Source organism: Sturnira hondurensis, unplaced genomic scaffold, assembly GCF_014824575.4.
Source record: "Sturnira hondurensis isolate 20B ecotype Veracruz unplaced genomic scaffold, ASM1482457v3 Scaffold0001872, whole genome shotgun sequence".
Lineage (NCBI taxonomy): Eukaryota > Metazoa > Chordata > Mammalia > Chiroptera > Phyllostomidae > Sturnira > Sturnira hondurensis.
This window is the reverse complement of record NW_028074503.1, coordinates 13,157,521-13,445,878: the sequence shown is the minus strand read 5'-3', so window position 1 is coordinate 13,445,878 and position 288,358 is coordinate 13,157,521. Positions and strand designations below refer to the sequence as shown.

Sequence of the window (288,358 nt, the reverse complement as noted above, 5' to 3'; positions counted from 1 at the left end):
CTCACTTGAGCTTGGGGCAGAACCCTCCACAGGCCCTGGCATAGCCTCCTGGCCATGACACTGGGTCCCCACCTCCCACCGTGGGAAGATCTGGCCTCAGGAGACACTGCTTTCCCTAAGCTGCATGCCTCAAGGCAGCCCTCGTGTGAGACCCCACAGAACAGCTGACACGGAGCAGTGCAGCCCAGGCCTTCCTGAGGCCCTGGGCCAGTGCAGGGGGAGTGCCCCTGGCAGCAACTGGCAAGTCCTGAGGATGAGGTAGCTCACAGGGCTCATGGGGCCAGGACTGTCCTCAAGAACCCACACAGGGCCACTCACTGCCCTGCCAGGCTGTTCCCTGCGCAGCACGCCCCAGCGCTCCAGGTGGCTGTCCTTCATATTCTCACCCAGCTCTAAGATCTCAGCTGAGGCCCCATTTCCAGTCCCAGGCTGATCAATAATGGGAAGGATCTCTATCCTATTCTATAGAGAGAATAGAAAGAAAATACTATCTGGCATCATTTCAAACGAGCATAATTTCCTTTCGCATGATTGATCAAAATTTTCTTCATCTGGAACCACAGACCTCATCAGGACAAGATGTGTTATCTGTATCGAAGTGGGGTCCGATATGCTGGGGCTCAGAAAACACTCAACACAGGGACACGCTCCGTGCGGGTAGTATTTTCCAGGTTTACATCTCACAAACACCGAGAGGCTGATAAAAATTGATCAAGAAAGAGAAAGAGTGTGGTACGTTTATGATCATGTGAGCTTCATTGTCAAGACTATTCCTGATGAGGGAATGTTCATTCTGATGAGGGTCGGTGAGAACTGAAGCCTCTGCTTCCAATTTTATACCTCTGGTGATTCCAGGAATTTCCCAAAGACCAGCTACTGGCTCCGTGCGTTTCAAACCTTGTTTCCCCTTCTAACCACATACTCCTGTTGCTGGGAGCCCTAGGACATGTTCATGTGGCAATGCAGCCGTGGGTCCTTAACCTTTACGGCTACGCCAGGGGAGCCTGCCCAGAGATGGTGGGAATGTGCCTGGGAGACATTCTTGGACCAGGCAGCCGGCAGTAACTGACCTACATGGGGAAGTGACTGTAGACCCACCAAATGGGTCGTTGGCCTTATTTCCCTTGTTCGACTCCCCTGAATGTCATGGCTATTCCACCATCACATGGCCTGAAGGGGTGTGACGTAGGGGAGTCTGGAGTGGACATAGTCAATGGTCTTAGTCAATGGTGGCTAAAATAGCGTATTTCTAGATGTTGTACAGAAATATGTGACCATGAGTTTAGGGTCTGCGAAGTGGCCTGGCCCGAGAGGGCCCAAGGCTGGGGCTGCAGAGGTGGGTGTAGACCGCGAGGCACATTCCGCAGACAGAGCCACGCCGCCCTCCTGCTCTTCGCCTGCACATCTCCTTCTAGAGGTGGGTCGACCTCCCAACCCGAGGAAATGGGGACTGGTTCCACACTTGAATAGTCAAAGGCCATTGAGAATGTGCTTCCTGTAAGGGGTACTGCCTCAAAGTTCAAGACTCCATCCACCCTTTGGGAGGCAGAAGATTCCTCAAAGCTGTTAAATTTTTCCAGTATCTATTCATTAAGAGTTCATTTTTTGCCCATCTAGAACTAGTCACTCCCTTTTTTATATTTTCAAGGACACCTGGCTGATTTTTTAATTATCTGGTGTCAGTCACCAAATTTGTGGTTTGCAAACTGGAGTCCACAGTTCCTGGTGACAATTTTTATATGTTATATTGAGTGAAATGGTGCTGGTGCTCTGGAAAAGTTTGGCAGTTTCTTATAAAACAAAACATACAATTACCTATTACTCAACACTCTCACTCGTAGGCATTCATCCCCGAGAAATAAAAATTTATGTTTACATAAAAACCTGTATACAAATATTCATAGATTAATTTTAGTAGCCCAAAACTTGAAGCAGTCCCGATGTACGTCAATAGGTGCATGGTTAAACAAACTGTAGGATAGCCAAAACATGGAATACTACTCAGCAATGAAAAAGAACAAACTGTTGATACACACTGTACTTTGGATGGGTCATTAGGGAATTATATGAGTATAAAAGCCAATCCCACAAAGATACGGTGATTCATATAACAATTTTGAAATGGCCAAACTATAAAGATGGAGAATGGTGAGTGGTTTTCAGGAGCTTGGGGGTGGGCGCAGCACAGGAGGAAGTGTGTGTGTGTGGTTACAAAAGCGTGTCTCAGGGATCCTTGTGATGGAGTTGGTCTAGACCTTGACTGCAGAGTTGGAAACTACATATGATAAAATTGCATAGAATAACACACACACACACACACACACACACAAATACAAATGTCAAGTGTGTGTCAAACTGATAAAATCGAAGATAGGTTTTGTCGTGGATGTTGTCAACATCCATTCCCTGGTGTCTCGGATTGTTACACTGCAGTAATGTCTCGTGGTGCAGCTCACCACTGGGGAACCCAGATGGGGGTCCATGGGTATCTCTGTATTGTATCTTGCAACTACATGTCAGTCTACAGTTACCTCAGAATAATTTTTTTAAAAAGTTACATGGACATTTTGATGGCAATTTTTTTAAAAAAGAATATCAATATATCCTGGATGATCTGTGTGACCCCTTTATAGACTTTAACCTAGTTCCCCTGTGGCCCATTAGTGCTTCCTTTGACATGCATGTTTATTGCCAGTCACTTTGCATCAATAACAACTGCTAGGCAAGAAGAGAGTCAAGGACAAGTCTCCCCAATGAGCAGGTCAGGTGACAGGCACGTGGTACAAAGCAAAGAAGATTTTGCAAGGCAAGAATGAGAAAAATTTTTATGAATCTCCAGTTTGGCTTTATTATTATAATGCTACTTAAATACATATAAGCTCATTTACAGCTATAAAGCCAAAAGAAATTTTCAACTGAATATAATAAAATCTACAAAACTCATAAAATTCAAATTAGTGGCATTAATTTAGTGCAATGAATGATGCTGTTGTGTTGAAACTAAGTGGCTGATTAAAAGCACAGGTGGTACACTACTGTAGATCTGCCTACCATCTTCATTTGGAACTGGGATTTCTTTGCGTACAATTGGAACTTTCTCAGGAGCCAGAAAGCAAGTACGAAAGCCCTTAGACCTTCTAGAATAAAGGAAGCAAGGACCCCTAGCTCTCTGCTTTAATAACATGCATCTTGCCCTGGCAGAGCCCTGACCAGCTTGGTTAGTTTTCTGGCCTTTGCAAGTAGGTCCTGCCTGGGCTAGGGGGCGGGGCACTTCCACGGGCTCTCTGTTCTCTGATGACCACAGAGAATCTGCGAGTTGCACTGAGACTGGAAAATTATGAAAAGCAAATACAGAAGCAAGTATTTTAACAATTGAGAGGGGAAGACACAGAGCTTCCAAGAAAACCTCAGTATGACTGCACAACACAATAACTAATGTTCATGATGATGACCCTGAGCAGTGAATGAAGTGTTTAATTCAGCTGAGAATCTCAGGTTTAGGAAATAACATCCATCTGGCCTTTGTGTGTTTTTGAGTCCTGGTCCTTGAATGAGCAAACCGACTTTGGTTAGCTCTAGACTTGTGCATTTGGGGGCCCTCCCTCCCAGCAGGGAGTGTGTGTGTGTGTGTGTGTGTGTGTGCGCACGCGCGCACTGGGATGAGGGAGGGAGAGGAAATTCTATGACATTCAGAACAAATGGCCTCCTCACACATGATTAACTGTGCCCCCAACACCCCCTGAACTCAAGGCTGCTGATAATTGGCCCCCATTTCAGGATTTGGAGGCGGCACATCCGACCTTCTGAGCTTTCACCTGCACATCTCTTCATGCCTCTTCTGACAGATAATTATGGCTGAGTGTGAGCATCAACAGGAAAGCAGACCTCTTATCTTCATGCTGGGCACTTAAATGGGCATTTAAGGCAAATTATTAATAGCTGTGCTCAAGAAAATGAGATCAGCAGAAGCTTCTGAGATATTGACATACTGTGACTGTGGAAGAAAAAGGACATTTTCACGAGAAACAGGGAGACTTTTATGAAGTAATTAAATATTAATTTATCCAACAAATATTTATTGCATACCCTTAATATTCAAAATCTCTTATTAGGAACCTCAGGGTACCCCAAACCATACATGATTCAGTTCCTAATCTAATGGAATTTGCAACCAGGAGTTTTAAAAAAAGATTTATTATTTAAAAGACCTGCAGTATAAAGAAGTATCAAAAATGTAGTTCAATCTTAATACTTGAGGAGGTGAGAAATGGTGATGTCTAAGGAGAAAGGACCCCTGAGCTGCCCCTGGAAGGGTGGGTGGAGCAGCGATGGGCAGGAACAGGCAAGAGGGTGTGCCCCGTGGAGGGGGTGGTCTTGACAAAGTTGTGGGGGAGGGAGGTGATGGCAGCAGTCTGGAATATGAGATACTGATGTAGTAGTAGCTGGAGATAATCAGAGACAAGACTGGAAAGCATTTTCAAGTGCCAGGCTAAGGAGTTCAGCTTTACTCTTTGGGAAGTGGAGTGACTAGTAAAGGTGTGTGAGGGGGGGCAGTTAGAAAAGGTTAGAATGGCCTCCAACTAGGAGGCCTGTGCAGGCGAAAGGCCTACAGAGGGGAAGTGGAGATCCTTTAGTTTCAGGGAGCCTGGCAAGACTGCGTCTAGTAAAACCTGGAGGAAGGTGAGCTTCCCTGTTGGTCAGTGAGCTTCCCTGTTGGTCAGAAAATGGCAGTGTTTGATAAGGTTTTATGGGTTACAGTAAGGAAGGGGAACTCAGCCTCCAAGACATGCTCTGCCCCAAAGGGCTTCCCCAACTTCAGTGTTTTGACGTTAATCTACAAACTCTATCTTATCTGCAGGTTGACGTTTTGCAATTTTGAGCTGATGCCATAACCATGTGATTTCACAGGTTGTGCCTTGAATCTCTCCAGAAGGTAACCCACACCTGGCAGTGTGTCCCAAGCCTATTGCTACAGTTACACTTCTCACAGGCTCAGAGTGTAGCTGTCACCCAGTACACACACAGCAAATGCAGAAGTTTGTAACTGTGGTTTCCATGAAAGGCCTAGCTCAGGTTGGACCTTCATTTACTGGTTTGTTCATTCGGCTGAGTGTGCTGAGCCCTGCTGTGTGCAAGGAGCCAGGCCACCTCAGTGTCCACCAGCCGCAGTGACCTTTCTGTTCTCTGAAATCCTACTCTTGGGAGCACCCGTGGTGCATCCTGGTTTACTTCACCGGCAAGTCCGTCCTTCCGAGAGTGGAAACAGTAGAGGTTCACCTGTTGGGCGAGACCCAGACAAACCACCCGGGAGGAGTGGATTGAGGGTTACCTTTGTGGGGAGCCTGGGGAATAAGCCCTCCTGTCACCTCTGAATGTGTCACCATGAAGAAAACAGCGTTCCTAGTGCATATGGCAACAACAGTAGCTAGTACTTGCCGGGTGCTCCATCCGTGGTTGTCACTCCTTTAAAGATAGAGAAACTTGCTTTCACAGGGTCTGTGTAATGTTTCCCAGCTTACATAGGTCGTACACTTCATTTGAACCCACAACAATTGGGCTCCAAAGCCTAGGTCCTTTAGATATGAAGTAGGATTGCATTTGGCAGGGTTCACTGCCTTATTTCCAATGCTTAGCACAAGGCCAGGCACACATTAAATGATGAATTAATGATGTAAAATGAATGTTAAATGAATTCAATATATGTTAAGTGAATACTTTCCTTAAGTAATAATTCCACTGGCAACTTGAATGAATTTTAACAATTTTGTTGTTAGAGCTCCCTCGGGTAGTAACGGAGCTCAGGGGTGACAGAGGAGACCCCAGGCTTCTCTACTTGTGAACACAATTCTGTGCAGAGGGCAGGACAGGCTTTCCTATTCCCATTTGGCAGAGGAGAAAACTGAGGCATAGAATGTCTAAATGACTTGTCTGAAGTCCCAGAGTAAGGGCATCGCTGTGTAGAATTCAAAAGCCTTTTTTTCTAACTTCGAGGTCAGTATCCCTTCTCCATTACTATGGCTTTTTCTCTAAATAGAATGATAGAAGCTAATGGGCATAGTCTTTCTTTTCTTGTTAACATTCTTTCCAAAATAGATGTAGAAATTTTACCAATGGGTGGTTCTATTAAATGTTATAAACTACCAGCTCCCACCCTTTACTTCCCATGAAGTCTTCCATCCTGCTCTGGAAAGCATCTGTGAGCCTCACATTCTGAAAGCAAGGGGGGGAAATGTATTAGGTTCTCTAATTTGATAATAATATAAAAGAAATATATGGTGCCTCAGAGGGAGAGAATTACAAATGGATAAAAAGTGCCTATGTAATGTAGAGGATTTTTTTCTTTTCTTTTTTTTTAGGATGTAAAAATAAATAGAAGGAAAGAGTGCAAATGGAAGGCATCTGCAGCAAATGGAAGGCAATGGACCTGTTTCATTGGCACTTGCACGGCAGTGTGACATCATTTTTAACATTCCCTACTTTGTCATTTGTCAGGTAGCCCTCCAGCCTCTTGCCTGCTTGCCAGTCTTTAGGAGATTTCTGCAGCTGCCAGTGAACTTGGCCTTTGGCCAAGTCTTTCCTGCCTGTACTCCTGCAGACCTTGTCCTCACCACCTCCTTCAAGGTTCTTGGTTGTTCCCTGAAGTCAGACCGGGGCCGGGCAGAGATGGGTGGCTTGTCCTCACCACCTCCTTCAAGGTTCTTGGTTGTTCCCTGAAGTCAGACCGGGGCCGGGCAGAGATGGGTGGTGGCTGAGGCCATGCTTCTCAGTGTTCTCTCAGCTGAGACTGCCAGGCCAGGCCTGTGTGCCAACTTGGGGAACGTGGTGAGGGGCAGGGAGGGGTCGGGAAGCTGACCTCCCAAGGAAGTCAGACCTTTGCTGGCACACAGGCCAGGCTTCTTCCTGGCTCTGATCTCTGGCACAGCTCTTTTCTATCCCAATCCCCATGCACATTCCCCTGAAGGAACACCCTAGATGCAACATCTGTGGGGGACTCTGCCCACTGGCCTCTTACTGCTGGTCTCAGTCTGCCCTCCTGGCTCCATCCCAGCCCTGCCCAGCAGGTAAGCTACCAGCGTGTTCCATGTAGCCCGTTTCTGCCCTGAAACCCAGCTGCACTTCCTCCAAGGCTACTGGCCATTCAGGATGTAAATTCTCCTCTTGTTTCTCCCAAGTCTTACCCCATTCCAGACTTCACTGTTCCTTTTTTAAAAAGTTTTATTTATTCGCTTTTAGAGAGAGTGGAAGGGAGGGAGAAAGAGAGAGTGAGAAACATCCATGTGAGAGAGAAACATCTACTGGTTACCTCTCATGCATGCCCCAACCAGGGACCAGGCCCGCAACCCAGGTATGTGTGGTGGCCAGGAATCAACGGGTGACCTTTTGCTATTCGGGACTACACCCAACCAACTGAGCCACACCGGTCAGGGAGAGATCTCACTGTCTTGAAGAGGCCCCTGACCCTATGCCTATCACAATCTCCACCAGGTACAGGTGCTCTTTGACTTAATTACTGAGCAGCTTTTCTCCGCTGTCCTTGTACTGTGGCCCTCCCAGCAGGTAAGCTTTGAATTTTATTCTAAGCTTTTCTTTCTGATTCCCATTCTCTCTTTACTCTGGCCTTTTTTGTGTGTGTGGTCATTGGCATGAACAAGCCAGGCAGTCCTTCTCAGTGTGGGCATGAAGGAGACAATAGGTTTCCTCCAAGACCATGAGGGTTGGGATTGGGGGCGAAAGGACCCAGGCAGTGAGCAGGGACAGGAGGCTTGTCCTCACCGTCCTGCAACACTGCCCTCTATCCACTGCTCAGGCCCTAGCCCCGCTTGTGTTGGACTCTCCTTCCATTCTGGTTGGGCCAGGAGCTTCCTGGCTGGGCCCCGCCTCCTCTTGGGCTCACTGCTTCCCCCTGCTCAGGGGTTGCAGACCACNGGCAGGTAAGCTTTGAATTTTATTCTAAGCTTTTCTTTCTGATTCCCATTCTCTCTTTACTCTGGCCTTTTTTGTGTGTGTGGTCATTGGCATGAACAAGCCAGGCAGTCCTTCTCAGTGTGGGCATGAAGGAGACAATAGGTTTCCTCCAAGACCATGAGGGTTGGGGTTGGGGGTGAAAGGACCCAGGCAGTGAGCAGGGACAGGAGGCTTGTCCTCACCGTCCTGCAACACTGCCCTCTATCCACTGCTCAGGCCCTAGCCCTGCTTGTGTTGGACTCTCCTTCCATTCTGGCTGGGCCAGGAGCTTCCTGGCTGGGCCCCGCCTCCTCTTGGGCTCACTGCTTCCCCCTGCTCAGGGGTTGCAGACCACCCATGACTGCCCCTTTGCTGTTTCCACCAAATGTCTCATGTGGGCCAGGCTGTGACTGGGGTTAACGGCCTGGCCCACAGCACCCAGAGGATGTGCCACAGGGCAGATGCAGGAGCGCCCTTGCCTGGCCCCCCCACTTCCACTGCAGGTTCCTGGAGATGCTGGGAATCAACCAGCTCTCCTAGCATTGTGCAAACAGGCAAGGCATGTACACAGCCACTCTGTTTCTGGGGCTCGCTCATGGTGGCATCTCCCTCTGCTGCTCTGGCCGGGACGAGTCTGAGTCTCCCCGCCCTTGCCTCACCCTGGTGCTTTCTCTTCAGTGTCCTGACTGCCGCTGTGTCCCTCGGGGGTTTCTCAAAACACGTTTCAGGGCCCCACGCATGCTCACACCGAAAGTGCTGACAAGCAAGGGATACGTTCACTTTCTTAGAGCAGAGCTCAGTGACACAAACTCACCTCTGCTGTTTTTCAAGGGCAAGGCCACCAAGTACAGAATTCCAGTTTCTTCTGAGCTCAGTCACACTGAGCCAGCCCTCTGAGCCTGGCTGCTCAGGCGCACAGAGAACATCGAGTGTCTGCGTTGTCTAAGTAGAGGTCCTGGGAAGTGGGGATCCCGCTTCTCCCAACTCTAGCGGCTCTGTGATAGGTTCTCCTTTCTCAGAGGTGCTGTCCTGGGCCCCTCTTTTTAAAAAATATGTATTTATTTTTAGAGGGGAAGGGAAGGAGAAAGAGGAAGAGAAATATCAATGCATGGTTGCTTCTTGCATGTCCCTTAGTGGGGACCTGGCCCACAACCCAGGCATGTGCCCTCACTGGGAATTGAACTGGCAACCCTTTGGTTTGCAGCCCATGCTCAATCCACTGAGCTACACCAGCCAGGGCCTAAGTCTTAAAAAGTGAATGATGTCCAGGAGAGACAAGACAAAAGAGCCCAGAGACCCCAGAAAGCTCATGCATAAGCTAGAGGGCTGACACACTACGGTGTTCCAGGAGCTTATGGAGGGCAAGCTCAGTGGAATCAGGAGCTTCTTGGAAGATATGAGTAGAGAGCAGAGCGAGCCTTCCACAGTGGGCCTGGGTGTGAGGAGAGGGGGCCCCTGGCCTGTTAAAGCCATATGGTCCATTTTTTGTTCTGTGCAACCAATGCACTTTTATTTAACATACAAGGGGCAGAAGACAAGGCACCAACCCTTTTTGTCTCCACTGCCATCCACTGATTGTTTTTTCTCAAGCCTGCAATATTGAAGCAACTTGCTCTTTTCTCTCCGCTTCTTTCTCTCCCTCCTGTGGCAGGTGTCACATGATCTGTGCCCTGTCTGCCTTCAGATCGTCTCAGGTCACCTACTTGCAGCGTTTTCCCTGCAACACTCCTGCCCTCCACTACCTACCCCCTTGTTCTCCTTTTTTTTCTCCCAAGCACTTCTCCCCTTCCATCATGTATTTGCATTTTCATTCATATCTAATCTGTCTGTCTCCCCCAGAATGTGACCTTTATAAGGACTGGGGTCTTTGTTTGCTTTGTTTTTGCTATGTCGTCAGTGTCTAGAGGAATGCAGGCTACAGGAGTTGCTGTGGTAATATTCCCTGAATGGATCCTTGGATGTGATTAATAGGCAGTTCGGAGGCGGAAGGTAAGGGCTGGTGCAAGGTCCATCAAGGACCCAGGCTCCTTCTTCCTCATGCTCACAAGATGGCTTTGACAGCACACCATATTTGGGGCAAAAAGAAGGTGAAAGTCAGAGGCCAAAATTCATGTGCCTACTGTTGTCAGGCCCCATGACAACAGAAGAATAGCTTAAATACATCATGGTTATAACTGGGTCACAGGCCATCAGCTGCAAGGAATGCTGAGACATAGCCACTTGGAACCCATCAGGTTCTGCTGGAGAGGAAGAGGCAGGAATGAGAAACAGTATGGCAGCCAGCAGTGCCTGGACCACCCTGTGTCCTCTATTGCTTCCCCCACAATCTGGTGTTTTGACCAAGTGCAGGTCCAGCTGCCTGCCGCTACAGAAACCAATGCTCGAGAGGTAGGTTGGTGCTGATGTAAAGGAAAGTGGTTTATTTTCAGGAGCAGCCACCTGGAAGATGGGGGACTCTTGTCTCAACTCATCTCCCTGGGAAGGTGGGGGACTCATGTCTCAAAGCCTGTCTCCTCATCTTGTGGAGGCAGAGGTTTTTTATGAGGAGGGAGAAGAGAATAGAACAAAGAGATAAGGGAGGGGGCTGAAAAGTTCTTTATGTGCAAACCAGCACAGTCCATGCTGATGAGGACAGTGACGGGCCGGTGTGCGTCATCCTGGTTTAGTCACTTTGGATTCACGTCATCGTGACTTTATGTCATCCTGGCTCCATGGATGAAGGTCAGCAAATCTCCCTGGGATGGGATGCCTGAAGGCTGGAGTCTGTATCTTTTAAAGTTAGTTTTCCCAGGATTCTTATACAAACATACTGTTCATCTACAAGCTACATATTAGTCAGAGTCAGCACTTACAGAAACAATGTCAAGAGAGTGGTAGAGTTGGTTACAGTTTCCCAGATACAATTTTCCATTGTTACAATGTGGTCCTAGATAAGGATCACCTGGCTTACAAAAGGACTTTGGGGGATAAAAATCTTACTGCACACACTCAGACACTATGGTGGGTATCTAGGTCATCAGGGAAGAACCCTCGTAAATCTTTTTGAACATATAGGCAGGAGAAAGGATTTTTTCCTTTTCTCTTCAAAACTGTTTTAAAGTTTCTGTGTAATGTGGGCACGATACAAATGTACCTCATTTTATTGTGTTTCGCTTTATTGCAATTCACAGATGTTGCCTGTTTACAAATGGAAGGCAAGACTCTCCACCAGCAAAAAGATCACACCTGGCTTTACTGCAGTGGTCTGCAATGAGACCCGCAGTGCCCCTGGGCTGTGCCTGCATCGTTCCCGCTCTTCCTGCTGCCTGGTGACTCTGGAATTCTTGTCTTCTTTCATTGGTAGAAAACCATGGGATATTTAATTTCTACACTTTGACTTAATGTCTAATTTGTGCTCAAGCTTTCTTGAAAAATGGATTGAACAAAACTAAGGGGAGCTAGAAGTCAGCCGGGAAGCCCATGATTTCCGCAAAGAGCTCAGCCCAGAGGGACTCTGGAGGAGAAATTTCAGTAGGTCAACTTTTTTAATTGTTTACATTCTGGACCTACTTCATTTTATTTTGTAAGAAAGCCAGAAATGATTCGCCAAAAAGAATCCACATAAAAAATGATATGTAGGAACTTTTGAATAAAAATCAGCCATAACTAAGCAATAAATCCTCCATAGACCCATTGGAAATGGATAGCAATAATGTTGTGTTTACTGCTTCACTCCCAAAGTGTAGATATTTATTATGATTCAGGGCAATTCATTGTCCTAGTCTAGCATTTATAAAATTCTCATCACAGTATTAGAGTAAGAACCCATTTCCTAGGAAGTATTGTTATAATAAACTGTAATTAGTGGCTTGTAAACAGCCATAATTCTTTTTTTTTTCCTGTAAGTCCTATGGACAGCTAAATATTTGCGTGTGCTCTAGGAGCATTTCCACCAGGCCTGGCCCCTTACCTGGAGCGCAAGGTACCCAGGCTACTCTGGGCGGGGACCGGTGCGGGATGCCCCAGGCTGCCTCTCACGGATACCACAGTTGTTTCCTGTGTGGCCCCAGGGCAGCGCCAGTCTCAGCACCCAACTCCGATGCCAGCCTGTTGTTTCACAGTGCGCTGGTTTGGATGCCCAGGAAGCCGGGTTCCCCAGGCCGAACCCGGGCCTCCCACCAGGAAGAGGAAGCGGGCCGGCGCCCACAGGCCGGGCTCACCTTGACGTGGTGTGAGACCTCGGGCTACAACACGGGACCCGGGCGCTGCTCCGACCCCTCGTGTCTTGTGTTGCAGCCGGAGGGACGCAGGTCAGCAGCAGAGCCTGCTCCGTCACCCCTGGACTCGACGCAGCGGGACCGCACGGGAAAAGCCCGGCCCGGGCACAAGGTGGGTGCAGTGTCCCGAAGAGTGGCCGTGGGCAGCTCGGGCCGCCCAGCCCCTCCTTGGTGCGCGATCCGTGTCGGTGCAGGGTTTGGCCGCACCCCTGCTTCCCTTCGGGCAGCTTGTGCCGGCTGCCTGGTGGCGCAGCTTTGAGGACGCCCTTTACTCCTCACGCCCTCGCCCCCAAATCGGGTGGCTGAAGGCATCTGCTCCCCAAACGTCTCTTCCGTTGGTGGGAAACCCCACCATTAAGGCCTGCGTTTGTGACAAGGAGCTTTGCACTTTTAGACGTTGTCAGTTACACTGGGAGTGTTTTCTGCAAGGTCGTAGATTACGTCTCTGCAGGCATCAGTTGGGTTTCGTTGATTGCATTACTTCCCAGTGTGACAGGGACTCGGAGGGGAATGAAATCAGATGTGAATTTCGACAGGTAGGAAGTTCCAACGGAGGAGCCTACAGCTGGAGGTGGGAGGCTCAAAGGCGAGCTTCCCTCACCATTCCTCAGTCACAGCGCTGGGGCCTGAGCTGGGGACACCCAGTGAGGGGCCCAGCCCTCACCCCCGCACCTGTGGGTTGTATTAGCAGCGTCTGCCGCCCGGCAGTGTCCTTCTGTCAGACCCCAATCAACCCGGCCGCCCCACCGGCCGCCCCACCGCAGCTCTTCCACACCCGCCCTGGGTGGTTTATTTCCTTCCTCCAGCCTGTGGTGTCCTCAGACCCTCGTCTTTTACAAGGGGTTTAGTAGTTTTTCAGTGTGATCCGTTTCGCATTTTCCCTCTTTTTGGATGATTTGGAGGGGAGTGGAATAAAACCAGACTGATATCAACGTTTAACCAAAAATGACAGGGAGTCAATGGGGTGTCCTGCAGCTGGTACTGGAATTCTGGGGCCACCTTCTTTATTTGGGAAAATGTCTCAGGATGGAAAGAGAGATCCTGGAGATGTGGTTTGGTATGTGTCATCAAACCATCGCATACATCTGGATTGTTTGTTTGTTTGTTTGTTTTTTCATTTTTTTAATTTAATTATTTTTCAAGTACAGTTTTCTGTCTTTACTCCCATCCCAGCCCACCCCCCCCCAGTGCACCCCGCCTCCCTCCCATTTCCACCCCCCTTAGTTGTTGTCCATGTGTCCTTTATACTAGTTCCTGTTGGATTGCTTTTGATTAAAAATGAACAACAACTCTGGGGTGGAGATGATCAGAAAGGAAGGGAGAGAGAGAAGAGTGGGTCCCAATGGCAGGGCTTTTATTGAACCATTTGAAGTTGTTGGTGCTGCTGAAAAAACGCATCCTGTCTCTCCAGCATTCACTAAAGTCTGTTACTCCCACGAAGGCCTGCCTGTATGAACGGGTTCCATTGGTTTCTTGGTTTTGGTGGACCTTGGTGGGAAGGGATGAGGTCCTCGCTAACCGCATGTATGAAGTAGCATGATGATTCACAAACTGAGCTAATTTAGAAGAAATCATGGTGGAGAGATGTGGTGGTTAATTTGATGGGTCCACTCAGCTGGGCTGCAGTGCCCAAATGTTTGGTCAAACATTATTCTGAATGTTTCTGTGAAGGTGTCTTTTTGGATGAGATAAACATCTAGCCAGGTGGACTGACTAAAGCGGATTGCCCTCCTTAGTGTGAGTGGGCCTAATCTATTACTCGAAGGCCTTCATAGTACAAAGACTGACTTCTCCAGAGCAAGGAAGAATCCAACCAGTGGTCCGTCTGCCCTGGGGCTCGAACTGCAGCTCCACACAGCCTCTCTGGTTTGCCGGCTGATCCTGCAGACTTTGACTTATCAGGGCTTCACAATTGCATGAGCCAATTCCTTAAGTCAATCAACACTCTCTCTACATGTAGATATAGATGTAAATTCCATATTTACCTATCTGTGTCTAAATGTCCCCATTAGTTCTGTTTCTGTGCAGAGTCCTGACTAATACAGGAGAGGATATCAGATATTCATAGAGTAGAGAATGAGGATTTGAGACCATCTTACCAAAACTATTTGAGTCAAAGAGACTCTGCAGACATAAAAGTGAAACTTATTTTTAAAAATTTATTTCTAGTTTAATTCCAGTGTGGTTCGAGGCCCTATTCTGTATGATTGCCATTCTTTAATTTTATTGACTTGTTTAATGCCCCCATCTATGATCTATATTAGTGGTTATTCCATGTACACTTGGAAAGAATGTGTATTCTGCTATTGCTGGGGAGGTGTATTCTGTAAATTAAATAAAGTTGGTGGATAGTATTGTTCAAATTTTCTATATCTTTACTAATATTTCTGTGTGCTCATCTAGAAATTACTGAGAGAAGAGTGTTGAAATATCTAAATAAATAAGATGTAGGATTCGTTTGGTTCTATTGATGTTTGCTTTGTGTATTTGCATGTGAAGGCATGTTATTGAATGCGTATGTTTAGTGTTGTCATGTCCCATTGAATTGATACTTTTATTGCTATGAAGTATTCCTCCTTTACTGGTGTTGATTCTTGTCTTGAAATCTACTTTCTCTGGTATTCACATAGCCACCCCAGTTTTGTCATGACCAGTGTTTGTGTACTGTATCTCTTTCAAACCTTTTCCTTCCAAGTATGTCCTTACATTTAATTTGTATCTCTTATAAATAACATATAGTTGGTTCTTTTAAAAAAAAAAAAACAGCCCTGGCTGGTGTAGCTCAGTGAAATGAGGAGGGGCTGTGAACCAAAGGGTCACTGGTTCGATTCCCAGTCAGGGCACTTGCCTGGGTTTTGAGCCAGGTCCCCAGTAGGGGGCACATGAGAGGAAACCACATGTTGGTATTTCTCTCCCTCTCTTCTTCCCTTCCCTCTCTCTAAAAATAAATAAATAAAATGTAAAAATAAAAAGAACCTCAAATGACAATATTTTTATTGGCATGTCTAGTCCATATACAGTTACCATTATTCCTGATATGGTTCAGTTAAATCACTTTGTTCCTATTTCTGCTTGTTCCCTGTTTTTGGTCCTTGTTTCATGCTTTCTCTTGGATTAATCAGGCATTTCTTAATATCCCATTTTATCTTTTCTATTTGCTGATCAGCTATATACTTAGATAGATAGATAGATAGATTGATAGACGATAGATATTTGATGGCTGCTCAAGGGGTTATAGTATGCATTCTTAAGATCATAGTCAATGAACTGAATTCGTATTATACTATTGCGCAAACAATACAAGAATCTTACAACTGTATTTAACTCCATTTCTTGCATGTGCAATTTATGTTGTATATTTTACTTCTATGTTTGTTATAACCCCCTCCATATGTTGCTATTGCTTTTGCTTGAAACATTCGATCATTTTTCGCTCTGACCAGTGTAGCTCAGTTGGTTGGGCTCTGTCCCCCAAAGTGAAAGGCTGCTGGTTCTACTCCCTGTCAGGGCAGATGCCTAGGGTGCGGGATTGGTCCCCAGTTGAGGTGCATGCAAGGAAGTGGATGTAAGTTTCTCTCTTACATTGATGTTTCTCTCCCTCCCTTCCCCTCTCTCTAAAAATAAATAAAATCTTTTAAAAATGCAATAGTTTTTCAAAACCTTTTAAATATATTTTTTTAAAATTTTTATTTATTTATTTTTAGAAAGAAGGAATGGAGAAAGAAAGAGAGGGAAAGAAACATCAATGTGAGGTTGCCTCTCACATGGCCCTACTGGGGACCTGGCCCACAACCCAGGCATGTGCCATGACTGGGAATCGAACTGGCGACCCCTTAGTTCGCCGACCATGCTCAATCCACTGAGCTACACCAGCCAGGGCCAAAATCTTTTGCTTTTGAAATAATTCCAGACTCCCAGGAAGTTGCAAAATTAGGACAGAGGATCCTGTATACCTTTCACCCATCTTCCTCCAGTGGTAGCACCTTAGTAACTGGAGTACAACACCAGAGCCAGGAAATTGATTTCGGTACAATAACATTAACTGTGCACTATTCATAGTTCACCAGTTTTCACAGATGAGTGTGTGTGTGTGTGTGTGTAGAACTATGCAAACTTACCATAGGTATAGATTAATGTAACTACACAATCAAGATACAAGAGCAATATCAAGGAATTCCCTTTTGCTACCTACCCCTTTACACTTACTCACTCTCACCCCTGGAACAAACCCCTGTCCTCTGGCGAACATTAATTTGTTCTTCATCTCTATAATTCTGCCATTTTGAGAATGTTATATAAATGAAGTCATACAGTATGTAATCTTTTGGGGTTGGCTTTCTTCACTCAGAATAATGCCCTTGAGACCCATGCAATCTGTGTCATGTATCACTAGTTTGTTCCTTTTTGTGGTTGAGTCATATTCCATTCTGTGGTATCACAGACCATTCATCCACTCACCCATCCATTGTTCACTGAAGGACATCGGGCTGTTCCATATTCTGGCTATAATGAGTAAAGCTGCTGTGCACATTCACCCAAAGGGGTTTTTTAGCGTACATTTTCATTTATTTGGGAGAAATTCCCAGTTATGCGAGTGCTGGATCCAATGGTAAGCATATATTTAGTTTATGAGAAACTGCCAAACTGTTTTCCAGATTGGTTGTCCCGTGTTACGTTCCCACCAATAACATGAGAGGTTCAGTTTCTCCACATTCTCACCAGAATTTGTTGTTATTATTTTTTTACTTTAGTTCCTCTAATAGATTCAGGATGATATTTCATTGTAGTTATAATTTGCATCTCTCTTATGGCTAATGATGCTGAACAACTTTTCTTATGTTTATTTACCATCCATATATCCGCCTCGGTGAAACATCTGTTCATGTCTTTTGCTCCTTTTCTAGTTGGATTGCTTGTTTTTTTTACTGTTGAGTTTGTGAGTTCTTTCTATATTTTCCATACAAGTCCTTTGTCAGACACAGAGCTTGCAAATACTTTCTCCCAGTCTGTGGCTTGTCCTTTCATTCTCTTATGGTCTTTCACAGAGCAGAAACACGCCCTTCATTTTGCTGAAATTTAATTTATTAATATGTGGTTTTAGGAGCTATATTTTTGTTGTCATAGTTAATGACTAGTGTTGTTGAACTAATCTTAGGTTCCAGAGATTTTCTTCTCTTTTTTCCTTGTAAAAGTCTTACCATTTTAGATTTAAGTCTGTGGTTCGTTATAAATAACTTTGGGTCAAAGTTTTTCATTTTTGCTTTGGCCGGTCACTCCAGCATTGTTTGCTGACTAGACTATCCTTCCTCCAATGAGTTGCTCTTGTAGTTTCATCAAAATCTGATTTGTCCTATTTGTGTGGGTCTCTTTTTGCATTCTCTGTTCTGTTTCATGGATCTATGTGTCTGTTCTGTCCCCAGTACCACACTGTCTTGATTACTGTAACTGTATATATTAGAACTATAGGTGAAATATGTTGTTATGAAGTAACTTTCTTGCCAGGAATTCTCTGAACTTTAAATAAATAGTCTCATGAATTTATATACCAGAAAAGGCCAGGAGCCAACTTTCTTCATGTTGAAGAAGAAAATCTCAGTCCATGGCACATGGATCTGAAAGGCAGAGCTGCTAGAAGAAATATTTGCCACCCCAGCCACTTGAGATTCAAATAATTTCAGATCATTTAGTTCTGGCAACAGTGTTGAGAATGAAGGACAGAGGTTTTCAGAAGTCTGGCCTGCTTTGAAACTGTTACACTCTGCTATTCATTTGCAGGCAATCCCCTTCACCGACTCAGAGACCAGCCGTAGCAAAAATACTTAACTCACTTCAACCATTGCTGTGTTGCCTTTCTTAGGCAACATAGCGAAAAATAAAAGTAGGAAGTGCTTGCTGTATGCCAAGTTATGTGCCAAGTGCTTTGATTATACTCAACCTTTACAGCAACTTTGCAGGCTATATATTACCACCCCCACTTTATAGATAGGAAACTGAGGATCAGTACAAACTCAGTACAGTAACAACAGCATAAAATTAAAAAGAGGTCTCTTCATTATGATATTTGAACTAATGCCAATAGAGCAACACGGTTCAAAATTCTCACAACCCGCCTTGACCAGGGTGGCTCAGTGGGTTGGGCATCCACCTGCAAACTGAAATGTCGTCGGTTGGATTCCCAGTCAGGGCACATGCCTGGGCTGCAGGCTGCTTCCCAGTTGGTGGCATGCAAGTGGCAACCAATTTATGTTTCTCCCCCTCTTTCTTTCTCCCTTCCCCTCTCCTAAAAGTAAATAAAATAAAATCTTTAAAAAGGAAGTCTCACAACCCAGCAGGTGTGGCAGTGATAGAAAGCTATTTTGCCCTGGCCAGGTGGCTCAGTGGGTTGGAGTATTGTCCATACACCAAAATGTTGCAAGTTTGATCCCTGGTCAGGGTACATATACCTAGTTGTGGGTTCAGTCCCCAGTTGGGGTGCATACAGGAGGCAATCAATCAGTGTTTCTATCTCCCTCACCTCTCTTCCTCTCTCTGAAATTAATAAAAACATATCATCAAGTGGAGATTTTTTTTAAAAGAGAGAAAAGAAAACTACCTTGTTGCCCAACCATCAAGAAGCACCATGAAAAGGCATAAGTATATTAACATTTTAGAATAAAGTCTTTCTCAATTAGAAAAAATGGCAAATTCTCGCCTGAAGAAAGTTCTTAAGAAATAAAGAGAAAATTACTAGAAATATTCAGCCCAAAGTTGACAGGGCTTCCATAACATTTGGAATTTAGATCTGATTGTGAGTTAAGTTGCAAGGGGTGACAAATTCTGAACAAGTAGCTTGAAACTAAATAAACAGTTGTTTCATCCTACTCCCCAGTAGTTAATTATAGCAAGAACCCTGCTTCCTGGGAAGTATTGTTATAATAAATTATAATTAGTGGTTTGAAGTAGATACTTTTTTCCTTAAAAAAATGTGTGTACCACAGTAAAAAGCTTTGTCGGAGCTCTTCTGTTTGCATTAGAAAAGAGCTACGATAGAAAATTGGTTATTCTTTTGGCAGCTGAGAAAAGCTATCTGTCAGTCAAAACCATGAGTCAAGAGCCCCGAATATTATTCAAACAGGAGAGAATGAAGGTTGTATTGTAGAATGATCAGGTGTGGAGAGGCCCTTGGAGCCTTGGAAAATGTTCTGCATTGCTTAATGCCAAATGCTAATTGATGGATCTCTGCTGATTGCTGTCGGTTTTAAAGCTGCATTCAGATTAGGCTTTCTCTGCCTCAGAAAATGTGGCAATTAAAAAGTGCTTTAATATAACCGATGATGGGCCCAGGAGCAGCACGATGGCTCCATGAGCTCATCCAGAAGAACAGCAGATGTGGGGCTGTCGGAGGCGCTCAGTGTGTTAGGTAAACAGCTCCATGCTCCGGTTTTTAAATGAAGGCTCAGAGCTTAGTTTGACAGCAGAGAGCTTCCAGCACTCTCTGCTCTTCTGTTACCTCCCAACCCTGCCTTTTCTCTTTCTGTGGCCTTTCTTTTTCCCTTTTCTCTCACAGCTTCCTTCCATTGCTGTCAGAGCCCTGGGTTCTAGTTCCAATGATGGGAACTTTCTGTGGCCGGCATCCCCGCAAAGAGCTTCACCATATCCAGTTTTCTAGAACTACGAGAAAATGGACTAAACCTGAGCGGGTAGGCGCTGGAAATTCTGTTTGCACCACCCTTCCCTCCCACTCTGTGCCTCCGAAGGCTCACTTCTGTGGACTGCATCAGCTGGGTGGGTGTTCTTGCTGTCTGGATTCTGATCAGAACAGCCAGTGTGAGGCACCAGCCCTAGATCAGAATACGTTAAAGTAAAGAGGTGGAGACATCGATTCTCCACCCCTGTGCCCAGCCTGTCTGCACAGCAATCCGAGAAGATCCTTTCCTGCAGCTCTCACTAGATTCCAGCCACAGCTCCCCCACCCGCTATGCTCTTTCAGGGGTAAGGGTTTAATGACTTCCTTCTATACCCCTTGGTGTTTCTCTGTCTCCTTTACCTCGCCCACCCTTATGTAAATGGTCCCTTCTTTAAGCTCTCTTCAGTGACCCTCTTGAGCTGCTGAGACCCGCCTAACTGATACAGGCAGCAGCTTAGGTCCTTTCTGCAGAAGTGATTAAGACAAGCGTCAGGCGCCATCAGTGTGTGGGAAGGCCATTTGTCAACTGGACGGTCGGGGAGCTGTCCTCTTTCCTGCTATGCTTAGGTTCAGAGTTGACAGTGAACCTGTCATCCAGCAGCATTCCCAGGTTTCAAGTTTAGTATGTTGTGAGGCCATGATCTTGGAAGGTCAAAAGGAACAAGCAATTGAGGTAAAAGGCTCTTGCTACAGTCTGTTTCTCCCCTCTTTCCTTCCATAGGCTTCTGGGCTGGAAGCAGGGCTCACCAGACCTTGGTTTTCTTGCTTCCTTTTCAGTCCTTATCTCTGTCCCTTTATATTACTCTCAAAATCGCTCTAATGAAGTTAATTGCTTTTTTAAAGCCGCCAAGTTCCAGGTCACAGAATCCAGGTAAAACAGCCTCCTTAAAGCTGGTCTTTACTCCCCATCCCTGTGCTCTGGATAACTTACACTCTGAACTCCTGATCCCTGACCTACTGTTTGTGTGTGAGTGTGTGTATATAAATGTGTGCATGCGTGTTGTGTGTGTAAAGATCGGGAGATCCATGTTCTCTGCACTCCATTTTTACTTCCTTTGGGGCACAATAAGGCCCCAGCACTGTTCCTTATACACAGTAAGAACCTCACTCAGTGTTCATTGAGCTCTGTGTCAGACAGAATGACGGCCCCTGAAATATGTGCACATTTTAATCCTAGGAACCTGTGAATATATTATGTTATATGGCAAAGGAGAAATAAGGTTGATGGAATTAAGATGGCTAATGAGGTGACCTTAACATTGGGAGAATGTGATGAATTATCCTTGTGGACCCAATGTAATCACAAGTGTCCTTAAAAGCGGAAGAGGGTGGGGGAAGAGAAGGTCAGAGTAATGTGATACAGGAAGGAATCGACCTCTTTTACTGACTTGGAAGAGGGAGAAAGTGGGATACCAGCCAAGGGTTGCGGCGGCCTCTGGGAGCTGGAAAGGGCAAGGAAACCATTCTCCTCTAGAGCTTCCAGAAAGGAGCACAGCTCTGCTGACACCGTGACTTTGACCTAGGGAAAATTAAATCAGCCTCAGAACTCACAGACCTGTGAGATCATCAAGTTGTTTTTTTTTTAAGTCACTAAGTTTGTGATAATTTGTTATTGGAATAAAAATCAAAATGACTCCCCGATGGACTAGGTTTAAGGTGGGCTATACCCTGTGCACTCAATTTACCCAAGGGTTATGGCCAGAAAACCAAAGGGTAGAAAGGTTGGAGGTCCTTAGACAGGGGTTGAAATCCCTCACCCAAATTATGCTTCTCCCTGAGGGGAACATCACAGTGGGTAAGCTGTGGTCTGTGCATGTGAGTGGGTAGGGGCGAGTGTATGGGGGTAGGTATGCTATACTGGGAGGGCCAATCCTCAGGATGACTACTACATCATAGTACCTGTGAGGACACCTGCTTCACTGGCCCCAAATGATGTCACACACATGTACCCATAAGCCCCTCCTCCTAACTGTGGCTGAGCAGACAGAGAGGGCACCTGGCCAGCAGTTTGCAGGCTGTCAATAACTGGTGTGATTTGACATAGGGAGAGGCACTGGACTTCCTAGATTTTCTTTCACAATAATCTGAACTAAGAAAGATGAGGGAATAGGGTAATGAGCCACAGAGGAAGGTGAGGCTGTGGGAAGCTAAAGTAATGTGCAAGCCAAAGAGGGAGCTTACATCACGAGGCAGCTTACACCCCAGTGCAGCTGGTAATGAACCAAGTAGGGCCATGTGGTCCCGAGGGAGAGCTGGAAAACAGCCAGTTCCTCAGCTGCCCCAGGACCTGTCGGCCCCCACCTCTATTCCCATGATGCCCACCGCACTGCAGGATTTGCTCTTAACTTCCCATGCGATCACTTTTCCATTATGTGCCAACTGTACTCTAAGAGTAGCAGACCCTTCCAGGTCAATATTGTGTAGGTCTCTGGTCTTCACAATAAAAGCAAGCCTGGAGAAATATGGGAAAATATGTGTGGGCCCAAAAGTTGACAGCACACTCTACTTGGGACCTGGTACCAAGTAGACCAGTAACCGGTGTCAAATGCCTGGAGAGAGAATGGAGGAAGAGGAGGAAGAATGGGGAAGAAGTTCCCCAGCTCCTACCCCTTTTCCATTCTCTCGTCCATGGTTTCCAAAATGAGGCCCAGCTGACCTTATCCCTTTGGATGTAGCAGGTCTACAAAGTCTGATGCTTACAGGAGACGGTACAGTGTCAGTGCTTTAGGGTGATGGTTCTGGAGTCAGCCTGCCTGTGTCTTAATCCTAAATCTTTAAACTACTAGCTGTGACATCTTGAGCAAGTTACTTAGCCTCTAGCTTACCTCCAGTTTCCTCATTTCTAAGTGAGTGAAATAATAGCACCTATCACAGTGCTGTGGTGAGCACTAAATAACTAATCCGTAGAAGTGGTTCGGCACAGTTGCTGGCACACAGCGAGTGATCCGTGTAGTGGGTTGGACTCGAAACCAGTTTGGCAGCTTTTCAAAAAGTTAAACATAGGAATACTGTATGACCTAGCAGTACATATCCCAGAGAAATGAAAGCAGATGTCTACACAAAAATTTGAACCTGAATGTTCATTGCCAAAATGTGGGAACAACCCAGATGTCCATCAGCTGATAAAAAGAAAAACAAAAGATGGTACAGCCATATAATCAAATGTATCTATATTAGCACAGTTTGGAATGAGATCTGGATTTGAATGCTGGGTCATCTAATTAATAGGTGTATTACCCTGGACCTGCCAAGTGTACTCCTTAAGCCTCAGTTTTCTCAACTGTAAAATGGAGACCACATATCATATGATTCTGTTTATATAAAATACCCCCAAAAGGCAGGTCCATAGAAACAAAAATGTAGATTATTTGCCTAAGTCAGAGGGGTTGAGGGGAAATGGAGGGAAACCACAGGTATGGGATTTGAGATGATGAAAATATTTAAAATTAGCCCTGGTTGGTGTGCCTCAGTGGGTTGGGTACCATCCCACAAACCAAAATGTTGTAGGTTCAATTCCCAGTCAGGGCACATTCCTGGTTGTGGATTTGGTCCCCGGTCGGAGCACGTGCAAGAGGCAACTGATCCATGTTCTCTCTCGCATGAATGATTTTCATCCTCTCTTTCTCCCCTCCTTTACCCTCTTTCTGGAATCAGTAAAAGAAAAAAAATATTCAACATAGTTTGTGGTCATGGTTGAACAACTGTGAATATACTAAAAAACATTGAAATGTGTACTTTAAGAGAGTAAATTGTATGGTATGTGAATTATAGTTTTAAAAAGCTGTTATACAAAGGAATAGGAAAAGATTTATCAGGAGAAGTTGATAAAATACAGATAAAAAGCAATTGTAACCGAGTTGTTTATCATGTATGCACAGTAAATTATTCTGTGGAGCATTAGAAATGCCCACCTACGTTCGCTGGAGCTGGTGAGGGACTGGCCTCTGCAGCCTTAATACAGCTCCCCCCCCGGGGGTAGTGCATGGTGCTAGTCCCAGACTCTGATGCCAGCTTACTTTGGGCCAGGGAGGGCCACCACTCTAGGGCTGTTTCTTCACCTGTGTGAAGGCTGTGTGAGCACATCCCTTGAAGACCTGGAGGTTTCCCTCAATGTGCTGTTTCTGGTGAACTCTAAGACAGACACAAGCCTGGAGTCTGCTCCCAGATAGGAGTTAGCGCCCCATCCAGTCCACGGCAGGCACCTGAACCAAACCATGCAAAGAGGAGAGAGAGAGTGCCTTTCACTCTGCAGAGGCCGTGGCCAATCTGGGCCTGGGTCTGTTTCAGGGGCTAAGAGATATTATTTTGCCTTTTATTTAAGGCAGTGTGTTTGTATTTCTTTTCAGGAAATTTGACCCTTATGAGTATTTCTTTATTTGTACTTTTCCTTTCTAGGAATCCTGTGAGTTCTTTCAATAAATTTAAGGTAGAAAAGCAATGAGGGAATTTGCTACTCTGCATTTAGTTCCAATGAACCAGATGGAAGTAGGGTGGACAGGTGGAAACGAGGGGAAATGAGCTGGAAAGTCAGCATCATGCCATAATGGAGTGAATGTGCAGTTCAGAATCAGATCTGGATTTGAATCTTGGTTCATCTAATTAACAGATGCATGCCTTGAGCTTGCCAAATAACCTCTCTGAGCCTCAGTGTTCTTAACTGTAAACCGAAGACAGAATGTGTTACCTTATAGAATCATCGTAAGAATTAGAGATAATAACAGTAAACATGATCATTTGCAACTACGAAGTGCAGGAACCATTTTACAACAGCTAGTTGCTGTCAAACTCCCTGTGCTGGGGGAGCTCGATGCAGCGTGGAGAACTGTGTTGTGAATATGTGTGATTGCTAAAATAAATAAAATCTTATCCTTGTACTGAACTGGAATATTCACCCCTTTGACTTCCATCTGTTGTCCTGGTTTTATTGTTTGAATCGTTGTCATCCTCTTGATAGACTTTGTACCCTGCATCATGTCCCACCCAGAGTGTCAATTATTCCCCTTGACTAAGTACTCCCTCCACCTTGCCTTAATTTTTCCTTACAAGGCAAGGTTTCCAGATTCTCCAGTATCCTGGATGTCAGCTCGTGACAGCCACTGTGATCTGCAGTTGGGACCCATGGTCTAGACATGGTCTGATTAAACCGAAAAAACATTGAGGCTGTGTTCTCTCTTGATAATTTTAATGGAGCCTGGAGTGTCGTTAGCTTGTTTAGCAGCCTGGTCACATCTCTAGTTCCTGTCGGATTTGTACTCAGTCGAAACCTGCAGACTTTTCAAGTGGACTATTTTCAGAGTCAGATCCCTGGCCCTTTTCATCCTATAGTTGTATATACATTTAAAGTGTGTGTGTGTGTGTGTGTGTGTATATACACATAGAACACACACACACTGACTTTGCACTCCATTCTTAGATGAGGAAACACAGTGAATACCTTGTGCAAATGTATCTATTTCTAAACTTATATTTGTGTTTGTTTACATGAAGAGTTCCAGAAAGTACTAAACACAGCATGCAAATAATATCTAACATCTGTTAAAAATTTGCTGTGAGCTGTCACCAGCTTTTTTTTTTAACTGGATTTCAGGTGATGAAACAGAGGGGTTAAATAGCTTGCGCACCTTTCACAGCATCTGTGCCTCCTTGGGGACAGATGCTGAGTGACAGACCTGGGGCCAGAGCTTGTCCTCTTGCCCACTGCTCTATGCCAATCCCAGATGCGGCACCAAACACGAGGCCCCCATGGCCCCGGGTTCATCAGACTTGGGGAAGGCTGAACTTCAAATCTTAATTGAGTAAGAGTCTCTCTGGGCCCCCGTGTCCTTATCTGTACAGTGACTGGTTGGCCTAGATTATTTCTATGTTTCTCAGCCTCAGGATTCTGCATAAATCCACCAAGACTAATCAAAGTACAGAAGAGAAGTTAAATGTTGGATTTCCTTTCTCAAGGGTTCTGCTTCCCTTGAGTGTGCATGCAGACCTCACATTTGCCCCTGCTGAATTCCATCTTCCCAGATGTCTTGGGGTGATTAGAGGCTTGGCCGGCAGCTGCTCTGTTGTCCCTCCTACTCGGTGGTGGGATCTGCAGGCTGGTGCACAGATCTTGTAGGTCGCTGGCCATGCGCAGCAGCTGAACATGGGCCTGCGGGGCCCTTGCACAGCCACTAGGAATGTTTCTAGGACATGGGACAACTTTACACACTACTGTCTCCAGAACTCTTTAAAAGATGGACCCCAAGTCTGTCTTTCCTGGAACAGTCATCCATGATGCCAACTGAGATGAATTATGACCATGGTCTCTGGGTCAAGATGTGACTCTGAGCAAGTTCTTTAACCGGCTGGCCATGGCCAGTAAGGTCAGCTACAAGGAAACCCTGTGAGCTTCTGGGTAAGGGTGGGGCATACTGAGTGGACACCGAGAAGCTTGCTCACACCCCACTCCCCTGTCATGTCCCCTGCAGGTTCAATTCCACAGCGGTCCTCTGGGCCACTTTGCCTTCTTTGAGAAGCCTTTTGTCATTTTCATAAGATCAAAAGCTTTACTTTTGGCAAGAAGAAAATGTTGGTCTTTCATTTCTGGCCATCTTTTCTCTCACCCCCAAACCTAAACAAGAACCTTGTCTTGTCTCAGTCGATACACATCGCTTGTCTCCAAGAAAAAGGATTCTTTTCATCACTGGCCATGCCCTGCCTCTGGAATGCAAGCACAGACCAAGTTGGCGCTACATCCACTAGAGGACTCGAGCACTATTTTGGGGAACCTTGGGAGAAAAATCTCCTTTTGGTGATGGAGATTTTTTTCTCTTTGTCAGCAGGTAGAATGAATAGAACAATTGTCTTTTTCTTAAATGACTGTATAGTGATGGATGTGCTCCTGTCCCAAGACATATACTGTATATCTGCAGCAAGGAAAGTATGTGTGGTTTTGCACATTTCCAGTTTATTTTCCCTCTTTGTTTAGAAATGATGCTTGCTTGTTGAAAAACATTTGTAGTCAGGAAGAGAGGGCCCTGGCTGGTGTGGCCCGGTGGACTGAGTTCTGGCCTGTGAACCAAAGGGTCACTGGCTCAATTCCCAGTCAGGGCACATGCCTGGGTTGGGCCAGGTCCCCGTTGTGGGGGGGGACACAGGAGAGGCAACCACACATCAATGTTCGTCTCCCTCCCTTACCCTCTCTGTAAAAATAAATAAATAAAGTGTTAAAAAAAAAAAAGACTACGGAGAGGCATGTCTGACTATGTCCCAACATGAGGGAAGAGCATTCTGATTACGTGTCACCTTTAGTCCAGAAACTGCCCCAAAGAAAGAGCTAGAAACAAGTTGGGATCCTTTGCCCCCAGGAAAGGTGGCTGAGATACAGCTTCAGTTGTGGCCCTCTCCGTTTTTCTGCTGCCAGAGACAAACCAACAAAGAAGGCTCAGGGGCATTTGATCAGGTGTGGAATGTCACATTCAGTCAGGAAGTTGCAACCAGATTGTGTGGATTTTATAGAACTTGCCCTTCATAGGGTGGAAAATATGGAGGAGAATTTGCGTCTGCCGTCTGTCTCTGAAGTCCTAGTTTTCCATCACCATGCACTAAAAAGGACGAGAGTGTGACGTGTCTCAGACAGGGGTGGTATTGATACAGGGTGCAGCCAAAGGGGGGGGGCAGGAAAGATTTGGAATAGTGTCCAGTGTACAGGAATATTGGAGATGTCCAATATTAAGGAAATATTAAGATGTCCTCACTCCCCAAAGTGTACAGGAATATTGGAGATGTCCAATATTAAGGAAATATTAAGATGTCCTCACTCCCCCCCCCCCCAGGTGTCAGTTGGGGAAGGGACAAATGGAGCAGGGCCATTGAGAGCTGTTTTGCATAGCAACAGTTTTGCAGCTAACCTCTGGAATGGTCACTTAACATATCTGTAACTTTTAACTGGTTTCATAGATATGTTAAATAACTGTGGCCAAGTTTTGGGTGGGGGAGAAGTGAGTGGCTGCTACCCAGGATGTAACAGGGGGTTGCTTCTCTGAGAGAGTGCCTGCGAGAGAGCCATGTGGCTTTAGCAGAGTGAGGACCCCCTCTTGGCCAGGTGAGGGGGAGAGCCACACTGTTTTGGGAAGATGTAGACCCCTGTAGCCATTCGGAGGGAGAGCCACGCGGTTTCAGCAGAGCGCAGACCCCCTCTTGGCCAGGTGAAAGGGAAGACCACGCAGCTTTGCCAGAATGGAGATCCCTGCGGCCAGGTGAAGAAGAAAGATGCACTTTTGGTGGAGTGCGGCTTTGGTAGAAGAGGCCCACGCGGCTTTGGTAGAAGAGGCCCACGTGGCTTTGGGGTGCTCCCTTTGGGTGAGTGGCCTGGAAACCAGGAGACTTTGACTGGAACTTGGTACAAAGAACTCTTGCCAGTGAAAGGTGCCACATGACTTTGGATTAGTTGGAGATCTTGCCTGGACAGGCAGGCGACACAGCTCACAGTGCCAGCAACCTGAAAAAAAATGGACGTGTGCTCTTTTCCTGATTTATGGTACCCGGAGTTGGGACAGTGGGAGAAGGGAACGCTGTGTGTGTGTGTGTGTGTGTGTAGGTGTATACCCTTAAAGACTTTAATATTTTAAGGAAGGCATTAGGCCTGAATAGCATTAAATAAACATTTTGTTTCCTTTTCACAAATCTCTGGCATTGAGAGATGTCTTTCCAATTGGCGGCGGACAGAAGAGCCCTATAGATATTAGTGTATCGTCCTTGGGAAGGGCCCCTGTTTTCTGTAGCAGTTTTTGGCATCCCTCGGTGGGCCAAGTATTGCCCCCCCCCCTCGGAACCCTTGTTTGGTAACAGAGTCACCCAACACCCAGGTCAACTCCTGACTAGATCCAAAGATCTTTCTAGTTCCTCTCAAGGGCCAGTCTTCCTTCTGGTGTAGAGCAGACAAATGCCACCCAGGACAGCCTTCCTAATGGGCCACCACTGACCTGACGTTTCCTCTCTTGCCTGGGAGCCCAGCTTCAAGGGCTCCAGGGAAGGAGATAAATAAGAAAGACATTTCTGCCACACTCGCCAACCTGGAGCACGAGATAAGTGATGGAGTTCCTTCTCTTGGAGAAAAGAAGACAGGACCCGAGGCTCCTCCAGTCCCTGTTGCTGTGAGTGGCCTGAGTTCAAGTAGACAGCAGATTGCATTCCAGCCCAGTGAACTGTGGCGATGGCAGTTATTCTCGTTTTCTTGCTTTCCTTGGTTCGTTTCTCCTGTTGATTGATCTGTCTTTCATCGCTGGACCTTCCTCAGCCCTGTCTCCCTCTCAGCACGGTCAGTGGACCATCGCCATCATGAGAGAGTCAGCTTCCAGGCCCCCAGGGGCTGCCCACCCCTCGTGCTGACCCATCACGTGGGTGTCTTCTCCTTTGCTGGCTCTGTCCACCGCACAGACATTACTGCCACACATGCTGTTAGATTAAGAGGGCCCCTAACGAAGCATCTGAGGCCCCAGGGCAGGGGGACATCCTGAGGACCTGGGTCCACGGTGCAGCACCCAGCCTGTCTCGCTGCTGCAGTGGGCCGTCGGTCCCCCCGGAGCCCATTTTCCTGGTGACAGTGACACTGGGTCACGATGTTGCCCTCGAGTGCTGTTTCAGGTATAATAACAGGTGTGCTACCAAAAAATAAAAAGCTCTTTCAAAGTGAGGGGCAAACGAGTATTTATTTGAGATCAATAAGAGCAGCTGTTTGGAAATCATTAATTCAGGTAGAAGCCCAAATCATGTTTCCATTAGGAAGCAATGGTGATGGGTATTTACAGGGAAGGGAAGGGGAACAATTACATCAATAAAAGGAAAGAAAGCCTTTCTATTGGTGCAGATAATAACAGTGGTGTTGGTTCTACACAGTCTTTAATTTTCAGTCCTGTGGTCATAAAAACTGTGTCCTTGTTATCTCTGCAAACAGTTCTTTCGGAAACAAGTTTGCTTAGGCTCAGTCCAGGCGTCGTCTTGCCCTGTTTTGAACATTCCAGGTGTGAGGCCTAAGTTCCCTGGGATGGCATCTCCAGCTCTGTTTGATGTGTGTTATTGTTTACACTAAACTGCTTGCCATTTGTGCTGCAGCTTTGCAGGGGCTGTACCCTGGTCCAAAAACAAATCGTTTCCTCCGCTTGACCTTAGTTTCTACAATAAACACAGCCCTGGTGAGAGACTGACAATCCAAGCAGAGAGTGGCCAGACCATGTGTGCCAATGAAACTCTGACCCGCCCCCTCTGCAGGTAGCAGTCCCAGGAGGGTCAGCACTGGAGCTTTGCCTACAGTGTCCCTTCCTTTGTGTGTGTGTTTTTTTTATCCGCTGCCCCCACTGCCTCAGGACTGACCAAAGAAAGCCAAATAAGCTCCCCAAACCAACCCCATAGGATGTCCCTACTTCTAATGAGCCTGCCTTCCAGCGACCCCGTGTCTCAGCACACCTCAAGCCTTCCCCTTTCTCACCATAAAGCCTTCGGACTCCCCTGCCTTTGAGTCTCTGCCAAACACAAGTGATGGTGGCTGACTGACTCCCTTCCCATAGCGAGCTCTTAATAAATAGCCTCTGACTGTTCCCCTTCGGGAAGTCTGTTTATTTCCACACTGGATAAGTCATAACAGCCCTTCAGCTCCTGCTGCCTCCTACCCAGAACTGCTCAAAGGGAAAATATCCTCGGTAATGGAAAGGGAGTTGTGTTATGGTGATGGGCTCTATTTCCTTTAAAAGAATACACTGAAGTGACAGCAGAGAAACAGATAAGTAGTATTTTTTTCTTAGCGTTTGGCATGGTCTCTGCATTACCTGCACAGATGTTGAAGGAACGGGGCTACCCTGGGGCTGAGGCTGCACTGTGAATGGAAAACTCAAAATTGGGGAGAGAATCAAGCTTTAAGGGTTCTGAAATCGGTGCCCTTTTGTATTTATGGCTGAGACGTCAGCCCACCCCCTCATTTTCTCTTTGGACACTCTTTTTCCTGTAGGGGATTCACACCCAAGAATAGCTCCTTGGTCACACTGGAACCTCTGATTAGCAGCAATTAAAAAAAGGCCTTCTGCAAGTTGACACTTTTTGAAATGCTAATTGGCGCTAAGCAGAGGGATCAGGCTGTCTTTCACAGTCCCTGCCCCGGGCTCTTTTGCATATTTTAATCAATATGTTTCTAAACCAAGGGTGGGTGAGCAGTGGAAGTACTCCCCCTGCCCTGGCTGAGGTGGGGGGGCCCAGGAGACTCCTCGCACATCCCAGGGTCCACTGTGTTTTTGACCACGTGTTAACTCATCTGTAGGCAGATGCTCAGCTCATCCCAGGAGTGGCCACTATTAGAGCTTTGTGGGAGTATTTGCATAAACTGGTTGGCAAACACTTGTTCAAATCTGTTGCCTAAGCAATTAAATGTTTTAAAATGAAACCAGTGTATCTGGCCAGTGAAAAGAAAGAATTGCAGAGATGAGATTGTTTAAGAGGTACAGAAATAAATTGTGTCCACAGGCAAGAAAACCATAACCACTGGATGGAAACCATTTACAATGTATCAGTTGTATATAAGTCAATATTTAATATCACAATATGATCAGAATTCGACAGTATGTCAATGATATGTCACACCACGCTACTTTTCTCTGGAGCTTCACATGACCTGAGGCTTATCAGACAATGATCCCTTATGAGTCTAAAGGGCCCTGCAGTAATCATTTGCTTTCATTTTGAATACTTTCAGAGGTTTTCCTGAAGGATAGCAGAATGTCACCCCAAAATAGGCCTTTTGGCATAAGGAGTATTCTGAGCTGAAAATGTAACCAGGCTGAGCAAGTGGGCTCATTGCCTGCTGTACAAGACAGAGACCAAATAACAAGGCAGCGATCTTGCAGAGAAGAGAATTTTTTTTGCAAGGCAGCCAGACAAGGAGACAGGAAACAAAACTCAAATTTCTTTCCCAGAACTAAAGCTTGAGATAAGTTTTCAGAGGTGAGGTTAAGAAAAGGTCATACATATTCATAAATTCTAATTTGGGAGGGTCTGATTGGATGGTTCTGGAACACAGCCAGCTAAGGTAAGGTACAGGAAGATGAGGAGGAAGTACAAAGGAATTCCAGTTTGGTGGGGTTTGATTGGTTGAAGTCATGCATTCCTCACAACATTGGTTTTCCTTGTGAATGGGCAACAGTTTTGGGTACCCCTCACTTTGGACATGGGTCCTCAAGAACACATTAGTTCTGCAAGAGAGTGGAATTTCGTTCCACCAAGCTCTCACAGTCACATCACGTCAGAGTTGCTCACTTGCTAACTGCAGAGACTCAGTTTGACTAGACTGGTTCCAGCAGTTGATGTAAGAAGCATTCAAACCTGTAAAGAATTTTGATGAGGTTTTTTGAGCCAAACTGACGGTGCATGCTGGGGAGCAAGAAAGATCTCAAATGCTCCCTAGAATGACAGTTTCTTTTATGCATTTGAAATTAAGGAGGGAACTTAAGGAAGGTTACAGGACCTGAGAGAAAGCAAGGTGGGGGGGGAGTGTTTTACAGGATGGTTAACTCTACTGTGCACTCTCTCCAGGGTGGTCACACCTTATTTCGAAGGTTTGCTAACCTAGATGCCCATGAATAGCGAACAGGGCTGGCAGCTGGCTTATAACTTTCACTAAAGAAGTTACAGACCTGGAGCAGGACTGCCCACCATGACCTGCCTGGTTAGGAATTTGTGATTGATCACTGTGAGGTTACTTTCGGTAGAGGCCCTGTTTTTCTGTCCACACAGCTGATCTTAGTGTGTCGTAGCTGACCCTGGGGAAGGGCCAGGGGACCACCCCCTGTTATGTTCTGTAAGATACTTTAAAAAATCCCTTGTGATCAAGGAAACACAAAGGTGATTAGTGTGTCTGGTTGGTGTCTGGTTTCAATTATTCCTAAGAAAAAGCAGACACAGGAGAAGCTCTAAAAACAGCAGCATTTACTGTTTCGTAAGGAAAATTGACAATTTATAGGGAAATCTCCATTTGTAAGGGCATCTCTGTACCAGGAAAAGAAGGGTGACTCTAAATCATAAGCAGCTCTCATTAGTGTATTGCTGGTGGAAACGGGACTCTTCCATGGGGTTACAAGAAAAGCATTTTGGGGTGCATGGCAGGTTGAAGTTTCACGGGGAGATATATTGAGGAAGCAGGAGCTAACACTCAGGACTGTCCCGGTTCAGCTCCGGCGTTGCATCTCTGTCCATCCTGCCATGGAAAAAGTCTAGTCTTGTCTTCATCAAGCCCAGTGCAAAGGTGAACGTCCAAAGGTTCTGTGCCATTGGTGCAGGTCAGTCTCTGTCCCCATCCGGCTAGCTTAGTTTACGTTCCTGGCTGAGCTGCAGCTGGCTGTGCCCAGGACCATGCTCGGAGTCCACGTGGCTGCCGGGAACACACGACTGCTATGGAGAGTAAGCACACAAGCGAATGGGGCAAGCACATGTTACTGAGCGAGAAAGCCTCGGGAGGTTTATTAGGCTTGAATTATATTCTTAGGCTTAGGAAGGACCGGGTGCCCCTTCAGACTAACAAATCTACTCCTCAGTCCTTCACAGGCTCCATTGGGTCCTCCCCCTGACCAATCCATTTCCTAGTTCTTCCAGGGTTCTGTGTCCTTTATCCAATCTGATCCTTTTCCCAGGCTGGACTGGCAGGCTTTGAGTGTTGCCTTTTTGACTCCAGTGCACATGCCTCGAAGTGGAAGTACCTCCCCCTGCATCATCTTGACTTTCCCTGGGCGTGTGCCCAGTAGAGGAGTTTCCCCCTTATTGTCCTATTCGTCCCCCAAGTAATCCACGGGGAACAGACCTGTGGTTCCCTGGGGAGTGTGTAAAGCTGTAGCTTCCAAGTGAAGCAGGCCCAATATTGGATTCGGCTTTCCAGTTTATTATACTTCTTAATGTCTGATTCCTTTTGCTCCCTTCCTTTATTAATATCTAGCTACCTACACTAACAAGTGCACCAGACTTAAATCTGCATGACAACGTTATCCTGTTTACAGCGCTTTTCTGGATAACCTCTCTCCTGGCTTGGCTCCCCACCCACCAACATCTTTCTTTGGTCTTTAGCTGAGGAAGGATTTAAGGTAGCGGCTTGGGCCATTCAGAGGAAATTTGTGTATAAGAGGTATACATTTTACTAAGCCTCTGTTTTAATTTTGCCTATCTGTCTCATTGCAGGGTGGAGTTCTCCCACAGAACCTAGAAAGGCAGAGGGACAATTATTTTTCCTCCCCTACATCGCACAGCCCCCGGGCAGCCCCAACGCCTCCCCAGGGCTGTTCTCATCCAGGAACATTTCTTTGCAGTTGATCTTGCCCTCCGACAGCAGAAACCAGGGGCTCCTCTCTGCTGGACCTTCTTGTCCCAGGCTGTAATTTGGGCAGCTCCTCTGACAAAGACTCTCCCCTTTACCAAACTTTATTTAGGTGCCTGTGAGCCCTAAACTAATGAGCCCTTGTTCTTGATGAGGCCTTGATCTTGGCCTTCTGTGTCCATTCTCGCTGAGTGCCATCATTAGCATGAATCTTGCTAAGTCAGTTTAGAAAAAAATATCCACCCTTTATATCTGATCAGGTTTTTCATCCCCTACCTTTGATGTGTAAGCCCTTTGGGTCTGTTTGCCTGCAAGCATCAAAGCCTAGACAAACACGAGCCAGGAGTTTCTAGCCAGGAAAGCATGGGTTTATTAGCTGAGGAAATGGCACCAAGCCCAGGGTCACAGGTGAGCTAGTGCTGAAAGACCTGGCTCCCCGAAGGCTTCCAGGGGGTGCGCTGTAGAGGGGGAAAATCACTCATCATGGAGGCTAAGGGAGTTGGGATTGTGGGCTCTACTGACTGGTTGGGGCCAGGCAGGGAGTGGTTGATGCTCATATCAGGTCCTGATGCCAGACATGGCTGGGTTCTGCCTGGTTTCCTGAGGGTGTGATGGTCCACAGGGTCGGGCTGAAACACAGCTAAAGTCAAGATAACGTCTTGACTTTAGCTTGACTGAAACTCTGTTTCTGTGGTCTTAAGACACACTCGTTCTTAAGACAGTTTGATACTGACCGGAATCCGATGTCCTAAGGGCTTAATGATTAAGAAAGGGGGTAGACAGACAGAAAGGAGACAGAGTCACATTAAAGAAATGGAGTTTGTGCACGGTAACACTTTTATCAATGTTTTGTTTTTGTTTTGGGGAGGCAGCAAAAGCTATACTCAGACATTGACTCTTTTTGACAGCAGTTTATTTAGCACAGGTTCCCTGTGGGAATCACAATAATTTCACAAGCCAGTAGCATACAGGATAATATCTCTTAATAAACTAAATAAAGAAATAACATACTCCAAGCCAATGACAGGTTACTCACCCTGGTGTTCCAGGCAAGGGGAGATGAAGAAATAAAGTCCAAATTTAATATGAGTTGTACTTTTTTTTTTAAAGATTTTATTTATTTATCTTTAGAGGGGAAGGGAAGGAGAGAAGTATCAATGTATGGTTGCCTCTCATGAATCCCCTGCTGGGAACTGGCCTGCAACCCAGGCATGTGCCCTGACTGGGAATTGAACCGCGATACTCTGGTTCGCAGGCCCGCGCTCAATCCACTGAGCTATGCCAGCCAGGTGAGCTGTACTTCTTTATATAAGGAAGAGCTCAGGAGAGGCAGCATCCAGACAAGAGCTGATTTACTGGTCCAGCGCAGAAGTAAAAGTCCCCTGTTGCTGGAGCATGCTGCTCGGGAGCAAAGATGCCAGAGCTGGCCAGCAGGCTGACTTCCTTCCTGCAGCTGCTACATGGCTTCTTGCCACTGCCCACCAGGGAGTTGCCATGTCTATGACAGACGCTCAATGTTCCAGAGGTCTTTGGAGAGCTCTTAGGTTAGCGAAGAGTCGCTTTACCCAAACGGAAACTTTCAAAGAGTTCTCACAACCTGTCAGTATTTATAGCCTAAATGTGCCCCTGCCATAGTTGCTTCTCCACATGTTCTTGTCCGTGAGCCCCCCACCGCCCCCCACCAGGGCCCCTCAGCAGCTGGGCTGCTGACAGCCTGGCAACCACAGCAGCTGGAGAGTGATGACTCCCTGGCACAACTTCCTTCATTTTTGCATCAAAGCAACTTTTTTCAACTATGTCATAAACAAGCAGATTAAAACAAGTTCTCGTAAGTCATAAGTGGATTTGAAATCATATTAAACCCATAAACAGCAAGAAAAGTTCCTGGTAGGTCAGCTTAGCAAAAGTCTTCCTGCCCTTGATGTCTCCTCTTAGTAATTTTCCATCCACTGGCTGCTCACCCTGCTCTATAAATAAATCCCCACTGTTTTTGCTCTATTCGGAGTTGAGCCCAATTACTTTCCCCTATTGCCATAGTCTTGAATAAAGTCTTCCTCACCAGTTTAACAAGTGTCAGAATAGTTTTTCCTTCAATACTTCCACAGGGCACGTCTTCTGCCAGGACCTGGTATTGCCGAGGTCTGGAGCTCATAGAAATGGCATGCAGCAGGCCCACTGAGATGGGAATGATGGAGCTGTTGTCTTTGGCCAGCACAGCCTCCCCTCCGTGCGCTTTTGGTAGTACCAGCCCTCTCCTTGGCTACAAGTGGGCACAGGGGTGAAGCCTGGGCCTTTCCCTGGACACAGGCTGGTCCACTTGTGCTGGGCCTGATAGACAAAAATAGGTGTCTTCAGTAGGGGTTGCCAATATGGGGAGATGTTAAACTGGGCCTTTGCTCCCAATGCCCAGTGGAGGAATCCCTCCTGCATTTAGCTAGAATAAAGCAAAGATACACAGGGCAGTAGGGCACAAGAGAGAAGCATCCTGAAGATATCCCAGAGACTGCAGCTGGTCCGGGTCCCTCCCAAAGCCAGGATGTTCCTTTTGGGTCTGAGTTGAGATTTCTGTCCATTGCAGCTGAGACCTACCAGCACCGCAGGTCGGTGGTACAGTCACCCCCTTATCCATTCCCGGAACAACCCTCCCACACCCGACCCACAGCCCCCAAACACCTTCTTATGCCATTCCCAGTCCCTCTGGAGCGGCACTTGTACGGAGCATGTCTGATCCAGGTCTGGTTTTCCCTTTCTCTTTACAGCTCCTCTCCAAAGTCTGCCAGACAATACAGTAAAGCAGTGTTTTTCAAATTTGAGCAAAGAACAGACCCTATTCAAAGACCAAAAAAAAATTAGCAAACCCCCTGTGTGAATTCAAATTATTTTTATATTAAGTGCAAACATATAACATATGCCCTAGGCTATATAAAACCAAAATAAATTTCAGCTATAAAACCAACAAAACTCAAATGAAAAACAATAATTTAATGACAGATTATGTTTTGCAAAAGCCACATTGCTGACATTCAGTTTATTATTAGAAAAATCTCTACTTAATTTGTTCTAAAATGATACGGAATAAATGGCAGAGGAACCCTCGGCTGGTTTCCGTTTCCCAGCATCCTGACCTTTCCATTCACTGGGACCTTCTGAAAGGAGGCGAGCACATCTGGCTCTGAGAGGGGCGCTGACCTCTGGGCTTCCCCTGGAGTCTCTGAGAGCCCGGGTTGGAAACTTTAGATTGTAAGGTACTGGGGGTGCTCTAGGTGCCCCTGTTCAGGTCCCTGGCCTTGAGCAGCATGGAAGAGACCTGCCAGAAGGCACATGGCCTCAGGCTCTTAAAACACCTTCTCTGGGTTTTGGTCCTGAGCAGGCAGGTGTAAATGCTGCCCCTCACAGGGCAGGCCGCCCCTGTGGAGAGCAACAGAGTTCTTGTAATAGTTAAATGTTCTTGGCATTTAGAAGGGTAATGGAATAATAGGAACATATTGGAAAGATAATGTGAAATAAGGGCAACACAGAACAATGCTTTTTTTTCTAGGGAATCTTTTTTAAAAGGCATTTCGAGAAGAAACTGAGGCCTGAGGTCCTGGGTAGGGGAGCTGGGTACAGAAAGAAGTCACCCCAGAGCCTCAGGGCCCCAGCCTTGACGCCTCAGCCTCGTATCCTAATCCCTGTAGCCCCACCTCTCCGGACTCCGGCTCCGAGCCCTAGGCCTGCATCCTCAGCAGCCAGCACCCCTATTTCGTTCCATTTTCCCAATAACTTTATCCTATTATAAAATACTTAAGCTTCACTCATCACCAAAAGTTAATTTTTCCCATGACCATAATGCATGCTTTGATTTCTTTTTAAAGCAAATAATTAAAAGTAGCACTTTGGAATTGCATTTCTTACCTCTTCTGTGTTTAATAAGTGCTTGCCAAAATTTATAATTTGTAAAGTGATATTTTAATAAAATATATATGTAATACTAAAAAGTATAATCTTTATCCAGAAAAATTTGATTTAATTGAGAAATAGTTTAATACTTGGAGTATGGCATTCACAGGAAACTCTTCAAAGTTTTAAATGTCAATTATTTGGTGATATATTCCTTTGTGAGTTTTGGCGTAAAATTGGAAGAAGTTCTAAGAATTGGGTGAAGTGTAACAAATCTCCTACTTCCTCATATTTACATAAATAAGGGTCCTCAGTACTTACATGAGCGAAAATGAAAAATAGGGATAGAATCTTTGCTGAACTCTGTCTCATTCTAGTACTAAGTACTATCTAGACACGAATGCATGAACAAAGTTTTTAAAACCAGCGTGGAAGGGAGGTTTGGTTGGGTCTGGCTTAGGTGGGTGCTCCTATCAGGGGTAAGTTCAAATGCACCTTGGAGCCCGTTCTCTTCTCCCCTCCTCCCCATAGAGTTATATTGCCCGTTAAAATTCAACGAACATTCAATGTTTACATTATTATGACTGACTGAATATTATTCATGGCTGAAGCAACCATGGACTATGCTTATATTTCTTACTCTTCTACACTGTTGTCACCAAGTTAGTCCTAAACTCAGCTATAGAATTGAAAGTCTACTCTCAGTATGATTAAATGCATACGGCATAACAACAATTTCAGGTTTGGTTTTTCTTCTTGGAGACAGACTCCCTGGAGCTCCTGGTCCAGGCTGGACTCTGCTCCCTGTGTCTGCTACACAGCTGTCACCTGAGACTCCCTCGCTGCCCCATCAGCTGGGAAGCCTACCTGCCTCTCTCCCGAGCTGGATTCAGGTCTTTGGTCCATGGCCCTGGATTTAGTGGAACACATCCACATTGGCTTTCTGGGAAGCATGACAAGGGAAGTTTTCGTTCTCATCTAAGCCCAAATCCTAATATTCAGGACCTAGACCAGAGAGGGATATCGACATCGGAGATACAGCCAATGAAATAATGTAGAACATGGGCAGTGTTCTAGGCTACACTCCCAGTTTCTCTGGTAAGTGCACTTCGGGGGAAAGAAAGCATTTGCAGATGATAATAATGATAATAATAATTATTATTATTTGCAAGATAGAGGAGGAAACCATTGATGAAAAGATTTAGAAAGCAAAATGTGTACAACGTGTGGATCTTAGACGGACCCCGGTTTAAACAAAGTACGTACTTTTTAAAAGCATGCAACATTAATGAAACAACTGGAAATTTGAACCCTGGACATCTGAAGATAATATTCCGTTTTATTTTAGATGTAATAATAGCGTATTTTTGGACATTTATGCCCTTTCTTTTAGAGACACGCTGACAGGACAGGAGGGGAGTATGGTCCGGCGGTGGTGGAGCAAAGCTGGCTGTGATCTGGTAACTGCTGGACCTGGGCGTGGGGTCCGTGGGTCTTCATTATGCTGTTGTCTCTACTTTGAAACATGGTTGAAGTTTTCACTGTGAACACTTTCTTTAAAAATTTAAGAAAGCAACAAAAAGTCACTGTTGCTTTCCCATATTTAAGTGATACTTCAGCTGGATGTGAATCAGAAGATGGAAGTTCCCTTTCCTCAGAATTCTGAAGGGGTCTCTCCACTGATGTCTTGCATTTCGCAGTGAGGCCAGTTTCTGGGAGGCCCGATGCTTTTCTGAGTCCTGTTCCTTGGCTGTATGAAGCCTGTTTTTCTCCCTCCCTGTAAATTGTTAAGGGCTTCCTTTTAATTTCTTTTGTTCTATAACTTCGTAATCAAATGCTTTGGCGTGGGCCTTTTTACTTTTCTTCACTTATCGTACAGAGAATTCAAAGGGCCTTTCAATCTAGAATGTTTTGTGCAAGAAATTGCATTTTCCTATGATCATTTCTCCCTACCATTTCCTTTGTTCTTTCTGAAATGCCTGTTACTTGGATGTTGAACTGATGCTATTTTTGCTGGGATCCCATTAAATTTGTAGATAAAGTTAGGGACAATTGACACCTTTAATATGGTAGATTTTCTTATCTTGAACAGAATATGTCTTCCCTTTATTCAGCTGTCCTCTCAGTTTTGGCAATAGACTTTAAAATTCTTTATACTGCACAATTTTAATATTACTCCCAGTGACTTTATTTTGTTTTTGAAACAGAATATTTTATTCTGTTATGTTTTCTGTCTAATTATTGTTGCATGTAGGAAGCTACTGATGTCTCCTTATTTATTGATTTTTAAACCAGTTTGCTAAATATTCTTTTTAAAAAAATTTATTTTATTGATTATGCCATTACAGTTGTCCTGTTTCTCCCCTTCATCCCCCTCCACCCTGCACACCCCTCCCCCACCATTCCCCCCTTTAGTTTATCTACACGTGTTTCATGTTCTTTAGATACTATATTTCCCCCACTATTCTTGCCCTCCCCCTCTCTATTTTCTACCTACCGTCTATGCTACTTATTCTCTGTATCTTCTCCCCCCTTCTCCTCCTCCCACTCCCCTGTTGCCAACCCTCCATGTGATATCCATTTCTATGGTTCCACTCCTGATCTAGCTGTCCTCTTGGTTTGCTTTTGTTTTTGGTGTGGTTGTTAATAGCTGTGTGTTTGCTGTCCTTTCACTGTTCATATTTTTCATCTTCTTTTTCTTAGATAAGTCCCTTTAACATTTCTTATAATAAGGGCTTGGTGATGATGAACTCCTTGAATTTGACCTTATCTGAGAAGCACTTTATCTGCCCTTCCAGTCTAAATGAAAGCTTTGCTGGATAGAGCAATCCTGGATGTAGGTCTTTGGATTTCATGACTTGGAATACTTCTTTCCAGCCCCTTCTTGCCTGTAAGGTCTCTTTTGAGAAATCAGCTTACAGTCTGATGGGAACTCCTTTGTAGGTGACTGTCCCCTTATCTTTTGCTGCTTCTAGGATTCTCTCCTTCATTTTCATCTTGGCTAATGTAATTCTGATGTGCCTTGGTGTGTTCCTTCTTGGGTCCAACTTCTTTGGGACTCTCTGAGCTTCCTGGATTTCCTGGAAGTCTATTTCCTTTGCCAGACTGGGGAAGTTCTCCTTTATTATTTGTTAGGATAAGTTTTCCACTTGTTGCTCTTCCTCTTCCCCTTCTGGTACCCCTGTAATTTGGATGTTGGAATATTTAAAGATGTCTTGGAGGTTCCTAAGCCTCTCCTCATTTATTTGAATTCTTGTTTCTTCATTCTTTTCTGTTTGGTCATTTTTTTCTTCCTTCTGGTCCACTCCATTGATTTGAGTCCCCAGTTTCCTTTCCATCGCTATTGGTTTCCTGTGCATTTCCCTTCATTTCAATTAGTTTAGCCTTCATTTATTCCTCTAATTTGTGACTAAAATCAACCAGTTCTGTGAGCATCCTGATTACCAGTATTTTGAACTGTGCATCTGATAGGTTGGGTATTTCTTTTTTGCTTAGAGTTATTGGCTCTGGGGCTTTGAGTTCTTTTTGAACCATAATGTTTTGGTCTATTGGCGCCTGTTACGTATGAGGAGCAGAGCCCTAGGCATTCAACAGGGCGGGGCAACTAAGTCGCTGGGTTGTGATGTTGTATGTGGGGGTGGGGTCAAAGAGGGGTAATGGCGGTCTCCTTTGCTGCTTCCCATCGCTGGGGCCTACACGTTCTGTCTCAGTGCTCGCTCCTTTGCCTGGTTTATCTGCGAGTGAAAGTGTGATCGCAGTCAGCCTGTGCCTTGCACCCTCACTGGGTCTGCCCATTGCCACCCCATGCCTGGGATCTGCCAACTGCCACCTGCACGCTTGGGTTGGTCTGGCTGTTTTCCTGCACAACCCTGCTCTGCCAGCTGCTGGCTTCCCCCCTCTTACCGGTCTGGCTAAGTGGTTCATTGTTGTCGGACTTCCATACAGTTCAATTTTCTGTCTGTTTTGGTTGTGTTTTTGTTACTAAAACTTTGTTGTCTTTAAACTTGGTTGTGCGAGGAGGCACACTGTTTCCACTTATGTCTCCATCTTGGCTGGAAGTCTAAATATTGGAAATACAATAGTTTTTGTTGATTATCTTGTTTTTTTCAGGTATATATCTATATCATTTCCAAAGGAAGTTAATTTTGACTCTTCCGTTTTTTGCCTTTTAAACCTCTTCTTTCTTTCTATTCTTTAAAAATAGATAGTAGAGCATTACTTTTTCAGTGTGTTCTAACATTCTCTTCCCTAGTATTTCATTATGGAGGGTTTTTTTCCCACTATTCATGGGTGATCTTGACTTCTGCTGGTTGTGGCGTAGAGTATGTTCCTCGGTCTTCTATATTTGCTGCACATTGACAGCTCATGCCAGAAGAGGGACCTGACTCAAGTTTAAGTCCTTTGGCAAGAGCACAGGAGGTACACACGGCCTGCTGCTCTCCCTTCACGTGACCGTGGCAGTTGTTGATGCCTAATGTCTGTATTCCTTCCTTGTGCAATTGTAAAATGATGATATTGTGACATTTCTTTTTAAAAAATATTTATTTTTAAGCATTTTTTAAATTTAATTCTTGTTCAAGTACATTTTTCTGTCTTTTACTCCCATCCCAGTCCACCCCCCTCAGTGCTCCCCACCTCCCACCCATGCCCCCCGCCTTAGTTTTGTCCATGTATCCTTTATACTCGTTCCTGTGAATCCTTCCCCTTTTCCCCTGAAATTCCCTCCTCTCTCCCATCTGGTCCCTGTCAGCCTGTTCTGTATTTCAGCGTCTTTGGTTATATTTTGTTTGCTTGTTTGTTTTGTTGTTTAGATTCCTGTTAAAGGTGAGATCATATGGTATTTGTCTTCACTGCCTGGCTTATTTCACTCAGCATAATGCTTTCCAGTTCCATCCATGCTGTTGCAAAGGGTAGTAGCTCCTTTTTTCTTTCTGCTGCATAGAATTCCATTGTATAAATGTACCATAGTTTTTGGGTCCATTCATTTACTGATGGGCACCTAGGTTGCTTCCAACTCTTGGCTATTGTAAATTGTGCTGCTATGAACCTTGGGGTGCATAGGTTCTTTTGTATTGGTATTTTGTATTGGTTCTCTTGTATTGTATTGTATTTCAGGGTTCTTAGGATACACTCCTAACAGTGGGATTGCTGGGTCAAAAGGCATATTCATTTTTAGTTTTCTTAGAAAATTCCAGGACTTCCACCAAGATGGAGGCATAGGTGGAAACACTGTGCCTTCTCCCACAACCAAGTTTGAATACAACAAAGGTTTGGAGAAACAAAGACACAGACAAAGAACGGAAAATTGAATTATACGGAAGTCCAACTACATCTAACCGTTCAACGGGGACGGTAAGAGCGGCGAAGCCAGCAGCGAGCAGGGTCGGGCAGGACATGTCCCCCAACCTAGGTGCGCAGGCAGCCCCGAACTAGTTGGGGTGCGGGGCAGACTGACCAAGGTCGCACATTCGCTCACAGTGAGACGGACCACGCAGGCCCCAGGGGGCGAGGGCTGACGGCAGTGGCACACTCGAGTGCAGTGGGACGAAACGTGTGGGCCCGGTGACGGCAGCAGCTGCGGCACCGGTGAGGGCCTCGGCGGCAGACAGCAGACGGGACACCATAGTCCCTCTTTGACCCCGCCCCCACATACAATGTCACAACCCAGCGACTTAGTTGCCCTGCTCTAGTGAACACCTTAGGGCTCCGATCCTGCTACAGAACAGGCATGAACAGCCCAAAAGATGGCACAAGAAGAACTCAAAGTCCCAGAGCCAATAACTCTAAGCGACCGAGAAATTGCCAGCCTCTCAGAAGCACAATTCAACACACTATTTATCAGGATGCTCACAGAACTGGTAGATTATAGTCACAAATTAGAGGAACATAGTCACAAATTAGAGGAACATATGAAGGCTAAACTAATTGAAATGAAGGGAGATGCACAGGAAACCAATAGTGATGGAAAGGAAACTGGGACTCAAATCAATGGAATGGACCAGAAGGAAGAACAAAACATCCCACCAGAAAGGAATGAAGAAATGAGAATTCAAAAAAATGAGGAGAGGCTTAGGAACCTCCAGGACATCTTTAAACGTTCCAACATCCGGATTATAAGGGTACCAGAAGGGGGAAAGAAACAGCCATGAGTGGAAAACTTATTTGAACAAACAATAAAGGAGAACTTCCCCAGGCTGGCAAAGGAAATAGACTTCCAGGAAATCCAGGAAGCTCAGAGAGTCCCAAAGAAGCTGGACCCAAGAAGGAACACACCAAGGCACATCAGAATTACATTAGCCAAGATGAAAATGAAGGAGAGAATTCTAGAAGCATCAAGGGATAAGGGGACAGTCACCTACAAAGGAGTACCCATCAGTCTGTAAGCTGATTTCTCAAAAGAGACCTTATAGGCAAGAAGGGGCTGGAAAGAAGTATTCCAAGTCATGAAATCCAAAGACCTACAGCCAAGATTGCTTTATCCAGCAAAACTTTCATTTAGAATGGAAGGACAGATAAAGTGCTTCTCAGATAAGGTCAAGTTCAAGGAGTTCATCATCACCAAGCCCTTATTATATGAAATGCTAAAGGGACTTATCTAAGAAAAAGAAGATGAAAAATATGAACAGTGAAAGGACAGCAAACACACAGCTATTAACAACCACACCAAAAACAAAAGCAAACCAAGAGGACAGCTAGATCAGGAGTGGAACCATAGAAATGAAGAAGACATGGAGGGTTAGCAACAGGGGGGTGGGAGGAGGAGAAGGGGGGAGAAGGCACAGAAAATAGCATAGACCGTAGGTAGAAAATAGATAGGGGGGAGGGCAAGAATAGTGGGGGAAATATAGAATCTAAAGAACTTGAGACATGTGGTTATAAACTAAGGGGGAGGGCGAGAATGGTGGGAGAGGGAGTGTGCAGGTGGAGGGGAAGGAAGGGGGGAATAGAACAACTGTAATGGTATAATCAATAAAATATATTTTAAAAAATCCTGTTGGGTCAGTTTAGCCAGAACCCCCTCACACCCAATGTTTCCTCTCAGCAGTTTTCCATGCACTGCCTCCACTCCACTCCCAGTCATACATTCACAGTTGCCCGTGGTATATATACATTGGTGGTAAAAACAGGTTTACAGTTATTTGTATGGGAAAAGACATGCAGGTTGTGATTACTACCATTAGGCTTATTAACTCCAAACAATGTCACAGCAGCACAGTGCAGTCACTTTTGCTCACCATGTATCTAAAGTTGAGTCCCATCCCGCTCCCCCATTGCAGGATCCCATTGCAACAGCCCCTATTCTATCGCAATGGCCCAGGAGAAAGTCTGCCTTACCATCTCCAGTAGGTGTCATAAATAATCTTCCCCTTGATAGGACCACCAGCCACAAACTGACTCACTTCCCTGCCCCTCCCGCCTGTGCTGCCCACAGGGGGGCCACGCTCGTGGCTCCCATGGGAGGCCCCCAGCTTGGTGCAGCCCCAGCAGATGCAGGACCAACTTAAGGACAGATAAGGAGGCCGCAGCACCAGGAGCCATCAGCATGGTGCCACTACAGGTGAGCCCGTCTCCGCGGTACCCACTGCAAACTGGGCGCTGGCCTGAAATATGTTCTGTGCTGTAAGACTACTAGAACTGGTCCTCAAGGGCGCACTAAAATATAAACATATGCTGCAATAAAACACTGTTAAATAAAATTCAAGCTGCATGAATATTTCCTTAGGCAGGTTTTATTTTGCCTAGACTAACCTGGCTGGCATAATTTAAAAAAATTTTTTTCGCTGGTGTATCTTTCCATGGCGTGCTCCTCTCCTTTCTTGGAGGGTGAATAAAAACTTTATTCTCTGCACTTTCTTCTCTACAAAAAAAATTTTTTAAAGGAAATACAGAAAACCTTTTCTCTTCTTCCTCTTCCTATTCCCTTCCTCTCAATTCAGTCTTAAAGCCCATATGCGGGGCCAAGCAAGGTGCTGGCTCTGGGCAGAGTGTCAGAGCCCAGCTGGGCGAGGAGGGCATCTGGTGAAGGGCTGCCCAGCGCAGTGTTTCGGAGCCCGGGTGAGCGGAGGAGGCAGCAGCACGGGCGAGGGGCGGGGTCTGGGGTGGGAGACGGGCTGCATACAGGGGGCCAGTCACACGCATAGCTATATGAAGGGGGGTGAGAGCTGAGTTCCTTGCTGACAAAAAAAAGAGCGCTACAAATAAGGAAGGAGAAAAGACGAATCCTGCGGTGCTGGGTTGGTACCGATGGCGTCAATGAGAACTCCGGCGCGCGCGCGCGTGTGTGTGTGTGTGTGTGTGTGTGTGTGTGTTCCCCAGCTGTGGCCACACCCAGGAGCAGTGGCACCCCAAAAGCAATGAGCACACTTAGCTCCCAGATGCTGGCTTTTAAATAGCGTTTCCCATGAAAAGAAACTAGTGTCCCTTAGAGAAACAGCTGATGGCAGGGTTGGGACAGCGAACTTACAAAATGAGCCTGGGACATTTTGTTTTGCCAGAAAGTAGGAAGGTACTCAGAGAACAATGGGGATATGTCAAGAGGGCTTTGGCCTATACGCCCAATCTGAGGCCATTTCAGCATCAAAATGTAGTAGTTGGATCAGGTGGGTTTATTACTCATTTTGTGATGGCAAATGCACACCATATGGAACCCTGGACTGTCTCAGTAAGAGGGTGTCAGAACGAAACTATTACAGGATCAGGCTTTGGTTTGGGGAAGAGTCCAGAAACATGGGGTTCCCTCTAGATTTCACACTGTCAGAAAGTGGAGACATTCCTATGACTGGAATAATAAACGTTATCTGTAGGGAGGGCAGATTAGACCCAGGGTGAAACTGAGGTGTTAACGCAGCTGCAGCCACTCACGTTAGCCAGGAGGGATGGGTGTTTGGTATTTTGTGGGTTGCATCTTGTGCTTGTCTGTGCTGGATAAATTATGAAGTAGCCTAACTTCATCTCAATGTGTCAAGGTCTCAGAATGACTGTATGGGATGTGGGGGCGTAACTTGTTCACCCTTTCCCCCATCCCCCTGAACCCTGGCCACCACTGGTCTTTTTACTGTCTCCCTACTTTTGCCTTTTCCTGAATGTAATACAGCTGGAAACATACAGTGTTTAGTCTTCACAGACAGGTTTCTTTCACTTGGTGATACACATTTAAAGTTCTTCCATGTATTTTTTTTTTCCCCTCAAGATTTTCTTTACTTATAGAGAGAGAAGAAGGGCAGGAGAAAGAGAGGGAAGGAAACATAGATGTCAGAGAGAAACATCGATCAGTTGACTCTCACACACGCTCTGACCAGACACTGAACCCACAACCTAAGCATGTACCCTGACCGGGAATTGAACCCACAAGCTCTTGCTTTGTGGGACCACGTCCAACTAACTGAGCCACACTGGTCAGGGCTTGTTCTCACATGTCTCCTGGGGAATGGATAGCTCATTTGTTTTCACTACTGAATAATATTCCATTGTATGAATATACCATTTGTTTATCCATTTACTTATTAAAAGATATGTTGGACCATTTGCTCATGGTCCCAATCTCTGGCACCATGAGTAAACCTACTACAAACACATGTATGTTTGGTGTAGATATTTTTTTGACTCATTTGGGTAAATATCAAGAAATGCAATCACTGGATCGTGTGGTGAGCCTATGTTTAGTTTTGTAGGAAACTGCTGGATTGTCTAACAGAGTGGCTGAACCGTTTTTCACACTCACTATATCAATAAATGAGACAAAATGAAACATACTATGGTATTCTGGGTGGGTCGTGGAACATGAAGAGAATATTAGGCAGAAACTAAGGAAATCTGAAGAGAGTGTGAACTGTAGTTAATATGCACCCGCATCAGCTCAGAAGTGGTGACAAACGCATCAGATGTTAACTTAGCACAGGGAGCACACTGAGTTCTCTGGACCTCCTCTTCAGACTTTTTGTAAATCTACAACTCTTCTCAAATAAAGTGTTCATTTAACTATTTTTTAACAAAACAACAAAGAAAAAATGTTGGAGAGGTTGTGGGGAAAAGGGGACCCTAGTTCACTGTTGGTGGGGTTGCAGACTGGTACAACTATTATGGAAAACAGTATGGAATTTTCTTTTTTTTTAAAGATATTTTATTGATTATACCATTACAGTTGTTCTATTCCCCCCTTCCTTCCCCTCCACCTGCACACTCCCTCTCCCACCATTCTCGCCCTCCCCCTTAGTTTATAACCACATGTCTCAAGTTCTTTAGATTCTATATTTCCCCCACTATTCTTGCCCTCCCCCCTATCTATTTTCTACCTACGGTCTATGCTATTTTCTGTGCCTTCTCCCCCCTTCTCCTCCTCCCACCCCCCTGTTGCTAACCCTCCATGTCTTCTTCATTTCTATGGTTCCACTCCTGATCTAGCTGTCCTCTTGGTTTGCTTTTGTTTTTGGTGTGGTTGTTAATAGCTGTGTGTTTGCTGTCCTTTCACTGTTCATATTTTTCATCTTCTTTTTCTTAGATAAGTCCCTTTAGCATTTCATATAATAAGGGCTTGGTGATGATGAACTCCTTGAACTTGACCTTATCTGAGAAGCACTTTATCTGTCCTTCCATTCTAAATGAAAGTTTTGCTGGATAAAGCAATCTTGGCTGTAGGTCTTTGGATTTCATGACTTGGAATACTTCTTTCCAGCCCCTTCTTGCCTGTAAGGTCTCTTTTGAGAAATCCGCTGACAGTCTGATGGGTACTCCTTTGTAGGTGACTGTCCCCTTATCCCTTGCTGCTTCTAGGATTCTCTCCTTCATTTTGGTCTTGGCTAATGTAATTATGATGTGCCTTGGTGTGTTCCTTCTTGGGTCCAACTTCTTTGGCACTCTCTGAGCTTCCTGGATTTCCTGGAAGTCTATTTCCTTTGCCAGACTGGGGAAGTTCTCCTTTATTATTTGTTCAAATAAGTTTTCCACTCGTGGCTGTTTCTTTCCCCCTTCTGGTACCCCTATAATCCGGATGTTGGAACGTTTAAAGATGTCCTGGAGGTTCCTAAGCCTCTCCTCATTTTTTTGAATTCTCATTTCTTCATTCCTTTCTGGTGGGATGTTTTGTTCTTCCTTCTGGTCCATTCCATTGATTTGAGTCCCAGTTTCCTTTCCATCACTATTGGTTTCCTGTGCATCTCCCTTCATTTCAATTAGTTTAGCCTTCATATGTTCCTCTAATTTGTGACTATGTTCCTCTAATTTGTGACTATAATCTACCAGTTCTGTGAGCATCCTGATAAATAGTGTGTTGAATTGTGCTTCTGAGAGGCTGGCAATTTCTCGGTCGCTTAGAGTTATTGGCTCTGGGACTTTGAGTTCTTCTTGTGCCATCTTTTGGGTTGTTGGTGCCTGTTCCATAGCAGGATCAGAGCCGTAAAGTGTTCACTAGAGCAGGGCAACTAAGTCGCTGGGTTGTGACATTGTATGTGGGGGTGGGGTCAAAGAGGGACAATGGCTTCCCGTCTGCCGCCTGCTGCCACGGCCCCCACCGGCGCCGCAGCCACCACCGTTACCAGGCCTATGGGTTTCATTCCACTGCACGCGAGTGTGCCACCGCCGTCAGCCCTCCACTAATGGGTTCGCCCCCTGAGGCCTGCGTGGTCCGTCTCACTGTGTGCAAATGTGTGACCAAGGTCAGTCTGCCCCACACCCCGACTGGTTCCGGACTGCCTGCGTGCCTAGGTCGGGAGATCTGTCCTGCCCGACTCAGCTCCGCTGCTTGCTCCGCCTCTCTTACCATCCCCGTTGAACGGTTCGTACCTGTCGGACTTCCGTATAATTCCGTGTTCTGGTCTTTGGGTGTGTCCTAGTTCTCCAAACCTTTGTTGTATTCAAACTTGGTTGTGGGAGAAGGCACATTGTTTCTACCTATGCTTCCATCTTGGCGGAAGTCCCCAACAGGATTCTTGCAGAGATCAGTCAGGGTGATCAGATATTCCCTGGGGTGTGGTGGGGTATGAAGAACTGATCAGATATCTTGCTGAAACTGGATTTTACAACAGCGTGCTCTGGGAGGAGGTTCGGGAGCCTGGCTGACGTTTGGTCAAGCAGAGAAGTTTGCTCAGTCCTCACAGTATCAGGCTGACCTGTGAACCCTGTCATAACTGTGCAAACTGGGGCTCAGCCACATGGTGCCTTGAATCTACATGGCCCAGCAATTAGTGTTGAAGGACCCAGGTTTTTATTAACAGAGTTCCAACCTTGGAGGGGCTGAGAGTGCTCCTGCCCTAAGCCCTTTTCTCCCATGAGACCCAGAACTCACCTTACTTCTCAAAAGTCTACAAGCCAAAACCATGCCCAGAAGTTCCCCACATCCTTATCTGTCCTTAAGCCAGTCATGCAAACAGATCTCCATCCTGTCTAGAATGTGCACTTGTGGGTTTCAGAGTTGCCATCTCCTTGCAGCTGCTCTCTCTTCCAGGATCTGGGGTGCACTGTTCTCAGTCTCTGTGAGGCAGTCCAGAAACTGTGCACCATGTTACACTGTCCCAGAGGCTGGAGCCCAGGGAGGCCCACATTTCTGGTGGGACCCTGCCTCCAGGAGTGGGGTCCCATCCTCTGTGGGGTCTAAGCCCCTAGTGGGCCTTGCATCTCCTGGTCCCATGAGCACTCCCATCCATGCGGGAAGCAGGGCCAGAGGCCAAGAATATTCAAATGCCAAAATCTTAGAGAGCGAGAGCTCACACCAAGCTCGGAAGGCCTGTACCAAGGGCCCCCATACCGAGAGAGCAACTTCTCCAAACGTCCTCCAGAAAAGCAGAAGTCTGCAGCTCAGTATTCCAGGTCACAGTTCAGCTCCAAGGATCTCCTGTGTGTTGTGTGCTCATCTAGGCAGGTCCCCGCAGCTCCACCAGCTCTGCCACCACCTTTGCATGACCTCCAGGCAGACCTCCAGGCCTCCCGGCCTCCCGGCCTCATGGCAGACTTCACTTTGACCTCATGTTACTCAGCCTTCTCCACTTTAAATGCTTGGCTCAGGACTTCCTCTGGGGCCAGACATCTGGCTCTTCCCATGGTGCATCAGTGTCTGCCACTTTTGTCAGCTCCCCAGTGTCTTTGACCCTCTTTCGGCTGCCATCTTTAGTCAGGGCAAGTGTTCCCAGTGACACAGCGTCCAAGGTGGCCATCTGTCCCTGCAGCTCACGCAGGCATCCCCTGGCTATGTCACCAGTCACTCTGCTGAGTCACTCTGGCCAGCACATTTTCACACACATACACAATTTTGTCCTGGGGGCACTAGCCTTCTTCCCTTCGGGAAAGTATAGGTTGTTAATCTGCCTTTGTTATTCGATATGCCTCAAACTCTGTGCTTTCTACTGTTCCCTGACCCGCTCCTGCTTTTTGCAGGATTGGGGGTTTTCCTACTTTCAGGGGACTGATGCTCTGTCACACTGTCACTCCCTCTGAGCCTGTCACAGGGGCTATTCTCCAGGGGTCCTGCTACTGAGCCAGCATGGTCCCTCCTGGCAGAGAACACCTGGGAATCACCCTCTGACTGTTCACGTGGTCAGATGAGGCTCGGATTCTTCTCCTCCACCCCCAAATTCAATAAAGTAAATACTGGTAAAGTATGGATTACACGTTAACATTAGGATAATATATACCCACTGACAGAAGTGCCAGCCCCCCACACCCCAGCACACCATTCCAGACACATCAGAGACACTTACTGTGTCCACAACATGCTTTGTGGTCCCACCTCTGGCCCTTTGCCAAAGCTCTGTCCCTCCATGGAATGTGTGTCAGGCTCATCCCAATACTCTATCCAAACCCCTCCTTGACCAAGACGCTCACCAGAATTCAGCAGAATTGCCCTCTCTCCCAAGCTCCACCCCGTCCCCTGCCTCCTTCATCTCTGTGTGCTGTGAGCCATGCCCCTGGACAACAGTAGCTGACCACTTGCTCAGCCACCTTCGCCCTTCCCAAGGTCACCCTAGTCCAGTGAGCCCCTGCCTACTCCTTTGCTGCCTACAGAGGACAGACAAGGGACATAGGACATTAAGAGATGTCAATTCATTACCACAGGCCCATCAACTGCATCTCCACCCCTACCCAGCTTGTACCCATCCTCCAGGGTGCCAGCCCCTGGACCGTGGCCAACCTCCTCCACATTTTCCCCATCTCCATGGGGGTCTTTCGCTTTTTTCCAGTATAACCAGATTTTCATGGGCATCCGAAGGCTGTGAAATTTGCCACAAATGTACATTCTTCTGATCTTGTTTGCTTGTTTGACAGGCTGTGATTTGCGGGGGGCACTAAGGAGCCACAGGCTGGGGAAGCGATTTGGTACGTTGAGTCCTTTATCACCCAGCAGTAAAGGCAGGCGGCAAGGAGGATGCTCTTTGCTGTATGTCCTCGTTAGCCCAGGCTATGCATCGGAGCGCCCCGGCATGCTGGCTGATGGGTAGTGCTGTCCAAGCCGTGAGCAGATTTTCTCACCTGCACATCAGTCCCTCCGTTATTTTAGCAGTTTCTGGGAGCTGGGCCCTAAGTGCTGCACTGCTAAGTTCATTGGCTCGTGTAATCCTCACAACAGCTCTGTGAGGCAGGTGTTAGCAACCCCATCTTCCGAAAAAGGAAACTGAAAGGTGAGGGAATGAGTCTGTGGCCGGGACCGTGAGCTAGCTGCCAAGTCCCCTCTGTGCTCACAAAAGCACACCCACCACTGACCTGGTGAAGTGCAAAGACGTTTTATTAGAGTGTGAAGCATTAGTGGTTCAAGTAACAACTAGGTTTTCTGATTCAAGCGCATGATACAGTTACAGAATTACCTGTATACAGCTGAAGCCCTCGTTTAATTTTTTTTTGCTGTACAATGGACCACCTCTAGCTCAGGCCCCCTAAGGGAATTGGAGGGTTTGGTGTATGTTCTCACGGACTCCGGCAGCTGGCCAAGACACCCCAACCCTCAGACCCTGGAACACCTCCATCTTTAGGAGCCGTCGGAGCAAATGCAGTTCTTTTCTCATCTCAGCCCTTGCACTTGGATCTCCCCAAGTCTTTCTGTGATCTTCCCTTTTCCACATCTAAGCACATTCTTGCTCCTCCCTTCAAGGATGTGATGGTGCCAGATGAGCTAGGCTGGAGTTTATTATGGGATGTATGGCGAACTGAGTGCTCTTGGTTTTTGTCTTCCTGGTCTGTAAACTCAGACAGAAGGGAAGTCTGACTGCCCGGTATGCCTCATATTCACTCCAGCCCTCCCTCCGTGCCCCTTTCGATTGCAGAAAACTACATTTCCCAGGCTCCTTGACTCGATGGCCTCTGCTAGGCATGGCCAGTGGGAGGCCTGGTGGAAAACTGGGGGGAAGGAGGGGAGGAAATTCTCGTGTGCTTTACTTCCCATCTCTGCTTCTTGCATCTCACATCTCAGCAGTGACTGGTTGTTTTGGTTTTTTTTTTCACGGATTCAGCTTCTGACAGACAGCCCTGCCCTCATGGTCCCAGCTCCCACCTGGGCCTTCTCACTGCAGTTTCAGCATCTGCAGGAACCCCCAGTCTGGGCCCCAGTTACACCCTCTGCTCCCACTAGTCCTCCCACACCCTGGTGGGTTAGTAGCTTCCTCCTGTAGCTAATCCTTGCTTTTTCCAGTGTCCACTGTTGAATTCCTCAGCACTCCTGCCACTAGATCAACCAGCTCCCTGTACCGGATTCCTCTATTCAAAGACCTAGAGGGATTTCCTTTCTCCCGACAGCCCCCAACTCTCACCAGGGGCTTTGCTACCGCACTGCCTAGACAAAGGGAAGAGGCTCTCTCTCCTCTGACCCTCCCTCCACCTGTTCATGAGGAAAGCCCTGAGCAGCCGCAATGAGACCCTCCACTGCAGGACGGGTCCCCTTGTGCCCCAGATTGTCAGCTCCTGCACAAGGGGGTCAGGTGAACATCTGCAGCCTTCGCACGCATTACTCCCAGATGACTGCAGCCGCATGCTGGGAGCCAGGCGGCAAGTCCTTCCTGGTGAGGTCATGGCCTAAAGCTTCCCTTCACCAGGCCTGAGCCTGGAAATGTGGAAACATGAAAACATCCCCTGGTGGCAGGATCTGTGAGCATGCGGAATCCTGCCTCGGAATGCGCAAATGCCACTCACTAGGATGGGAACTTTGTCTAGCAGGGTCCCAGGAGCACGGCAGGGGAGGGGTGATGCGGAAAAGAGCAGGAGGCTGATGCAAACCCACCCTGTAACCCTGGGGACCCACGCTCTTGAACACTTCGGCGAACACTAAGGCCTTCTTCCCTCTGTGTTACATTTACTTCTTCTAATGTGTTGTTATGTGACACTCCAGTCGTTATGCTTTGTCAAATAAAAAAAAAAAAGGACCATTACATTTGCAGGGGAAAATCCAGCCAGTTCTCTAGTGGAAGGGGAGTGGGGAATGATGTTGGCAGCAGAAAAGCTCCACTTAAAATTTGGCAGGTGCTTTGAAGGTGGCTGCCCTGATATTACCGCAATGCTTCTTTCCTCATGCCTGGTGAAGGGAATTGAGATATTCCAGTTCTTTCATTCTTTGTGTCAGAGGAGTGCGCGCTAATTAAAAAATATCATCCAATATACTCTCTGCTGAAGGATGACAGCCGCTATGTTTTTCTCGCCTCAAAATGCAGAAGCGACCCATCGTTCCACTGCCTAGCCCTGGCTGTGTAACCGTCTTTCCTAGGGTGCACATTCTGGGCGCTAACTGGTGTGGTTTTTTAGGGCAACTTCCTTTTGCTAAAACTTGTGCAAATAGGGGACGTTATATCCTCCCCAGTTAAGGAAGGGACACACAGCAGAGAGAGATAGACAGCGCTGGAAGAGCCCCCTTCCTGCCATCTGACCCTGAGACTGATTCCTGAGCAGGGTAACCCCACTCAGGAGTCTTTAAAACGCGGAGGGGTGAGAGAGGCCACCGTCCCAAGAACCGCAGTCTGGCCCAAGGGAAAGATCTTGTATTTCAAGGCCCTGACCCAGAGTTTGTAAACTCTGGATAATGGGGAGAAAGACCCCTTTCTCTGTACCTCACTGTGGCCTGGAAAGAGGAGGATGGACCGAAGCGCTTGGCCAGCCACCAAGAGAGTAATGAAATGGGCCAAGGAAAACAGCTCTCCCTTTCCGTTGCCACGCTGTTTAGCTTCTGGGACTTATTATCATTGGGATACGTGTGGGTGTTGGGCAGGGGGCATCACTGCCTAAGATTACTGACCCTGCGGGGCAGCACTAGTGTGGGTGGCGGGCAGCCATCCCTGAATTCTAAGTGGCGGTGAGCAGTGGAGGTGCTGAAGGCTATGGGAGCTGAGAGCCACAACATGAGGCATCAGCAACGTGTCTGGGGCAGTCCTGGGGGGGACCAGCACCTCTTTTCTCAAAACATGGCAGAAAAGGAGCTCTGAGGTGCGTACAATGGTGCAGGGTTTAATGAAGGACTGTGTTCCCAGGGTTTAACGTAGGGTTGTTCTAGATGTCCCCGTTGGTCCTGGTACTCAGGAAGCATTTCCCCCCCAAAACCCACGCTACTACAAAGTGAGCCTGTGTAAGTAACTACAGTACTTGAAATAGAAATTGTTAGAAATGCGGGAGAGACCGAGGCAGGAGCAGCTGGATGAGATGATCAAGTTCCTTTATTTGATGCTGCACTTGCAGGCGGGGGGAGTCTGCACCGACTGCAGCCTGAAGAGAGGCAGGAATGGTGTTTTAAAAAGAAAAATCATGGGGTTTGAGGGGGGATAGGGGAGGGGTTAGTCTCTTGTTCTGCTGGGCAGTGGCCTCAGGTTTTCAGGATGGGAGCCAGGACAAAGGTCGGGTAAAGGGCCGGGCTGTTCCCAGGTACAGGAGAGTCAGTCTGACCACCGGCCATTGTGGCCGGGCCAGGGGTTTATTGTGGGAAGTGAGAGAGAGTTTCGATTAAGCCGAGGGCTACCAAGCCAGTCAGGACAATTGAGTCATGGGCAGTCCAGCAGGTTGGGAGACTGGCCTGACCCTTTCAGAAATCCCCCAACTCATGCTATTAAGAAAACTAGTTACTTAGAAACAGAAACTAGAATGGTGGTGGGAATTAGGGGAATGGGAGGGGGTGGGCAGAGGGTATGAACTTCCCATAATAAGATGAGTAAATTCTCAGGATGCAATGTACAGCATGGTGGTTTTAGTTAACAGTATTGTTTTATATACTTGAAAGTTGCCGAGAGAAGAGATTTTAAATGTTCCCACAACATACACAAAAGGCAATTATGTGAGGTCATGCAGGTGTTAATTAACCTTATGCGGTAGTCAATTCACAGTATGTACATGTATGAAATCATCACTATGTATACATGAAACTTACACAATGTTGTATGTCATTATCTCAACAAAGCTAGGGGAAAACGGAAATGGGTTAATCAATAAGAAATCTCCCAACCTAGGCTATTAAGAAAATGAGTTAATGTAAATGAGTAACTACTTGAGGGAAAAGTTCCACCCCAAACGTGGCAACTCATTATTTGGAAATTTTGGAGGATGGTGATGAAGAGAAACTTAACAAGAAAAATTAAAGCCTTAAGAAATCTCAAGTTATGGTGTTATATCTTGAAGGAGTTTTATCCTATGAGTTAGGAAATCCAACACATTTACATCTCATTCATGGGATTTATTAGGAATCTTGTCCTATGGTCAATAGCCTAAAACTAGCCCAGTAATAAACTGTCACCCATTCAAGCAAGAAGGACATTCCAAGTGCTTCTCCATTTAGTGGCAGCTCTGGCGTCCGCTGCTGAGGCTGCTTGTCAGCACGGACTGCTGTGCCAGACGACCACCCGTCAGTTTCGGGTTACAGAAATGCCTGAGGGCTTTTCGGGAAGACGAGAATCAAGGTAGAGGACAAAGTGGGTATTTGAGGAGCTCAGAGACAGGGCTCTGTATCAACCAAAGTGGGAGTATTTATCTTGACACCCTGAATGCCCAAACTGTTGCATCCCATCTTGGCCTTGCATTCATCTGTTTAATCATCCATCCATCCATCCATCCACTCACCCACTCACCCATTTGTTTGTCCACTCGGTATTCCATCTGTCCAACAAACATATAAGGTCTTTCTGGAAAAACCCAGGTATTAATATAATGAGAACAGTTTGCAGACATCTATGTATCCTGGCAGCCAAGGAGAGTGGACTGGAATGTACATGTTAAACAATGACAACTTCACTGTACCAGTCAGTGGGGGTGGTAGATGCTGTCGAGTGAGCATGTGTACTGTGTGGCTACACATTCAAAATGACTGAGCAAGCAGAGCAATGAGTCTGCATCAGATTTTGCATTCAGCTTACACATTCCTCTGTGGAATCTATTCAGATGATTCAGAACGCTGCAGCTATGGGCAACTGGTGATTGGCAGCTTCATCACAACCGTGTGCCCACTCATGCATCACATCTTGTACAGAGTGTTTTGGTGAAACATCAAATCACCAGGTGACTCAGTCCCCCTACTGCCCAGATTTGGCGCCCTGTGACTTCTGGCTTTTCCTAAAACTAAAATCACCTTTGAAAGTATGAAGATTTTATTTTATTTTAATTAGTTTATTTATCTTTAGAGGGGAAGGAGAGAGGGAGAGAAACATCAATGTATGGTTGCCTTTAGTGCATCCCCTGCTGGGAGTTGGCCTGCAGGGAACCGGCCTCCAACCCAGGCATGTGCCCTGACTGAGAATGGAACTGTGATCCTCTGGTTCACAGGCCTGCGCTCAAACCACTGAGCTACACCAGCCAGGGCTTGAAAGTATAAAGATTTTAGACCATCAATAAGATTCAAGAACATACTGATGCTGATTGGGAGAACTGTGTAAGGTCCCAAGGTGTCTATTTTGAAGTGGACTGAGGCATCATTGCTCTGTGTACAATGTTTATTATATCTTGATTCTTCAGTAAATTTTTCATAGCACTTGGCTGGATACTTTCTGGACAGCCCTTGTGTAATGGGGGCGTCTCCTTGGGGGATGCATGTCGCAGTGGGTGAGTTGGAATGGCTCTTCTCCTTGAGGAGCTCACGAGCTATTCTCGTTGCTTGTGGGAAGGATGTGTTTTAGTTGCTGCCATTTACCCTACTGTGATAGAATTATGGTGAGATGTCATGGAACAACTAATTTACAACATTCCACAGAGAAAATGTTTATCGTTTTATATTTCTCAAAGAAAGTCTGCATCTTCTCGCTCGTTCCTCATGATACCCCTGTGAGGTGGGTAGAAGCACAGTGTGCAAAGTCACTGAGATGTGAAGCCTACGTGACAGCGAGCGGGGGCAGAGCCAGGTGTCTGACCAGTGGTCTTTTCATCGGGGCGGAAACATTTTGCTGAGGGACTGTGGCTTTGAACTTTGGGTCTCATTCCAGTCTTACCATTGGCATTGTCTGACAAATTGCAGAGTGACGAGTGGATCTCCACGACAGTCCCCTCTGCTGTGGCCGAGCTGCTGCTCTGGGTCTGCAGTTGGCCAGCGTCTGGCTCTCTGCTGGTGTGGCAGAGTAAGCAGGACGGAAGTGTCCACTGAGATTCAAACGTTCCCTGTGATTGGAATAATACATTTTCATATAAAGTACAACTCAACACCCTCAAATGGAGCAGGTGCTTCTCATTTTCTTTCAAGAACCTACTGAACCAAGACAATGAGATTCCCAGGGCCCCTAATAGGATTTATTTTCTTCTTTTTTTGCCAAGCCAGTATGAACGGCTGCTTTTCAGTCATCTCCATCTTTCTGTACCTGACTTTGGCAGACTCTGATAGTTAAAGTGACTGCCTTTGGCTTTGAGGGTGAGTTGAATAAAAGTATATCTACCAAAAATTGATTAAGTTTGAGTCCATTTTTAATCCTTCAGTAGGAAACAGCTTATAGAGTATTCATAAGAGGAAAATAAGATTTACTGTCCTTCCCTCTACCCCGAACTTCACTAAAGGTTTTGGCTAGAGAAGAAGTAACTGCAAGAAGCATGACCTAGCCTCAGGAGATTTGTGGCTGGGTGTAGGGGACCGTTCTGTGTGGCTGGGCCCAGCTCCCACTCGGAGATGCACAGGACCCACGCCCACCGATAGGTTCTCCCATGGGGAATCAGGCCTACAATGTGCCTAGGTTGCTTTGAGTCTTGCTTTCTGCTAAAAACTCTCTCACCTGGATTTGTGGCAAACATTTACTGTAAAATAACTTCCTAAAATCCATGCTAAACCTTCCAAGGATGAGTGTAACCTACTCAACCACGTTTGCCTTTTTATTTGCAAATATCCTTCTTCTGTGATGTGATTAGTGGCATTGACTCCTTTGTTTTCTGTAGAAGGTAACCACCTAAAGCAACCTGTGTATAGTAGATGAGGACCATCATGTAATGTGCCAGGAAACCCAATAAAGGCCGGTCATGGCAAGGGCTGCAGGTTTTGCTCCCCTTGAGAGAAAAGCCATGCTGTCCCTTTTTCTCCACTGGACTCAGTAGTTCATGTGAATGTCTCATTTCATCTATATTGACGCGGACACTGTGGGCTGGTGTCTGCATCAGCTGGGGCCCAGTTGGCAATGATTTAAACAAAAAGTACCTGATTGAAAAACAGAAGCGTTCACTCTTGGGTTGTTGGTCATTCAAGGGGCAAAGCAATAACCAGAAATTATTACTCCCTAGTCTTACCTCCTAGAAATGGGTCAGCACCTCCTGTACTCAGAGCAAGGGCAAGTATAGTCTCCTGCCAAAACCAAAATAGTCTCTCGTTTACAATGGCTAAACCCACAGAGAGCTCTGTGGCCCGAGAGGGTTGTCCATGCACAGATGACCCGAGGCTTTCATGTGGCCTTAGGGGATGTTACCTGAGAGGAGGTCCTGGGTAGTCCGCCCTTGCCCTGCTGCCCCTTGAGGCAGGAGTGGACCCTGGAAGAGGGATGAGCTGGGTAAGAAAGATAGAAAACCAAGGTCTGGTCCACAGGTGGCAAACACAAGACCCACAGGCCGAATCCAGCCCTCCACCTTATTTTATCTGGCCAGGCACCTTGTTTCCACCTGGTGGCAGCGCCAATCTCCTTGACCCTAGTTAAGGAATGGTTACATTTACACAGTCCTGAAATTACATTCGACCCTTTGAAAGCAACCATGGGGCTCATGTGGTCCCCGGTGACAATGAGTTTGACACCCCTGGTCTAGTCCTTGAGGCAGCATCTGAAAGAGGCAGAGCCAACTCAAAGAGGGGGTGGTTAAACAAGCCCTGTCTGCTGCATGTATGTGACCACCTGAGGCCTCTAAGGTCCCTACCTCTTCTTTGTCCTCGGAACATACTGCTCGCCTCCTCCAATTGGAAACCTGTGAAGTTGGGGCTTTGTGCATATGTAACCCCAGAAGGAATAAAAAGCCTGCACAGCAAGCACTTTAGGCATTACAAAGAGGTTGTATCAGTTATCTCTTCCTGTGACTCGGGCACCGGCCTGCAGTGTCCGCAGCATAATGGATGAGATATGAGACAAATTCACACAGACTACCAAGTCCTGTGGAGGAAAAGGGACCGTGTGGCTACTCCCGCAATGGGGGAGCGCCTCAGAGCAGCTTGGCCACTCTCTCAATGGGAGAGCACGCTGACCCTTGGCCTAGACAGGGTTTATTGGGTTTAATTTGCTCAGGAATACAGGTACAGCTCATTGATCATTGTCAGGCAGTAAGGATCAAACAGTAGATAGCATACAAAGAACTATTAGGGCTTCTTCTGAGTTTATTTGAGTTTATCTGAGTCTATCAGCTAAAAGCCTATAAAACTTTGGGAAATAAACTCATTTCCTGCTTGGGCCTTTATCATTTCACTAAGAGCATTCTTAGCAAAGCAGGCTTCACAGGATTTTACATATCCTTTCTCAGGCCTGATCTCCTGGGAAGCCCACCCTTTCCAGCACAGGGCTGCACGCCCTCTGTCATTGTTTCAGGCTTAAGTCAGGCAGAGGAGGCAGATAGCCAAGGAATTAGGAGAAATGAGGATTTAGGCTTCAGCAAAGCCAAGGGGTGAGAGTCCATCACCCCCCTTCTCCATAGCCCCCCAAGTCCTTCCCTGGAGTCTCCATGTGATCATGCCTGTCTTAGGTAATTCCCCCTTGGGGAATCTTACCCGTCATTGGCTAACTGATCAAGCTCTGGAGGCCAGTTATGGAAAAAGTAGCAAAAGCGGTGCTCCTGCCAGGGAGATAAGCTTTGTCTCCTTAGTGGCTTATGGTTCAAGGGTCGCTCATTCAGCCTTAACCGTGGGAGGGTGGTGTTATAGCTCCTGAAATCAGGCAGGGATGCTCCCAACATTCCTGAATCAAAAAACATCCCAAATCATAGAGGCTTAGTACAACTGTGCCATTTGCTCATGATTCTAAGAAAGTAAAAATGCCTCAACAGCTGGAGGATGTAGTGTTCCTGAATGTGTATGAACAGTTTTCTCTGCATATAAACAATGCTCAGACAAGGCCATTCTTTGACTATGATGAAATAAGACACAGACGAGACTATTTTGTCATCATGCGAGAAACTGTATAGAGACAAGGACATTCTATAAATCAAAAATAATTAAACCTCTCCCTCTTCCAGCGAAGAAGAGTTACCACTGATGTTATTCCCACTTTACTCCTCCTGCCTTGTATATAAAAACTACCAAGAGATCCAATCACCAAGTTGCCTCCACTTTCTGAAAACATCCAGTCAAAAACAGGCTTCTGCTTCCTTAAACCCTTTACAGAATCACCCAGGAAATAGCCAGATTGTATAACAAGCCCCTCCCAACTTCCCCTTCGTGGTCCCTCTGGCGTACAGTCTTCCTTGCTGCACCACTTTAAAGCTAATTTTGCTTGACTACGAGTGTGTTCCTAGTGTCTTGGAAATGTAGGTCAGTAATTTGGGTTGGGCTCATCTGGCTGGTTCTTCTGCACCTGGAGTCTCTTCTATGGCTGCAGTCATCTGACAGCTGAACTGCGATAGAATGGTCTAAGGCAGCATCACTCACATGGCTGGGTGGCTGACAGCTGACTGACATGTCTCCAGCAGGCTAGCTCAGGCATTTTTACTTGGTAAAAGGAAGTGTGGTATAAGGAGGCAAGCCCCAATGCACAGTATGCGAAGCCTCTGCTCGAATTGTTTCCTAATGCATCACTGGTCAAAGCAAGTCACCTGGTTAATCCCAGAGTTAATGAGGAAGGGGACCATCAAGGGTGGAGATATAGGAAGAAGTTATCTCCACCCTTGGTGGGAATTCATTTCTATAACAAACTACCATAGCTCTGAAGGCTCATTTAGTCCTCACAAATGAAGACACTGTTATCCTAATATTTCTGATGAGAAAATTCAAGTTTAGAGAAATCTGAGTCTTGACTCAGGTTATACAGCTAATAAATGCCAGGACCAAAGCCCAGGATCAGATTACGGAGTCATACTTCAGAGTTCCTCTCCCCCTGCCCCTCACTGCAGATTTGCCATTGGGGTATAGATGCCCTGTGGCTTTGGTTCCACAGGGCACTCCAAGCACCTTTTGAGACTGCTTTAATTTAGCATGATGTTTTTAGGGTCATCCTTTCTTTTTTATGGCCAAATAATATTTCATTGTATGGTTATACCATGTTTTGTTTACCCGTTCATCAGGTGATGGGCATTTGGGTCAAAGGAGGTGGATCAGTCAGTTAAATGATGAACTTTATGTAACAAAGTCATGCCAACCCACTTATGCATTTTACTGGGGCATTTGGATAGTGAGGCTTAAACATCTCAATCAGTAATGTGCCTTCTCTCCTCCGGGTCAAGGAGGGAACGTGAACCCCAGGAGGCAAAGATAGTGAGTGGGGGGGTCAGGGTCATGAAGGGCCCCATGCTCTGGGCCTCTCACAAGGGCGTCTGCAGCAGTCTTGCTCCCATGTTGAGGGGTTTCCTACAGGACCCCACCCAGCCTGGCCCTGTATTCCATTCAAGGACCCAATTCCATTGCTGGGACATCTAGACATGGCACATTTTATCAACCAGAAATCTCTTCTGCCACCAGATCACCAACTACAGCCCTAATACAGCTAGGAAAAGATGCCCTGAAAATATAAATTTGACCAATTTCTGATTACTTTTTTTTTCTTTTCTTTCTTTTTTTTTTTTTTAGGTGAACAGTAAAAGCCTAGGTTGGGGGGTGGGGGTGTTGAGAAGGAGGAGAGGAAACGATCTCCTTCCCAAAGCTGTCCTCTGCAGACAGCAGGAAGTGTCAGGTGTCTGTGAGAACTGGCAGGGCTCCATAAGCTAAGAGCACCTGGAAATGCCTGAAATTTGAGTTGGTTCTTTTAAAAAGACCATACAAACAGAACAGTGGTGCACCAAGAGAACATGTCGCTAGGATGAATTGTAAAAGCAGAGACGGAAGTCGCTTTCAGGACGAGCTCCGAGACCTCCTTGCTGAACTGCTCTCCAGCTGCAGGGGTCCCTGGGATAGAGCTGCCCCGCAGGTTCCCCAGGGGCATTGAGGGGACCCCCAAAGTACACGCTCTTAACAGGGCTTTGAGTGGTTTGAGCACCCCATTTTAAGAAACACTGTCCCAGAGGACACTTTAGTCTTCCCTTCTGGTTACAATGGTCATTTGTGAAGGGGGAAGTCACAGGAGAAAGGAAAATGCTTTTGATTCTTTGGGAGTGGAATGGGTTAGTCCTCAGCTAACTGGAAATTTAATTGGCCAGCACCTTCCACTTAACTCCCATACCTGCTTCAGGTCAATGAAAGGAATGTTTTAATATCGGTTCAACTTGTTTAATTAAGTTGAGAAGTTCTCTGGGGAGGCAGAGCCACGCCATTTCTACAGAAAACTAATAGATAAGCACAGGTTGACTATGCTATGTGGTATTAGTCAGAGTTCTCCTGAGAAACAGAACCAGTAGAATGCATGTGTAAAGAGATTTATTATGAGGAATTGGCTCATGTAATTGTGGAGGCCGTTCAAGTCTGCAGCACAAGAGCTGGTGCTGTGTAACTTCCCGTCCAAGCCTGAATCCAAAGGTGGGCAAGGAGAGTCCCTCCCAGCCCAGAGACTGGCAGAGGGAGTGGGTTCTCCCTCAGCCAGCCCTTTTGGATTGGATGAGCCTTAATTGGATTGAATGAGGCCCACCCACATGGTGGATGGCAACCTGGTTTACTGGGTCTACTGATTCAATGTCAGTCGCATCCAGAAACACCCTCGCAGACACACCTGGAATAATACAGGGTCCGGCAGAAGTAACACCCGCTGGAGTGTGGGTGGCAGGATAATAATACGGCTGTAATAATTTATAGTTTTATTTTGAGCATTTCACCTAAAATGTCCTCTGGTGTGCTTGAGTGTGATATTGTTATGTCACAGAATTGCATGCTTATGATTTTACAATAGGAGAGCTTGTGATAAAGAGGGCTTATCTGTGTCGGACCCAATATTTAACCTAATAACTAGGCATTCCATGTCCCAGGTGACATATAAAATTAACTATCACAGGTGTTATTTTATATTTTATATTTTTAAAGATTTTATTTATTTATTTTTAGAGAGAGGAGAAGAGAGGGAGAAAGAGATGAAGAGAAATGTTAATGTCTGGTTGCCTTTTCCACACTCCTCACCAGGAACTTGGTCTGCAACTCGGGCATGTGCCCTGAGCGGGAATTGAACTGGCGACACTGGCGACACTTTGGTTCACAGGTGTCATTCAATCCACTGAACCACACAAGCCTGGGTTGTTATTTTACATTTTAAAAGAAAGGGATCTAACTGTGTTATATTACTCGTAATTAAATCTGGTGCAGGACCAATAGGTCATTTATTTATTTACTGTTTTATTTTATTTATTAAAATGTTTTTATTTATTTACTTTTAGAGAGAGGGGAAGGGAAGGAGAAATAGATAGAAAGAAACATCCATGTGTGGTTGCCTCTTATGTAGCCCCAACTTGGGGACCTGGCCTGCAACCCAGGCATGTGCCCTGACTAGGAATTGAACTGGTGATCCTTTGGTTCACAGCCTGTGCTCAATCCACTGAGCTACACCAGCCAGGGCTATTTACTATTTTAGATTTGATTTATTTATTTTTAGAGAGAGGGGAAGAGAGGGAGATGGAGGGAGAGAAACATTGATCAGTTGCCTCTCATAGGTACTCCCTCAACCAGGCACCTGGCCCACAACCCAGGCATGTGCCCTGACTGGGAATTAAACCCATGACCCTTTGGTCTGCAGGCCAGCACTCAATCCACTGAGCCACACCAACTAGGGCCAAAGAGATCTTTTAAAAGGTACCTTGATAACTGTGTTTTTCTCAGATTAGTGGGCTGGTGCCCCTTCCCTCCTCTATCCTGCCATCATTACCCTGCACTGTTACACTTTGACTTCACATGTATGTCTCCACCATTGGACTGTAGGTTCCCAAAGCCAGGACCCTGGTCTATGTGGTTTACTCAGCACCACCAGCCCAGAATGATGACTGCCACATAGAAGGTGCTCAATAAGCTTAAAAAAAAATGGACTTGTTATCATGGACTTGGTCCATGATACTGGTGTTATTAGCAGCAGTGAATAGTACCAGGAGTTCATTATGAGTTAGGCTGGACTTCAGTTCAGCAACTGGGGTACTTGAGTTCTGGCTAGGAAAGAATTCAGATCCAGAACTCAAACTATACGGGAAAATTTACTTAGAAAGTTAGAGGTAGCCCTGGCTGGCATGGCTCAGTGGGTTGAGAGTGGGCCCATGAACCAAGGGGTCACCAGTTTGATTCCCAGTCAGGGCACATGCCTGGGTTGCAGGCCAGGTCCCCAGTAAGAGGCATGTCAGAGGCAACCACACATTAATGTTTCTCTCCCTCTCTTTCCTGTCTCTCTAAAACTAAATAAATAAACTCTTTAAAAAAAAAAAAAGAAAGTTAGGGATAGAGGGCCCTTGGAGCTTAGGAGAAAGAAGGAGAGATACAGGTGTGCCAGGAGGGACAAAAAAGGACCAAAAAAGGAAGGAGAGGCGCTAGGAGGTCAGAAGACCTGGGGAAAGAATGGCGTGGGAGAAGGTGAGGGTATGTCCCGTAGAGAGAGTGGGGCTGGGTTCTCCATCCTCAGAGATTTTATCCGGAGCTCTCAGAGGAGGCTCTCAATAGCTTATTCATCAGCTTTTCCAGCTGTGTCTCCTCAAGGTCCTCATTTCCACTGATTGCTAGGCACCGGGGTGGGGTTGGGGGGTCATCAGCTGGTACTGACAAACACGGCATCACTCCAGCTGGTTTTGCGCTTCTCTGGGCCAGCAGCTGAAACACAACTGAGGCCGAGATGTCATCCTAGGGTTTAATGCTTAGGCAGTGGTCTTAGGGGATGTAGTTTTGCCCTTTGCTAGACACCTGGGGCTCCTCCACCCTGTGACCCTCTATCCCTGGCCCGTGGTTCCTGCTCCACTCAGGCCTGACAGCCTGTTACGCTGTCGAGTTGGCTTCCCCACCGAGTCTCAGGCAGAATGGGTTTATGGCACTGTGTGAACTTGGTTTGACAAATTAATATGAAACACTAAGAGCAATTATTGACATTTTATGATAGAGAAAATATTAGGATGAGATGAGACTATAAAATACAATTGTAACAAATGAGCAATAAAGAAGGGGCTCAAGTTAATAAACAATCTTTCTATAACTTGTTTCATTCCGGTGAGCTGTGGCAGCCATTGCTGATTTACGACAGGTTGATTCTGACCAGTCAAGCTCAGCTTGTGATAAAAAATGTAACTCAATGTTGGATACAAAAGATAGTTCTTTTTTTTTTTTTTGGTACCAAATGTCTTTGAGGCATTCAGGAAAATGTTAAAATACCTTTCACAGATGATTTTTCTCCAGCAAATTTTAGTTACACCAAATATGCAATAAACAAAATGCAGTTATTTCCTTTATAATTAAATCGAGGGAATTCACAAGTTCATCACATTAATGAAAATAGCACTCACCCAGTTGTAAAATTACAAATAGCTTGCTATCTCTTGGGCTTCACATGGTGGCTTTTATTAGTTCATACATTTAAACATATATAGTCTATCATTTCCCCTAAACTGGTTTAGATTTCTTAATTTTTGCAACAAATCCTATGTTATAAAAAATGACAATTCAAGTGTAATCTGGCTGTTCACCTAAGCCCACAATTAAACCTAGTGCAGCATTTTTTTAGTTAGAGGCCAGCTCTGTCCCTATAAATAAAGCCAGCTGCCAACTTCAAAGTAAGAGATAACCTTGAACTTTCAGAGAAAAAGTATATTTATTTTAGTCCATTTAAGCTTGAGTATAAATAATTTTTAGGACATAATGTTGCAAAAGCCCAACACTCCCCAACATGGATAACATTTGCCTCTAAAGACACAAGGATAATACAACATAATTAAACTCAGGGGGCAGGAATGTCTTTGAAATACGTGATCTTCGGGGCAGATTAAGAGAAAAGAAATAAGATTTCTTTTTTTTCTTTTAGATGGGATTCTAAGAATGTAAATCTGGTTTTGAAATGTTTGCTTAAATCATTCCCTTATCTCTCTCTCAAATCCCACAAGAAATTCCTTTCCTCAGACTCGGATTTGGAGGGTCTCAAGGCTAAGTCCTGACTCAGGGCCAGCATCTCCTTTGTGGGGCTCTGATCCTCGCAGCCCCTCCAGGCAGCTGTTTTTTTGTCCCTGAAAGGCTGAGTGCCGGAAGTGCCTCCCTGATGCTGTTAGTGCCTTAAGCCACCTCCCTGCAGTGTCCGGCATCGTCAGTTCTCTCACCTCTAAAAATGTCCCAAATCCCGCAACTGTCGCTCCTATGAAACATTTTTCAAACGTCTCCCCATTCTGGGTGTTATACCCGAGCTGATTCAAATATGTCAATACCAGTTTTAAAATATAAATTATAAATTCGATTCTACAAAATTTATCGAACACCCTGTGCTAGGTACATGGTAGGAAATGGGTACTATAAATAGTTAATTTATAAACATATAAAACAATAGCCCTGACCTCCAAAAGTTTGCAGTTGGGAATGGACCCATCCTGCACCTCTCTCTATACTTCTCTTTCCTCCCCCACCCCAGTCTCCCTCTAAGGGGAGCTTGCACCCGTGGTTGGGTAAATCCAGGGTTGTCAGTCATTGGGCTGTGTTTTACTGGAGGACTGGGTGGCTGAGCCTTAAAAAGATCACAACCCATTTGTGGTGCCCTTCCCACCTTCCTGTGTTACACTAAGGCCAGACTTGGAGCCTGGTGATAGGTCAGCCACCCACTGTTTCTACTTTGTTCTGGTTAAGTGGACTCAGTGCCCACTTAGGTCCTCTCCCTCTCTCTGTATCTGACTGTCTCTCCGCATTGAAGGAGAAGGAGGAGATGGGAAGAGTAAGAGTCCCTTTTTGACTTCAAGCCAAAGCTGCCAATTCCAGCTTAATTTTCCTAGTGGGCTCTACTTTGTAGATTATGGATCAAGGGCATTGGTTCAAATTTAATCCTGGCACGTTATTCTCATTTTGTTATTGTTCTTTAAATACAGATTCCCCAGTCTAAGCCCCCATGAGGAGGAGGGAAGAGGAGAAGCATGATACAGGCATTCTTGGGACCCTGTCTAATTCAACCAGATAAACACCAGAGCTCCACCCAGAAATCCCGACACTCACAAATCAGACATGATTTTTAAAACCATCCATAAAAAGAGAACAAAAGCATTGAGTTTCATGGGTGAGAAATGGAGGGTCAGGAGGAGATGGTAAGGCACCTTTCCATTACAAAAGGACTGAAACTTCCAGCAGGTGCGGCTGGAAGACTATGGAGGGAGATGGCATCCCGTGAGGGTGTAGGGGAAAATGGAATACATTCAGGGGATGGGGAGATCTCAAATTTGGTTCAAATGGGTAGGAGTGGGGAGAAGAATGCTGGAAAGAGAAGCTGGCCAAGATACAAAGAGCTTTGACTACCAAGCCAAGGTTTTACACATGACTCGGTAGAAGATGAGGAGTTGCCAAGGGTTGGGCACAGGGGTACGGAAATGGTCCTTGTACATACAATGATGCCCATACATAAGGGCAAAGGAGGATGAGAAAGAGGGCTAGTATTACTGGACTGAAGTGGTCTGTTTGCCTGTGTGCATCAAAGCCCAATCAGACACAAACAGGAGTTTGCAGCCAAGAAAGTAAAAACTTACTAAGGAGGTGGCACCATGCCCAGAGTCACAGGTGTGTTAATGCTCAGAGACCTGGTTCCCCAATGGCTTCCAGGAGATGGATTATATATGGAAAAAATTCGTTAATCATAGTGACTAAAGGAGTTTGGGTGTTGGTATCTGCTGATAGGTTGGGGCCAGGGTAGGGGGAAATTGATCATTGCATCTGGCCCTGACGTCAGCCATGGAGTTGTTCTTCTGACTTTGCAAAGCTATGTTTGGTGGGATCGCTCTACTTCCTGGGTCTGGAGCTAAAACACAACCGAGGCCTAGATGTTATCTTTGGTTTGACTGAAAATTCTGTCTCTGTAGTCACTAGACCCAGGATCTTGTTCCTGAGACTACTGGATCCTGAGCAGAGCCTCACTTTCCTGAGGCTAAATGCAAGAGAGAGGGACATGGGTGAGTCAGGGTGTTAAATGAGGCTGGTTTGAGTCGAAGGGGGAAAACTCAAAAGAAAAGTCCAGATTCAAGAAAATGAGATTTCTGAGTGGTTACACCAGCACTGATGGACCAGCGAGGAGACTCAAGGGTAACACCCAGACACAGTGGTCTGTGGAGAAGGCTATGCAGCCTGATTTCCTGCTCTCTGGAAAGGGTTGACTCAAACCCAGGTTGGACTTATTTTTTTAGCTGCTACATCAAATGCTTTGTTGACATTGGACCTGGTGTTGACTGAGTTCAACAGGTCTTCTCCCGCCCCGCCCCCCACCACAGGAATTCTTCAGACCTCCCCACACTCACAATTTACAAGTGCTTTGCAGGATAACCTGTGTAAAGCCTGACCTTCACCCATGTGCAAATCAATCATTTTTTAGTGTTAATTTGACATTTTGACTCCCAAGATAATTGTAAATCTTCACTTTATTGCCTATCACTTTATCTCTTTTTCCCAGCTCTGTTTTGTCATAAATGGAATACCATTAAAGTTATTGCAAAAAATGTTGACAAGAATGAAGACAGACCCCTAGAGCTCTGATTAAAAGACCCACTAATAGCATTAAAGGCATTGATCAATAGACTGCAGAAACATTGTTTCCCTGGAGGCAAATCCACCCTTCAGCCTACTTGTGCCACTCAGAATTAATCATTTTATTCCATTTAGACCTCACAGTAACATCAAAGACTCTAAGCTTTCCCCAGCCTCAGTCTCTCTAGAACCAGCAAGATCAGAAGGAGATTCTTGGGACACTATTGTTCTGCTACTTTTCCATAGACTGCTCTTTCTTACTTTTTTATTAAAGATATTTTTATTATACAAATACAAGAGGAGGAATTGCTGGATTGTATAGTAGTTTTTCATAGTGGCCACATCAATTTATGTTCCCACCAATGGTGCACAGAATTCTCTTTTCTCCAAATTTTCACAAACACTTGTTATCTCTTGTCTTTTTGATAACAGCCATTCTGACAGGTGTGAGGCAATATCTCATTGTGATTTTGATTTGCATCTTCCTGATGACTGGTGATGTTGAGCACCTTCTTGTGTGGCTGTTGGCCATTTATATGTCTTCTTTTTTTAAAGTATATTTTCTAGATTATGCCATTACAGTTGTCCCATTCCCCCCCTTCCCTTCCCTTTACCCTGCACCCCCTCCCCCAACATTCCTCCCTTTCATTCATGTCCATATGCCATAAGTTCTTTAGCTTCTACATTTCCCACACTTGACCTCCCCCTATTTTCTCTCTACCGTCTATGCTACTTATTCTCTGTACCTTCTCCCCTCTTCTCCTCCTCCCACTCCCCTGTTGCTAATCCTCCCTGTGATCTCCATTTCTGTGGCTCTGCTCCTGATCTAGCTGTCTGCTTAGTTTGCTTAGCTTGCTTTTGTTTTAGGTGTGGTTGTTAATAACTGTGAGTTTGCTGTCCTTTCACTGTTAATATTTTTATCTTCTTTTTCTTAGATAAGTCCCTTTAACATTTCATATAATAAGGGCTTGGTGATGATGAACTCCTTGAATTTGACCTTATCTGAGAAGCACTTTATCTGCCCTTCCATTCTAAATGAAAGCTTTGCTGGATAGAGCAATCTTGGATGTAGGTCTTTGGATTTCATGACTTGGAATACTTCTTTCCAGCCCCTTCTTGCCTCTAAGGTCTCTTTTGAGAAATCGGCTTACAGTCTGATGGGAACTCCTTTGTAGGTGACTGTCCCCTTATCTTTTGCTGCTTCTAGGATTCTCTCCTTCATTTTCATCTTGGCTAATGTAATTCTGATGTGCCTTGGTGTGTTCCTTCTTGGGTCCAGCTTCTTTGGGACTCTCTGAGCTTCCTGGATTTCCTGGAAGTCTATTTCCTTTGCCAGATTGGGGAAGTTCTCCTTTATTATTTGTTAGGATAAGTTTTCCACTTGCTCTTCCTCTTCCCCTTCTGGTACCCCTATAATTCAGATGTTGGAATGTTTAAAGATGTCTTGGAGGTTCCTAAGCCTCTCCTCATTTTTTTGAATCGTTTCTTCATTTTTTTCTGTTCGGTTGTTTCTTTCTCTTCTGGTCCACTCCATTGATTGGAGTCCCAGTTTTCTTTCCATCACTATTGGTTCCCTGTACATTTTTCTTCATTTCATTTAGTGTAGCCTTCATTTTTTCATCTGATTTGCAATCAAAATCAACCAGTTCTGTGAGCATCCTGATCAGCAGTGTTTTGAACTGTGCATCTGACAGATTGGCTACCTCTTGGTTACTTAGAAGTATTTTCTCTGGGGCTTTGGTCTGTTATGTTTAAGCCATAATGTTTTGGTCTGGTCGTGCCTGTTATGTATGAGGGGCGGAGCCTTAGGTGTTCACCAGGGTGGGTCAACCCAGTTGCTGTGTGGTGACTCTGTATGTGGGGGTAGGGTCAGAGTGGGAGCAATGGCGCTTGTTCTGCTTTCTCTTGAACCCCAGTCTTCTCTGCCGCTTCCCACAAACAAATTGGGCCCTTCTGAGGCCCTTCTTGGGTCCTTGAATGTACACAAGCCCTGCTGGTTCCCGGGTGGGTGGGCTTGTGTACATTCAAGGACCCTGTGGGTCTCTCCGATGAACTCTCCTGTGAGGCTGGGAGCCTCTCCCGGTACCTCAACCCCCGAAAGTTTTTCCAATCGGTGCTTTTAGCTTTTAATTCCTGTTGCTGGGGCCCTGGATTGCCCAATCTGTCTCACTGCCCTATTTTTTTGCCTGGTTTATCTGCATGTGAATGTGTGTCCTTGGTCAGCCAACTGCCTTGTGTACCTCGTTTCCTCACCCCATCCAGTTCTGCCAATCACTGCCTCCTCCTACTGGAACCCCTCTCTGCTGGCCACCGACTCCGCCCCTCTTACTGGTCTGGATGAATGGTTCATTGTTGTCCAACTTCCATACAGCTTAATTTTCTGTCTATTCTGGTTCTGTTTTTGTTTCTAAATCTTTCTTGTCCTTAAATTTGGTTGTGCAAGGAAGTACAGTATTTCCACCTACACCTCCATCTTAGCCAGAAGTCAATGTATATGTCTTCTTTGGAAAACTGTTTATTTAGCTCCTTTGTTCATTTTTTGAATAGGTTTTATTTATTTATCTTTAGAGGGGAAGGGAAGGAGAGAGGGAGAGAAATATCAATGTATGGTTGCCTCTCAGGCATTCCCTGCTGGGAACTGGCCTGCAACCCCAGGCATGTGCCCTGACTGGGAATTGAACTGTGATCCTTTGGTTCATAGGCCTGCGCTCAATCCATTGAGCTACACCAGCCAGAGCTCATTTTTAAATCAGATCGTTTGTTTTTGCCATTGAGTTATGTGAGTTCTTTATGTGTTTTGGCTATTAACTCCTTATCAGATTAATGATTTGCAAATATTTTCTTCTATCCTGTAGGCTACCTTTTCATTTTGTTGATGATTGCCTTTGCTGTGCAGAAACTTTTTAGTTTGATGCAGCCCTACTTATTTACTTTTGCCTTTGTTGTCTTTGCTTTTGGTGTCAAATAAAAAAATCACTGCCAATTCCAATGTCAAGGGGCTCAACCTTCTAGGAGTTTTATGGTTTCAGATCTTATATTCAAGTCTTTAATCTATTTTGAGTTAATTTTTGTATGGTGTAAGAGAGTGGTCCAGGTTCATTCTTCTCCATATCCAGTTTTCCAAGCACATTTATTGGTTTGCTTTGGGCTCTCAATTCTGTTCCACTGATTTGTATATCTGTTTTTATGCCAGTACCATATTGCTTTGATTACTGTTGCTTGTAATATATTGTGAAATCAGAAAGTGTGATGCCTCCAGCTTTATTCTTCTATCTCAAGATTGCTTTGGCTATTGAAATCTTTTGTGGTTCTATATAAATTTTAGAGTTTTTTTGTTTTACTTCTATGAAAAATACCATTGGAATTTTGGTAAGGATTGCATTGAATCTATAGATTGCTTTGGATATTATGAACATTTAAAAATATTCATATTTTTCAATCAATGCTCATGGGCTATCTTCCTATTTATTTGTTTTCTTCATTTTTTATTAACATCTTATACTTTTCAGTATACAGATTTTCACCTCCTTGGTTAAATTTAATTCTAGGTATTTTATTCTTTTTGGTACAATTGTAAATGGGATTGCTTTCTTAATTTCTCTTTCTGATAGTTTTTTATTAACATACAGAAATGTAACTAACTTTTGTAGATTGCTTTAGTATGATGAATTGGTTTATTAGTTCTAACAGTTTTTTTGTGGAGTCTTTAGGGTTTTCTATACATTATTTATTTATTAGTCTATACATAATTTATTAATTATAAACTTCCTCTATTATATGTATAATTTATTTTATTATTATTAAGGAAATTTAAAAGCATACTCTGTAGACAGAATTCTAAGACTGTCCTATGATTTCTCCACCCCTTGATTCTGTGCCCATGATTCAGTTTAATTACATGGCAAAGATGAAGGTGTTTTGCAAATGTAGTTATGGTCCCGAATCAATTGGCCTTAAGTTAAGGAAAAGAGAGATTTACCTGAATAGGCATGATGTGATCAGGCAAGTTCTTCACAGAAACTCAAAGCAGTGGAGACTCTCGTCTGCTGGCCCAGATGAAACCCACAGCCGTGCTGTGAACTGCCCAAGGAGAGTCGCAGCCATTAGGAACGTGGGCCTCAGCCCCACCACAGCCAGGAACTGCTTTTGCCAGCAGCATCAGTGATCTTGGAAGTTCATTCTTCCCTAGTTGAGCATCCAGATGGGAATGCTTTACTGTCATGTCGTGAGACCCTGAGCAGAAAACCAGGTAAGTATTTCTGGACTCCTCGCCTATAAAAACTGTGAAACCATAAATATAGGCTGTTTTAAGCCACTGAATTTATAGTAATTTCTTATGCAGTAATAGAAAACATATGTAAAAGTAGAGTAAATGGCACAAAGCTGTTCAAACAATAGTCCATGGATCCATGGTGCCCCCAATATGTATGTTTGTTTCTTTTTTTTTATTAAGATTTTACTTATTTTTAGAAAAAGGGGAAGGGAGGGAGGCAGAGAGGGAGAGACATATCAGTGCATGTTTGCCTCTCATGTGGCCCCCACTGGGGACTTGGCCTGCAACCCAGGCATGTGCCCTGACTAGGAATCGAACTGGTGACATTTTGGTTCGCAGTCTATACACTCAATCCACTGAGCTACACCAGCCAGGGCATGTATGTTTGTTTCTGATCATGAAGAGTTGAGTACAGAAATTCAGAGTAAACACTGAGAAACTTTCATAGCACTTTAACATTGCCATGACCTCTATGTGCACACCACTGGACTCATCTCAAGGAACAGGATGTAGACCATCTTGGATTTGTTAAATTTATACGATCGGTTGTGTATGGTATGATTTGTGTACTGGATACAAATTACAACATGTACAATTTTAAGTTTAGTTTGGCAACTGAAATCTAGGAGTGTAAAAATACAAGAAATGGCCCTGGCTGGTGTGGCTCAGTGTATTGAGCACAGGCCTGTGAAGCAAAGGGTTGCTGGTTCGATTCCCAGTCAGGGCACATGCCTGGGTTGCAGGCCAGGTCCCCAGTAAGGGACACATGAGAGGCAACCACATGTTGATGTTTCCCTCTCACTCTTTCTTCTGCCCTTCCCCTCTCTCTAAAAATAAACAAATAAAATATTTAAAAAATAAAATAAAATAAATACAAGAAATGTAAGTATTTACTTATTTTTATAACTTGTTACTTTTAATAAAGCATGCTTGTTTTTAATTTAGCAAATTATTAGCTAAATTAGGGAAATAATCTAATGGTTTGATTTTAACCCTATTTTATTGTAACTGCATGTTTCAACAACCATAGCGTGATATAGTTGGGAACTTCCTGCTGATACAGAAAACCAACTCACAGAACAAATAAAGCATGTAAAGAATTTTTCTTTGTAGCTTAAAAAGTGCGCAGATTTGTTAATGTGGCAATTCTAGTATGTGTGCAGTTTGAACGTGATGGTGATATGAAGAATTCTTTTTAACATAAAATCATGAAAGAATACGTTGTCAAGAAATGTGCTTTGGAGCTCAGGGTTTGCGTAGGGGTGTGTGTTCCCAAAGCACAGCTGCAACGTCAGGGTGAAATTTTGGGGCAGTCACCTGGGCCAAGGGGCTTGTGAATTAGTGCCCTGCTTCCCTCACTGACAAAATCTTGCTATGGAAAAAAAAAATCAGGTGGACAAATAGTGTACTTAGTGATTCATTAAGAATCTGTGAATTACTTAAAGGCACATGCATTAGATTAAGGACCATTCTGCATTTGTGTGATGTGGAAGCGGAGTGCCGTCACCTCTTGCTGTATGGTGAGGCACAGTGCTTGTTGGGGGAGATTCTGTTGGTATAAAATGCAGAACAAACTCATCATGTTTCTAGCAAGATAAGAAATCAATTTGATCCAATATTTAAAGGTGTGAACTGGACATCCATACTTGCTGCTTTGTCTAATATTGTGTATATCTTTAATGATGCTAAAACTTCCACATAAGGAGGCAGTGCAACAAGAGATCAAAAAAGGCAAAGACAAAAAAGTTGACATTTCTACAGATTTTTATGACATGCCTCAACAACAGTCAGGAATGTGGGTGGTAACCTATTACCGTACACTTACACCTATGACTTTGAGTTTGATTTCCAAAATCGAATCATTACCTTTGATTTGGTAATGCACCTGTAAGAAATCTATGGCTGTGGAATCTATTATTGGATCAAAAAGATATGAGTAATTCAAGTAGAACTACAACTTTACAAAATAAATCGATGGCACTGGCTACTGAACAAGGACTGAAGATGAATTTTGAAAATATAGCAGTATTTACTTCACTGTGGATAGAAGGTAAAAATGAATATTCTGAGCTCGTAGAAACTACTTTAAAGTCTCTTCTGCTATTCCAGTCGACACACCACTGGTAGGCTGCTTTCTCCCCTACCAGTGTTATGACAAGGAGACAAAGAAAAATTTATCTCCTGTGAGCAGTGTTGTCACAATCCGCACTAGGTTAGATCAATTAACAAGCAAGAAGCAAGTTCATTTGTCACATTAAAAGCTTTAAATATTGATGTACATGGCTTTTTGTTCAAACTGTGCACAGAGGCATTTAATATGGGAAATCACTCTTACCACATCTCCCGGATGAGTTATGATTGTGGAATGACAAAAAGTTACAAATGTAACAGCAATTATTCATATTCATAGGTTATAGACACACATTCAAAGCCACATATGGCTTTACAATTATTTTTCCTTTCTGTAGGATATGCTCATTCTGATTATATTTACTGAAATATAATTTTATGTGCTGAATCCATTAAAAATTGGATTGTATGTTGTATGTCTGTTTTTTATCATTTAATTTTTTGGCAACTCACTTTTATTGTATTTTTATTAAAATATTTGTGTACAATAAGTGGGAAGTTTTAAAAAATCAAATCAGTCCTCTCTCCCAGATACAGGAGCAGCTACTGGGGTATAAAACTTCAGGGGCCAAGTTCTCCTCCGTGAAGACCTACCATTCGGCATTCTCGTCTCTACTGTTCTCCCACTTCTGTTTTTGCTGGAGTGGATCTCAGATACCATATAATCTTACGTGCAAATGCTTCAGCACTTATCTCTAAAGTGATGACTTGAAAACGCTAACCACAGGATCATCACATTCAACAAAGTAAGTAATTTCAAAAAAAACCCAAAGTAAGTAATTTCTTGTGATATTCAATACCTGGTTTATATTTATTTTCCCCCGATTATCTCAAAAACATATTTTGATAGTTGGTTTGTTCAAATCAGGATGCAAAGAAACACCACCCAGGGCATTTGGTTGTGATTCTCACCTCTACTTTCATCTGACAGTTGCCTTTCTTTTTTTAAAGCATTGTTTGTTGACACTGCGTCATTTGTCCTGTGGAATTTTCCACATTTTTGAATTTGATTTATTGCTACCTAGAACAGACTGTTAACCTGTGGTGCCTCTGAATGAGAGATGAGACCAGAAGCTCCCCAGACGTCTGCCCTGGGCTCCACGTGTTCTAGCCCCGCCCCCTTGCCCCAAGGAGGGCCTGGGAAAGTCTACTGAGCTGCACCCAAGGCCATAAAGGATGATGGAATAAAACCTCCTGTGTCTGAAATGCATTTGCCACTGTACAGGTTAAGCAAAATAATAAGGAAAAAGGAAACATGAAAGTGAAAACCGTGCACGTGAAAACAGGTCAGGCGTGAACGCAGCACAGTGTCACGTCCTCGATGCTCACTGATGCTTGCTTTCGGAGGTCTGGGTAGGCTCCTTCTTGGGGTTCACTGTGACACCATCCTTATCGTCTCCCTCCTCGTCTACTTCTAATTCCTCCTCCTCTCCTTCCTCACCCTTCTTCAAAATTGTCATCATTCTCTGTGGCCTCCCCAGTGAAGTCCGGCCGCTCCTGGAAGAAGTGTCGGCTCTTGAAGTTGGAGGCTCCGGTGAACTCAGAATCTTCACCCAGTCAGTCTCCATCGCCAGATGCTTGCAACAGACTGAAGACGCTGAAAGACGATTCGTTGGGGACTTGCTTAGTAATTGTTCTGTCGGTGCCTCAACCCTCGTGTTTCTGCTTTTTCTGGATCATTTTGACCGTAACACTCCCCCCGCCAACCCCCAACAGTCAGTAGTGCACCCATCAGGTCAACTATTTCAGGACCTTCAAAGGAAAAGGGATAGTAGGCTTATCTGGTTCTGACTTCATCTCACACGTTTTTGTCAGGACTGAATTGGTGAAGCAGCCATTGGGTTCAAAGTGGAACTCCAATAGGCTGTCCAGGGTCTGAAAACTTCACTTTAACATCCTGTAGGTGTTTCAAGATGGGCTCATCATTTTCTGGGACTAACTCGGCATAGCCATGATTCTAAAGATGGTGAGCCATGGCCTGGCCAGGTAGCTCAGTTGGTTAGAGCATCATCCCGTACGCCAAGGTTTTGGACTGCAACCCCAGTCAGGGCACATACAAGAGTCAACCAATGAATGCGCAAATGAGCAGAACAACAAATCAATGTCTCTCTCTCAAAAAAATCAATAAAAAATTTGGGGGGGGGGGAGAAAAAGAAGGTGGTGAACCAGACTCCAAAATTCCTTTGGGGTTTGGCCCTTTTGCTGACGCTGGAACTAGTTTTATTTTGCATGGCTCCAGCCATTTTGTCCTCCCCTCCATTCTCACTGTGAGGTTCCAATTCTGCGTCTGTTCGCTCTGCATCACCTAACACGTCTCATGTCAGTGGGAGGCTGGTACAGTGCCTATACTTCCTCTCCTCTTTATAGAACTTGGCTTCTCTGTGAGCACACTTCACCTGAAGTTGTTTCAATGTGTTGATTTCTTTTTTATTTTATTTTATTTTTTTTACTTCTTTGGACAAGGTCTTGTTGTAGCTGGGAGTAGTGTGGGAGCCACTGTCAAGCTGGTCCTGCTAGGCTACCAGAACTCGAGGGCTCTGTATCACCTGACCTGTGATTTCTTTGTAGCACTTGCAGTGTCTTCAGCAGCTTCCAAGGAGTCTGAAGGAACCCCATTGAAAAGCTGCTGGTATCTGCCATCTGAATGTTTTTTTATCTCCTCATGCCTCCTGTGCCAGTGGCAGCCAAAAATAACTTTTCTAATTCCAGAAGTCATAGGTCTTTATTGCAGAACACATGAAAAGCACACAGAGAGGGGGGAAAAAACCCAAACACAGAACAAAATAAAGTTAAAACAAAAAAGAAGCAATCTGCTATCGGGCCACTCAGAATTAACCTTTGTAATATGGCAGTTGGTATCTCTCCGTTCTTTTTAGAACATGCAGCCTAGCTGTGAGTTCTGGACCTTGCTTCCCCACTTTCAGACGTGGTCTTCGGTGGCTGTGGAGAATTCTGGCTTTCATCTGCTCCATGCTTTTCTGTGCGAGCAGGAGTTTTTGGCTGAGCTACAGCTTACACCTGCTGACTGTAAGTGTTTCTTTAGATTTAGGGGTCATGCCCAGAGTGCCCTGTGTCCCCATCTTTGTCTCCAGCAGACGTACCGCTGGGTCCTGCCATTTTCATTTTCACATCAGCAATGAGTTCTTGCTTCTTGGTCAGACTGAAGTGACAAGGAGTGTCCCTACGTCACCATTCCTTCCTTGTGCTGAGAGTGAGGGGGCTGGGGGCAGGGGAGCGGAGGCAAGCAACGTTTCAAAAGCAACTCTGGAGCCAGAACTTAATCAGTCCTTCACAAAGAAAGGATTTATTTTAGTGTAAAGCGGAGTTTTCATTGAGTTGGCATCTGTCACCTGAGGCTGTGTGTTGCATTACCACAGAGGCCCCAGTCATTTGGTCAGTCTCACCACCAGTTACCTGAACATTCGTATATGTCAAGTGCTCTTAACAGATTTAAGCACGTGGGGAGAAAAGCCCCAAATGAGAACAAACAGGTATCAGGTGTTAGGATTTCAACAGCTCTTTCTTGGGGAAACAATTCAGTACACAACAGGTACTTCGGTACTAACAAAAATATCTTAGTATTTTTGAGAGGCAGCATGCACCGTGGTTAGTAAAGCAATTCTGATATCAGAGTGTCCAGATTCAACCCCCAGTTTTGCCACTTCTTAGCTGTGTGATCTTGGGAAAGATAATAGGCAACCCGTACCTTAGTTTCTGCATCTGTAAAATGGGGATGATGCTAATAAAAGTACCAGCCTTTTGCCCTGGCTGGTGTGGTTCAATGGGTTGAGCGCCAACCTGTGAATGGATAGGTCACTGGTTCAGTTCCCAGTCGGGGCACATGCCTGGGTTGTGGGCCAGGTCCCCAGTTGGGGCCATGCGAGAGATAACCACACATTGATGTTTCTCTCCCTCTTTTTCTCTCTCCCTCCCCCTCTCTCTAAAAATAAATAAATAAAATGTTTTATAAAGATTTTACAAAATTAAATGAATGTTGGTATATTCTTACAAAATGTACAAAAATATGTAATTTAAAAAAGTACTGGCCTTTCTGTGGTTGTAAGAGGAGCCTGTGAGTTGGCATGTGCCCAGTGCTCAGCACAGTGCTGGCCCGTAGCAGGTGCTCACCGCGGCAGTAGCTATGTTTATGGACCTGAGCTTTTCGTGCATATTAAACTTTTTGTTTTTTAGAGGTTTTATTTATTTGTTTTCTAGAGAAGGGAAGGGAAGAAGAAAGAGAGAGAGAGAGAGAAACATCTGTGTGTGAGAGATAATTGATCAGTTGTCTGTCATGCGCCCCCAACTGGGGACCTGGCCTGTAAGCCAGGCATGTGCCCTGACTGGGAGTTGAACCAGCAACCTTTGATTCGCAGGCTGGCACTCACTCCGCTGAGCCACACCAACCAGGGCCAACCTTCTTAATCTACAAAGCAACCCAGTCCTATGTGGACTGCCGTCACTTCCATTTTACAGAGGGTTTAACTGAGGCACAGACGGGCAGATAACTAGCCCAAGGCCACACACCGGAAACCGCACAGCTGCATCCAAACCCGGGTGGCGGGGCCCCAGCCCAGAGCCTGTTCCACACGGTGACGTCCGTTATCACCACCCACTGCTTAATCCAGCTGAGCTTCTCCAGACCCAAGGAGATGTCTCCAGACTATTTCTTTTCCGTGCTTCCTCTTCCTCATATCTTTGACTCAAGTATAAATCTGGATATGGTTCTGAGTTCGAAATGAGACTTTCTGTGCCCCCTCAGTCCTCTGCAGCTTGGCCCCTTGCCCTATGCCATCTTCACCCCTTCAGCTGCACAGAACTTCCACCTTCATGACAAACTGGACCCTTCTTGCCTTTGCTTACTTGCGGGGAGCTGCTGCCAGGGAGAGTTCATTTACCAAATGTGTCCCTATGCAGAGGGCTGTCCTCACAGTCCACCTGCCATCTCTAGATCTTTGCTTCTCCTCCTCTGTTTTATTCATTTTTTTTGAAAAACACTCAGCCCCAATGCTAGTCCCATCATATTTCATTTGTATGTATAAGTGAATGGCCTTTTTCAGAGTTCTGAGCTCTGGGGCCTATGCGTGTGAGTCAGAGGACCACACAGGGACAGAGGGATGGCAGTGCTCGGCCACAAAGGAAGGGGTGTGGCTTGGCATTGGGTTCATTGTGGAGGGATTTATCCAGACACTGCTTTGGGTTGGGACTGGGAATACATGAGGAAGTTCCCAGCCTGCTTTTGTGGTCTAACAACAGGGGCAGATGCCTAGCAGGTCCCAGGATACAACACGAGTGCCGAGTGCATCGGTGGAGCATGGGATGTGGAGGTCAAAGGCTTCCCAGAGGAGGAGGCCCTGAGCTGGGTCAGACCGAGGGGCGTGGGTCCAGGCTGCGTCTCTCCCTGACTATGTGACATTGTTGGCCTCTCCGGCTTTCTTCCTCCTGGTAAACGGGGCTGCTGTGAAAACGGAACATGCAGCACACGCAGCACACGAGCGTCACCCTGGGAATCATAGGAGGAAGTGTGGTTGCCGGCATTACACATGCTGCTAACAGCAAGGGGTGCTCCTGAACAACACACCCTCTCATGTTGTCATGCTCACTTCCGGGAGCAAATCCCAGCCTACGTGCAAAGGCAGCTCTTCAGAAATACAGTTATTTAGATGGTTACTTGACTTAGTGTGGGTATATAAATGTCAAATCACTGGGTTGTACACCGGAAACTAATATAATATTGTGTGCCAACTATACTTTGATAAAATACTGTTTAAACAATAAAAATACGACATGTAGAAGAACAAGGTTCCTAAAAGGTGTTAGGAGTGGATTTCACGGCAGACGGCTCCGGCATCAGCCATTTTCCTCATTCCTCTTGACTCGTCCGCCACAAGCCCCATGAAACGTTTGGTGGTTTGCAGAGCTGGAACCAGATTTTCCATCCCAATGCCGTCTTCTTTCTTGGGCGATATCAGCAAAGATGTTTCCTTCACATTTAACACAGGGCCGGGGATGTGTAATTATGATTGCGGAGGAGCCCCCTCGGCTCCCCGGGGTCACATCTGAGCAATGCTTCCTTTGTGATATTGCCATTATTTCTCCACAGAGTACAACTGAGCAAAGCCAAGTTGCCCAGACAAATGACATAAGTGTGACATCGCATTAAATGGACATTTTCCCCCTTGGCCTTTAACAATTTCTACTTTAAAGAAGACAAGTAGCTGTCCAGCTAGCTAATTAAAAGTACCGAATTGCCCAGGTGAGAGGTACGGCTCTTATTAAAGTGTCTGTTTGCTAGCTTGACAGCTCCTAAGGAGCAAATATGTCTACTGCTCCAGATATAAAGAAAGAAAGTGACTCAGCCATGGGAAACCCACTCTGGAGAACAAACGAATCCAGGATGACACAGCCCTCGGCACAGAATCGGAGGGCGAGGCGAAGTGCCTGTTGCAAAAAGGCAGCTCTTGTCAGTCAGGGAAGGGGACCCTCTGGACCCCGTATCAGCCTGTGGCCCACACGTCTCCCCCTGTTTATCAAGAAGGGGGGGTTGTTGGGCATAAGTGCCAGGTGTCCCCTCACTAAGGCCAGGGTACCTCACTGAGGAGCAGCTCTCAGACAAAGTGGCCCAGGTGAAAGCCAGCGACACGTGCTGTGGAGATACAGTCACAGGCCTTGGCTCTCTCCCCACAGTCCTCTGAAGTAAAGGGACAAAACCAAAACCAAAAGGCATAAGTCTCCAGTGGTAAAGAGACTAACCAGGCAAGAGAACACAGCACAGAGAGAAGACACACAGGAATTCGGAAATCAGATCTCTGAGCCACTGACCTAGCAAGCCAGCGACAGCTGAGAAGCCGGCATGTGAGCCCAGAGCCCGAAGGCAGCAGAGGCATCAGTCACATCAGGAGGCTGAGAACAGGTGCAGACAGGACACGAGAAAACGAAAAGCAGGCCTGGTGGCTGGGAGCTGGCCTGACACTGAGGGCCAGGCCACGGTGCTCCTCACTGAACAGAGGCAGTTGCAAAGAACACCTATGCGAGACAAGGCCCCTCGGGGATGTGAGGGACAGGGAAAAACAAGACCATTCCACAAGTGTGCCTGAGCACCGACGAGGAAAGGAATGCTGCCCAGAGCGCTGGCTGTGTAGTTCAGTTGGTTAGAGCATCTACCTGCTGATACACCGAAGTTGCAGGTTCGATCCCCAGACAGGAGGCATACAAGAAGCAACCAACGAATGCATACATAAATGGAACAAATCAATGTATCTATCCCCACCCTTCTCTTTCCCTTCCACTCTCTACAATAAATAAAAATTTAAAAAAGAAGAAGAATGCTGCTCAGACCTGAAGAATGGCCCAGAGACCCCCTTTTTTGGACCGAGGCTCCTTTACTGTTTGTAGCGTTAATCACTTCATTTTTCTTAAATCCTACATGAGATTAAGTCACCACAGGATCAGTCCTCAGTCCCAGAGAGCACCCAATGCAGAGCAAAACACCCTTCCCCTGAACCCCCTCCAAATCACCTAATTCAAGTCCAATTCATACTCTCAGTCCTTCCCAACGCTCTTCCAGGGTACCCAGTTGTCCATGACGTTGGCCTCTCTCTTTTTAACAGGACGAAAAACCCAACTTTGTTTGACTCTGGGTGTGCCCTGGGGGGCTGTGACTGATGAGCAGTGGCAGGCCCAGACCACCCCCCACTCCACCCCTGTTTAGACAGCCAGGGGTGGCAGGGTACCCTGGAGAGAGTGGTCCCTGGGGACCGAGGCAGGAGGCACAAGACCCTCCTGGGGGAAAGGGTGAATTCTCCAGGAGACGGCAGTAGATGAACGACAGCATCATGGGGAGAGTCCCTTCCCCCACCCCAGCTGGCTCCCAGAAAAGACAAAGAATAAACAAGAATCACACAGGAAGCAGAGACAATGGCTAGAGATGAAGAGAATGTCTGAAGCTGAAGCATATTCTCAACAAATAACTAACAAGAAAAAAGAGTTGGAAGGAAAATTACACATTAAAAGAGACTTAGAGCTTTATTAACTAACAGCAAAGCGGAGACCTTATTGGATTTGGATTTAAACACACCACAAAAATAAAACCGTTTATGAAACCATCAGAGAAAGATTAATAATATTGCCTGCATAGTTGATGATATGAGGGAATTATCATCAAAGTTTTTTTAGATGTTGATGGGGGAGCTCAAGAGCTGGGAAATTTTAGTTTAAGGTGATAGTTCATAAGCCTCGTAGGAAATGCAGGTGAAAAGCTATTGTTTTAGGAACTGCAGGTATGGCCTGCCCTGACTCCAGGAGACCGCAAGTGATTAACCTTTGTGCTCCGGAAGAGACCCTAAGCAGTCAAGGTGGTATCCAAGCCATTGTGCTCCAAGGAGAGACAGTCGGCTGCCCAGGATGCAGACAAAATTGTCCAGGGCACGGAACACAGATAAAGAAAATCACTGGTCAGTGGGTGAAAGGATTTTAGAGAAATTGCTGGACTGCAGGTTTCTGCAGGTTTTATCTGATTAACCTCTTTCCTGAATTCCAAATGCTTTACCTACACTTTTCCCCCTTGAATTCCAAACCCCTGACCTACACTTTGCCCCCCGCCCCCCCATTCAAAAGGCTGGCTTGAAAGGAAATGTAAGAGGGTCTGTCAGGATACAAACCTGCTGTCTTCTCAGATCGCTGGCCATCGAATAAAGCGCCCATAGTCAGTCCCTGTCTCTGCTTTTAGGGTCTGGTAGATGACAGGGAGCACAAACACTGGCTTTTCTGGTTTCAGCCTAATCATTGTATTGTGGTTACATTTACATAAAAGATTTCTCATCTTTCAGAGATACGCATGGGAATATTTATAGGTGAAATGCTTTGAATTCTGGAATTTGCTTCAAAAGAGTCCTCTGGGGGCTAGGGTAAAGAGAAGCCAGGACTGGAATTGTCCAAGTGTTACCGAACAAAGGGTCCAAGGGGGGGGGGCAATACTTGGCCCACCGAGGGGTGCCAAAAACTGCTACAGAAAACAGGGGCCCCTCCCAAGGACGATACACTAATATCTATAGGGCTCTTCTGTCCGCCGCCAATTGGAAAGACATCTCTCAATGCCAGAGATTTGTGAAAAGGAAACAAAATGTTTATTTAATGCTATTCAGACCTAATGCCTTCCTTAAAATATTAAAGTCTTTAAGGGTATACATCTACACACACACACACACACACACACAGAGCGCTCCCTTTTCCCACTGTCCCAACTCCAGGTACCGTAAATCAGGAAAAGAGCACACGTCCATTTTCAGGTCGCTGGCACGTGAGCTGTGTCGCCTGCCTGTCCAGGCAGGATCTCCAATTAATCCAAAGTCATGCGGCACCTTTCACTGGCAAGAGTTCTTTGTACCAAGTTCCAGTCAAAGTCTCCTGCTTTCCAGGCCACTCAGCCAAAGGGAGCACGCCAAAGCTGCGTGGGCCTCTTCTACCAAAGCCGCACTCCACCGAAAGCGCGTCTTTCTTCTTCACCTGGCCGCAGGGATCTCCATTCTGGCAAAGCTGCGTGGTTTTCCCTTTCACCTGGCCAAGAGGGGGTCTGCACTCTGCTGAAACCGCATGGCTCTCCCTCCTAATGGCTACAGGGGTCTACATCTTTCCAAAACAGTGTGGCTCTCCCCCTCCCCTGGCCAAGAGGGGGTCTTCACTCTGTTAAAGCCACATGCCTCTCTCGCAGGCACTCTCTCAGAGAAGCAGCTTCCGTTCCAGCCTGGTTAGCCCCCACTCTGCTAAAGCCACATGGCTCTCAAGCAGGCACTCTCTCAGAGAAGCAGCCATCAAAATTCCAGCCTGTCTCAGAGAAGCAGCCCCGGTTCCCACCTGGGTAGCTACTCACTTCTCCCTGGCCCAAAACTTGGCCACAGCTCTTTAACATATCTAAGAAACCAGTTAAAGGTTATAGATATGTTAAATGACCATTCCAGAGGTTAGCTGCAAAACTGTTGCTATGCAAAACAGCTCTCAATGGCCCTGCTCCATTCGTCCCTTCCCCCAACTGACACCTGGGGGTGGGGGTGGGGTGAGGATATCTTAATAATATTTCCTCCAATATTCCTGTACACTTTGAGTTCTGGACACCATTCCAAATCTTTTCTGGCCCCCCCCTTGGCTGCACCCTGTATCACAAGTTGAGATGGGGGGAATCTAGAGGCTTATCTTTCTATTAGCTCATTGTTCCCTATGTTTGAAATTTTTCACAATAGAAAGTGAAAAAAAAAAAAAAAAAGAAAAACAAGCCAAAAACAAAAGAAAAACCTCCTGTCCAACAAAAACCTTTGGAACTGAAACCCGTTCTGAAAGAAAGGGTTTATTGAGCCAGGTGCTAGCCAGGGGAAGGACTGGGTCCTGGGGTGGCCGGTCTGACCCACCAGTGGCCCTGCCAGGCACAGAAGACAAGTGTGTCCTCCACCCTGAGGCTGATGGGGCTGTTCTATGCAACGAGTCTGGGGAGAAAGATGTAAGTTGTTTGGCATTAACACTCCCTGTAGATGGCGCCTGGGAGTGGTGGGGTGGAAGGCAAAGCAGGGAAAGTTCTGGGACTTGCTTCTGGTCTGGCTGCGGGCAGCAGTCCAGAAGCTTCCGTGTAAGTGGGGTGTGTGGTGGCGTCTGGTAGCCAGCTATTCTTCTGGATAATTTGCTCAAATAGCTGCCTGGAAATTGATTCAAAGTTTCAGCATACATTCAGGAATGTAATCAGTCTGTTTCCTGATTAACTCTCCTGGTCTCTTCCTCTCACCCTCCAGCCTGCTGTAATTTGATTTAGAATATCTCAGCATTTTTTTCTCTTGTCACTTCCACAGCTTAACTTTGTTTGACCTCCCCAAAATAACCTCAGCTTGCTCAGACCTGCCCCTGACCCCAAGCCAGGAAGAGGTCAGGGCAGCCTGTTCTCAGAGACTGCAGGCTTTAGACAGCAGTTTGGAAATGGCGCAAACCTCATCAAGGATCATAAAGCAGGGAGGTAAGGGACAGCCGCAGGCACAGATTTCAGTGCTGTCTCTCCTCTCCCTAACTCTTCCTCCGCCCCTGCCCAGGGAATCTGCCCACAAGGCCCCTTCCACACCCCAGGAATCACCTCTCTGGGCAGCTCTGCCAGTGGTGGGGGCTGTCTGGAGGACAAAATGCAGGTGGTAGCTATGGGGTCAGATTTGGCCCTGGGGAAGGGAGAGACCTGGCTTGCCTTTGATGAGAGGGAGGAGATGTGAATGCCCTCCACTCACCTGGGTGACGGTGTTCCGTCCCGCGGAACAGTCAACGGGGGTCCCGAGTCTACCTGAAACGGATGAATAGGGATGGGAGCAAGAGGCGCGTAGAAAGGCAGCAAGACAGGTTTCTGATCAAGCCGCAAATTTTATTTTGGGCAGGGCTGTTATTTATAGAGAGGAAGGGAAAAGGGGAGGTGGTCCCGATAGGTTGTCCTGTGCATGCTCACTGCATGCTCTTGGCGACGGTTGGTGGGTGGGCGCGTGATCAGCATCTTAATTGGTAGGTAGTACTCGTGATTAAGAGATGCCTACAAGGGTGGGGGCTACCTGGCTGGGCTGCAGCATCCTGTTTGGGGCTGCCTCAGCCAAGCCCTCCTGGTGCGATTTTCTTAATGGATTGCATTCACCGTCTTTAGGCCCCAACATCTCCTCCCTTTTTGTTTTTTAAGGCAAGGAGGTAACAAATTGTTATGGACATTAACCAGCTAGGGGAGGCAGTGGCCAGGCTCCTCCTGAGCTCATCCTGAGCCCTGTATGTACCTTTTTCGGAGGAGAGGAAATGAGTACAGACCTCTATGCAAGCCGGCTTACCTCTCAGGAGACTCGAGAGTGGCCTTCTTAAGGGCCTCTCCTTGCAGTACTTTGTCGTGCACCTAGCGGTATCCACTACAGCAACTAGACTGTAATGCAAACTCTCGAGGGTTATGCAGCTCCCGTGGGAGAGGGCCTTGATGAATACGAATCACATTCGCAATCTAGTATCTCTAGCTGATGGTAGTGAATCTGGATAGGTTTCCCTAGGATGGCATTGAGCTGGTCTCTTACTAATGTGGTAACACGCCGCCGCAGTCGACCATTAAGGAATGGGTGGGGACTGACTGGGCGTGTCCTCCTCCGCAGTTGCAGGGAGGGCCGAAGAGAGCTGTTGTGGATATCTGTGGATGGCTCACCGAATCCGCCGTCGACCGGAAGTGGGTGTATTTGTAGGAGGAGAATTAATTGTAGGAGCATTTTTCTTTCCTGAAAGGAGAGAGAAGAGGGGTCCTCAGGGTGCATTTTCTGCCCCTGGGATGGGATTAGTCTCATTTGGGGAGGTGAGTGCGGGGATGGGCTGGTGATTGACTTGTTTTATCAGCCTCTCAGGGAGCCAGCGGGGGCCGTCTTCCTTTTGGTCGTATATACAGGCAAAGCCTCTTCCCCATATGAGGACAGGGTCTGGGCCTTTCCAACTGTTAGTAAGTGGGTCACGCCACATGACAGCGGCCTGCTGGCTGGAGGTTTTCGGGTGCCAGAGGCGGTCGGCTGCTGAGCGACCTTGTATATCTAGTGTAAGAAAATTAAGTTGGAAGAGGGCGTGATTTAGGAGGTTTCGGGGATGTTGTTTTGAAAACCCAAGGGGTGAATGGGCTAAACGGTTAAGGGTATTCTTTAGGGTTTGGTGAGCCCGTTCGATTATGCCTTGTCCTTGGGGGTTGTAAGGGATGCCAGTAATATGTTTGATTTGAAGCTTTTGGCAGAAGTCTTGGAAGTTTTTTCCTGTATAGCCAGGACCATTGTCTGTTTTAACGGTGTGGGGTTTGCCTAGGGTGGAGAGGCAGTGGATTATATGAGAGATGACATTTTTTGATGCCTCGCCCGTCTGAGGGGTGGCAGCAATGAATCCACTAAAGGTGTCTATGGTGACATGAATGAATTTTTGTTTTCCAAAAGGGGAAAAATGTGTGACATCCATTTGCCAAATGGCATTGGGAATGAGACCCCGGGGGTTGACCCCAAGGTGAGGTACAGGGGTGGAGACTATACATTGAGGACATGCTTTAACGATGTCCCTGGCCTGGTCTCTAGTAATTTTATAGAGCAGGCGAAGGGTATGAGCATTTAGATGATGTAGGGCATGGGCCTGGGTAGCGTCTGTTATTGGGTCATTGAAGGCAGGTAAGATTTGCGTGGCCGTATCTGCTAGGGCGTTGCCTTCAGTTAAAGGCCCAGGGAGGTCAAGGTGAGCGCGGAGATGTCCAATGTAAAAGGGGTGCTGCCTTTGTAAGATAAGGTTCTGAAGCTTGGTAAATAGGGGGGTGGCATTTGTGGAAGGTTTAATGAAGGGGACAGTTTCTAGTAGGGGAACGGATTGAGCTATGTAAGCGCTGTCAGTATAGAGGTTGAAAGGTTGATTTGCAAGCGAGGTGAAAACTTCAAGTATGGCAAATAATTCTACGAGCTGGGCGGAAGAGTACGGGGATTTGATAGAAAAGGGCTGCTTGTCTATGACATAGGCAGCGGTGCCGTTTGAAGACCCATCAGTAAAGACGAGGGTGGCCTCGGGAATTGGTGTCATCTTGGTTACTTTTGAAAAAATGAATTGGTGGGTTTTAGCAAACTGGATAAGGGGATCACTGGGGTAGTGATTGTCAAGATGTCCTGTGAAGGAGGATAATGCTATGGCCCATTCATCTGAGGTTTGTAGAAGCCAATTAGTTTGGTCTTGTGTATAGGGGGTAATTATAGAGTCAGGGTCTCTCCCGAATAACTGACGGCTGGTGGACCGTCCCTTTATAATTAAGGTGGCAAGAAGGGAGGGGTAAGTGAGTAACACTCGTGAGGGGGAAGCTGGCAGGTGGACCCAAAGAAGGGGGTGGCCATTTTTTGTAAAGTCTTCTGTTGTAGGTTGCCAGAATATTCCTGTTGGAGTATGGGCTGTAGGGAGTAGTAGGAATACAAGGGGTAAGTCATAACGAATCTGTCTGGTGTGTTGGGTTTGAATGGCTCTGTTAATAGTGGTTAGGGATTTTTCTGCTTCGGGGGTTAAAGTACGCGGGGATAGAGGGTCTGAGTCTCCTTTTAGAATGTTATTGAGAGGAAGGAGGGCTTCGGTGGGAAGTTTTAAGTAAGGCCGGAGCCATTGAATATCTCCTAGTAGTTTTTGAAAGTCATTAAGTGTCTTCAGGTTATCAGTCCTGAGGCGGATGCGGGGGGTAATTACTTGTTGGTTATATAACTCAAATCCTAGATAGGAATATGGATCAGATGTTTGTACTTTATCGGGGGCGATTTGTAGCCCCTGGTTTGCAAGGCATGTAAGCATATGAGCATGGCAGGCCTTGGCCATATCACTGTCAGGACAGGCCAGGAGGATATCGTCCATATAATGGAGGATATAGGCTTGAGGCCATTGAGCTCTCACTGGGGCAATTGCAGCTGCAACAAACTTTTGACACAAGGTGGGGCTATTGGCCATGCCCTGTGGTAGTACCTTCCAGTGGTAGCGGGGCATAGGACTTTGGAAATTGGTTTGAGGGACACTGAAGGCAAAATAGGGCCTGTCTTCTGGGTGGAGAGGGATTGTGAAAAAACAGTCTTTTAAGTCAATAACAATTTTATAATAGCTGGCAGGGATGGCAGTAGGCGAAGGGAGGCCAGGCTGTAAAGCTCCCATGGGGACCATTATTTTGTTGACGGCCCTGAGATCTTGTAAGAGGCGCCATTTGCCTGTTTTCTTTTTTATAATGAAAATGGGCGTATTCCATGGGGAGTTGGTGGGCTCAATGTGTCCTGCCGCGAGCTGTTCCTGTACTAACGCTATTGCGGCTAGGGTTTTCTCATGGGTAAGAGGCCATTGATCAACCCAGACAGGGTCTGTCAATTTCCAGAGGATTTTATCTGCATGGGGTACAGGACTGTCAATGGCCATTAGGGAAAATTCTGGTAGAATCCTAATCCTGCCTTATCTGCCTTGGGGGTGATGGTAATGGGTTCTGTGATGCCCTGATTTTCTTTGCCTAATCCTTGACCAGGCAGGTAGCCCTGATTAAGCATTTGAGTCATGACAGTGCTATTGGGGCAGTATATGGCTACCCTCATCTGTGCTAGGATATCTCGTCCCCATAGGTTAACGGGCAGGTTGGGGATGATATAGGGGGTGACATAACCGCTATTTCCTTCAGAATCCTCCCACCGTAGAACTTGAGCGCTTTGTAGAGGGTTGGTCGTTTGCCCGATGCCGCGCAGGTGGGTAGCGGCAGGGGTTAGCGGCCAAGCCTTTGGCCAATGGGATTGGGAAATAACTGTGGCATCTGCTCCTGTGTCTAGAATGCCTGTAAAGACTTTACCATTAAGTTTGAGCTCTAATGAAGGGCGGTGCTGGGATATCTGTTGAATCCAGTAAGCGTCTGAGGAGCCGGGGGTACTATGTCCCCGAAAGGTTTTTTGAAAATTTGAATTGATATGTTGTAAGGGAAGGATGATAAGTCGAGCTAGCCTAGTTCCTTTTGGTATGGTAATTAAATTCAGAGTGGTAGAAAGGATAATGTGGATTTGCCCTTTAAAATCATTATTAAGGATTCCAGGCAGGACTTGGATTCCCTGAAGGGTAGAGCTAGCTCGGCCAAGAATAAGGCCAAAGGTGTCAGGAGGTAGTGGGCCATATACGCCAACTGGGAGCGTTAAGGGACTATTCTCTGATGTTAATATCGTATCGGCGGTGGTACAGAGGTCCAAACCTGCTCTACCTGCTGTCGCTCTCCATAGGTCGGTGATGTGGAGGCGTGGCTGATCACTGGAAGAGTAGGGATATGCTGGTTGGGTACTTGGGGGTTGAGCTGTGAAGCCCCGGAGCTCAACCCTGGTTTGGGGCCCTGGGGCTGGCCCCTGTTCAAGTTTCCCTGTTTTTGTGGAATTGGTTGTCCGTAAATATCTGTTCTGGAACGGCATTCTGATGCCCAATGAAATCCCTTTCTGCAGCGGGGACATTTTGTGGCAGGGGGAGGCTTTGCAGGGGTAGGACTGTCTATATCTGGGCTAGCCAGGTTCTGTGCCCTTTGAGGGCAGGATTTTAAAAAGTGTCCAGGCTGGTTGCAGTTAAAGCAAAGACGATTATGGTTATGAGTTTGCTGGCCGGGCGCGAAGTTTTTCAGCGCGGCTCCGATAGCAAGCCCAAGAGCATGGGCGGAGCCAATGCCCGAACAAAGGCGAACATAGTCGCAGAGGTCCCCCTGGCGGTACGGCCGAATAGCATCCTGGCAGGCGGGGTTTGCATTTTCAAAAGCGAGATGCCTGATGAAGGCACTTTCGCTTTCACCGGTTCCAAAAAGTCGGTCAGCCAATTCTTGTAAACGGCTGATAAAGTCACTGTATGGCTCGTCTGGGCCCTGTCTAACTTTAGCAAGGGAAGTAGTAGCCGCGCCTTTCTGGGGGAGGCGTTTCCAAGCCTTAAGGCCCGCGGACTGAATCTGTGTTAATAGTCCGGGGGGGAATTGAGCCTGTTTTTCGTTATGTTGGTAGGGGCTAGTGCCGAGAAACTTTTTTATGGTCCATTGTTTAGAAGAAGTTTTACGCGTGTTGCGCTCAACAAATTGTTTAGCGGTTTCTTCATATTCACTCTTCCAGAGTATAAAATCACCTCCACTAAGGGCAGCTCTAGCTAGGAAGAACCAATCATTAGGCGTGAGCCAGCGTTCACTGAGGTTCTCAATCAAGGCAATAGTGAAAGGAGCAGTGGGGCCATAATTAGCTACTGCTGCTTTGACCTTTTCTAGGGTTTTTAGGCTAAGTTTTTTGTACGTGTGAGAATACGAGGCAGAGGCTCCTTCATCTCTAGTATTGCCGTCTGCCTCTTCCTCATCAGAGGCTGAGTTGTCTGAGTCTTCTTCATTATCACTGTTGGGTAGAGGGATGGCAGAGCTATCTATGACTCCGGGTCTGCTGGGCTGATTTCGGGACCTGGTGACTGGGAAAGCTAAAAGTTCAGCAGGAGGGGAGACGGTCAGGTCAGTAAACTCTTTTGCTACTGCTTTGATTTCACGTATGAGAATTAGGGCCTCCTGGATGGAGGTTTTTCGGAGGGTAAGATCTCGGTGGGTGGCCGCCGGCTCAGGTCTGTTTAAATCAGGGGGTAAAATGGCCACCGCATCGGGCACGGTAGGAGGGGGTAGATTAGGAGGGCCGTATGGTGGCAACTGAAACGGCGGAAGGACCGCCTCTACGAGGGCGTGGCAATCAGAATTGTTATAGCGGGCTGCCTTGTCCTCTAGGTCGGCCTGATCCGCTGGGTCTAGCCGATCGGCAAGTCCTGAGTTGGCGGGGCTTTTGAACTCACTAAAGGCAGGGTATATTGGGGCAGGTTTTGGATCTGTGTCAATATCGATGGATACTGAGGGACAGATTGAAGGGGCCCGCGAGGGCGGGCGCAATGGAGGCTCTTTGTTTGTATCTGGGAAATCTGGGACAGAGTGGGCTCTGGAGGGAGGGCAGGAATGGTTGGTAAGGATTTCCTGGCCCTCTTTGCATAAGCGTTGGATGTCTGGGGCGTGACACTGATTAGTGAGGACGTCTTTTATGAGGTTATAATAATTGAAGGCGGTAATAGGGACAGTTTGGGGGCCGAAAACACGGTAATAATCGTTAAGGCAATCCCCGACCCGATTCCATATTCGAGAGTCAATCGTGCCTTCCTGGGGGAACCATGGACACGTTTTAAAAATAAAAGCAAAAAATGAATGTAAATCTTTTTTCCGAACCCGAATTCTACGCACCTTGAGGGATTCTTTTAATTGGCTAATAAATATATCATTCTGTGAACATGCTTGTCCCATGATTGGGCCTTACCTGGCCAATGCCGCCGTCGTGGGGGAGGGGGTCACAATCCAGAAGTCGTCTCGCGGTCGGGCAGTCGCGGCGCTTCGAGCGGGTTTCTAACGGGGACGGCGGTCCGCTCAAGCAGTCTCCGGGCCCCCACGTTGGGCGCCAGTTGTTCCGTCCCGCGGAACAGTCAACGGGGGTCCCGAGTCTACCTGAAACGGATGAATAGGGATGGGAGCAAGAGGCGCGTAGAAAGGCAGCAAGACAGGTTTCTGATCAAGCCGCAAATTTTATTTTGGGCAGGGCTGTTATTTATAGAGAGGAAGGGAAAAGGGGAGGTGGTCCCGATAGGTTGTCCTGTGCATGCTCACTGCATGCTCTTGGCGACGGTTGGTGGGTGGGCGCGTGATCAGCATCTTAATTGGTAGGTAGTACTCGTGATTAAGAGATGCCTACAAGGGTGGGGGCTACCTGGCTGGGCTGCAGCATCCTGTTTGGGGCTGCCTCAGCCAGGCCCTCCTGGTGCGATTTTCTTAATGGATTGCATTCACCGTCTTTAGGCCCCAACATGACGGTGGGAGGTGAGCGTCAAAACTGGAGGATGACTTTGTGACACCTGAGTTGTTGACAGAATGGAGGGTGGGGGTGGGATCCGACTCCTGGGGGCAAGGAGCTGGAGCTCTGTGGGGGTTCGTACGGGATGCTGCTTCAGAGGCTGTGACTTCTAAACGTTCCCTCTGCAATGTTAATCCGGGAGGAGAAATCTGCACCTTAGACTGAGTAAAGTGCACTTGGAGACTCAGCAGCAGCTTCAAATGGAGCTTGTTCTTTTTTTCTTTACCAGGAAATTTCCAAGGACTCTCCTGCTTTTGAGCAACTTATGTAGCTTTTCATGTGGTTTGAGACTTGTTTTTGACCTTATTGAAGTACAAAGAAAACACATTTTTCCATCTCTGTAACAGAAAATACATTTGTCCTTTACACCATAAGGGTTTTCTCCACCTGCGTGAAACTGGGGATTCATTTAGTGATGGCTAGATGGAAGTCTGTGGCTAACACAGAGCTGTTCTCTAAAAATAGACTGTGATCAGTGCAACTGATTATTCACCAGAAGAGGGCCCGTCAGAACCATCCTGGGAAATGGGCACAGGCCAAAGCCGTGTGCCCTGACCTCTCTGGGGTCCTGCAGCCCTTCGAGAATCTAATGGAAGATGTGAGCACCGCCCAGGGCTGGTGCACACACATTCTGCATATGATTTCAGAGGGTTCACTGAACCCTCCTGAGCAAGAACAACAAAGAGCTGGAAGGAAGCGATGGCCATTTACATTACAAAAGGATTCTTTGCTCTAAAAAAAAAGAGGATTTACTAATGCTCCAAAATGCCTTTCCGGCAAATTCCAGTTGGTTTATTTGATTTGCAAATGTTCCATTTCTATAGAACTTTACAGCTGAGACCGAGTTTAATCAGTTCAAGGCTAGTCCCTACACAAATCCATTAATGAAAGTACAAATGCTTATTGTACCTCATCTCTGTGCTGGCCAGACCTGGGGGCAGCCGAACAGGCGCAGTTTCTGTTGTGCAGTGGACGGTTGGCTGAGCAGGAGAGCCGGGCAGGTTGTTCCTGGCTGCGTCTCCAGCACCTGGGACAGCTCCCACCACTAGCGATTGGATCAGCGTAGGAGGGAATGGAAAGGAAGCTGAATACTAAGTGCTGGTAGGAAAGCGGACCGCTGCGCACCTATAGGGTGAAGGGGGAAATCTCCACGGAAGGGGTTCGGGGAGTCAGGGAAGATGTCCCCAGGGAGGAGAGATTGAAGCTGTGCCCTGAGGGATGAGTCCTGGGAAAAAAGCATTTCAGAAGGAAGACCAGAGTGCCCCAAACCCCCAGGTCCGGAGAGGCGTGCCCTAGCGAGGACACAGGATGCATCTGGAGTCCGGACGGCACCAGACACAGGGCCTTCCAGGCCAGGGGAAAGCTGCTTCTTTAATTCTGGATACTATGGGAAGCACTTGGAAGGTTTAAGCGATGGAGTGAGATAATTTGATCTATGTTTTCAGAAAAATCGCTCTGGCTGCTGTGTAAAGAGTAAACTGTTGAGAATGGAGGTCAAAGAGGACCACCAAAGGCTGGTCATCTGGACGAGAGATAACAGTGACTGTTTGCAGGGGTGTGGGGGGCGGTGAGTTAGGTGTGGAGAAATGGCTGAGTACGAGTGACATCGGGAGGAAAGCCAACCAGGTGTGGCAGTAAATTGGAGCTCCCTGACCTCTGGTTGCAAGGATGAGAGGTTAGACTGAGATGAGGAAAATGAAAGGACAGGTATCGGGGGAGAAACCCTGAGTTCAGAGTTGGATGCGCCGAGTTAAGAAGTTGATTGGGATGGAGCATGAACTGGGTGTGGGCACAGCATAGGGGGCATCGATTCCTAGAGAGACAGGGTCTCGAAGGGATTGCAGTCACCTTGGGGAGGCTGGGACAGGAGTGCAGGCAGTGGGGAGGCAGGGCTCTGACTGGCCCCAAGAGCCTTCACCGACTGGCCCCTTGGGGTTTCAGCCAGGCTGCTGGGGCTCCTGAGGCTGGAACACACTCTTCCTCCTAGACCCTTGAAACTTGTTCTCTGCTTCTCATGCCTAGAATGCCCTTCCATAGCTTCTAGACTTTTCTTACCTCCACCGACCCTTTAAAACTCAGCTGACTCTCCCTTGGAGTCACCGTGGGGGCAAGGGTCCTATCCCCCACCTCCGCTCTGCTCTGCACCAAATGCCGAGGGCCCACCAGCAGGCACTGCACACCATGGTGCTCCCCAAACCCCCAAGAACACAAATGAAGTTTTCAAGTGTCCTGCTGAAGCCCCTCTCTGCATTTGAGGTGAAAGCGAACACCCCTCCCAATGCCCACTCTAGGCCTTTTGTGCCCCGAAGGAGGGTGTGGGTGGGGCAATCACAGGGCTTTTGGACAGTTCCTGCATCATGGGCTTGCATCCTACCCTGGAACACGGCAGATTACAATTAGTATCCTAACAGTCCTTTACATACCCTATTATTTGTTTATTTATGACCCTTTGTTTGTTTGTTTATTTATGGGACTGAGGGTGATGGCCAGAAGAAGGGGCAGGATTTAGAAAGTGAGGCAGAGGCACCCAGAGCAACAGGGAAGGACAGGTGCCCATGGGTAGAAAGCTCAGGGAATTGGCATCTGGACCATTTCAATGACCCCCTTTTGACAAAAAAGATGCTTTGCCTTGATCATGTCAGAATGGGCAAATGTTCCTTTTTTTTTTAAAACCAACCAACATGAGCAAAGGTGGTTTTTGTTTGTTTTAAAGATTTTATTTATTTTTAGACAGAAGGGAAGGGAGGCAGAAAGAGAGGAAGAGAAACATTAATGCGTGGTTGCGTCTCACATGCACCCCCACTGAGGACTTGGCCCACAACCCAGAAATGTGCCCTGACTGAGAATCGAACCAGTGACCCTTTGGTTCGCAGGCCAGCACTCAATCCACTGTGCCACACCAGCCAGGGCATGCAAAGGTGGTTTTTATTCCCAGCCTCATTCAGGGTAGGTGGGGACCTGAGAGCCAGAGAGGGGAGCTGCTGATGGCTGTACTGGGAGTAGGGAGCCAGTGTAGGTTCTAGAGGAGAGGGCAACATCACAAGAGCCCCATGAGGTGACAGTCCTGCGGGTTGGGGTGGGACAGAGGCTGAGAAATCTGAGATGTGCTGCTGCTGCCCTCCAGGTGGGAGGCAGGAGCTCTGGGATAACCTCAGGGAGGACCTGCTGGGTCCGAGGCCTCGATGTCTCCCCGGAGAGGTGGGTACGGGGCTGATGAGAGGCTGGGGTGAAGGCCCCTTTGGGGAGTGTTCCTAGAGGGGGACAGGAAGTACACAGGCAATAGGGCTCTTCTGGGGTGCACCAAGAGGAATATCACACAGGCCCTCGGCACTGGCCGAACCCCCTCTGGAGCCCTGAGGGCTGCTTGTCTAGGAGGGGCCTGCCCGCCCACCGCCCTCCTGCCAGGGCCAGTATACGAGATGGAAAGCAGGCCCACGTGGCTCTGGCTTGTGCCCGCTGTTAGCAGTGGTGGGCTGGCACACAGCTAGCAAGCTGCCTCTTTGAGTAAAGTTGGGGGCTGGTTTGTAAATGCTCCGAGTGGGACCTATATCAAGCCACCAGCTTAACCTCATGGAGCATCATTACGTAACCCTTCCACCTCCGACGCAAATGACTCAGGGGCATAGATAGCAATAAAACAGTAATGAAGAATGAGTTTTGAGTGGTTTTTTACCTTCACTTTTAATATAATTTGTTTCCTTGTAAGTCTACATAATTTAATTTTTAATAATGACTGCTGAAGAACTGGCTTGGAAAATTCCTGCAAATTTAATAAGCAGCTCTTGAGAGGTGGCAGAGCCCGTTCCAGCAGACCACTGGCTGGTGCCAAGGACAGGTTCAGGCTCTGGGACCCGGGGCCTCTCCCACAGCTGCTGGGAGGCCTCATTCTCAGCCAAGGAAACCGTGGACGGTGGGACACAGGGCTGGCTGACATACACATTTCCCAGAGTATAATTATGTGTTCTATTTTTTAAAAATGTATTACAGTATAGCTGGCATACACTATTGTATTAGCGTCAGGTGTACCACATAGTCATTCAACATTTATACATCGTGTGGCACAATAAGGCTAGTGGCCGTCTCTCACCCAGCGAGTTTAGGATGTACCGACTGTATGGCCTGTGTGGTGCACTACCAAGAAGGAGCTCCGAGCTGGGACAGCTGAGTCCGCCTGTACGACAGGCAGCTTTCCTGTTAAGTAGGTCCAGGGATGGTCTGATTTTTTGCCCAAAAAGAAGAAAAAACACTTAAAACTTGCATTGATGAGCATTATCTGAGCTGGAGTGGCTATAATAAGACAATGTATCAGTGTTACATTAAAGTGAAAATTAAGCACCCGCCACTCTATCAGTCAGCATTTTTAAGGCTTTATTATTGTGAAGTTCAGAAAGAGAGTTAAAGAATCTATTTAAATGCAAATGTGCCATAAAACCGACTAAGAGCAATGCGTCTTCCATGCGCTCAGTCTTCCTTTCAGAGGCTCTGATCATAATAATATTGCTGTGTTTTCAGCTTAGAGACTATGTCTGAGAAACCGGTGTCACTGGGTGCAGCTGGCGTGTTTCCCTGGGGTGGGGAGGTACTGCACGTAGGGGCATAGCTGGGGCTTCTTCTGGGGCAGGGCTGCTACATGTGCCCCTGTCCATCTGGGGCTGGCTGAGCAGAAGCCCAAGCGTCTCCTGGGCAAGACTGTGGGATGAGGGGTAGTTGTCCTCTGCCCAGAGTTGTCCTTCCATTGCTCATCTGGTGGCAGTGCCCCCGAGGAGCCAAAACGAACCTTGCTCACAGACCAGGTTCACAGACCTTGTTCACAAACTATCAGTGTGGTTTCCTGCTCCAAGGTCTGAATGAGGCGGTCCTCAAACGGAGGCAAACAGGGCGCCTGACTCAGAGGACGGCACCTGCCAGCGCTCGCCACTGAAACCTCCGCCTCGTGCAGGAAGAGGCGGGGAGGTCACCCACACTTTCTGAGCCCTTCTGATGTGCCAGGTGGCAGTGTCACCTAACAATGGCCCCCAGGAGGGAGTACAGGGTCCTGCAGATGTAAGGCCTGCTTAAGTGTGGTTGGTAGGGTAATAATATGGGTGTGATAATTTATAGTTTTAATTTGAACATTTCATCTAAAATGTCATGTGGTGTGCTTGACTGTGATGTTGTTATGTGACAGAATTACATGCTTATGATTTTGTAATACAAGATTTTGTAATAAAAAGGGGCGTTATTTGTGCTGGACCCTGTAGTATTGCCCTGATGTGATGGAGAGGCTGGGAAAGGGGATGTGGAGGAGTGGGTGGCTGTCACCCTTAGGGCTCTGTTGAGGCAGGCTGACCCCAGTCCCAAGTCAGTGGGTGGGGAGAACTGGGCAGTGGGCAGCCGGGGCAGCGTGTGGCAGGAAGCCTGAACTGGTGCTGGGAGAAGCAGCCCCTTCTCAGAGGTCTCGGGTCTCCATCCCCACCAAGGCCGGGCCCACTCTGGAAGCAGTCAGGGGACGTGATATGTTCAAAGGCCTACAGGCACCCGTGGGCCTATGCCCTTGACTAAGAGGAGACTGCTGCTTAAAAACCCGCAAACCCACAGTACAATCTAAGAACCAACTCCGAGCCAGAGTGCATTGGCTCCAGGCGCACTCTCTCAGGGAGCAGAGAAGCCCACGCTGCATGGCTCACCTCATCCCCGTCCCTGAGGGTCAGGACCAGGAGCAGGGCCTGTCTCATGTGAGTGAGCAACAAATATGCTGAGTTTTTAGAAAGTACTATGTAGGTGTGTAACATGTACTGGAGAAATTCTGGAGCATAATTTCTATTTGAAATATTTGTATGTTAAAATTTTAAACATAGCCTTGGCTGGTGTTGCTTAGTGGATTAAGTGTGGGCCTGGGAACCAAAGGTTCACTGGTTTGAATCCCAGTCAGGGTACATGCCTGGGTTACAGGCCAGGTCCCCAGTAGAGGGCGCATGAGAGGCAACCACACATTGATGTTTCTATCCCTCTCTTTCTCACTCCCTGCCCCTCTCTCTAAAAATAAATAAATAAAATCTTAAAAATTTTTAAAATATAAAGTTAACGTTTATGTAGCTCTTTTTACTTCTGTTTATTTGGAGCCATTCAGAATTTGGTTTGAAGGACTCCCCTAAGGTGGGTTTCTCTCCCCTACCTACTCCCAGCCCCTCCTCACAGTGCCCCCTCCCCTCAGGACTCACAAGTGGAAGCCCCACCCTCAGAAGAAGAAATCCTGGGTTATGAAAACCTCTACTTCCCTTCTTCTTTCTCTATTTTGGGGTCCCCATGGGTGTGGGCACATTTTGGGTCTGGGGTGGCTCTCTGCCTGGGAAAAGGGGCTGGAGCCAGGGCCTGGGATGGGGCTGAAAGAGGCGCTCAGGGCTTCCATCAGCTGATTCAGGCAGGGCAGCCTCCATGCAGCTCCTCTCCCGGGAGGACTAACCACAGGGGACAGGGCCACCTCTGGGAGCCGGAGAGAGCAGGGGAGTGAGACACGCTGTCACGCAGGGGGAGCTCACCAAGAACCAGACGTGTGCGCCATCTTATGTGATTGTCCCTCAAATTATCTGTTTATGGCTGACATAAGCTTTTTAAAAATCAGTTACTTTTTATTGGAGTAACATTGGTTACTAACATTATCTAAGTTTCAGGCACACAACATTATAATTTGATATCTGTATACTCTATTGCAGGCTTACCACCAAAAGTCTAGTTTCCATGCAATACCATATACTTGACCTTCTTTACTCCCTTTTGCCCTCTCCCACCCCTCCTCCCTTTGGTAACCACCATTCTGTTGTCTGTATCTGCGAGTTTGTTCTGTTCATTTGTTGCTTTTCTGTTTTATATTCCATATGTGAAAGTAATTACATGCTTTTTGTCCTTTTGCCCTGATTTATTTCACTTAGTGTAATACTCTTAAGATCCATCCATGTTGTAGCAAATAGCAATATTTCATATTTTTATGGCAGAGTAGTATTCCGTGTGTGTGTGTGTTAACAGAAGACTGGCTAAAGGTGTGACATGTACATCCGATCACCCAATACTGTTTTCTGCAGTGGCCGTACCAGTTCACATTCCCACCGGCAGTGCAAGAGGGCTCCCTTTCTCCCCATGTGCTCCAACACTTCTTTTTTGTCTTTTTCATGGCAGCCATTCTGACAGGGGTGAGGCGGCAGCCGGCTGTGGTTTTGATTCACGTTTTCCCAACAGTCAGTGATGCTGAACACCTTTGCATGCGCCTGTTGGCCGCACATATGTCTCCCCTCGAAACCTGTTTGTTCCAGACCCTCTGCCTGCTTTTTCATCCAGTTCTCTTGTTTCCTTATTGTTGGTTTTAAGTTGCATTCTTTCATATCTTGGATATTAACCCCTTCCCAGTTGTATCATATCCAAATATCTTCTATTTGGTTGGTTGCCTTTTTTATTGAAGTTTACTTCTTGATGTAGCTCACATGTCAATCAATACTTCATTTTTTAAAGATTTTATTTATTATCTTTAGAAGGGAAGGGAAGGGAAGGAGAGAAATATCAATGTATGGTTGCCTCTCATGCATCCCCCGTTGGGAACTGGCCTGCAACCCAGGCATGAACTGAACCGTGATCCTTTGGTTCGCAGGCCCACACTCAATCCACTGAGCTACACCAGCCAGGGCCACCTCTTTGTTTTGTTGATGGTATCCTTTGCTGTACAGAAACTTCCTAGTTCGATGTAGTCCATTTGTTAGTTTTTGGCTTTTTCTTGCCTTGGAGTCAAATGTGCAATAAACCACTGCGACTCATGCAGATGGTATGATCTTGAACAAAAAACAGCCCTAGGATGCACTAAAAATATGAAAACTAATAAATGTAGACAGCAAAGTTACAGAAAACTAGGTTAATATATAAAATATATAAATTGTACACACAGTATAACAAAAAAGTAGTTTTATACACTGGCAGTAAATAATTCAAAAGTGAAGAAAATAATTCACTTATAATAGCATCAGAATGATAAAACAGGCCCTGGCTGGTGTAGCTCAGTGGATTGAGTGTGGGCCTGCGAACCAAAGGATCACGGTTCAGTTAATGCCTGGGTTGCAGGCCAGTTCCCAACGGGGGATGCATGAGAGGCAACCATACATTGATATTTCTCTCCCTTTCTCTCGCCTTCTCCTTCCCCTCTGAAGATAAATGAATAAAATCTTTAAAAAAAGAATGATAAAACAGGAGTAAGTTTACCTCCCAAAATACAGTCTTAAATACGCAAATCAATAAAACATTGTTGAAAAAAGTTAAAGAAGACCCAAATAAAGAAAGGCAATCCATGTAAATAGGTTGGAAGACAATATTTTAAGATGGCAACACTCCCTAGTTAATAGATGGATTTGGCAAAATGACTGTAAAATCCTAAGTGCCTTTGGGCTGAAATCAGCAGTAATTTTTATGAGTAGGAATATCAGTGCGTTTATTTTCATGCAGGTAATTTTTCTACTGCTTCAACATTTTCCTTTTGAAAATAAAGGAACAAAAGAAGCCCAAAGCTTAGAACTGGGTCACTTGGCCCTTTCTCTTCTCATCTCCTCCCAGTTCAAAATGCTCGAATCTCCCTGGCTGGTGTAGCTCAATGGATTGAGCACAGGCCTGCGAACCAGACTATCGAGGTTCGATTCCCAGTCAGGGCACATTCCTGGGTTGCAGGCCAGTTCCCGGCAGGGGCCAGTTCCCAGCAGGGGATGCACGAGAAGCAACCATACATTGATGTTTCTCTTCCTCTCTCCTTCCCTTCCCCTCTAAAGATAAATAAATAAAATATTTAAAAAAACTAGCCCTGGCTGGTGTAGCTCAGTGGATTGAGCGCGGGCCTGGGAACCACAGGATCCAGGTTCGATTCCCAGTCAGGGCACATGCCTGGGTTGCAGGCCGGTTCCCTGCAGGCCAACTCCCAGCAGGGGATGCACAAAGGGCAACCATACATTGATGTTTCTCTCCTTCTCTCCTTCCCTTCCCCTCTAAAGATAAATAAATAAAATATTTAAAAAAACCAAAATGCTCGAATCTCCTAACGGCCAGTGCCCTCCTGGATCGGCAGTTGGGCTCAACACTTTCAAGCCTCAGCACAGTCTTTGTGGTTTCAGCCTTCGGAAATCGGCTTTGTCTGCCCACCGTGGCCACTCTGCTTCCAACCATCCCGCCTTTTCCCCTGGGACCCTTGTACAGGGACCCTTGCCCTTCTTATACTGGGTCACTTTGTGAGGCTGATGCTTTCCACGTTTCTTACAGAAAGTCCTCTGGGTCTTAAGCGCATTGACCATCTTTGCGGTAAACCTGTCGGGAAACTCAGCATCCACACTCTTTGTCTCTCTCTGCCTGCGCCTAACAGGATTGACATGGAGAATATTTATATTCATTTTTAAATTGAATTCATTGGGGTGACATTGGTTAATAAAATTATATAGATTTCAGGGGTACAATTCTAGACAATATTTATATTCTTTTTAAAAACTTATTTATTTTTAGAGAGTGGGAAGGGAGGAAGAAAGAGGGAGAGAAGCATCAATGTGTTGTTGCCTCTCATGCGCCCTCTACTGGGCACCTGGCCTGCGACCCGGCATGTGCCCTGACTGGGAATCAAACTGGCGACCCTTTGATTTGCAGCCTGTGCTCTATCCGCTGAGCTACAACAGCCAGGGCTTACAATACTTGTATTCCTTTTTAAAAAAATAATTTTTATTTATTTGTTTATCTTTAGAGGGGAAGGGAAAGACAGGAGAGAAATATCAATGTATGGTTGCCTCTCGTGCATCCCCTGCCGGTAACTGGCCTGCAACCCAGGCATGTGCCCTGACTGGGGATCGAACCGCAATCGTCTGGTTTGCAGGCCCCCGCTCAAGCCACTGAGCTACACCAGCTGGGGCCCCTTGTATTCTTAATTTCCTATGGAAATGCAAGGAACTCAGAATAGCCAAACAATCTGGAAATAGAAGAACGGAGTTGGAGGAGGCGCACTGCCCTTTCCACATTAACTACGAAGCTGCAGCGCTGAGGAAGGGGGCACTGGTATGAGGGTGGACAAATAGACCAGTAAAATGGGACTGCAGTCCCATTGCAAGTAAACTATTGCATTCTCAGCCAACTGATTTTCAACAAGGATGGCAAGACAATTCAGTAGGGAAAGAGTAACCTTCTTAACAAATGGTGCTGAGACAAATGGATATTCACATACAAAGCATCCTTTCTTCAAAACATTCATAAAAATTCATGCTAATGGATCCTAAACCTAAATGCTACAGCCCAAACTATAAAACCCATATTAAACAATGTAGACATAAACATTTATAACCTTGGGTTAGAACAAGCATCCTTAGATACAATACCAAATGCATAAGCAACAAGAACAAAAAAGTATAAAATGGATGTCATTGACATCAGACACTTTTGTGCTTTGAAGGATTCCACAGAGAAAAGTGAAAAGACAATTACAGAGTAGGAGAAAATATTTCCAAATCATGTATCTGATAAGGGACTTGTATCTAGAATATATAAAGAAAACTTTATATCAATAATATAAATCAATAATAAAAAATCAGTAATAAAATGGTTAAATCAATAATAAAGAAGACAATCATAATTTGAAAATAAGCAAAGGATCTGAATAGATTCTTCCCCAAGAGGATGTACAAATAGCTAATAAGCAGATGAAAAGAGGCCTCAACATCACTAGTAATTAGGGAAATGCAAATTAAAGCCATGATGAGCCCCAGCCAGCTGGCGTGGCTCAGTTGGTTGGGCGTCATTCCAAACACCACAGTCACCAGTTTGATTCCTGGTCAGGGCACATGCCTGAGTGGAGGGTCTGGTTCCAGGCTGGGCACATACAGGGGCAACTGATCGATGTTCCTCTCTCACACTGATGTTTCTATCCCTCGCTTCCTTCCTCCCTTCCCCTCTCTCTTATTAAAAAAAAACCACCCATGATGAGATATTACTTCATACTCAGTAGGACGTCTAGAATTTTCTTAAAAAGCAGATAACAACACCTGTTATATATCTTTAAAAAAAAAAACTCTCATACACTGGTAGTGAGAAAATAAATGGCACAGCTGCTTTGGAAATTTCCTCAGAAAGATCTCATAGAGCTACCACTCTGACTCCTGCTTCTCCCAGCAGTCCCCCTCCTAAGGGTACGCCCAAGAGAAGTGAAGACATTAAGTTCATGTGAAAACTTGTACGCAAATGTTTATGTGGCTGTATTATGCCACAAAGAGTGAAGACAGCTCAAACATCTATCAACTGATAAGTGCATCAGTTACAGGTGGTGTACCCCTACAATGTAATATTACTGGACCATAAAAAGAAATGAACTAACTGATGCATGCAACAACATGGATGAACCCTAAAAATATTATGGTAAGAGAAATAAACCAATCACAAAGACCACATATTGTATTATCCCACTCACATAAAATGTCCAGAACAGGCAAATCCCTGAAGATGGGGGATGAGCAGCCTAGGGCTGAGCAGTTGGGGGGAAAACGGCGTTTCTCTCTGGGGTGATAAAATGATCTAAAATGGATTATGGTGATGTCTGCCCAACTCTGAACATATAAATGATGTGTGCGTGGTATGTGAATTACATCCCAATAACGCTGTTCCACTAAAAAGCATTTGTCAAGAAAAGCGTTAAGGCTTGGGGATTTTTAAAGTAGAGTTTTAAACTACAGATTCAATTTTTAAAATTATAGGACGATCTGAGTGAATATTTATTTCACACTGAGCGAATTTTGGTATTTTGTGGATTGGGGAGATTTGGTCCATTTTATTTGCAAGCAGATGCTAGTATTGTTTTGACGCCTGTGCGATCTGTAGTTATACTCCCTTTGCAGTCCTGATTTGGTCATTTGTCTTCTCTTTCTATTGGTCAGTCTGACTAGAGGTGCATCAGGTGTGCTGGTCTTTCAAAAAACCACCTTGTGGGTTCATTCATTTCCTGTTTTTTCTATTTTCAATTTCATTAACAACCATTCTTTATTATTTTCTTCCTCCTAACTGTCCAGGTTTATTTCATGTTCCTTCCCCACCCCAACACCCTCAGTTTCTCAGGGGGGAGCTTAGATGCTGCTTTGAGGCATTTCTCACTTAATGCAGTCAGTTTCCCTCCACTTTAGCCACATCCCACAAACTTAAATGTGTCATATATTAATTTTCTTTCATCTTAATACATTTTACAATTTCCTTTCAGATTTACTTTTTAAAAGTGTGGTTTTTCCTAGTGTTTGGAAATTCTTCAGTTATTCTTCTGTTGCTGATTTTCAGTTTAATTCCATTATAGTCAGAAAACGTTATGTGATTTCAGTCCTTTCAAATTTGTTAAGATTTAATTTGTGACTCACGATATGGTCTATCTTGGTAAATGTTCCATGTACACTTGAAAAGAATGTGTAGTCTGCTGTTGTGTGGAACATTCTATAAATATAAATTAATTCAAGTTAGTTGATGGTGTTGTTCAGTTCTGTCCTTGCTAATTTCTGCCAGCTATTTCTGTATGTTACATAGAGAAGGTTTCAGCGTCCACATGTAACGTGGAAATATCTCTTCCTTTTCTGCTCTGACAATTTTTTCCTTCTTATATTTTGAACCTCTGTCCTCAGATGCTTATACATTCAGGGTTGCTGTGCCTCTCCGTCTCTAACTGTGGTGATTTTCTTTGCTCCGAAGTTTACTTTGATGTTAATGTCACTCTTCCTTGGTTTGCCAGGGCTTCCATGATATAGTTTTTTTTTCATATATATATATATGAAAAAATATATATTTTTTTACTCTACCTCTATCATAATATTTGAAGAGAGTTTCTTGCAGACAGTATGTACTGGGTCATTTAAAAAATTCCATTCTGCCAATCTTTATCTTTTAACTGGTGTGTCTATTTTGGTCACATTTAATGTGATTGATGATATGTTGGGACACAGGTTTCCCATTTTATTATTTGTCTTCTAGTTGTTCCCTCTATGTTTCATTCCTATTTCCCCTCTCCTGCATTAAACTTTAAAAAGTATTCCATTTTAAGTCATCTAATATATTTTTGACCTTTTCTCTTTGTGTAGTTTTTTTCCGTGTTGGGAGAGACAGTTACTGGGTTTCTTGCTTTCCTTCCCCTCCTGCTATGTGTGTCAAGTCTGCAAAGCCCAGAGCACTCTGTCTGGGCTGATTCTCAGCACTGGGCGTGAGTTGAGGGGCACCCAGCCCACGGGGGACTGCAGGTTGAAAGGTGGTGGCCTCTGTAGAGGAATACAGATGGCCCCGGGCTCATACACTAGACACTGGGAGGAAGAAATGCCCACACTCATGTATGGGCCCCGGAGGAAGGGAGAGAACCAGCTGACATTAAGTTTCCTTCCTGCTCCTGCTGCTGCTGCAACTGTCCCCTGGGAGCTGGTCTGCACTGCCCCTTGGGCTCCCAGAGCTCCCAACAGGCGGATTACGTGGTCTCCTGGTGTCAGGGACTAACACCACTGTAGTCCCCGCTGTGTGCATGTTAGCAACCTCGGTTCCTGTGCTCATGGAGAAAAAGGGCTCCTGAATTCAACTGATGGGGTTTGGGTGAAATTTGCAGAGGGAAGGAATCCAGAGTGGCCTTGTGGGCGGGGCCCAATGGGCAGATTCACTGTCTTGCAGTCGTGGCTTCCACGGCTGACCAGAGAGTGGGACTAACATGCTCACCCTCTGTACTTCCTGTCCCGTAAGTGTCAGAGGGGATTCTCCCATCCGGGATCGCTGCATATACAGAAGTTCTGAGGTGCATGTAGGCTGCAACCTCCCCTTCACACTCTTCTTTCTGAATCATCCCTGGTGGTTCAGCAGAAACACAGAATTATAGCGAGAGAAAGAGAAATCTTATTTAGGTAGAAATTTAATGGCTGCCTGGCTATGCAGAGGCATTTCCTAGTGTCCTAGCGTCCCCTGCCGGACAAGCCACCAAGCACACTTTTTTGTTTGTTCTGAGGAAGGTAAATACCAAGCACTTGCTGAAACTGCCTGCCCGACCAGGGATGCCTTGTGACTCTCTCCCTCTTGGGGTGGGGTCAGCTCAGACTCAATGACTAAGGGCTGGGAAGAGCCCCACAGCCCTCCGGCATGTTCAAGAGCCAGTTAGTTGGCCTGGCCCTACCAGTATCTCAGCTTAAAGTGAAAAAGTGACAGCAACCCCTTTAGGGGAAGCAGCACACCCACCACGCCCCCTGGAGCAAAGCCACTGACTCAGCAGGGTCCTCCATTCACAGAGGCTCCTGTAAACTCCTGGGCCTGGTGCTCTAGGGGTTTAGCAAGTTTGGTCATGTTGCTGACACTGTTGCAGAAAGTGACCGTGATTATCCGCTCAGGGGACAGAGCTCACCACAGTCCTAACCACTGTGACCAGTGCTCCCTTTGATGAACCTGGCTACATCTTGCCTGCTGTGCCGAAGACCCTGGACTGACAGGTTACAGACTCCGCCCTGTGAGGCACAGATGGCCACTGCTGATGGGACAGTTGTGTCGCGGATGCAGGTGCTCAGTATGAATTCTCTTGATAAGACCGACTAGAATCAAACTGCTAATCAAACTGTGGTCACTGCCCAGACCACAGCCTTGACCACCCTGAGTCCCTTTGCAGATCCCAGGCTGGCGGAAGCCCAGGCAGGGGAATGTAGGAGAACAAACACGGGGAACTCTCTGCTTGTGCCCCCCTGATTCCACATCTGCTCTTCCTCCCCTCCCACCTGCTACTGCGTACTTCTGAGTCCTCAGAGAGCTGCTTCATGCAACTTGTCCAGGGTGCACAGACCCATAGTGTGCCTTCTCCATCTCACCCAGAACCAGGGCCGGGGAGGGGGGCCAGGATTTGCACAGGTGGAGATGGGAGCAAAGGGCAGTCCTGGGCAAAGGCACAGAGCCGGGGCACGGCATCGGCTCTGGGGACAAGAGCAGCCCAGCTGGTTGGGTCTTGAGCTCTAAAGGTGAGCAGGAGGAGAGAAGTCTGTCAGAAGGGCTTGGCTTGAGATGGGGCCCAGGAGAGGAGTGGGGCTTTGCTGGGCTGTGGCCATGGCCCATCACTGAAAGGATGTGGGGGGCGGGCGTAGACAGAGAGCAGGAGCGCTGCAACGATTGCTGTACTTTGGGCCCTGTACATACTGTTCCCTCTGCCGGGAACATTTCTTATGCTCACTATCCAGCCATCTCTTTCTCATTCTTCAGGTCTCAGCTTAAATCTCACCTCCTCGGCGAAGCCTGCCGACCACTCCCACCCACACAGCTCAGACCGTGGCTCCCACAGAATTCTGTACTTTTCCCTTAATTGTTAACTTAGACATTGGCAGTGGTTTAATGCACACCAGCTTCCCCTGCTAGACTGTGAGACTATGAGTATCCGCACACAGCTTGTTCATTGCTACAGTCAGTCAGTCAGCAAACTGGGAGGGAGAGCCTGCTCTGTGCCTGCGACTGCACTGGGCTCCAACAGCTTAAGGCCAAGGTGTAGACCTTGCCCACTGTTATCTGCGTGTTGCCTGCACAGATGCTGGAGCCCAGTGTTAGCTGCCCGCCCGCAGAAGGGTGGCTCTGGCTGCCAGGAGTGTGTGTGTGTGGCAGGGAGGGGGCAGGTGGCAGAGAGGCCAGGCCAGGATTGGCTATAACGGCCCAAAGGAACCCCAACCTGGCTCTAGTCAGGCCATCATGGGAAGGGCTGGATTCAAGAGTCAAAGCAGATACTTACTTCCCAGACCATTTTGAGACCCTGGGGACCAGGGAGTCCTAACACAGGACCCACTGCCTGCAGGCTGCAGGGAGCCAGGCTGCTGCAGGTGTTCTCTGGCAACCCCCACACTGTCAAGGCGGGTGGGAGGAAGGGTGCTGAGCAGCTCCTGCGTCAGGGTCACAGCCAAGGCTCCACACCATTGTTTCCAGGACTGTGGCAGATGAGGCTCGAGCCCAGAGAGCCCCAAGCTTCCTCGGAGGCCCCTGACTGGAGGGACCCACAGGTCTGGGACAGGGAACCTGGGCTGGTCAGCTTTGAGGCCCCCTAACCTCTGTGCTCCTCAGGGACCACTGGGGGAAAGGGGTGCCTGGAGGGGAAGACCCCCTCAGTCTCAGCCAGCTCCTTCATCATCCTCTGTCTTCCACACTCAAACTTCCTCAGGCTGTGGCCGTCAGATAAAGGAACCCACAATGAAAACGGGGTCTGACAAGCACCTGCCTGTGTCCCAGGTGGCCTCCTCCAGCCATTGCCCTGCACAGCACTCACCTGCATGGGAGTTGCCTGGGGCTTGCTGGGGGCGGCCCCTGCCGGGGCTCTGTGCCAGCAGTCCCTCCAACTCCAAGGCTGCTGGGCATGGTCCTGGATCCCCAGAGACACAGCGGGCAGGTGGGGGAAGGCCCCTCCCTCCCTCTCCCAGGATCAGGATCTTGTTCACAGGTTAGGGGGACCCCAGTGAGCTCCTCAACCTCCCTGGAGTCTCAGGGGCCTAATCATTTTTAATAAACGTTCTCTTTGTTAACAGCTTTATTGAGGTATAATCTACATGCCACAACATTAATCCATCTTAAGCACACAGGTCAATGGTTTTGAGTAAATTTAAAGCCAAGCAGCCACCACTGCAATCCGGTTTGGGAGCATTTCCGTGACCCTGAGAGCTTCTGTGCTAACTGAATTTAAAAATTTTTTGTATTGATACTTTTCTTCTCTTTTTACAAAAATAAGACAAAATCACTTTAGAGAATTTAGAAAATATATGAAACAGAAATTAAAATTATCTTTATTCCACAACCTTTGCTATTTTGTTATATATTTAAACTCCTCTTTATTTATTTGCCTCTTTATGTCTATCCTAGAAGGGAAGAGACTACGTTGGGTTTGCTGAGAAGTCAATTAGGTCTGGGCAGCTACACAGCAGCTACATATTCATCATTTTAAGATGGAAAGGAAGATCTCTTTTCATCATAGTGATTTTAAAGAACATGATTACATTTTTGATTTCTGAATCAGGGTCCTAATGTTGAAAGAAGGGGTTTGGCTTAGCAGGGGTGTCCAACCTTTTGGTGTCTCTGGGCCATACTGGAAGAAGAAGAGTTGTCTTGGGCCACCTATTAAATACACAAACACTAACAAAAACTGATGAGCAAAATAAAAGGCTTTAAGTAAACTTACAATTTTGTGTTGGGCGGTATTCATAGCCATCCCCGGCTTCGTGTTGTACACCCCTAGTAGACAAACATGCCCTGTTGCATCCATAGGTATGTCCCCCAGAGGGCGCTCTGCTCACAGGATCGGGGACCTTCCTGATTGCATCCCTGGCTGGAGACCCTTGTGGGGAGAAAGTGAAAGGAGACTTGCCTACATTTTTCTACCCTCCAGTTCCCCAGACCTCTGTAATCGGGGTATCTGTTTTCCACAGAGCATCTTTTAGGATTCTGTGGAACCCACACTGAGAAACTCCTAGGTGACCTATTTCCCCTTTGGCCTGTGTGTAGTAGGTGTTCAATATTTATGTTTACTAAACAAATGGAGGTTTGAATGGGGTCCTGCCCCTCCCTCCACTCACCACCTTGGCCTCTCCAGGCCCACTGACCTTCCTTCCCACCCCATTTTACCCCAGCTCTGACTCTGAAGTGCCCGCTTCTCTGGGGCCTGCCTTCAGGCTGCCCTGAGCCGGACTGTAGGGACCTTCCCAGGAGCCCAGATTAGCTGCCTTGTTAAGCTAAGGTTGAAAAGGGAGGTGGGTAGTCCAATTTCATAAGCGTGGGGCATAGCAAACGCCAGCAGGACTGGTTAAACATATTTCTTGGGGAACTACTGTGTGCCAGGCACTGTGTGGTCAATTGGGGCACGTTTTCTGCTCTAAGAAGTTCTCAGTGCTGCCCGGGCCAGCGTGGCTCAGTGGTTCTGGGCAGCGTCCCGCAGACCAACAGGGGGCGGGTTCCATTTCTGGTCAGGGCACGTACGTAGGTTGTGGCTTTGTGCTCAGTCCTGGGGCATGTGCTTGAGGACAACCAGTCAGTGTTTCTCTCACACATTGATGTTTCTTTCTCTTTCTCCCTCCCTTGCCCTCTCTCTAAAATAAAATAAAACTGTTGTTTTAAAAAAGAACTTCGCAGTGCTTTGGGCGAGTGGGGGTACATTATTTGATCCAGGAATGGCATTGGCCCTGCTCTGCTTGCGATTTCTGTAGATGCATTGCACCTGGGCCTCACCTCCCGGCTCCCTCCCACCCTAGTCAGTGCAGGTGCAGCTCCTGTAAGCAGCACAAACTTGAACGCATCAGAGCCAACCCCAGAACTTCTCTCACCTGAGGTGTGGGTTGGGGCCCGAGAATTTGATTTCTAACAAGTACATGGGTCACACTTTGAGAACTCTGCTTCAAGCTTCTACTAAGGGAACCCCTGGGGGGTGACAAGGCTCAGGTGGGGTATCTAACCTTGAGGCACGAAGGCAAAGTGCCTTCCAGGACTCCATGGAGGCTCCACTTCAGAGACCCACAAAAAGGAGCCCAGGTTGGGGACAGAGAGGTCACGGGGCCATCGCTGTGTCCCCGGTGCCTGCCACACACGAGGTGGCCAGGCTATGTGCTTTCATTCGTGTGCCACCACCACTGTGCCCTTAGAGCAGGTGGACGTGTGGCCCAGGGAGGGTGGGTGAGTCGGGACGCCCCCTGGCGGCCTCCGGGGGATGCTGTTCCTCTTCCTCAGGGCGGTGCCAGCTGCCATGCAGCCCTCCCTGGAGCCAGGACGCACATGGTCTGTGGGGCTGGTCTCTGGGGCCTGGGACCCTGGGAGGGGCGGGGAGGCATCATGGTGGCACCCTGTTAGTGGATGAGGCGCTAATGAGAACTGGTGTCGCAGATGGGCAAAGGTAACCAGGTTCTTGGTGATCTCGGACAAAGAATTAAACCGAACACACAGAGAGTTTGTAGCAGAAAGAGAGAACAGTTTATTAAGCAATAGTACACTGCACAGAACATGGGAGCAGGCCAACTCTGAGCAGAGACTGACCTCAGGGGCTGGAGGGATTCTATTCTTATAGGGTGGATATTTCCTGGCTAGTTTTGGTGGGCTTTTATTGCGCATGTATGAGTAGTTACATTAAAGCTACTGCGCATGTGGTCTCCTGTGATTTTCCTCAATTGGCCATGGGGGAAGGGGGCCAGGCAATGTTAATTTATTATAATGCTATTATAACAAAGCAGGGGTCATGTGGCACCTTCTATGCAGGTGCATTCATGATTCGCCATGATTTACCGCTTTTCCAGAAAGCAGAACAACTGGCCTTAGGACAGGGTCTCTGTCGTGTATCGATGTTCTTTGTCTTAGCCATGGGGCACCTCTGGAGTTTCCCTCTTCTAGACTATCTCCTGCCTCATTGGGGTTTGGCTGATTTGGGGTTTGGTTGAGATGTGGTGTGAGCCAGACTCTGTAAGGATAGTCGGAGAGGAGGGGCCTCAGCGCCTGGGGAACCCAGGTGTTTCTCATCCCGGGACTCCCCTCCCAGCTCCCATAGATCTCTCAGAGCCCTCGAGATCCCTGGAGATCCCACGAGATTTGGCTCTCTTGGGGAAGAAGGGCGAGGCAGCAGCTCCCGCAGCCTGAGTCTGCCCTTCCCTGAGCCTCCCTGACACCCTGCACTGGGTGGAGAGAGAGAGCCGTGCTCTGAGACGTCTTGGGGGAAAAGGCGCAAGGAGCTGGCAGCAGTGGTCTCCTGGGATGAGTTCGAGACACCTTGCAGCTGCCAGAAGAAACAGCTGGCCCAGGCATGTGTGAGTACGTGGGATTTTATGTGTGTGTTTGTGAATGAGGGGATGTGGTGTATTTGCGCTTCTACGTTTGCTTCTCTTCCCCTCCCTAAAACCAACTGCACACAGTGCAGTAGATTGACCAAGCACTGGCTCGCTGTGGATGTGTATGGTCCAAGGTGCATTTGCACCAGCTGTGGCCTGTTTGTTAGTTAGACACTTTGGGCTCTCGGCTTGTTGTTGTCGTTGTTTTGGTTTTTTGTTTTTAACCTAGCTTGTGCCGTGATCAAGAGGCAACTGGTTGTGGTGAAAGGTGTCCAAGGCTGACAGCACTGGGTATTATCCAGTGGGCTCCCATTCAGTTCTGCTGACTTGACACATTTTCTGACTTGGGAATGTAACCTTGCTGTGGCCTTTGACCTTGCCGAATGTAGGCTTGGTACCCCTGCAGCCTGTGCGGGTATTTTGGGGCTTTGGTCCCCAGGGCTGTGGGCATCCCGGAAAGCGATAGACTCCTGGCGCTCACAGGAGAGGTCCTCCCCGCTGAGGAAGCCTCGGATGGCCCCATCCTTGCCCTTCCTTTGGGACAGAACCTGGTCCTTCACTGCTTGCCGGGTCCCTGGGGTGAGCCTCAAGCCTTGCAGGTTCCTTGGAGGAACCACTGTCGCAATGTGACTCTAATCGTTGGGTTAGATGAAGTTTCAAAGAGGATTTGGGTTTGTTCTACAGGTGGCAAGAGCCAGGCTCCATACTGAGGAGTCTGGGTAAAGGCTGCAGAACCTGGTTGACTGGCTGTCCAACTGGGGCTGTCATGTGCTTAGCTTCTTGCTTTGAGATGCCAGGCTGAGAGGTCGTCTTGTTGACATGATTGTGGTGAAATATGGTGGACATGGTTGCTCCAATAGGGTCTCAAGATTCACAGGTGTGTGTGAAGGTGGGAAGGCAAGGATGGGAGGGCAGTGGGACCTGCTCGGAGGTGATGGAAGCCTCCCAAATGGGCACATGGACATCAAACACTGAGATTCATTATCTGAGGGGGATAGGGGGATGGTCCTTAGGTTTATAGGCAAATACGGATTATTATAATTATATAAGTATTTACACATATAAACTAAAATCTTAAATATAAAACATAGACAATCACAAATTATACATTTATGTAAAAAAAGAAACATGCAAGCAATTAAAAAAACAGAAAAAATTACCCAACCAAAACAAAAGACTAAAAACAGGTTTAAAAAAATAAAAGCAACTGATAGAACAATTAGAAAATTAGCAAGGATATAGAATTCGACGTCATCATCAACCAATGGGATCTAATTAGTGTTTTTAGAACAGTCTACCCAATGACGGCAGACGTATTTTGTTTTCAAGTGCCCAGGGAACATTTGCCGAGATAGATCATATCCCGGATCACAAAGTAAACCTCAACAAGTTTAAAAGAATGGAAGTCATAGCGATGGTGTTTTTTTTTTTTTTTTTTAACCACAATGGATTCAAACTAGAAACCAGTAACAGAAAACAAAAAGTCTGCAAATACTTGAAAACTAAACAGCACACTTCTAAACAGTCTGTAAGTCAAAAAGGAAGTCTCAAATGTAATTAAAAATTAATGAACTACATGAGAGTGAAAAACATATCAAAATGTGAGACACAGGTCACACACATGTATCAACACATGTCAAGCATGGCCAAGGCAGTGCCGAGAGGGAAATTTGTAGCACGGGACAGGCGTAAAAGAAAGATAGAATATTTAAATCAGCATAAACTCCCACCTTGAGGAACTTGACCAAAACAAACTCAAAGCAGAACAAAGGAAATAAAGATGGCAAAAATCACTGAACCTGAAAACAGAAAAATAATAGAAAAGAATCAATGAAACCAAAACAGATTCTTTGAGAAGATCGATAATATTGACAAACCTCTAGCAAGACGGACACATTTTTTAAAAGAGAGAGAGAAGGAAAATTAACCAATATCAGGAATAAAGCAGAAGATATCACTGCAGACCCTGCACATGGCAAAAGGGTGGTGAGGAAGTAACCCCCACCACTCTGTACCCCAAAGTTTGACAACTGAGATGGATGAAGGGAACCAAGCCCTTGGAAAGTACCAGCTACCAAATCCTGCTCAATGTGAAAGAGACAAGTAGCCTTACAACTGTTAAAGAGATCTGTAGCTTAAAATCCTATAAAAGAAATGTCCAGATCAAAATGGCTTCACTGGATAATTCTACCGAACAGCTGAAGAATTCTGTGCTAATGCTGTGCAGTCTCTTCCAGGAACACGTCTCAGCCCTTCTTACGAAGTCAGCAGCATGAACTACACGATGACAGTGCAAAAAAGACACCTACAGAGCAGCATCTCTCCTGAGTACAGATGCAAAACTCTTAACCGCACCTTAGCAAACAGAATCCATCAGCCTCTGAAGTAATTACACACCACGACTAGCTGGGGTTCTGTGCACGGACGCAATGCTAGTGCATTACTAGCAAATAAATCAATGTCATTCACGACTGAAAGTGGCTGCTGTAACAAGTTAACACAAACTAGCAGCTTAAAGACACAGATTTACTATCTTAGCATTCGGGGGTCTGAAGTCTACAATGGGGTCCACTGGCCTAAAATCAAAACGTCGGTAGGGCTGTGATCCTTTTGGGAGATTTTAGAGGGTAATTGGCTTTCCGGGGCTTGTGGCCCCCTGTCATCTCCAGAGCCAGCTGTGGTCACTTGAGTCTTTCTTACATCACATCATTCTAACACGACTCTCCTGCCTTTCTCTTTCCCATTTAAGGACAGTGGTGATTGCGTTGGAACCCCCTCCCAAATAATCCAGAATAATTTCCCCCTCTCAAGGTCAGCTGATTAGCAACCTTATTGCCATCAGCAACCTTAATTCTTTTTTGCCAAGCAACCTAATATCTTCATAAGTTCCAGGGATCAGGACGTGGCCACCTTCAGAGACATTATTTTGCCTGCAACATCTGACCCCTGGCCTGCTTCCTAGCCCCGTCTTGGGCCCTTTCCCTTCCCCCAGCCATTCCCCAGCTACACTGCCTGCTGGCGGGTCAGCTTGCTGACCTTGCGTCTCCCAGGGCCTTTGCTCGTTCTGCGTCCCCACCCGGAACACTGCCCAAGTGCCCCATGGCCTGCTCTTTTGTACCTTTCAGGCTCTGGCCAAGTACCCCTTCCTTAGGTAGGCTGTCCGCCTGCTGTGGAATGGCTTCCTCCCCTCTTTGTCACTTTGTCGGCTGCATTAGTTTTCTCCAAGGCACATTCTTTATTGTTTACTCGTGTGTTTTTCCAATCTGTCTCTTTGCCCCCTGTCCCCCTCCTTCTGAGTCCTTGAGTGGCGTGGGACATAGAGGAGGCTCTTAGTGTATAGTTGGTGAGTTAGTGAATACATGGCTATCATCTGCAAAGCATGGCAGCAAATTGTTGTTCTCGATGGGGTTTTTTTTTTGCCTCTCCTTTCCGTTCTGCGTCCTGATGCATTGCCCAGAGCTTCCTGAGCACCGTTCAGGGGCAGTGGTGCTTGCAGGCATCCTTGTTTTGTTTGTTTTAAATAGCGCAGTCTCTAGGGTTTTACCTTTAAATAAATCTTTGGCTTTGGTTTGAGATATCTAAGTACAAGAGTACTTTTAAAAGATAGATATCAAGCACACGCTTTTGCAGTATAAGTTTTTACTGCTAATGTTTTACCAAACATCTACCGGTCCAATACATTCATAGATTTTTCTATTGAACCTTGGTTACATTTTGAGACAATCCCAACTTGATTCCAGTGAATTTTGTTTTATTTTATTTTACAAAATATTTTATTTATTTATTTTAGAGAGGTGGGAGGAAAAAGAGGAAGAGGAACATTGATGTTTGAGAGAAACATTGATCAGTCACCTCCTACACACCCCCACCTGGGGACCTGGCCCCCAGCCCAGGCACATACCCTGACTGGGAATCAAACTGGCAGCCTTTTGGTCTGCAGGCCAGTGGCTCAGTCCATTGAACCACTCCAGCCAGGGCCAGTGAATTATACTTTTAATACGAAGTTGAATTATCTCTATTAATATTGTATCTAGGGGTCTTGATCTGCAGTCATGAGGGAGATTGTGACTTTTCTTTTCTATCCTTTGTTCCTGTCTCTGTGTCCAGAGTTATGTCCAGCCAGCTCTGTGTCCCCTCAGCTGTCTGTGGCTTGCTGACCAGCCTTCCATGGGAGGCCCCATGCTCAGGGTGCAGGTGGGCTGGGCTTAGTGGCAGTGGAAGTGTTGAAGAGTAAGACCAAGTCACACACAAGAAAGAACCAGATTTGCATTCCTCTGGTCATAATCTTCTAGCTGCCCAGCAGCAGAGGTCCTTGGTCTGGCCTGGCGCCCAGCGGCTCCCATGGCAGGCATCCCCCACCACCCCTCCTGCCACCTAGGAGAGTGATAAAACAGCAGGAGGGGAAATCGTTTGTTAACGCCATCTGTCCAGGTGTTACAACGTCCCAAAGAGGCAGCTGTGCACGTTAGAGATGACCAGTCAGGGCCCAGAGAGGTTACGGGCCTTGCTAAAGATGCCCTGGCCGGCAAGTGTGTCTGTGCGGTGCCCGTCTGACCTCAAAGCCGCTCCACAATGCCAGGCCGTCTCCTCGCAGAGCGGCCCCTCCCTCACTCTGGCTGTTCAGATGGCACAGTTAAGAACAAAGGCTCTCTACCCCCCACCTGCTCCCCCACCTCCCCCGCAGGATGTGCAGCTCAGTGCTGCCGGCTGTCCTGAAATCTGGCAAAGGCCCAAAGCTGGGGACAGAATGTGAAGGCTCTTTCTTGCCTCAACTGCTGCCTTCAGGCCCCATCGTTTTAACACAGAGGGACGGGGGAGAGAGACCAGCCCTTCCGAAGAAGGATAGCCTCTCCCCTTCTCCAGGGTGTGTCCCCACTCAGTGGAAAGGGGTGCCTACTTGAAGGGGAGGTGGGGAGAGCCTGGCACTGTGCACCCTGTTTATCTGCCTGGCAGTGGGGCTTGCTGGGGTGCCCTCTACCACCTGAGCAGCAGGGAGAGAGAGTGCACAGTGAGAGCTGCCTGGGGAGGGATCCCTAATTCCTAAGAGTCAGAAGCAAGATGGCAAAGGAGCCCACAGCCTGGGAGTTGGCCTCAGAGGGTGTTCCCACCCCGCCCTGGAGGGCACCACCCCACCCTGGAGGGCAGGTGCAGGGAAGGGCAGCGTGAAGTTGACTGGGAGACTCTCCAACCCCCTCCACCTCTACTGGAAATGCTGTAGAAGGAGAACAGGAGTGAGTTTTAACGGAAGCTCAAGATCAAATATCAGAATGAAACAGAGCAGGTGGCTAAAAAGTTGTGGAATTGGGCCAAAGCTTTCTTAAGGGAACCCCTTCCAAATGCAGGAGGCCCCCTGAAACATGGCTGGTGGACAGGCATGGGAACAAGCAAAGCCATTTCAGGCGAAGGCTCCTCTGTTAATGGGTTCCACACTTTTGTGTGAGCGGATTCTTGACCCCCACCCCCGCCCACCACCACCACCACCACCACCACCAAGGGGAATCCTAGACTCCACAGGCACTTGGGGGAATAGATGTTCCCCCACTTACTTGAAACACTGTTCAGTTTCATTCTTTGGCTGTGGTCCCTTAGCTCAAACAAACAGCCTTCCCATCAGGCTCCCCTGCAGCCCCCGACCTTTGCCACTGGGCCAGAGCCTCCCAATGGACTGGGGCTCTTCTCCTTCATGGTGAACCTTGCTGAGCACACGATTCTACTTTATAACTGATGAACGTTTAAATTGTCTGCTGAGAAGAAATGATGAAATAACGGGAAAGGGGGAAGTAAAGGCAGGAAATTAGATGAAGGCAAAGAAATATTGTCCATACATGTGATTCCTACCAAGCGTCCTTCCTGTGCCGTGGTCGGAGGACTGCAGACAGAGCGGGGGTGTCCCAGCAGCTGGGAGAGAGGGCACTCCATCGGCGTCTGTGCAGCGTGGTGGATCCGGTGCTCACCAAGAGGGGAGGCTGGAGGGAGGTGCTAGTGCAGATCCAGATGAAGAGGACATTGGGTGGCACAGTGAACAGTGTCTGGGGGGCGTGGTTGGGGTGGTCGTGCTGAGAAGCACCTGCAAGGATTAGGCCGAATCTCTCAGTGCATTTTCAACACCCCCCTGTCCCCCATTGGCAGTGGCTGGGTGATGCCCAAGGGTCCCAAGCCAGGTGATGCTAGGAGGGAAGTTCTAGAAAAGGCTTTCTTGCCCCTAAGAGATGGACTCTGTCTCCCTGGATGTGGTCTGCAGTGGGAACGAGGGGGTGGGGGGTGGGGGTGGGGAGAAGGATGAGCTTCCAGGGGAAGGTGGAGGGTGAGGCCAGTGAAGCAGAGCTAGTCTCTTGTGTGAGATGACAAAGCTTCTGCTGTTAAGGTCCTTCAAAGTGGGGTTTACGTCACTTGGAGCTGGAAGCATGGAGTCTTCCCACTGATAAGCATGGTTTATCTCTACTCTTTGGATCTCACTTAATTTCTCTTTGTTGTGCTTTGTAATTGTTAGCATAAATGTCTGGAATATATTTTATTCAACTTATTTCTCTTTTGTGATTTTGTTACCGTTGGACACATTTCTCATTTCTAGTGCTCTTTGTTCCTTTTTGCAGATTTGAATGTTTACCAGCTACATTTCCTTTCAGTATGAAGAACTCCTTTCAGCATTTCTTGGAGCTCAGGACTATTGGCAAAAGGTTTCATTGACATGAAAGGCTCTCAGGTTTCACTGACATGAAAATGTCTTATTATTTCACCTTCAATTTTTGTTAACCGGCTTATTTACATTTTAAAGTATTACAATTCAGTGGCCGTTACAATCCAACGGTATATTCACCGGGTTTGCACCACTATCTAATCGCAGAATGTTTCTGTCATCTCTAAAATAAACCCATAGCCATGTCAGTCACTCCCCAGTCCTTGTTCCTTGAGGCCCCGCCAACCACTCGACCATCTGCGTCTACGGATGACTGATAAGAACATTTCTAACGTCAATGCAGTCATAAAATACGTGTCCTTTCGTGTCTGGCTCCTTCCATACAGTATATTCCCATGGTGCATCCCTGTTGCAACTTTATTAGTATTTCATTCCCTTTTTAAAGACAATTTAAAAATTTTTTATTGTTGTCCAAGTGCAGTTGTCTCCTTTTCCTCCCCACCACTCCTCCTCCCACCCATCCCCACCTCCCACCTTCAATCCTACCCCCTCTGCCTTTGTCCGTGTGTCCTTTATACATGCTCCTTGACAACCCTCCCCCCTTCTTTCCTCCACTGACCCCCTCCTCCCTCCCCTCTGGTCGCTGTCACTTTGTTCTTTATTTCAATGTCTCTGGTTACATTTTGCTTGCTTGTTTGTTTTGTTGATTAGGTTCCACTTATAGGTGCGGTCCTATGGTATTTGTTAAGACAATTTTCTAAGAGCAGTTTGTAGGTTCACAACAAAACTGGGAAAAAGGCTCTCCCATTACGAGCATCACTCACTGGAGTGGTGCATTTGTTACTGAAGATGAACCCACATTGATCGACAGGCCATTACCATCCAAAGTCCACAGTTTACCTTATGTTCATCCTTGGCCTGGCATATCCTGGGTTAGGACGGATATATGCCCATTATTACATTACCATTCAGAGTGTTTCACTGCCCTAAACATTCTCTGCGCTCTGCTTATTTACCCCCTCACCTCATGGCGACCACTGATCACTTTATTGTCTCCATCATTTCGTCTTTTCCAAAAGGCCAAATAGTTGAAATCCTACAGGTAGCCTTTTCAGATTGGCTTCTTTCACTGCGTAACATGCATTTAAGGTTCTTCCATGTGTTTTCATGGCTTGATAGCTCATTTCTCCTTAGCACTTTAGCCCAGTGTCCGGTTGTACGATGCTTATGGGTCCATTCACTTACCGAAGGACATCTTGGTTGCTTCTAAGTTTGGGCAATTACGGCTGAGGATGCTATAAAGATCTTTGTGCAGCTTTTTGTGTGGACATACGTTTTCAACTCCTTTGGGTTGTAAGGAGTGTAATTGCTGGATCACGTGGCAAGAGTATGTTTAGTTTTGTAAGAAACTGCCAAACTGTCATCCAAGGGGCTGTGCCACGGTGCATGCTTATCAGCCATGTGCGAAAGTTCCCGTCTCCCCACGTTCTCTCCACCATTTGGTGCAACCCTTTCTTACCTGTGGCAAAAGGCCCATGATACTTACCATTTTAACTGTACAACACAGTGCTGGTAAGTTTTCACACTGTTGTGAAAACACCCATCAAACAGCAACTCCGTTTTCTCCCTTCCCCCTGCTCTGGTAAACTACAATTCTATTTCTGCTTCACTGAATTGGACTAGGGATACCTAATCTGAGTGGAAACAAACATGTATTTGTCATTTTGTGGCTGTTGTATTTCACTTAGCACAGTGTCCTCAAGGTTCATCTCTGTCGTAGCCTGTGACAGGATTTCCTTTTCAAGGCTGAACAATCTTCCACACCCCTTGGCTGTGGTGTTTAGTGCTGCTGTGAGTGTGGGTGCATGAATGTCTCTTTGAGAACCTGCTTTCAGTTCTTTGGAATATATACCCAGAAGTGGGTATAACTGCTGAATCATATGGTAGTTCTATTTTTAATTTTTTGCTGCAACTCCATCATGTTTTTCATAATGGTTGCAATAATTTTATTTTATTTTATTTTTTAAAAGATTTTATTTATTTATCTTTAGAGGGGAAGGGAAGGAGAGAAGGAGAGAAATATCAATGTATGGTTGCCTCTTGTGAGTCCCCTGCTGGGAACTGGCCTGCAACCCAGGCATGTGCCCTGACTGGGAATCGAACCACAATCGTGTGGTTCGCAGGCCCGCACTCAATCCACTGAGCTACACCAGCCAGGGCTGGTTGCAATAATTTTATAATCCCGTCAACAGTGCACAAGTTCCAACTTCTCTACATCCCTATCAACACTTGTCTTCTGTTTTTTAAAATATTATCCATACTAATGGATGAAAGGCGATATGTAATTGTGATTTTATTTTGCCTTTTCCTGATGATTAGTGATGTTGAGCATCTTTTTTATATGGTTGTTGGCTGTTTGTATGCCATCTGAAGAGAAATGTCTACTTAAGTCTTGTGCTCATTTTTAAATTGAGTTATTTGATTTTTTTTGTTGATTTGTAGGATTTTTCATAACCTGGGTATTGACCTCTATTGTCAGATGTGATTTGCAAACATTTTCTCCCACTCCGTGGGCTGCCAGTTCACTCTCCTGTGTCCTTTGACACACACAGGTTTTAGAGTTGGATGTAGTTCCATTTGTGTATGTTTTCTTCTGTTGCCTGTACTTTTGATGTCATAGCTAAGAAATCATTGCTAAGTCCAATATTGTGAAGATTTTTCACCTATATTTCCTTCTAGGAGTTTCATAGTTTTAGGTTGAACATTTGGACCTTTAAACCATTTTCAGCTAATCTTTGTATATGGTGTAAGATAAGGGTCAAACTTTATTCTTTTGCATGTGGATATTGTCTTTCCAACAATTTTTGGAAGAGATTGTTCTTTCTCTATTGAGTGATCTTAGCACCCCTGTTGAAGATGATTCGAACATCCATATGAGAGTTTATTTCTGTGCTTTCCATTCTATTCCATTGGTCTATTTGCTTTATGCCAGTACCATACTGTCATGATTATTGTAGTTCTGTAATGTGTTTTGAAACCAGGAAGTGTGAGTCCTTCAACCTTGTTTTTTTTTTTTTCTCACGGTAAAGATTGCATTATTGGTGGCAGTTAGTACAAGTCAATAAATATTGATCCCCAAAGAAGAACTCAGTTATTAATCAGCTTACTGGTTGATAAAGAGCTGAATGAAACTGACCCAAAGGATTGCTGGGAGGATAAACTAAAGTCAATTCTGCTTCTTGGGAAGTGAGGCCATGGCCAGCTGATATATGGCAAATGCTGTTCCACCATCTGTAAGAATCATGGGGGCTCTATACAGGAGGGCATCAGCTGCCCCACCCTTTAGATGCCCTGGAATTCCATTATCCTCCTGAAATAACTTTTGTTTCTCTGGAACTTTATTTTCAAACTGCCTGCGTGAAGCAGTAGTTATGGTCCTCTGGGTGACCTGGCGAAGAGCCAGCAGATTCCGCAGCATGTTGCCTCAGTGACTGTCCACCCAACACATCAACTGTTCTTTTTTTTTTCCTTTTCCAAAATTGTCTTGGTTATTCAGGGTCCCTTAAGATTCCATATGAATTTGAGAATGAATTTTTCTATTTCTGCCAAAAAAGGCTGTTGGAATTTTGATAGGTATTGTGTTGAACTTAAAGATTGTTTTGAGGAGTATAAGCATCTTAACAATATTAAAGTGTCAAATTCATAAACATAGGATATCTTTCCACTTAATTGTGTTTCTTTAATTTCCTTCCATTATGTTTTATAGTTTTCAGTATAATATGTCTTTTATCTCCTAGGTTTGGTTTATTCCTAAGGCTTTGTTCTTTTTGATGTTGTTATAAATAGAATTGCTTTCTTAATTTCCTTAAAGATTGTTCATTTTCAGTGTATAGAAACATTACCATTTTGTGTGTTTTATATCCAGCAGTTTTGCTGGATTTTTAAAATACTTCTAGCAAGGGTGTGTGTGTGTGTGTGTGTGTGTGTGATCTTTAGGAGTTTCTACTTACAATATCCTGTCATCTGCAAACACAGATAATTTTACTTCTTACCTTCTTATTTGGACCTTTTTTCTTTTTTGCCTAAGTGCTCTAAGGCTTCCAGTACTTTGTTGAACAGAAATGGCAAGAGAAGACATCCTAGAAGGTGTCTTGGTACAGTTTACTTTGGATTTATCCTAGTTGGAGTTTTTTTAACTTCTTAAATCTGTACGTCTATTTCTTCAGATTTGAGAAGCTTTTAGCTGATCTTTCTTCAAATAATCTCTCTGACCCATTCTCTCTCCCCTTGAGTCCCCTTATGTTTATATTGGTGCCTGTTACTGTCCAGTAAGTCCCATAGGCTCTCCTTGTTTTTTTTTTTTCTATTTGCTTTTCTGACTCAGTAATTTCAAATGACCTGTTTTTATGTTTGCTTGCCACCCCTCTATCAAGTTTTGTAGTTCAGCTATTGTATTTTTCAGCTCCAGAATTTGCTTTTTTTAATAGTTTCTGTGTTTGTTGATGTTATGATTTCATTCATGCTTCACTTTCCTAATTAATTTAGTTTAGTCATTTCTCTTTTAGCTCTCTGAGCACTTTTATTTATAAGTTATTTAAAGTTCTTTGTCAGGCAGTTCATAGATCTACATTCTTTAGAACTGATTTGTAGAGTTTTATTTTGTTCCTTTCTTTGGGCCATATTTTCATTTCTTTGTATGGCTTGGGATATTTTCCCCTGGAATTTGGGCATTTAAAGGGGGGGAAGCCACCTCTCCCAGTTTTTGCCTACTGGCTTTGTGTGGGGAAGACCTCAACCAATCAGCCTAGCTGTAGGTTCTAGGACCTCTCAGTTGGTTTTAGACCTGTTGCTCCCTTTGGTGTCTGCCTGCAGATGTGCTGCTTTGGCGTGCTGCTTGCCTCAGTTTGCAGCAGTGTACAAATTCTGGCACTGATCCCATCAGGGCTCCGAGTCAGGCAAAGCAGAAACCAGGCCCTCAAATTGCCTCCAGAGAAGCCAGAAGGTTGGATACAGTCTTCTCTGTTGTTTCTGTTCTGAAGTGAGGAGTAGGGATTTCTCCCAGTTGCTCTGTACCACGCCACATAGAAGGAGGGTATGAACAGGTGCACCAAGTGAGAATTTTCTTACCCCCTTTGCTGGAATTCCTTCTTGTTTGTACAATGGCCTAGGTGCTGTAGCTTCTCAGTTGGTCTCTAGTCTTCTTACAAAGGTTTCCTGGTTTGTATATTGTTGTTGACTCGGTGTCTTTGTTGGGGAAGGAGATAGCTTCCTACACCACTATCTTGCTGATGTACTCCCCAGTAGATCTTTCTTCTTTATGGCCAAATAATATTCCATCGTTTGAAGATATCAGATTTTACTCATTCATTCATCAGTTGACTGACGTGGGGTTGTTTCTACTCTCTGACTATTATGAGTAATGCTGTTATACCTGCTTGTGAACAAAATTTTTATGTAGGTATGTTTTCAGTTCTCTTGGATATAAACCTGGGGGTGAAATTACTGTCTTATTTAATCATTGTATGTTTACCTTTTTATGGCAGCTGTCAACCTATTTCCCAAAGTAGCCACACCATTTTACATATTGAAACCTGCAATGTATGAAGGTTTTGACTTATCTATATCCTCATCAAAGCTTAATTTATTGCCTTTTAAAAAATTATAGCTATTCTAGTGGGTGTGAAATGGTATCACACTGTGGTTTTGATGTGCATCTCCCTGTTGGCTAATGGTGTTGAGCATCTTTTCCTATCCTTTTTTTTAAAAGATTTTATTTATTTATTTATCTTTAGCGGGGAAGGAGAGAGGGAGAGAAACATCAATGTATGGTTGCCTTTCGTGCGTCCCCTACTGGGAGTTGGCCTGCAGGGAACCGGCCTGCAACCCAGGCATGTGCCCTGACTGGGAATTGAACCACAATCCTCTGGTTCGCAGGCCCACGCTCAATCCACTGAGCTACACCAGCCAGGGTCTTTTCCTATTCTTATTGGATATCTGTATGTCTTCTTTGGAGAGATGTTTATTCAAATCCTTTGCCCATTATTTAACTGGGTTGTCTTTTTACTGTTGAGTTGTAAGAGTTTTTCATATATTCTGGATACAAGTCCCTTATTGGATATATAATTAATCAATATTTTTGTCCCATTCTGTGGGTTGCCTTTTCGCTTCCTTGATGATTGCCTTTGAAGCACAAATGTTTAGTTTTGATGAGTTCCAATTTCTGTATTTAAAAACTTTTTTTTCTTGCGCTTTTGGTTTCATGTCTAAGAGATCAATTGCCCAATTCAAGGTTCAGAAGATTATGCCTATGGTCTTTTCAGAAAGTTTTATAGTTTTTTGCTGTCAGGTCTTTGACCCATTTTGGGATGATTTTTGTGTGTGGTATGATACAGAGGTCCAACTTCTTTTGCAGGTAGGCGTCCCGTTGACCCACTGCCATTTGTTGAAGACTGTTCTTTCCATTAAAATTTCTTGGCACACTTGTTGAAAATCAATTGGCCATAAACGTAAGAAGTTATTTATGGGCTTATCATTCTAGTTCATTGATCTATACATCTATCCATATGCCAGTACAACACTTGATTACTGTAGCTTTGTAGTAAGACTGGAAATCAGGAAGTTTAGTTACTCCATACCCCCCCCCCCCCGCCGCCCCCAAGATTATTTGGATGTTCTGGGCCTCCTGAATTTCCATATGAACTTTAGGATCAGCTTTTCAATTTCTGAGGGGGAAAAAAGGCTTCGGACTCAGTTTGGGAAATGTTATCTTAACAATATTAAGTCTTTTGATTCATGAACATGTGATACTTGTTTATGTCTTTTAGAATTTCAGTAATTTTTTTTTTACTTTTCAATGTTTAAGTCTTATATTTTTTTTGTTGAACTTATTCCTAAGTATTTTATTTTTGGTACTATTTTAAATGAATTGTTTTTTAAAAAATGTTTTTGAATTATTCATTTATAGGGTAGAGAAATACATCCAAGTTTTGTGTATTGATTTGTATCCTGACAACTTGCTGAACTCATTTAGCAGTTCCTACAGTTTTCTAGTGGACTCCTTAGGACTTGCTATATACAAGATGATGTCATCTGCAAATAGACATGGTTTTATTTCCTCCTTCTCAATCTGGTTATTTTTTTTCTTGCCTAACTGCCTTGGCTAGAACCTCTAGGGAAGTGGTGAATAGACATGGCAAGCATGAGCATCCTTGTGCTCCTGATCTTAGGGGGAAAGTATCCAGGCCTTCACCATGAAATATGATGGAACTGTGAATTTTTCAGAGGCCCTTCATTAGATTGAAGAAGATCCCATTTCCAATTTGAGTGTTTTCTTGAAAAGGGTGTTGTGTTTTGTCAAATACTTTTACTGCATCTATATAAATGACTGTGATTTTTGTCTTTGAGTCTGTGTGTATTACATGAATTTCACATGTAGTACCAACCTTGCATTTTTTTAGGATAAATTTCATGATGCTATGTAATTTTTAAATATACTGCTGAATTTGGTTTACTTGTATTTTGTTAAAGATATTTGCATCTATGATCATGAAGGATATTGGTATCTAGCTTAGTTTTTTCCTCTTATGATATCTTTGGCTTTGGTATAGGATAACATTGGCCCCATAGAATGAATTGTTTTTTCTTTTCTTTTATTGAAGAGTTTGCAAAGGATTGTTGTTCATTTTTCTTTAAATGTTTAGTAGACCTACTGATTTAAATAGTGTTTTGCCCCAATTTATGGGACTTAATTTTGAAATAAGATCTGCATTAAGTTTCTGGAGCTGCCTTAATAGAGGACCACACACTGAGTAGCTTAAATGACAGAAATTCATTGTTTGGAACACTAGAAGTTGTTTTTTGTTGTTGTTGTTGTTGTGGTTTTTTTTTACTTCTAGTTGGCAGAGTTGGTTCCTTTTCAGGGCTGTGAGAGATAACCTGTTCCATTTTTTCCTCCTAGGTTCTGGTAGCCTCAAGCATTTCTTGGCTCATAGATGACGTTCTCTGTCTTATCATCTTCCTTCTTTATGTATCTCTCTCTGTGCCCCAAATTCCCCTATTTATGAGGACATTAGTCATTGGAATAGAGGCCACCTTACTGACCTCACTGTAACTTGATTACCTCTGTAAAGATCCTATTTCCAAATAAGATCACCTTCTGAGGTACTGAAGATTAGGACTTCAATGTACAATTGTTGGATGGACACAATTCAACCCGTAAGTTTCTTTGCAGAGGTAGTTAGTTAAGAAGAAGTCATACTAGACTAGGTTAGGGTGGGCCTAAGTCCAAGGTAAATAGTGTCCTTATAAGAAGACGGAGACATATAGAGAATATAATGCCATGTGTACACAAAGGCAGAAATTAGAGTGATATATCCACAAGCTAAGGATGGTTAATAACCATGGAAGTCGGGAGAGACACATGAAATAAATTTTTCCTCAGAGCCTCTGTTCTATATCTTATTTCTTTCTGGGTCTCAAATGCATCTGTTTGATCATCAAGACTGTTTTTTCCTTAATCCTTTTCTCTGTGGTTCAGTTGGGGAATTTTTTGACTGACTTTTAAGTTCAATGATCTCTTTTGTCCAATTTGCTGTTAATCATATTCAATAAAATTTTTGATATTTTTCAATTTTAGGATTCTTACTCTTCTTTTTTCTAGTTTCTAAATCTCTTCTGATAGTTCTCAATTTTTTTAGTATTGATGAATTTGCTAATTCCATTATCTGGGTTACCAGTGTGTTTTTACTATTTTTTTAAGTCACCTTTTTTCTTTATTTGTCATTATATACTAGACATTGTGATTGCTACACTGAAAAGATTCTATGTTCTGTTTTCTTCCTTGGAAGACTGTTGAGTTTTAACCAAGATGGCAGTTAAATTATTGGCATATGAACCTGATGTTACAGAAGCTTGGTTTTACTCTAAGTCAGGTCTTGTGTTTTCCTTGTCCCTAGGAATAACTCTAAATTGTTAAATGGTCTATATTCCTAGGTACATAAAGTCTAAAGTGTTTAGCAAGCCTCTCCAAATTGGAAGATTGTAAACTCAAAACTGTATTTTGGTACTAGGCAACTGCTAAGATCTCTGCTGAGATCTTTCCGCCTTCCAGTTGTTTTCCCCTGGGCTTCCTGGAGTCTCATCCTGTGAACACTTAGTCCAATCAGCCAAGGATTTGAGGAAAGTTTCATATGTAGATTTGGGGGCTCCTTTGACTCCCTCCTCTTTGGGATTTCCCCTATCAATTTTTAGCCACTGTTTGCTCCTTAATAACACTGCAGACTCCTCAGTGTGAGACGAGTCACTGGGAGAGAAATATCTATGTGTGGTTGCCTCTCAAGTGCCCCCTACTGGGGACCTGGACTGCAACCCAGGCATGTGCCCTGACTGGGAATCAAACTAGAGACCCTTTGGCTCTCAGGCTGGTGCTCAATCCACTGAACCACATCAGCCAGGGCTGTCCTTGATATATTCTTTTAAAAAATTGTTTTCCAGGGTTATTAACTTTAATCTCACTTTGTCAGAGCTTTAAAAAATTCACATTAGGGGCTCATTTCCTCTTTTTAAAATTTTTATTTATTTATCTTTAGAGGGGAAGGGAGGGAGAGAGGGAGAGAACTATCAATGTATGGTTGCCTCTCGTGCATCTCTGCTGGGAACTGGCCTGCAGCCCAGGCATGTGCCCTGACTGGGAATTGAACCGCAGTCATTTGGTTTGCAGGCCCATGCTCAATGCACTGAGCTATACCAGCCAGGGCTCATTTCCTCTTTTTGATAGTGACTTTGTCATTTAAGTTGTAGGTATGTAAGGGCTTATTTCCCCTCAAAAAGACATGCATTCTAATGATTTCCAGCAAGGGCTGTAAATCTAGACTCACTTTTTCTCCATCTGCAGGCTTCACAACTCTGTTTTAAATCCTTGATCTATGGTGGAATCACTTTATGATTACAGGGTGGTACTGTTACCATCATTTACTGCCTGGAAAAGCGGCAAAGTTGCATTGCTCCTTGGCTTCCTTTCCAAGGTGGCAGACTCTCCAACCCACCCCTTTTCTTGTAAGCAGAACTCCTCTGACCACCCCAGCTTTGTGCAGGGGTCTTCGAGTGTCCCACCTTGTTCAGACCCAAAGCCTAAGCTCCCATTCCCCCAACTCTGGTTATTTTTATTCACAGGCGAGGATGGGTGGTCATATTTAATAGTTAACTTCTGTGGCTTAAGTTTATGTATCCGTTCTTTCTCTTGGACCCAGGGATTTTCCATATTTTCTCGTGAGATCAGCATCCCCTTTAGAAGTATGTTTGCTGCAATGTATTCAGCCTTTGGGTGTTTCATAGCAGTGGAAAACTTTTTTGAAAACGATGCCGAAAGGGTAACTATTTTCCTTATCTGCCCCCAGCATTTTATGAGAGTATAATTTACATACAATAAAAAGCCTATATTCTAAGTATATGAATCATTTAAAATAATATACAAGTTCTGTCCAGAAAAAGTCCAGCCATTGTTAATTTAATAAGTTTGTGTGACATTGATGTAACCTGGCAGCCATGGAGAGTGGACTGGAATGTGCGTGTGTGAACAATGACAACTTCACTGTACTAGTCAGTGGAGGCAGGAGATGCCATTGAGTGAGCATGTGTACTGTGTGGCCATCACATTCAAAATGACTGAGAGTAGAGCAATGAATGTGCATTAGATTTTGCATTAAGCTTGAATATTTCTCTGCGGAAACTATTCAAATGATTCAGAAGGTTGCAGCTGTGGGCAACTGGTGATAGGCGGCTTCAACACGACAATGTGCTTGCGCATGCATCACATCTTGTAGTTTTTTGGCAAAACATCAAATCACCCAGGTTACTCAGTCCCCCTACAGCCCAGATTTGGCCCTGTGACTTCTGGCTTTTCACCAAACTAAAATCACCTTTGAAAGGGAAGAGATTTCAGACCATCAGTAAGATTTGGGAAAATATGACAGGGCAGCTGATGGCTATTGGAAGAACTGTGTGAGGTCCCGAGGCGCCTACTTTGAAGGGGATTGAGGCGTCACTGTCCTATGTACAATGTTTCTTATATCATCTTCAATAAATATCTATTTTTTATTATTACATGGCTCAATACCTTCTGGACAGACATTGTATATGCATGTTACATTACCTAAATGAATCTTTTTAAGGTTATTTATTTTTAGATGGTGGGGGAGAGACAGAGAGAGGGCAACAGCAACGTGTGGTTGCCTCACATGTGTACCCTACTGGGAACTGGCCTGCAACCCAGGCATGTGCCCTGACTGGGAATTGAACTGGTGGTGACCCTTTGCTTCACGGGCTGGTACTCAAATCCAAAGCCACACCAGGCAGGGCCATTATCTAAGTTTACGGAATACTTCCGGGATGCCCTTTCCAGTCTATACTCACCCGGAGGTTATCACCCTAGATTTGTTTTGCCTGATTTAGAGACTGATATAAATGTGACATCTAGTTCTTCTCGTTCAGCATTTTTCACATATATCCCCCTATGAGCAATTCATTTATGAAAATTGCAGGTTAGTTTTCCAATATGCCATTATTTGATTACCCATTAACTTGGTGGTAGACGTGAGTGGTTTCCATTCGGGGGTATTGTAAATAAGGCTGCTATGAATATTCTTGTACGAATCTTACTGTGGGTGTACATGCTAATTTCTCTCACTTGTATCTCTGGAAGTGGAATCAATGAGACACAGGGCAGGCATACATTTACCTTTATGAGACTGACAGGCTGTTTCCCAAGGCAGTTATACCAATGTACATTTCTAATAGTTGCTCATATTCTCAGTGGTATTTCCCTGTGGTTTTATTTTCCATTCCTTGACGGCTGATGTTGCACACCTTTTCCTATGCCAATTGTGTATCTGGATAGCTTCTGCGAATTGTGCATTTAGTAATTTATTTTTAGATAGTGTTGCTTTTGTAATGGCTTTTCAGTTGTTTTTCCCAATAGGACTCCTTTGTCAGTTACATGTTCAACAAATACAGGGTCCGGCACAAATAACGCCCCTTTTCCATTACAAAATCCCAAGCTCGTAATTCTGTAACATAGCACTGTCACACTCATGCACACCATATGACGTCTCAGGTGAAATGTTCGGGTTAAAACTCTGTAATAAATCATTCCACCTATATTCTTACCCTCTCAACCACACTTAAGTAGGCATTACTTCTGCCGGACCCTGTATTTCCTTCCTGGCTGCGGCTTACCATTTCACTTGAACAGTATCTTTTTTAGGGAAAGGGTTTAATGTTGGTGAGATCTACTATTTTTTTTGGTTATGATTAATGTCTTTTGTGTCTTAAAGCCATCTTTGCCTGCCCCAAGAGTCATGAAGACATTGTGTTCTTGTAGATTTATTGTTCTGCCCTTCGCATTTAGATCTGTGGTCAATTTTGAATAAACTGTATATTGTATGAAAGCACCAATTAAAAAAAATAGATATCCAGTTAATCCAGCTCCAACTTAAAAACAAACAAAACCCCTTTCCTTTCCCCACTGAATTGCTTGGTGTTTTGGTGAAAGCCAGTGAGCGTACACACATGTACGGGCGGGTCTGCTGCTGGGCTCCCCTAATCCCCTGATCTGCCTGCCCCAACGCTAGTGCCACACTCTCTCAATCCCCACAGCTTTAAAGCAAGTCCTGAACTTGAGTAGTGTAAGTCCCCCACTTTTCCCCCTTCTTCAACATTATCTCGACTCTTCTGGGCCTATTGCTTTTCCACATATATTTGCCACTTTATTTAAGAGCGCCTCATAAAATTTTGATTTCATCGAAGCTATAGATTTGTACAAAACTGAGATCTTCATATTGTTCAGTCTTTTAGTCCATGAGCATATGTTTATTGAAGTGTCCCACGATCTCGCTCAGCAACATTTTGTAGTTTTCATGGTAGAAGTCTTGCACATCTTATTAACTCTTTTGAGGTATTTGACTTATATGGTGTTATTGTAAATAATATTTTAAAACTAAATTTTAATTGTTTTTGCTAGTGTATAGATAGTACCACTAGCGTTTTGTCTCATATCCTAGAATTTTTAGTTCTAGTCGATTTATAAAGCAAACACTTGGTAACCCCAGAGAATGGGCACAGTGTCATGTACGTGGGAATGCAGCTAATTCCCCGAACAGGGCAAAAAGGGATTCAGTTTGTACTCTTCCTCTTACAGTTTTCATCTCAGGAGCACTATCTTCCGTTTTCCTTTTTCCTTTGAAGAACACGTAATCTTCGAGTTAAACCTACTCTTGCTGTATTTACTGGGGGAACGGGAGGCACCAAGTCTTTATAGAGGGACCTCTGGTTTTCAGCTGAATGGAGAGTAAGGAAATGGGGACCCGGCCTACATGCTGCCCTCTGTTGCATAATGGTGAACAATGTCAGGTTTTTCACGAATGCCAACAAGAACAGAAAGACATATTAAAATGGACTGGGATTAAAGTAGAGTGGATAGGTTTCAGTTTTTCAATTATTCTTGTTACATTTATGAATTCTTCACTGGTCAAATAGTCCCGTCGTTTCATCCTTTCCTTCTTTTTCATTCATTCTCTCCCCCAAAAAACTTGTTTTAAAACAGAATGATTAGCATACTATCTACTCTACAAATGGATATAATGAACAGGGGCCCATTTAAACTTCAAATAACACCAATGTAAGGCACAACTATTCAGGTATATTTTATATTTTCAAAGTATTTAGGAATTCTTTAATTAGAAAAATAAAGGCAATGGGATTATCTATCAGGTTCTAAAGGTACCCATGAATTAATCACTCACATCCCCCTCTTAAAAAACAAAAAACAAAACCAAACCTTAAATCACAATGCTATTAAGCCTTCTTACAGTAAGGAGTAAGACCAAGCTATGCTAGAGTACAAAACCTGAAATTCTGAGCATGAAAATAATTTATTGACTAGACATCTGGTTTATTCAAGCATTAGGCCTACTGAAGACAGAATTGACACAGCTCATGGAGCAGGAAAAAAATCCACCCAGCACTGCTTAATTTCAGATTTCCTGGGGACAAAATCTCTGCCTTCTGTACTACGGACTCACCTTCAGGCATTCACATGTGCTGATATTAACTGGACTAGGATGTGAGAACTTTCTGCACAGTCAACTTGGCAAGTGCCGATGCACCTTTCAGAGACATTCTTAGGCACACACAACAAACAGCGCTGCCTGCAGTAAAAGTCTCTGATAACCAAAGAAAAGAATATCACTTAAATATAATATTACAGATAGAAAGAAAAATATATGCTTTTTTGCTAATGGACTGCTTTACATATCAGGAAAAATGTTACAATGAGATTTTTCTTTCTATGAGAATAAAACTTACTTGATATTCAACTTTTAATCAACACTCAGGTTATTTTGTAGTACTGGAAATCAAGCAAAAAAACTGATTTAACTTAAATTTAGAGAAGTGCAGGATTAATAATATGGAGTAATAGTTGCACTTCTTTAACTCATTAAAAAATGCCAATTAAACATTTTCAGTTAAATTTTATTTTCTTAAAAAAAGCAGATCAACATTACAATCCAAGAACCTAAACTAAACACGCACTCGACAGTGAAGCACACCTTGAGTGTGGAGTGAAAACAGTTTTCAAAAAAAAAAAAAAATCAAATGTATCACCTCCAAATGCCAATAATAAATCACTTCTGCAGGCCTTTTGTTGAGTGGAATCAGAAACAAAAAACTGAAGATTTNCTTAAAAGCAGCAGATCAACATTACAATCCAAGAACCTAAACTAAACACGCACTCGACAGTGAAGCACACCTTGAGTGTGGAGTGAAAACAGTTTTCAAAAAAAAAAAAAATCAAATGTATCACCTCCAAATGCCAATAATAAATCACTTCTGCAGGCCTTTTGTTGAGTGGAATCAGAAACAAAAAACTGAAGATTTATTGCTGTAAAAACATACCTGTAGTACAGTAGTATGAATCTTGGGTATTAAGCATAATCAGTTGAATCAAGTTAAGAAGTTGAAAATCTCGTAAGAAATTCGTGTGTGTGTGAAAGTCTATAAGCCAGTCGACCCAAGAGCAACTGACACACCTAACTGTGCAGTGAGCCCAGACATTATTTAAATCTCCATTTTTGGAAGGGAATTAAAAATTACAATGCCAACAGCCCACAAACCAAATTTTAAAAAGTGTAGAAAGCAATTAAAACTACGTTCAAAGAGCCTTTTTCCCAGCTCCATTTCAGCACCCCAAGGAGAAATAAAAGGCATCCATGACTGTCACAGATGAAAGCAGGATGAATGTGGTTGGAGTAAGTTATTCTTCCCACTGAGGTATAAAATCTATTAGAAATTTGATACTATACTATAACAAACTGTACTTCTCATAGTTCTGTTTTAGTTTCCTTTAAACCCTGTTTTATATAGTTTTTAATTGTAAAAATGTTGCTTTCATGATTCTGAATCTGGTTCCAGTTCTTTTCATATATCTTTATATCAATATTTAATATACTGGCTACCAGTTCTAACCAGAAAAAATCTTAGAAATCTCTTCACTATGACAGCATGTCCAGCAGAAATTACTGATGTGCAAGCAAACCCTAAAAGGCCCGGCTTTCTGGAGCGCACATTTTGTTGACTGTTTCACTGTCCGAATACTCTTTGCAATGATTCTCGACGAAAGACTCTTTCAGTCTTGTAAACATCAGTGTGCACAGCCTCCCTACACAGCGGCCGCACGTCCTCGGAAAGGAGGGCTGGTCCACAGCTCGTGAGAAGCGGCGGGCTCCGCTGTGACGGCTGCTGCACCGGCCATCCTGCAGGAGGAAGCACTTGTCCACGTTTGCTGCTTAAGAATGTGGCAGAAATGTATGCTGAGGTAGCCCAGTCAATCCTTATTTTTTCCTTTTTTGTGTACATTTGGTCTCAGAATATTTCTGGAAGGGTGACGTTTCGAAGGAGCCACTGCTGGGACCGGCTCCCTGTGCAGTCTCTAATGCTGGGCACCTGGCTGTCGTCTTCTGTAGCTTTGTCCAGGCACTGGTTACTGTTCACATGCTGCAGGGTTAGCTTCTGAAACGGCAGGAGAGGAGTTTTAACATGAACGTGGAAAACCAAACCAAACCAAACCGTCTCAAGCCTCATTTTCGTGTGCAGTTAAATTCCTCAGCAGAAGGGGATTTTTGGTTTGTTTTGTGATATGAATTATTTAAAGAACAAGGGAGACGAGGTGTCTATGTGAAGACAACAGGAGGAGGTGTGTGGGAAGGAGAAAGGCGCTGGGGACAGTGGGCTCCACTGAACCTGCAGCACGATGGCCTAAATTCTAAGCCCATTTCTGCCATAAGCTCTGTGAGAAATTTTACTTTTTTCTGCTTTAGTTTCCTAAAAATACGATAGGATTAGTGGTTCCTAATTTAGGATCCTCAACCTATTTTCAAAGAGCTATTTCAAAATTGCTTCATTTCCCTATGATAAAGCTATTCCAATGAATTTTGTGATCCCATACCTCAAGTTCTCAGCAACTCAAGTCCTTTTGAAGACTCAAAATCACAATATTTACAAAGCTGCCCTTAATAAATGGCTAATACATGTAACTACACCTCTTGACAATTAATAGGTACATGATGAGCTGCACTGATGAATCTGATTCCTCGCCCTGGTGGGGTTCAGGACGCCAAAGCCACTGTGTAGGGACCATCATTAAGCACTATCCTGTAAGGGTGTGTATCGCTAAGGAAATGTGAAATAGGTTTATTAATGATACACATTTATTGCACTTTTTGCTTATGGCTCTATTTGAATGTAATTCATTTGTGTGGAACATTTCATTTTCATAAGGCCTTGTTTGGTACACATCTGACCTAAAAATGAAACCCAGTGATTGTATACAGTGTAATGTTCTAGCTTTCAGTCATCTACCCTATATTGTGGCTGAGGAGGAAACTGGCAAAAGGCAGTGCATGTTTGCTACCGACAACTGACTTTAGGTTCAGTATTATATATGTTAATTCTTAAAAATGCATAATAGAATCTGGATGACAGCATGGTTGTGGTTGTTTTTTACTCAGATGCTTTGTAGTTTACTTGCTGAGAGCAAGGGCTTCGCAGTCAGACACTTCTAGAGTAAATTCCAGATCTGTCACATACCAACTCCAGCCATGCGCTGTTTAACAATGGAAATACAACCCCAGAAACGCCTCACTAGGCACAACATCCTTGTGTGAGCATCACAGGGCACACTTACTTGCACGGAGCTGGATGGTACAGCCCACTGCTCCTAGGCTACCAGCCTGCACAGCGTGAAGCTGCACAAAACAGCCTGAGGTCCACTCGAGCACAAGAGAAAATGATGTGGTGGACACGAGACGTATGAGGCTGCTGCCAGCGCACACAGCATACTGTTTTAGTTTTTAAGTAGAAAGAGTAGACTCCACTATACTTCATTATTTTTAAATAATGTGCTGCACTTCTGTATCATTGGCAAGGCAGTAGCTTACACCAGCATCCCCACAAACACTGAGTCTTGTGCTGCGGTGGCTACATCACCAGCAGTAGGAATTGTCCAGCTCCATTACAGTCTGACGGGACCACCATTTTTGCGGGCTGCCGTTGATGGAAACATTATGTGGCACATGACTGTACATGCCCTGAGCAAAAAAACCTCTGTGAGCCCCGAGTTCCTCATCTATAAAATTGACAAAAATAATTAAAATTGTTATGAGGAACCCTGACTGGTGTGGCTCAGTGGGCTGGGCGTCGTCCTGCAGACTGAAAGGTCACTGGCTCAATTCCCGGTCAGAGCACATGCCTGGGTTTCAGGCCAGGTCCCCAGTCGGAGACTGCGAGACGCAACCAATCTACGTTTCTCTGGAACACTGATGTTTTCCTCCCTGTCTTTCTCCCTCCCTTACCTTCTCTCTAAAAGAAATAAATAGTTATGAGGAAAGACTGAAGACAATGCACAGAAAGTGCTGCCTAGCTCAGAGCCTGTTCTTGATACATGGCACTCACTACTGGAAAACTCGACCCCACCCAAAGCAGCCAGGAACACAACCTGGCAGGGCGGAGGGCTGCAGGTCCCCATGCACACTGCCCGCTGCCAAGGCCTTCACTTATGTGTAACACCCAAACCCTCAGACATTCCAGAGGCTCTGAGAAGCTTCTCTAAGCCTCGGCCTTTATCAGGACCACAGTCAATATTAATAAAAACTACATACAACAAAAAGTTGAGTTGTGGAGTTGGTCCTTTCTAATTTCTAAAAATATTTCACTTATTTAGATTCATTAAAATAAACTAACAAAGACATAGGCACTGCTCCACACTTGTTATTTGCTCACAATTTTAGGAAGCTAACTTCCACTGTGGAGCCCTGGCCTCTGGGGAGGGACCCTGCTCTGGCCGCTGACAGCAGGTGCAGAGCTCTGTGGCGCTCGACACCGGGGATGGTCTTCACTGACTAGTTTCTATACAGAAAAGGCTTACTTAAGGCAACTGGAAAAATATGTGACACAGCTAATTGTAACCTTTGACGAGCAGGAAAACTGTAATCATCATCATGTGGTTGCCTCACACGTGTCCCCACTGGGAACCGGCCTGCAACCCAGGTTATCATGGCAGAAAAGTGCACCTGCCCCAAATCTCTAGATTTAACTGGGTGAAAATCTGTATTTTTATTGCAGAATGACCAACTACAACTAGTCAAAACAAAAGAGTTTGGCATCATAACCTCTATGCAAAATGAAATATAAATAAGACATGTAAACATACACAAATTTAATCAAACATAGTATTATATTGTGCAAACAATCGAGTCAAGAATGCCATGTCTGCCTGAGATGTGCTGACACCATTTACATGCTCTGTGACTTCGAGTAATTAATTTTCATTCTGGGCCTCAAGAGCCATAGGTACAAAACAAAGTCCTGGATTCATTTCTAGGGTGCCTCTGAAATCAGAGACTTCATGATTTCAAGCTCGCATTACAGATTACTGACATAACTATTTTACTTTTCCAGACTGCTATGTTTTTGACTGACAGAGGCAGGATATTCTGACCTTCACAAAGCTCGCTGTCCGCGTAGCTGGGCTGTGGGACCTACACTGCAGCGTGACTTCTGCCTCCGCCCAGTTCTGTCTTCTCCCTTCCCCTTTCACAGTGTTAATCGGAGAAGACTTCTAATAAACGTCCTGAACACTAATCTTATATCAAAGTTTGTTTCTGGGAGGGCCCAGCCTGCAATACTGAAGTTTTATCTTGGGAAAAACACTTTGCAAAGTACTCCAGAGGTTTTCAAATTTTATACTCATAACTGATTCTTTCTAAATACCCTAAACCACCTCTACCTCCCTAAATCTGCAATCATTTACTTTTCAAAAGTGTGTATGTGTGTACAATTTTTAGAGAGAGGGGAAGGGAGGGAGAAAGGGTGAGAAACATGGATCGGTTGTCTCTCGCACTCCGTCAAACGGGGACCTGGCCTGCAACCCAGGCATGTGCCCTGACAGGGACTCAAACCAGCAACCTTTCAGTTTGCAGGTTGTAGCTCAATCCATTGAGCCAACCCACCAGGGCTAATCATTTATTTTCAAATAACAGTTATGATAGACTTTGTAGGTCTCTTTTAGCTTTTTAATTTTTTAAAAAAGGTTTTATTTAAGTCCCTGGTTGGTGTAGCTCAGTGGATTGAGCGCGGGCCTGTGAACCAGACATTCGTGGTTCAATTCCCAGTCAGGGCACATTCCTGGGTTGCAGGCCAGTTCCTGGCAGGGGCCAGTTCCCAGCAGGGGATGCACAAGAAGCAACCATACATTGATGTTTCTCTTCCTCTCTCCTTCCCTTCCCCTCTAAAGATAAATAAATAAAATATTAAAAAAAAGGTTTTATTTATTTTTAGAGAGAGAAGGGAGGGAGAAAGGGAGAGAAACAACAATGTGTGGTTGTGTCTCATGTGCCCCCTACTGGGGACTTGGCCTGCAAGCTGGGCCAGTGCCCTGACTAGGAATCAAATCTGTGACCCTTTGGTTCACAGGCCAGCACTCAATGCACTGAGCCACACCAGCCAGGGCACATTTTTAGGAACATATTTTGGTTGTCACAATGACAGTGGTACGCCACTGGCATTTACTGTCTGGAGCTAGGGACGAGGCATCCTGCAGCATGTGGGATCACGGTACAGTAACGGCAGTAGCGTGTACCATGGAAAACTCAGCGACAGAATAATCAGGCCATTTCCAATGGCTATTTTAACTGAGCTATTGCTATATCTAACATTATTTTTGCTGTAGTTTGACATGGTGAAGGGAAAACCGGGAATGATAAAACTTGGTATTTGCCCTCTAGGATCTAATAATCTATAGTAAAAGACTGGTATATTAAAAAACAAACAAACAAAAACTACTGAGAAGTACAGCATTAGCAGGGTCAGAGACAACTACAATTAAAGTAGCACCAAGAGCTAATCTCTCGCTGGGGTTCATGGAAATGATGTCAAAGATGGGCCCTTTAGAATGGGTAGAATTTGTTAGATAGAAGGAACTGTGTGATCTTAAATTTAAAAAAAATTTTAATTTAATTTTTATTTTATTTTAGTGAAAGGGGAATGAAGAAGAGGGAGAGAAATATAGCATGGTTACCTTCCATACACTCCCCAGTGGGGACTGAACCTGCAACACAGACATGTGCCCTGACCTGAAATCGAATAAGCAACCTTTCAGTTTGTAGGACACTCACTGCCCAACCACTGAGCCACAATGGCTGGAGCAGGAATGGAATGATCTTCAATGGAAAGTGAGAAAGTACAGGGTAAGTTCAGGAAACAATAGGTTGATGATTAAAGTAGACTAGGGTTTGTATATGACAAAATATATAGGTAGAAAAGATGGCCAGATCATAACTTCGGACATCTCCATTTAAGGGGTAAAGTTAAAAGCAGAGGGAGACAGCAGACAAAAGGAACAGAGAGAAAGCTAAGAGAAGAAACTAGCAGTAGTGCATCTAAAGCAGATGGATAAGAGGATTTAAAATATCATCAGCTCAGCAACAGTAAAAGCTATGAGAAGTTAAAGAAAAAAGAGGCCGGGATGCTCCTGGCTCTGCATCCAGGAGCTGTTTCTGTGGGATCAAGCAGATACAGGAGCCAGGGTTGGAGAATCAGAGGCTCGAGTGCTGGCCATTTGCTCGCCATCCAATGATGCAGGAGAAAAGCAGGATGGCAAGTAGAGAGTAAAGTAGGAACAGAAGTCTTTCCTTACATGAAGAACACTTGTTGCTTCTGAGCAAAGAAAGAACCAGAGAAAGACATCTTGAAGATATTCGTGCTGGTTGCAGAACCATAGGGCAAAAATACAAGTTGGGATAGGAGGCAAAGGAAAGAGGCTTACTAAAGATGCTTCGAACGACCACCTGTGAAGTACCTCTGCATGAGTGAGTACAACATACACGTGGGGAAAGAGGGAGTAGCTCCGCAGGAGAGCAAAAAGAAAAAGTTTTAGCTGTGGCTTAGTAGACTGAGAGCCGGCCTGCGAACTGGGAGGTCGTCAGTTTGATTCCCAGTCAGGGCACACGCCTGGGTTGTGGGCCAGGTCCCCATGTGGGGGCGAGCGAAAGCCAAAAGATCCATGTATCTCTTGCACATTGTAGTTTCTCTCTACCACTTTCCCCCTCCCTTCCCCTCTCTCTAAAAGTAAATAAATAAAAAAAGTTTTATTATGTCACTGAAATATCATTATGAGCAAAAAAAATTCATCAACTGAAGCTCACTTTTCACCTAAATGTTTAATTCAGTAATGAAAAATCTTAGTTTTTGCTCCATTTCTCCTATGCAACTGCAGAGGCTGAGGGCATACAGATGGAGCAGTGGCAACTTGGTCACAACAAGGACCCAAAGACTAGAGGCAAAACTCATTTAATTATTTGGGAGATTACAACAAACTTGACTCATATTGTTTTTCCCATCTGTCGACTTTTCGAATATAAGAACAATTTGATCTATATTCAAACTGCCCAAGAATTCATCTTTTTAGTGTTAAAGTGTATAATATAAATATATCCAACAACACATACAATTTTATGTATCTTATCCTGTATGTAAATGACTCCCTTACCAGGGGATCATACTCCCAAAGCTGGTTGCCTTTCAGGTGGTGGCATTTGAGCATTGTGACTGGGCCGTTAAGTTTGGAGACATCCAGACAAAGGTCGTCCGTTCTGATTTCCTTGTTGGCAGTGTAGGAGAAAACCTGAAAGACAGAAGTGCATGCACACAAGTTCTAGTGGTAACATCGGTCACGTTTTATGTGCCCATTAAACTGGGAGGGAAAAGACAAATAGTTCAAGATACACAATTTTGAACTTTATTACTGTATTGACCGCAAATAACGGACTCGGAAAAGCTACCACAAATGTTACACGGAGGGGAGGAAAAGGTTTCTCCACACAGAGTGCACTGTCAAGGGCTGCCATCTGTGAGACCAAAGAAGGCAAAGTCAGCCTCACGCACAGCAATATAAATACAGTTCTCACGAGGAGCCTTTTACAAATGTTTCATTTAGATTGAAGGCTCCTTCTCATAAAGGTCTTTATTATTTTTTCTTTAAAGGTAGGAAACTATTCCTGAGTGACCTCACAAGATAAAAAGGGCAGAAAATCCAAAAATTATCCCCTTTAAAGCTTTACTAAAATACTCACCTGATTACCTCCCATACCGTGACAGTTAAAAATTCCAACTTTCTCATTTTCTTTTCTAGCCATGTTATCCAGACACTGATTTGTTTCCACATTTCGTATCTATGGGTCAATGAACAATGGAAACATCAGGAGTTAAAGAGATTAACCAGAGAGACACATACAGGTATACACACATTAAAATCGATCTAAACTTTCCACTATTGTAAAAGAACTTAAGATGCTTGACAAGGTAAGGCCTTTGAGTTGGGGTAAAGTTTACTGTCTGGCTACCACAAATCCTGTGGTTTAGAAAGGTCTTAGTATTTATATAACTTCTGTGTTTCAGTGAAAAAATCCTTGAAAAAAATTTAAAGATTTTATTTATTTTTAGACAGAGGGGAAGAGTAGGAGAAAGAGAGGGAGAGAAACATCAATGTGTGGTTGCCTCTTGTGCGCCCCCTCCTGGGGACCTTGCCCGCAACTCTCACCTGTGCCTTGACTGGGACTCAAACTGGCGACACTGTGGTTGGTAGGCTGGCACTCAATCCACCAAGCCACCAGCCAGGGCCGAAATTCTTAATTATTTCACTTTTCCAACCTGTTCTTCTAGGTTTTGTATTTGGTTCAGTCAACTCTTTTTGCCTAATAATTTAAAGCAATTTAACAACTTCCTGTGGGCAATGTTAACCACCAAGTTAAGGGGAGTTACTTTTACTACTCTGATGACTTCTTAGGTGACACAAGGTAGATATTTTCTAATCAGAGTTTGGAGCTTGGCTTAGCTGGGAGCCTAAGCACGGTGTGGTGAAAACACCACTCTTTTGTTAGATAATCGCCAATTACATAAAAGGAATTTAATCAGTCATCAACATTAAGAATATTTTAAGCAATGCACCTTGATATTTTGTTTCCTCTGAATTATTGCAGTTTAAAAGCGTATTGTAAACTAATAGCTGAAAGTTCTAAATCTGTCCCCACGGACAGTACTGTTAGCAGCTAAGCCAAAGGGGATGCTTGACAAACCACACCTCTAATGTCATGGAAACAGAAAAGAAAATGTAACAAATTTTGTGTTAAATAAAATGGAGGGAAACCATAAATAAGCCATTTGTTTTTATAAACAAATGCACAGTCTGTATATTATTCCAACATCTTATAAGACACTAATAAGCCCATATGCATTTTTTCTTACAAAGACACAAAGACATAGGTGTGAAAGACTGTACTATGAACAGGCTGTCAGGAATAGGAACTGGGGTTTGCGCTGCAGTGAGACCCAGGTTTAAATCCAAATGACCCAAACTTTGTGAGATCAATTTCCTAACGGTAACTGGGAGATAATGCTGGCTCTATGCTGGGTTCAGATAAGGTTTTCACTTACCTACTTTGGAGTCTAGCACTCAGAGGTGAGCACGGAAATACTAATAATCTGAATTGCCACTTCATAACCTCAAACTCACTTCTTGCAATATAGGATTTTCAACTGTATAATGCTAATACTTTCTCAGTTCAATATTTTAAAATGCCCCTGCCATTCCACTCTTGACCTTGAGAATTACTATCTAAAACAAACTTTATTATCAATCCTCCAAAAGATTCTCTCTTCTCCTGATACCCTATCTCTATTCATAATCCCATCATTTGTCTAATTACTTAAGATGGAAATCTCAGGGTCCTTTCTTTTCTGGGTCCAACACATCATATCATATTCAGGAATTCATTTACCATGTAATTCACATTATCTTTTTCTGCCCATTATTTTCATTCAGAAACTTATTACCTCACAGAGTTTATGACAGGTATTATAACTGGATACAAATTTGCATACAAACATATCTTTCTGCTCTGCAGTGAGTAGTCAGTCAGAACTTGATGATCACGGCTACCTTGCTTGAAACAAGAATTCAGTGATTGTTTCCTTGTACTTATCTTTCTTTCTTTCTTTTTTGGATCTTATTAATTTATCTTTAGAGGGGAAGAGACGGAGAGATGGAGAGAAATATCAGTGTGTGGTTGCTTCTCATGTGCCCCCTGCTGGGAACTGGCCTGCAACCCAGGCATGCGCCCTGACTGGGAATCGAACTTCGATCCTTTGGTTCACAGGCCCATGCTCAATCCACTGAGCTACACCAGCCAGGGCTCCTTGTACTTTTCAAAAAAAGTATAAACTCTCCATTCCTCTTTCGCAATTTTTCCTTACAAATACAGATGGAAAGTTTGCTGAAGGAAGGTAATAAATGCACAGGAAACAGAGAGGACCCAACGTTATCCTTGGCTTCTCTTTTTCAGATGGAATGGCCTTTTGGTTAAATAGTTGATTCTCTTTTACCAAACTCAAAATTAATACAATTCTCCAAACTTCAAATGTAATAAGGTGTTCCATTACTCTGTAACTATCTTATAATAAATTAACATTGGTTATTTTGTTTCCACAATAGATGTTGCTAACTATAATAAGTAAATTACCCTTACTGTGTACTAGGTATTGTTTTGTGAGTTTTGTATCCCATCCTTGCAACTTTCCTATAAATAATTCAGAGTTGTTTTCTGACATGAGAAATCTAAGTCTCTATCCCTTGGAGTTACTGTTGATTATAAAATATTAAAAGTATAGTTTCTTCAAGGATTGGAAACCACTGCTTTCTGCCAATTGTTAGAGTGACATAAATCTTGATCAGCCAGACGTGGTCAGGGAGGCCCAGTGTAGAAGGCTGATCAGGGGCTCGTCTGTGGGCCTCTCGTGGGACCTGACAGCACTCCTCTGAAATGCAGGGGAGGACTGGGGTGATGCCCCCACACATTTGAGATGAAGTGGGAACTTCTGTCGGAGGGCAGCCATTCAGGTTTGGGTCCCTGGGTGGCTTTACCAGCAGAAGGCAGAGAGGGTTCTGTTTGGCCCCACACTAGGCCATGTCTTAGTAGCTGAAGGGGACATTTCTCCAGGCTGGCTCTGCTATCACTGGGTAGCTAGAGAAGACAGTTTTCAGAGAGTATCCCCCTTTCCCTGGTAGGAATACATGTGGTGCAATCCACCGGTGAGGGCTGTAAAATGATTTGTTGAGGATTCGAAAAACGAGAATGACTAGAGGATGAGCGTGGGAACATTCTGCCCTCTAGAATTCCAGTTCATAGGTCTGGTAGGACTTAACTTGGAAAAGTCTTTGGAGAAGGAAAGCACTAGGAACCAACATTAGGGATGGATGGAAATTACAGATGTTCAAAACTGTAATTTCAAATAGCTTTAAGGCGATGGAACCAATGACCAGCTGTCTAGTGAGGCACAGCAGGCAGAAGAGGTGGTGACGGCCACTTGCTCCAGTGTTTACACTGGGATGCAAACAGGTACTAGAGCTGGTTCTCCAACAACATCTGGCACTTAGGTCACTGGGAAAACACAGCACTTGGGAAATACAGAATGACATAAAATGTATAGGCATGTTATTAGGGAGAAGAGAAATTATAGGAAAGAATTTAAGACTGGTTAATAAAAAGACGTTCTAGTCAAATGTCTCCTTTGTTGGACTTCTTTTAAAAAAAGAGGACAAAAACAGAAACAAAGGATCACAAGTTGGGAGTGCTCCAAAGCACGGTCTAAGGGACACTGGGCTAAGGCCGGGGCTTGCGCACTCGGGAGGACTCCGCCCATCTCTCGGTGGACGTGCAGTGTGGCCGGCAGAGTGCTCAGTAGTGTCCGTGCACCACGAATTCCTTCTGGTTTATCTGTGTTCTAAGTTGTGTCTTGGCGACTCTCCCCCTTGGTTGGTAACATAGTACTTGGTGATTATCAGAAGTTGAGATTCTTACACTAAGAGATGGATTTGATGTGGAAAAAGGGTGCTTTTCCTCACTGGATATAAATGTGATCCTGATGTTCTCCTTAATGGAGCAGGAAAATAACTGCTGACAGGATGGTGCGGGAATCTGATACAGTCCATCCCTACGAAAGCTGTTTCAGGATGTACATACTATAAATTACTTGAGAGTAAAGGTGATTATGGAAGATATACAGTAGTTACTAATTTTAAAAACACTGGGTTTGACAAGCAAATATAAATGCCTCAACTTCAGGGCCTGGGCAGAGAGAACTTTGTGGACTAATGGCAAGACAGATGGACACCCCCCTGCACTGGCTATTGTGTTAGTGTCTCCAGAATTGCTCAATAGAATTTTCTAAGGTGATGGCAGTGTTTTGTATCTGTGCCATCCAATACAGTAGCCACTAGCCATACGTGGCTAGTGTGGCTGAGGAACTGAATGTGAATTTTATTTAATTAACTTAAATAACCACATGTGGCTCCTGGCTACCACACTGGATGTGTAGGACGGGGGGCTGACACATCAAAACAGGTCTCCCGCCTTCTGCGAGGGCTACTTGTTGGGGAGGAGAAACAGTGCGCAAACTGCGGGCGGGGCTGCTACCACAGACTCGGCACTCTGCGAGAGGCGCGTGCGAGCACCTGCATTTGGCTAGCACTTTCTGAAACTAGGTGATGTCCTTCCTGTCAGAAGCAGGAAGTTTCCACGTGAAGCACGGCAGTATCTCAACCATGGTGGTTGGGGAAACAGCCACACTTCCAAGGAGTCTGGAGGCAGACGGGCAGGAGTGAGAGCGGGTCTGAGGGCAGGGGGCCTGAGCCTCACTCCCGATTCTAGTGACGAGCCACAAGACCTTGGTGGGCTGGTATTCTGAGACCGTGACTCCCCACACCACCCTCTGAACAACAGTCTCTGGCCAGGTGTGGTTACATGTGCCACCAAAAGGGGGTTTTGTGATCAAATATGTTTGGGAAATGCCAGGTTTAACATATTTAAATAGGTTTCTTTACTGAAGGACTTCTCGAAGCCTTTCATGTGCTGTGACTCTTGGTATGTATGTATGGGGGCTGGTAGTATAGAAAGATATAAAAAGCATCACTTCCCAAACATTTTTTGGCCACAAAAGCCACTCCCTCCTCCCTTACTTACTCCTTGTCCTTTTAACTGAGCGAGCACCTTGAGGGACATCAGACACCAGCAATCTTTACACAGTGAATCGAAAACACTGCTGAGAAAGAACCTCCTTTTCTCATCTCTAAAACGGGTACCATCTCGGGTTTGCTCAGATCTCTCAACGAGGCCTAGCAGAAACTGCCACACAGTGGGCCCACGGTAATGGTCAGTTTCCCTTTCTTATCCACAGATCCAGCAAAGCTCCTTCTGAAGTAGCAACTTACATGCACACAACTAAACTATTATTTTTTTGACCTCGGGAGCTGAAAATAATTGTGAATTATTTCACAATTATTATCTTTCAGGAAACAGGCAAGAAATTAGAGAGTAAGTTTGTTAATTTCTGCTATAGCCTCCACCAGAATCTTGGTACCTCCATTAGGGTAGACAATGTAAGCTGTTAAAGGATTTCTGGAACCTAGTAAAATGGAATCTGCAGTCATTATTTTACTCCTTGCCATAAGGTAAATGTCTAGATATGAGAAGGAGTATGAGTATTAGTGGTTAACAGCACAAACTCTTGAGCCAGACTGCCTGTGTTCAAATCCTCTGTTTTCCATTTTGTGGCTGTTACCCAAGCCATATTGTTTATATTTACTTATGCTTCACATGGGGACAGCGCCTGTATCTCACAGTGTTAATGTGAGGGTAAACGGGGTGCGTATTTGTAAAGTATCCAGATCGGTGTTTGACATGGAGTTCACGCTCATCCAGTCTTAGAATTTTCAGATCTGCCTGGAGAAGCAACTGGTCAGTCCACAAGACTGGCTAAACCATCAAAGGTCTGTATTATTTGCTTTCTGTGGTGGTATTTTTTTAGCATATTCAGCTCCTGGATTAACAACTATTAGATACCACAATGGAACACACTTACTCAGTTCCAGGTCCTTATGGGAGTTGGGCTCAATGAAACCAGAAACTAAATCTCTATCTTTTAGTTTCCCTTTCCACTATAAAATCCTATGATTCCAGGCTTTCCTAGGCCCTTGAAGTATGACACATGATCCCTGAAAGTCTAAATGCCAGTCTATAGTGAAGGAAGGCTCACAGAGGTGGAACTATGATATCAATCTTGAGAACCACGTGGCCCAAGAAATCAGAGCCTTCATCTGCAGAGTGTGGCCTGCTACAAGCTGAAGACCAGCTGCTTACTTAAGAACAACCAGGCCACAGAGGGTTAAGTCTGTTCTTCATACAGAAAGCCAGCTGGCAGGAAGCAGGTGAAGGGCAGTTTGCCTTGGCAGTCACCTACCACGGGTTAGACAAGTGGCTCTTTGTAACATGCCTATACACTGGCCCAGTTGACAATGACTAGGTGTTGTCCAAAGTTGGGTCAGTTCAAAGGAAAAAACCACCTTTTCATTCTCTGTTCTAAAGGCAAGTTATAGAAACAACTGCTATAAATCTTCCCATGGCGCATCACCTTCTCTTGACTTTTCTCGAATGGAATGATGCTACGGCAAAGGGAACAGATGCTCGTTAATGAGGCAAGAAACTTGGCGTACCCCTCCACTTGTTTAAGGGAAAATCGCTTAAGTCACAACAATGTTCAGAGGCAGGGAATTTGCAGGCCTGGAGGCTGCTTGCCCTGGTGCAGGAGCAACACGCCATCATCCGGCTCCCTCTGTGATCCATTTGCTCCCCCATGTCCTGTTTCTAATTTACATCTTTTCCTCTTTCCCCAACCCCATCGCTGCTCCTAACCCAAACCACCTCTTCACTCTTATCTCAGGAAACCGAAGTCATTAGAGAGCTTCCTCACACTTCCACCACAAACTACCAGCTTCTTTCCCCAAATCTACCCACACTGACCTGCACTAGTCCCATTCCCTCCCCTTTACCACCACTGCCTCCCCTCTGCCTCCCAAGGGACTCCAGCAATCAGTAGCTTGCTTTTAACATATTCACATTTTCTTTTTCTGGTAATTTGCATTAGCACACAGTTTCATCACAGCAAAAATTAACAAAAAATCCTTCTTTAACCTCGTATTCTCCTCCAGCTAACTCCCATTTCTCTGGTCTTATTGTAACAAAATTTCTTCCAAGACACGTGCACTCATGCTCTCCACTGTCTTTTCTCCCTAGGTCTCTCTTAAAGCCATCTGGGATTGTGTCCCTACCACTCTGCACAGGAAGATGGAGCATACCTGTAACTTCTCCCTTGCCAGGCCAATGACCAATTCTCAGTACCACCTTACTTGACTTCTCCGAAGTGTTTAATGGTCAGTCACTTTCTCTTTCTTGAAACAAGTCTCACTTAGTCTCTAGGGTATCACTCTGCTGGTTTCTCCTACTTCAGTGGTCACTTTCTCAATCTTTCTGGCAGATTCCTTCTCATCTTCACATAGTTTCTAAATTGTGGAGTTTATTGTGGCTCGGTCCTTAGCCCTCTCCTCTTTTCCACCTGTATTCAGTCCTACTAAGGTGATCTCATGAAGTTTTGTGGGTTAAAAAACCACTTACATGGTGACAACCTCTAATGTTAGACTTCCATCCCCAACGTCTCATCCAAGCTGCAGATTTTTAAAAAAGATTTTATTTATTTATCTTTAGAGAGGGAGTGAAATATCAGTGTACGGTTGCTTCTCATGAGTCCCCTGCTGGAAACTGGCCTGCAACCCAGGCATGTGCCCTGACTGGCAATTGAACCACAATCCTTTGGTTCGCAGGCCTGTGCTCAATCCACTGAGCTACACCAGTCAGGGCCAAGCTGTAGATTTTTAAATGCAACTCACTGCCCACCCAATACCTTTACCTGGATCAAACTTAACACATCCCAGACTGCACTGTTGAGTGCCTTGGCACCTGCTCTACAGGCTTTCCCATTTCAGTCACGCCAGCTTCTCTGCGAGGTTCCCAGGCTACCTAACTCTTAATATAATCCTTGACTATTCTTTTCCTCTTCGCCTATATACCAGCTCTATTCTTGTTCTCATATAGTTTTGCTTGACACTGCAGACAATGTGATCATTTTCCAAAGAAAGTATACTAAAGTCTCTCTATGGCTTCTCATCTATTCAGAATAAAACCCAACTTCTTTACCATGGCCTATAAGCTCCATGTAATTTGACCCACACTACTTAAAGTCTTGACCTTACTGTCTACTATACCCCCTTTGGTTCACTCCATTCTGGACAACTGGTTTCTTTGCTGTTTGTGGAATGTGCCAAAGTACACTCTTGTCTTAGGGCCTTTGTACTTATGTTTCTTTGTGCCTAGAACACTCTTTTCCCCCCAAATTTACATGTCTTGCTCACTCACTCCCTTCAGATCCCTGCTCTCAGACCACATTATCTGAGAGGTCTTTTTCAATTACCCTGCATAAAGCAGCACCACTACTCACGCCCACCAGTCATTCTCTATCCCCTTTGCCCTTACAACCACCTGCCATATTTTATATAAAAAAACTATCTTCCTCCAGAGACTGTAAAACCCACAGAAGTACTGCTGTCTTCCCAGTACCTCTGACAGTACCTGTCGCATAGCAGGTACTCAAATGTTTGTTGGCTGAATGAAAGGAATGGAAAGGTGACAACCTCCTACAAAGTGAGGGGGTGGTGGTAGTAACTTTTCCTAAATGTCAGTTAGATTCAGCCCTGGGATGGGGCCTGGTTGTGGCCCTGTCCATACAGGTCATTAGTTGCTGCTATGACTTACAAAAGGAAATTTGTCAGTTTCTGTCACAGAAGGTTGTATTATTTTTCCTCTTTGGCCTCATGTGCTTTTTAAAAGTTAATTTCATCATTAAGAGTTTATAAAGACTTATTGCAACGAATTGCAGGTTGACCCAGTAAAACAAAATTCCTTTCTATAAGCAATGTACTTTCATATATTCTCTGGACCATTAAAACAAATGGTGGTCATAAGCAGCTAAAGTGATTTATAAGCCACTACTGGGTTGTGAAAGTTACTGCCTTGACCTAGTAAAAAAGAGGGACCTTGGGGAGTTACAAGAGCACGAAGAGAGAAGACCTAGAGTCTTCCCGGCCCACTGGTTTGGGGTATTAGGAGAGAGGAGACACACTGCTGCTCAGCGGGGCACAGCAGCACACGTCTTCTGCTCCAGTATCTGGGGGGGAAACAGTGAAATTACAAAAGCCTTATTTTTGAGGCTGTGGGAACAGAACAAGACGAACTATATTCTCAGAGAGGGAAGAGCCCGTGCTGGAGGAGTGCTGATACCCACCAGCTGTCTTCCTCTGCGAGGGCATTTGCTAACGGTTCAGGCTGAGGACTGGGCGTGGCCTGAAAAAGTGCCTTTTCCTGGGGAAAGAGCACAGCAGTGTTTTGGTTGTGTGAGGCTGGCAGGACAAATTAACACTAGAGGGGTCCCAGATGCAAGGCCATTTGCCCAATGGGACATCTGCTGAGTCCTAGATGGGGAGGCAGCTGGGACTGGAAAAGCAGAACAAAATTTTCCACAATCTCCTGGTACTTAGCAGACAAATTCCTGCTAGAAAGAAGACCCACACAAAAAATAACTGGTCTCCCCACTCAATAGGTGGGAGGGTCAAGTACTGCCCTCAAACAAAGTTTTGCCTTTTTGTGGAAAGCAAAATTTTCAGGGATGAGGAGCTAGAGAGCCTTCCATGCCATTACTCAAAAGCCGTGAAGGACCAGGCCCAAGAAACATACATGAGCCAGAAGTGAACTGAGGCTTTCTAAAACTGTAACCCAGGCCCACATAGTTAAATCCTTGTTATAGGTTGAACCGTGGCCCCTAAAATACAAGCATTACCCTCTGAACCCCTGGTACTTTTAGAATGGGATATGATTTGGAGACAGCGTTTATACAGAGGTAATCAAGTTAAAGCAAGGTCATCGGGATAGGCCCTAGTCCATGTGTCCTTGTGAAAAGGGAAAATCTGGAAACCAATGTGCACTCAGGAGAATGCCACATGAAGGCGAAGGCAGTGACACCAGACTGTCAGCAAGCCACCAGAAGCCAGGGAGAGCCAGAGAAACATTCTTCCTACAGCTCTCAGAATGAACCAAGCCTGCCCATTACCTTGATCTCAGATTTCCAGCCTCCAGTCTTATTGTGAGACAATAAATTTCTGTTGTGTAAGCCACTCAGTTTGTGGTATTTTACTATGGCAGCCCTGGGAAACCAGTGTAGTCCTCGACTTGATCAGATCCCTGAGCTAAAGAGAAGGAAGGACCTATTTGGATTTTCTATAGACAGAGCACAGTCTTGGCTGGGAAGTAGAACGGGTGGCTAGCCCATTCCTAGACTGACAGTCTAGGAATAATGTGGGATACAGCACAAGGCGTGGTTTCTCGTGACCATCCTGGTAATTAGACCAGAAGGTGAGAAGGTAAGTCTCTCTACGCCATGGGGCCATGGGCACCCATTAAGATGCAAAGGCCAAACTCCAAAGCACAACTAACTGTGTTAACTAATCATAAGCATTAATTCTCACATTATTTCAGGTTTCAAGAAAATTGGCTGCTGCATTCTAAAAGCAATTACTAAAGGCATCATCAGAAACAAACCTGCTTACCAATGTTTTCCATCTTCCTTACCCAAACTGAGATTTAGAACTAAGGGGAAAAAATGAGTGCTGAAAGTATAATTAATTATAAATGGTCTTGCAAGTTTCCTTGCCAGGTTTTTACCATTTATCTTTACTTTGAGGTTCTTCAAGCTTTGATTCAGGTTAATTAACACTAGGACATTAGCTACAGGAGTGTATGGTTTCAAACAAATGGGTCTGTTAAAATAAGTCTGTGGAAGACACTAATATATTGTAACAAGAGTCCACTATGAAAGGCTAGGGGTAGAGTACTCTTACTTAAACAAAATCTAACATGATAAAAAGTTGATGAGGTTTTAAGTTATGAGGTAGACTGTGTCAACTAACAGGAATTTCCCCCCACTTGTGGTTATGTCATTTTAATATGAAGAGAGTCAGTCCCTTAATGGGAAGTTTCACCTCTACTGATTTTGATGTACAAGTGAGAGTGTAAAAGTCACACAGAATGCATTTTCACTTACCTCTCCCAAAGAGAAATAGTGACGCGGAATCTGAGAGTCGGGGTAAATATTCTCCAGGTACCAAGAGAAAGGTCTGCACTGGAGTCTGTGTCTTAGACCAACTCTTGATGCTATATCTCCATAATCTACCTTTGTAACCCCTGTTAAAAGAAATGAATGGGTGGCAATATTAATCTTCTATTGGGTAATACATTTCTACTTATACATCTCTAAGCAAGAGGAACGGGAAAAGTGGCACCATTTTGGTGATGTGTGACTATGTAAGTGATATACCATAAATGCACTTCCCAAAGCATAAAACAAGAAAATATAGTAGTGTATGTTTTTCAAAGAAAAATTCGTATGAGAATGATATACACTCTAACAATATAAATATAAATTAGAAGGGACCAGAGAACTTTAATATGTTAAGGCAACAACAAAGACCACGATTTATTTTACCCAGTTATTAAACAAGTTAACTAGAACAATTGTTTCTAGTCAGGTCTCTCTCACACCACTCATGGAATTGTGCACCCTGACAGTCTTGTGACAATTAAACACTGAGCATGGGATGATAAACACTATAAGGCAGACTTACAGCCGACGACACTTATTCCCACAAAACCCCTGAAGAGCAGGGCACAGTTCCCTTAGGGCAGTCCCTTGAGGCATACCACATGGGTCTGAACTGGCCTCGAGGTACTCAGCAATCTCACATCAATGGTAAGTGTTTCAGTTAGGTTAATACACACACACACAAAACACCTGGACTAACAGTAATTTCTACAATACCAGTCTGGATAATTTATTGTCATTGCTAATAGTGCATTATACCAGGCATTCTGCTAAGAGCTTTTTATACTGTGTGTCCATTTATTTCTTACAATGTCTTAAGATGCAGGTAAGTGTTTCACCTTTGCTCAAAGCTTCTTTCTTCCTCCTCTTATGTCTCCTCAGAAGGCATCAGAATCAGGGACAAGAAAATCAGTCTTGTACTTCTAACCCAAAATAATGCTAACCTGGAGAAATTATATAGAAGAAGTTCTTGAATTCATCCATCCACACTTCTGCAAGTCGTCTGTTATTTTTATTAATAATCTGCCCTGTGCCTCCTGGGAATGTGTAGGGTGTAGCTTTCCGAAACACATGTCCCACATGGGAGCAAGTAACAATCTCCAAAGTTCCTCCACACTGCCAAATCTGAGAATAACAAAGGAGACTAGTTTTAAACAATGGACAAAAAGAAATCTGCTCACGTTTACTGAGTTTCACAGTTGGGGGTTCACAAAAGCAAGGGCACACAGTAGAGCTCCTGTTATACAGTCATAAAACCAGTGCTGCCTCAGGAGCAAACCTTTCTCTAATTTTGGTTCTGATTAAACCAGAAGTTGAAGGTGAAATTAAAAAAACACAGGTTGAAGGCTTAGTACAGAAAAGACGTAAGGTCCAGAAGCAGTATTTTCCTAACCGCAGACCGTGACTCATAAAAAGATCACAAACTCAAATTTGATGAATTGCAACCAGTACTTGCTAACAGAGACATACTGTTTCATGAAACGTTTATGTTTTGTGTATTATGTGTATATAATGAATAATGTGTTCATTAACATGGTTCATGGTCCAAAATCTCTGACCCTGGAGTGAGTCTTCAGCCGGAGCCCTACCTGCTCCCCCTCCTGCACACGGTGCCTGCACATCACACAGGGGCTGGGCCTCTCACGAGTTCTTCCGTGAGGCCGTGACAGCACACTCTGCCGTCTTTGCACGCACAGAAACGAAACGGGGAGAGAAGGCAGAGCAAGTACGGTTTCCCACCTTCACCTAAGGAAAGTATCTTTTTGTTCCTTTCAAAATGCATTTTTCCGTAAGTTAAAAATCTACCAACTGCTTACAATGAAACACTTTGAAAAGTTTTGATTTCATTAAATATTCAGTATTTTCCCAGGATCATAAAATGATAAAGCTGGACAGGACCTCCAAGATGACCCAGAGCCCACACCTCTCCTTTTGTAAGAGGGTGGAGATGCCCACTGGGAGCACGGTGAGCTGGCTGGTTTGGACCACAGTGCAGGTCACTGTGGTTTCCGCTGGAAGATGTGTGTCTAAAACTATTTCAGGAATACATGATCTCATTTAAATATGTTGATTATCTTTAGAGCTTGAATTACTTCCTTGAAAATAACAGAAATAAAAAACAAATAGGGAATCTTGTAGAAGTTTTATAGGTAGACTATTAAGATAACTAAATTTATTTGCTTCAAATAGTGTATAATGAAGCCTTAATAGTATCCCCCACCTTTTTATGGACTGGAGGTCCTGAATTCTGGTTAAACTCATTTTTTAAAAAATTTAGAGAACAACATGAACAATTAAAGCACATCCATACTTGAGAACAGACGGCTGCTTTTTTCAAAGGGAACTTACCCTAAAGGAAATTTCTAGGTTTTCTCCTCCCCAAATATCCATTCCAGCATCATAGGTTCCAATTTCTTGAAAGTAATCTCTGTCTATTGAAAAAAGGCCTCCTGCCATTGTAGGTGTTCTGAAATCCAATCATAATACTCTACTGTTAATTGTAACAATTTAAAATTTACAATCAGTTATTGTTTTTAAAAGTCATTTTGTAACTGTTAACAACTACAGAATAAAGGCTTATTCTCACTCTTCAGCAACCGTCGCAGCCCTCCGGGGCTTCCTGTGTTACCACGTTACGTCAGTAGGTTCGGACACGACCTGCGCCCTGGCCCTGCTGTCACAGCTTCTGCCTGGACACCCTCTCCAGTCCCAAGAGCTCTTCCTCTCCTCAGTAGCTTTCTCGGTCCTCAGGCCCTGACTGCGCACCCCCCCTGAAACTCCTCTCCAGCCGAGAGTGTGCCTACTCCACAGTTCCTAACAACCACGAAGGCAGCTGACAATGCCCACCGGTGACACTCATGTTAGCAACCCTAACACCCCAGGTTTTAAATCATGGCGAGTATTCAAAGAAATAAGATTAACTAGGGTAAAAACAATGTGGCCCTTTCCCTAAACATAGCAGGAACTTTTAAGGAAAGAAGGGGATGGAGTACAGAATACAATCTATACATCCTTCTAAGGCAGTGATTTTCAATCACAAGAGGTACACTGGTGTGCCATAAAAATTTTTAAAACATGTAATACCTGACTATTTAGTCAGGGACACTGGCCCCTTCCCCCTTAGATTGTCAAATTTAACAAAAACAAAAAACGCCAACACAACGGCAGCCACCTAGTGTGAATGAATCAAAACTATATGTATTTTTTGTTAGATCAACAAAAACCTTTTTTTGGTGTGCTGCAGGATTTCACTAATCGGTTTATGTGCCAGGAGATGACAAAGGCTGAAAATCGCTGTTCTAAGGGGATCAGCATCCCGACCAAGGACGTTGCACTCTCTGCATAAGAGGAGCCCAGTTCAGCAGAACATGGCCCTCGTCTGCAGAGCAGGTGGGAATAGGTGGAATTAAGCAGAGAAATTAAAATGAAGGAGGTTTAACTAAATGAATACCAAACATTTGATTTCCTTGAAGAATGAGTGTGAAGAAAAAACAGACTCAACTAGGAGGAAAAAACTGAGTTCCAGGGAAGAAGACACTATGCAGACTGTATTCTAAGACTAAGAGGGCCGCCTCGGTAGCTCTAGAATGTTCTTGTCATGAGCTCTAGTGATGGCGGTGCATCTGCTTTTTCCAATAGAAATAGTTGTTTCCACAAAGAAGTTAGGACCTATTTTGATTTTAGAAGAGAAAAAGAAAGTCTAATATCATTGGAATCAAAAGAAATAGGCCAATGCCCAGAGTTATCATTTAGTACAGGGGTTTTTTGACCTGGGTTTTGGGGTATCTCTAAGTTTCCTAGAATTATACATATGCTCCATCAGGGGTATCAAACTTATTTTCACCAGCGGCCACATCAGCCTCACGGTTGATTCAGCCCTTCAAAGGGATGAGTGAAATTTTAGGACTGTGTAAATGTAACTGCTCCTTAATAGTTAAGTGAGAGCTCGGCGCTGCTGCCGGGTAGAAACAAGGTGCTGGGCCAGATAAAACAGGTGGAGGGCGGGATTCGGCCCTTGCGTTTGCCACCCGTGTGCTGTATCTTCTGTTGGCACATATGCACCCTCCTCCTCAGATGAGACATAGCTTTTATTAGATTTTTCAAATAAGTACATCATGTATGAAATGTTTAGGAACCCTTGGCTTTGTTGGGGATCTGACCTGTCAGCAAGAGAGTGGAAACACCCCTTGGCTAATGAAGAACTCAGGCTGGGGGAAAGATTATACTTTTTGAAACCTCTCGTGCTTTTCCAGGACAGAACCTGAATTCACAGGAAGGCAGATCTGAGACGCCCAGGACAGGAGAAGGCTGCGTGGCCTGGTTCCGAAGGAACCTCAACGACTATGGCAACAGGCTAGCGCAACCGGAACAAATCCTAGGACGGCCCAGAAAGCTCACGGTCTAATTTAAAGATTCTGAATAGCAGGAAGATTTTTATTCCATTCTGAAAATATCTCTATATGACCAAATGTAGAACAAAAGAAGACTCCGAAGTGCATTATTGAAAAATCTTTTTTACACATTTGTTGATTCTAGTTATTTTTATATTTCAAACAAGCTCCCTTAACCTTACCAGCCAGTAACTATCATCCAGATAGTACAGGTCTGGATATACAATCTTATATTTTGATTCAAGGACCCAATTTTAAGTAATATTTTAACATACTAACACTTCAATTAAGCGGTAGTTTGATTCAAGTTCAACACTATTCTTAACAACTGAATGAAAGCACAAATCTGACTTAGAGATTTGCACAATGTTATTCATATAAGAATGAAAGAATGTATGTCACCATTTCTCACATGCACTAGATTTATATAAAGAAGTTCTAATTTTATTAATTGATCAGGGGGAAAAATCTGTCTTTAGAGTAATAATATATGTGAAAGATGGCTCTTAACTAAATATATGGCATCCACACGCTTCTCAAAATATACTTATAATCCTTATGATCCCCAGAGTTTCACAATTACCTGCCAATAACACTTGAGAGAAAATGTCTGACAAGTTACCTGACAGGAAGAGTCCGATCACCCTTCCTTCTGTCCATTTCTCTTTGGGGAACAGGGTACCAGCGGAAATTGAGCTTCCAGTTGAATCCACCGTAGGTCATATCAGAACCTGCCATGTACTCAAAAGTATCATCACTGATCACATCAATGATAGGACATACCACTGTTTTCCTAAAAATCATAAAAGCAAATTTAAAAACTCTTTAACTTTCCTTTTTGAGGCCTACTATAACAACTGTATACTAAGTGTTTTAAAAATAAAAACACATTCTATGATGACAGTTAAAGTCAATGGTGAAAAAATTTCCTGCGATAGCCTACAAAGCTAACATCATAATTATTTATCGTATTCATAACTTTTTGATAACCTTCCATCCCTTTTCACTCAGACTTTTACACATCTGCCACAAAACCGCCACCATATATATCTGGGTATTTTCACTGTAAGTATTGCCAAAACCATCTTCACCTCAGGCATTCTCGATGTATAACTAACTGGCTATAACAAAAAAATAATGACAAATGACATTAAAACTAAGACATAATGAAACATGAAAATGTAAACAACATTTTAAAAAACTTTATTTAAAATGTGTGTAGCTTCATGGCAACACTTCAAATAACTGATTTTATACTGTGGGTTTTACCTATGGGAAATGTGGGTTCAATTTTGCAGCTCAAAGGAGGGCTCTCAGCCTCTCTTTCTCCTCCCAACATAGTGTATTTCGAAAAGAAACCGACTTCTGGGGCAAATCACTGTCATCTGAAGGAAATGCAGACTGTGACTGTGTGAAGACCACCGCCACATCTGCCCTCACTGGCTAGACCCTGAGGGCCCACTAAGATTTATATGCAATATAAAAATGAGGGTAACTGCAAGAAATTTGTCAATGGAAAAGCGAAACCAAACGGACAACCAACCAAACCAAAACTGTTACCCAGTTTATCTTTTCTACTACAGTTGACTGATTTGTCAATGGAGAGATGAAATCAACCCAAAACCCCCCCGAAACTATCAACTAGTTACTTAACCTTTTTTATGGCAAACTGTCTTACAACCAGTTAGTTACTCAACAAAATGCTTGTGGCAAAGACACTATAGCCAAAGTACCTAGAACCATTTGGCACATGTAAAAATACTTCAAATATTTCCACAGTTTAAAAAAAACCTCTTACTGACTGCACATTAAATCATTTTAAGCTAATAATTTTCTTAACAGTTCTTAAACATCTGTGTTCCTTATAGTTTTTGCTATTAAGGTATCCTGTGAACTTGTTCATATACATTTTCCACTTCTGCTTTAAGTGGAGATTGCTGAATGAAAAGAAGAAACTTAAAAAAAATTATTTTTAGAGAGAAGGGGAGGGAGGGAGAAAAAAAGGGAGAGAATGTCGATGTGATAAACACTGACTGGTGGCCTCTCATATGCCCCCCTGCGACCGAACCTGCAACCTAGACATGTGCCCTGATTGGGAATCGAACTGGCAACGTTTCACTTTGTGGGATGATGCTCAATGGAGCCACACTGGTGACAGCTCTTTCTTTGTTTTATATTATATTTTCTAAACATTTCTTGCTGGTGTAGTGAAGGCAACTGCCTTATCCATTACAATCTTATGTTTGGCAACATTGCTAAATGATTTCTATTATTTCGTATATATTTTCTTTACAGAAAAAACACATCATCTGCAACTGACAGCACCTGTTCTTTTTCCCCTTCTGGTCTTTATACCCTTTTATTTATTTCTTGTATGATTGTAAAATGTAAGACTTCAGTAATCCTGAGTAACAGCAGTAATTCAAGGTATCCTTATCTTGCTCCACATCCTGTAAAAAATATTTTTGCCCTGAATGGTATGGCTCAGTTGGTTGGGTGTTGTGCTGCAGAGCAAAAGGTAGCCAGTTTAATACCCAATCAGAGCATACCCCAGTTGGGGTCAGGGTTGGGGTCACGGTCGGCGTGCATACGGGAGGTAACTGATAGCTGTTTCTCTCCCTCCCTTTCCTTTTTCCCCTAAAAATAAATAAAATCTTTAAAAAAATGTACCTTCAACATTTCTCCTTTATATGATGTTTGCTTGCTAAGGTTTTGTTTTGGCTTTTCTTTTAAACTGTCTTTTCTCAGATTAGTAAATTTCCATTCTATAACAATTCACTGAGTATTTTTAATTATAAATGGATCCTTTTTTTGTATCTACTGAAGCGATCACAGAGTTTTAATGATAATCACAGATTCAGAAATATGTTGATAGTGAATTATGTGAATTAGTTTTATATTAAACTAAACCAGCTGGTCGTGATATATATATTTGTATACATGTATTATATACATACATACATATGTGTATATATATAATGGATATAATTACCCCTTCCATTGGACTCACTTTGATAGTACTGTGACATTTTTGTACTAGCATTCATGAGTGGGTTTGAGTAATTGTCCATGTATGTCTTTCCTAGTTTTCCTATCAGGGTTATGCTAGTCTCATAAAAAAAAAGGTGAGTTGGTTTTCTGTTTTTCTATATTCTGTTCATAGATTCTTAGAAGAGATTTGTTTCCCTCCTGCCACCTCATACCAAGGTTGAAACAGGCAAGTTTTCTTTGAGGTGGTGAGATTTCTGTCCTTCTCACTCACACTGTGATCCAGACATCAGGGTCCCAGCTTTATACAAGGGTCCGCTCATCATTTGCCCACCTTACATAGGGCCTAGGCCTTGTCTCCTATCCTCTCATCTATGTGTCTTTCAAGGCAAAAGCTCAGTGTCCCCCAAGTTCAGCAAAAACCAAAAGCTGGCTTTAGTGTTTGAACTGGTCACTTGTTCTCAGTTCGTTTTGAGATCCACAAAATTCCTTACTTTGGTGCCAAGTCAGTGGTACATTTAAAACCGTTTTTTGTATTTTAGCCAGCAAGCCTTCCAGCTGGAACAGTTACTCAGGATCTCTAATCTACCCTAGAGCCCAACTGGAACTCGCTGTGATTGTGATTTCAGCCAATGCCCCTTTCATATTTCTGCTGTCACCTCACACTGCTTCTCTCCACAGGTTCGGGTGTCTGCTCCATAAAGGTTGTATGTTGTCGTCACACAAGCAAGTGTTTATTTCCTACATCAGTTACTTTATAGAAAACAGTTCAGAGATATTCTGTCCCTTCTTCAGGCAACATTCTCCTAAACCTGCATCTTCTCACTGCCCCAATGCTGGGTTTTCCTATTATTCACCTTTCCATGCGGAGATTTAAGTCCAGGAATTGCTGACAAACAGGATGGATGTACGGGCTTTGATTTGCACTATGCTCCACTTGACTAGTACAAGTTTAGCTAAAATCTAAGCCTCAATGTTAAGTTGACACAGACAGCCCCCAGCTCAAACTGCGATTATAAGCAGAAATCCAACTACCTGAGATCTGTTGAGCAGACTGAAGTTAGGCGCTCTCCTGATACACAGGAACTAAGCCGGAGCCTAGACGTGCATTATGAAAGACCACAGCCATGGGCATCCACAGCTTCTGATGTTCTTCCTGTATTATCTAAGATCACAGTGATTTTCAATATGCAACTAGATTTCAGGGTGTAATATGTATCTCCCATCCCCTTCTACTTCTTGCTGTACTACGGTTCCAGCAAGGATGTAGACGGAGATGGGGCGAGCTGCCAGCCCTAGTGTTAGCTTTACAGAATAGGGACAAGTACAGAGCTTTATTTTACCTTCCCTGAGCTCACTGTCCCTCTGTTCTGCTCCTGTTCAGTGAACAGAATTTACACAGGGTGTACTTAAGAACATGCCTCCGAATCCATGCGAACAAGACAGTTTGCAAACATTCCTTCCAGACTTGAGAATATGGTCTTCTTCATAATTACTTTAAAGTGCTCTTCATGGGTATTTTAAAGGAAACTTCAAAGGACACTATTTTTGTATTTATTCACAAATACAGAATTTTGCAACTTACCATACAGTTCAGGAAACAAATTTATAGATTCCAGAAAATTACCTGTCTTGTTTGATCCTGGCTAAGAGAGGCTCCAGCCATCCCACTGTGCACTCGCAGTGGGCATCTAAGAAAGTGATCACTTGGCCTTTAGACACAGAAGCGCCTTTTAATCTAGCTCTGATCAATCCAGAACGTTGTTCCATTCGAATTACATGAACTGGTACTTTTAATTTTTTCACATAACTCTCTAGAGGTCTTTTCAAAAAGTCTGAAAAATGAACAAAACAAAAATAACATGAAAAAACTGTGACCTGGCATTATCCAGATGCAAAGCAATTTTGATCTGCAATATTCATTCAACACATGTTTACCGAGCACTTTTAGCAAGGCTCCCTGACACACAAACTCATTTTGCTATAGGGAGCCTTCGTAGTTCCTGAGAGAAAGCACCAGGGCTGCCCCTACCTCATTATACCAGGACTTAGGAGAGCTCCTGGGATCAGGCTCAATTGGAGATAGGCACATTACCACATTTCTCTAAGCAACTCTTTATCAGGCTCAATTTTGCTTTTTCTAATCATGCTTTAGGATCAGGAACAGAAGGAATGTAGTTCAAGAGCATTAAATTCAGACCACAATAGAGAAAAGAAACAGAGTATGTAGTAGCTGTTAGAGTTCAGAAAATTGTAGTAGTTCTTCAAAGGTAGAAACTAATTGTCTTATTGATTACACAGTCCTTGACTACGCAGTCCTTTTACCAGGAAGTCGAAGTGAGGGAAAGCTCAGAAGAGAAATATTGGATTTCAATTGCAAGACCAAACAGAGATCCTTAACAGACAAGTAGATCTAAGTAAAAACAGTTTCAGAGGAAAGGACAATTGTGGAGGGAGAGGGAGAGGGGAAGGGAGAGGAAGCGGGCATGTGAAACGGATAGCTATCCTGGAGCTGTGTGGATGGAGGTTATGACCCTGAGCTAAGGATGTGCTCCCACCAAAGTACATGGTTGACTTTAAAAAGCAGAAAAAGCTAAGCTTCACCAAAGCGGAGAGAGAGAATTCTTCAGATCAGGCTATTTCATGGCACTCACACCGGAGAAGCTACTGATGGCGGCGTGGCCAAAGGTCCTGCCACCTAGTCCCCACACAACAGGTGGGAGGATAATCTCTCCAGGGGAGAAATGGAACAAGTCGGGCTCCGATGACCAGCTTTGTCCTGCAGGACTCTGATAATGGGAAGGTCATGTGTAAATCAAGGTATACGTATTACCGGGCTCTTTAAGTCCTAAAAGTGGGGAACCAAAAAAGTTCCTATATAGTGGAGAAGGAAGGACAGACAGGAGTGACATGGTTCTCTGCTTAACTGGTCAGACCAGAATAATCTGAATATTGGGAAAGAGAAAGGGCCTCTGGGTACCACTATACCAAAATAGATATAATTTCCATTGCTGCTAATATATTTCCTAATATACTGGGGCTTAAAAAGTATTTGAGAAACACCTGAAATAGAACTCCTACCTGGATCACCACTATGATTTTATGAACCAAATCTTAGGGTCAGAAAGATATAATTTGAGTCTAAAAAGATAAGGGTAGTGCCAACCCCAGAGAAAAGCAACAGTGTGCAATGCCAGCTATCATTTTGTGTCTGTTTAGCACAATGGTAGACTCTATGCATATTTAAATTCATTTAATACAACAACACTATGAGATTGTCACATATTTTAGAGACAAAAATCTAAGTCTCATAATATTAAATGAACTGATCAGGGTGGCCCAGCTTGTTAAGGGGTTAATCCAAGGTTCAAAGCCATGTCTGCCTGACTTGGAAGCCTAACTCTTCATCCATAGCAAGAAATCCGAGCAGGAAACTGCAGAGAGAACAATTCAGGACTGCAGAATTACCTGGTCTGACACACAAAATGACGTTAAATCCAGAGTTCGACAGAACCTCATGTGGCACGGTGTAAGGTGTATTCTAGCACTTTACCAGTCAAGGCTGGGTGTGCCATCAACAATGTCTTCCAGTAAGTTTTCTCCAAAGTATTAGAGAATTCAAAGTGCTTCTTAAAAATCAAATCAATCTAATTTCTGAATCTCACACCTTTGAAAGCTATACTATTCTGTCCTGTCTATAAATAAAATGAAAAATGCGTGACTCTTTGGTAGTTCAAAAAAGTTACTATTCCACAAAATATCTTAACATCTTAGTTTGACATTTTTGTGGCTTCCATGCAATAAAGCTAAGCAATAGGTGTCTTCTTAACAGTTGATAGAGAATTATGGACTCAGGGCTGGGTGGAAGATTAGTAACTACTTGAGCCTCGTTTTACGAAAAATGAGCATGGGGCAGGGTGAAGGGGGGAGTTAAGTGACTATGATTAGAAGCAACTATGTCATTTCAAAATAAGGGAATCTTGTTTATTAGACTATCTCTACAGCTCTTAGCCTATAAATGGATAGCTAAGCATCTCTCCATCAGAGAGTGTGAAGTCGTCAGAGAATGGGAGTGTCAGAAAAACCTTCACTGCTTGTAGCAACATCTGAGAAATCTTAGCCAGAACTCTGAAAAACTGAAGAGTGAGCAAGGAATTTAGTACTTAATAAATCTGACTCCTAATCCTTACTAAGTAAGAACCCCTGTTTCCTTTCGTGTAAAATGAGAAAAACCACAGTTGTCTTGGATTAGGAACATTCTGTCAATTCTAAGTTGCAAGATAACCTGAGATGACAATTACATAACTTCTGACCTGAACTAGGGATTCATGCACTGTTCCATCAGAGACCCTGTGAGAATCAAGTTACAACCGACAGCAGTGTGCAGAGCAGTTAGGGGTCAAGCCCTTGGTTTATGCTAAGCCTCATTTTCATCATCAATAAAATAGGAATAATTACAGCACCTATCGCACACTTCTTTAATAAATGGAGATGCTGACAACTCAGCAGGTTAACTGTGACGTCAAGTATTCTGAGGCCATGAGCAGACTGAGCATGCTACGCAACCTAATTAGGGTGCTTGTGTAGACAAATAAGTGAAAGCAAGGGTTAGCTGACTGGTAGATCACTCAGTCATTCATTAAGTAATTCTGTTTACTAATGACAGGCGCTGTGGGCACTGAGGACATAACGGTGAACAAGGAGACCTGATGCAGTGTAGAGTCTAACTGGGGGGTCAGGTGGGGGGACACGGGGAGGCGGACAGGAGACGGTCATAAACAGATAAGTAAACAATTAAATCTCTGTTAAGAGCAGTCAAGGAGGATCGAGTGTTCTGAGATGTGTTTGGAGAGGTATAACCTGACCTTGGGAGGCCAAGGAAGGCCTCTCTAAATATAACTTGATTCTGAGGAAACATTTGAGCTGAGCTATGGGGCTGGGGTGGGCAAGGGAATGGTTGAAGATGTGACTGACGAAGCAGGAAGAAGCCAGGATATGTAGACCTTTCCTCTAAGGCAGGGGTGTCAAACTCATTTTCACCAGGGACCACATCAGCCTCTTGGTTGCCTTCAAAGGGCAGAATGTAATTTTAGGACTGTACAAATGTAACTACTCCCTAACTAGGGGCAAGGAGCTTGGCGCTGCCTCCAGGTAGAAACAAGGTGCTGGGTGGTGGAGGGCCAGATTTTGCTGCTGGGCCCTGTGTTTGTCACCTATACTCCAAGGCTTAGAGGAAAGACTTTAATCAGAGAAGGGACATGATCGGATTTGCATGCTTAAAGAATCTTGAGGTAGGGTAAGTGTGTATGTGAGAAGACTAGTTAGTCTATTTCACCATTTGCAATGAGCAGTGTTTGTGCATCGGACGTGTCCCACGTAGAGGAAACAGCAGACTTGGATGGTTACTTAAAAACAAAAAGCTCGCTCCGGTTCCTATTCCTGCTGGGCTCTGGCCCAACAGCTACCACCTCAACGAAAGAGCCGAACAAAATTATATTAGATAATTCTCAGTCTGGCTAGCAAAACAATTACAACCACAAAAACACACCGCCTGTAGGTTTCCAAATAGCAGAAATGGTGACCTAAGCTCCTGAGGCTTTCTAGGCAGAAGACCGTGGAGCAGCAGCACCCAGACTGGGTCCCTGGGGTAAAACTTGGGGACCTCACTTAGTGACTGAGCCCCGAGTGGAGCAGTGAGGCAGATGTCTGCCTGCGTGTTTGCTCTTACAGATAAGGGAGGGAAAAATAACTAGTAAGTGTCACTGTCGCTTTCGAGTTGTGGGCACGTTTGTCTTTCTAACGAGGCCACATCGTACAAAAAAGTATCCCACACAGCCTTCTCTGGCGCCCAGCAGAATACAGTGAAACCAGAGGAAGAAATGGAAACGTAATTCATTTCATCTGAAGAAAAATATCTCCCCTTGAGGAACACTTGCTATGGCCAATATCGGCATATGAGGAAACCAAACACAAGCCACTCGCAGTGCAGACGTTTGTACAGATCGCTGCTTAGAAGAACTTCAGTTAGTTTTCTTACAGGATTAATTAACTCCTAGCAAAAAATTATCCACATGAGGTTTATATTCCTATTGTCCACAGTAATTAAGTGTATTCTTAATTTATAACAGCTCTCTAATTCTCGCATTAATCAACATTATTATACAACTATTTTATTTTTTACATGATTATCAACTGTTTTATTAATTAAATCAGGGAGATAAACTACAGAAAGTAGGACTATAACTTATTCTTCATTTATACCTCTGTAATCTGGCAAAGTAATAAGACTTACATCCTTATTAGTGTGCAAACTGTTCCCAACATGATATGAAATGATTACACATTTAGTGTAGGCACGAGAAGGAGAAGGTATAATACTTGACCAAACTACCCTAGAAGATGCAGTAAGAGATCAGGCAAGAGACCGGAAGGTACTAGCAAAAGGGATTGACGTGATGGGTCAAGAAGTTTAAGGCTGATTATGGAAGGGAGAGCCGTTATCTGTAGTTCCCTCCAAATATTTCTTGTGTAAGCTCAGGAATGTTGGGGAGATACATGGCACCAATGATCCTAAATAGAATCGCCTTGGCGGTGGCGTGGGGGTGGCGGGGATCCTGGGAAATGCTGCGTAACTCTGAATTTAACAGGTTTCTTTACTGACGGACTAACCATGTAGAGCTTTTTCTACATCACCCTGCAGTGTGAAATCTCCAAGAGGCATTCAGAATAAATAAAGTTAGGTGGAGGTACTTTTAATTAATATATTTTTCCAAAAAGAGTACTTCATGAAACAGTTTGAGAGATTTTAAGCTCATGAAAAGTTCTGAGACTTGGACAAATATTTATTAGGACAAGAGTCACTGTAGAGATTTATTATGAGATCAGAGTCACATTATTTACTGTTTTCCTTAACTTCCTTCCTCCTCCTATTATGCCCCCAGCTATAGGGCATTCCTGAATTTAGAAGTGGAATAAAATGGGAAAATGTAAGAAGAACCCAGAGAACTAAGGCTCACCCGCTTAGGCCTCATTCTGCTGTCAGAGACCTTCCTTCCCACTGCATATGCGACTAAAGTTCTCCATTTTGGCTCTAAATAAGATCCAGTCTCTCTCCAATAACTCAGAGCTGCAGCTTCCCACAGAGAAAGTCCTAATAAAATTGTGTGGATTTATTCACTATTCTGCATAAATATAAACGTTCATTTTATATAGCATTACTTCTTTTTAAAAACAAGATTCAGAAGAGACACAAATTAAAAGCTAATTAAAGTAATATTTTAAGTTTCAGAGTGTCTACTTGTTTTGCATATGTGAATGAGTCCAAATGCCACAAATATTTTTAGGATAAATTAGAAGTTTGTATAAAGTTATTGGGTTAAAAATGATAGCAAGTATTTTTTAAATCATTAATGACAAAAGGTGTAGCATATTATCGGTGTTACAATGTAAAGTTTACCTCTTTCACTGGCATCATCTACTAGGACAATTTCTTCTAGCATGTGTCTTGGTGAGCGATTAAGGACACTATGGACAGTTCGCAGAAGTGTGCTCCAAGCCTCATTGTGGAAAACAATCACCACACTTGTTGTAGGAAGGTTGTCTGGATACACCTTTGTTTTACACCTAGAGACAAAGCACATGCCTTTACAAAAAGGGACTGTTAGGACAGCACGATGAATGAATCCAGACTAGAAAGGGTAATAAAACCATAAAAACAGTTAGCTCTCATGGTGGGACTCTTGGTAACTTCTCATTTATTTAAGTTTTGGTTAATGTTGCATGTTTAATAAATAGTATCTGTTTAAAGTTATGTGTTTAAATTAAAATTATTTTAAAGAGGTCAGTTCTTTAAAATTAGGCACTTCTTCCTGATGAATGTTTTCTGTGGATTCAATTTAACGGATAATGTACTAAAGCTTTATCATCAACCCCAAACTGAACTTATCTCAAGAATCCAGCTGGACAAAAAAGTTCAGAGCCACTAGAATCTACACAACTTAATAATCTAAACAAAAACATACCTCCCACAAAAGAAGAGAACTAATGTCACCAGTGTCTATGGTGTACTAGGCACTTAGGCTTCCTAATAATTCTCTGAGGAACTTGGAGCCACATTTCATAGATGGAAGCTGAGGACAGAGAGAGCAAGGGGGTGGCAAGGCCTGACTGAGGACCTCACGGTCCACGCCCTGCTGACCAAGCTCCTAATGTGGCTCTTCTATACTGAAATATGAACATGCATCTTGTTTAGTAAAGCAGTGTCTAGAAATACAATCATCGAAAGACCAGAAATAATGTACACCATGTATTAACTGTATGTTTCTAGCCCTTTGTTCTAGGCTACATGGTCTCCTCTTTCAATCTTGTCGGCTAGATAAAACTACGACAGAGAAGGCTAGCAGAGAACATCAGTAGTCAGTAAACAGGTATCAAGGGGTGTGCTTTAGAACATAAACACTCCTAAAGTGCACATACAACTCTTTCTAGGTATCCCAAATTCTAACTGCTGCTCCAGCCTTTTCCTTTCATTTTCTCCCCTGCTCTCTAGCAATCTCCAATCTTGTTACTACCTGTCAGTGGCAGTGAAGAAGGGAAGAGGAGGAAGAAATGAGAAAAACATCAATGGACCCCCTCTTTAGAAGCGGCCACAACCACTATACATACTGAAAGTGCCACTCTAGGGCTGCTAGTTGGCAGTGAGAGGAAAAAGAAAATGGAAGGGAAAAAAGTTGACGAGGTCAAGGGGTTGAATAAAGGAGAAATGGGAAGTAGAGTTCACTATAGGGGCTCCATCAGCCCCTTTCTCTCTCCAAGGAGAAAAGGAAAAACAAAGAGTTTCCATTGTCCTCTTCATTAAAATCAGTTTCAGCCCCTCCCATCCTCTCTACCATTCCCAAGACTCTCTTTCACAGCCCGGTTTCCATCTCCTATTGTTAGTAACCTCACTATCTATTTATTCACGGACCTGAAAGACCCACAGCCTCATTTGCATGGCTCAGTCTACTCCTTTCTCCCTCTATGTTCACTCCAAGACCCACTAGAAGGCCACCACAGTCTGCCACCCTGTCTACACCTCCCTGCCCACAAGTCTGGCCTACAGAGGTGAGACCAAAAGACTAGTTATGTAGACTATGGAATCATGTGTCCCTAGCATTCCAAATAATACTTCTGAACATAGTTTTCCATTAAAACTATTGTGTCATAAATGGTGCAGATATGTGTGTGTGTATATATATGTGTGTGTGTTTCTGTGAATTAGTACGTTGCTTCGGGTACATCATAGGCGAACAAGCTAAGATACTCATGTTTTTATGGTTGGATGCATCCTGAAAGCCCGACTCACAGCCTGCATGAATGGGATGGCAAAATCAGGAATGGCCTGGATAAGATCCAGAAAGAGTTTTTGGTATTATTTATCTGATTCATATTAAGTCATATAAGACCTCTATTCCTGAATGAATCCTATTTATTATTATAGGAGACTTGGGAAGCAGAAAATAGCCAGGGTGACTACAAAGCTGCTAGCCTACCAAAACAACAAGAAGAACAAAACTGAGTGAGACCATGAAGGTGATTAGGAAATGCACAGTACACAGTGCTGTTAGCCATGTGCATGGCTGGGAAGCAACAGGAAGAAAACACAGACATCCGAGAGGGCAGGTTCTGCAGAAGAGAAATGGTAAGCCGGATTTATTTCTTGGATAATGTATTAAACAACGAAATTCTGGAGTTGTATGGAAAAGCAGAACACTAGAAATAAAGAAGACTAAAATGTAAATCATAATAGGATGGAAGAACTAAAGAAGCAAAGCAACTATTAGGATTCTAAGAAAAAAATTAATTGCCTAAATCAAACGGTTAAATATCATCATTCAGAAAACAACAAGTTCACAAATATTCTCTGAAGGCAAAACAGAAAATACATCAAGGAAACATGGGGAACAGTATAACAGATCTCAGAACAGATAAACACACATACCCTCCCTCTACCGAGAAAGCCATAAAGCGCTAGAAGAACCAAACACCTTTTCAGCATTCTGGCTGAGCTTTTCCCATGGAGTGGGGGGCACAGGGCTGAGGATGAGCAGGAAGACTACAGGCAGTGTTATGAAGCAGCTTTCACCCACCCAGTCCCAAGTGAAACATCCTCAGGACTGACAATCAGCGAGGATAAGGTTGTACTACATTTTAAAATTGATTATGCTATTATAGTGGTCCCAATTTTCTTCCCTTTGCCCCCTCCACCTGGTACCCCATTCCCTCCAGAAATGCCTCACCATAGTTCACGTCCTTGAGTCATGCATATGCGTTCTTTGGCCTCTCCATTCCCTATAACGTTCTTAACATGCCCCTGTCTGTCTTGTACCTACCACTGATGCTCCTTAATCCCTTATCTTTCCCCCATTCTCCCCCTTTCCACTCCCACTTGATAACCCTCCACATGATCTCCATATCTATGACTCTGGTTCTGTTCTGGTTGTTTACTTAGTTTGTTTTTTAGATTCAGCTGATAGCTGTGAATTTCCTGCCATTTTAATGTTCATAGTTTTGATCTTTTTCTTAAATAAGTCCCTTTAACATTTCATGTAATAATGACTTGGTGGTGATGAACACCTTTAACTTTACCTTGTCTGGGAAGCACTTTATCTACCTTTCCATTCTAAATGGTAGCTTTGCTGGGTAGAGTAATCTAGGTCGTAGGTCCTTGCTTTTCATCACTTTGAATATTTCTTGCCAGTCCCTTCTAGCCTGCAAAACTTATTTTGAGAAATCAGCTGATAGTCTTATGGAAACCCCTTTGTAGGTAACTATGTGCTTTTAAGATTCTCTCTTTATCCTTTATCTTTTGCATTTTAATTATGGTGTGTCTTGGTGTGGTCATCTTTGGATCCAACTTTTTTGGGACTCTGCGCTTCCTGGACTTGTATGTCTATTTCCTTCACCGGATTAGAGAAGTTTTCTTTCATTATTTTTTCAAATAAGTTTTCAATTTCTTTCTCTTCTTCTGCCATCCCTGATTTAGATGTTGGTAGGTTTGGAGTTTTCCCAGAGGCTTCTTATACTATCCTCGCTTTTTTATTGTTGTTGTTTATATTTTTTGAATTCTTTTCTCTTCTTGCTGTTCTGGTTGATGTTTATATCTTCCTTATGTTCCAAATTGTTGATCTGAATCTTGGCATCCCATCCATTGTTGGTTCCCTGTAGATTTTTTTTTTATTTCACATGATAACTTTCATTTCTTCCTGTGTCTTTTCTATGCTGTTGCTATACTCAATGAGTTCTTTAAGCATCCTGGTAAACACTGTTCTGAACTCTGCATCTGATAATTTGGTTATCTCTGTTTTTAGTTCTTTTTCTGGGGTTTTGTTCTGTTCTTCCATTTGGGCCATATTTCCTTGTCTCGTCAATTTGGCAGCATCTATGTGTTTGTTTCTGTGTATTAGGTAGAACTGCTTTGACTCTCTGTCTTAGTGGTGTGGCCTATTGTAGAAAAAACACGTGTAAATTGTTTGGGGCGAGCCTTAGGTAACTGCCAGGCTGGGGCAACCCATTCACTGCTTTGTGGCTCTGTGTAATGCGGAGGGCTCAGAGAAGGGACAATACCAGGGACAGTGCTGTTGCCTGGCTTCTGGAAGTTGCCCAGCACTTGCCCTGTTTCTAGTCACTTCACTTACTCCCTGTTTGTGACTAGTGCCCTTCCAGCTGTTGCCCTAGTGCTGAATCACAGAGTGGGTGGGTCTGTGTAAGTTCTAAGTCCATGTGGGCCCTTTAAGTGGAGTCTCCTGAAAATCTGATAGTTTCTTCTGCCACCCTAACCCCTCATTGGTTTTTACAGCCAGAAGATGATGGGAATTTATCTTCCTGGTGCTGGAACCCTGAGCTGGGTGGTCTGGCCTGAGGCTGGGACCCCCGCTCACTCACTCCCAAGGTATTCCTCCCCATTTTAATCCAGCACATGTGCGTGTGGGACAGCTTATTCTGTCGCCTCTCCCTGACACACCACATCTCTGGTCTCTTATTCTTCTGGATGAATGTGACTTCTTTTAATTCTTGCTTGTCAGATTTGCATTCAGCTCAAGTTTCTGATGATTCTGGGTATTACTTGTTTTGAAGTCTGGGTATTACTTCTTGCAAGCTAGAAGTCTGGTTGTAATTTTTTTCTGTAGTTGTGTGAAGAAGCAAAGTGTGTTTACCTATGCCTCCATCTTGACTGGAAGTCCTAACTAGACTTAAAAAAAGTCCTAATTGTGATTTGAAACAAAATAATGATTGTCTTCATCTTGGAATCCTCACTCTATGACAGCACAGACCATGAAATTTTTGCTCACTATTCAATTTCTAGTGTCAGGAAGAGTGCTTGGCACACAGCTGGCAATGAAGAAATGTTGGTTGAATAAGTGAAAGACAAGGCACCCTGCGTAGCCATGGGCACAGCCTGGGATGGAAGCCCGAGCTGTGGGCAGTAGGCAAGGCTGGAGCTACTTTTTTTTTTGAAGTTATGTAAAACTTTGTGGGTTAGAAAGAGGGAAAAGAGCATTTTAAACTCTCTATTAAAATGTATTGATACATATAAGAAAGCTGACGAATCATAAGTATGTACCTGAATACATTCCCACAAAGCGAATGTGTCAAGTAGTTGGCACTCAGGTGAAGAAACAGCCTGTTAGCAGCACCCAGAGGCTTCCTCTGTGTCCACCAGGAATGTATGGGAGTTCCAACTGTCCTGCCTCTTTGTCAACACTTGGTACTGTCAGCAATTTTTATTTTAGCTATTTATATAGGCATAAAGTGCTATCTCATGATAGTTTTAATTGGCATTTCCCCAATGGCTAATGTCTTTTTATGTACTCATTTGCCACCCATGTAGCAACCTGAATGAAGTGTCAAGTTTTTTGATAACATTACTGCATGCAATTTTTTAAAAAAGTGGGTGGTATATTTTGGTAGTTCTTTATATATTCTAGATAAAATTCCTTTATTCAAAGTATGGTTTGAAAATAATTTCTTCCAGCTCTGTAGCTTGTCATTTCTTCCTCTTAACAGAGTTTTCAGCAGAGTGTGAAAGTTTTAAAATTTGATGAAGTTCAAATTACTCTTTTCTTTTATGAAATCATGCTTTTGGTGTCATGTCTAAATACTCTAATGTCAGGTCTGAATATTTTCCCTAAAAGTTACAAACACTGAGGTTTTAGAATTAGATCTATGATCCAGTTTGAGTTAATTTTCATATAACATGAGATTTAGGTCTAAACTAATGATTTTCCATATGAATAATTGTTCAAACACTATTTGTTGAAAAGTTAATCGTTTCTCTACTGACCAGCTGTAGCACCTTTGTCAAAATCCAAACAGCCATACCTGTGCGGGTCTGTCCACTCCTGAGCTCTCTGCTCGGCCCCACTGATCTGTGTGTCTGTCTCTCTGACAACACCGTGTGTCCTGACTACTGTAGCCCTATAGTAAGTCTGTAAACTGGTTACTGTATATCTTCCAACTTTATTCTTTTTCGAAGTTATTTTGGCTACTTTGCCTTTCCATATACACTTTTAATCCCCTTGTTGGGCCTCCAAATGGAACTGCATTAAATCTGTTCAGCTATTGGAGAGAACTGACATCTTTTATATTAAGTGTCCCAGCATAGCTAAAACCTGAGGCTGTAATTTCCTTGTTCTGCAGCAAGTTTCCTATGACTGTGTCTGTGTTCTTGGTCTCACAGAGGAGACAGAAAAAGAAAAGCAATGGATTCTACCCATGTGCCAGAGACCAGAGATCCTCTGGTCAGACAGCAGATGCCCCCTCCCTCAGAGTTTCAGTTGCTTGCCTGGGTACTACTCCTGTGGATGTGCTGTGTTGGCAATATTGCCTAGAGGCTGCACTAATAGAGACTGGAAAAAAAGCAAGGGGCGCAGGAAAGAAAAAACAGGGAGATCTCCCCCTTTTCTTGTTCCTGACCAGGAAGAGAGGGTGTCTCTTGGGGCTCCCTCTCTGCACTTAGTGTGTACTTTGGGTTTTGGGGAGCCTTCAGTTACAATGCTGAACAGCAGTGGAGAGCACACACCCTCTCCTTGTTTCTTACCTTAGGGGGAAGGCTTTGAGCCTTGCACCATTAAGTTTGGTATGGCACTAAACGCACAGTTCACAAAGAAACAAGAGAAATTGGACTTCATCAAAATGTAAAAATTTTGTGCTTCAAAAGGTACCATTAAGGAAATAAAAGGACAAGACACAAACTAGGAAAAATATTTGGATAGTATATATCTGATAAAAAATTTATATTTAGAATATATAAAGAACTGTTACAGGTCAATAAAAGGAAGACAAATAATCCAATTAGAAATGAGCAAGAGATTTAAAGAGACATTTCAAAGATATAAGAATATAAGGACATGAAAAGATCCCCAAGATCATTTAGTCATTAGGGGAAAGCAAATTAAAATCACAATGGGAGACCACTTCACATCCAACAAAATGGCTATAATAAAAAAAGACAGTCAAAAAGAAGTACTGGTGAGGACGTATAGAAATCAGAACTCTTATACATTGCTAGTGGGAACGTAAATGGTATAGCCACCTTGGGGAAAAAAAGTCTGACAATTTCTTACATAGTTATGCATAATTACCATATGCCCCAGCAATTAGGAATCTACCCAAGAAAAATGAAAACATATATTCACACAAACACTTGTACACAAATATTCTTAGCAACACTATTCATAATAGCCAAAGAATGGAAACCACTCAACTATTCATCAACTGGTAACAGGAGAAATTAATGTGGTATATCCATGCAATTGAATTAAGATTGGGCAACAGAAAAGAACAGGGATGCACATGCTATAACATGGATAAATCCCAGAAAAATTATCCTCAATGAAAGAATCCAAACGTAAAAGGCCATACACAAACAGGGTCCAGCACAAATAATGCCCCCTTCCTTTTTACAAAATCATAAGCATATAATTCTGCAACAATAATATCACACTCAAGAATACCATGTGACATTTTAGGTGAAATGTTCCAATTAAAACTATAAATCATTACACCCATATTATTACCCTACCAACCACATTCAAGCAGGTGTTACGTCTGCCAGACCCTGTATTTATGATTCCATTTATATGAAATGTCTAGAAAAGGCAAATCCATCCAGATAGAGTTCAACCATGATAACCCTGGGGCTAACATTGGGAAGCAGAGTGAGTACAAATTAACACTAGAGATCTTTGGGGTGATGGAAATTTTCTAAAAGTGGTAATGCTTGTATAACTGCAAATTTATTGCAAATCATTGAAGCATACACTTTAAATGAGTACTTTCTACTTCTGCGAAAAATGGAGTAAGCACACTCCACTCCCACCTCTCCCAGTGAGTGGAACTATAAATCCTGGATGGAATGCATGGAACATCTATCTATTTGAGGGGACTCTGAAATGTAAATGGTAGCAGAATCTCAAGTTCCATCAAATCAGTGGTGAATTTTCCATTTTTCTCTCTGTGGCATTAGCCAGCCTGCAATCCAAGGCAGTCCCCAAAGTAAAAGTGTGCACTGGATGTGCAAAGGGCCCCAAGAGAAGCTCCCTTTCTAGTCTGAGAAACTAGAAGAGAGTGTCCTAAGAGAGAATAGATACCCGCCACCCTCACCCCACACCCTTTCTCCCTCTTCTCCCAGCCTTGCAAGTTTGAGAAGCACTAGATTAGGGTAGTCAGTCTCCTGGTAGGCAGGATGTCTGTAGAGATAAAAATTAACCAAGCAACTTTTTTTCATTTTTAGTTGATCAAAGGACATGTACATAGTTTAAAAAATAAACAACTGTCCAAAGCATGTTAAAAAGAAAAGCTATTGCCTCATTTCTGCAATTTCCCCTTTCCCGTAAGTATGCAAACCACCTTCAGTTCTTTTACCTATTTCTCTTGGTATTTACTTCCATAATTCTAAGTACTGTATCTGTGTTATTACTTGCTGATTTTTTCTAGTTCTAGATATTACTTATGTAGAACATATTGACTCTTTACTACAGAATTGGAGGGTTTATTTCATTTCTTTCCCCATCCCAACTTATATACTTGTGGTCCCTGGGTTTCCCAATGTATATGTTTGGTTGCATCATTACTTAATGTTTAATTAAGACTATGTAAAATGTTTTTCATACCTGATTTGCATATTATAAATACTTTACTGCATAGCATTCCCCTCCACTTCACCCTGAGTTATTTTCTTATTTTTTTGTCACTAATTCAAACCCAAACTCTCAAATTTGTCACTAGCTCAAACTCAGACTCTCTACAAATTGTCTAAATAGACCCTTATGATGTTCAAAAGTGCTGCTGGATAGCAACAAAATCTTAAAGAAATCTCTCCCCAAATTTTCTGGGCTGGTTGCCTCTATGCCTGCACCGCTGTCATCAGGGGTTTGCCCTTCCCCACGCCCTTGGGGGTTCTAATTACCCCTCTTACACAGCGGATCTCCTGTTTTCCTCTTTTTACTTTACTCCTTTGTTATGGTTGCGGGCACAGGCTGAGAAAGAATAAAAGGAGATAGGGACGTTTTCAAACTACACCATCACTACCATAGTGGGCTGATGGTATTAATGGGAGAGAGTTATATAATGGAGTGAAGTTGGAAGTTGATGGACAATCCCTGTTTTTAAAACAATGAGTCAAATCACAAGTGGTTTCACTTATGTCCCGTAACTCCATTAATTAAAATATGGCCTATATAATAAGCACTCCTATTATGTGCGAAAGAATTACTGAATAAACTCTAATGCATGAAATTCACTATACGCTCTGAGAGGTGGGTTGAGTGCCTGCCTTAGTGAGTCATAGATGTTTCAGGAAACAGATTAGTAAATTTACTTAAGGTGATGTTCACTTCAGCAAGACTGGGCCGAAGAGAATCAATCCATGAGAATGTCTAACGACTCAGGAATGTAGGACAGAAGTCCCTAGATAAATTTTTTCTATTATTTTTTCAACTGTTAAAGTCCCACTCTACTTACACTAACCTTCTCACAGCCTGAAATGGCATTAAGAGTTTTATATGCATTATCCCACTTTATCCTTATAACAACTCTAAGGTAGAGGTATTATTACCCCAACATTACAGATGAAGAAACAGGTTTAGTGAAGTGAGTATGCACATATAATCCAATCCTCTTCTCCATTTCCCTTTGAGCTGTGATTTTGAAGGTATTCTTTGTCATCCACTAAATTTAGCCTGTCACTACCATTTACTAAGGACAAGTCTATATTTTTGATAAAGTGACAAAATTTCTCCTCTGTGAATACTCAGGCAGGCAAGGTCAATGAAGATCTAACCAAAAAAGTGATGGCAAAGTACACTGATTAAGATTACATGTTTTAGCCCTGGCTGGTGTAGCTCAGTGGATTGAGCGAGGGCCTGTGAACCAGACGATCGAGTTCGATTCCCAGTTCAGGGCACATGCTTGGGTTGCAGGCCAGTTTCTGGCAGGGGCCAGTTCCCTGCAGGGGCCAGTTCCCTGCAGGGGATGCACCAGAAGCAACCATATATTGATGTTTCCTTCCTCTCTCCTTCCCTTCCCCTCTAAAGATAAATAAATAAAATATTTTTAAAAAAGAGCAACTTCACTAGCAGTATAAAGGAGTACAAACATAGTCCTTTAAAAAAAAAGATTACATGTTTTGTCATTGACAAATTTCACTTGGGTCACTTACTGCCCATCCTTGGCACAAACCATTTAACCTCCCAAATCTAAGTTTCCCCACTGATAAACTGGGCATACCAATGCTGTTTTTCTCATTTGCTTAAATATGATCATGTATATAGTGCCAGAACATAATAAACACTGAATAAATGGTACTATCACTTTTTAAGCATCTGAGACTTACTACTATACTGAATAAAATAGCCATATTAGGTGACTTGGAATTTGTCTTAAACCTGCTTCTCTAAGATCACACATTACAAAATCATTCTTTGATTGTTAACTTCTATTTAATGCTTCTTGACACTGGAACAATGTTATTACTCTTTCTTCCAGTCTCCTCCAGGAAATGTGCCTCTGGAGACCCTGAAAGGCAGAAAGGGTTCTTGGCAGGCACAAGGTGGTCTGGACACTGCCAGCTGTACTGCCAGTCCAGCCCCTGACCTAGAACAAGCAAGGCTTTTCTGGATTCAAAAAGGTGGCGAAAAAGCTGCATTTTAGAGGATATCCACACTACTTATCCTCCCAACTCTGGGCACTGGTCTGAAAAAGACCTCCTGGCCTGCCCGCTCTGTCTAGCTTTAGTATGGGGACAGTTAAATATCAATCTTATATTTCTAATTTAACATTTCATTGTGAATACACTTCAGAAGCCACATAGTGATTAGTCAAAGAGGGTGGAGATGGAAAAGCATGCTTGGGCTTGGCTTTTCCTGAGGACTGCCTGGGACCTACAGCTCACTCCCTGAATGGAGGCCTCTATCCTAGGTGCTGGGAAGGATTCAAAGCACTACAAATACTCAGAGCAACCCTTGTTTTTTACAAATAAGAATCTGTACAGATAAGGATCCTCAATGTACAGATAAGGACTGTAGAGATCTGTAGAGATCCTTATCCACAGATAAGTACGGTAGAGAAAAGTCAAGCAACTTGTTCAAAGCCACACAGCCAGTAAACGGCAGAGTCAGACCTGGACTTTGCAGGTATCAAGATATTAATGAGAAATCCATCTAGACACAATTCATGAAGGGAGGAAAAAACCAGTATGACTTGAGAAGCTCTAGCATCGACATACGAGTAGTTCCAGACGAACAGAGTGGAAGAAACAGTGACTCAGCAATATCTGAAATTACTGCTAGAAATGTCCTAGGATTAAATAATATGCACACTCAGGTCAAAAGTACAATATATGCACTGAGCACACAGATAAATGTAAATCCACACCTTGACAATCACAAGTCTTACTACAAAAGGCATAGAAATAAGATGTACAGGTTCTAAACCAAGACAGAAAAACATGAATACTAAAAATTTTATCAGCTGAATCAATAAGCAAAATGAGAAATTAAAAAGGTGGTAAACAGAAAATAAGATTTATGAGGTTGAGTTTTATGAAACCATCATTTCAAAGGTCAAAAATAGTAAATGTCAATTTCATATAGTTCAACCTAAAAGAAGTAAAAATATATCAAGTCACAATAATTATAGTTATGCATCAAACTCAATGCATTAAAAACAAAGATTATTAGAGTGAATTAAAAGTATAAAATCCAGCCATTTAGTAGAGATACATTTAAAACAAAATCATAAAGATGGGTGAAAGTAAAGAAATAGAAAAAAAACCCAGACATGTTGAAAAATGTTAAACAGACTAAAAGTGGTACAGTATTATCAAAACCAAGAGGAAAAGGTTAATAAAGATACAGCAAACACCGGGTTAAAGAAAGAAAAACCATGAATTGTCCTAAATGCATCAAATGATACAGCCTTGAAAAATAAGCTAACAGAATGAGTTAGGAGAGAAATTGTCAAATCCACAATCATATTTTTCTTTTAATGCAACTTCATCATAATGTAATAGAACAAACACACTAGAAACAGAAGTAACAGACTGCACAATGCGAGTTATCCCTGTTGCTGTCTGAAGCCAACTACACTCCTCACTTACTCAAGGTCAATGCTCTTGCTGTAACAGTCCCCTCAGATTTTCCCTCAAGGGGACTGTTCCCACCGACACACAGCCATACTATATCATATGCCATCTAAAAAACGAAAAACAAGATGTCTCCCTCGATTGCATCATCTCCCCAGCTAACACCCTATGTCTCCGTTCTCTAACTACACTTGCTGTCTCCACTGCTTCCCCTCCCACTTTTCCATCAATGTGATTTTATTTGAAGTCTAACAGTTCGAAAACATAAACTGAGTGCTCAACAAGTTATCACACAGTAAACACCCATGTGACCACCACTTAGGTGAAGAAAGAACAGTGCCAGCATTTCCAAGTTCCCCTTGTTCCCATTACCTTTTCTTTCCTCTACAAAGGTGACCAATCACTATCCTAACACTTTCCATTATAGTCTGTTTTGCCTGTTTTGACCTTCCCAGCAGTAGCCATTTCTCTACATATATATTCCTGTGGGACTTTTTGCGCAGTGTTAACAGTGAGATTCATCCATGCTGTAGCATGTAGCTTTTGTTCCTTTTCATTGCCATAAAGCACTCCATTGTACGACTGGGCCATGCTCTACTGCTGACAGACACTTAGGTTACTTGTGGTTTGGAGCCAATACAAATAGTACTGCTATAAACTTTTTTGTTTTGTCTCTTGATGCATGTGTGCATGTATTTCTGTTAAGAGATTGGATCTGCTGGGTCATGAATTATGTTAATAATCATTTTAGTAAACACTGACATATTTTTCAATGTACTCCCAGTACATTTTTCAACTCCCAGTGTTTGACATGGTTATTTCATTGTGATTTTGTGTTTTCTTGATTACAAATGAGGTTAAGCATCTTGTCAATGTTTATTGGTCACTTAGGTAATCTCTTCTCTGAAGTTTAAGTCTCTCACTCATTCTTCTGTTGGATTGTCAGTCTCTTCTAATTGATATGTAGGAGTTTATGTATTCTGGATCTGAGCACTTTGCTGGTTATGAGTATCATAAATATCTTCTGACTTCTCTTCTCAATATATTTTTCATTTTTTTAAAGATTTTATTTATTTATCTTTAGAGGGGAAGGTAAGGAGAGAGGGAGAGAAATATCAATGTATGGTTGCCTCTCGTGCATCCCCTCCTGGGAACTGGCCTGCAACCCAGGCATGTGCCCTGGACTGGTAATCGAACAGAGATCCTCTGGTTCATAGGCCTGCGCTCAATCCAATGAGCTACACCAGCCAGGGCTCTTTTCACTTTTTTTTTTAAGTGAACAGAAAATCTTTAATGTAGTCCTATTTATACCAAAGTTTTCCTTCATTTTTGGGTTATTTCTGTGTGCTGTTGAAGGAATTTTTCCCTATTCCAAGATCATAAAAAATTCTTTATGTGATCCTGTAAGAGCTTTGTTGCTTTGCCTTCATATTTACATCTGTAACACAGGAAGCTGGTTTTTCTGTATGGTATGAGAAAGGTACAGTTTCAGTTTTGACGTTAAATATATCAGATTGAGCCAGCAGTTTACTTTTCTCTTAAGATCATCCTTCTCCTGCTGCTATGCAGCGCTGCCTTCATCCTAAACCAAGTGTTCTAGTAGTGTGGGACCAGTTATGAACTCCCTGGTGTTTTGCTGATCTGCTGATCACAACAATACTACACTATCTTAATTATTATAGTTTTCTAAGATGTCTTGCTAACTTTAATTAAAAATCTTTAATCTTATTCTTCTAAAAGAACGTGTGTCTGGTTCTTCTGGGTCTTTGCATTTCCAGTTACCTTTGTGAACCAATCTGTCACTTTACATGTACATGTATTTGTACACACACATGTGTTTAACTGGGAACACAGTAATCTATAAATTAACTTGAGGAGAACCAACATTTTCATAATACTGAGTTGTTCACCCATGAACATGGGGAATTTCTCCATTTATTCAGGTCTTTAATTTTTCTTAATATTTTAGAATTTTCTTTAAAGAGTTTCCTATATTTGATATTTTCTGACTGATTTTTAAAGAGGGTATTTAAAAATTTTTTTCTGTTGTTAGAAAGCTGACAAAGAAATACAGTAGATTTTTCTTATAAATATTTGCCTTAAAGTCATCAATCTTGCTAAACAACTTATTAATTCTAATCTTTTACCTGTAATTCTTTAGGACTTTCATTATACATGATTATGTCAACTGCAAGTACATGTAATAAGTTTTAATTCTTTTTTCCATTCCATATAGCCATATTTTCTTGCCTGAATAAAAGCAGTGCTAATGGGCATCTGTGTCATATTCCAAATCTCAAAGGAAAAGCTTTCAAAATTATTATTAAATGTAAATATTTGTTGTAAGGCTTTATTTTCTAGATACCTTTTTTTATTCTTTTATCAGGGAATTCAATAATTTTTATAATGACTGGTGACAATTTTTTAATCAAATCCTTTTTATTTACTAAAATGACTACATAACATCTCCTTTTTTCCTGTTGATGTGGTGAATTTAAATAATGATTTTCAAATATGCTTTTTGCCTTGAATACTATTTTAGCTGATAGTAACATAGGTCAGGTGTATTTCTGTTCACTTCCTTTACCCTGAATGTTCCTGTATCTGTATTTTTTTATGTCTGACTCTTATAATATATAATTCTCATTTTAAAATGAATCTAGCAGTCTTTGTCTTTTAAGCAATACCTTTAATCCATTTAATGTAACTACTGATATATTGTAGTTTAAATCTCTTTCTTTCCTTATTTTAGATTTATTCTTTTCTAATCTGTTTTCCCTACTCTATTAATATTCACTTTCTTCTCATGGTTACCTTAAAGATTACAACATCTAGCCTTGATTTATTAAAGGCTATTATTTTTTACTTACTTACCTTTGTTATTTTTACTTACTTCTTGACAACAAAGGTTTTACTAATGTGTAACTGCATCTCCCCACCCAAAGAAAATGTTTTGTTCTAGATTTTATAGGTATTTTATGTCCCATGAAATATTATGTTACAGTTAACATTAATTTATCTACCATTTACTGTATTTACCATTTTTATTGCTCTTCCTTCATTTTTATTCTCTGAGTATTCCAATGGGGTTTTTTTCCTGCCTAGAGAATGTCCATTAGTATTTTTTAGTGCAGATAATAAATTAACTCGTTTATCTTAAAATTTTTAAAAAAATTTTAAAAGACATTTTTATTGGAAATAAATTTTAGGCTTGTGGTTATCTCTCAACCTTTAAAATATGTCATACCATAATTTTTTTGGCTCCCCCACCCCTTTCTTTCTCTAAAGAAGTCAGGTGTCGAACTTACTATTGTGGCTCTGAAGGTAATCTTTATCTTCCCTGCCCCACTCACCTCCTTTGTAAAACAATTCTCTCTCGTTCTGGTTGGCAATGTTGTGTTAAGATGTGCCCCCGTATGACATGGCAGGTGTCCTGCTCAGTGTTCACTGGACTGACGGATTCTGTGCCTTACTGTCTTTCATCCATTTTGGAAAATTCTTGGCCTTTATACTTTCAAATAATGCTTCTGCTCTATTCTCTTTCTTGCTCTGTGATTTACAAAATGTTGTTAATTTTAGACCTTTCACTGTTTCTCCCATACCTCTTACTGTCTTGCCTTTACTTTCCATACTTCCAACTCTCCATGCTTCATTCTGGATATCTACTTCTGATCTATAATTTAGTTCACTAATTCTCTTCAGCTAGTATAATCTGCTAAACCATCCACTGTGTTTTTAATTTTTATTTTTGTACTTTCTCAGTTTTAAAATGTCCATTTGGTTCTTTTCTAATAGATTCCAGTTTTCTCCTGAAATTTTTAATATTGTTTTTAAGTTCCTCGAACACATCAATATTATGTACAGTCATTCAAAAGTCTGTACCTGGTAACTTCATTATCTGGAATACATTTTGGTCTATTTCCATTGTCTATTGTTTGTTTCCTTTCATGTTGTCTTGTTTCCTCACATGCCTGCTCTTTTTTGAATGCAAGCCAGGCAGTTACTTCTGAGGGAGCTAGAGGCACTAGTAAGCCCTAATCACCTTAATTCATTTCCGTGCATTGAGATGGTTTGAAGTTCAGCTTCAAGAGTTTATCTCCTTTATTTCTATCATTACTATGGGAGCCTAAAACTAAAGCATTAGGAAAGGAAAAGGGGCTATCACACCCTCCCTCCACAGGCACTTGGTAGGTTCTAGACTCCAGTTTTTATTTCTTACCATCAAAAGACTGTTAAAAGCACTGTTAAGTTTTTAAATATATACTGAATCCAAATATATATCTGGATTCAGCAGAACCACTGAGGCAAAAAGGGACCTCCAAATTCTAGACTAAGTTCTCTGGGTTTCCATCTTCTCCCATTTTTTGACTTGGAATTCTTCACTTCCTTCTAATCTCTGGATGTTTTCAAGCAAATGATTTTTGTAAATTTTTTTCTCTAACTTTCTAGGTGAACTTAACTGGGAAGTTGGTACAGATCACTAAGGCCACAATTATAAAAAGTGGAAGTCATCCCTGTTTTTTCTTTTTTTTTCTTCCTGTTTTTTCTTTTTTATATATATTTTAAACCAAACCTCCCTCCCTCCCTTGCTTCCACCCTCCCCCTTGGTTTTGTCCATGTGTCCTTTATAGTAGTTCCTGAAAATCCTCCTCCCCAACAATCTATTGTTAGATTGTTCTTAATTTCAATGTCTCCAGTTATATTTTGTTTGCTTTTTTCTTTTGTTGATTATGTTCCAGTTAAAGGTGAGATCATATGGTATTTGTCTTTTACTGCCTGGCTTATTTCACTTAGCATAATGCTCTCCAGTTCCACCCATGCTCTCGAAAAGGGCAGGAGCTCCTTCTTTCTCTCTGCTGTGCAGAATTCCATTATGTAAATGTACCATAGTTTTTTGATCCACTCATTTACTGATGGGCACTTAGGTTGCTTCCAGCACTTGGCTATTGTAAATTGTGCTGCTATGAACATTGGGGTGCATAGGTTTTTTGGACTGGTGTTTCAGGGCTCTTAGGGTATAATCCCAGCAATGGAATTGTTGGGTCAATTGTTGGGTGAGTCTGCATTCCCACCAACAGTGCAATAAGGTTCCCTTTACTCCACCATCCTCTCCAACACTTGTTTGTTGATTTGTTTATGATGGCCATTCTGACTGGTGTGAGGCGGTATCTCATTGTGGTTTTAATTTGCATCTCTCTGATGGCTAGTGATGCTGAGCATCTTTTCATATGTCTAAAAATATGGAACGCTTCATGAATTTGCATGTCATCCTTATGCAGGGGCTGCACTAGTCTTCTCTGTATTGTTTCAATTTTAGTATATGTGCTATTGAAGCAAGAATTTCCCTATTTTTTTAATAAAGGTTTCATTCCCATCATTCCAGAAACAGTTTTGTTTTCTGGAATTCAACAAATTCCAACTACCTCTACACACTGAAATCTATTGGTCAATTTGGAGACATCAATTTACTTTATCTGTGAGCAGCAGTCAACATAGGTGACCACTTCCTGCTGGAAACATGTGCTTGGCTTCTTTGGCACTTCTTTCCCCCTCATCACCTCTTGTCTTTCTCAGACTCTTGCTAGAAGTTCCTCCTCTTCTCAGTCACCTCTTTTCATCTCACCTACTCCAAAGCCATCTCAAACAGTCCTGTGTCTTTCAATTCGTTTGTCCCTGATGACTACAATTTCCACCTTTTCCCAGCACAATAGGATTTTATAAATATGTGTATCTCTATTTTTCTTCCTCTTTCCATCTTAGCAAGTATTACTATAATTCCGATAGCCTGCACTCTTAACTCCTCCTTTTCTCTTCTGTTCCACATCCAACCCATCAGCATTCTGTTGGTTCCCTCTTAAAAGCACAATCAGAATTGAAAGCTTCTTCACATGTGCCAGCCTCATCCAGCCCACTGTTGTGTCCCACTGGTACCCCTATCACACTCTGCAGGAATATCAGAGAAACGTCTCTCACGCACTGCGGCTAGGAAATTGGTAAAACCACTATGGGAGCACTTAAAAAAATCAAATGAATAAAAAAACCACAAACCTTTTAGCATAGTAATTTCACATCTAAGGTCTTTCTGACTATAACCCATAGTAACAAATACATTTTATGTTAGTTAACCCAGCACATACATACTGGAACAATGATTAATGAAAAAATACCTTTACCACATGAGACATACTCTGATATCTCCTAGTCTATTTCACTAATTAAAATACTCACAAAATTGGTTTCATGGTCCATTAGTGACTAAAAGACAAATACATACACATAAAATCAAACAATAGTAAATAAATTATGTTACGTTCGTAAAATAAACTTCTGCAAAGCAGTTAAAATGAATGACTTAGAACTACATGTATTGACATGGATAAATCTCAAAATCAATGCCTAAACAAAAACAAATTTTAAAAAGTGCAGAAGGATATCTGTATATGCTCTACTAGTATCTGTCAAGTTAAAAAAGAAACCTAGGCCTGATTTTTGCATTTATTATGTTTAAAACATGCCAAGTAATGATAAATGCAAAAACCAGCTCAGTGGATTGAGCGCGGGCCTGCGAACCAGAGAATCGTGGTTCGATTCCCAGTCAGGGCACATGCCTGGGTTGCAGGCTGGTTCCCTGCAGGCCAACTCCCAGCAGGGGATGCACAAAAGGCAACCATACATTGATGTTTCTCTCCCTCTCTCCTTCCCCTCTAAAGATAAATAAATAAATAAAATCTTTAAAAAAATGCAAAAACCAGACCTATGGCTAGAGCAAAGCAGACTAGAACTGGGGAAGGGTATACAAAAAGCTTTAATTCTAGCTATAAAGATTTACTGCTAAAAGTAAAACATGAAAAAATACAGTAACTTACTAAGATTTGATAAAGCTGGTTGTTGGCACAAAGGTTTGTTATCTCTTCCAGCTTTCTGAATATTTAGACTAGAATATCCAGCTTTCTAGAATATTTTTAGTCAAAAACTAATTGATAAAATAGGAAAAGAGAAGGCTACTTTTTCAAAAATAAATAAAATTTCTGATAGATCACTAGTAAAAGAAAATGCATAATAAAAATACTTCAAGACAGCCCTGGCTGGTGTAGCTCAGTGGATTGAGTGCGGGCCTGCAAACCACATGATCGAGGTTCGATTCCTAGTCAGGGCACATACCTAGGTTGCAGGCCAGTCCCTGGCAGGGGACTCATGAGAGGCAACCATACATTGATATTTCTTTCCTTCTCTCCTTCCCTTCCCATCTAAAGATAAATAAATAAAATCTTTTAAAAAAACTAAAAAAAAAAAAACCCACCAAAACTTCAAGACAAATATTTGAAAGCACATTTTTAAACTACAAATTATCACACGTGTCTTTGAGGCAGTAAATAAAACAACAACAAAAGAAGTCAGGAAATTCACTAAATTTTGTATCATAAAAGTTTACATTTCATAAGAAGGCAGAAAACAAACGACAAGATCATGAACACAGGTACAAAAAAGTAGTATTATGTTAGAATATTTTGTTTGCAAAATTTTATTTAACTGAAACAAAATACGTATTAGCCTTAAGAACTACCAATTAGTCTTTATAGAATAGTATCAAAGTTACTAAAAACATCTGAAAAAAATATAAAACTCTAAGGCTTATTTAAACAATTATAATTAGCAACTTCTATCATTTCATCAAAATCATCTAGATACATTTATCTGATATAAAAAATAAATAAAATTCTACTAAATGCATGACTTTTAATGTTTCCAGAATTTTGTGTAGTATTAAAAGGAATTAATTTTAAAAATGAGAGAAAATAACTTTCAGCAATTAGGTAGAGAAAGAATGGACTCAAGAGTCAGAGGGCCTAGGTTCAAACCCCACTTAGTTATCCTGGGCTGTAGTGATCTCTCTCAAGTATGTTAACAGCAGCCTGCCTCATGGGACTGTTATTTTTTAAACCAAAGTTAAAATTACTCTAAAAACTACAATGATTAAAAATGCTACTGGTATGCTGAATATCTCACAAATATTTATATGTATAAAAATGGTGTACTACAGTTTTTCTGTCTATATTTTTTAAAAGTCAGGCAATGATAAAGACTTAGTAATAAAAAATTCAAGAAAGTACCTGAAAGAGTCTGGGATTTCTCCCTGGAAGTAAAGAGAGAGACAAAGAGAAAGACAGAGAAAAGACAAAAATACGAGACTAAGGGCATCAATTCCAGCTGTCCAAAGCCTGGCTAACAGGAGTTCCCAAAAGAGAACACAGATGGGACAGATAATAGAAATATCCGATGGTAATGCACATGACGGACCAGATTTCAGGCCTCTTCTACCACATGCACACAATTTATTAGATTCAAAGATATCGGTACAAAACATCTTTAACCTACCACTCCACAGGAAAGAGGGAACAGAAGAACACAATCAATGACACCACCACCAATGATGCAGTTAGCAAAATGCAGGCTGAAGAAAGATACAAGACACTCTACCTGGTCTTTAAATAATAAACTGTAAGGGGAAAAAAGAAGATAGAGAGGGAGCCTGCAGGCTAAAAAAAGCTTTAAGAGACATATCTACAGGTTGCAGTGTGTAGACCTTATTTGGATCCTGATACAAACACTATTTTTTAAAAATGAGAAAAATACATGACATGACTAGGGAAATCTGAACACTAACTGGGTATTTCATGTTAGGAAGGAATCACTGTTAATGTTTCTTAGGTATGAAAATGGTACCGTGACTTTATTTTTTTAATGAGTCCTTACCTTTCAGAACATATTGTAATATTACAATTGCTGTGTCTTTGCCTAGGACTGGGGAATCTGCTTCTAATCTCACTCCCTTGGTTGATCACAAATGGCAATAAACCATAGGGATGCTCCTGTCATGTTGGCTAGTTTATCCTAGAGCCAAAGATTGAAGTGAGAGTAAAAAACTAAAGTGGAAACCACAGTGTAATTTATAACCTAATCTTGAAAGTGACACTCATCACTTGTACTGTGTTCTACTGGCTCTACTGACCAACGCTAACACAACACAGGAAGAGACTACACAGAGATATGGATACCAGAAGACGGAGACTGTAGAAGGACATCTCGGAGTAATACAAAGCTGTTAGGAATTGTTGGAGCAGGTGATGGATACATGAGGGTTCATGATACTATTTTCTCTATTTTTGTATGCATTTGATATTTTCCATAATGGGTTTTTTAAAAAAAGGGTACCAGCACAGAGATGGAACAAGAAGGTATAAGAAGGCTACTCAGGTAGCAGTAACTTTGTGCCCCCTTCTCTGTCACAAGCAGCCCAGTTCCACAAAGGCCCAGCAGTTGGCCAGAGGACTATAGAGGGGCAGCTTGCAGGAAACAGAGTTTATCCAAGTATGAGGAGCCCTCATCAAGCCTGAAACCCAGTGTGCAAGCGTATGTACCACACCATTCAAACACTGCTCTCTACATCATGAAGTCATTCATGGTCCAAAAGATGGCGCCTTCTAATACATTTAAAGGCTATTAAAATAACAGTATCTTCAAGAGATGCATGAAAGAGTAAAAAAAAAAACCCAAATGCTTAATAAAATGTGTTGAGAGTGGCTGTGTGCTCAGGGGAATTACTAAAATTACAAAAATAACTCTATAAGAAAAAATAGTAGTTGAGGCTCTTTGTAACATAGATGTTATTAAAATATTCCCCAAAGATTCCAGCTTTCTTCAATAATTCCTAAATTGTTCAGGAAAGTATACATAGCTTGCAAAATCTAAGGGTACAATGAAGCTTCTCTGTTGACTGATCACCACTTAACCAATTTGCTGAACAGACACTCTCCATGCCCTCAGTTTAATTTTTACAGGCACAATATTCAATGGTTACTTCATTATGACTCACTCACTGCTCTGCTGTGCAGTAAGCTACGGTTATTTTTGCTTTCTCTGAACAACTTTTAAAAGCTTTCCCTGGAGCTAATGACTGTTAAGTTTTTTCCTTGGTATGGTTTTCTATGCACTTATTAGTAATTCAATCCCACATTCTCCAAGTGTGCAAATCTCTTCTAAAGACATTCAGCTCTCTGAAATATGTCAGCATCTCAAAGCTCTACCCGGGTGTGTGTTTTAACCCGCTTCTGTCTGGGCAGGCTGCCTCTCTGCCCACACAACTCTTGCCCAGGGCTCTCCCTTCACCACCCTCCAGGATGCCAGCATCTCTCACACAGGTTGGGTCTCCTGTCTCCAAATCCTGTGTCCTCCTTTTCCTTGGTTTACATCATTATTTGGTACAGCACACTCTTCAGGAACTTCCCGAGGAAAGACGTATGGCAGTTCTGTGTTTTGAGACCCTGCATTTCCAAAAATGTCCTTATTTAACCTGTGCATTTGACTGTAAGTTTAAATGGGTATAAAATTCTAGGTTGGAAAATATTTTCCTTTAGAATTTTGCTCCTTTGTTTCCAGAGCTGTTGCTAAGTTGGAAGACACTCTGATTAAAGATCCTTGGATTGTGACCTGCTTTCTTCTCTAGAGGAACCTATAGTTTCTCTACTAAAAATCTAAGTTATAGGTCTTTTGGGTAGGAGGATCCCCAGTGTTCTAAAATTCACAGCACCTTGGATACCGTTTGTTTTCATCTGCTGTCCTGAAAACATGACGGCTCTTTCACTCTGAAAACCAGGGTCATCCAGGTCTGGAAAATTTTGTGGATAAACACCCCCTTCCCCCACATTTTGTTCTCTTTGAGACTCTGATTCATCAAACACTAGTCCTCCTCCACTGTCCCTAGGTTTTCATTTGCTTTTACTATTGCCCATCACTTTGTTTCTTTGGCCCGTCTTCATGGAAAATTTCTTCCCAACTCGCTACTGAGTTTTTGCTTCTACTTTAAAAAAATCTCCAAAAGCTCTAGTTGGTTCTCTCAGTGTAGCCTTTTTAATATTATCCTATTCTTGTTTTATGGTTGTAATATGTATTCTTGTATCATTGGGACTATTATTTCTTTATAAGTAGCCTTTTCCCGCAATAATCTTTGGTTTCTTCAAGTTGCTGTTTCTGTTTGCTTTAAGCTATACTTTTCATTTTTGAGGGCTTCCTGTGATGTCTGATGTTTCTTGGTTATGTTTTGTTATACACGTGGATGATCAAAAAGTTGAATATAAGCTCTGAATGTAAGAGTAAGGCTTACTGAACTATGATTTTCTACCAGGGTGATCAGTCTGTGCCATAAACTGCAGAATCTCCTACGTTGGTGTCCGTCTGTTTTCTTCTCTAGGGCTAGTCCAATTCTGTTGAGAAAGATCCTCCAGTCTCTTGCCTAGATGGGAAGGCACGGATCTGGCATTGATGGGAGCCACAGGTGGCACGGTAGTTAGAGGTCTCAGCAATGTATAATCTCACTTAACCCACCAGTGTCTTCCACAATTCCCTTTTTTTTTTTTTTTTTTTTTACCTGTGCCTGTTGTCCTCTAGTCCAGATACTTTGTGTTACCTTCTTCATATGGAGCAGTGTATTGCTGGTAGGAGTGTAAATGGTACAACCATCTTGGGAAAGTGTTTGGCAGCATGTGCTAATCTATACAAACACATAAGCCATCTCTTTTCCACAATACATACCAAACAGAAATGCAGCTTAAGTCCTGATGTATTAAGTCCCCCAATACATACCAAAAGAGACACACAAAAATGTCACAACAGCTTAATTCATAACAGTCGAAAAGTGGGAGCAACCCAAATATCTACCAATGTCCAAATAAACCTCTGATATATGCAACAACACAGGTTTCAAAGACACAAAAGAATATATTCTGTATGGATCCACTTATAAAATGTTCAAAAAAAGGACAAGACTCATCTATGGTTAGGAAAGTCGAAACCAAGACGACCTCTTGGGGTGGGAACACTGACTGAGAAGAGACATGAGCCAAGTCTCAGCGCTGATGGAAGTGTTCCGCATCCCGATTTGGATGACGGGTATATCCGTATGTAAAAATTTAGTAATCTGTGCTTATAATGGCATACTTCATTGTTTTAAGTTACAGAAAACTCAAAAGAATTTTTTGTAAAAAGTAGATAATATGATGTTTTGGTAATAATAATGAAGTTTCAAACCTCCTACCATCTTAACCTATTAAGATAAATAATTACTTTCCAAAGCCTGAAATACATAGCCCTAATGATCCGTAGTAATGTGAGGTATTATTTTATCACCATTTAATTACTTTTCAGTGGGGGTAAGTAGTAAATTAGTGATATAACATTAACTTCAGGAACAGTTAACACTAACATGCAATTGGACCATACTAAGTACTTACCCTTCTAACCGAACATCTGGTAAAGACCTGTTGAGGGCAATCATCTCACTGGCCATTAAATTGAACTGATTGATTTTAAACATTTCTTTCATCTTTTCTTGATCCTCTTTAGGAATGACAACTGGTTTCCCCATTTCTCCAGGACCTTCATGAGGCTTCTGTACTGGCTCTAGAACTTAAAATAAGGAGAAAACTTAACAATTTTATAGCAATTGAGTTGCATTTCTGTTTAATAACATGAGTTTAAACCATGTCAACAATGAGAGCCATTTCTGAGCCCATCCTCTCCCCGCCTCTAATGCCTCCTAGGAGCTACCTTGTCCCCCACTTCATGTCAGTGTCATGACTTAAAACTTTCTCATCTGGCACCACTCACCTGAATCACTGCATTGCCTTGGTACACCCATCTCAAATACTGTTACCACATGAACCTCCCTGGAAGAAAGGCTTCCTTGTGTTATTTTCACAGTCTTCAAAAGTCTAATCTCTTCAATTTGAAATTTAACCTAACTTGCCAAACAAGCCACCTGCTGTGCTAGGCTCTCAACACCCCTCCCCGTAATTCATCCCCCATCAAATAGCAACTCACTACTGCCCCCATATTCGGCGTCTTGCTTTTGGTGCCATATTTGGTGCACTACATTCTTGCTTTGGTGCCGTGGCTCACACAGGTTCGCTCCCTTGGCATCTCCTCTTCACTCCCAGCTCTGCAATACCAAACACTGACTTGTCCTTCAAGGCCCAGCTAAAATAGTTTCTCTTGCCTGTAACTTTCCTGAATCTGTCCATTTACTACTCTTGACTACCACATCCTTTCATCTCCAGTTCCTATATCTCTGATCAATTGCTATTTTCTTTTTGAGAGTACATTTATTAAAGCTAGGGACAGTGAAACAAGGACTGGCTTAGGATACACAAAGCAAAAGGAGAGAGCCTGGGTGGGGTTACTTCGGCTCTTCAGAAACAACTCGGGAAAGAAGTGAGCCATGAGGGGCTGCTGTCGGCTCACTAAGAAGAAAAGGGGGCCTTGGAGACAGGTTCAGGAGGGTTGACCTGAGACGGGATGCCACTGCCTTCCTGGTTGCACAATTTGTGTGGACCCTTAGAGTTTAGGAGAGAAAATAAAGATGTAGGACTGAGAGGGAAGAAAGGCGTGGGCATGCTCCCAAGGAGGAGAGTACCCAACTATTTCTTACTGTAATGATTGCTAAAGCTGTCTTACCATAACCCTCCACATTAGCCCATGAGCTCTTTTTAGCTGGGGTTTTATGTACCTTCTGTGGAGTTTAGCAGTGTTGTACATAAGTTTCATAAATATACTGAATTAATATGTAATAGTACTATTGAAAGTAAATAAAGCCCTGGTTGGTGTGGCTCACTGGATTGAGTGTCAGCCTTTGAACCAAAGGGTCGCAGGTTGGATTCCTGGTCAGGGCACATGCCTGGGTTTTGGGCCAGGTCCCCAGTGGGGAGCATGTGGAAGGCAACCACACATTAATGTTTTTTCATTCTTTTTCACCCTCCCTTCCCCTCTCTCTAAAAAGTAATAAGAAATCCTTAAAAAGAAACTAAATAGAAATGAAATTCTAGAATTGGTAACAATGGACATTATAATAAGTATCATGCGAGGTGGAGCACCATGAAACACAGTTCTAATCAGAAGTAACGTTATACCTTGATATATACATAAAGAGTAGTATTCCAGATCAGCAATTCCCAAATCTTTTTTGTTATATGCTTTTGAGATGTTAAAAACATCCCAAGAAGAACAGGTTTTAGGATGGACTAAATTGGGACAAAAGTGTGTTAAACTTCCCGTCTAAAAAGAATGGATGCACTATGAGGTGAGGACAATAATGGGAAGAAAACATGTTTGGGGCATTGCTTTTTTTTTTAACTGAAAGCTCTATTTTCCTGCAGTCTTTCTTTAGGCATCCCCCCAAAATCTCTGCACAACACTGGAGACATCAAGGCAATAAAGAAACCACCTCTCTTCCTCAGGCTTCATCTGCCCAAGAGCAGCACTAACTGGTACAGCCCGCCCACAGGAGGCCTGTTTCGGATGGAGGACAAAGCCATCTACCAACACGAAATCTGCGGCATCACCGTGTCTTTAACAACTCTGTCTAGAATATAACAATCTATTTCAGAGAACCATCAATAAGCGTACATATAAAATAATTTCCCCCATTCTTGGAATAAACTGAGGGGTGTGAAAATATTAGGAAATAACTTTAAAAAACCCATAGAAAACCCATGTAAGACAGTTTTCAAAAACAAATTCTGCCTGATGTTCTTTAAATAGAAGCACTGACAGAATTTTTTAAAAATTCTCAATGACAAATATAATTAAAACTATATGACATGTATCAGAAGTACAATGCTCATACAACTTTTAAAAGTTTAAAAATTATAAAACTCTTAGAATCAACTTTACTTACTTATCTGTCTCTGAAAATAAAGAGAAACCAACAGATTTGGGGACTGGGATGCTGAGGAGTCAATAGAAGGCAGCACGATTCTGAAAGTGACAATTACCTTCTGGGCAAATGCCATGGCACAGGTGACATACAGATGGGAGACATCTAGTGGCCCTGACTATAAACACCTGTCAGCCATCTGTGTCCTGTCTGAGTATAAGATGGCTCTTTAAAGAAAAGTTAAAATGGAAACATCATCACGTGACTCAGTTTTGGAGGGTTAAGTTATATAGAACAGCACCTATAATCTGTTTTAAATAAAAATATATTTTTCTTATGGAAGTAGAATAAAAATGTATAAAGTTATACGATACTCTTTTTGAGAAAAAATATCAATAAAAGGCTATAATCATTTCACCCAAAGAATTTTCTTACCTTATTACACAACTATCATCTTTACTGTTGTTATGCACTATATTTTACCTCTTCCAAAATGCTTTCTCTTTTGCTATTTATACATATTTTAATATCTGATTAGAATGCGGCTTATAATGGTAACTAGAATGTGCTTGCTTTTTTAGTGATATATAAAATAATATCTATAAACAAAGGTATGTAAGATCTGACATAAATAGCAAATTACTTGTTTAAAAAAACCCCAAAATACTATATATAACACACTCACAACTTTCTGCTACCTCAACATCCTTGTCAGTTTAAATCGTCATTCCAATTTCATGTTCAATTTATTCTTAATGTGTTTGGTATATAAAGCTCTAAAGATGTAAAAAAATTGTAATGAGTTTCTGAAAGCATTTACGAACAACATTTTTAAGTTTTTAATCATTAAGTTTCGTCTATAAACTATGTTCTTATAGGTTTTCTAATGTTTGACAGCTAAAATAAGTCTAGCATATGCACACAAAAATCTGATTCATCAACATTTTAATGATCTGAAAATCAAGTAAAATATTCCCTAGGATATAACATACAAGTTAAAACTATGAGAGAATGACTCAGAAAAACAAAAACCAACACTTCTAGTCACCAAAGATACTTATGCTGTAGTACTTGAAGTAGGCAAGTAAGTAAATGTAAGAATCCTAAAAAATTAAGTATATTAATAACTATCTTATAAGAGGCCTTTAGCATTATCATAAGGATAATCAGTCTATTCTACTGGGTTGGCCAAAAAGTTTGTTTGCCTTTTTTCCCCATAAGATGGCTCCAGGAACACTTAGTTGTCTACTTCACTTGAAACAATTTTGTTACATTGCATTGTGACAGCTGTCATATCAGCACACACTTAAAAAAATTTATCAAAGTTGGTAAATTTTTGTGTAGCCATTTTAATATTGAAGATGGAAGAAAACATGTAACACTTTTGGCATATTATGCTTTATTATTTCAAGAAAGGAAAAATGCAACTAAAACATTAAAAAACGATCTGTTCAGTGTACGGAGAGGGTGCTGTGACTGATCCAATGTGTCAAAAGTGGTTTGAGAAATTTCATGCTGGAGATTTCTCACTGGTTGATGCTCCATGGTCAGGTAGACCACGTGAAGTTGATGGTGATCAAACTGAGACATTAATTGAGAACAATCAGTGTTATACCATGTGGGAGATAGCCGACATACTTAAAATATCCAAATCAATAAAGTTATTGGTGGAAATGAAAAAAAAAGTCCTTTATTTTATGAAAAAAAATACAGACTTTTTAGTCAACCCATTACTTTAAAATAGAACACCTTTATTCACAATGTATAGAGCATACTATGGTAAATTTCACCAAATTGGCACTGTAAAACAGTTCAAAGAATGTTCAGAAATGAGATCCGTATGATACTGAAACAATTACTCTGGGGTGTTATATCTGCTGTTTTTTTCTCTTTTTGATTTTGTTTTGATTTTTCAAATGGCATAGAAAATGAAGATCTGGAGACCTTATGTGTTGTACTTCTTCTAGGTCACTGAGTATACTTGCTAATTCCACTAAGGTCCAAATCCTTATTGCCATTACCTAGCCACTCTCTCCCAACCACCTTCAGTGAAAGATTCCTTCGGAGGTACCTCCACAACCTCACCTGTTGAGATCCTTAATAACTTCAATGCTCTGAAGTTACTGGGGACCTCTCAGCCTCCACTGCACTGACACCTCACAGAAGAGCAGATTTTCAGCCTGTTTTTTTCCTTAGCACTAACTGTCCCCCTATCCCAAGTCATTTCCCCCTTTGTCCTGTCAATGCCTCAAGGCTGTCTAAGTCACAAGCTGCAAGCATGCTCTAAGGCCCCATCTGGACCTGCTAGTCTCTCAAACCCTTTCTGTTTGGCTGTTTTCTCACCTTCTAGCTTATTGCTTAGCCCTTCTCTCATCCTCTCCCTATAGACATCCTTCTGGTCTGTTCTATAAGCATCTTGACACCCCCAGGCTATTACAAAGTTTCTTTATGCCAGATCTCCTTATCTACACTCCAGACTTAACTCTAATCACCTTTTCTGTGAAAACTGTTCATTCTCCTTTCCTCAGAGATTGTAATGATGCTATCTTACAGCTCCAAGTTGTTCCTTCCAGATCATCCCTTCTTCACTTTGCACTTGGTATGAAAACTACCCCTTTTCTTTGATACTCATGCCACTAGTCGTTTTCAATCTGTACTAACCTTACACCCTCTTCGAGGATAATCCTCTTTTTATGGTTTTGACACCAGTCTCATCTGCTGGATATCTGCTCTTTCAAGTGTTACTTCTTTTCCTTATATTTTAAATCTCTCCTTAAATTTATATTTAAAAAATACATACATATACAGAAAACCAACCCTGGCTCTATTCCTTTAACTATTTTACTATCTCTTTCTCTTCGTGTCAAAGCTTCCTAACAGAATAAGCTACACATCACCACTCCTCACTGGCACCTCAAATCTGCTGGTACTGAACTGGCACTTCCCAGGGTCAGAAGCTACCCTGTTCCAAACATACCAGAAACAGCTGGTCTTTGTTTCAGGCACAATCTCTGAACAAACACCACTCTTGGGTTTCCATGACCGTACCCAGTCTGGCTTCTCCTTCTACCTCTGAGCTCCTAAGAGGCTACTCTTCTTTCCGAGGCTCCATGAGGCTCTCCAAAACTGGGTCAGTCTCTTCTAACTCTGCACATGCTCCCACTGCGATTGCACGAACAGACAAGACTTAACCCACTACTACCTATGTGCCCACCCTCAACCACCCTTCGGCCACAGAACATTGCTGCCAGCACCTCAGAGTGAAATACCCCAAACCCAACACATCCAGCCACCTTGTCATCAAAGCTTCTGAGCCTCTGGGGATCCCCACCTCATACGAAGTCATCCAAGCAAGGAGACTGAAGAGTCATCTTGGACTTATATTCAGTGGCCCACTATATTTTGTAAGCACCACTATTTACATACTTTTCATATATTTTATTTCCTTTCTACCTCTAGTATTGTTTCAGTGCAGGTGCCAAGAACTTCTCCAAATTTTCACAACTACCTCACAATGGATCTCTGCTGTCATTCTCTTCTACTACATCAGTCACATGACCACCAAACTTCTTCCGAAGTCCAAATCCCATCCAGTTACATACTCCCTTGTTTAAGATTCTTAAATGGCATTCCAAGGCCTACAAGATAAAGTCTAAAACCCTTAGCATGCCATATAGACTTTTTGTGATTCGGCCTGCTAACCTTCCGAGCTCATCTGTACTTTCCTCACACTCTCCTATCCATCAACTCTGTTCTCACACTTGCTGATCTTGCACATGCTTCTTTCCTTTGCTTGGAAGCTGTTCTGCTTTCCCATCAAACCTAATGAACATCTGCTCAACCTGATACTACTAAGATCTAACAAGTTTCCATTTTGCACCTTCCCAGATGCCCCAAGGCATTCCTTCCTTTCTGCTTTTATGCACATCTCTACTATGCTATTTATGTCAGTATTTCACTACTATTCTTTCTCTCCTATTGGACTGCAAGTTCCCCAAAGGGAGAAATTTTGTCTTTTTGTTGTTACTGTTGAACAGGGGTCTATTATTAGCACCTATTACATGCCCTGCACAAATCAGTTTTAAAACATTTACCAAGTGGATCTTGGTGCACTGCAGGTTCCATTCTTTCTTACTTCCATGCCTTCGAATGTAAGATAGAACACCATGAATGCCCACTATAAATAACAGCGAATTAAGGTGAGATGACGGGAAAGTTAATCTGTTCTCTTAGGGAAAAAATATCTGAGTTTCTTACTGGTGAATGGTAATACCTGCCCTCTGATTTAAATGTACACGGGGAGTTCCAGTTCAGGAAGCAGCACTTTATCATTCAACAAAACCACTAAGCAACAGGACCACAAAGTAAACCAGGAAAGTCAACAAACATTTTATTAAAACTTATGGGGAAAGTGAAATTTGAGTTCGGGGTTAGCCTAGGTATTACAAGAGTCCAGTGCTGGTGACTGATCCTGTTTTGAGGCAAGTGCCCCAAAATGAAATAAACAGAACTGGTTACAGAGTTCCATCCACAAATATCACAGTGAGCAAGCACACTTACCAGCACAAATAAACCATTGTAGATGATGAATTTTAGGGATATTTAAATGTGGCTGCTCAAATAAAACTTATGTTAAAACAGTAATAATTTATACATAATTCCTAAAAACAGAATTACTGTAGAGCCAGATATTCTGTAACTAATCAAAGTTCAGAGCTAAGAATAGCTGAATTACTGACTCACAATGCAAAGTCATTTTCATTATTAAAAAAATAAATAGGACTTCTGCCAAGATGGAGGCATAGGTGGAAACACTGTGCCTTCTCCCACAACCAAGTCTGAATACAACAAAGGTTTGGAGAACAAAGACGCAGCCAAAGAACAGAAAACTGAACTATACTACGGAAGTCCGACAACAACAAACCGTTCAAATGGACCAGTAAGAGCGGTGGAGCCAGCAGTGGAGCAGGGTCGGGCAGGAAAGATCCCCCAACCCAGGCGTGTAGGCAGCCGGGGTAGCAGCGTGGACTCAGTGAGGGTGCGGGGCAGGCTGACCGTGGTCACACATTTGCGCACAGATAAACCAACAGAGGAGTGAGCAGTGAGATGGACCGTGCGGGCCTCAGTGGCAGGAGGTGGAAGGAGGCGGAAGAGGGGACCGCCATTGCTTCCCTTTGACCCCGCCCCCACATATAGCGTCACAACCCAGCAACTGAGTTGCCCTGCCCTGGTGAACACCTAGGGCTCCGCTCCTCATACCTAACAAGCATGAATAGTCCAAAATATGTCTCATGAAGAACTCAAAGCCCCAGAGCCAATAACTCTAAGTGACCAGGAAATAGCAAACCTCTCCGATGCACAATTCAAGACACTGTTTATCAGGATGCTCACAGAACTGGTTGATTATAGTCACAAATTAGAGGAATATATGAAGGCTAAACTAATTGAAATGAAGGGAGATGCACAGGAAACCAATAGTGATGGAAAGGAAACTGGGACTCAAATCAATGGAATGGACCAGAAGGAAGAACAAAACATCCCACCAGAAAGGAATGAAGAAATGAGAATTCAAAAAAATGAGGAGAGGCTTAGGAACCTCCAGGACATCTTTAAACGTTCCAACATCCGGATTATAGGGGTACCAGAAGGGGGAAAGAAACAGCCACGAGTGGAAAACTTATTTGAACAAATAATAAAGGAGAACTTCCCCAGTCTGGCAAAGGAAATAGACTTCCAGGAAATCCAGGAAGCTCAGAGAGTGCCAAAGAAGTTGGACCCAAGAAGGAACACACCAAGGCACATCATAATTACATTAGCCAAGACCAAAATGAAGGAGAGAATCCTAGAAGCAGCAAGGGATAAGGGGACAGTCACCTACAAAGGAGTACCCATCAGACTGTCAGCGGATTTCTCAAAAGAGACCTTACAGGCAAGAAGGGGCTGGAAAGAAGTATTCCAAGTCATGAAATCCAAAGACCTACAGCCAAGATTGCTTTATCCAGCAAAACTTTCATTTAGAATGGAAGGACAGATAAAGTGCTTCTCAGATAAGGTCAAGTTCAAGGAGTTCATCATCACCAAGCCCTTATTATATGAAATGCTAAAGGGACTTATATAAGAAAAAGAAGATGAAAAATATGAACAGTGAAAGGACAGCAAACACACAGTTATTAACAACCACACCTAAAACAAAAGCAAACCAAGAGGACAGCTAGATCAGGAGTGGAACCATAGAAATGAAGAACACATGGAGGGTTAGCAACAGGGGAGTGGGAGGAGGAGAAGGGGGGAGAAGGTACAGAAAATAGAAGACAGTAGGTAGAAAATAGATGGGGGGAGGGCAAGAATAGTAGGGGCAATATAGAATCTAAAGAACTTGAGACACATAGTCATAAACTAAAGGGGGTAATGGTGGGGGAGGGGTGTGTAGGGTGGAGGGGAATGAAGGGGGGAATAGAACAACTGTAATGGTACAATCAATAAAATATATTAAAAATAAACAAATAAACAAACAAATAAATAAAAGGACACATGGAGAGCAACTAAGAGGGGTGGAAAGGGGAGGGAGGTGGGGAGCATGGGGGGGTGGGCTGGGATGGGAGTGGGGGATGGAAAACTGTACTTGAACAATAATTTAAATAAATAAACACATACATACATAAATAAATAAATAAAGGCAGCATTTGTTTGCTAAACACAAGGAGTTTAAACTGAGTTTTTCTAGTGTCCTCTGTGAAAAACGTCAGCACATCTTACCTAGACCCTTCATATTTGTTTCCTGTCTCTCCCACAGCGGGAATTGTAGTGTTCTCATTGCAGCCCTTATTCTATGGCCTTATTTTCTTAAAAGCCCTCCCTAAAAGTGTTACCTGGAGCTATGTACAGCATTATTATTCCTCCTTTAATCAAGAGAATTCCCCAGGCCACACCTATCCATGACTTCTCCCCTTAGGACCAAGATGGGAGTGAAGGAGATACATCTTTTGATACCTGATAACACATTTTTAATGCTCCATTCAGCATTACAGTGTTGGACCAATCTGCACAATTTTGATAGTTCTAATTATGAGATATCTTATATTATTTGGTAACCTAATATAAATTCCATAAAATTAACTACATTTAACACTGAACACAAAAATTGAATTTAGTAATTCTATACATAATACTTTAATAATTTTAACTGTGTGGAAGAACCCACTAGAGAATTATTGGAAATGTGATCATTATACATAGGAAAGCAGGGATTAGCATTAACTTAGAAATGTTAAAATTTTATACTATTCAAATTAGTTAACAACAGCAACAACAAAAAACCCAGTGAAATACTTATCAAATGGACTGTTTCATGATAAAGTGTCACTCACCATCCCCAGCAGGAAGTCCTCGCTCCTTTTTTTCATCACATTTGTTGCACTCACTGAAGTAGAGCAGCAGGAACATGTCCAAGAGTACCCAAATCAAGGAGGTGGCTAGGACCACCTTGCAATATGCAAATTTTCTCATGGCACTTTAAGTCAAATGTAAAATTTTAAAATATATATATATAAATATACAAAGATCATGAAAATATTTCCAATCCAGTTTCATCAGAAATCACATTCATAACCTATAGAGAGAAAAAGAAAAAAATAACATTAATTAAAAAATTCAGAATATAGAAAATCGTAAGAGTAATATGCCTATGAAATTTTACTATGGAGAATATGTTTATAAATCAGACTTAAAAAATATTTGTAAAATACATAAAAATTAATAATATCAAAGAATATACAAATAACTCCTACAAATCAATATATAACAACCCACAGGAAAATAAGTAAAGAAATAATAGGCACTTGGCAGAAAATAAACCCCACTAGCCAGTAAACATGTAGAAAAGTGCTCCACTCACTGTAATTAGGAAAATGCAAATTAAAATGACAGCAAGCTACTATCTCCTATTCATCAAACACATTAGACTTAACTGCCTTCTACTCAATTACTGCAGTAAATGCTAAGTCAGAGCTAAGCTGCCACAGGAGTTTAAGAAACCAGTGATTCCCAGTCCCTTTTAACCACTCACATTCAGTTCCCAAGGCCCAAAGATTTTTTTAAGATTTACTTATTTTTAGAGAGGGGAAAGGAGAAAGAGAGGGAGAGAAACATCACTGTGTGGTTGTCTCCTACCATGGACCTAGCCCACAACCAAGCATGTGCCCTAGACCTGGAATCCAACTGGTGACTCGTTGGTTCGCAGGCCAGCACTCAATCCACTGAGCCACACCAGCCAGGGCCCAAAGCCCAAAGACTAATATCCGTTCTCTTAGGCACATGTATTATAGCAGTTTATTGGGCTAATTCTTGTCCCTTTGTCTCACTGAATCCCATTCCAAAAATGCTACAGTCACCAGCCATTCAGAAACAGACTCATGGAAATTATATTGGAAATAAAAAGGGTATCATAAGACCTGAGACCCAATGTTGGCTCTGACAGTAATTTTATAGACTTCCCTGATCTTTAGTTTCTATTTCCCACCCACACCCCACACCCCCATCTGTTAAAATAATGAGAAAATGAGTTGAGGAACTATCACCAAATCTGGAAAGTCATTTGGGATAGTTTGACTAGAAACATTTCTGGCACAGGAATTTATCTTGGGAAACTCTGCTGGGAGTCATCACCAACTCATCCACTGAGCAGCTGAGCACAAGGCTCAAAGGCCTGTGTCACTGCTGATTAGGAGAAGACCGGCCATGCACATTTAGATGAGGTGCGCACTCAGAGGAGGCGGACAGAGGGAACACACGCTCTGCACATATGACCACCATGGAAGCCACATGAGCATATGCTTGGAAGGCCCTTGCTGATGTTCAATGCTGCAGCCCCTTACAAGGGCAATTTATGTAGCAAGTTCTATGGCAGGCAGCACTGAGGTATTTACCCGAACAATTCAGGACAGGACAGAGAATTTATCTACAAAAAAGTCAAAGTGGAGAAATGGGAACTCTCATGCACTGTTGGTGGGACTGCAAACTGGCACCACCACTATGGGAAATAGTATGGTGGTTCCTCAAAAAAATTAAAAACGTAACTGCTTTGTGACCCAGCACTTCCACCCAGTTATTGGGTACGTATTTGGAGAAACCCAGGCCACTAAATCAAAAAGAGGTATGCACCTCTACGTTCACCACAGTGTTATTTTGAAGAGCCAAGACATGAAAGCAACCCAAGTGCCCATCAGCAGACAAGTGGGTAAAAAGATTGTGGTACATATATACAATGGAATACGACTCAGCCATAAAAAAATGAAATGTTACCATTTGTCACACTATGAATGGACCCAGAGGGTATTATGCTAAATGAAATAAATCAGATAGAGAAAGACGAACAACATAATTTCACATAAATACAGAATCTAAAGAATAAAATAAATGAAAAAACAAAACAGAAACAGACTCACAGATACAAAAACCAAACTGATGGTTGCCAGGGGGAGGGGGGTTCAGAGGTTGGGTGATAAGGGTGAAAGGATTCAATACAATTGGTGGTTACAAAACAGTCATGGAATGTATAAACTATAGCACAGAGACTACAGTCAATAATATTGTAATAACTTAATGTGGTGCCAGGTGGATCCTTGAAGAATCAGTGGGATCACTTTGTAAATTATGATTGCTAACCACACACATAAAAAGACGTAATAGTTATTGCCAACGTCCCAAGGTTGGTACACAGTAATATGGAAAACACCCCCCAAAATACCAACAGCGCCCTGGCCGGGTTGCTTAGTTGGTTGGAGTGTCATCGTGCACCAAAACGGGTGCCGATTCAATTTCCGACTCAGGTCAGAGCAAGTGTCAGAGGCAACCGACCACTGTTTCTTTCTCACATCAACGTTTCTTTCTCTATCTCTCTGAAATCAATGAGCATGTCCTCTGGTGAGGACTAAACAAGAAATACCAAGGGATACTTAAAATCTAAGGTATTATATTATGCTCATCTCTCTGGGCACTTTGATCTCTGGCCTATATTCCTCTTCATCAAACCTACACTCCCTGGCTGCACACTGAGAGCAGCGATGCTACTGTCATGCTTCTGCTTCAAAACCAAACTTACTCAACATCTGATATTGTGTCATACTGGACGATCAACCATTGATAACCATGGTAACTGTGGTAAAGGGAGACTCAGAGTCGGAGTGCACAGTGTCAAGGACCAACAGCTCTCTCTACAGAAGCCAGATGTGTATAGATTTATATTTTGAGCTACTTTATATGAAAGCTTCCTCATGATCACTGGCAAAGCAAACAGACTGATTGCCAGTTCAATATTTGGGATTCACATGAGGCTTTCTTTATCTTCTCTAAAATCTGCTATGTGCTTTTTTTTTTTTTAATGCTTACAGGCCAGAATGTAAATGTAAATCTTTATACTCTGCACGCACTCCTATTTAATTGTTCTAAGATTCTAAAGTTGAAGGTGAAATGCAGTGGGGGTATGGGTGTTTGAGAGAGGAGAGATATGAAGGACACAGGAGGTATACAGGGAAAAGTAAAGGAGATAGCAGAAACTTCAGAGACCTTGGGTTAGGCAAAGATTCCTTAGAAAAAAACCCAATGAAGTGTAAAAAGATCGATAAAATAGCCTTTATAATTAAAAGCTTCTGTTCTTCAAAAGACACTGTTATGAATATAAAAGAAATTCATAACAGCTTTAAAGAAAATATTTACAAAGTACATGTCTAATAAATGACATACCTAAAGTACATAAAGAACTTTCAAAATAAAAAAAATCCAATAAAATGAGAAAAAAGTTTGAACCAAAAGAGCAATGCAGATACAAAATGAGCCCACAAAATGTTCAAAATTATTAACTATTCAAAACTGCAAATTAAAGCCACCATGAAACACCACTATGCACTGATGTAAATCCTAACAGAAAAAAAGAAAAATATCAAGTGACGACAAGGAACTGGAGCAATGGGAACTCTAACACATCCTAGAGCGAATGCAAAATGGCAAGGCCACCCTGGAAACCAGTCTGCAGTTTCTTCCCTGAGACATCAGCAATCCTGTTCTTAGCTTTTACTGAAAAGAAAGAAAGATACATGTCTACACAAAGACCCGCACAACTCTTTATAGCAACTTAATCATAATCTTTAATATGTGGAAATATTCCAAATGCCCATCACTTGAATGGACAAATCGTGATGTATCTACACAATGAACTACTATCCAGCAAACCAGCAATTAAAAAGAACAAACTCTTGATTGGCATGCAATAATATAGATGAATCTCAAAAGTGAAAGTACGCAGTCACAAAGGGCTGCATACCACATTGTATGATTCCATTCGTACAACATCCTGGAAAAGGCAAAGCTATGCAAACACCAATCAGATCAGTAGTTACCTGGGGCTGGGAAGAAAGTAGGGGATTGTACTCAAAGAGGCATGAAAGAATTTGTGATGGTGAAAACATTCCACATCTTGTTTGTGGTGGTATGACTATGTCCATTTGTCCAAACAGAGAAAATTATACCTAAAAAGCTGAATTTTACAGTATGTAAATTCAACCTCAATATACTAAAAACCATAAATATGGGGGTGGGGAAAATTGTATATTTTCTCAAATGACACATGCTATAATTTATCTTGGAAGTCACTACAAGTTTTGTTTTGTCACAACCACAGTAGATCAAAAGTTTCCATCTGAAATGCATTTAAGCTATAAAAGTCAGAATTAATGTCAAAATACAGTGATCAATTAAATTAGTAAACTTCTGATCCTACTTACATGTGATACGCCAAGTTTTTCCAAAGATTTTTCTAGGGCTAAATAATTATTTTCTCCTACCCTTCATACTTCTAGCCAAGGCTCTCCATAAATCTCAAGCCCTAACAAGAAGGGTCTCAGCCCAAGAGAACCATTAAAAGAGACTCTAGGGTACATCGAGGAGCTCACCTCCCCTCTCCTAAGAACACAGCACTCTGGAGGCTTCCAGTCCAGAGGGTGGATGGGTACACGCGGTACTCTCATCCCACAACCACGTCAAAATTACAGCTGAACTACAGAACCACCATTCAGGAATGCCTGAAATCTTGGTGAACAGAAGTCCCGTAACTAAAGATACAAAGAAGCAGCAGCCACAGAGTGATCAGTTAGACACGACTGGTAGGAGAGGTGCAGACACGAAATGAACTGGTCCTATGCCCACAGGACATAGTGTGGAGGATAAAAATCAGGTGTATCTTGGCTGCAAGGCCCCACCCTGAGGAGCAAGGGGTCCTAGTCCAACATCAGCGCCCCAAGGCCCAGGGTTCCAGTGCCAGAAAGATAAGTCCCTATGACTTCTGGCTGTGAAAACCAGTGGGGATTACAGCTGAATGAGGAGAACGACTTCTGGAATCCCAGGCATTCCTCTTAAAGGGCCCATGCATGGACTTAAATGCAATCACTTTGAGCCCCAGTGCTGGGGCAGCAGCTTGAAAGATGCCAGGAACATATGAGGAGGAACTGAATTATTTGGCTCTGAGTAAGGGCTAGAGGGGCAGCTTTCTCCCAGACAGAAGAAGCTTTTGATCCTTTAAAAAAAATATTTATTTATTTTAATTGTTGTTCAAGTACAGTTTTCTTTTACTCCCATCCCAGCCCACCCTCCCAGCGCTCCCCACCTCCCTCCCATTTCTACCTTAGTTTTTGTCCATGTGTCCTTTATACTTATTCCTGTAAACCCTTCTCCCTTCCCCCTGAAATTCCCTCCTCTCTCCCCTCTGGTCACTGTCAACCTGTTCTGTATTTCAGTGTCTTCGGTTATATTTTGCTTGCTTGTTTGTTTTGTTTAGATTCCTGTTAAAGGTGAGATCATATGGTAGTTGCCTTTCGCCACCTGGCTTATTTCACTCAGCATAATGCTTTCCAGTTCCATCCATGCCGTTGCAAAGGGTAGGAGCTCCTTCTTTCTTTCTGCTGCATAGAATTCCATTGTGTAAATGTACCATAGTTTTTTGATCCATTCATTTACTGATGGGCACTAACGTTGCTTCCAACAATAGCCAAGTGTCAGAAGCCTTTGATCCTTTGTCAAGACCGCCCATCACAGACAGACAGGTGCTGTATCTGATTCTCCATCAATCTGGTTAACACTGTCCACCCTGTCCTGTGATTCTCTGATACCCCACCCCACCGAACTTCCAGGCCCACCCAAGCCATTTCCAGTGGAACAGCCCAACAAATGGCCTGTCTTGGCTCATACTCACACTTTGCTAAAATCTCTCAAAGGTTCACCAGTCCCAAATAAGCAACATCTTATTTTACCCAACTTCTATCTGATACAACATGGATAGATACACCAAGTTTGGGGAAATAAATCAGCTTCTTCCCAAAATTAATCTATAAATTTAATACAATTTTCTATTGAGGTAAAACTATAAATTAATATAATTCTAACCTACACACAAATGAGGCTTCGGGAAATGGGTTTATTTGAAAGCAGAAGCACCGAAAGCCATGTGGCGTTCAGAACAAACCTGCACTTGCGTGGGATGCTGGAAAGGCACTACAAGAAGTCAGAGTTGCAAACTGGTCCCCTTTCCACACGGTAAAACACAGTTAGACCTCACCTCATACCAATACCAAACCTGTGAACAGAATGTAACTGAAGCCACAGTTGTTAAAGTAGCAACTATTTTGGGCCTATTACCTAGTGGCTATGGTAAGAATGGCTACCGTACCTTAAATTTCAATATTATAGTCTCCACTTCCTATAAAGTATTTAGGCCAACATTTCTGCCACTGCCTTTGGGTCAAGTGATTATTAAGATTTAGCACTGAGAAGACTCATTCACTAGTAAAACCCAATTTTCAGGTATTAGTATATTCTTATTTTACCTGAGTTAATGACAAAAAATTAATAAAAACCAATGCAAAACCCCTGCACAAAATGATGTTCACATTCCATATAAATGTGGATCTTCTCTAACTCTATTTCTCAAGTGTTACCCTGAGTTCAGGTGTTAGGGGAACAGGCTTATCATTTGGGATACTAATGGTATTGACTCCTATAAAATTTATTGGCACAAATATTTCAATGCAGAGCATTCAATGTTTGGTATACTAAGTGGAATGTCACTTTCTAAAGTAATAAGCTGACTTAATTTCTAGCAATATTTTAAAAGCTTTATGTATTTTTTCTAGTTATAAAGTACAATTATATATGCTCAGTGCAAAGAACCTGGCAAGCACAGATGCAAAATCATCTATAAACCCTAATAGTTAAACACTCCTACTACCAATGGGTTAAGTGTTCTTTCATTCAGAATAGATAGTAGAATGTTACGTTTTAATGCAAATCTGTAATATCTACTTTGCCTTATTTTTTGTCTTAAATGTACTTATCAGGAAGAAAAAGGATGGGTGTGACCATAAACGGTTAGTGGAGGAGGGAGATCTTCGTGGTGATGCTATATTTTGATTTTTTAAAAAGTAATATGCTTAACAGACCTTTCTAACCCTCTTCCTACCCCAACCACTGAGCATCATGTCTTAGGTAGTATCAAATGTCTTAAAGGTCATTTTAAAATAGCCCTGATATTCATAAAACTATGTGAAATGCCACATAGTGTTTAATATTTAAAGAATAGACATAAAATAGATACAACGAAGGTGGCTTCCTGCCTCATGATTCAGACTTTTGCTCTCCCTGCTCTCCCCAAAGGGCTTTTCTGGTAAGAGACTCAGCCCCCCAGCCACAGCACAGTCAAATGGCCCAGCCAGGCCAACCACAGGGCCTTAACCCGTAGTTTCCTGAGTCACAGAGCTGGAGGCCCGCGCATCTAGGACTGCAGCTGCAACACTGCCTGACACACAAAGCCCGCCTGAAGTCTAAGAGAATGAGGACAAGCAGAGGCATACAGAACAAGAGGCAGAGGGTCCTGATGGTGACCAAATCCCTGACTCTTTTTTGGCTTTTGCGAGCACTCAGGAATCCTCCTATTAATCCCCTTTTCTGTGTAAGAGAGTTTTAATGGGTTCCTGAGATGACCAGAATGCCTGGGACAGCAGGGGTGGGAAGGGGAACTTATAGGTCATGGGTGTCAAACTCATTTTGACCAGGGGCCACATCAGCCTTGCAGTCGCCTTCAAAGGGTGGAATGTAATTTTAGGACTATATAAATGTAACTACTCCTTAACTAAGGGCAAGGAGCTCAGTGATGTCGCCGGGTAGAAATAAGGTGCTGGGATAAAACAAGGTGGAGGGCCAGATTCAGCCCTTGGGCTTTGTGTTTGCTACCTGTGTTGTAGGTAAATTAAACAGGTCCACTGATGAGACTCCCCTCTACTAGTCATAAGCAATTATACATAATAAGACAGACTACATTACTTGAAAAGATACTTTTTATGCCTCAAATTACAAATATCAAATATCATATGTATGAAACTCACCACAGAAATAAAGAATCAGCCCTGACTGGTGTGGCTCAGTAGATTGAGTATTGTTCTGTGAACCAAATAGTCGCTGGTTCAATTCCCATTCAGGGCACATGCCTGCTTGTGGGCCAGGTACTCAGTAGGGGGGCACATGAGAGGCAACCACACACAGATGTTTCTTTTCCCCCCTCTCTAAAAAAATAAAACCCTTAAAAAAAAAGGGATCGCAATACAACACATATCTACCACCCAGTGAAGAACAAGTAACATTACCTTTCATGTTCCCTCCCCAATCCATTTCTTCCCCAGCTCTCCAATGGCAACCTCTATACCGAATTCCTCTACATTTTCCTGATGGTTTTTAACCTCACTGGTATCCTAACAACGCCTTGTTTACATTTGTTTCTGAAGTGCTTATAAATACAAAAATCTGACACTTGCTTTTTTCCCTAACACTGTGTTCCTGAGATCCACCCATATGTTGCATACAGTTGTAGTTAATTCATTTTCACTACTGAATAGTATTCCACTGGCCAAACATACCACTGTTTATCCATTCTACTCTAATGGATATTTGGTTCTGTATAGGCTTCTGTTATTACAAGCAGTACTGCTGTGAATATTCCTGAACATACTTCCTGGTACACATGCAAATATAGTGGTACCTCGGTTCTCGTCGTTAATTTGTTCCAGAACTTGAGATGAGTGCCGAAACTGATGAATACCAAAACCGACTCATACAAGTTCTAGCAAGTGCCGTAAATCCCAAACAAGCACAGAGTGCTGAAACATTTTTTTCTTGTCAAAATGCAATGGAGTAGAGGGCTTGACGAGTTCTGAAGTCTATGAGTACCGAGGTATAACTGCATATTTATGTATGTCAGGGGCTGGTAAATTTCCTCTGGGAAAGGTCGGGTGGTAAATATTTTAGGCTCTGGGGCACCTCTGTTGCAACCACTGAACTCTGGTACCATGTAAGCAGTGTGAATGGTGTGTAAACAGGTTACTGTAACAGTATTTCAACAGAACTTTATTTACAGGCTCTGAAATTTGCTTGTCACATAATTTTTATATCATAAATTATAAAACATTACTTTAATTTTTTAACCACTTAAAAATGTTTAAAAACCTTAACTCTGAGCCCTGATTTAGAGTATATCCTTGGGGGTATTGGGTCATAGTGTATGCATAGTTTAAACATGACTAATTACGACCGGTTTGTTTTCCCAGGTGGTTGAAGTAAAACAAAATGCAAAATGAGAGTTCTGGATGTGTTATGTCCGTGGCAACACTTGATGATGTCAAACTTTTTTGGGGGGGGACAATCTGGTGGGTGTGTAATTGGTACCTTCATGTATTTTAATTTTTTTCCTTTTTACTTAATTTATTGGGGGTGACATTGGTTACAAAATTATATAGGAGTCAGGTGCACAATTCTCCAACACATCATCTGTATACTTTATTGCGTATTCACCAACCCAAGGTCTCTGTCCATCACCATTTATCCCAAGCCCTCCTCCCCGCAGCAATCATAGTGTTTTGTAAGCCCAACCATGCTCAGTCATGAGGTTTTCTTCTTTTTTTCTCTATCCCTTTACACTCCAGCCCCCATTTCATGCACTTTAATTTTCATTTCCCCACAACCTATGACTTTACTGGCCATTCTATTTATTCTGCCTATTTAAGTCTAGTTCACTTTTCTACTGGGTGAGTTGTTTTGTCTTTTCCCTATCAGTTTGTAAAGCTTTCTCTACGATCTGGATTATAATCTTGTATAACTATCTTTTCCCAATTTAAAGCTTCTCTTCCTGATAAGATCTGTCCTTTATGGTCCACATTTTCTGAGCTTTAAATTCTTCTCTATCTAGAAAATATTCTAAAGTTTTATGCAATCTCTACTTATGCCTTAAGTAGAGATTCAATGTCATTTTCTCCCATGTGGATAACCACTGTTGCAGTACTATTTATGCAAAGTTCATCCTTTCTCTGATGGCATGCAATGCCAGCTTCATCACAGACGGGGTTTCCAGGATTCTGTATTCAGCTCCACGGGTCTATCTATCTCCACACCACATCAGGGTCAACTATTAAAGCTTTACAGTAATTCCTGATTCATGGTAAAGCAAGCCTTTTCACCTTTCTCTACTTCTTGAGGAAGGCCTTGAGTACTCTTAACCTACTTGCCTTCCTTAGCAATAATGACCATTTAAAAGTGACCATTGCAAAAGAAATTAGTAGTTGAAACTGTCTACTATCATGATGGTGGCCAATTCTTCTGAGAAAATAAATTTAAAAAATCAGAAGAATAATTTTTTAAGAGCTGGTAAATAAGGAAGGAATTAAACTCAATCTTAATAGTTAAGTTAAAAAAATGTTTTTCAAACAACACCATTTACAAAATAACTTCTATGTCTACTATATTGTGTTCCTTAAAAAAGTTTCAGTACTTTAGAGTCACAACTAATTCCAGTCGCTCTGGATTACGTACTGAGTTCTGGCCAACTATGTTCTTGATACCGTGTCAGATACTGTGTGTGTGGCACAAACATAAAGCCAATGATCCACACAACGGAAGCTCTTATCACACCATTAATCACCAGTCTGAGACACTCCATTCACATTATGAGAGAAATATCAATTCAGGAAACATGGCAGGAAGAAGACATCCAGATAGGGAAGTTTCTAAACAGGTTTTATCAGAAGGCACTATAAGATACTAAACTTTGTGCAAGGTTTTCTGTAAAGTAAATTTTTTCTATGGTTGTTTTCTGTCTCTCCTCTACCTAAAACCCTTTATGGCTTCCTCTTGTCCCTCCATTTTCTTAAAAATACTGTTTACCATCCCTGGCTGGTGAAGCTCACTGGATTGAGTGTGGGCCTGTGAAGCAAAGGGTCACCGGTTCAATTCCCAGTCAGGGCACATGCCTGGGTTGCAGGCCAGGTTCCCAGTAGGGGACACATGAGAGGCAACCACACATTGATGTTTCTCTCCCACTCTTTCTCCTTCCTGTCCCCTCTCTCTATAAATAAATAAATAAAATATTTTTAAAAAAGAACACTGTTTACTGCAGGACCCAAACCTGGGTGTCCTCACTGAAGAAAGTCTGTGCTGAAGTAAGTTAGGGGAATGCTGTATGCTTTCTTTGCCCAGGAAGATTCATACTGTATATCATCGCAGTGAAGTTTCTGTGAAGTTCTGTAATAAGGAAACCTATTTAACGGTATTAATGCCAAGCTTCTCATTTTCAAGCATGAAATTTTCCCATATACTTCATCTTTCTTTCTTGTCTGACATAAAGCAGGTTTCACATGGCAAAAAATAAAGTGGTAGAAATTGGTTTCGAATCCTGAAATCAGGCAATTTTAAACTATAGGTTATTTTATTTTTGCAAAACTGGTATATCTGTAAATCTGTAAATTCTGTAAAAAAGAGATTCCATTCTGTTTATAAGTCCCTCACCAGGAAGGCCTTCATGAAGTGAAGGTTAATTCTAATATCTTGATCTGTTTTAAGTTCATATTTCTGTTTTGTTCCTTAAGATAACATATACCAGGACAGAACAAACAGTTTTAGACAAAAATGGGAAATCCCAAAGTCACCATTATATAAATCCCTAAAAGAAAATAATCTACAAACTCCCCCTTTAGAGAAGTGAAATTTGTCAACTATTTCTACTATCAATTATTTTTCTAAGTTTAGAATATCACATTCTAAATACTATATCAGCGCTAAATACTACACTGAGTGAGTGCAACACTATTTCACGTAGGATACTGAGAGGAAGGAGTTAACACAGCAGGTCTCTTTTACTCAGTCCTTGCTAATCTCTGGGGGAATGCCTGGAGCCATAGCAACCACCCCTGGACAAACTCTGAGAACTAAACGCCCATGGTCACAGTCACTGGTTAAGGATATCAGACGCAGTGGGTCAGGATGGACCAGGATGTTAGCATGTAATCATTAAGACTTATGATGTGTACCTGGCATCTGTTCTGGGTTCTAAGTTTCAGTTACCAGGGCTGGCCATATGGCAGAAATGTGCCTATGTGACCCGCTTCCTATCAACACTCATGTGCTTCTATAGGGAGAGACATCTTATACACGTCTCTATCATTCATAGCTAGAGAGGAAATTGGGTCCATGTAATTTTTGTAGTGGAAAGACTTAGAAGTCTGTGCTAGATTTCTCTAGCATTCACCTATACACATCTTTTTCCTGCTGTACCTGCATTGTAACCTCTGCTGTAATAAACCTTCACCTTGAGTACAACATTACACTGAGCTGTGTGAGTCCTTCCAGCAAATCAAACTAGTGAGTAATCATGGGATCTGCAAAACAAACACCATTAAAGAATTTTGTTGGCCATTACCTACTTCTCTCATTTTTCAGAAGCTAAATGATCATAATCATAATCTCTTTAAATGAATAAATCAATATACAGGATAAAAGTTAACACAGGCTCTGGCTTCCTATCTCAGTTGGTTAGAGTGTTGTCCCAATTTGCCAAGGTTGCAGGTTCGATCTCCAGTCAGGGCATATACAAGAATCAACCATTGAAGGCATAAATAAGTGGAACAACAAACTGACCTCTCTTAAAATAAAAGTTAACACAGTAGACCTGAGACTGCTATCTCCAGAAAGACTTGGTTGCAAGGCTGGCCCTCGGCTGGCATCTGGGAACTTGAATAATCAACAGTTCCCAGTATTGATATAAAGCTTACCCTAAATGGTAAGTGTGCCTCATCGAGTGCCTAAACTGTCTGTACAAAGAGTGTAATTTATGCAAAACACCAGCTTTCCTTCTTGGAGCCTGCAATTTTTGTACATGTTAGGCAGAGGATGCCTCCATCACAAACCCTAATACAAACACTGGCAAGGAATCTAATGACTTTCCCTAGTTGATGGCACGTGCTGTCACAGTTCACGGCTGGAGGACTAAAGCACAGCCTGAGTGACCCCACTGGGAGAGGACTCTTTGGAAGCCTGTGCCTGGTCTCCTCCAGTCTTCACTTCCATCCCTTTTCCTTTAATACTGCTTTGTTTCCTTTCGATGTAATAAATCTTAGCCATTATTATCGCCAGAGCCAATCACTGAACCTCAAAGCTCAAATTTGGGAAGCCCTTACACAGTCAACATATTGAAACAAAAGTGGGTGTCTATTAGGTCAAATGCTGAAATTAAAATTTGGGTTCAAATTTCAAAACATATTAGTTACATGATCATATTAGTTACATGATCCTACAAACACAGGCCTCTTTATTCCTCTGAGAAAAAAACATGCCCACTTTACAGTCAGTCCCATTACACAAAATTAAATGGGTAATGCACAACACACTCAGATGACACAGTACACAGTAATATTAAATAGTATTTCTAGAGGTGCTTTCTTAGATGAAATAAATATTTGGGAACCTTTTATATTTGTACTGATGCAGTGAGAACACAACCAACGGTTTGGAGTACTGAAGAGACAGGGTCAGAGACAAACTTCAACCACGTGTCTTCAACACTGGCTCTGCGAGTGATCACCAGTCCATGCGACAGGATTACTGGGTGGAGTCCAGCATGTAAAACCCTGTATAACCAGTGTCTCTTTATTTCTAAACCTGTTCTTCATTTAACCTTCAAATTAACCTCTGTAATGAGAAGTAAATGCACTAATTAATTAGTACGGGGCTATGCTTGGTAGTTGAATTTCTCAAAATACTAAAACGGAATTTTAGGACAAGCCATTTTCTTGTGTGCACATGAGACATAAAGTCCAATCAACAAAAATTCGAAACCTCTGGAGCTGTAAGAACAAACCCCAACGTAAAAAGAAGTGGAACCCTGAAGTCATTCATTCCTGGCTATCAACTTACCCCACAGAGGCTTTTCAAATGAAATCATATCCCAAATCCATATGTCCCACATCTCCTGTTGAAAAATAAATTTCTTATAATCAGATTTTACAGAATAACTATCCTCCCCCCTCCCCTCAGCCCCCTACTCCACCGGCCCACAGGCCAACTGCCACTGCCCAATGCTGCACACACATGGTACCTGGCACACCACGTGTTCAGTTCATGTTAATTTATGAATGAGCGAGTCAATGAATAAAGTATTACCGGAACCAACACCAAGATCAATGGGAATTGAGCCTCCTCTTATAAATCTATGAGGATAGCCCTGGCTGGTGTGGCTCAGTGGACTGAGCACTAGACCATGAACCTAAAGGTTGCTGCTCTGATTCCCAGTTGGGGCACATGCCTGGTTTGCTGGCCAGATCCCTCACTGGGGGTATGTGAGTGGCAACAGATGGATGTATCTGTCACACACTGATGTTTCTCTCCCTCTCTTTCCCCCTCCCTTTCCCTTGCTCCAAAAGTAAAGGAATAAAATCTTGGACTTCCGCCAAGATGGAGGCATAGGTGGAAACACTGTGCCTTCTCCCACAACCAAGTTTGAACACAACAAAGGTTTGGAGAACTAGGACACACCCAAAGACCAGAAAACGGAATTATACGGAAGTCCGACAACAACAAACCATTCAACGGGGACAGTAAGAGAGGCGGAGCCAGCAGTGGAGCTGGGTCGGGCAGGACAGATCCCCCGACCTAGGCGCGCAGGCAGCCCGGAACCAGTCGGGGTGTGGGGCAGACTGACTGCGGTCGCACATTCGAGCACAGTGAGACAGACCACACAGGCCCCAGGGGGCGAACCCAGTGGCGGAGGGCTGACGGCGGTGGCACACTCGAGTGCAGTGGAACGAAACGAGTGGGCCTGGTGACGGTGGTGGCTGCGGCACCTGGGCCGCGGCGGCAGGCGGCAGATGGGAAGCCATTGTCCCTCTTTGACCCCGCCCCCACATACAACGTCACAACCCAGAGACTTAGTTGCCCTATTCTAGTGAACACTTTAGGGCTCTGATCCTCCTACAGAACAGGCACGAACAGCCCAAAAGATGGTGCAAGAAGAACTCAAAGTCCCAGAGCCAATAACTCTAAGCGACCGAGAAATTGCCAGCCTCTCAGAAGCACAATTCAACACACTATTTATCAGGATGCTCACAGAACTGGTAGATTATAGTCACAAATTAGAGGAACATAGTCACAAATTAGAGGAACATATGAAGGCTAAACTAATTGAAATGAAGGGAGATGCACAGGAAACCAATAGTGATGGAAAGGAAACTGGGACTCAAATCAATGGAATGGACCAGAAGGAAGAACAAAACATCCCACCAGAAAGGAATGAAGAAATGAGAATTCAAAAAAATGAGGAGAGGCTTAGGAACCTCCAGGACATCTTTAAACGTTCCAACATCCGGATTATAGGGGTACCAGAAGGGGGAAAGAAACAGCCACGAGTGGAAAACGTATTTGAACAAATAATAAAGGAGAACTTCCCCAGTCTGGCAAAGGAAATAGACTTCCAGGAAATCCAGGAAGCTCAGAGAGTGCCAAAGAAGTTGGACCCAAGAAGGAACACACCAAGGCACATCATAATTACATTAGCCAAGACCAAAATGAAGGAGAGAATCCTAGAAGCAGCAAGGGATAAGGGGACAGTCACCTACAAAGGAGTACCCATCAGACTGTCAGCGGATTTCTCAAAAGAGACCTTACAGGCAAGAAGGGGCTGGAAAGAAGTATTCCAAGTCATGAAATCCAAAGACCTACAGCCAAGATTGCTTTATCCAGCAAAACTTTCATTTAGAATGGAAGGACAGATAAAGTGCTTCTCAGATAAGGTCAAGTTCAAGGAGTTCATCATCACCAAGCCCTTATTATATGAAATGCTAAAGGGACTTATATAAGAAAAAGAAGATGAAAAATATGAACAGTGAAAGGACAGCAAACACACAGTTATTAACAACCACACCTAAAACAAAAGCAAACCAAGAGGACAGCTAGATCAGGAGTGGAACCATAGAAATGAAGAACACAAGGAGGGTTAGAAACAGGGGGGTGGGAGGGGGAGAAGGGGGGAGAAGGTACAGAAAATAGCATAGATGGTAGGTAGAAAATAGATAGGGGGAGGGCGAGAATAGTGGGGGAAATATAGAATCTAAAGAACTTGAGACACGTGGTTATAAACTAAGGGGGGAGAATGGTGGGGGAGGGAGTGTGTGGGTGGAGGGGAATGAAGGGGGGAATAGAACAACTGTAATGGTATAATCAATAACATATATTTTAAAAAAAAAGGCTATGAGGCTATTAACTTGCCAGATCAGCAAGCCAAAGATATACAAGTAGCAGGTGTGGCAGACAGTGTTTGTTCCTTCCCCACCCTCAGATGCTATGCTTTTCAAGGCATTAGACCTGCAAATGAATTCAAATGATCATTCTTCTTGCCAGTGCACATGACCAAATTTAACCAGTGGACCTAAGGGGATGTCTGTTGGGAAGCATTCAGGAAAAGTTAGGCTCCCTCGGAGAGATGCTGAAGGAGGAACTAGACTTTTCCACCTCTGGACATTGTGTGTGTAAGATACATAAGCAGCACTGCGGCCACCCACTGCGGCCACCCCGAGGCCATGAGAGAAACTAACATGCCGAGGATGGCCAACTGGAAATGTGGAAAGCACATGGGGCCCTGATGGTATCCCAGGGTCGCTGAGCAGACAAACCCTGAAAAATCTCCTATTGTCTGTACTTCTTTTTAGGTGAGTTGAGGCAACCTGCACTGTTTAACCAGTTATTTCTGCTACTGTAGTCAAAAGCATCCCAATATACCACTCTGCAACCTACCATTACTGATTTAGATAGGCATGTACTCTGAAGAAAACAAATGATTTGTGAATCAGTGGAGAATCCAAATTAAGGAGTCTACTTTTAGAGGAGATAGGCAAAGAAGCAGAATTTCAATGAAAATTTAATAGTTACAAACTAGAACTCTGCATATAACATGCCCATCTTAGACTCAGCATTAATCTATCACAATCACATATCCCTACTTTATTCAAACTTTAAATAGCAAACATGTGCAAGACACTATGCCAAGTACTCCAATGTACATAAATATGAAACAGACCTAGGTCCCTGTCCTCAACAAGCTTGCAGTTTAGGCGGAGAGATGACAAGGCAAGGTTGTGTGGCACTTTACAATTTAACAAGTGTTTCTGCATCTTTGCACCAGGTGCTATGTTGTAAGAAGCTGTGTGCACAGAGGAGAGAAGGTGGTAGCAAGAGTGACTGGGGAACTCATCTGAGTTATAAAAAGGCAAAAGGACATTTCGAGTGGACAAAACTGTGTGAGCTGAAACAAGGAGGCAGGAAAGTACAGGGACTGTGGAGGAGACAGCAAGCAGAAAACCTGAGAGGTACGGTTAGGGGGTGAGCTCGGAACAGGGCAAATCTTGACTATCAGGCTAAGGAGTTTGAAGAGCAATGGTCACAGGAAGTTAACCCATGTTTTTACTTTTATTGCTTCAATATAAATGCCAAATCATCACAACAGAATACTGTGGTTTCATTATTCAGACACTAGAAAATATATTGCCACCATCCACAATGGAAAACCCAGGGATCCTGGGGAGCAGTTTCTGGCAAGAAAAGCAACAGGAAGGAACTTCCTCAAGGCCAGGGGCCCATGCTATTTTCTGGCCACAGAACCCCCACGGTCTCCAAGGTTTTGTTCTGTATTTTTTTCAAAAACACCAACTTTAGCCCTGAGTTCCCATGCCACCCTCTTCCCCTCAAATTATCACTCTCCTCTTTCTTTTACCACCTTCTGAACAAGCAGTCTTATTCTCTGTCTGTAATTTCTCAATTCCTCAACCCAGTGTAGTCTGGTTTCACTTCACAGAAACCACTGTGATGTCCCACCTGCCAACACCAATCTCTTTCTCAGGCTCTTTCCATCTGATTTCTCAGCCTACTAAATTATTTTTGAAATATGCATGTCATAAATAAAATATAACCTCTTCTTGTCTTTACTCCCAGGATCATTCCCTGTTCTTAACTTCTCTGATCGGGCGTCAGTCTTCTCTACCAGCTCATCCCACTCTGCTCTGGATCTGCTTCAGGTGCCTGACACTTCACACACCCTCCTTAGAAATCTGCCCGTTGTAAAGCTTCACCCACCACGAGCCCAAGGCTCCCATATCTGTGTCTTCCTCCCGGGACTCTCTGGTTGGACTACAAGCTCCTCCCGCACAGGAATTGTATTTTTCATACCTGAGCCCTAAAAGCCTAGGAACTATCTGAAGACAGCAGAAACACAAGCAAATAGGATCTCCACTGCAACATCATTCTTTAGTTTCCTAATGTTTACTTTCTATTCTAGTACCAAACACTAATTTGTACCATAATGTATGTTAATCAGTTTATCATCTTGTAAGCTTCATGAATGCACAGACTTTATTTAATTCTATTACAACAACACCTGGGATAGTACCTGACACATGGCAGGAGAGTTTAAAAATTATTTGTTAAATGAATGAAAGTACCAGAAAACAACACCATGTAAGAAGGAATAAAGGTAATTGAAATTAAAGCATTTTAAGGTGGTTGGGTTTAGGTATAGGGTAGAAATACTTAACTTAGATCTTTTAAGATAAAAATATTGTTAAAAAATTAAAAGTAACAACCAATTAATTAATGACAATGTGAAATTTGAGTTAAATGTAAAGAAATGAGTTAAAAACTTATGTCCAATGTGAAATTGTCTTTACTTAATTGAAAAACAGGAGTTGAAAAAAGGAGGAATAAGAAAATCAATCAATTCGAAAGAAAATGAGAAGGAAACTGAAAAACTCCATATATTTATAGAAAGCACAAAAAGAAAGACTAGGACTAAATTTCAGAACATAAGTAATTTTAAAAAAGACTAAATGTAGCCATTAAAAGATAACATGTCAGACTGAATCTTTTAAAGTAAAAGCTATATGCTATTTATGAGATAAACACTAAACACATAAGGATTCAGAAAAGTTAAGTGAAATCAACCTCACCAAGGAAAATACACAGATGGCAAATAAGCAGATCAGATTAAAAGATACTCCATGTCATATGTCATCAGGAAAATGCAGATTAAAACAATAACATGCCTTTACACACCCCTCAGAACAGCCAAACCCGGAACAGTATCAAAAGCCTGTGAGAAGCTGTCTCTTCTCCGATGAGAACTCTCTTCCACTGCTGGTGAGAATACAGAATGGGGCAGGCGCTTTGGAAGACGGCTTGGCAGTTTCTCACAAATGTATACACACGCTTACCACACCACCAGCAACATGCTCCTTGATATCTGCCCCAGGGAGTTAAAAACTTGTGTCCACATAAAAACCTGCACATGGATGTTCACAGTAATTTTATTTTTTTAAGATTTTATTTTTATTTATATTTAGAGCGAGAGGAAGGGAAGGAAAGAAACATCAATGTGTGGTTGCCTCTTGTGTGCCCCCAAGTGGGGATTTGGCCTGCAACCCATGCATGTGCCCTAACTGGGAATCGAACCAGTGACACTTTGGTTCACAGCCCACGCTCAATCCACTGAGCTACACCACTCGGTGAAGCTTTTTCTAAAAAAAATAATTTATTTATTTATTTTTAGAGAGAGGGGAAGAGAAGGAGAAAGAGTGGGAGAGAAACATCAATGTGCGTTTGCCTCTCATGAGTCCCGTACTGGGGACCTGGCCTGAAACCCAGGCATGTGCCCTGACTGGGAATCGAAAGAGCAACCCTTTGCTTCACAGGCCTGTGCTTAGTCCACTGAGCTACACCGACCAGGGCCAGTAACTTTACTTTTATTGCCGAAACTTGGAAGCAACCAAGGAGTCCCTTAGTAGGTGAATGGATAGACATCCAGACAATGAAATATTATTCAGCATTAAAAGGAAATGAGCTATGCCCTAATCAGTGTGGTTCAGTTGGTTGGGCGTCATCCCACAAAGGGTTGCCAGTTCAATTCCTGGTCAGGACACAAGCCTGGGCTGTGGGTCTGGTCCCTGGATGGGGCACATGCAGGAGGCAACCAATTGATAGAAACTGTAAATGCATAAGTGAAAAGAAGCCAATCTGGAAAGGCTACATACTATATGGTCCCAATTATATGACACTCTAGAAAGGGCAAGACTATGGTGACAAAAAAAAAGACTGTGGTAGCCAGGGGTAGTGTCAGGACAAATAAGCAAAGCAAAGAGGATTTTTAGAGCAGTGAAAATATACTGGATGGTATTATAATGATGGCTATATGTCATTATACATTGGTTTAAACCCACTGAATGGGCAACACCAAGAGTAACCCTTGGGAAAACGATGGACTTTGAGTGATTATGATGTGCCATTTCAGGATTATCCGTGATTCAAAAAAAAAAGTGCTACTCTGGTGAGTAATGCTTATAATGGCAGTGACTATGCATGTGTGGGGACAAAAAGTATATGTGAAATCTCTGTACCTTACAATTTTATGCTAAAGAACGGTCTGTTTAAAAAGCAAAAGCATGGGAGACTTATACATAAGTGGAATAGCCTATACTGGACTAACCCACCTATGAACAATGATTAGAAACTCTGGCCAAAATACAAACACAGCTATTTGAGAGCACTGAAAAGCACCCAAAAGGCAGAAACTAGAGAGATGCCAGCCCTTGAAATAGTGGAACTGTACTGGGTGAGATTTACCTGTACAGAGTTGCTCGCTAAGGGTAGGTACCAGCCTGAATTCAGTGTAGGTGAAACTCAAGAAGGAAGTCACAGTGTTATTGGATTGAGACACCAAAGGACAAAGTTTGGAGTTAGCAAACAGAAAACAGGGAGGGAAATCCTAGAAAATAGGATTTTCTAGAAAGTCCTAGAAAAATATATGTTTATAAACTCTACTACAATCCTTAGCTGAGCTTCAAAGCATACAACAAAGGAGAGAGTCCAGAGGCCCTAAAGAAAGGCAACGGCTAGATGTCTGAAAGAACGGAGCAAAGATATCAGCTGCTGCCCAAGTGCAGGGAAGAGAGTTTGGGGTTTAAGTCTAATGAGGTAACTGCCTACAAGAACACCAAAGAATCAACACACTTTAGGAGACAACAGAATTGTAGGTCTCAAAAACATATCTACTACAGTTCCCAGGTTACCATAAAAATTACTAGACATGCAAATAAACAGGAAAATGAGATCCACAGTCAAGGAAAAAAGCAATCAACACACACCAAACACAAGGTGATCCGGACACCGGAATCAGTTGAGGGCGACAAAGCAGCTACTATACACGTGTTCAAGAACTTTACTGTGGAAGAGAGGGAGCGCTCATCAGCCAAATAAAAACTATAAAAAGGAACCATACAGGACCAGGCACAACACAAAAATACACAGTCTGAAGTGAAAAATTCACCTGGCAGGTTTAACAGCAGATTATAGACCACTTAAAAGCTGATCAAAAACAAATAATCCAATCTGGAGAGCTGATGGAAAAGAAAAAATTTTGAACGAACAGAGAGCCTCAGTGAGCGATGATACAATACCATTAAGTTTAACACCTGGGAAATTGGAGTCCCAAAAGGAGAGCAAAGAAACTTATGCAGAAAAGTATATGTAAAAATAACAGCTGAAAATGTCCATTAATTGAGAAAAAATAAAACTGCAAATCTAATAGCCCATTGAAGCCTAAACAAGATAAATACAAAGAAAATCACACCTAGAGCACATCATTATTCAAACTGCTGAACGCTCAAGATACAGAGAAAATCATTAAAACAACATATATAGAGAAAAATGGCTGACTTCTCATTGCCTAAAACAAAGACTCATTCAGGTAAAGCAAGCCAAAACAACTCATCTTGCACAGACCTGTGCTAAAAGAAAGGCTAAAGGAAGTTATTCAGACAGAAGACAAATGACACCAGACAAAAATTCAGATTTGTGAAAAGAAATGAAGATTTCAATAATACTAAATATATGAATAAATATAAAGGGTTGTCTTTCTCTTTTAATTTCTTAAAAGGACTAAAACAAAAATTATAACTTTGTAAGGTGAAGTTTATTATTATAAAAATGTGATACATAGTTGCAAGGGACTTAAATGTTTTGTGAAATAGTACAACCCAGGGCCCATTAATGATAATTAAAACAAAAACAAAAGAATTCCTGGCAAACTAGAAACAGGAATGGACTTGGTTAACCTGCAAAAGATACATGCCTTAAATCAACAGTAGACAAAATATTATACATACTGGTGACGCAGTCGGAAGTGTAAGTGTATGACCAGTTCAAAAGTCCTATCCTGTTTCTAAGAAGATACTGAGTTGCCTTTCAGAGGCAACAGACTAAAACCTCGAGTGAACAAAGCATGGGCGGAGGAGCGTGCTGACCTCCAGCTGCCTCAGGAACCAAAGTTTAGGCACTACCCCCCACCGCCCCCACTCCCCCCCCCCCATCATGGAACCAGACAACCAGGACATGACAAACTTGAACACCAGAACCCTTTCAGAAGTGAAGGGTCCCTGATGCAGGAAAATACGGTCCTAAAGCCCCTTATCATGTCTCACTATAAATGGCCAAGTTCAAATGCTCTCCAATCAAAAACTGGACAGGCAGTGCTTCCACATGCCAGCTGGTTCCCCCTAACTCTCAATCTTTGCCTTTAAAAACCCTTGATTAAAAGCTATCAGGAAGTTTGGGTTTTAAGCAATAGCTTCCTTGGTGCTCTGCAAATACAATACCGGGTAGTTTTAATTTCTTCACTGCAAACCTCCAAGCTCAGTGCATAAGGCAGATGGACCCTGGTCCAGTTTGGTGACAAAAGTATTCCCTTTAAAGTTAAAAAAAAGGAAAAAATGCCTTCCTGTCAAGAATGTACTAGAAGTCCTATGCAGAACAGTAAAACAAGGAAAAGAGACAAATTTGAGAACCAGAAAGAAAAAGAAAGAAATAATAGAAAATCCAAAAAAATAAAGACAATCAGAACTAATGAGAAATTTTAGTGAGGATGCTGGATACAAGATCAACATACAAAATTCAATGGAATTCTTTTCCTACAGTAAGGAAGCAAATTCTCTCAATATTAATCCACCTTTAACAACACAGCTCCAATCAAAATCTCAATGTAAATTTTTATTGAACATAAAATGTTATAGAACTTAAAGCAGATCCTAAAAATTACATGAAAGAGCAAAGCCAGGAAACCCAATATAATTTTGAACAATAAGGTGGAAGAACTGTGTCTACCATATATCAAGCTCGGTAACTAAGTCAGTGTGACAAATGGGCAGAGAGAGATGAAAAGACCGACGAAACTAAGAATCCAGAGTCAGACCCGGATGAATATATGACGGACATGGTACTACCAATCAGTGTGAAAAGGATGGGCTGCTTAAAAAAGGATGGGCTGTTTATCCATATGGAAGAATAAAATCAAGTTCCTACTTCACACCATATAGAACACCAACTCCAGGTGGATTCAAGATTCATGGATATACATCTCTAAAATTTTTAAGTACAAGATAGGTGAATATCTTTGAGTAGGGGAGAAGTTCTCAAATAATCAAAATGCACAAACCATAAAGAAAAAAATGAGAAATTTCCAGTTAATTGAAAATTAAAATTTTTAATACAAGCAAAGACATCATAGAGTTAAATAAGCCAAAGACTCAAGGAAACAACCCATGACAGAAATAATCAACAAAAGGTTAGTATCAGAATGTATAAAAACTTCTCCAAATTAAAACAAACAAGAACACAGACAAAAAATGAGCAAAAGGTATGAATGAACAAATCACAAACAACCAATGAACATATAAAAATATACTCAACCTCAGTAGGATTCAGGGAAATGAAGTTGACCTCATCAGATTGGCAAGAAACACACTGTTAGTAAGAAATAAACAAATAAGATATTTATATAATGTTCCAAATATAGTTTGGCACAGCCACTTTGGAGAGCAACCTGGCAATATCTAGTAGTAAAGGGGAAGAAAGCACTGCCCTGTCACTCAGTAGTTCTAAGTACATACCCGGAGAAACTCCCCTGCACATATGTATGTATACAGAGACGTGCACAAAGACTGCAGCATTGTCTATAATGGCAAAAAAAAAAGAGCAACAACTTAAAGGTACCTCAAGAGGAAAATGGATATGTAATAAAATACTATTTGGCAGTTAAAATTTAACTAGAACTATGTGTATCAATATGGTTAAACGATATGGAATAAAAAACAAATATGCAGGATATATGAAGTAGTTCCATTACACAGTTTTAAAGCATATTAAAATCAGGCATATTATTCATGGACACAAACATAGATAGAAAATATGCATGAGAATAATATACCAAATTCATATCATTTTTGTTATTTCTAAGGGGGGAGGAAAGGGCTTCAACTATGTTGGAACTTTTAAACATGTAAGTTATCTAAATTGTGGCAGATTGCTAGTTGCTCACTTAGTATCTATTTTCCCTGTCTTATGAATCAAACTACTGTACTACTCAGACTCGCAATTTGCACATCCTGGCCTGCCTTGCAGATTAAGGTGGCCAGTAAGATAAAAAAAAATCACTGGGTGGCCAGTGTAGCTCAGTGGATTGAATGAGGGCTGGGAACCAAAGGGTCGCCAGTTTGATTACCAGTCAGAGCACTTGCCTAGGTTGCAGGCTGGGTCCCCAGTGGGGGTCACATGAGCCACACATTAATGTTTGTTTCCCTCTTTCTCCCTCCCTTCTCCTCTCTCTAAAAATAAATAAATAAATCTTTAAAAAAATTACTATGTGGAGCTATGGGGAAAGTACTGAATGGAACTGGCTTTACTGGACCTTGGGCCCCTTTGCCTTCCTCCTTCCTTTATCCTCCTGCCTGGAATGTGAACACAAAGGATGGAGCTGTGAGGAGGACCTTCTTTGCAACCAGGAGATGACCCTGAGAAAGAAAGGTACAAGTTAAGGACTGCAAAGCAGAAACATAAAAAGACAAGGTCCTAGATGACCACAATGCGGCCATATCCTTAGAGGAAAAAAATTCTCTTTAAAGCACTGTTTTGGGGGGAAGTTGGGGTGCAGGGATCTTTTATTTGATAACTGACACAGAAGCAAATAGAGAAAAGGTTACAATAAGACACGGGGTAGAGCCGGCTTGCAAACTGAAAAGGTCACCAGTCAGGGCACATGGTACATGGTCCCCAGCTAGGGGCATATGAGAGGCAACAGATCAGAGATTGATGTTTCTCTCCCTCTCTTTCTCCTTCCTCCCTTAAAAATAAATAAAATCTTTTTAAAAAGACATGGGGGAAAGAGGTTCATGAGTGTTCTTTATCTTCTGCTACTATACTTTGATATATGTTTAAATTTCATTAAAAACGTCTCTAATTTCAAACATTCTCCAATGTTACCAGCAGATAATTGTTAACCAACAGATAAAGCCAAAATACAAAGGCAACATATATACTTTATGAGGTGGCCAACCAGAGTAGATATTCATGAGTGAGAGGAACCACAGTTTGCCACCCCAAAATAAGACTTTTGGAGTATTAATTTTAAACTGGTTATTAAAACACCAAAAACTCAGAAAGAACATTTGATCTTCCACTCTAACCTGCCTATGGGAATTCAGAAAAGGGAAGGGGCATCATCTAAATGTAGCAGAGGGAGAAATCGAGCAAAGCCTGTTTGCTGGATTCCCTGCTGTGTCCCATGATTTCAGGTGGCCCAACAAGAACGTGCGTACCACCTGTTTGTGCCTTCTCATTACCTGTGACCTTCCTACTTTACCTTTGAAGTCCCAGGCCCCTGACTCCCTTTCCTCTATCCAGAAGAGCATATAAACCTCAACTGCCCAATCTGTTTTCCAGTCTCATGTTTCTATGGAACCTCCACATGCATGTATGTAATGAATTTGGACATTGTCTTTTGTTAACCTGTCTCATGTTAATTTGACCATTAGTCCAGCCAGAAGAACTTGGAAAGATGGGAGGAAACTTTATTCTTCGCTTCCACACTAGAAACTGGCCAACCACCCTCCGAGGGAGCAGGCGGCCACTATACTATAGCTACCAGCACTGCTACTGCCAGTTTGGATAGCAAACAAGAATGTAGATACCACAGTCTCTTGGCTCTGGGCTAGGGATAAGACCAAAAACAATCTGCAGACTAAATGGAAACTCTGTTGTCATTCCCTTTTCCTTATTTTTCTTTCTCCTTGCATTCCCCAGAGTGCAGTGCCATACTTTTCCTCCTCCACAACTGAATCATCTTAGAAGAGACAAGAAAAAATATCAAAGGACAATAGTATCCCAAGAGGAAGTTTACTTGTCTTTTACAATTGCAAACTGGAAGGTTCTTTTGAGAACTACTTCACTTAAAACACTGTGTGATGTTAATTGATATTAACTGAAGTGATATTTTGAAACCTAAAGGTTTTAAATTTTGCTCAACAGACCAAATAAAGGCAGAAAGTTGGGATGGGGGTTTATTTTTGGCCCTAGATAATAACATGGAATATTTAGTTACCATGTGAAAAAACAAAACAAAACAAACCATTGTTCACTTATTAGTATATTCCAGAAAGACAGCGCTGCAGTCAATCATGAATTCCACGGCTTAGATTTATCATAGGTGCCACCCACTGCAAAGCACTCATCATTTTCTTTCTTAGCTAGTCAGCAACTTGGTACATGTTTTTGTTTCACCACCCCCTCCTCCATCTCCAATTCAGTTTCTCTCTTTTTGGTTTCACCTTAATGCCACTAAACTTCAGTTCTTAGCTTATCATTTTAGGGGTTGTTCTGCATTCTCTCCTGCTGATCTTCAACCTTCTGGCTAGTTGCCTTTTACTTCTGTGGATGGCTTAAGCTTCACTCCCTAAATTCAGTTTCCCCTGGTCTCAGATTGCTGCTGCATTAATATGATGTAAAATCCATACTAAATGATAACATCCTGAGTGCCTTTTCTGGGAATTTTTTTCTGCTCTTTAGGAGATTATAGGATTTGTTTCCAGCTCTCAAAATCAAAAACACCACTGCAATTAAGATGTTAACAATGTAATGGAAAATTAGCAAGTAAATTGTTTAAAAAGTCCCTAAAATAATCCTGCTATTTAATTCACATCAGTAACACAAAACATTTCTTCTGCATTATTTTTTTAATTCCACCTAATTCTCAAAAATTGTAATCTGCTAAAACCTCTTAACACTTGGGTTATCCCTCCTTTCCTTCTTACTTACAATAAACAGGTGCACAGTCATTTTGATTACCAATGGAAACATAACCAAAAGAAAAATTGTTTTGCAAATGGCATTTCTCCACTTCAGCTTTATAGAATTTAAAAATTAAGTTCATAAGCAAATTTTCCAACATACATACTACATTACAGCCTAGATTTAGCTTCCTTTTTATAGCCATAAATTCAAGAGCAATAATTATGAAATATTTAAGATACTATATTTGAACAGTATCAAAGAGCATATACTGTTTAAGAAATATATAATTTTACAGCTTTAAGGAAAAGTCCTAACAATACTGAGGGAGCAGTTTAATTTAACCGTAACTTTCAGTTTTGCATTTTGTTGTGCTGTTAACTGTAGTTCTGCCCTGTACACAGTATGTGCTGATTACCAAAAAGAGAAGAGCAAAGGGGTCTTAAAGGAGATCAAACCTTTATCTGACACAGCAAAGTTTATCATTTTATTATAAAAAACTCTAATCTTCAGGGAGAGTTAAATTTAAAAAAACAGAAAGGGGGAAAAGGGAAAGAAAAAATAAAATCTAGTTATTATTTTATTTCCTGATAAGAAAAATTTTTCATAGAAACCAAATGGACTGTGTAGCTTTGTTTAAGTTTTGAATCTACAAACTAATTAAAAAAAAAACACTTCTGGGACCAACGGGGGAATCTGACTATGGACTGGGTATTAGATAATATTAAGGAATTATTGTTAGTTTCATCAGGAATAATAACAGTGTTATGGCTATGTGCTCATATTTAAAAGACTCATACTGAAGAGTGTTAGAGGTAAAATGACATAATGTCTTGTGTTGTTTTAAAATACTTTGTCTTGGGGGTTGAGGAGGAGATGAAGTATGCATGCCAAATCTTACACTTTGTTGAATCTGGAAGATGGATACAGGATTAAGAGGGTTGGTTTTACTATTTCCTCTACTTTTACATATGTTAAATTTTTGAAGTACAAAGTTAAGTTTTGGAGAGCTGAAAGCTAAATTAGAATTACAAATGACTTAAACACCCTTCTTCTGCAAGCCAGATATTGCAAACAATGGTGTTTTGTCAACGAAATCAAGGCATTCATTCATTCACTTAATTCCAGTTTTATAAGTACACCTCTTTACTATATGACAAGCATTTCACCAGACCTTGGGGGAACAAAGATGAGTCTGGCAATGTCACTGTCCTTAGAGAGGACACAGGTAATACGGATGCCCGTGACGAAGGAGCCTAGGTGGTCAGACAGAAAGGCACAGAGGACAGCAGGCACAGGCAGGAGATGCAGGGCGCAACTGTACAGTCTGTGATGTGCCGCAGACCTTGCGTTCATGTAGCACTGCTGCCCCACGCAAGAGGGACTACATCAGGTTTCGTGGGTGTTTGTCATCCAGACCCCACTCCAGCATAAATGAACCAGAATCTGTGGATATGGGGTTCTTCTATGCATGAGTATGCATTAGAAAACTTTATCCTACCCACCCTTTTCAAGTTTTTTTCTTGTCTTTCTTTCTCAGCTGAGGAAACTGAAGAGTCCTAAGTTTTAGGGGCAGGCTGAACTTCTACATTTAGAGAACTGACAGGTCTTAGAAGTGGGAGAAGAACCTGGGGAGTGGCACCGAAGCCCAAAAGAGGACAAAGTGCTGAGAAAGAACCTCTCCACAGTGCTAAAGGCAACAAAGAAAGGATCAAGGGACCCTCAAACCTACCTTAGTCAAGTATTTTGTAAACTACGGTGAGTCTGAGGATTTAAACATGGCACAAACATCGGGGCTCACGGAACTGTGCTAAGTAAAATAAACATTACTCCAGACTTCAAGGTGAGGACATTTCTAGCCTTACTACCAGCCACATTAACCATAGGCAGTGCAAGGCCAGGTTTGAAAAGCCTAGAGTTCTCAAAGCAGGAAAGCTATCCTTTCTTTTAGTAGGGATACAAGTTAAGGGAGGAGAATGAAAGCGCAGCAACAATTACGGAGCCCTTACTATGTGCTAAGCACTTTCAGGGACACTATACAAGACAATCCTGCCAACAAACCAATGAGCTGGTAATATAATGTTCACCATCTTACAGATAAGAAAATGGACATTTTAAAAAGTTGGTTGATTGGCCCAACTCACACAGACTTTGTCAAGGCCAGAATTCAAAATTATACAAGTCCTAGTAACTTCGGTAAACACCCATAAATGTGTGTTACGGCGCACCTCTCAAACTTACATAAATGGAATTATAATGTATTCTCCTGCTACACTTGTAATCTAACATTACATTTTTGTGACTCGTCCATATTGATGTATTAACATATGGTTTAAGACTACTCTTGGGCTACAAAAGAGGGACTGTATGGCCTGCACAGCCTAAAAAATTTACTATCTTCCTCAGAAAGTTTGCTGACCGCAGCCACAGAGTATTACAGTGGTATATTAGGATATGTTTGCCAAGTAGTTTTAATTTGCATTTCCCTGTTGACTATTATTTAGTGGCTATTCATTTTTCTTCTGTGAAATGGCTTTTCCTTTCTGTTGCCCATTTATCTTTTTCACAATGATGCATGTGTATTACTGACATATACACATATGTGTGTGTATATATATATATATATATATATATATATATATATATAACTGTGATTTAAAATCCTTTGCCAATTGTATGCGTTAAAAAGTATCTTCTCAGTTTTAGACTTCCAGCCAAGATGGAGGCGTAGGTAAACATGCTTCACTTCCTCACACAACCATAAATAAAAAGGATCACAGCTAACATCAAAACAAAAATCAATCGGGACTGCCAGAAAATACAACTGTATGGCAGTCTGACAACCAAGGATTTAAAGAAGAAATATTTATCCACACTGGTAGGAGGCGCAGAGATGGGGCAGAAAGGACAAGGTGTGGCAGTGGCGAGGCAGCAGCGGTGGCCAGCAGAAATAGTGGCCACATATTCAAGTGTGGTGGACAAACACTAAGAGGGACACCTGGGGAGCAAGCAATCCCAGCCCCAGGCCAGACCACGCAGCCCAGGGTTCCAGCACTGGGAAATAAAGCCTCATAACTTCTGGCTGCAAAAGCCAGCAGGGGTTGGGGTGGTGGAAGAAACTCCCAGTCTCGCAGGATAGCCTGTTTAAAAGACATGCAAACCCACCCACTCTGGGATTCAGTACCACAGCAGCAACCAGAAGGGTACCAGTCATATACAAGAAGTGGCGGGAAGTGACTGGAAATGGGGCTAGAGTCAAGCAAGTAGAATTGTTCCTCCTCTGACCCCGCCCCCACATGCAGAGCTACAAAGCGGTGAAATGGGTTGCCACACGCTGGTGAATACCTAAGGCTCTGCCCCTTACAACATAACAGGTGTCCCCTGACAGAACATCAAGGGAGCTCTACCTAATGATACAGAAACACACACAGGGAGGCTGCTAAACTGAGGAGACAAAGAAATATGAAAGAACAGATCAAAACTCCAGAAAAAGAACTAAGTGAAATGAAGATAGCCAACCTATCAGATGTAGAGTTCAAAACACTGGTGATAAGGATGCTCAGAGAACTCACTAAGTATGGCAAATGCATAAAAGAAGAAATAAAGGCTACACTAAGTGAAATAAAGAAAAATTTACAGGGAACCACCAGCGAAGGGATGGAAGCTGGAGTTCAGATCAATGATTTGGAACATAAGGAAGAACTAAACAGTCAACCAGTACAGAATGAAGAAACAAGAATTCAAAAAAACAAGGAGAATAAGACAAATCTGGGACATCTACAAACATGCCAACATACCAAAAAAAAAAACCCAATCAGAACAATAAAAACAAAAAAATAACCCCCCAAAATGAGGGGAGTGTAAGTAGCCTCTGAGACAACCTCAAGTGTACCAATATTCACAGCAAAGGGCTGCCAGAAGAAGAAGAGAGCAAGAAATTAGAAATCTATTTGAAAAAATAATGAAAGAAAACTTTTCTAATTTAGTGAAAGAAACAGACATGCAAGTCCAGGAAGCACAGAGAGTCCCAATCCAGGTGGACCCAAAGAGGACCACACAAAAACACATCTTAATTAAAATGTCAAGGGTTAAAGATAAAGAGAGAACCTTACAAGTAGCAAGAGAAAAGCAGAGAGTTATCTACAAAGGAGTTCCCATATGACTGTCAGCTGATTTCTCAAAAGAAGCTTTGCAGACTAGAAGGGACTGGCAATAAGTATTCAAAGTGATGAAAAACAAGAACCTACAACCAAGATTACTCTATCCAGCAAAGATATCATTTAGAATGGAAGGGCAGATAAAGTGCTTCCCAGACAATGTGAAACTAAACTAAACCAAGCCCTTACTATATGAAATGTTAAAGGGATTTATTATTTAAGAAAAAGATGATCAAAACTGTGAACAGTAAAATGACAACAAACTCACAACTATCAACAATTGAATCTTAAAAGAACAAACACAAACTAAGCAAACAACTAGAACAGGACCAGAGTCATAGAAATGGAAATCACATGAAAGGTTATCGGGATGGAGGGGGAAGGAGAAAAATGGGAGGAAAGGTACAGGGAATAAGAAACATAAATGGTAGGTACAAAATAAACAAGGAGGTGCTAAGAACAGTATGGGAAATGGAGAAGTCAAAGAACTTGTATGTACAACCCATGGATACCAACTAAGTGGGAGAATTGCTGGAGGGAAGGGGGGCGCCAGGTGGAGGGAGGCAAAGGGAAAAAAATTGGATAACTGTAAAAACATAATCAATAAAACAGTCCTAAAAAATCTTCCATGTGTGACTAGTCTCTAACACTTTTTAAAAGATGTGTGAATAGTAATTTTTTAAAATGTTTACTTATTGACTTTTAGAGAGAGAGGAAAGGCGGGGGGAGAGAGACTGTTCTACCCATCAACTCATTAGCATGTGCCATGAGTGGGGACAGAACCCACAACCTAAACATATAGAGACAATGCTCTAACCAACTGAGATAACTTGCATGGGCTGTATACTTTCTTTTTGTTATAAACAACACAAAAAATATCTTAATTTTAATTTAGCCAAATTTATTAACCTTTTCATCAACAACTACTTTTGGCATCTAGTTAAAAAAACATAAGGTCAATAAAATACTCTAAAATTTTATTCCAAAGGCTTAAATTTTGCCTTTTACAATTAAGTTTTTAATCCCTCTGGAATTATAAAGTGAGGTAAGAAACCATTTTTCTTTCAGTTTGGCTAAATGATAACCTCAACACCTTACAAAGTATTCCATTCCCTTATTTAATTTACAACACTAGCTCTGTCATATTATCAGATTTCCATGCATATACAGTTTGTTTTTCAGCTCAATTTTCTTCTATTATCTATATGTCTACTAAGGTTTTATATTAACTTAAAATCTGGTAGACAGTCTTCAGAAGTATCTTGGCTATTCTTGGTCCTTATCTTTTCCAAATAAATTTGAGAAGTAACTTGTCAAGTTCCACAAAAACAAATAAAATGATACCTTGCAGGCTTTTTACAGAAACAGCAATGAATTTGATAGGTTAACTGGCATAATTACAAGAAACAATCTTTCTCCCTATAAACATGGTATGCCCCCACATTTATTTAGGTCTTTAAGGTTTTGAATACATTTTTATAACTTTTTATACTTTCTGCATTTTATTTAACTGTACGTTTTTTATTAGCAGTTATCCCCTTTATATGCTCTTCAATCTCCACCCATCCCTGCCCCCAATCACCGCTGTCTGTGTCCATGAGTTTTTATTTCACTCAATCCCTCCACGCTCAACCCTTCACCAGGCACCTCTTTTTATATTTATTCATAGGCAGCATTTTTTTTTACTGTTGTGAAATACTTTTATTACATTCTTTATTGTGAGCTGCTAGGTTAGAGTAATGGAACTGATTTTACTATGTTTATCTTATATTCAGCAACTTGCTAACTACTATAAATCCTAAAACTGTATCTACAGACTTGAATTCTCCATGAAAATGTTAATGCTGACTCTAAAGATAACCACTGTGTTCATGCCTTACAGCCTCATAACTTCTTTCCCATATTGACTAGTATTGACCAGTGCAGTGCTGGAGAGATGGGTAAACAAGGAACATGCTGGTATCGTTGCTGATTTTTTTTGTCCTCACTCAAGGTTATGTTCACTGATTTTAGGGAGAGAGAAAAGAAGAGGAAGAGAGGGAGAGAAAGAGAGAGGGAGAGAAAGAGAGAGGGAGAGAAAGAGAGAGGGAGAGAAAGAGAGAGGGAGAGAAACATCAATAGGTTGCCTCCAGTCCACATTCCCACCCTGACCGGGGATCAAACCCGAAACCTAGGCATGTGCCCAGACTGGGAATTGAACCCAAGACCTTTTGGTATATAGGACGATGCTCCAAACAGTTTAGCCATCTGGACAGGGATTGTTGCTGATTTTTAAAGGAATATTTTTAATGTGAAACTATCAAATATGGTGTTTGCTACAGGTTTTTTATAGATGTCCTTTATCAAGTTATAAAATTTCTTTCCTATCCTTAGTTGGGTATGAGTTTGTATTCTAAAAGAGTGTTGAATTTAAATAAATGCTTTTCTGTGTCTTTTAGATGATACAGTTTTTTTGTTTGTTTTGTTGTTTTAAACTATTCATGGGGATAATTACATTAATAGATTTTCTAATGCAAACAAAACTTGTCTGCTTAGAATAAACCCTTTGTTCAATATGTAGTATTTCCTTTATACATTGTTGAGTTCAGCTTGCCTACTTCTTTATTTTTTTCCGGTTCTCCCCCACACACCCCCAATTATAGTTGGAATTCAGTATCAGCTTTTCGAATTATTTGTGATGGCCTCTTTCTCCACCAACATATTTTACATGGCCCCAGGATTCCAGAGATACCAAGCACCTCCAGCACAGAAACCAGTGTCACCATTAGCTGACCTGCCTGGATTCAATACATCTTGTTTTCACCTCGGATAAGTTTCCTTACTTGCTTGTCAGCTCAACTAGACACTTAAAAGATATTTTGACTACTTGGTCCAGTATTTTTAATGTTGATAAGGGAGGATTTTGAAAAAATTTCTAATCTGCCACACTACCAGAAACTGAAGCCTCTAAACATTTTGGATAGTCTGCTAAATATTTTTCCCCAGAAGAAATATACCTCTACTTCTAAAAGCCAGAAGAAAAATGGTTCATTTGGTTAACAAATATGTGCCAAACACGCTCTAGACACTAGGCATAGATCACTAACTAGACAAGGATTAACGCACTCAAAGACCTTACATGGGAGGAGAGGTGCAGACAGCAAACAATAAATGTAAGTCAACTGAACTGTATCACAGAAGACAGTAAGAGCAGTGGAAGGAAAGAAGAAACAGGCAGAAAGACCAAGAATGAGGGCAGGGGAACTGTGACCTTAAGTAAGGTAGCTATTACTCAAACATTAAGTATTTCCCCACGACATAATACGAAGTAATTTGTATTAAATATATAATTATTAGAAAATACAAGTATTTTCCCTTTTTGGTGTGAAGTAGGATGCTGAGCAGCCTACAGACTGCCTAAGCAGTCTGCAGTCTCAACACTACACCACGGCATTTGCTTCGAAGAACAGGGGCACACTTCAATAACTGAAGATGCTGCTCAAGAGGTTATGAGGCTACCTATTCAAAAAGGTAAAATGAATGAAATATAAAGTTATGGTGAGATCAAAGTAAGCCATTAAATATTTACTGGAAAAATGGTTAAATAAGAATTATCTATCCTATTTCTAAAAATAATTAGAAGTTAATTGGTATCATTATTAGGCAGATCTTTTGAATGTTAAACTTAATCAAGAAGGCAATTTGTCCAATTATATCTCGTTCTATCTTGTATGAAGATATGCCCTACTTATAACTCTTTAAAATAGGCTGTTCTGTTTTCATAAGAAGAGTATTTTATGAAGTTGGGTTATTAAATCACACTTTAAAGTATGTAATTCCAAATTCAAGACAATACTTTTCAGTCCTGTAATTATTTTCATTGCTTTTCTCTGTATCCCTCAATTTTTCCTTCCATCTCGTAAAAGGCAGACAATAAAGCTAGTTTGTAGCCTATATAAACACTGTTCTAATTACATAAATAGATGATCTTTTTTAATGATACAGGTAATAAATAATGATGGCAATGAAAGTTCCAGCAATAGCCACTTTATGATGTCAGATAAAAGCCCCCAAGGAAAGGGCCTATAAAACCTAGAGACAGGATTTACTTGCAAAAAAACAAAGCTTTATAGAAAACTTCTTGTGATCCTTTTTTCAAGACAAAAGACAATTAGAAACATGCAGTAATGAAACAGACCAACTAGAGAATGTTTCCTTAGGCGGACGATGGGCTGCATTTTAACACAGCAGCACAACTGAAATCAGCTAGTATGATGATGCTCAGGGGCACTGCCCAAGCCCTACTCTAGCCTTACCGCTGCCAACTACCCGCTCTCCTCCACTCTACTGACCCCGAGAAGGCCTCCTGCATTTGACAAGCAGAATTGGGCTGCTTCTCCCTCCTTACTTTTGCCTGATTACATATCGAGCCTTGACTGAATTTTATTTTGCATACTCTCAGATGTGCAAAGAGAACGAACTATCTTTTAAAAACTCAAGTTAAGTAATGCTTAATGACAAAAATATTTCTATAAGGTTGGCTCAAATTTCCGTAGATTTTTTTACTTACACGAAATTGGAAAAGTATACCTCGGGAACAAAATTAGGTCTCTGGTTGCAATGAAATCTTTTCTTTTCTTTTTTTTTAAAAGATCTTTTATTTTTCTTTAGAGGGGAAGGGAAGGAGAGAGGGAGAGAAATATCAATGTATGGTTGCCTCTGGTGTGTCCCCTGTCGGGAACTGGCCTGCAACCTAGGCATGTGACGTGACTGGGAATCGAACCGCGATCATGTGGTTTGCAGGCCCGAGCTCAATCCACTGAGCTACACCAGCCAGGGCTGAAATCTTTTCTTTTTTTAAATAAAAGCAAACCAGTGATCACATACTTAAGGGAAAAAAACCTCTATAAAATACTAACATTAGTATTTCAATGCTTAAAATGTAGTAAACTTTGATACATTAAAAGGCCATTAAATAAAATACTGAAAGTTAAAACTATAGTACAGACTGGAGAATCCCCACAGGAGGCTCACATTCATACACACCGTATTCCCAGCTGTGGAATTATTAATTCCTTGGCCAGTTTAGCAGCTTAATCAAGGACTGAGAAAGAAAGGGTAAAAGCAGGACTCAAGGGACCTACCCCCCAACACATACACACTTTGACCAAACAGCTCCATCTTTACCTGTTTTATAGATTAGAGCTTTGTAGAAAGTATTCTTTGAAAACATTACTCCTGCTACTAAAAAGTGTGAAAACCATCCACCTATGATCTTAGAACAGTAGCACAGGGACCCCCTTAAAAGGATCATGAGGACCTCAAAGGGTTCTTTTAATGAGCCTGCAAGGTCAAAACTATTTTATACTAATACCAAGTCACTGTATGCCTCTTCACCTTCGTTCCATCGTGAATGTCTGGCTGAGTTCCAGAGGCTACATGTGATATAAAAGACTGAATACAAAAGATCTGAGAATCTAGCTATAAAAAGCCGTATATTAATAAAAACTGAATAAATGTAAAAATCAATGCCACATTACTTACTATTTTTTTTTGTTTTGGAAGGCAGTTATTTTTCATAAAATACATTTAGATGAACATATTATGGATTTATTACTATTAAGTAAATTAATGATTTTTTAAATGTCTAGGTTTTTATCTTTAATATGACAAATATCAATGGATATAAGCCACAAAACAAAAACTCTTTGAGATTCAATCACTTTTAAGTATAAAAGGGCCTTCAGAATAATAATATCGAGAACAACTGGTCTTTAAGGTAAAATCAAAAATTCATAGTGAAAAAATCCATACTTACATTCATTCCACAAACATTTATGAAATGTCAGCTTTATGCTAGATTCTAGTTACTGGGGACACAGCAATAAGCACGACAGACCAGGTTCCTGCTTTCTCGGAACTGCAGTCAAGTGTTGGGATCTAGACAACAGACGAAAATACAGTGTCAGCTAGTAAGCAGCACTCCATAAATAAAGGAGAAGGAGAGGTGGTATGTCAGCAGGGGTCTGGGCAGTTCCTTTACACTGCGTGATCAGGCCAGGCTGCTCTGAGGCAGCCTCACTGAGGAGGAGACTGGAAGGGCCAGGAGCCAGCCTCAGAAGGATGCAACAGCAGAGAAGAGTGTTCCAGGCAGAGCCTTTGGGCCTCTGCCAAACATAACCCCGACCCCACTTCAGCTTCCACTCTGCGCCTCCTTCAGGTACCCTGCTCTTCCTTAGTTTCCAACATGGCGTGCTGTCTCTTGCTTCCATGTCTCCATGGGTTGTTCCCTCTGTCTGCAATGGCCTCTGCTTGTCCATCTGTCAAACTCATACAAGACTCAGACCAAGGCTCTGTGAAAGCAGAGGTTTTACAACCCCAGAGCCCAGGGCTGTGCCTGCTGCCACACTGCTGGGGCTCAAGGAACATTACCTCTCCCCACCTCCTCAGACACCTCCCTCTATACCATACACCTCTAATGTCATCTTGCAGTTGTATTTTTGTATGCCAAGTTTACCCACTTGACCATGAGTGCTGGAAGGCACTTTTGAATTCACACTGCCAAGCACAGTGCCTGGTTCATAGCAGTAGGCGCTTAAAAACTATCAAGTGACTAAATCCTTGAACCACATTTTTTATTCTAACTATAATTATTTTTAATTTAATCTCTTTAACACTGAAATAATGCATTATTTTTCTATCACCCACTGAGTCTAACACTGAGCCTTATCCATTACACATACTTCATACATGTTCATCATATTACTGAGCTAAATTTCATCCGTAAAGCAATTTATAAACATAAGAGCCATTTTGTAAAGGGCAACATTCTCACACAGGAATACGCCCTATTGTTTCTATGCTGATGTACAAGAGCAGGCTAGTATTCACATTATGGTTTTCAGCTCCCAGGTCAGTATTTAAGGGCGGCAAAGACTCCTGGTCAGACACTGGACTGTAGGAAAAGTCAGCCAAAACCTGAAAGTTAAGTGAAGTGGATTCAGCATCCACTGAATGGATTCTAGCTGGCAATTCCACATACAAGCAAAATAGTAAAAGATGAGCCCCCAAATTATTTAATTTAGAAGAGTGTCAGCTGTTATTTTTTCTCATCAACTGAGCTGATTTCTATTATACGTAAGGCAGCTCTACTATATAATAGCTCTACACTGTAAACTCTTTTAACCCCATCTTGTTCTTAATCTTCACATACTTTGAATAGTTTATTTATTCAAACTTCTGTAGTAGTTCTCTTCAGGTGGTTATCCAGTGTATTCTACAATGTTAAAAAAGAGCAGGTCTAATTTGCACTATATTGTCTGAGTTAAACTACCATACAAAATTGGGTAAGCTAACAAAACAAGATACAGAATGCCCCTCTAAGTAGCTATCAGAAAGCCAGCACTCATGTTTTAAAGTGATTTAACCATGAATCATGTGTGGGTAACTAGATGCTTCTGTTTATTTCTATCAGCAGTCATAATTAATTTTGGAAAAAAACAAAAAACAAAATTACTAGGTAATGAAAGTAATTACATTAATTTTAAAAACTATAGTGGCACGGGTATATATATACAGCAGGTTTTCAATAATAAATACATGTTGCCCGCTATTCTTCCATGTGCCTACGAGCAACAGGGTATCTGCCACACTTACACAGGCTCCATTCTTAGTTTGTAAAGGGCTTATTATCTACACTGTAGATTATAAAGGCCCTTTGGTTCTCTTCATTCCCTTTCCTGTTGGTTCTTTCAAGGCTCATTAGAGCTCTTAGAGAACTTAAGGAAAATAAAGAAATTTACACTGAAGCTTTAAAACTTTGTAGCAGGACAGAAACTACAACAAAGTTTTTTTTTAAAACCACTGTTAGATGGAAAATTGGGAAATAATTTGGATACAATTCTTTGGGATTATTTCAACTACCCATGCCATTATTTTTATGACCACTAGGAATAATTAACAGTAATTTTAAATTACAAAGACTAAATATGCCTACAGATTGGAAGGTAGTAAAAAATTAAAACCTTCAGAATGCCCCCTTTTAAGAAAGATTTTAATTTTTAGAGAGAGAGGAAGGGAGGGAGAAATAGAGGGAGAGAGACAGTGATTAGTTGCCTCTCACACATGTCCAACTGGGGGCCTGGCCCAGAACCCAGGCATGCACCCCACCAGGGAACTGAATTGGTCACCCTTTGGTTTATAGGCCAGCACTCACTGAGCCACACCAGCTAGGGCAGAATACCCACTTTTAATACTGAGAGCTTGGTCCTGCTTTACAGTAATAACCTATCAACATCTAGTTGCATGTAAAATGTTACGTATCCTCATCTGTAAATGGAAGGCCCTGTATTAAATGAACCAACCCTAAGATTTTTTCTGAAGGGCAGGTTTCATGGAACTGTGACCTGTGCTGTCACGAGGCACCACACTTAGAAGGGCCCCACATTTGCTTAAATGTTCTGCTGTCAGCATACTGAAATTCTTAATCGTTTTTAAATAAGAGGCCCCACATTTTCACTCTGCACTGGACTAACAATACACAGCTGGTCCTATTCCCCGAAACTCAGACACTCACAAAAAAAATTCTATAAAAGTGTACCTCTGTGGCTCCAGGCACAGTTAAGACTGAAAAAACAAGGGTGAGTTAACCAATGTTCTGTTGGTTTCAGAATGACTTTCAGAATAATTTTCTACCTCTATCAAAAAGAATCAAATATACATTGAAAATAATTCAAATGTAAGGGACTGATTTCATTTTTATTTTTTATTTATTTTTAATTTTTTAAATTTATCTTTAGAGGGGAAGGGAAGGAGAGAGGGACAGAAATACCAATGTATGGTTGCCTCTCATTCATCCCTCACTGGGAACTGGCCTGCAATCCAGGCATGTGCCCTGACTGGGAATCGAACTGCGATCCTCTGGTTCGCAGGCCCATGCTCAATCCACTGCGCTACACCAGCCAGGGCTGATTTCATTTTTAAATATGAAAAATATTAAGTGTTTGGGATGTCATTATTACAATTCATGTCTTCAAAGCAGAGAATCTAAAAGGATTAATATTAAGCAAACAGCAAGCAGCTGACTATAATCAGTATTAAAAAAATTCACTTTGTCTCCTAGTCATGACTCTCTCAAACACTTCTTTTTTTTTCCTACATTTTATTTATTTATCTTTAGAAGGGAAGGGAAGGAGAGAAGGAAAGAAATATCAATGTATGGTTGCTTCTGGTGCATTCCCTGCTGGGAACTGGCCCCTGCTGGGAACTGGCCTGCAACCCAGGCATGTGCCCCGATGGGGGAATTGAAACGCGATTATTTGGTTCACAGGCCCGTGCTCAATCCACTGAGCTACACCAGCCAGGTCAAATACTTCTAACTGTATGTCTTTCCCACCTTCCATGTCTTTAATAATTCTCTTAGAGGAAAACTTTTTTTCTGACAGCCTTAATAATATCTATGTTGTCAAGAATTAAAGCAATATGTAGAGCTGTAATTAATCCAAATAAACTTATGTACAGCAATGCTTTCAACTCATACATTTAACACCGGGATCCCCAACCCTCCCACCAGGCCACACAGCTGGAGGTGAGTGGCTGGCAAGCGAGCAAAGCTTCATCTTTGACAGTCATGCCAATTACTCACGTCACCTCCTGAGCTCTGCCTCCTGTCAGATCAGCCGCAGCATTAGAGTCTCATAGGAGTGGGAACCCTGCTGTGAACTGTGCACTCGAGGGACCTAGGGTGCCTGCTCCTTACGAGAATCCAATGCCTGGTGATCTGAGGTGGAGGTGAGGCAGTGGTGCTAGTGCTGGGGAGCGGCTGCAAACACAGATTATCTTTAGCAGAGGTTTGGCTGCACAGAGGCCATAATAAATCCACTGCTTGCAGACTCATATCAAAACCCTATCAGAGTGGCAAGTGAGTTGATGTACTTCAATTGTAGAGCTTTAAGTCAGAATCCAGCACTTACTTTAGTCCACACATGGCCCACCCATTATTTTATTTATCCCTTCTATCTGTGCCCCTTTCTCTCACTGCACACTTGTCTCAGGCACAGTTTTGGTAAGCCCACAAGATAACCCAAGCCAAAATGAGTAAAAAATAAAGGTCACTGAAGAGTTTCTTTGAATAGGGGGAAAGACCCAATGACGAGACAGCAGAAGACTCTAAGACAGCCAACAAAAAGAAAGCTGCATTTAAAAGAAAACACCAAGAGTCCTACTTAAATTACAGGTTCATTGCAACAACTGATTCACATTCTCCAATCCACTTCGTAAAATATGTGGCAACCAGCTACCCAACGAAGCCATAAAAATTCAAAACTGCTTCGCCATATGGAGACCAAGCACCCTGCCTTAAAAGACAAGACTTCGGAGTTTTTCAAAAGACAAAACATGAACACAAAGACCAGAAGCAATTATTGAAGGCTACCACTTCTTCAAATGTGTCTGCATTGAGAGCACCATTCTTAGTGGCTAACTATGTTGTGAAAGCTAAGAAGCCTTTTACTACTGGTGAAGAGTCGATTCTGTCTGCTGCTAAGGACATTTGTCATGAACTTTTAGGACAGGCAAAAGATGGCACGTTTCTCTTCCGGCTAGTACCATAACTAGACGAACTTATGAAACAGCACAGCATATTGAGGCATATTTTTTAGGATTAATGAGTCCCCGTGGTCCGCAATCCAGGTTGACGAGCCTACCGATGTTGACAACAGGGCATCAATGCCTGTTTTCATGTGATAAGCTTTCGGGAGGATGTGCATGAGGATATGCTACATGCATGCACTTGTGTTGCCAACCAACATCATAGCTGCAGAACTATTCAAGTCTTCAAATGATTACGTATCAGGAAAACTAAATTGGTAATTTTGTGTTGGTACATGCACAGATGGAGTGGCTGCCATGACTGGACAGCTTTCTGGTTTCACTACTGGGGTCAAAGAGGTTGCTTCTGAATGGGAAGTCTACACACTGTGTCATCCATTGAGAAATGCCGGCAAGCTGACAAATGTCACCTTTACTTAACAATGTTTTGCAGGATGTGGTTAAAATTATCAACCATATTAAAGTACATGCCCTTAACTCACATCTGTACCCACGGCTCTGTGAGGAGATGGACGCAGCACACACACGTCCTCTCTTACACAAAGAAGTGAGATGACTTTCTAAAGGTACATCACTGGCTAGAGTTTTTGAGTTACGAGAGCCGCTTCAGAGATTTCTTTTAGAAAAACAGTCACCACTGGAAGCACATTTCAGTGACACAGAATGGGTCGCAAAGCCGCTTGCTTGTGCGACATATTCAACCTGCTCAACAAACTCAACCTGTCACTTCAGGGGAGAACGACAACTGTGTGTTTACATTCTGCAGACAAAGAGGCTGCATTCAAAGCCAAACTGGAATTATGGGGGTGATGAATGAACACTGGGATTTCTGACATGTTTCAAACATTAGCAGAGATTTTGAAGGAGACTGAGCCAGGGCCTCTGTCTCCCAGCTGGTGCATAATCACCTATCCTAGCTTTCAGAAGATTTTGAGCGTTACTTCCCCACCACAAAAGACCCCAGAACCAGAAAGGAATGGATCCACAACCCATTTGTGAATAAACCAGGTGAAATGACTTTGTCTGCACCAGAAGAGAATCAGCTGCTTAGTATCACAAATGATGGTGGCCTTAAAAGCATGTTTGAGACAACTTCAAATCTCTCTATGTTCTGGATAGATTAAAGTCAAGGCGATTAAAGTCACAGTTCACAGTTCCCTGAGATTGCCACAAAGGCACTGAAAAGCTTGCTTCCATTTCCAACAACCTGTCTTTGTGAAGCAGTGTTCTGCAGACAGGAACCAAAACAAGATTACAGAGTTGGCTGGACATAAACATCACACTTCGGGTGTCACAGTCTCCCATCACCCCCAGGTGGGTCTGTCTAGTTGCAGGAAAACAAGCTCAGGGCTTCCACTGATTCTGCATTATAGTGAGTTGTATAATTATTTCTTAATGTATTATAACATAATAATAATAGGAATAAAGTACACCATAGATATAATGTGATTGAATCATCCTGAAACCACTTCCCAACCCCCACTGGGTCCATGAAAACACTGTCTTCCACAAAAGCGACCCCTGGTGCCAAAAGGGTTGGGGACTGCTGACTTAACACGTGCAGAGTGAAGGGGCTCAACGGTAGCAATAGGCTCCAGGTCAAACTAACCAAAGAGAAAACACCATTTCAAAGAAAAGTTGTGAAAAACAAAGTCATGTCCACATCCCGGGACATGGGCCACAGGAACAGCACCTTATTAATCTCATGTTACCCTACATATATTCATACCGCCTTAACTGACCTGAATTTTGTAGAAAAATTCAATTTTGACCTAAGCTTATTGTGTAGATATCTCCTAAAATACCAAAGATCGACTTTCTAAAGACAGATGCAGGAAAAAAATACATGAAGATAAAATTTAAAAGAAAGACAAAACAGCACTGATAAGTCAGTCAATGCACACAGGCTACCACATAAAAAATATACAGCCCCGGCTGGTGTGGCTCAGTAGACTGAGCACTGGCCTACGAACCAGAGGGTCGCCGGTTCAATTCCCAGTCAGGGCCCATGCCTGGGTTGCAGGCTGAATCCCTAGTTGGAGGGCACATGAGAGGCAACCACACATTGATGTTTCTCTCCCTCTCGTTCTCCCTCCCTTCTCCTCTCTCTAAAAATAAATAAAATATTTTTAAAAGTGTGCAAATGAAATTTTTAGTTTTGATAAAAATAGGTAATTGGATTGTTGAGAAACTGGGGTTTGTAATGACTGTTATATGACAGCATTATACATATAGTTATATGTTGTACATTCTATGTTGTACATATATTGGGTTGACCAAAAACTCCATTATTGTTTTTTCCATAAAAGACACAGTTTTCATTTTCGCCAATAACTTTATTGATCTAGGTAATCTGAGTATGTCGGCTATCCCCTGTATGGCATAATGTTAATTTTTCTTAATTAATGTCTCAATTTGATCACAATCAACTTCAACTGGTCTACCCAACTATGGAGCATCATCCAGTGAGAAATCTCCAGCACAAAACCTCACAAACCACTTTGGACACATTCGGTCAGCCACAGCCCCTTCTCCATACTCTGCACAAATCTTTTTTTTTCGCATTTCAGTTGCGTTTTTACCTTTCTTGAAATAATAATGCATAATATGCTGAAAATGTTATGCATTTTCTTCCAACTTCAATATTAAAATGGCTACACAAAAATTCACCAACTTTGATTTTTAATGAATGCTGCTGTGACAGCTGCACAATACAATCTAACAAAATTGTTCTGATTGAAGTTAAAGACAACTAAGCGCTACAAAATTTCCATATTACGGAAAAAACAAAACAAAACTTTTTTAACCAACCCAATATACTGCTCTTCAATGTGGTAGATTCAGGGATTTGCTTCTCGAAAGCTTTTATTTTGTTTACTGATCAGGAAGAACTGGGAAGTTCTTGTAACCAAGACTGTCTGAATCTGGACTGGCCGTGCTCCCACCACGTCCAATGTTTCCTTTGGGCAGGGGCAGGGGCCTTCATCTCCTGTGTTTTGAAGACGCAGCCAGCATTCTTCTCTGTCATGCCTTGCAGTGCTGTTCTAGTTGATACGAGAGAAGATTTGTGTGCAGCTTCTAGAAGTACCTAAAAAAGGACCAGAGCATGTCGCTCACTCCCCATGCTGCTGTGTAGAACATGAATCTAAGAGTTCAAGCTCCCTTTTAGGCCACGAAGATGAAGACTAGAGCCTGAGATGGCAGATGAGAAGAAAGCTAGAACAACCAAGATCCTAGAAAATCATGGAGCCACCATACCAGCCATTAGCTATGTCCAAACTTGGACATGAGAGGAAGTACTTCTTCTCTGCTTCAGTCATGCTTACTTGGGGTACTGTAATCCTATCCAACACATACAAGGAACCCAGGAATCCCAAGGCAAGGGGAATAGAAATCACCACACAGCCTGGCCTCACAGAGGAAAGCAGAAATGCAAAAGCTCTGAAAAAAAGGGACCTCGGCAGCAGGGACTAGCAGGGTGTACACTTCAAGGACTCCGTGATGACACAGAGGACACAGCCCTCCAGAAGCCTGCTTCTCCCTGCCAATCCCCAACCAACCCACGCTGCTCTGTCCCTTTCACTGCCTCAGAACTCCTCAGCATGCCTGTGGCCGATCACAACTCTTTACTCTTCCACGGCACTGTGTTAGACTCCGTGCCTGTCTCAGTCTTGGAAGTTAAATTCTTGGGAAGAGAGAAGAGCTAGTTAGTCTTACTGATCTTTTCAAGCCAAGTCATATCCCAGTAGCTGCTACAGGCCGGCTTGAATACCGTAGGTCCTGTGTACACTTTTGAGGGGTACAAAATCTGACCAACCGAGAGTACAGAAACTGCTAGGGTCAAGCAGTTTCCTCTGGAAGATGATATAAATATGGTCAGTGCTGTGACTGTTATATCTCATACAGGGTGGTCAGAATCTGTTTAAACTGCAACCTCCAAATGCAAAAGACACAGATAATATGGGATCGAAAATTCTGAACCCCACTTGATACATTCTGAGGGTACGACCTGGGATTTTACCCATGTCAGAATTCAAATCCAAAATTCTACTTTAAAAAGGATGAGAAGCCGAAATGAGGAAGGTCATCCTCTAATGGAAAGTAAAGAAGCCAAAATCATTCTGCCCTCCCCAGTACACTGCATCGCCTGAGAGAAATGAAAAGTCTGTCTTCCAGGAAAAAAACAGGGATTCAATTTAGAAACTGGTATTTCCTCTCTTGAGGACTCTTTCTAATTAACTAGTCTAAAAGTGGCTTTTAAATAAACAAGAGCAAAGAAAACAACGAGATTCGTTTTAATGCTATTACCTGTATTTGTTCTATAAGAGTTAGCAAGTTTTGAAGCCTGAGCTGTTACACATAAAGTTGAAAGGCGGATGAGACTTTACTGTGATAGTCTTAGGGCTACCACCAAATATTTCTAGTTCTCCTCACAGGCATACGGTAGATTTGCCCTTTTCTATCCCCTTGAAGAATGGGTTAACCATGCAACTTACTTTGGCCAATGACATGTGAACAAAAGGACGCCTCAGTCCACAGAGGCTGCGAGAGACGCACAATTCCCCCGCTCTGTTTCTATCTCGGACAGTGCCACAACCTTCAGGACAGTAACTGTACCCTCAGCGAGGGTCCCAGAGGGGCTGAGGCAGAGCAGAGTCCATAGTCAACCAGTAACAAAGCCAACAAGTTGTGTGGTTTTAAGCCACTCAGATTCAGGGACTGTAAGTTAGCACAGCATATCGCTGTACTTAACTCGAATTCCTGTGGCTCCTACCCTGCCAGGTTAGGCTACCAGTCTATTTAACATAATTGTGATGATTTTACTTTGAAAATCCAACAGAAGGAAGCTCTCTCTTCCCACTGCAATTCGGCTTTACAACATCAGTTGGGATGCTGTTAGCTATAAGTGAACAGAAATCACACATCAAACTCCTTAAACATTCGGAAATGTTCTGACTCATATACCTGTTAGTCAAGCAGTATTGCGGAATTCAGGGCTGGCCGAACCTGGCAGCTCCAACTCCACCCCCTTGTAATTTTCTCAGCTCTGGCACCTTCTGGAGCTGGCCTCCCCCTTGGGTTTGATAACAAGATTACTGCCTCAGCTCAGAGCTTCACATTCGCATACGACAATGTCTACACAAAGAGAGGTGGCCTGGGCCAAGGAAAATCGTCTTTCCCTGAAACTTCTGCAAACCTCCCACAGCCTAAAATGGTAACATGTTTATTTCTAAATCAATCCTTACCAAGGGGGATGAAACTACAGTGATTCCCTTAGCTGGTGCACACTGACTGTCACACAGGAGGGAAGAAGAGAGGCCATGATTAGGAGGAGAACCACATGTTGCCACAAGGACAGGCAGTGTCCCTAAACAATAGCCTAAGGAGCCTTGGGAAGCTGAGAAGTTACCTCACTTACTGCTTCTGAATAAATTATAGAATTGGTGTGTGTATGAGGGAGGGAGGGAGGGAGGGAGGGGAAGGAGAGAGAGAGAGAGACATGGTACTACCATTTTAAAATATGCATAGATAGTCTAAAATTAATAAAAGGCCAAACCTAGTTAAGAGTATTCTTTTTTTTTGCAAATGTAGTTTTTTAATATATTTTATTATACTATTACAGTTGTCCCATCCCCCCTTCATTCCCCTCCACCCTGCGCACCCCCTCCCACCCACATTCCCCCCCTTTGGTTCACGTCCGTGTGTCACAAGTTCTTTAGCTTCTACATTTCCCATACTATTCTTGCCCTCCCCGTCTATTTTCTACCTACCATCTATGTTACTCATTCTCTGTACCTTCCCCCCCCCACACACTCCCCTGCTGCTAACCCTCTATGTGAGCTCCATTTCTGTGGTTCTGTTCCTGTTCTAGTTGTTTACTTAGTTTGCTTTTGTTTTAGATGTGGTTGTTAATAACTGTGAGTTTGCTGTCTTTTTACTGTTCATATTTTTTATCTTCTTTTTCTTAGATAAGTCTCTTTAGCATTTCATATAATAAGGGCTGAGTGATGATGAACTCCTTGAACTTGACCTTATCTGAGAAGCACTTTATCTGTCCTTCCATTCTAAATGAAAGCTTTGCTGGATAAAGCATTCTTGGATATAGGTCCTTGCCTTTCATGACCTGGAATACTTTTTTCCAGCCCCTTCTTGCCTCTAAGGTCTCTTTTGAGAAATCAGCTGACAGTCTGATGGGAACTCCTTTGTAGGTGACTGTCCCCTTATCTCTTGCCGCTTCTAGAATTCTCTCTTTCATTTTAATCTTGGCTAATATAATTATGATGTGCCTTGGTGTGTTCCTCCTTGGGTCCCTGCTTCTTTGGGCCTCTTCTTTGGGCCTCTCTGAGCTTCTTTGGGCCTCTCTGAGCTTCCTGGACTTCCCGGAAGTCTATTTCCTTTGCCAGACTGGGGAAGTTCTCCTTTATTATTTGTTCAAATGAGTTTGCCACTTGTCGCTCTTCCTCTTCCCCTTCTGATACCCCTACAATTTGGATGTTGGAACGTTTAAAAATGTCCTGGAGGTTCCTAAGCCTCTCTTCATTTTTTTTGAATTCTTGTGTCTTCATTCTTTTCTGTTTGATTGTTTCTTTCTCCCTTCTGGTCCACTCCATTGATTTGAGTCCCAGTTTTTTTCCCATCACTATTGGGTCCCTGTGCATTTTGCTTCATTTCACTTAGAATAGCCTTCATTTATTCATCTACTTTGTGACCAAATTCAACCAATTCTGTGGGCATCCTGATCACCAGTGCTTTGAACTGTGCATCTGATAGGCTGGCTATCTCTTGGTCGAGTCGTTATTTTTGCTGTGGAGCTTAGATCTGTTCTTCTGTTTGGGCCATTTTTGTTTTTGGTTTGGTCACGCCTGTTAAGTGGTGAGGAGCAGAGCCTTAGGTGTTCACCAGGGCAAGGCAACCCAGTTGCTGGCTTCTAACTGCCTTCTAACACTGTTACTGTCTTCAGCAGCCTAGAACCTGGTGATCTGGGCCCCCCAGAACCAGGGCCCAATACCAACTTGCCTATGGATACCTTAAACTGACACTTGAGTCCAAATCAAAGGCAGACACAAACCCAGCCATGATCCCTGACCATATGCTACTTGATTCCCTCACCCTGACAAACCTGCTCTTTTCCACCTGTCTCCACGTCACCTTCTGTTCTCCCACCTAGGCACGTTTCTGCTTTCATATGCCTAGCTGCCAGCCTACAAGTCACACACAAAAAACCCCTCACCTTTTGGACCTTTCAGCTTTTCAATCCCTTAACCCTAGACAAGTCCCATTATTCACTTTTTCTGCTTTCAACTTCCAGGATATTAACATTACAGAGAAAGTTCTGAAACAAGGCTGGCCAGAGTCCACTATAAACCTATGCTACCTAGGGCTGATTGAGCCCTTACTATTCTTTACAGTTCTTCTTGGGTCCTCCCCTACAGCCCTCATGTCATGCATGTGCACAGTCACCGACCACCTGACACAATCCTGGCCCCTGACTCAAAGTCTCACCTCCTCGCACACAAGCTCCCTCCACCTCACATCCCCTTTGCTCCTCTCTGAGTTCTTCCTCCTGTTCAAGGAACATGCTCTCCACGTGTACATTTAATTACATCCCTTTCTATAGCTTTGGAAGCTTTGTTCCACAAATACTCCTCTCCTTCCCTTCCTCACTTCCCAACTCCACCAGTCCTTTCTCCCAAAGTAACCTTGAAGTCAAACTGCGCTCAGAGATGAGGGTTTTGTCCCTCCTTGCTACACACAAAAAAACCCATAGAATTTGAACTGCCAACATTTAAAAAGTAGGACATTTCACTTGAATAATCAGGATTTCTGATTATTCTAGTAAAACAGAAACCTCAGTCATCAGTAGGTAAGCATACCCAAACAGCAAAGTCCTAGGAGCTGATTATGGTCGCCGCCTTTCAGGGGGGCATTTGCCCTCACCAGGTTACCACAACAGCCTCTCCTTGTCCCCTGTCAGACCCACACTGACTCTCACCCATCCTACCGCCTAAAGATAAGAGGGTCTGCTCCTTCCTACTCTAAAGCACACTTCTCTCAACTACCCCCAGTGCAAGCTACACCCTTCTCCTTCCTCCTCTCCCCAATACTTCAAGAAACAGTCTGTATTTACTGTCAGCACTTACCACCATGCCCCCATAATATGATTTCTGCTGTTACCTCCCTGTTGAAAGTACAGAGAACAGAGAAAGAAAAAAAAAAGAAGGGGGAAAAAAAAAGGAAATCTCCTCGCATTCCTGCCTGCTCAGCAGGCACTGGATATCAAAGCCCGCCATTCTTCATAAGGTGTCCTCCCTTGGATTTCCCAACTTTACCCTCTTCTAATTCTCCTGCTGAGAAAATCACATAAACTCTCTCCAAAGGTTGGACACCTGCAAACACCTCTGAATACCGTGCAGGTCCCAAGCAGTCAGCATCCCCTCCCCTCTAACACCACTACCAGCCAACTCACCTCTTGGATATTTTCCTGGGGGATGGCGGGGGTGGGGGTCAAGGAGGGGAACAACAAGAAAAAGACTCAGTCTAAAACATGACCAGACTCTTGCACCTCTTAAGGTAAGTGCACTGATTTAGTCCACATTTACTGATCACTTCTCAGGTGGTAGGCACTGGAGCTTAAGAGGCCAGTAAGAGAAGGTCCCTACCCTGCAAAAGGCATTCACAGAAGGGACGCAGGTGTATGAACTGACTGTCCACATGGTACCATGATCTGATGGAGGAAAGAAAGCAGCCTCAGGGGAAGGCCAGGGACCACGGCGCAGCGTGCTGTGAACACCAGGGCTGCCCTCGCCTCACACAGGTGCACTGCCACCTCATTAGTGCAGACCTCCTGGAAGAGTCTCCTGAGTGGTGTCCCTGTCTCCCTTCTACCCATCCTACTCCCTCACTGAAATCCATTCTCCACACTGCAGTGGGAGTGATCCGATCAAATGTGAAACAGAGCTCTCCTGCTCAAAGCCTTCCAGCAGCCCTGAGAACAAGGTCCTGCACCATCTGTGCCATAATGACTTTCCTCCCATCATCTCACTCCACTTTCACTCACACCATTGGTCTTTCAGCCACACTGATCTCTCAGTTCCTTTAATCAGAATGAGTTCTCTTCTGCTACACAGCCTCTGCACACACTATTCTTTTTACCCGGAAACCTCTTGCCCCTCCTCTTTGTTTAAAATGCTTTTGACCTCTCTGGGTCTCAGCTGAAATGTCATTTCCCCCATTGACTTAATTAAATCTATTTTTGTCTGCCCCACTGGTTGTTTCATTAACACAACAGGTACTATGTCTCTTTTGTTCACTTTGTATACACAGTACCTGGCACAGAGCAGACACTCAAATATAGTTGCTCCATGAGGTTGTAAAAAACTATTTCCTCCTTTGGGTCCTAACTGTACATATCACCTCAGGTTTATCACTCAATCCTCTCTACCACTCCCAATTTTCATTATCTCACTGCTGACTCCCAAGACTGAGTTCCACAACTATGATGCCTGCAGGTGAGTTTCACCTGCAGGTGAGTTCCACCTGCAGTCTTTCTCAGGCACCTGCAGCTGGACAGGTCTAGGACACACTCATTAATTATCCTTAAAGAAGCTCTCCTGTTTTTTTTTCCCATTGCTTTTAATGATGCATCTTCTTGGAGGCTAAGTAACAGATTTCCTTCTTTCCTTTATCCATTGAAAGAAATATCTGATTCCATCTCTAAACACCCACCTGTATGTTTTTTGGTACAGTCAACAGAACCAGTTCATTAGCCTCATTTCCTACATGTAGTTTTTTAAAACGACAATCATCCACCTAGATATACATTAAAGCTTAATTCTGATCATAACAATCAATACTCTTACCAAAATCCTTCAACGGGCCCTTGTTGGTGTGGCTCAGTTGACTGGAGTGTTGTCCTGTAAACTGGAAGGTTGTGGGTTTGATTCCTGTTCAGGGCACACGCCTAGGTTGCAAGTTAGGTCCCTGGTTGGGGCACATTCCAGAGGCAGCCAATCAATATTTCTCTCCCTCTCTCTCCAATATCAATAAGCATGTCCTCAGGTGAGGATAGGGAAGGAAGGGGAGGGAGGAAGAATCCTTCAACAGTTCCCTACTGCCTTCCATGTAACACTCGTAATCTTCTGCTTGTTATTCAAAGCCCTAGCAATCTTGCCAAAACTATCCTAGCAATTCTATCTAGTTTGGTGGTTAAGAACATAAACTCTGGAAACCAGACTGGCATGTTACATCCACAGATGGGACAGTGGGGATCTTGTCCACACTTCACCACTTAACCTCTCTGTGCTCCAGTTCCCTCTGTGTACAATGGGGATAATGAAAAGAGAACATTGTTATAAAGATTAAATTAACTAACATACGTAGAATACTTACAATAGTGCACTGGTCATTGCTACACACTGTGTTTTGTAGCTCCATCTCCATGATCAATGGCCTATATCCCAGCCTGTTGGAACCTCTCCCTGTCCTGCTAAAACCCCTCAAACTTTCCCTTCTGATGCAAGAGTGCCCAAGAGAGGAAGCACCAGCTGATAAGCTGTCAATATTGCACTCCGTCCACCAACTCAAGGGTATGTCCAGTCAAAAGCTCTGCCACAAAGCTCCTTCATCTGTCTCCAGGAGTGTTTTTGTATCTTATGCACTAAAATGACCCAAAGGTCACTCAGCAAAGGACTCCAGCCCTGTTCAAAGACTCTCAGTCTGAAGTCTGCTACCCTCTGCTCCCCGGTGCTTTCTTACTCCCTCCCGAGTTTCAGATCGGAGACCACCATACCATTTTCTATGCTGAGTTCTCCGATGTCTCTAATCTGGGTAAATGATGAAACTCTCACGGGAACTATCCCTACAACAACGCTATTATTTCAGATAGCGTTCCCTTTGCATGGGAACACTTAAAAGAATTACAGTCAACTGTGCAGTCTTATCATAAACAGAATGTGGAATTCAACCTGCCACGTGGTCAGGCTTCGCACTGTGACAATGTTGCCTCTTCACCCTTCAGAAACCCCTGCTGTGCACAGGGACTCGTAAAACCTGTTATTAAAGTGTTTGTTTATTGAGAAACATGCTAATTCAGAGGGATGGAGAAATATGTTACAACACTCCCAGAAATTTTCACTCGCTGTTTAACCTTAAAGAAAATAAATTATAAGATGCAATGTGTAATTTTCAAAGAACAATCCAATAATTTAGCACACGGCTCTACCAAAGCAATGCAAACTATTCCTTTTTATAACTGAACCAATACTTCAAAAAAATGTTAATGGGAAGCAACTACCAAAGAATTTTAGCAAAAACATAGACATAGAATTTTAGCAAAAACCATGACACCTAAATCTCAGGAACTGTCTTTAAATCACCTCATGGCTCCTCAGAGGCTTTACCTAGCATTTGTCCCATAACTGAGGGTGTCAACCAAACAACATACCAGAAGCCTACACCTACACGTCTTTACAGAACCAAAAGCAATTGTATTTTCTCTGTGTAACACTGGAAGTCATTCAAACACAAAGACTATACAGGACTCTTATAAAAACCTGTAAGAATTTGTTTTATAATTTTTAACAATGTATAGAAATTCTAATGGTTAAAGGAGAAATGAACCACAACTTCAGAGATTCACTCTCACCTTGTATCACTGTTGCTGCAGTCCTAGCAGATCCACAATGACATTAAATGTAAACGCTCTAAAAGCATCAATGAAAAGACACAGATTGGCAGAATGGGTTAAAAAACATGACCCAACCATATGCTGTTTATAAGAAACTTACTTTAAATATAACAATATAGGCAGGTTGAAACTAAAAGGATAAAAAAAAGAATGCATTATACGAACACTTAAAAGAGCAATCAAAGGGAAAGGAGGAAGAGTAGCTATGTTAGTACCAGATAAAGAAGAATTCAGAGCAAAATACATTATGACAGACAGGGGACATTACATAATGATAGAAAGGGTCAATCCACCAAAACACAACCCTTAACACACCCTTGTGTGCACCAAACAGAGAGCTGCAAAATATGTAAACCAAAAAATATATATATCAAAAGGAGAAACAAATGCACAAATGTAGTTGGACACTTCAAAACCCTTCCTCAACAGCTGATAGGATATCCAGGCAGAAAACAAGCAAGAGTACAGAAGAACTCAACACCATCAAGGATCAAATTGATATTTATAGAATACTTCACTCAACAACAGCAGAAAACATATTCTATTCAAGTGTTCACAGAACATATACCAAGACAGACCATATATGGGACCAGAAAGCAGGCTCCACAAATTTAGAGGACTAAAAAGGACACACATACAGTAAGTCCTTCAATCAGAATGAAATCAAACTAGAAACCAAAAACAGAAAGATAACAGGAATATCTTCAAACATCTGGAAACTAAACAACATAATTCTAAATAGTCTATGGGTCCAAGTCTCAAGGGAAATAAAAATATACATTGAACTGAATGAAAATAAAAACACAGCATATCAAAATTTGCAGAACAGAGCTGAAACAAGGCTGAGAAGGAGATTTACAGTGCTAAATGCTCCCCTATATATAAATGCAGAAACTCCTTAACCAAACATTAATAAGTAGAATTCAGTAATATATAAAAAGAATTATGCACCATGACCAAGTGAGGTTTACTTCACAGATGCAAAACTGGCTCAATTAAAAAATTAACCAATATAATCCATCATATTAAATAGGCTAAAGAATAAAAATCATGCCATTTCCATATGTTGAAAGCAACTGGGTCAAGGGTACATGGGATCTTTCTGAATTACTTCTAGTAACTCCAAGTGAATCTACAATTATTTCACAAAAGTTTTAAAACTTTTTGGACTCTCACTGACTGCTGCCCTAAGGTCCGTCACCCAAACGTTAACACTTCAGGATGGACTGGCCCTCTTCATGGCCCTTTATCAATCCTGGCTTTGTGCTGGACTGAGTGCACACAGAAAAACGGAACTTATCCCTACCCTCGCACACAATATGCTCAAGTGGACTGCCAAACACAGGCAGAAATCAGTAGTGAAGGACTTCATAAAGGAGATGAGATGTGAGTAAATCCTTGAACAAGAGGTAGCACTTTCACAAGGGGAGGTGAATACGTGGACATCCTGGGAAGAAATTATATATAAAGACAGCTAGAAATAAGCACAGTGCCTACGGAGGAAGAGGCACCCGTGTGCTGTGAAACAACAGATGCCCAAAAAGACAGAGATGAGTTCAAATGTCACTCACAGAACCCTTCCTCAACGATCCAGCCAACCAAAAGCAGCAGCTCCTCCCACTCACAATCTCTCCAGCACTCTATTTTCTCTTTACAGAGCTCATCACAATAAATTATTATGTATTTATCTGCATGTTCATTTGTTTAGTGCTATCCCACCTCCAGTTATCTTGAGTGTTTAGCACTGGGTCTGGCTCACCATGAGGATTCTATAAAGTATTAATTGAGTAAATGAACAAACGATAAGTATCCACTCTTCTCTTCTATTCAGCTGCCCCACTCCTCTTTCTTCATTATCTGTCACTCCATTCACCTTGGTCCCTCTCTGATCTACTGCCTGTTTTAGCTAATCTCTCCTTTCCCCTTGCTCCTCTACCTCAGCCCAGCTCCTAACCCATCATAAAAATAAAAACTCTGTATTTTAAAGCAGTGGTTCACAGTTGCAATGTTGTAACACTTTTCTGAATTGCAAGCAATTAGCAACTGTATCCCAAAAAATCAGTTACTATGAAGTACTAAATTGCATGTTGTTACTAAGCATAATAGATGTACATATTACATGAACAAACAAACACAGAAGTAGCCGTTCCTGTTGCCTTACTTTCCTAAATACGAGAGCCTTTTCCCGTAACGGAAAGATCCTATGTGGCTGTTTATCAGAGAGAGCCAGGAGAGTACTCAAGACCACCAAAGTCACAGAAACAAGGGAAGACTGAGAAACTTCACAGATTAAAGACTGGGAAGACACAATGACCAAATGCAATGTAATGCCTTGGACTGGATCCTGGAACAGAAAGAACATACTGATGGCAAAACCGGTGAAATCTAAATAAAGTCTGGAATTTAGTTAAAAATATATGGCACTAAAATGATTATGATTCAAATATATTAATATTTTCTATTATTAAGAAGAGAAAGAGGCAGGGCATGCGCATGAGCCAGGGGTGTAACTCAGGCCAAGGTGGCTGGGCATGAGATGAAAAGCCACAGAGAGATCTAACTTCCTTTTCGCTCTGTTCCCTGTTCTCACCTAGTGCCATGAGAATTACCTTGCCTGCAACTGCGTGAGTTGCCTGCAACTTCCTAGCATACTCATTTACACACAATCATGTGCTGATTAAGGATGGGGTCATGTTCTGAGAAATGTGTCCCTAGGTGATTTTGTCATGTGTGAACATCATAGGGTGCACTTGCACAAACCTACATGGTAGAGCCTACTACACACTTAGGCTGTATGGTAAAGCCCATTGCTCCTAGGCTACACACCTCTACATAGCCTCCTAGGCTATGTTTTGTGTTACTGCACAAAACATGAGATTAAATCAAGCACAAGAGAAAATGATGAACAAGATGAGAGGTATGAGGCTGCTGCTGGCTTAATAGGGCACACTATCTTACAGCAGACTTTTGTAAGTAGAAAGAGTGTACTCTAAAATAACAAAAAGTATAGTGCAGTAACTACATAAACCAGTAACATAGTTGTTTATTATCAAGTATTATGTGCTGTACATAATTGTATGTGCTGTACATTTACGCGACTGAGCCGCACCACAAGCATATGAACAACGCAATGCGCTATAATTTCCAAGGGCCACGACTTATGAGGGTTATGACTTCACTAGGCAATAGGAATTTTTCGGCTCCATTATAATATTACAGGATCACCATCGTATATTCGGTCCATTGTTAACTAAAACTTCATTATATGGCACGTGGCTGTACTCAACAAGCATTTATTGAACACCTACTGCTTAACAGGCACTTTGAAGTTTCTGGGATACATGGCTAGAAAAGGCAGGCACAATCTCTGCTTTAATAAAGCTTACAAACTGCTCAAGAAGCCAGGCATTTAACAAGCATTTGCACAAATGGTGAATGCCCTCCAAAGTTTTACTGCCTGCTTCGTAAAAGCCCTACCAAACAATCCATCAGAACATTCGTTAATCACTGGTGTTCTGAATAAGGTTTTCAATGTGAACTCAAATCAGCTGAGATGCATCTGCGGTCCAGCACCTGTGATCTGTTAAGCTACTTCAACAGATACTGACTCAGCGGACAGGGTCTGGAACCTGAGATTTTCCATCTCTTCCAAACTCCCAGATGACAGGGATCACTGCTGCTGGTTCACAACACTTTGAATCTGCAGGGCTCGGAAGTACCATGGAAACATCCCTCAAACTATCACGCAAAATGCAGGCTCTATAAAGGGCTTTTTGTCTCTCTTTTTCACCACAGTACACCCAGGACTTAAAACTGTGCCTCACAGGCATGAGGCACTAAATACTTCTTTACGGAATAAATAAATGGACGTGTGGGCTAGACAAGCACTGCTCAACAGTAAGCACTGATCACACCTGGCTACGGGACGACTGAAATATGGCTAGTTCAAGTAAAAAGCTGGATTTTTAAATTTAATTTTAATTAATTTAAATGGCCATATGTGGTTAGTGCCTACAACAGACGATCCAGGTCTAGACGCAGATGTGATGTAAAGAGTGCAGGATTAACAAGGCCCAGGCTGAAATCCCAGCTCTGTTGTTCAGCTTGTGACCTGTAAAATTAAACTTCTTAGGACCCTGACTTCTTCTGGGAAACGAGAACAAGATACCCCTTCCCCCCCACCTCTCCGGATTGACAGGAAGTTTTATAAATGTGTGTATTAAGCGAAAGGTATGATTAAGGTAACACTCTCTGCCCCCCAGAAACAATTCACAATCACAAAGACTACTCTGCCTATTGCCCACAATCGCCAGAAAATGCCAGGCGCGCTGGGTTGGAGGTTTGATTAGCTCCATGGCTTTGAGAATCAGGCCAAGGTCATAACTTTGGAGGAGGGGGAACCCTCACTTAGCAAGGCTGACCAGGTAAGAGCGGCAGTGACAATGCAAATCATCACCATTCCTGGCAAATCTTTAGAAGGGCACTATATTGATTATGGGTGAGCAAATGACATTTCATTCCTTCGTTCATTCATTCGTTCGTTCGTTCGTTCATTCATTCATTCATTCACTCTTCCAGGGGCGGAATGCCACATTACCTAATGCCCACGACTGCCCATCCACAGACGTTTGCTAATTCAGAGCCGGGTCCTCTCCACGCTCAGTGGGCTGGGAAGACCCCGACCCGGCCGCCCGCGCCGCCCGCGTGTTTCCCCTCCCCCGTCGCGCCGACCCCGCGAGGGTCAGTCTGACATCGGGGCTGCGAGCACCGCACGGGCCAAACCCAGGAGCCATATTTAGCTGTATTTTTGGTCAATAAAACAAACTTCCGTCTTCTAAAGAAAAACGGTTCTAACTCAATGTCAAACTAGGACGGAAACTCGCTGCTCGCCGCAGTTGCCAACCAGAGACGCCGCGTGTCCAGCAGCCTCTGATTCCCGGACCGTGACCCGGTGCCCAGAGCGCTCGCGCCTCGGTCACGGCAGCACCGGCCACAAAGGGCCGGGGAAGCGGACGCGGGCGGGCCTCCTCCCCGTCCTCCTCCAGCCGCGCGCAAGCGGCCGCGGCTCCGGGACGGCCCGGGCGCGGGGGCGCACTCACCTCGGTCCGCGCGGCGGCGGCGGCAGCGGCGGCGGGAGCTCCCAGGGGCCGGCCCGGGCGGTCGCAGCGCGGTCCCGCGGGCCGCAGCGCGGGCACTCTTCTCGGGCCGCCNCCGCGCGCGGCGCGCTCGGCGGCGGAGGCGGCGGCCCGTGCGGCTGCGCGGGGGAGGCGGGGGCGCGGCGCGCTCACCCGGATGCGCCGCCCCCGCGGCGAGCCCACCTCGGGGCCGCGGCGCTTCCCGCGGGGCCCGGGCGGTTCCGGCGTCTGGGCGTCGCTCCCCCGGATAGGGGGCGCCACGGCCTCCGGGCCGGAGCTTCCCTGTGCGACCCGCGCGGCCGTGCGGTCCGGGCCGGGTGGTCTCCACCTGAACCCCCGTGAGGACAAAGAGGCTGCGGCAGCCAGAGGATTCGAACTCGGGCCGGCTCACGTCGAGCAGGTCGGGGTTGGGAGGAAGTGGAAGTGCCCTCACCGCGCCGCGGAGGTCGCTCCGGTCGACCCCGGGCCGAGAACCGGGCTGCTCCGGACCCCGGAGGGGCCGCCCGCAGCGCCTGAGGCGGATTGCAGCTGGAGGACGGTCGGCGGCCCCGCGGTCCGGCCAGGCCGAGCCCTGCGCAGGGCGAAGGGGGTGCGCGAGCACCCGGACCCAGGGTGGGCGGCGGGAGGGCAGGCCACGCCGGAAGACGCGGGCAGTGCTTGGGGGACTGGAGCGCCTGGTCTCCTGCGGAGTGGGGGACAGTTTGGGGAAGTGTCTCTTGCTCTGAGAGTGGCGCTTCGCCCGCTTGGGAAACTCCTACTTGGCACCGATTCCAGCACCTAGCTGGGTCTTCCCTGATGAGAAGACCTAACGCTGCTCCTCCATCAGTCACACTAGGCATAACCAACTAACTATTCTTCTAATAAGTCGTCTACTTAAAACGTTCAGAAATTCATGCGTCTTGCTTGCCAGCCAAGAGTTGGAATGATAAAGAGTCTAATGTTTATAATGTTACTTAAATTACCTCATTTTTATTTTTAAATGAATAGTATGTTCTCCAAGAGAACCAAAAGCCTGGCTGTAAGCAAAACATGTTATCAAAGATTATCTTACTATCTGGAATTTTACTATCCTGTTTTGTGCTTAATATGTTTGTCAAGTTTTCTATAATAAAAGTTAAACGTTGCTTTTTAAAAAGTACTTATATAATATTTTGAAACAAAGTGAATCATTGACCTGTTAATATACCACAAGAAAACTCCACTCTCTTAAAAGTGCCTATCAAAAAAAAAAAAATACTGTATCGTGGGGAAAGAAATTTACAAATTATATATCTGATAAAGGACTTGCATTCAGAATGTGTTGAGAACTCTTAACAACTCCAGAATAAGAGTAATTTTAAAGGGCAAAAGATTTGACTTTTACCAAAGCAAATATTTAAAGGGTTGACAAAAGCATGAAAAGATGCTCAAGGTATTAGTCACTAGGAAAATGCAAATCAGAACTACAATGAGAAAGCTCTTCACACCCACTACATGGCTGAGGGGAAAAAGACCGACAACAGAAAGTACTGGTGAGGAAATAGAGAAATTAGATCCTTCTTACACTGCTGATGGAAATATGAAATGGTACAGCCATTTTGGAAAATTTTGTTAGGTTCTTAAAAAGTTATACACAGAAGTGCCATGTGATCAAACAATTCCACTCCTAAGAATATACCCTAGAAAACTGAAAACATCTATATTACAAGTTGTACATCTATATTCAAAGCAGCAGTATCCATAATACCCCTACAGTGGAAACAGTCCAAATGTCCAGCTCCTGGTGAGGGGTTAGATAAGATGTGATATATCCATTCAATGCAATGCTATTCAGCAATAAAATGGAATGAAATATTCATAAAAAGTACGACATAGAGGAGCTTCAAAAACGTTAAGCTAACTGAAAGAAGCCAGATGCAAAAGAGCGCATAAGAGAGCATATTGTATGATTCTATTTACATAAAATGTCTAGAAAAAGCAAATCTATACCCAGTTGAATAATGATTGCCTAGGGCTGATGGTGGGAATAGGGAGTGACTGCAGAAGGACACAAGAGGTCTTTTTGAGTAATGGGAATGTTCTACAGACTGTGGCAATGGTTATACAACTATAGATTTACTAAAAATCATTGAATTATGCTCTTGAAACTAGTGAATTTTATGACACACAAATTTTACCTCAATAAAATGTCTGGGGGGAAAATCTGTGTACCATTAAGCAGCCCAGGATAATAGTACCTTATCTACTTGCAACAAATTCTTTGCAATGAAAAAAAAAATAAAAATAAACCTTTTAAAACAAATGGAAATTTGTGTGCTGGTTGCATAGTACAAGGTAAAAAAAAATGTACTTTTTGCAACTGGTTGTATAACCAAGTACATGTACTCTTCTGCATCTCAATCTACTCCTTATTCAAAATGTATCTTCACTTTACTAAAATACTTGGAAATGGGATAGAAATGGTAAGCATGTTTGAGAACAGGAAAAGAACTGGATGCCTTACAGCAAAGAGGGGTGCAAGGGCTCAGATTGGGAATCCAAAATAAGAACAATGACATAATCTTCCCCAATGTTATTCTTGTTTCCCGTTGGCCCTGCGCCCTGGACGCACCGGCTTCCTCTAGTTGAGCAGATGTGTGCTTCAGCGGGAGCACTACCTTTGGGCTGGACAATGGTGTGATTTATCATTTGTTTTTATGACTAGGATTTTTCATGATTTCTATGATTTTGCCATAGAAGAATTAAATCCCTCAAGATCCATTAGTGGAGACACATTGAAAAGTGGACTGTCCCCCAGGAAGTGGTCTGCCTGCCCTGACATTTTCCCATCACAGCCCCCGAGAGGCACACAAGCCCAAGTAGACCTGCTGTTTTGAGTGAAGGATTGATTTCATTGTTTTTATCAGGCCCTCTCTAAAAATGATTGTTGTCTGAGTAGTACTAATATTGTTTTAACTTGTGAATAAGAACTGATTGTCCTCGATTAGCTAGAAAGCAAGAGAATGGCACCTGGGATGGGCTCGTTGTAATGGGAGGGTGCAGGAGATTGCCCGGCACAGGGTCAAACTGCCCGAGAATTACTGACCCATGTGGTAGGTGGGAGGAAGAGAGAAGGGATCTGTGACACAGAACTGAATGTCAAACACGACCGGACGAGGAAGAACAGAAGAGGCTGACAAGGAGGGACAGGCAAACAGAAGCCCACACAGGAGTCAAATGACATAGGCAGGTGGTAATCATGCGGAACACATAAACGCTCTTATTCTATGACTTTTTTTTACTCCTTATTTTTGCTTTTGCCAGCCCCAAACCTGACAGCTCTGCTTTGTTTCTGAAGCCTCAGGAACATGGTGCCCTTCCTCCTCTCCCAGCTCCCCTGCCATGACACATCATTGTCAGGACTGCTGCACTGCTCTGACACCCAGGGACGAGAGGGGCCTTGGTCTGCTCACCCACTGGGTGGTAACCATAGGTGAAGTCGGGCGGTGAGGGTATATGGCATGGCCGGGGCAGTCCTGGGGTTGGGGAATGAAAGTGTGTCAGAAACAGGTAGGGACCTTGCCCTGGATCTAGTGATGAGAGCAGTACCTTGTAACCATTCATGAGGGAGGTGGGCAGGTAATGGTGACTAATAGTTGTAGTACTACACTGGGTAGCTGTTTGCTAAAAGCCCCAAACCCTGGGGGCTTAAACCTACACAAGTTCCTTTCTGGCTCACACTCCATGTCCTTGGAAGTGAGTGGGGGCTTCAGCCCAGGCTGAAGAAGGATCCAGGTCAGCACATAGTTTCCCCTCGGACAGTAGGAAGGCACATGGCAAGTTGCACACAGTCTCATAACACTTCCTCCCCGACCTGTCCGTTTTACTGTGCATTGAAATGGCCACATCAAACCATATGTCATATCTAACTTCCAAACAAGCAGGGAAGTGCAATCAATCCCAGCATTGTCCCCAGAAAGTAGAGGGCTTAAAAATTTGGATCATAATATTCACGACTATTAGAAGTATTAAAATGAAACAATTGCTCTTTATTTTGAAATGATTATTATACTCATTGGAAGTTTTAAAAATTGTACAGAGGTCCTTTGGCCCCTTTACTCATTTCCTCCCAATGGTTCTGAGGGGAACTCAGATTTTGCCACTCCCAATTTTGCCTTTTGGGATATTGATTTTAAGCTAGTTGTTAAGAAACCGCAGACTCACAAAGAACCTTTGCCCCTCCCTTGCCTGCCTAGTGCAATTCAGATAGAAAAACCTGCCTGAAGAAAGGGAGCTCTTCAGTTTAGCTGTTCATACTGGAATATATGAATTAAAAGCGGCGGACAGGAAGAAATCCAGTGAAGCTTGTTTGTTTGACTCTGCACTGTGTCCTGTTGTTTCAGGTGCCTCGGCAAGAATTGTTTTTATCACATGTTTCCTCTTTCTCACTTACCTGTGAGTTACCTACTCTTCCTTTGAAGTCCCAGACTTCCTCTTCCTTAGTCTGTAAGAGCAGATAAGCCTCAAGTGCCCCGTTTGTCTTTGGGTCTCATATTCTTGTGGAACCTCCATATGTGTATATGTAATAATTTGGACAGTTTCTCCTGTTTACCTGTCTTTTGTTAATCTGATTATTAATGCAGCCAGGAGAACTTAGAACGCTGGGGGACACACTATTTTTTGTGCCCCAACAGTTACAACTATAACCTATAAAACTATAAACCTATAGCTGTGGTATAATATCAAAACCAGGAAATGGACACCGGTGCACTGTGTGTGTGTAGTTGTGTCGTTTTATCACGTGTGCAGTTTCCTGCAACCACCAGAACGAAGATGCAGAACTGTGCGGTCATCACAGAGATGCCCCTCCGGCTGCTCCTTCAGAACCACTCCCACACCAGCCCCACCCCCAACTATCTCTAACCCCTAAGGACCACTATCTGTTCTCCGTCTCCATAGTTTTGTCATTACAAGAATGCTAGTTAATGAAATCATACAGTATGTGACCTTTTGAGACTGGCTCTTTAAATTCAATACAACATCCTTGCATCTATTGAGTTGGCCCAAAACTTCATTTGTTTTTTTTCCGAACGATGGCTCTAGTAGCACTTAGTTGTCTTTAACTTCATTTGAAACAGTTTAGTTAGATTGCACTGTGATAGCTGCCCTATCGGTGTGCATTTTTAAAAAAACATCAAAATTGGTGAATTTTTGTGTAGCCATTTGATATTGAAGATAGAAGAAAATATGCAACATTTTTGGCATCATATGCTTTATTATTTCAAGAACGGTGAAAATGCGGCTGAAATGTAAAAAAAAAAGAATTTGTGCAGTGTATGGAGAAGGTGCTGTGACTTATCGAATGTGTCAAAGGTGGTTTGAGAAGTTTCATGCTGGAGATTTCTCGCTGGACGATACTCCACAGCTGGGTGGACCAGTTGAAGTTGGCAGCAATCAAATTGAGACATTAATTGAGAACAATTAACGTTATACCACTCAGGAGATAGCAATGTACTCAAAACATCCAAGTCAATAACATTACTGGTGAAAATGAAAAATGTCTCTTTTCTTTTATGGAAAAACTAAACAGACTTTTTTGGGCCAACCTAATAAACACATCTAAGACTATGAAAGGTGTAGAGAAGGCAATTGACAGGAACCTTGGGATCGTGCAATGACAGCGCAACAAATTCCCTGAGTTTTCTCTTGGCCTCATATATCCAGGACTGAGACCTGGAGAAGCTGGCCATTGGAAACACCATGGGAACAGGTGTTTTTAAATATCCCCAAGGAAGAAGGCTTGCTTTCCGGAACCAAAGGTCCAGAAAAGGGACATCCTGGGAAACTTTTAGATAGCAACTGCCCTATTCCAGACAAACACTGCAGAAAAGGGGGGGAAAAAGATACAATGTCAGCCTTGTCCAAGTCAGAAAGGTTAAAAGAGAGCCTAGATTTCCACCTTCGCCCAGTTGTTACAAGGCATCCCTTGTAACTGTCCTAACCTCTGCTAGGGTGGTATCAGGGAAGACCTAATGGGGACAGGGTGATTAGCACAATCGAAATGACCCAAGTGTTGGGCTGGCCAAAAAACCATTTAGCTTTTTCCATAAAAGAAAAAACTCGTATTTCATTTTCAGCAATAACTTTATTGAGTTGGATATCCGGAGTATGTTGGCTATCTCCTGCACAGTATAATGTTGATTGTTCTCAATTAATGTCTCGATTTGATCGCTGCCAACTTCAACTGGTCCACCCAGCTGTGGAGCATTGTCCAGCAAGAAATCTCCAGCACGAAACCTCTTAAACCACTTTTGACACATTTGATCAGTCACAGTACCTTCTCCATACACTGCACAAAATTTTTTTACATTTCAGTTGCATTTTCACCGTTCTTGAAATAATAAAGCATAGGATGCGAAAAATGTTGCGTATTTTCTTCTATCTTCAATATCAAATGGCTACACAAAAATTCAACAATTTTGATGTGTGTTTTTTAATGCACAGTGATGTGACAGCTTTCACAATACAATCTAACAAAATGGTTTCAAATGAAGTTAAAGACAACTAAGCACTACTAAAGTCATCGTTTGGAAAACAAACAAACTATCTGGCCACCTCAGTATGTACCGTGTTCAGAGCTTTTAGCTGTTCTTAAAATTGAAGGGTACTCGATCCATTAGTCCATCTTGGGCTGGAACCAGAAGCTGAGAATAAAGTTTTAAAACATAAATTAGAGCAGATTGCAGATTATGCCTTTAAAAATGTCACTCCCTGTTTCTTGCATTCCAATAGGGTTCCTTGAGTCAGAGAGGAAAGGGAAGACCCATTGGGGATTTCTTGGAAATTTCACACCTTTACTCTAAACATTTATATGGGTTACAATAATTATCAAATGGGGGAAAAATGGGGGAAATCTGGAAACTGCTAGATCAGAGGCTCGGTGGAGTCTGAATCAGCAAGGGGGAAGTGATGGAGGGAGTGAAAAAGATGAGAAAGTGAGAGGAACAAGCCTGAGACTGCACAGGAGGAACTGGCCTTGAACTGATAAGGCTCAGGATATGCACTTGGGACACATGACCAATGAGTGAAGAAGGTAGTGCACAGAAATGAACCTAAGAAACTGCAGATAAAAGAGTCAGAAAAGTCTCCAATATGACTTTTTTTAAAAAAAAATTCAAGGAAAGCAGGAGTCAGAATAGAAAGAAAATCTAAGCCTGGTACAAAAATCATCAAGAATACACCCTGGCCAGCGTGGCTCAGTTAGTTGGAGTGTAGTCTGGTAACCAGAAAGTCGCAGGTTGGATTCCTGGTCAGAGCACATGCCTAGGTTGCAGGTTCGATAGGATCTGAGCACGACCGAGCCCCAGTCAGATAGCACATGGGGGGCAACCAATCCATGCTGGTCTCTCGCATCGGTGCTTCTTTCTCCCATTGATGTTTCTCTCTCTCCCTTCCTCTCTCCCTAGTAGCAATGAAAAAAATGTCTTTGGGTGAGGATTTTTTAAAAACCCATCAAGCACAGTGGAAGCACGTGTTGGTGGGCGTTAGATTTGGGCAGTCATGACTTAAAAGGATCAAATGGTGCAAATCCTAAGTAAAGAGAACTGGAGAGATGGTGGGTTCTTGGTTCAAAAGAGAGGCTGTGGAATGAGTAAGGTGATCAAAATGTTAACGGCGAGTGGCCATGAATTTATGCTATTGTTAGATGGCGTTTAGGAAGACTCAATTTAAAAAAAAACATTCTGAGTATCACAGGGCTGGGGAGAAGGCTGCAGGTCTTTTGTAGCTAAGAGTGGCTTTTAACAGAAGACTGTACTTGAACAACAATTAAAATAAATAAATTTTAAAAATAGAGTGGCTTTTAGAGCTTTAAAAAATATGTTTTCTTGGCCTCCTCTTTCCCCAAGTCATATCTTTCCAGTCCTGCAGGGCACCAGTGTATCTAAACAACGATCTACTTACTTCCTGTAAAGGAGTAAAGCTTTTTTATAAAACGTCTAAGATAAATTGAGGCCCAAGGGATGTGGTAAGCTACCTGAGTAATAGCAGTACCTTGACATAGGTTACACGGGGCCTAAATGACCCCTGAGATAGTTTCTACTTTAGCTCTGAGGACTCTTTTTATTTAGTGCCATCCATTCTATGCAGCCCTGTCATATTGGTCTTCCTAAAACACCCAGTTCATGAAGCCACCCTCTGTCTACACACACTAGTCAACACTCCAGGCCCATCACGATCTGGTCCCATTCCCACCAATCCCAGGCCTCTTGCCTACGGCTCACCCAGGAGAATTCTCTGCTCTGGCCACACCACCACTTCACTGCTCTGCACGCTTCATACTTGTTATGTGATTTGTTTCTTCTTTGTCTGCTTTTCACCTGCTATCTTAATCGCTTAGGTTTTTGTTCCTGTGTAATTTCCTCTACCTTCTACAACCTCTTCAGTAAGGTTAATCTTTTCTTTTTTCTAAATTCCTATAATTTAATTATCTGTAGCATTGTATTTTCCAACATAAATTCGCTGTCTCATCATGTTGTCGCTATAATGTTTCGTGTGTTTAAGGTGTATACTACCTCCTGGATGGTATGCACTGTACTTGTACATTTTAAATGTAAATGTAATACATATATATGAGAAAAAAATTTCAAATGGGACAGGAAAATGTCCCATTTACGAAAACTCTAGTTCTCTGCCCAAATATATTACCAAAAACTACCTTTAACTGTTTTGTGCTTGCCACCCCTACCTCTATTGATGGATATCTTCATCAATATATAGTCTTAATTCTTGATTGATCAAGTTTAAACAATGTGTTTGCCAATTTTTGCTGCCATAAAACAATCCCCAATATGTGTGTATAACAATGAACACATATTGCAAGCTCACAAGTCACTGGCTGCCACGGGCCTGGCTTTGGCTAGGTGTGGCTCCATGTGTCTTCTCATTTTGGACTTTGGCTAAGGAAGTGTCCATTATCTGGGGTGTGTTCTTCCCGTGACAAAGGGCCGTTGCTGAAGAGAAGCGACTGAAACACACGATACTTCCGTAGCCTCTGTCACTTCCACCCACATTCCATTGTCCAAAACAATTCATACGGCCGAGCCCGGAATCACTGGAAGTAGGCATGATACTAGGCATCTCTGACCCCCAACGAGGCACAGCAGAGAGCACATGACAAAGAGTGTGCGTGCATAATCTATTACAGAGAGGGATCAAAGAGTTGGTGACAATGATCCAAACTATCCCCCACAAGTTTCTATTGATTCTCGCTTGTCAAAGGTAAGCAATTGAGCCTGTTAACTCTACCTCTATCTCCCTCTTCTTCTCAAAGTTTTGTTAGTTGTCTTACCAGCAGTTCTTCTACTGCTTACTTAATAACTTCAAATGGAACAGAGAAAGTGCCTTCTTGATCATGCAACTTCAAATAGTATCCCTCAAACTTTACAATGAAAAAATGAAGATACATACACTTATACTTTCACTCCCTCTCTCCCTTTCCCATCTCGCAATTCATACTTTATGAAGGCTTACAATATTGCCCTTCTGTTTTGGAACTATAATTAAGACTTTTATGTGTTGTATATAAGTTGATTCAAAACACTAAATCCAATAAAGGACACTTACAATACTATAATTATGCATATATTATTTTCTGCAGAATCCAAAGTAGTTGGACTTGCACAGAGGGAAATGACACCCTTTTCCTAAATATATGTAGCTCCAAAACAAATGTTTCAAAAACCAAGTTTGAATGTTACGTCATTCATTACACTGCATGTGCTATTCTGAATCAGGCTACATGTACTTTTTTTAAAATATAGGCCATGAGTTTGCTGTAGAGCTTTTTAGTTCTCATGGACTTTCTGTTTGCCTTACCTTTTTATTCTGTTGTTGTTGACAGAATAAATAATTGCCTTCACTTTATCATGCTTATTTGAAGTGAATCCATTTCCTTATCAAACACATTTGTCTGCAAGTCTCCTGACTATGTGTTTTACTTTGAACCAATTGCCTTTTTTCCTGCTGCCCAGCCAACATCCCAGGAATTTAGTCTATTGCTATTCTGAGTTGTAAACATTATCTCTTGGATTCTATATCTTCATCTTTTTTTATTTCCATTTTTATTTTTTAAACTATATTTATTGATTATGCTATTATAGTTGTCCCATTTTTTCTCCCCTTTATTCCTCCTGCCGTGCACCCCTCCCCACCCCTGCATTCTCCACCTTGGCTTATGTCCATGGGTTGTACATATAAGTTCTTTGGCTTTTCCATTTTCTATACTATTCTTAACCTCCCCCCATCTATTTGTACCCACCATTAATGCTTCTTATTCCCTGTACCTTTTCCCCTCTTCTCCCCGCTCCTCCTCCCCACTGGTAACCCTCCATATGGTCTCTATTTCTGTGAATCTGTTCCTGTTCTAGTTGTTTGCTTTTGTTTTTGGTTTAAGTTCAGTTGTTGATAGTTGAGAGTTTGTTGTTATTTTACTGTACATCTTTTTTATCTTCTTTTTCTTAGATAAGTCCCTTTAACATTTCATATAATAAGGACTTGGCGATGATGAACTCCTTTAACTTTACCTTCTCTGGGAAGCACTTTATCTGCCCTTCTATTCTAAATGACAGCTTTGCTGGATAGAGTAATCTTGGAGGTAGGTCCTCACCTTTCATGCCTTTGAATACTTCTTTCCAGTTCCTTATTGCTTGTAAGGTTTCTTTTGAGAAATCAGCTAGTAGTCTTATGGGAACTCCTTCATAGGTAACTGTGTCATTTTCTCTTGATGCTTTTAAGATTCCTTCCTTATCTTTCTTATCTTTAATCTTGGCTAATGTAATTATGATGTGCCTTGGTGTATCCCTCCTTGGCTCTAACTTCTTTGGGACTCTCTGGGCTTCCGGGACTTCCTGGAAGTCTGTTTCCTTTCCCAGGTTGGGGAGGTTCTCCATTATTTTTTTGAGTAAGTTTTCAGTGTCTTACTCTTTCTCTTCTCCTTCCAGCACCCCTATGATTCAGATGTTGGAACGTTTAAGTTATCCTAGAGGTTCCTAAGCCTCTCCTCATTTTTTGAATTCTTGTTTCTTCATCCTGTTCCAGTTGAATGTTTATTTCTCCCTTCTGCTTCCAAGTGTTGATTTGAGTCCTGGTTTCCTTCCCTTTGTTGTTGGTTCCCTGTATATTTTCCTTTATTTCACTTTGAATAGCCCTGACTTCTTCCTCTATTTTTCCACCCTTGTCANCCCTATGATTCAGATGTTGGAACGTTTAAGTTATCCTAGAGGTTCCTAAGCCTCTCCTCATTTTTTGAATTCTTGTTTCTTCATCCTGTTCCAGTTGAATGTTTATTTCTCCCTTCTGCTTCCAAGTGTTGATTTGAGTCCTGGTTTCCTTCCCTTTGTTGTTGGTTCCCTGTATATTTTCCTTTATTTCACTTTGAATAGCCTTGACTTCTTCCTCTATTTTTCCGCCCTTGTCAACCATATCTGTGAGCATCCTGATTACCAGTGTCTTGAGCTATGCATCTGATAGGTTGGCTATCTTTTCATCACTTAGTTCTATTCTTGGAGCTTTGGTCTGTTCTTTCACTTGGGCCATATTTCTTTGTCTCGGCATGCTTGTTACATTGTAAGGGGCAGAGCCTTAGGTATTTGCAAGGGCGGGGAAACCCATGTAGCACTGTATGTTGGGGAGGGGTCTGAGAGGGAACAGTGTCACTTGCTTGGCTCTCAGCTGGGTTTCAGTCACTTTCCCCCTACTCAGAAGCAAATTGGGTCCTTCTGGTGTTGATTCTCAGGTGGGTGGGGTAGGTTCTAGGACCCTGTGGGTCTCTCCCACAAACTCTCCTGTGAGGTTGGGAGCTTCTCCTGCCGCTTCAGCCGCCACAGGCTTCTACAGCCAGAGATTTTGAGGCTTTCTTTTCTCACACTGGAACCCTGGGTTGCACAGTCAGTCTCACTACCTAGTTGTTCCTCCCAGTTTATCTGCATGCAAATGTGAGACCACCCGGTTCGCCAGCCACAGCTTCACCTGTCTGGTCCTTCATCCGCTGCCTTGCCACGCTTCCTCTCCACCTCGGCTGCCCCTCTCTGCCCCTTGTACCAGTCTGAATAAATGTTTCTTCTTTAAGTCCTTGGCCGTCAGATTTTCATATAGTTTGATTCTCTGACAGTTCCGGTTATTTTTTGTTTTTAAATTTGTTGTTGTCCTTCTTTTGGTTGTGCAAAGAGGCAAAGTGTATCTACCTATGCCTCCATCTTGGCTGGTATTCCCATTTTCATTTTCTTAAAGCATATGCTCAAGTAATTTTTTTCCAGAAAGGAAGGCAAATATTGAGTTTTTTGTCTGACTTCCAGATTGATAAATTGGCTGGGTACAGAATTCTATTTTCCAAGCCACTTGCTATTAGCATTTTGAAGTCATTGTGTTCTAGCCTAAAGATGGAAAATCTGAAAGCCAATGTAATTCTCATCCCTTTGCAAATGAGTTGTCTTTGCTCTTGGGAAGATTTTAAGAATTCTGTTATTAACTTAGTATACTGAAATTTCATAAGGATGTAAGAATTCACAATGAGTGCTTTTGAAAATGCAGTCATGACTTAACCAAATACGCATTTCGATATCCTGTGTGACGGTCAGTAGTGCTGAAGGCATAGGGGGTACATACAAAAGAAACACAATTATTTCTCAGAGATCTTCAATTTATAGGACATTTGCAGCCTAGCTTAAAGAATGAATTCTCTTTTTTAAGATTTTTTTATTTATCTTTAGAGGGGAAGGGAAGGAGAGAGGGAGAGAAATATCAACATGTGGTTGCCTCTCGTGCATCCCTTGCTGGGAGCTGGCCTGCAACCCAGGCATGTGCCCTGACTGGGAATCGAACTGCGGTTGTTTGGTTCGCAGGCCCACACTTAATCCACTGAGCTACACCAGCCAGGAAGAATGAATTCTTAAATGGCTTTTACACAATAATTCTTTTAAATAATTCTTTTCCTCTTGTATGAACCCCATCATGGGACTGAACCCACACCCAGGCACGTGCCTTGGCCAGGAACGGAACCAATGACCTTTCACGTTGTGGGACAACACCCAGCCAACTGAGCCACACCAGTCAGAGCTACATAATGATTCTTAATAAGCCAGACTAAATTCTTTCATTAGTTCCATGTCTGATGGGACTATGAATAAATAGAAGCTATTTATTTTTGCACCTACTGGTAAAAGATTAAATTCTGTGACTGTGAGGAGGGAAGAAAATCAGCCATTTATTTGCTCCATTGCCTCTTTAAAGTTAACTTTTCTACTAACCCTTCTCCTGTGATTTAAAAACAATTTTAAAATAAATATTTCAAATTATATTATAAGAGGCCTTTGTTTAGTAAATGACTACAGAAGTTGAAGTTAGTTATTTTCATTTCCTCTTTTTGGCTTGTCCTGTAACTTGATCACGTGTACAATGAGCTACTTGCTGCCTTGGTTTGTCCTTTTGGGACCATTCCTATACTTTCCTTTGGGATCATAGAACTCAATCCCCTACCCCAGGTATCTCTATACCAGCAAAGGAAGTAAAATCATGATTGTTTTTGTCTTTTTCTTGCACACACACTCCTAGATGACCACTAAGGCCGGATTCCTGCCATCACAGCGAGTAATGACATAATCTCCTTTCAAAGCAGATGAGAATAAATGAGACATGATTGTAAATAAAGACTCAGAATGGTTTAAAAAATAATACCAAGTGAGAATACCATCTCCAAGTGTCTTTATAATCTCTATGTCTTCAAGAAAATAAAATAAGAAATATTCTAGATAAATTAATATTTTAAAAATAAAATAAGAAATATTCTAGATAAATCAACATTTTAAGGCATAGAAAAACAGGCCACTTCTTTTATACTAAAGCCTTGTGATACCTTAAATTCATGTTTCTCAGTCCTTAATATGATTCAGAATTCTCTGGAGATGCTTATTAAAAAATATGACTCTTTGGGCCACACCCTTGAAGTGTCTCAGAGCAGGTAGAACTGGCTATAACAACTTCAAGTGCCAGCAATCTTTCAGAAATTTTTTTGAGATTTTTTTGATATGTCTTGATTTATCAGTTAAAAACCTGAGTGTCTGAATTGCAGAAGAACAGCTGAATGCTATTGCCAAACAGTTGCCACCCACCCCACCCTCAAAAGCTGTTGCTCTACTCTCAAGGCCTTGCAATGTTTATCTTCCTTTGCATATTTGCTAGTAACTCAGACGACTAACTGTTATTGACTGAGTTGGATGAGAGAAGACATTACAATTTCCCTTTGGAAGTTTTCTCAACATACCTTCTCCAAAAAGGGGTTAGGAGACAAATCTCACAAAAGAGGAAATTAAAGTCCTAACAATGGTTGTGATTTTGTACATATACACTCTAAACCATGCATGTATTCTTATATATGTGTATATATATGTATATACATATATATATGTGTGTGTGTACCAGATTTTTTATTTTAGAGATGAAAAGTCTTAATCAGGTGGGAATGTCAGAGCTTTCCTTCTGGTACAGGCCTAATCAGGAAATCTAGCCATAAAGAATGAGTAATCTGAAAGAAAATAATATAAAATATTAGGATTTTAGGATAGGGAGAAACTGTGTGTTCATTAAGTTCTGTCCTTTCTGTGGTGTTGTAATGTCCTTCCTGACATGAAGGCCCATTTGGTTGTGACCTTAGATTTGAGTTTCTCAGGGGATGGGAAATTCAGTGACTCCAGAGGTCACTCATTGCACTTTTGCTATAGTTTCCTGAGAAATATCTTCTTTACATTGACAGGAAATCTGTATCCTTTAGTTTAACCTTAACATCCGTTTTATGTGATGTTAATATAGCTACACCACCAATTTTTTTGTTTTGGGTTTTCTTTCTATCCTTTTATTTTCAAATTTCCGTGCCTTATGTTTGTCTCTTGAAAATGGCATATAACTAGATTTTTAAAAATCTGTGCCATGAAGTTTATCTTTATTCTACTTAGAATTATATTTCAATTTATATCTGTTACTGACTTTATGCTTTCTATTTGTCCTATCTTTCTGTTTTTGGTTCTTTTATACTTTCTTGTCTTTTAAAAATTTATTCTGCTTCTTCATTTTATTTTTACTCTCTAGGAGTTTGTAGATTATACCCACTATTTCTATTACTTCTAGAAAATTTAAGAGCGTTTAGATTTACTGACAGTTTTATTGATTTATTTTCTAACCCTTTCTTCTTGTGTATGAGCCCTTCTATCTGAGATCTTGGGCTAATGCCTGAACTACAACTTCCACTATTAGCGTTGAGGAGAATCGGCTGATAACAAACTGTTCCTGTTTGTCAGATCACATCTTTATTTCGCCTTGACTCTTGACAGAGTTTCAATGGGAATCCAATCTTAGATTAACAGTTGTTTCACCACATTAAATATATCACTGTTCCTGGCTTCTATTGCCACCATTGAGAAATTAGTTTTAGGTCAAATTTCTGTTTATTAATAAGTAATCTCTCTTTTGTTCCTAGCGGCTATTTAAACACTTTTGATTCTGAAAGAGTTACAGATTCACAGGAAGATGCAAATATAGTACAGAGAAGCCTTTTGTACCTTCCCTCAGTTTTCCCCAATGGTTACAGCTCAGATAACACAGTAAAATATCAAAATGAGGACATTGATATTGGTACAATGGGTATGCATAGTTCTATGCCATTTTATCATATGTGTAGATTCTTGGAAGCCCGACATGTTTCAAGATACAGAATTATTCCACCATGAGAAAGATCTTCCTCGTGCTTCCGCTTATAGTCACATCCAAAGCCCCTGCATCCCTAGCCTCTGGCAACCAGTAATTTGCTCTCCATCTCTATAAAAAATTTTTTTAGATAGAGAGAAACATCGATTTGTTGTTCCACTTATTTATGTTTTCATTGGTTGATTCCTATATGTGCTCTGACCTGGGATCAAACCCACAACCTTGGCATATCAGGGTAATGCTCTAACCCAATGATCTACCTGGCCAGGGCTATAATGTTTTTTATTTTTGAAAATGTTATGTAAATGGAATCACATTGTATGCTACGAACTAAATTGCTTCAACACACCTCTCATGTGCTGAAACCCTAACCCTCCATGTGACTGTATTTGGAGATAGGGTTCTTAGGAGGTAATGAAGGTTAAACGAGGTCATGAGGATGGGACCCTAGTCTAACAGAATTAATGTGCTCACAAAAGGAGACACTAGGGATCTGTCTCTTTCTATCATGCTCTCCCCTCCACCCCTATGTGAGGATTCAGTGAGAAGTTAGCCAGCAGCAAGTCAAGAGGCCTCATTACCAACTAACCCTGCTGAACTTTAGTCTAAGACTCCTAGCCTCCAAAACTGAGGGGAAATAAATTTCTGTTGTGTAAGCTACCCAGTCTATGACATTGTCTTGTGGCATCTCTAAAGGACTAGTGTACTATATGCAACCTTTGGATATTTTTTTTTCACATGGCATAACATTCCTGAAATTCAACCAAGTTGTTGGTATAGAATGGTTTGTTTCATTATATTGCCAAGAAGGCTTCTATCTGGCTGATTTTAAGGGCTTTGATCTGTCTTCGGTGTTCTGCAGATTATGATGTGTCTAGGTGTTCATTTCTTCTTTTTCTTATTATTATCTTGGAATTTGTTCTGCTTCCTGAATCTGAGAATTGATGTCATTAATCTACTCTGGGAAATACTTAAACATTATCTCTTCTAATATGGCCTCTCTACATTCTCTCTTTCCTTTCCTTCTAGAACTCTACTTGGGCATATTTTTTTTTTGAAGATTTTATTTATTTATTTTTAGAGGGAAAGGGAAGGAGAGAGGGAGAGAAATATCAATGCATGGTTGCCTCTCATGCAGCTCCTGCTGGGAACTGGCCTGCAACCCAGGCATGTGCCCTGACTGGGAATCGAACCGCGATACTCTGGTTCGCAGGCCCGCGCTCAATCCAATGAGCTACACCAACCAGGGCTACTTGGGCATATTTGATGTTCTCATCCTCTCCTCCATGACTCAACTTTTTTTGTATACTTTGCATCTCTCTGTATCTTTTTGTTTTCTTCTGGGTCATATCTTCAGATTCATATTAGAGATCAGTTATTCTCTTCAGTAGTTTAAGCCAACTATTGAGTTTTTTATATCAATTATTATTCTCATAGCAACTTTAATATGACATAAATTCACAAAGCAAAAAGTTTGCCCTCTTAAAGTGCACAAATTTATTTTTTTGTTTTTCCTTATTGCTTTAAAATTTTATTTATTTATTTATTTTTAGAGATAGGGGAAGGGAGAGAGATAGGGAGGGAGAGAAACAGCAATGTATTGTTGCCTGTCACTCGCCCCAGTAGGGGACCTGGCCCGCAACCCAGGCATGTGCCCTGACTGGGAATCAAACCAGCCACCCTTTGCTTCACAGGTGGGCCCTCAATCCACTGAGCCACACTGGCCAGGGCTTATTCTTGTTTGTTTGTTTTTTTAATAATTGACATATAATTATTTGATAATTGATATACAGTATAAGTTTAAGGCATACAGCATAATGGTTTGATTTACATATATTGTGAAATGATTACCACAACAGATTCAACTAACATCCATCTTCATATAGCTACAATAGGAAGAAAAGAAAAAAAATTTTTCTCCCTGTGATGAAAACTTTCAGGATTTATAAAGTGCGCAAATTTAGTGATTTTTAGTGGAGTTAGAGAGTTGCACATGTACTGGCATTACTAACGTCCAGAACATTGTCATCACCCCAGAAAGAAACCCCATACCCATCAGCAGTCACTCCATTTTCCGCCCTCCTCCCATTCCCTGGAAACTACTAATCTACTCCTTGTCTCTACAGATTTTCCTGTTATGGATATTTCATATGAATGGAATCCTTCAATATGTGGCCTTTGGTGTCTGACTTTTTTTTTCATATAGCAAAATTTTTCAAGGTTCGTTCATGTTGTATCAGTACCTCATTCCATTTTATCACAAAAAAAATTCCCTTGTATGTACTGTATACTGCACCACCTTTTCTTATCCATTCATCAGTCGATAGACTTAGGAGCTGTTTCCACTTTTTGGCTATTATGAATAATGCCACTATGAAAATTCATGTATAAGTTTTTGTGTGGACATATGTTTTCAATCCTCTTGGTTATATACGTAGGAACAGAATTATTGGGTCATGTGGTAACTCTTATTTAATAATCTAAGGAACTACTGGACTGTTCTCCAAAGTGACTACATAGTTATACATTCCCACTAGCATGTATGAGAGTTCCAATTTTCCTACATCCTTGCCAACACCTTTCATTTCCATCTTTTCCATTATGGTCATCTTAGTGGGTATGCAGTGGTAGTATCTCACTGTGGTTTTGATGAACAATTTCCTAATGACTAATGATGTTGAACATCTTTACATGGGCTAATTGGCACATACCTTCTTTGGAGAAATCTCTAGTCAAATGCTTTGTCCATTTAAAAATGGTTTATTTATCTTTTTTATTGTTGCTTTTCAAGAGGTTTTTAGATTTTCTGAATACGAGTCCCTTATTACAAATATTTTTCCCATTCTGTGGGTTCTCTTTTCACTCTGTTAATGGTGTCCATTGAAGAACAAATTTTTTAGTTTTGATGAAGCCCATTTATCTGCCTTTCAGTTGTTGCTTATACTTTTCATGTCATATCTAAGAAACTATTGCCTAACTCAAGGTCACAAAGACTTGCTCCCGTGTTTTATTCTAAGAACTTTATACTTTTAACTCTTACATTTAGGTCTTAGATCCATTCTGAGTTAATTTATGTATATGGTTTGACATAAAAGTTAAACTTCAATGAATATCCAGTTGGCCCAGAACCATTTTCTGAAAAGATTATTCTTTCTCCCATTGAACTGACTTGGTGCCTCTTATAAACTGAGTGCCTGTGTCCTCCTAACCTCCCTGCCCCACCCCCAAATTCATATGCTGGAATTCTAACCTCCAATGTATTACATATGCATATGCATATGTGTATGCATATTACAGGCTGGGCCTTTGGAAAGTGATTAGATCAGGAAGCACTTATAAAAGAGACTCCGCCCGCCCCTGAAAACAGAACAGAACAAAGCAAACAAACAAACACAGACAAAAAAAAGAGACTCCAGAGAACTCTCACCCCTTGTGCCATGTGAGGATACACCACGACTACAGCTGTCTGGGAACTGGAAAGTGAGCCTTCAGCAGACACTAAATCTACCATGCCTTGATCTTGGACTTCCAACCTCCAGAACTTTGAGAAATAAATGTTTGAGCCACCCAGTCTATGGTATTTTTGTTATAAAAGCCCAGACTGATTAAAAAAGGACCTTTGTAAAAAATCATGGTACATGTAAGAAATAATTTCTGGGCTCTTAGTTTTATTCCATTGATCTATGTCTATACTTATACCACACCATTTTGATAACTGTAGCTTTGTAGTGAAATTTAAAGTTGAAAAGTATGCTCCATCTTTGTCCTTCTTTTCAAGATAGTTTTTCCTATTCTGGATCCCTTGCATTTCTATATGAATTTTGGATTAGTGTGTTAATTCCTCCCAGAGAAATAGCTAATATTTTAATAGGAATTGTTTTGAATCTGTATACCAACTCGGAGATTATTACTACTTTAACAATATTAAGTGTTCCATAAACAAGGAACATCTTTCCATTTAGCTAGTTCTTCTTTAATTTCTCTCAATAATGTTTTGTAGTTTTCAGTGTACAAATCTTGAACTTCTTTTGTTAAATTTATTTTTAAGGATTTCAGTGTTTGATGCTATTGTAAATATATGATTTGTCCATAATTTCATTTTAAGTTATTAATTTATGTATAAAAATCTAATAGATTTTAAGATTTTTAATTTATCCTACAACTTTGATGAACATGTTTATTAGTGTCGACATTTGTCTATATGTGTGGTGTGACTGTTTTAGCATTTTCTGCCTATAAGATTATGGCATTGTGAGGAGAGATCGTTTTACTTCTTCCTTTCCCATTTGGATGCCTTTTATTTCTATCTCTTGCTTAATTGCCCTGTCTAAAGCCTTCAGTGCAATGTTGATAAAAGTGGCAAGAGCAGATATCTCTGTCTCATTCTTGATCTGAGAGGGAAAACATCCAGTTTTTCACCATTGTGTGTCTTTAGCTATGTGTTTTTCACAATGGCCTTTATCAGATTCGGAATTTCTCTTCTATTGCTAGTTTGCTGAGTGTTTCTTCATGAAATGGTGTCAAATTTTGTCAAATGTTTTTTTACATCTATTGAGATGATTCTTGTCCTTTATTCTACTAATATAATACATTGATTGATTTTCATATTTTAAACCAACCTTGCATTCCTGTGATAAATCCCTCTAGGTCATGGTGTGTAATTCTTTTTATATGCTGCTGAATTCAGTTTGCTAGTGTTTTGATGAGGATATTTAAGTCTGTGTTCACAAAGGATATTAGTCTGTAGTTTTCTTGTAATATCTTGGTATAGTTTTGGTATCAGGGTAATACTGGCCTCATAAAATGGGTTGGAAAGTGTACCATCTGTTCTAATTTCTGCAAGAGTTTGTGAAGAATTGGTAGTAATTCTTTAAAAGTTTGGTGGAAGTCACTAGTGAAGCCATGTGGGCCTGGGTTTTTATTTTTTTCAAATGCTAATTTAGTCTCTTTACTTTTTATAGCTGAATTCAGATTTTCTCTAGTTTTTTGAGTTAGTTCTGGTAGTTGTATTTTTCTTGTAATTTATTTATTAGTTTATTTAATTTGTTGACATACAACTGTTCATAGTATTCCCTTGTAATTCTTTGTACTCTGAAACGTCGGAGGTAATAGCCCTTCTTTCATTCATGATTTTAACAATTTGAATCTTCTCTTTCTTTCTCTTTGTTAAAAAAATGTGACAAAGCTAAAGTTTTATCACATTTGTTGATCTTTTAAAATCAGTAAAACTTTTGGTTTTGTTGATTTTTCTCCATTGTTTTTCTATTTTCTGTCTTACTTATTTTTTCTCTAGTTTTTACAATTTTGTTCCTTCTGCTTGTTTTTGATTTAGTTTGTTCTTTTTTTTTTCTAGTTTCTTAAGTAGAAGATTAGGTTTTTTGAATTGGGATTATTTTTTTTTAAATGTAGGCATCTAAAGGTATAAATATCTCTCTAAGCCCTGCTTTGTTTCATCCTGTAAGTTTTGGGATGTTGTGTTTAACTTCAATCATCTCAAAGTATTTTCTAATTTGCTTTGTCATTTCTTATTTGACTCTTTGGTTATTCAGGAATACTATGCTTAATTTTCATATATTTGGGAATATCCTAAATTTCCTGGTATTGATTTCCAATTTCATTTTATTATGGTCAGAGAATATATTTTGTGTGATTTCAATATTGATTTCTAAATTTATTGAGGACTATTTTGTGGCCTACAATGTCCCATGTGCACATGAGAAGAATGTATATCCAACTGTTATTGGAGAGAATATTTTACATGTGTCTCTCAGGTCTAGTTGATTATGTGTTTAAATCATTTATATTTTTTATTGACTTTTTGCCTAGTTCTTGTAATATTATATTTTTCATTTCTAGAACTACTTTTTGGTCCTTAAAATTATGCTTGGTTATTTTTAATCAGTTCTTTCTCTTTAATCATATTTTACCTCCCTTTTAAATTATTATATGCCAATTAGGCAAACCTATTTTATATACAGTATGTGATAATTCCAATTAATGCATGTTTTTATAGATTGAGTCTGCTGTCCGCTACATCTCAGTTATGTTGCCTTGTTTTTTTGTATATTCTGTAATGCTCCTATTCTTTGGACCATTATCTAGGCCTGACTTTAAGGTATGTTCTTTCATAAAAGATTTGGCTTGCTTCTCTGGGTGCCTGAGGTTACTTTACATTTTTAGACTGAGGTTTTAAACCTTGTAGGTAGTTTGAATTCAGGACAAGACTCAAAGGAGAACTGATGAGGTTTACACATTACCAGGGTAGATTTGTTTCTCCCTTCAACTAATAGAAAAGTCAAGATAGCAAGTTCCCTTGTTGTCTTTTCCATCAGGGTAAATTTTTTTGTTACTTATTGTAGTGATGCTATACCCCTTGGGGTTCCCACCTTTATGTAGGCTATTCTTTCAGAGTCTATATTTTGGGTTGAAGTATAGAATTTTAGCTTCTGTTCATTGTGCCATGAAGTGCTACCCAATGAAAACTCAAGGTTCCCAATGTTAAGCAGATGACCTCAGGGTGAAAACCAACCCCAGGGCTATTTTTTCTATTGGGACTTGAACTTTCATTTTATTTTGGGGGTGTGAGATTTTTTTACTGCAAGCTCAGTGATATATAAATACATGTGTTTAAAAACATCTTTTAAGATTTTATTTATTTATTTTTAGAGAGAGGAGAATAGACAGAGAAAGAAAGGGAGAGAAACATTGATGTGAGAGAGAAACATCAATTGGTTGCCTCTTGTGTGAGCCGGGGACTAAATCAGCACCTCATGCATGTACCCGGACTGGGAATTGGACAGACAATGTTTTGCTTTGTGGGACAACTTTCAACTAACTGAGCCATACCAGTCAGGGCTGTATTTTAAATTTTTAAAAATAATTTATTGATTTATTTTTAGAGAGAGAGGAAGGGAGAGAGAAAGAGGGAGAGAAGTATCAATGTGTGGTTGCCTCTCACACACTCCCTACGGGGGCCTGGCCCACAACCCAGGCATGTGCCCTGACTGGGAATCGAACTGGCAACCTTTTGCTTTGCAGTCCAGCACTCAATCCACCGAGGCACATTGAGCTGTATTTTAAATTTTTATTCAGAAGTTTTAACTGTTTTTTAAGGAGGAATGTTAAAGGTATGCAGTAAGTCACACTGCCCATGTTACCCATTTGTCCTCAGGAGCAGAGCAACTTCTATAATTCAGAGAAAAGAACATATTAAAAAGCTGTTCCTTTTGACTACCTTCTTGATGCACCTCACAATCTGGATAGGCATCTCTCTAGGAGAAAGTGCTTGCGGAATAATGATTCCCACTGCTCACCCTTAGCTCCTCCACTCTTTTGTCCACCCAATCTCCCTGACACCAAGGTCTCAGGTCAGAAAGACAGAGTGCCCAAAGTAGGAAACAGCAGGAAGAACCAGCACATGAGCATAAGTACCCGAAACAGAGTGCCCTGGGGAAAGTCAGGAGTAGGAGGGCAGTCAGATAGGCCAGAGGAATGAAATGTGAACACCAGAGAATTTGAGGACAGTTTCCTTTCTCCTCCCCTTCTTCTTCAAGCTGTGCCTCTATATCTGTTTGCATTGCAGTGTGAGAACTGTCACTTTGAATGTTGCTAGCAGAGCCATACCTCCCATGGCAGACACTCACTCCATTAATGCCGTCAGTCAGCACTGCTTCAGCTTTGCCTTACTGCTTCATTTTGAGCCATCATATAAAACATCCCAAGTCTTTTCTATACCGACTGCTAATTCACATCTCCCTCATTTCTTATCCTGCTCAGTGGGTTTTTTAAAAAGTCTGAGTGCACGAACACACATTTGTCACTTTACTTTGTTAGTTTCATCCTGTCATTCCAGCCAGCAAGAACTTTTAGTCCAGATTCTGTCTGCTGATCCTGTTTTTTCTTGTCATCTGCCAACTTGATGAGTACTCCCCTACCTATTCATCCAAATCACTGATAAGATGTGTAACTAGATCAGACTTACCTCTTGAAATTTCCTTCCACACTGATCTTGATGCCTTGCCCAATACCCTTTGGGTATGACTGTTCAACCAGTTATTGATCGACCTTGTTGTGCTTGTACCAAGAACAAGTCTGCCTGGATGTTATGTGTGTTCTTGTCAGTAGCATTGTTTCAAGTGCACGTTTTGTTGACCCACCAGTACAGCAACCATCTTGAAAGAGTGAGTCCAAGACCAGTTCAACAAGACTCGTTCTTGGTGGAACCATTTTAGAGCCTAGCCATCTCAGCTGCCTATCTTTTCATTCTCACCGGAGGACATTTTTTTCATTGCTTTTTTTTTTTTAAGAGAAAGAAGAGGAAGGGAGAGAAACATCAATGCAGAAGAGAGAACCGTTGCTTGGTTGCTGTGTGCACTTGGACTGGATATCATAGTGCTCAGACCAGGGACCAAAGCTGCAACCTAGGCACATGCCCTGACCAGGAAGGGGACTCACAGCCCTTCGGCTATGGGATGATGCTCCAAGCAACCGAGCCACACCAGTCAGGGTTCTGTTGTTTTTTTAAAGTGACTCACCAACAACCTCTTACTAATCGACTCCAGAAAATGACCCATGTGTGTCATGAAAATCACCAGTTTGGAATTTATGGACCATGCATTTATAAAAGGGCATTCTTTTCTTCTCTGAAGATCAAACAGATTGAAATCTATTGAAATCATGGAGTCTATCTGATTGAGCTTTTAAATAATATATTAGGTAAACAGCCGTAAAAGGAGGCCTAAAATATAGGGGCTTAAGCAAAAATAAATGTCTACTTCTCTCTCAAATAAAAGCTGGGTAAGCATTTCTGGTAGTTGTGGCAGCTTTATAATAATCAGGGACTCCGTGTCCTTCCCTCCTGTTACTCTTAACAGGCCGCTTCCATCTTGTAGTTTCAGATGGCTACGCCCTCTCCTCTCACTTCTTCATGTCAGCCAGTGAGAAGACAGAAAGGAAGAAAGGGGAGGGCATGTTCTTTCTTTTAATGTGAACAACCCAGAAAGTTCAGACATCACTTTCCCTTTTATTTCATCGGTCATGACTTAATCACGTTGCCACATCTAGCTGAAAGGGAGGCTGGAAAATATCTTTATTTTGGATAAATAAGGACCTACCCAGAGTGACCAAGTCCTCCCGGTTTACCCATGTCTTTCCCAGTACATCCTGCAAACCCCCTGATTCCAGGGCAAACAGGGAGTTGGTCACCCTGTATCTCACTAAAACTTGGAGGTTCTGAAAACGGAAGAGAAAGATGGTGGACCACTAGGTCTCTTCCTCACTCTCCAGTTTGGCTTATGGATCTACTAATTCTTCCTCTATGTGAGGATGCCTTTCTTCCTTTTAGCTTGAAGATTTTTCTTATTGAAATACAGGACTGGAAAAAAAGGAGAAAGAAATAGAGAACTAAAGCAAAGCAGAGGTTAGGGAGTCTTCATTGTCCTGACTATCGGTCAACACTGCATCTATTATCCACTCCCCCTTCTCTTGTCTCTGACCATTCTTTTAATCCCTTTTGCTGATCTTGGCATTTTAAAGAAAAGTCAGACAATCCACAACCAAATATATGAAAGTGGCCATGAAACACACGAATAAGTTCTTAACATCACTAATAATCAGAAAAATGCAAATGAAACCCATGACGAGGTTCTCATACACCCATTAGGATAACTGAACTATCAGAAGACTGGTGATAGCAAGTACGGGGGAGAACCTGGTACTACTGCCACTCACACACTCTGCTGTTGGGAATT

General features: G+C 42.8%; 2 protein-coding genes, 1 non-coding gene and 2 pseudogenes across 5 annotated transcripts; all 5 read right to left on the bottom strand.

Moving 5' to 3' along the window:
• Nucleotides 1–77,798: 77,798 nt before the first annotated feature.
• Nucleotides 77,799–79,455, bottom strand: LOC118980368 (nucleosome assembly protein 1-like 4; annotated as a pseudogene).
• Nucleotides 79,456–103,437: 23,982 nt separating this feature from the next.
• Nucleotides 103,438–104,348, bottom strand: LOC118980363 (60S ribosomal protein L36a-like; annotated as a pseudogene).
• Nucleotides 104,349–124,479: 20,131 nt separating this feature from the next.
• On the bottom strand, nt 124,480–124,919 carry LOC118980358 (cytochrome c oxidase subunit 7A2, mitochondrial-like). Its single transcript, XM_037036956.1, has one exon. The coding sequence runs from the start codon at nt 124,891–124,893 to the stop codon at nt 124,642–124,644; it is 252 nt and encodes an 83-aa protein (XP_036892851.1). The 5' UTR covers nt 124,894–124,919; the 3' UTR covers nt 124,480–124,641.
• Nucleotides 124,920–137,302: 12,383 nt separating this feature from the next.
• Nucleotides 137,303–263,070, bottom strand: GALNT1 (polypeptide N-acetylgalactosaminyltransferase 1). 3 transcript variants are annotated; one of them, XM_037032995.1, is made up of 14 exons: nt 262,863–263,003; nt 241,288–241,409; nt 218,098–218,152; nt 204,192–204,433; nt 194,405–194,579; nt 169,953–170,119; nt 164,124–164,331; nt 160,131–160,301; nt 157,467–157,584; nt 156,062–156,242; nt 155,061–155,200; nt 144,095–144,193; nt 143,512–143,646; nt 137,303–137,477 (listed from the first exon to the last, which is right to left on the bottom strand). In XM_037032995.1, exons 4-14 carry the CDS (start codon nt 204,328–204,330, stop codon nt 137,331–137,333), a joined length of 1,680 nt encoding a protein of 559 aa, XP_036888890.1. In that variant the 5' UTR covers nt 204,331–204,433; nt 218,098–218,152; nt 241,288–241,409; nt 262,863–263,003; the 3' UTR covers nt 137,303–137,330. The 3 variants fall into 3 exon arrangements, with proteins under 3 accessions (XP_036888890.1, XP_036888900.1, XP_036888880.1); XM_037033005.1 differs by lacking the exons at nt 218,098–218,152; nt 262,863–263,003 and adding an exon at nt 263,052–263,070; XM_037032985.1 differs by lacking the exon at nt 218,098–218,152.
• On the bottom strand, nt 187,352–187,454 carry LOC118980652 (U6 spliceosomal RNA). The gene has a single exon (XR_005065169.1). It is a non-coding gene; the product is annotated as a U6 spliceosomal RNA (small nuclear RNA).
• Nucleotides 263,071–288,358: the final 25,288 nt, after the last annotated feature.

Coding starts and splice junctions, on each gene's coding strand:
- GALNT1 (XM_037033005.1), bottom strand. CDS start 204,330: ATGAGAAAATTTGCATATTGCAAGGTGGTCCTAGCCACCTCCTTGATT. Junction 160,302..164,123: donor GCCAGGATCAAACAAGACAG/GTAATTTTCTGG, acceptor TATGATTTTTAG/GAAAACAGTGGTATGTCCTA. Junction 155,201..156,061: donor CTTCTATATAATTTCTCCAG/GTTAGCATTATT, acceptor TTCTTTTAACAG/GGGTTACAAAGGTAGATTAT.
- LOC118980358 (XM_037036956.1), bottom strand. CDS start 124,893: ATGCTGCGGAATCTGCTGGCTCTTCGCCAGGTCACCCAGAGGACCATA.